Source organism: Balaenoptera musculus, chromosome 4 (assembly GCF_009873245.2).
Source record: "Balaenoptera musculus isolate JJ_BM4_2016_0621 chromosome 4, mBalMus1.pri.v3, whole genome shotgun sequence".
NCBI lineage: Eukaryota > Metazoa > Chordata > Mammalia > Artiodactyla > Balaenopteridae > Balaenoptera > Balaenoptera musculus.
Window position 1 is genome coordinate 105,802,467 of NC_045788.1, and position 288,358 is coordinate 106,090,824.

Below are 288,358 nucleotides of genomic sequence, written 5' to 3' on the forward strand. Positions count from 1 at the left end.
TATACTATTATTTTCAGTGCTCTTTGGTTTGCCTGGGAGTTTTAGTAATTTTAAAAGCCAAAGTCCACACATCACCTCAAAGGAAGGCATTTTTCTAATATCTACAGAGAAGATACAGTTGAATGTGATGCTGTCTTAACTCTCAAGAAATGTACTAGTGAGATAATATAGATAAATAAAACATAATAGAAAATATTATAAATTCAGTGGGAGAGAGATACCAAACTTATGGGAATCAGAGGAGTAACAGAATATATACTGAAGTGAGGAATGGCTGTAAAAAGTACATTTGATATGGGCTTCAAAGATTTGGTAAATATGCAACCATATGAAATGAGAAAATATTATAATAAGAAATATACATACACATAGCTTCAAAGATTTGGTAAATATGCAACCATATGAAATGAGAAAATATTATAATAAGAAATATACATACACATAACTTCTATTGGATTGTCCTTAAGCAAGGTATTGAATGAAAAATTCTTAATAATTGGATTTTCTGGTGATGAACATTGGACTGACAAATTGTTTTAAATTTCATAAATATTTTGGAATATAGGAAACAAAAATTTACTAAATCTACTAATGACACAGAGTTTGTAATTTAGTGACATGACACAGAGATGGCAGTAAACATCACTACAAAGCTGTGATGGGACAGAAAATACTGGCAATAAAGTTCAATATAGACAATACAGCTGATGATGGAGCCTCTATTCTAATCTGAAGGAAGCCAAGATATGTTGCCAAATATTTAATGAAACACGTGGTTAGCAATATTTTAAATAAAGAAGTGTAAATGTACAGAGTATGTTTATATTTATGTTGATTCATTCATTTATTCAATAGTTAATTGCTAATGCCTACCATCTGGGAAAGAGCCTCATATGGATTAGAAAGAAGGAGCAGCTAAATATTGTATTTCAAATCCCAGGAATGAAATTAAAAGTGATTTGTTTGATTTTAAAGAATGTGAAAACAGGGAAGGGAATTGCTTTTATTCCTTATCTCACCTAATGGTAATACTGTTCATCAAGCCTTTCAACTATAGTCTTATCAAATGTACCCTAGGTGTGTCTCTAAAAATCTGTTCTCTCCTCTTTCCTTTCGTTGTTGCTGCCTCAGTTCAGGCCCTCATATCTGCCACTTAAAATATTTTAAAACAAACTTCTAGCTGGTTTCTATACAACCAGTTTACCTAGTTCCGTTTGACTTGTCATGTTGCCACTCCAGTTATGCTTAAAATGCAAATAAATCATCCATTGACCAGTCTTAAAATTGGGTTGGCACCCTGGGCATATAGAATAAAATGTAGGCATAAATTTTGCAGCATAAACCTGATCTACATATTTCAACTTCATTTGCTTCAAATCTCTCCAATCTTCCTACCTCATCTCTTACATTGTGGTCTATGAAACTTTTTACCATACCCTAGACACATTAGGCTCTTTTATAATCTACAGCTTGGCACAATTTGCCCCCCACTGCCTACAGTTATCTCCCATTTTTTCGTATTGAAGTTCTGTTGTAATTGAAGACCCAGCTCTGATATCAGTTCCTCATTATGACATTCTTTGCAATACTCAAGAAAAACTAATTGTTCTGTTCTCTGTGCACCCTTTGAACTGTATATGCATCCAAATAAAACCATTTGTTTTTACCTTGTATTATAATTTCTTGGCTTCTTGGTCTTCTATCTTACTCTAATAAGTGAAATAAGTTCAATGGCCATTTCCATCTATGTTTTTTTTTTTTTTTCTTAAAATCTAACATAGTGCCTAGCATAAAAGAAGTAGTGGCAAATCTTAAGTAAATGAATAAATCTGCTGAAAACAATGGTGTAGTGAAACTCAGTTTTTATTTGTGAATTGTAGAATTTATATTTGCTACTTTTTACTAATCAAGTTTATTTCCTTATTCTAGTGTTAAGTACAGTATCAAGGAGAAAAAGACCAAATTTCGTGAGTAAAATTCATTGACAGTCATATATTTTCTTAACTATGGTTGGAGTTTTGCCTGTTGAAGTAAAATACTCCCTCCTTTCCCACCAATTGTGATTTGTGCCTTCTTAGTAGACCAATGTAAGGGCAAGGTTTAAAATATATGTTCTATATTTTTACCCTTGGATAGAGTAATTGAAAAAACCTGCAGTGTTATTGAAAAGTCTCCACAAAAGATCAAAATAAACTCAGAAATTGGTGAAGTATGGGGATATTAAATGTACTTTTTTCTAGAGTAGCTTTCAGACTTTAGAAACTTTCATAATTAGAAACTTTTTATAGCTTTTGCCATTCATTTTATATGATACATTTGAAGGCTTAGACTTCTTTGTCTTTTGGACAGCGAAAGAGAGACTTATTCCAGATGGGTGAAAAACTGCACAATTTATTATAATATTTCTGGAATTCATTCTTATTAGTATCAGCATTTCTCAGCAAAGTTCTAGAAATATAATTGGTGCCCCTCACCCCCCCATACCCAACAAAAATTTCCTATAGTTTCTTTACTCTTCAGCTCTAAGAATTCACATAAAAAGGCTGAGAGGTCATACTGTAAACATGTAAAGTGGTGGTTGATGGAGTGGAGAAGGACAAGTGTAAGTCTTCCCTACCTGCTGAACTCTTACTTCTAAACCAAATCTACTTAATTATGGAGCTAGGAAAGAAAAGTTAGGAAAGACAGAACGGTGGTAAGATGAGATAAATGGTATGAGAATTTATGTAGCCTATTCTAGAGTAGTCGTGTAACCTCAGTATTAGAATAAAAAAAAAATCTTTCTAAAACTATCCAGAGCCCTCTTGAAAGCCATTCCATTATGACTCAAACATCTTATTAGTTGTCTTTTGTTATTGGTTCCAGAAGTGTTTGAGATAGTCATTATAGTTTATTCAATGAATACTCAATTACATATATTATTAACCATTATAAATATCAGTTTGCAATTTTTTATCCCCTATATTTCTAAATGACACTGCATTTTTCTTTCAAATGCTGGCATAGTGTACAGAACACAAAAGTGTATCTATAAGACTAAACAGATTTTACATTATACCAATTAGTCTTTCTAAAATTAAATGTTAACAAATAAAACTCTTTAATAACCTTTAAACATTAATCAATTTTTAGAAAATATTACTGAAAAATAAAGTAGCATTAGCTAAAACTTTTAAGAAAATGCTATAATTCAAAATTTTTAATGAAATAATGACTTTCAGGTATACCTACTTCTTTTCAGTTCTTACCCATATATGCATGTATATTGTCATAAGTATAAAAATACTGTAAATTTTGTTTGTTTAACTTAGCATCATATAGCATGCATTTTCCATTTTGCCATGCATGATGAGTCATTTATTTGATATATTGTAATTTAAGTATTCTTCTCAATGAAATTTTATTTTAATTTTCAAATATTATAGATAATTCTTCATAAATGTAGAATTTTTGCTTGGAAAAATTCACTAATCCCTAAAGTTAAGTTGGAAGAAAAAATAATAAAATACCTATGAAGAGAGTATATTTCAAATATATGTGTTTGGTTTCAAGAGAATTTTTTAAATATGTGAACTAAAGATAAGTTATGAATAATATGCATAGCTCTTGATATATTAAATCAAAGTATATTAATTTATTATTTTATGTTATATTATTATAATTTGTTTATTATGTTAAGCAACCTATTATATTAGTTTTATAACTAATATCAAAAAGTATATATTTGTTATTTTGAAAAAATAATTATATAAAGCCACAAAGAACTTTTTCTGATATTTAGTTGAGTTATTTAGGCTCTCTGAAACTTGTGGTTTCCTTTAAACATATGAATGGTGATGTCTACTTTGCAGAGTTTTTGTTTGTTTGTTTGTTTTAAGGATTAAGTATTTTTTAAAATGTATAGAAAGACCCTACTCTACTGCCTAGTATGTAATATAAGATTAAGACACATTAAAAATATGGGCACAATTGAGATACTTGTATATATAGAAATCAATTATACCCTACCTTTTTCCAAATTTCATTTAACTGGTAAACAATTATTACTTTTAATCTCCCTCTGTATTTCTAAAACTTATCCGTTTTTATTTGTAGAACAACCCAGTAGTTTAGCTTTTATAAATAAGATATATCGATGTTTCAGTTCAGATATGGGTTAGTTTCCACTCTTGTTGAAGTATGAACTTTAAAAATTTAAGGCAGAAGCAGGACGACTTTCTCATCTCTAAAATAATGACAGTAATTATTAACCCATAACTTTTAATCTTTTAATTTTGAAATAATTACAGATTCATAATAATTGTACAGAAATGCAAAGGTAGTACAGAGATGTCTCACGTAGCCTTCACCCAATTTCCCTTCATTAGTTACATTTTGCATATTATAATACAAAATAAAAATGGGAAATTGACCTAATAGTAAGATGTCATTTTCTCACGTGTAAATTGGTGTAACCACCATCAGTCAAGGTGTAGAACTCTTATATCATCTCAAAGATTTCCTTGTCCTACCTTGTTATGGTCACAGCCATCCTCTCCCTGCCCACTATCCATAACTCTTGGCAACCACTAATCTGCTCTACATATCCATACTTTGTCATTTCAAAAATGGTTTATTAATCAAATCATACAGATTGAAGCCTTTTAGGATTCTGGATTATTACTCAGCATAATGCCTTTGAAATCTGTCCAAGTTGTGGCATGCATCAATAATTCATTCTTTTTTATTCTTGAGTGTATTTCATTGTGTGTATATACCACAGTTTATTCACCGATTAAAGGCCATCTGGGTTGTTTCCAGCTTTTGGCTGTTACATAGTTGCTATGCACAATTGTGTGCATTTTTGTGTGGTCATAAGTTTTTACATCTCTGGGATAAATACTCATAAATACAACTACTGGTCATATGGTAAATGTATGCAGGTTTCCCAGAATGGATGTACCATTTTACGTTCTCATCAGCAACTTATGAAAGATACAGTTTCTCCACATCCTTGAAAGAATTTATCACTGTCAGTATTTTTTAGCTATTCTAAATAGGTATGTAGTTGTCCAGAAGAATTAATATAGCAGACCTAAGATGGCTATTATTATAAAGGCCTGCTTGTAAGGTTGGCTCTTGGCTGGCATTTTGGAGCTTGGATTTAGAAAGGGTTCCCATTATTCTCTGATAAGGATGGCTTATAGTACCTTTGTACCAACACTTTGTACAATTTGGTTTACGTTGAACACCTGCTCTCCTTCTGGGAGTCTGGAATGTTGATATACATTAGGCAAAGAGTGCCAACATGACCAGCTCCCAATTAAAACCCTGGGCACTGAGTCTCTAATGAACCTCCCTTATAACATTTCACCTGTGTTGTCACACCTCATTGTCAGAGGAAGTGTGTCCTGTGTGGCTACACTGGGGAAGGAGCATTGTAGACTTACACCTGATTTCCACTGGGATTCTCCCTGAGCACACTTTCCCTTTGCTGATTGTGCTTTGTACAATTTCACTGTAGTAAATCACAGCTCTAAGTATGACTATATGCTGAGTCCTGTGAGTACTCCTAGCAAATCAGCAACCTGGGGTTGTCTTGTGAACCCCAACACAGTAGTATAGCTCCTTAGTCTCAATTTGTGTTTCCCTACTGACTAATGATATTGAACATCTTTCATGTGCTTATTTACCATTTGTATATCATCTTTAGTAAAATGTTTCTTGTTTATTCTTTAACTGGACTGTATTTTTTGTTGCATTTGAGTTATGCAAGTTCTTTACATATTCTACATATGAGTCTCTTACCAGATATATGGTTTGCAAATATTCCCTCTCAATATGGAATTTTTCATTTCATCCTCTTAACGTGGCAAAATTTTTAATTTTGATGAAACCCAATTTATTACTTTTCTGTTTATGGATCATGCCTTTGAGGTATATCTAAGAACACCTCACCAAAGCCTATGACCAAAAATGTTCTCATATGTTTTCTTCTAAAAATTTTATAGTTTAACATTTTACATTTAAATCTATGATCTTTTTCAGGTAATTTTTGCATAAAATGTAAGACTTAGATAAGTCTTAATATAGGGTAGAGTGATTTCTCCCACTTTATTCTCCTTTTTCAAAATTATTTTAGCTATTCTAATTCCTTTGCCTTGGAACATAACATTTAGAATTATCCTGCCAAATCGACAAAAAGTCTTGCTGAAGATTTTGATAAGAATTGTGTTAAACCTGTATAATTGGCATCTTTGCTATATATAGTTTTCCAGTATATGGACAAATATGTCTCTCCACTTATTTATACCTTCTTTGATTTATTTTATTAGGATTTTATAGTTTTCAATGTGTGAGTTCAAGGCATGTTCTTTTAGGTCTATACCTCAGTATTTCTCTCTTTTTTTGAACGATTGTAAATTGTATTATATTTTTAAATTTTGATATCTATATATTCACTGCTAGTATATAGAAATATAATTGATTTTTTGTATATTTATCTTATATCCTGAAAACTTGCTGTACCCTCTAATTAGTTCTAGGAATTATTTTTATAGATTGCTTGGGATTTTCTAAAAGCCATTATGTCATCTGCAAAGAGGGACAGTTTTATTTCTTTTTTCTGATCTGGGTTTCTTTTTTTCCTTTACCTTCTGCTTTCAATTTTTTTTTCTGTGTTTAATTTTCAGGCTTCTGACTATGATGTATGTTGGCATGGATTTCTTTAGTTTTATACTGTTTGGGGTTTGCTCAACTTCTTGAATCTGTTGGTTCATATCTTTTAAAAAATTGTTTTAAATTAAGTTAACTTGACATACAATATTATATAAGTTTCCGGTGTATAATATAGTGATTCAATATTTTTATATTTTTTGAAATACTCACCACATTAGGTCCAATTACCATTATCACAATACAAAGTTGTTATAAAATTATTGACTATATTTCCTATGTGTACATTACATCCCCATAACTTTTCTCTTTTCTTTTTTTTTCTTAATGAGATCTCTTTGTTATTTTTTAAAATTTTTATTAGGGTATAGTTGATTTACAATGCTGTGTTAGTTTTAGGTGTATGGCAAAGTGAGTCTGGTATACATATACATATATCCACTCTTCTTTAGATTCTTTTCCCATATAGGCCATTACAGATTATTGAGTAGAGTTCCCTGTGTTATACAGTAGGTCCTTATTAGTTATCTATTTTATATATAGTAGTGTGTATGTGTCAATCCCAATCTTCCGTTTGTGCCTTTTAATCCCCTTCACCAATTTCATCTGTTGTTGGTTTATGTCTGTTGCCAAATTTGGAATATTTTCAACTACTATTTCTCTGAAAACTTTTTCAGCCTCACCCTCTCTTTCTTATGAACTATTATCACATGACTGTCATATCTTTTTTTTTGTTCCACAAGTTCCTGAGGCTCTGTTTATTATAATTCCAGCCCGTTTTTTGTCTAAGGTTAAGATGGAGTGGTTTCTATTGTTCTAATCTTCAAGTTCACTGATTCTTTTCTCTGCCCCCTCTATTCTGTTGTTAAATCCATCATTGTTGGTTCTTTGTTTTTGCTGTTACTACATTGTCTAGTTATAGAATTTATATTTGGTTCTTCTTTATATCTTTTATTTTCTTGCTGGTATTTTCTGTTTCTTTGAGGAGATATTTTTGATAGTTTTAAACATATTCATAATTGCTAGTTGAAATATTTTTATGATGGCTTTCCAATTCTTGTCAGATGATTCCACCCTATCTGTCATGCATGCTGGTGTTGATTTCTGTTGACTGACTGTTTTTTTCATTCAAGTTGAAATTTTCTTTGTTCTTTGTATGACAAGTGATTATCAGTTGAAAACTGGACATTTTGAGTATTATATTATGAGACTCTGTATCTTATTTAACTTTGTAATTTGTTTGTTTGCATTAACTAGTTTTTTGACATCACTCCAGAAGGGGAAGGAGGGTGGATATTACTTCCTTACTTCCAGGTAGTTGTGGAATTCCAAGTTCCCTTATTGGCCTCCACTGACTGGGGAGAGGGTTCCTCATTATTGGGTGAAATTTTCAGCTGCTGATGTGCCTCTGGGAGAACCAAGATGGCCTGAAGGGGCGAGAATGCCTTGTTACTCCTCCCCACATGACTTCCACTGTCCTGTTGGAAGAGGGAGGGCTCATTAATGTTGACTGGTGATGAAAACTTGTCTCTTCATGAGGCCTTTTCTTATGCCATCCCAGTAAGGAAGGATGCCTCATTTTCACAGGGCAAGGGTGGAATACAGGCTCCCCATCTGGTCTCCATTCACACTGGGAGACAGGATGAAATTCTGGCTTCTTACTCAGGCTTCTCTGTTGTAACCCTAGTCTTGGCTCCCCACTCAGCCTTTTCTGCTGGGGTGGAGATAGGGCCACAGATTTTTCTGTGGTGTTTGCTTGAAACAGACAGTTTTTTGACTCAAATATTTCTGTCTTATTGAACTGCCCTTTTTTCCTGGTCTTTGGTTGTGGAGAGCCACATTTTGTTTGTTTTTTTGGTTTGTTTGTTTGTTTGTTTTGTCTGTGGCTGTTGACATTTCTGGGTTGCTAGCTTCTCCAGCACCAAGTCTGGGGAAAATGGGACAAAATGAAAAAATTTTGTTCTCACCAATGTGTCATTCCTTGAGTCCCAAGGCTCCTAGCTGGTCTGTCTTCTCTCCACATTTCAGAGTTTGTTTTCTATAAAGTATCTAGAGCTTTTAGTTCTTTCTAGTGGGAGGAATAGGATAAAAGTACTTATACTCCATCTTTCCAGAAGTGGAAATACCAAATCTATAGGATTTTAGTAAAGAGTAAATGAGATAAATTTTATCAAGGGTCTAGAACAGTAACTATTATTTAGGAACATTTAATAATTGTTAGTATCCAACTCCTACATCTGCATAAATATTCTGAAAATTAATCAAAAGAGTAATTACATAAAATGAGAAATTAACTTTCCTCATTGAGGATATGATATATATTAAATTTACACATTAGTTAATCATCTTCTATCAAAACTTGCATAGTTTGTCAGAAAGTGAAGATTTTTAGAATACGATCTACTAAATGAAAGTCACATTTCTTCTGTACAGCACTTGCATAGATTTAATTATTTTGAAATCTTTGGTACAAGCTCCCAATTTATATTTCTTAAGCATAATTACTAAAAAGGAATTGCATCAACTGGTCTTACTGCCCTATTCCTTTCCCATCTGTTCTTGACATTTAAATGGATTTTCTGAGGATGAAAGAACATAATAAAAAAGAAAAAGAGAGAAAGTGATCAGAGCGTTAATAGAAAGAGGTCAGACTGCTGAATTCTCTCTTCCATTTAGCAGCTTGAGACCTTAGAGAGTCTACAGTTGTAGATAGTACACTTGCTAGTTAAGCTGTTCCACATCAAGTTTTATTCATAATTATTTATTCATAAATAAATATTATTTTATTTGTTACAAAATTTAAAAAAAAGATAGTGGATAAATCATGATCAATTTAACAGAGTCTTTATCCCTTTCTTTCTTTATTTGTAGACTCACGGATTATTACATCTACTATCTTTCAGGGATTTGGCAGAAACACCCTTTACTGAGAATTTGCAAATTTTCTGTTACCTAGTTTTCTTACTGTTTCATCCCAACCCTCCTGCTTACACAGCACCTTCTCATTTTTTATGTGTGTCTTTTCACTTTTATTACATTAAACATTACTCTTTCCAAAGCCTTTGCATGGAGCTCTGTAATCTTAGGAGGAAAAGCACAGTATAAATCTAATAAGCAAAGCCAAGTTTGAAATCCAATAAAGAAGAACCTCTAGAAATTATTAAAGACTTCACTGACAGAGAAATTACACCATGATATCCCATTTCCTCATCTTTTCACTGCAGTAGAATCAGTGAAATCAATATATCTGAAATGAACTGCATACAGCTCATTCAGAAGACTGGCTCTGGTACAAAAGTGAGCAGCTTCTAAAAATTGTCAAGATTGCTTATTCCTTGAAACAGTATGCACAGAGTTTTACTAAGGTTGCTTTTTTTTTTTATTTATTTATCTAAATTGAAAAAAGTGAATGCCAGTGCTTTTGATGGTTCCACAGATAGATGCTAATGGACCCCAATATTAAAAATGGAAAATCCCATAACACAGTCACAATATTATAAAAAGGTCATGCCTGTTTCACATTTGGAACTCAGGAGTATGAGGATTAGCAAGTGTTTATAAATAGGGCAGGTAAACAAATAGTTTATTTGGAATTTAGTTTGGAAGCACCAGTATCTAATCTCTCAGAGAAAGAGTATAAACAACATCTAGATCAGCTGGGCACAGGAAATATAACCATCCAAGAGATAACAGACAATAGTACACACAGATGGTTTGGAGACCCTTATATTTCTTCTATTGTGTCCACACTATTTGTTTAAGTTTAAGGAATAAATATATGTTAATATATACTTATTCCTAAATGTAAGTGACAAACTAAAAGATAAAATCATTAAAGAATAATATACCAAACACATGCCAGGTACCACATCAGGCATTTTTGCATGCATTTCATTTACTACCCCAAATTCCCCTGCAAGTTAGGATGTAATATCTTATTCTAAACTTGTAAATCACAGTTCCTGATATACTCCCAGGTTCTTAAGAGATGCTCCATCTACAGGCCTCATTAAAAATATGGCCTTAGTGCAGAACAACTAAGCCTGTGTGCCACAACTACTGAAGCCCATGCACTAGAGCCCGTGCTCTGCAACAAGAGAAGCCACCACAATGAGAAGCCCGCACACCACAACAAAGAGTAGCTCCCACTTGCTGCAACTAGAGAAAGCCCGCCCACAGCAATGAAGACCCAATGCAGCCAAAAATAAATAAATAAAATAAATAAAATTTTTAAAAATTATTTTTAAAATATGACCTTAGGTGATCATGAGTTGTACTGGGTGATTTTCACTGTATTACACTCATTTATGTGAGTTTTGTTCAGGTGTAGGCCCCTCATCCAAGATCAGTCAAAATTTGGGCTGCCAGCAGAAAAATATATTCTAGGCCAAAAAAATTTCTTCTTACGGGAATTTCAGTGTACAAATGGAAACAATCTATCAGTGGGTAGCTGTATCATTCAAGGTCCAGTCAGAAGAGATAACCACACCAGATATTTGAATAGAGAAAATTTAAATAGAGATTTTGTACATAGGTAACTTAAAAGGAAGGAAGAAACATTAAGTTTATCATCCCTAAAATGAAACACCTACTGCCCCTAAGACTGGAGAATAAAAGGAAGAGGTTTGAATTGTTAAGACAGAAGCTTAGACAAGAGACCCTACAGAGCTGAAACTCTGGCTTCTGAGGAGGAGGTGTTGGCCAACGTTGCTGAAGTTCCAGAAACATAATTGTCTGATACCCAGGGCAGAGTTTTAAGAAGGGGGCGCTGGCCTCTGGTATTGGTGTCTCAAAGTGGGGCATGGTCAAGCTGAGCCTGCACATGTGGAGAAAACTGCAAACTTGATTCATCTCCCATAGAAAGGAACTGTGCATTTTGAGTTAAGAGTAGCTAGGGTAATGCTCACAGAAACAAGTAGACAGAAAGCAACCAAGAAGGAGCAAGTCTTTTCTTCCTCCTCTAGCCTTCCACTCTTCCAACACTCCCTATTGACAGAGGACAACAGAGAGCCAGCAAAACAGATACATGGTTTGCAGAATCCCAGCACCAGCATCACAAAAAAGATCATAAGAGGATGGGTTTGAATCTGAGAAAGAAAACCTTAATAACTATTATATTCTGTTCCTTTGGCCACTCAGCTTTCACACATGCTTTTTTATACATATTTTAACTTCCATAAGACAACAAAGCAATTTATATTTTCACTGAATAAGATGCAACTATCTTTTATTTAAGTGAAGATATTCTTACACTCTGCTGAAATAAAAAGGTATAAAATTCCAACAGTTATAGTAACTGAGTCCGGGAGACTGTCACATTACCTATCTTTGATCTATGTTAATTTATCTGCAAACTCAATTACAGTCACATATGCATATTTTGTTCCCTGAATTATAAATCCCCTTACCTGAGTGGTCAATTCTGATATTGAGTTATAAATTTAACCTTCTACAAGGTTTGGATAAAATAGTGATGGGAAGAAAGAGAGAGAAGAAATTATACACATACACATGCACACACACATACGTTCAACAAACAAGGAATAAAATATATAAATATAAATACCAATATAAATATATAAAGCAAGGAATTCCTCACTTCTGTAACTGATCTTGAGGGCATAATTGACATCTATAACTTCAGTCTTACATTATTTATTCCATTTTTCTTTTGTCTTTAAGCATAGGCTTTAGGCCACAATTGATATTTATAACTTCCTTTTTCCAGAAGTCCTTCCACACTTTCTTTGCCTTAAGCTAATCTGGTCATGTTTCTTTTCTAATTGTGGTTCCTCTAACTTTCATTCTTGAAAGCTCTAAAACCTTAGTGGTTTTTATTTTTTTCATTGTTGTATTTTTCCATTAACTTATATTATCAGACATTAAAGTATTATGAGACAGCCCAAGGAATTCTCTAAGTTCCAAATATAATCTTTCCTGCCCCCATTTTATAGCAGCAACCAACTTCTCCCTTGGTAATCTGTGTCAGTCACCCCAATGAGTAGAGTAACCGCCTAGTTTTCTTGTTGGTTCAGTGGCATGGAAAGCAGAAAAGGGCCAGGTGACCTCTCAAGTTGCAACTGAATAGAACCAAGGCTGTGCCTTTGGTGGAAATCTTCCTTCCTTGGAGGTACCTCCAAAAGAGCAGAGATCAAAGTTGAGAGGGTGAAAAATAAAAACTCTGTGATTTAAGCTATTTTAGTAGCAAGAGTCATTCCCTCTTCCTCTCTTTGATTCCCAGGGCTATGTACTCTGGATATAGGAGAGAGCAAATATGTTGGTCAGTGATTAAAACATATGTTGTGCCCTAAAATATAAAACCCCACTCTTTCAAATGTTTGTGATTTTCCCCCTAAATTGACACTCTGAGTCTTTAGCAGGCCTTTCCATCAATGGATTAGGACAGCTGCTGCTAAGACCAATGAATTCCATGAGCAAAAGCCCTTTACTGCTCTTATTTTGCTATGAAATAAGTTTCTTGACCAGTATCAATGTTGTACAAAATGTCATAATGATGAATAGGCTATAATATAAATCTTTGGATGGTGATGTTGGCAGAAGCACTAAGGGCAGAGAAGGCAAATCCATATCCAGAATACATGTCTATTCTAGTGAGGACAAATCTCTGTCCCCTCCTTGATGTAAGTGGTCCAATGTGATAAATCTGCCATCAAGTGGTTGTTTGGTCACCCCAGAGAATGGTTCCATACCAGAGTTCATTGTTGGTCTCTGCTGTTGGCAGGTAAGGAACTCAGCAGTAGCTGGGTAGTTTAACATTGGAGAAGGACATACATGTGGATAAGCCCTATAAATAGTCTCCATCCCTGCCATTATGGCTACCATGGATGCATTGAGCAAGAATTTCATGGGTGAAAAAGAGGCTGACTAAAGTCCATAGAATGTATCATTTTGTCAACCTAAGAAGCTCTTCTGCAGTGGATGAATTTTGGAGAACATTCAAATAGGACATAATTATTTTCAGACTCTGTACCCACTCTGACAGATCGATCCATACACCTCGTACCCAGGCTTCACAGTCACCAGTTTTTCCATCCTGTTCTTTTTGCGTTCCTAACTATCCAGGAAAATCATTAGCATCTACCTGTGAATTAATGTAGACTTGGTCTTTTGGCCATCACTTGGCCTAGACAAAGTAAACAGCCAAATATTACACTTGAAGTTCTGAACACTAGAATATTTTCCTTCCAGCTTTTCTTTATGGCCACCTCTGAGTAAAGCTATAATGGCTGGTTGGTTGATTAGGCCTGGATGTTTTACTCTTTAGACAATTGTTCATAGGGGATTTCCAAAAGAGCCATAGGTACAAATTGAGAAAAAGAGGCAATATAAAAGAAATTATCATCAAAGAAGTTTAAGCCATATACTCATTCAATTTATGTGTGCTTCCCAGAACTTCTCAAGCTCTAGTTTTTATATGTCCTCTTGTTGATTGATTGCTGCTGCAAATGCCCAAACTTATTGGTCACTCAGATAACATCATTTTGTAATAAGAAGTATAGGTAAATAGTCATTTCTCCCATAGTTAAGTGTTCAGTGTTTTTTAGGGCTCAGTAGCAAGCAAGGAAGTGTGTCTCAAAGGGGTAAATAGCTGTTTGCAAAGGAGAGCAAGGATTTCTCAAAAACACCACAGAACTTCACTGTGATTCTTCTATTAGTCTTGCTACGTGTCTCATACAGCATCCCCATTTGCCACAGACACCTTGAAAAATATTGGATCTTTTATTCATAAGGCAAAGTGGAAGAGTAACTGGGACTTCAACCTAGAATTTCTGCTAAGACATTTCTTGCTCTGGTTCTCACTAAAAGCTGGCAGGCTTATAGGTTACCTTAGGTATATGATACTCCCAAACCCAAAAGGCCCATCAAGTATTGAGTTTTTTTCTGATGGTTCTTTTCCTGAAACTTGCCTTTCAATGTGAAGGAAATATCATGACATGTTCCAGATCTTTGAATTCTTAGAAACTTCCTTGAGTTAGCAGGCCCCTGAGTATTCTTGGGGTTTCTATACCATCGTCTGTGTCACATAGATCTTTCTAAGGAATCTAAAGTTCTTGTTACTTCCTGTTCACAAAGTCCAATAAGTCATAATATTAGTGGAACGATGTGATGTTACATGGAGTATCCAAACTATTAAGATCTTTTGTGGACTATGTTATTGCAGTGAACAGAAGAGTTGATATAGTCCTGAGGCAAAATATCCAAAAATATACTGTCGGTCCCACTGGCTAAGTGCAACAGCTTTTGATTGCCTTTTCCAGTTGATATGTAGGAAACTGCATTGTTCAAGTCAATAGCTGCATATAAAGTGCCCAGAAATGTGTCAGTTTGCTCCATAAAATAAACTATGCTTGGAACAGTGGAAGCAACTGGAGTCTCTACCTGACTCAGATACAATAATTCATATTCTCCAAGATTCACCCACCCTCTGCACAGCTAAAAGAGGCAAGTAAAATAGTGCCACCATAGGAATGATCACACATCTTTCAAGATTTTGATGTTTACCCTAATAGCTACAGTACTCCAAGAATGAGATGCTGTTTCTAGTCTACTATGTTGGAAGAAAAGGAAGTTCTAGGGTCTTCTACTTCATCTTTCCACTATAATAGCTCTATATCATTGGTTAGATGTCAAATGTGGGGTTTCCACCAGTTGCCAATTATAACTATTTCTATTATATATTGAGGAACTGAAGAAATAGGAAGAGACCTCAAACACATTGGGCTCAATGTGATATAAACTTAGGTTAAAATCTTATTTATCATCTGAATTAAATAAAATATTATTTTGGCTGGTTGACCATGAACAATTAGAGGATTTTGTATTCTCATGATTTGCTACAATTCAGAGAAAGCATTCAGTAATTTCCCAAAGGTCTAGATATTTATGTTTTCACAGTGTGCAATCGCTCTATTAAATGCAATCCTCTTTGGGGTATGCTTGAAAGAAGGATATACTTGGCGTATATACTTGTGGCAGTGTTGCTGGGTCCTTCCTCAAGGGAATCTAGGTTTGCCTTCAATACACATAATTTAGGCCTATGAACGGGCTTAGTCCTAGAAACTGGATGAACAAAAATGATTTATTATTGTGGTGAATCAATTTAGGTTTCTGGCCACCAGATTTGGAGTCTTGTTTTTGTTGTTATATAGATCAAGTAAATTTTTAGTAACCAGAGTATATATTCATTGGTAGAGGCACCATGATCAGTAAACCACCACCAACATCCCTGTGGATCAAAACTTTCTAAATGCCACTTTATCCTTTATCCCTGCTGTCGTTTTCAGTGAAAACAGGTTAAGCACTGCCACCTGGCATCTATATTTCTGGTATTCAGTTATCTCTATTAAAATAGAAGGCTCATTTCTATTGCGTCATCTCTATCATCATACCTGTTCTACAAAGAATAACTAACACAGCGTATTTCAAGGATACTGATGTTTCACCTACTAATATATTTCTTGATATCTTAATGGAGAATTCTCTGGGTCCTATGAGGGTATGTACTGAGAGAGTAGAAATGTATATCACATATGAAAACTCCACAACAATATTCCTTACTCTTTAATTATTTGGATTTCTTTCCCTTAATTATTTCAGGGAAGTTTCAGTGAGTTAGCATCTCAACTTCATTTAAATGCAGATCATGGTTAAGTTCAAACTTTAGTCAATCAACTAAGTAAACTATCACAGCCATTTCCAGGTGTACAAGTTAATGCATTAATCCAGAATCTCTGGTAAGTTCATTCATATCAATAAATTCAACTTGATTCAGTGTTTTATCCTATCCTAATTCATCTAACATTCTTAGAATATATTTCCACACATATTTCACTTGTTTCTTTGGATATGAATTAACAAAATCTTGAAATTATTTTGCCACATAAACTATTTCCTCCTGGTGTATTTTTGTACTTGCCTGTCTGGAGCATGCTGTGATAGGTCCCTGTTTATGGGCCTAGTGACAACAAGATGTCATGGGGGTTACTCTTAAATAAAACTAGAATCTCTTTGAAATAAAACTGCTACAAATAGTATTATTACAGGATATTCAAGCAAGGAAAGTAACGGGAAGCTGCTTCCAGAAATTCAGAGTGACTGAGAAGTTCAAGGTCCTCAGTCTCTTCTAGGTCCATTTAAGTTTAAATGTTCAGTCATTGCTGTAACATGCATGTGAAAGAGTTGCAAGGCAGTGAATTTACCTTACACTGCAATTCTGCAACCCAAGCAATAAAACTTTGTGTTTAGTTTTAGACATATTGGCCCTGAATGCTTTATGGTAGTCACAGAAACTGTATGTGTTTGCTGATGGTGTCTTGGCCTGAGAAATTACAGATGTGAGCATGTCATTTTGTTTCTGTGAACACTTCAATGAACTTAGAGGATCTGAAATACAGACCTTGTAGTCATCAGTACTACTATAATTAAAAAGTGCAGTAGCTATCTGGTCTGCTGAGGCACTTGCTTCAGGAAGCATTTCAAGGCAGACATGTAATAATGAGTTTAACTGATGATAATGCATGTCAGAGGTTGCTAGCATTCTGTTTTCCATTGCCAAAATACATGCCACTGCATTAAAGACCAATAACATGAACATTACAATTCCCAAATAATATCTGATGGTTTTTTTGCTGTAAAAAATTTCTTATTAGTCAGGGTCCAGTAAGGAGACAGAAACCACACCAGTTATCTGAATAGAAGTTAATCTAAGAAAATTTTAACTAAGTATAAATTTTGATTAGTTAACTAAAAAAAAAAAAAAATACTAAGTTTTCACAGAGGTTACAATTGTAGGAAGTAACTGCTATCTAGGACTGCAAGAATATAAGGAAGAGGCTGTAATTATTAAAGTTAGAAGCATAGAGGAGAGGCCTCATGGATCTGAGACCCATATCCCTAAGGAGGTAATGCCAACTTCTTGGGTACTGTTGTCTTTGGTGGGGGAGAAATTAAACTGGTTATGCAAGTGTTGGAAAATCTGCGTACTGGATTCATTGCTGCTGAAGGAAAGAACTGTAGGCCTGGTGAATAAGAATAGATAGGTTGACACTAATAGGAGCAGGAAGTAGACAGGGAGAAAACAGGAAATAAAAAGGGAGGAGCAAGTCTCTTCCTCCTTGTCCAGCCTTGTTATCTCATTCTAATGTCTTCTACTGACAGAGCTTCTTAGGAACTAAGTGGCAAAGAATAAATGTGGTTTACAGAATTTAAGCCTGAGTATCACAAAATAGATAAGTAACTGGATATTTGGAGTTGAGTTACAATAAATTTAAAAGTTGCACAATAACTAAAGAGAAATAATCCATTGGGAGAACAGCCAAATTAATGGTATAACATTACAGGGTAGACGTTGTACTCTTTCTACAATTGATCATTTCCCTGGGTCAAATTGTACATATTTTGTTAATGTTATAAGTGTGTGCATCCTTATAACAATTCCTGTTCCCATATGTAAGATATTTGAGTGAGTCCATTCCTTCTAACCAAATAAAATATACCTAAACAACCCTTCAATTTAAAGTTGACAAGACAAAAGAGACTAAGCTCACAGCTAATTCAGCAAAATTAACAGTTTAATCCAGTCTAGATATGTAATTCTAGAAAATGGACATCCACTTATAATTATTATTTTTAAAATTTTGTCAATTACTACAAATAGATTTTCTTTGGTAGTTCTGAAAGTTTGTATGCAATGAATGCAAATGTGGTCACAATCCACTCTATGATTAAATTATTCATACATATAGCAATTTCACTGCTTTTTTGTTTTTCAGTTTTATTTCTAATGTATGGAATGGAGATTTTGAGACCAAAGCCTCCTAACTAATCCAAAATAATTGTATTGGATAATTCCTTTTGGGAATTTGGAGAATTACGTTTTACCTGAGGCAGGTATAACTGTCATTAGAAATTAATTGACTTTAGCTACAAAACTTTTTACTGTGAATTTGGTTTCTTTAAGTATGTCTGCTAAGAACTGATTATCTTAGGGTTTGTTGGCAACTAAGCTTTCTGAATCATAGGATAAGAAACCAAATCTTTGAAAAGAAGTGATCAACCTGAGGCAGAATGTCATTCTGAAAAACCCATCACTATTCCTGACAAGCAACTATAGCTTCATTCTATTTACAGCAAAGTATTAGTGTGGTAATAAGGCAGAATTTCAGATGCTTTAGTTTTTAATGTTTAACTATATTTTTTGTTTACTACAGTGAAATTATTATAGATTCTATATATACCATTATACCTTTAAATTTTTAAAAACAAGAATTGCATTTAATTGCATGCTGGCATTGCACAATATATTCAATGTTAATATAGCTAAATAAATGAGTTTACAAAAACTTATAAAATAATTGTATAGTTTCTCTAGTAATCATCTATAACACTTTATGCTAGTGTCATTATTTTATCCCAAAAAGCAACTCTTCCATCACCATTATAAGAAAAATTATATCTAAGCAATGAATTTGCTTTACTTACCTGTCACACATTCTTGCTTTATCTAAACTATACCAAGAAATTTTTCTATAAATTAATGTACCATAAACTCTATTACTGCCTAGAGGGATCAAACCTTCTTAAAAGATATGGGAATATTATAATGCAGTTATTTCTCCACAATTTCTTAATTTTTAGGCTGACCTACCTAAAAGTAGCATTCTATGCAACTGTGAATATTATATATGTATACATATATATATATGTGAAGTTACATGCAATATATCTGTAGCAAAGAGCTAAAAATTATAAAATAATAGTCATTTATATCAGCCTCTATATAGAATTTATTAAAAAATAAATAGTATAAAGAAAAGATTTGTAATATAGGTCTAAGGCCACTCTATGTTTTATATAAATAGGGCTAATTTTGACTGCTACTGGTTATCTAATTCACTATGTTTATTCTTACAATGAAATAAAATCCTGTAATCTTAAGTTTGTCACTCTAATATGTGTACATTTATAGTGCCAATCCTATATCTGAATATATCAGATGGGAAATATTTTCATTCTTCCAGGAAATTATTCCTTACCTTACCACATTCTGAGAAAATTACTCTAAAGTTTCCATAAGAGTGACAAGCTAAACCATAGAGCAGCTAGAATTTTAACAGAGAAGTAGGGAAAGAAGATGAGTTCTACTGAGGTTGAAACAAGTCTCAAAGTCTGGCCTCAAATACTATTCCTGCAAAGAGAGTAAGATTTAATTGGATCAAACTGTGGAACAATTCATGTCCCAGAGCCCTATGGAAAATAATAGATAAATTAGCTGGCAATTAGTAGAGGCTAACAAGCTGTGATGCAAGTGGACGCAAGTGATTTAAGAGAGATCAGGGAAAAAAACAAAGAGATCCCTGCTAAAACCATTGTCTCCCAGGGTGATTGTGAACATGGTCAAGGCTGTGCCCTATGAAGGGTGACATCAGAGGCTGCACACTATGGGTGAAATAAACTTTACTGAAATAGTTTAGCTAATTCACTAAACAAATAGTCAAGCTAACAGTAACAACAATAACTCCTGGAGAGGGAGGCTGTATCAGTATCCAGAATTACCACAATATATTATCTAAAATATCCAGCTTTCAATAACAATAACAAAAAAATATGAGACATGCAAAGAAATAGAAAAGTGTAGCCCATACACTGGAGGAAAAATCAGGCAACAAAAACTGCTTTCTGAGAGGGACTGAATGTCAGACTTAGCAGACTAAAACTTCAAAGCAACTATTATAAATATGCTCAGAAAACTAAAGGAAAGCCATACTTAAGAAATAAAGAGTTAAATGACAAGGTCTCATCAAATTGAGAATATCTGTAAAGAGATAGAAAGTATTAATATGAGTCAAATGGAAATTCTGGAGGTGAAAAGTACAATAACCAAAGTGAAAAATTCACTAAAGGATCTCAATAGTAGTTTTAAGCTGGGAGAATCAAAAATAAACTAGCTTGAAGATAGATTGATATATATATTATGGAATATGAAGAACAATATGAGAGAAAAACATATGAAGAAAAGTGAACAGGGTGTTATAGATCTGTGGGATACCATCAAGAATAGCAAAATATACATAATGAGATCACCAGAAGAAGAGGAATGAGAGAAAGCAGAAAAAAAAAAAAAAAAAAGAAGAAAGTAATGACTGAAAAAAATCTTCTCTTTGTCAAATGGTGCCTGGACAACTGATATCCACATGCAAAAGAAAGAAATTGAACCCCTTCTTTATACAAAAAATTAACTCCAAGCGCATCATAGAACATATAACAGTAAATCTTTGTGACTGTGAGTTAGGAAAAGCTGCTTAGATATAGCACTGAAAGCACAAGTGACAAAAGGCAGAAAAAATTGTACCTCATCAAAATTAAAAACCCATGTGCTTCAAAGGATACCATCAAGAAAGTGAAGAGGTATTTGACAGAACTGGAGAAAATATTTGCACAGCATGTATCTGACAAGGGACTTGGATCCAGAATATATAAAGAATTCTTAACCACTCAGTAATAAAAGGCCAGGTAGGGCAATTAAAAAATGGGCAAAGAATCTGAATAAACATTTTCCCCAAAGATATACAAATAATCTATAAGCACATGATTAGGTGCTATTTTCTAATGACATCATTAGTCATTAGAAAAATACAACCAATATCACAATAAGATATCACTTCACACCCACTAGGACAACTATAATACAAAAGACAGATAATGCCAAGTGTTGACAAGGATACAGAGAAATTGAAATCCTTATACATTGTTGGTTGGACTAAAAAAATGCTGTAGCTACTTTGGGGATTTTAGCAGTTCCTCAAAATTTGAAACATATGAGTTACCATATGACTCAATAATTTCACTACTAGGTAGGTGTATATCCCACAGAAATTAAAACATACATCCACACAAAAACATGTACACAAAGGTTCATAGCAACATAATTCATAATAGTCAAAGAATAGAAACAATCGAAATGTCCATCAACTGATGAATAGATAAACAAAATGTGGTATATCATACAACGGAGTATTATTTGGCAATGAAAATAAATACAGGAACATACTACAACATGAATGAATCTTGAAATTATACTATGTGAAAGAGACCAGAGGTAAAAGTCCGCATATTATGATTTCATATATATAAAATTTTCAGAATAGACAAATAAAGACTGAAAGTAGACTAGTGTTTGCCTAGGGCTGGAGAAATTGGTGGAAATGGGGAGAGACTGGTAATGTGTTCAGAGTTTCTTTTCTTGGTGATGGTTGCCCAACTCTGTATTTATAAAAACCATTAAATCATATAAATTAAGTAGGTGAAATGTATGGCATATGGATTATATCTTAATTAAGCTGTTAAAAAGTACATCTACCCTAATTACAGAATGATAAAAATATCACTTCAATTCTCCAAATAACATAAGTGTACAAATTTTTTAGACTATGAGATTAATAAATAAAAAGTAACTGGTATTGTATGGTTTCAGTTTTAAGTATTACATTTCTAGGATAGCTGAACTATCTTTCTGCCTAAAACCAGAAATAAAGAGATTCTCTTGTGACACCTTCAGGCATTAGATTAATTTGCTCTACTCTTAAATATAGTTATATTAAGAAGATATTGATATGTTGATTCAGTAGCCTTGAATCTCTAATATTTTGAAGTATATTATAATTAAAGTTTAAAGTTTTACAGAGGGTGTTTCAAAACTTAAATTAGCATCATGTCTAAATATTACTAATATTAGAAACAGTTTATTATTAATGTTTTAGATCTGTAAAACTTTAAACTATGACTCGCATTGAATCCACTTCAGAAGTCAACATAGTTATATATTAAAATGTTTAAAATTGTATAATGATATTTTGCTTTGAAAGGCATACTTGCAATTTTAAATATCTTCTAATAGTAGCATTGATATTGCAAATCTTTTGTAACATCTGGAAGGCAAAATAGATGTTAATGATTAGATGTTTGGAAACTATTAAATTAAGAAAATTAATTTTGTCTTAAAAAGAAGAGTGCTTATGATTCTTCCATTAAGCTTAAAAATATAATATTCAGATCTTTTACAAATAGCCAAAATTCATTTACATGGAAAATGCCAAATGATAAGATGATGTTTCTGAAATATAACTTTGTTTCTTATTAAAAAGAAAAGTTCATAATATACTGGTTTACAGGTGACTATGAGTCAATAAGAATAATTATCTTCTTCCTTTGAATGCTACATTTAAAATTAAAGTTCATATACAATTCAAAGTCATTAAAGGAGATACAGAGTAAATATAATTTTATTCTGCAAAAAGGCGATGTTCAGAAATAGAACTCTATAAATCAATTGCCTAACTAGAATTAATTATTTTGAATTATTTCAATTATCCTAAAATGGAATTGGATTTAAATAAAACCAATATATTTTCTACAACCACCAAAAATTTATCTAGTAACAGTGACAGTTTTAGGATTCAATGTAAATTTGGATTAAGTTTTTAAAAGAGGGGGTCTTCCAAATTTGTTTATTAATTCATTGTTAAAAGTACTGTGTCCTGAAAATTTTAAGGGATATACAGTTTATAAAATTTATATAAATTGTCCAAACAGAAAACCACCTTTAAAATGTCTCACTAAAGTCAAAATTGTTCAAAGGCTAAATTTGTGAGTAACTAGAAAGCAATATTCATCACTGAATAATTAATAGAAATGATAATAAATTTAAGTATATGCAAAATATGATATTTATGTAAATATGAAATGTAAAATGTACATGTTAAAATGTATTGAAATAATGTTGGACAGGATTGTTTAAATCTTGACTTTGACTTTCAAATGTTTTACATTAGAATAACATCTGTTTTATATATTATATAATCCACATTCTAAACAACCTTTTTAAAAGTAAATGTGTGTATATGTGTATATATATATATATATATATATATACACATATATATATATATACACACACATATATGTGTATGTATATATACATATATGTATATATATATGGGACAGATACCCTCAAGCCTGTGAAACAAAAAGAAATACTATGGGAAATAGAGGTGATTTCCTTAAAACCACAACGTAAGGTTTCTTCCCTTTTAGCCATGTCATAGCAATGGATACTACACTCACCTTCTCACTGTGAGGAACTATAACCTGAATAAAATATAGAAAGCATTTCCTTTTATATGCTGGGTGACACAGATCCAGGACTATGATCCTTGAGGCAAGGATATCACAGAAAGAGTTCTAAGATCATGCTAGCTTTATTCTATGGGTCATTTTTTTTTTAATTAGTAAAATGATTTTTATTTTTCACTGAAGATTATTTCATGACATCTAAACATGCCTTTGATAATATTCAACAGATGGTTTTACAATGTAAAAATTTTTGTCCAGTGTTATTGAGGAATAAATGGCAAATATAATTGTATTTAAGATATATAATTTGATGATTTGATATACATTGTGAATGATTATCAAGATCAAGATAATTAACACAGCCATGAACTCACATAGTTAGCTCATTTTTGTGTGTGGTGAGAATGTTTTAGATGTACTCTTAGAATATTTCATGTATATAATATGGTATTATTAATGTAGTCATCATGCTATACATTAGATTCTCAGAAATTATTCATATTATAACTGAATGTACCCTTTGACCTACATCTCCCCATTTACCCCTCTCCACTCCAGGTCCTGGCAACCACCATTCTAGTCTGTTTCTATGAGATCAGCTTTATTTTTTTTTTTTTTCAGATTTCACATATAAGAGATACCATATAGTATTAGTCTTTCCATCGCGATTATTTTGCTCAGCATAATGCCCTTAAGTTTCATACATGTTGTAACAAATGACCTGCAGAACAAGGGGGTGGAGCTGGGAGAGCTGTTAGCCGAACCATAATTTTGGTTGTCACACGTTACTGGATGATGTTCCAAACAATAGATTGGAGAGGTTGCACTGAGCACACGGGACGTTCAATTAAGATGCCAGAAAGGCTATATTTTAGGAATAGCACCCTGACATCAGGGCTACCATAGACCTACTCTGAAAAAACATTGAAAGAATAAAAAGCAAAGCCACCAAAGGACCCAGATGACCTACCTGCTTACTAAAACAAAAACCAAATTCTTTAGAGGAAGACATCAATATAGAGACTCTCAACAATTAAACATCCACAATAGCCAGCATAAAGTTATTACACATGTGAAGAAGCAAGAGAATATTACCTAGGGGACAGGTAGTTAGCAACAGTTCTAGAGATGACAAAAATATTGAAATGAACAAACAAGGAGCTTTTGTATTTGGGGACAGAAAAGTAATTGTAGTTGATTTTTTTTCAAAATAAAAATCTATCCCTCAGTTGCAAAAACTCCAAAAACTTTCAGAAAGATAAACAAACACAAAGAATCTATACATAAGAACACCACAGTTAAATTCCTTAAAAGAACAAATAATGTGTAAGAGGGAAGAGAAACAGAGAGAGAGACTTCAAAGGATCCATAAAAAAGAAATATATTACATAAAGGGAAATAAACACTATTGAATTCTGATTTAAAAAATGCAATTGGAAAATCAATGCAAAACTATTTTTTAAATGCTGAAAAAAATAAAAACCTGTCAAACTTGAATTCTATGTTCAGCAAAAGTATACTTTAAAATTAAGGCAAAATAAAAATGATTTATATAAGCAAAGGCTAAGATATCTACCACCAGTAGATGTGCAGTGAGAAATAGTGGAAGTTCTCTAGGCTGAAGGAACATAACTGTAGATAAAACTTGTGATGGTTAATTTTATTAGCAAATCGACTAGGCTATGATGCCCAGCTGGTTATTCACATACTAATCTGGATGTTACTATGAGTGTATTTTTATATTTTATTAACAATTATATCAGTTGACTTTAAGGAGAGTTCATTATCCTCCATAACGTGGGTAAGCCTCATCGAATCACTTGAAAGTCTTAAGAGAAAAAAATGAGGTTTCCCAAAGAATAAAGTTATCTGTGTCAAGACTGTGACATAGGAATCCTGCCTGAGTTTCCAGCCTGCTGGCCTATCCTACAGATTTTAAACTTTGCCAGCCCCATAATCACAGGAGCCAATTCTTTAAAATCTCTGTGTCTCTGTCTTTCTCTCTCTTTATATATATATATGTCTATGTACCTCAATAGATATCTATATCATTGATTCTGTTTCTCTGGAGAACCTCAACTGATACAAAGCTCTTACATATATGAAAAAAATGAATGCCACAAATGGTAAATACTTGGATAAGTGTAAAATGTTTCTCCTCTCTTTTTATATTTAAAATATGTGCACTGTTGGCTAGTTCTATTTCAGTTTTAGCTGAGTAAGCTCCTCGAAGACTGATGCTCATCAGATAATAGGTATAGCTCTAAGCAAAATACCAAACAAACATAAAAAACAAAAAGCAAACTTCTTAAAACCTTCAAAAAAGATAAAGAAAGCAGACAGATTATAGCGAGATGACAAAATCTGGAAATAGAAGTTATCCTATAGGGTGAGTTCCCTGTTTTTAACACTTTTAGCTGAAGGGTCAAACCTGGGTTTTAAAATCTGTAGTGTTTGTGGTCTGAAAAACCTACAGAGTTCTAGGCAAATACAGCAATTATAGAATGTGGGATAATCATAATAAGATATCACCTCACACATGTAGGTATGGCTATTCTCAAAAAAACAATGTCATATTAATTATGTTAATGACTTTGTAATCAATGGATTCTACTGTTTTAAAAGATACTAATAGGTCATATTATAGTTTCTAAAATGACTCAATTGAAAGTGGAGGAATTTCTTTGATAATTAGGTCTGACACTGATGATATAGTTTCTCTGCTGCTGGAAGATTGTTGTAGAATCATGTGCAAACTGTTTATGATATATAAACAGACACCAAACACTTCATTAATTTATTAAACAGATATTTATTAAATAGCCATTAAAAGCTTGACAAAAACCTATGGAATACAAAGATCCACAAAGTATTGCCCTCTAAGAATTGCTGCCATCAGTATTAAATAAAATAGGGCATGCAAACACTCCTTATTATTGCACTGAACATCCTATATGTACTTGATTTAATTACATGTAAAACAACAGGTTTTTACTTCTTTTGCTCATTTTAAGAATTTGATACACGCTATAGAAACATATTCAGGAAAAATAGGCATACAATATTTTCCATACAATTTTAGGGAATTCACAGTCTTCTAAAGTTGTTTGACAAGGCCAAGACCTGGTCTTAGATGATTCTGATTATGTGGGAGACATGTGAACAAGCAATGTATGTATATGAACTTTCTAAACAATGGTGTATTGGGCCATTTTAAAGAAGCAGCTAATTAAGGGAAATATTTTCAGAAAGAGAAAGGTCCCTGCTACATGGATTAGATGGTCAAAATCAGCTTCAACTTACTTATTGCCATATCTGGATTGATTGGTATAAGAAGTATTTTGTTTGAATAAAAATATGGAAGTTTTTGTTGTTGCAGTTTTTTTGAGAAGTAGCATAACATATTGGATTCTGAAGTCAGACTCTTTTGGTTTTAAATCCTGGTTTTTAATAATTACTAGCTCTAAGTCCTGAGTTTTATGTTGTTTTGTTTGTGTAAAATGGGGCTAATAATAACACCTACCTCTTGGTGATTTTTGAGGTTTAAGTTAGCTAGTATTTGTAAAGAGCTAAGAATGACATATGGAAATACTAAAGGGTATATAAGTGAATGTTAAATAGCATTTCACTGACTTTTGAACTATATAAGGAAGTCCTGAGATGTAAAGGTATCATTAAAAGAGAGTGAAAGGAATTGGGTAAAATTATTGAGAAAGGCAAGAGAGTACATGACAAATTAATTTCCAGATACTATTTTTACAGCCACAAAAAATTGTTTTAACAAACTATCAAAAGTAAAAGGAGAATTTTAGAAAATCTCTTTGTATTTAAATCCCTATACTTTTACTTCCACAACTAATATGTGAACTACTAAAAAACACACATATTTTTAGAGTAGCTTTCTAGATGCCTTTTATAATGTCTAAGTTATGAAAGATACACAAGTGTAGGGAGAAATTATATTTTCATTTTTAGACTATGGTAAGGCTATAAGGGGACAACAGAATGGAGGCTGAAAAAAAGAAAAAGAAAAAAAAGAAAAGAAAAGAAAAAAGCAAGTAAACAAAAAACAATAAAAGAAAAAGAGCCTGGAAGGCGATATCAATATGGTGGAGTAGGAGGACCCTGAGCTCACCTCCCTTCAGGAACACATCAAAACTACAACTACGTATAGAGCAACTTTTGCTGAAATCGACCTGAAGACTAGCAGAATGACTCTTCTATAACCAACACTGTAAAGAAAGATCCACATAGAGTTTGGTGGGAAGAGAGGAGAAACAAGTTAGTCAGGACCTGCACCCCCTAGCAGGTGACCCAGAAGATGAGAGAGATATCACAAGTTTGGGGATCCTCCATGAGATCGGAAACTTGGAATATGAGACTCTGAAGCTGACTTAAAACCCAGTGAGGCTTACTGAAGGGCTGTAAGAAACCGAAACTTCACCCTGAAGAGCACAAGCACAGATTTCCTTTCTCCCAGTCACAGCACAGAGGCAGCAGATTGAAAACTGCCTGGTGCTCTGGCTGGCTTTCCAGGATCGCCTTTTGTGCAGCCTTCACTGGGCTCTTGCTCTCACCCCTCTTGCTCTTGCACTGGTCCCATTAAGGTGGAGACTTCCATTGCCAATGACAACATGCACACTAAGAAGGAACAGAGCCAGCTCTGACCCCAGCCTTACTTCTGACTAGGCAGAGGCAGCCATTGGCAGCATGTTCCTCTATGCACACGCTTGGGAGGGAGTAAAAACAGCTCCAGGATGGAAACCACCATTTCAGGCATGCACGTCCACATGCAGACTTCGGAAGGAGCAGAACCAGCTCAGTAGCACAGCTCCAACACCTTCTGCACAGACCCAGCCTCTAACTAAGTCACACACACCAGTCAATAGGTGTAACCAACACAGAAGTGCAACACCAAGCCCTTAGTCCCTAACCATGTCCCAAATAAAGGCTGAAATAGCCAACACACCTGGGAGAAATGCAACTCCCAAAGGGCTTCTGCTCCAGTTACTTGAGCTGCAGCCCCACCCCTCCCCCCATAGGACAGTGACTGCCATTGAGCATAGGAGAAGCCCAGCTCACACCTACCTGGATCTGGCTTTAGCCCCTTCAGTTCCAGCCATACCTCCCAACAAAACACTGGCTGCCAGTGCACCCTAGGGGAAGATGCAGCCCATGATCTCTTCAGATCCAGCTCTCCCACCAAAGCCAATGGGCATATGCAGACTGCATAGGGACACTCCTACATAAGGACACACTTTCAAGACTGGATAGATAATGGTTTCATCTAATTTCATAGAGGCAGAGAAAGTTAAACAAAATGAGGAGACAGAGGAATATGTTTCAAATAAAAGAACAAGAAAGAAAACCTGAAAAAAATTCTACTGAAATAGAGTTAATTTATTTGATAAAAAGTTCAAAGCAATAGTAATTAGAATGCTAACTGAACGTAGGAAAAGAATAGACACAGTGAGAATTTTCACAAAGAGTTAGAAAATATAAAAAAGAACCAGTCAGAGCTGAAGAATAAAATAGCTGAAATGAAAAATTATCTAGAAGGAATTAACAGCAGATTAGGTGATAGAGAATACATAAGAACAACATCTATAGGACAACACCAAGCACACTAACATTTGCATTAAAGGAGTCCCAGAAGAGAAAGAGAGAATTGTTGAAAATGTGTTCAATGAAACTATGGCTGAAACTTCCCGAACCTGAAGAAGGAAGCAGATGTCCAGGTACAGGAAGCACAGAGAGTCTCTAGATGAACCCGAAGAGACCCACACCAAGACATGTCATAATTAAAATGGCAAAAGTTAAAGACAAAGAGAGAATTTTAAAGGCAGCAAGAGAAAAACAGAGAGTCACATACAAGGGAACCCCCATAACACTATAAGCTGATTTTTCAGCAGAAACTTTGAAGACAGAAGGGAGAGACTTGGTATATTTAAAGTGCTGAAAGAAAACAAACAAACACAAAAAGCCTACAACCAAGATATTCTACCTGGCAAAGTTAGAAGGAGAGATAAAGAGTTTCCCAGACTAACAGAAACTAAAAGAGTTCATCACCACTAAACTGGCCTTACAAGAAATGTTAAACGGTCTTCTGTAATCAAAAAGAAAAAGTCCATAATAAGAAATAAAAAAATATATGAAGAAAAAAAGCCTACTAGTAAAGGAAAATATATGGTAAAGTCAGTGTATCGGCAACCTAAAAAGCTAGTAAGAAGTTTAAAAGACAAATGTTGAAAACTACTCTAACTATAATAAAGAGTTAAGGGATACATGTGAAGATGTAAAATATTACAAAAACACAAAATGTGTGTGGGGGGATAAAAAAATGTAGATCTTTTAGAACGTTTTGAATATAAATGACTGTCAGTTTAAAACAGGTAGTTATACTTATTGGTGAATATATATAAACTCCTTGGTCACCACAAATCAAAAATGTACAATAGATACACAAAAATTAGAGAGAAAGGAAGACAAGCATAGCATGAAAGAAAATCATCAAACCACAAGGGAAGAGATTAAAAGAAGAACAAAACAGAGAACTGGAAAAACAACCAGAAAACAAGTAACAAAATGGTGGTAAGTACATACCTATCAATAATCACTTTGAATGTCAATGGATTAAATGTTCTAATCAAAAGACTGGGTGGTTGGTTGGATAAAAAACAAGACCCATCTATATGCTGCCTACAAGAGAATCACTTCAGAGCTAAAGATACACACAGACTGAAGGGAGGGAATGAAAAAAGATATTATATGTAAAAGGAAACAAAAAGAAAGCTGGGGTAGCAATACTCATGTCAGACAAAATAGACTTTAAAATAAAGTCTGTAATAAAAGACAAAGAAGGGCATTATATAATGATAAAGGGATCAACACATGAAGAGGATATAGCATTTGTAAACATATATACACCTAATATAGGAGCACCTAAATATATAAGGAAAATATTAACAGACATAAAAGGAAAAAAATGACAGTAATATAATAGTAGGAGATTTAACACCCCACTTACACAAATGGACAGATAATCCAGACAGAAAATCAATAAGGAAACAATAACCTTAAATGACACATTAGACCAGTTACACTTAATAGATATCTATAGGACATTCCATGCAAAACCAGCAGAATACACATTCGTTTTAAGTGCACATGGAATGTTCTCCAGGATAGATTGCATGCTAGGCCACAAAACAAGTCTCAACAAATTTAAGAAGGTAGAAATTATATCAAGCTTGTTTTTCAACCACAGCAGTATGAAACTAGAAATCAGTTACAGGAAGAAAAATGAAAAAAACCCCACAAATATGTGGAGACTAAACAACATGCTACTAAAATCCAATGGATCAATGAACAATGAAATTAAAGAGGAATTAGAAATACCTTTAGACAAATGAAAATAAAAATTAAACTTTCCAAAATATATGGGATGAAGCAAAAGCAGTTCTAAGAGGGAAGTTCATAGCGATACAGGCCTACCTCAAAAAAAAAAAAGAAAAATCTCATTAAAACAACCTAAACTACCATCTCAGGAAATTAGAAAAGGAAAAATAAACAAATTCCAAAGTCAGCAGAAGGAAAGAAATGATAAAGATCAAAACAGAAATAAAAAAAATAGAGAACCCCCCAAAATAGAAAAGACCAATGAAGCTATTATTTTAAAGATAAACACAACTGATAAGCCTTTAGCCAGGCACATTAAGAATTAAAGAGAGAGGATCTAAATAAACAAAATTAGAAATGAAAGAGGAGAAATGACATCTGATATCACAGAAATACAATCACAAAAGAATACCACAGTTATATGCCAACAAACTGAACAACCAAGAATAAATGAATAAACTCCTAGAAACATACAATCTTCCAACACTGAATCAAGGAGAAATAGAAAATATAAACAGACCAACTACTAATAATGAAATTGAATAGGTAATTAAAAAATTCCCAACAAACAAAAGTCCAGGATTGGATGGCTTCACAGAAAAATTCTAGCAAACAAAGAAGAGTTAATATCTATGCTTCTCAAACTATTCCAAAAAATTGAAGAGGAAGGAACACTCCCAAACTCATTCTGTGAGGCCACCATTACCCTAATACCAAAACCAGACAAAGACACTACAAAAAATGAAAATTACAGCCAATACCTCTAATGAATTTAGATGTAAAAATTTTCAAAAATATATTAGCAAACCAAATTCAACAATGAATAAAAAGGATCATACACCATGGTCAAGTGGGATTTATTCCAGGAATGCAAGGATGGTTCAATATTCACAATTCAATCAATGTGATACACCACATTAACAAAAAGAAGGATAAAAATCATATGATCATTTCAATAGATGCAGAAAAAACATTTGACAAAATTCAACACTCATTCATGATGAGAACAGAACTCTCAACAAAGTTGATATAGAGGAAACATACCTCAACATAATAAGGTCCATTTGTGACAAATCCACAGCTAATATCATACTTAATGGTTAAAAGCTGAAAGCTTTTCCTTTAAAAACAGAAACAAGACAAGGATGCATACTTTGCCATTTCTATTTACCAAAGTATTAAAACTCCTACCTACAACAGTCAGACAAGAAAAAATAAATAAAAGTCATCCAAATTGGAAAAGAAGTAAAACTGTCACTATTTGCAGATGACATGATACCATATGTTAAAATCCCTAAAGTCTCCACCAAAAATCTATTAGAACTATTAAGTGAATTCAGTAAAGTTGCAGGATACAAGATTAATATATAGAAATCTGTTGCTTTTCTATACACTAATAATGAAATATCAGAAAGAGAAATCAAGTAAACAATCCCATTTACAATCACATGAAAAAGAGTAAAATACCTAGGAAGAAATTTAACCAAGGAGGTGAAATAATTCTTAAAAGTATAAGACTTTGACAAATGAAGTTGAAGACAATACAAATAAATGGAAAGATATCCCGTGTTCATGGATTGGAAGAATTATTGTTAAAATTTCCATACTATCCAAAGCAATCTACAGATTTAATGCAATTCCTATTGAAAAATCATGGCATTTTTCATGGAACTAGAACAGATAATCCTAAAATTTGTATGGAACCACAGACGACCCTGAATAGCCAAAGCAACCTTGAGAAAAAAGAACAAAGCCAAAGGTATCTCGCTCTTTAACTTCAGACTATACTACACAGTTAGAGTAATCAAAACACTATGGTACTGGAACAAAGACAGACACATAGATCAATGGAACAGAATAAAGAGCCCAGAAATAAACCCACCACATATGGTCAATTAATCTATGACAAAGGAAAACAGTTTCTTCAATAAGTGGTGCTGGGAAAACTGGACAGCTACATGCAAAAGAATGAAATTAGAACATTGTATCATACCATATCCAAAAATAAACTCAAAATGAGTCAAAGACCTAAATGAAAGTCTAGAAATCTAAAACTTATAGAAGAAAACAGGCACTATGCTCCTTGACATAAATTTTAGCAACTTCTTTTTGTATGTGTCTCCTCAGGCAAGGGAAACAAAAGCAAATATAAACAAATGGGATCTGATCAAACTCAGAAACTTTTGCACAGCAAAGAAAACAATCAAGAAAGCAAAAAGGCAACATATTGAATGGGATAAGATATTTGCAAATAATAAGTCTGATAAGGGGTTAATATCCAAAATGTATAAAGAGCTCATAAACTCAAGGTCAAAAAACAAACAACCTGATTAAAAATTGGCAGAAGACCTGAATAAGCAATTTTCCAAAGAAGACATGTAGATCTCCAACAGGCACATGAAAAGTTTCTCAACGTTGCTAATCATTAGGGAAACACAAATCAAAACCACAATGAGATATCACCTCACACTTGTCAGAATGACTATCATCAAAAAGATAAGAAATAATAAACACTGGAATTGATATGGAGAAAAGAGAACCCTTGTAGTGTTGGTGGGAATGTAAATTGGTACAGCCACTGTGGAAAACCGTATGGAGGTTCCTCAAAAAATTAACAATAAAACCATCAATACCATATGATCCAGTAATTCCACTGCTGGGTATATATCTGAAGAAAACAAAAACACTAATTTGAAAAGATATATGCACCCCAATGTTCATAGCAGCATAATTTATAATAGCCAATATATGAAAACTACCTAAGTATCCACCAACAGATGAATGGATAAAGATGTGGTATAAAACTCAGTTTGTAATACAAAAGAATGAAATCTTGCCATTTGCAACAACTTAGATGGACCTGGGAGGTATTTATCATGATTAGTGAGATAAGTCCCACAGAGAAAGATAAATACTGTATGTTTTCACTTATATGTGGAATCTAAAAAATAAAATAAGTGAGTATAACAAAATAGAAACTGACTCACTGATACGGAGAACAAACTAGTGGTTACCAGTGGGGAGAGGGCAAGTTAGGTGAAAGGAATTAAGAGGTACAAACTACTAGGTATAAAATAAATGATACAGGAATATAATGTTCAGCACAGGGAATATAGCCAATATTTTAAGGTAATTTTAAATAGAGTATAATTTATAAAAATATTGAATCACAATGTTTTAAAACAGAAACTAATTTAATATTGTAAATCAACTATAATTTTATTAAAAAAAAAACTCAAAAAAACAAAAAAGAAAAAGAAAAGGAGCCTGTAGACTTTCTCTGCTGCTCATATACAAAACTGAGTGAAGGAAGAAGTAGGCCTGGTTATGGACAGATCAGAGTGCAAAAGATTTGCTACTCGCAAAAATTTGAGTTTCTCAACCATTAGCACTGTGATTAAATGTCTCTATACATAGTCATTTTCTACATCGTAGTAATTTCCTTTCTCTCTCTCTTTAGTTCAGCAAATATTTATTCAATACTTTATATCTACTAGGTGCTGAGAAAGCAGTAAGTATATAAAGATGCTTTGCACTCTGTCCCTGACCAGGGGATGCCTGTAAATTAAAGGCAGAGAGGCTTATAAAAGTATATAAGTTGCAAAGCATAAGTGCTACAGCAGATATGAACAAATTGCCCAGGAAGAGAGAAGGAACAAGTAAGTGATACTCAAAAGCAGAATCAGAAATAGGTTGCTGCCATTTATCATTCTTTGTTGAATTTTTTTTCTAGCTAGGCAGAGTCTGAACTTTTCGTTTTTTATTTCTATGATTTTTCCCTTTATAAAGATATTTCTTGTATTTTTATCATCTTCAGGATGCTATTCTAGAAACTTTTTTCATTATCCTCTTTAAAATTACTTATTTGCTAAATGTATCTTTCATTTTTAAATTATAACATGTGAATATTAATAGCTAAGGATTTTTCCTGAGTTTTACATTAAATTTTTTTTCAGCACTGGAAAAAAAAAATGATTTGAAATAATAAAAGAAGCCACTGATCTACCTCCAAATAAAACACTGAATAGGAACACTACAAATCTTAAAGTCAACTGAAGTAAAACTAAATTTTATAAGGTGAGGCTCTAAATAGACCAGATGTCTCAAATGGGCTTTTTTAGATTAACACATTTGAATGCATTCCTCTATGCATGAAAAAATTTACAGTTTCATTCTTCACTATTGAAACAGCGTTGGATACAAAAAAGATAAGTTCAGGTACTTACTAGTCCATAACAAAGGAAAAGGTAATAATCTTTTTACATCTGAATTCTCCTGCTCTATGAAGCTGTAAATTATTCTATGCACACACACACACGCACACACACACACACAGACAAAAAAATTTGAAAACTTAAATAGAATAAAGCACAATCAACTTGTCTCTGTTCAGGCACGTTGTCTCTGTGAAGTCATTTTTTAATAGAAAAGACTACTTTCTACAACATGGACTAACTTATCCATGTTAGCTATTTCTTACTTTGCCCATTTCAAAGTATGGATAAGAATTCTTAACTATTTCTTACATATCATGAGGATTAATGATTCTAAGAAGCTTTCAAGATGGAATTTCTTTCAAGTATAAAGCATCATCAATAATAAAGAAAAAGGAAATTAAACCATAATATCCTTGATCATGATGACAAATTGATGTCCTGATGGACATAATTGGCATTTCATATACCTGGCTGTAAGGCAGATTTTGTAGTGCACCATTATTATTCTACCCAGGTACACAGATGATACTCATAATGAAACTTACACACCCCCACCTAAACGTATGTGTATAGAACACACACACACACACAAAATCAAAACTTACATGTTCTCTACAAGTTTACCCAAGAGAGAATTTAATCTCATGAGTGGATTAGAATTAATGTAAAAATGCTTCCACATCTAAAAAATTCAAAAACAACGTTAAGTTGAGCCCAAATAATATACTTGCATTTTGAAGGCTATATCTCATATTTTATTTTATTTTATTAATTTATTTATTTTTGATGTGGACCATTTTAAAAGTCTTTGTTGAATTTGTTACAATATTGCTTCTGTTTTATGTTTTGGTTTTTTGGCTGTGAGGCATGTGGAATCCTAGCTCCCTGACCAGGGATTGAACCTGTACCCCCTGCACTGGAATGTGAAGTCCCAACCACTGGACTGCCAGGGATGTCCCTATATCTCATATTTTAATGTTTTAGAGTTTTGAGAGTTAACCTATAGTAAATGACTGTTATATAAAACCATGAAATGTCATATTTTAAAATTATGGGATATTAATTAAAATGTGAATTAAAAATCAACATCCTCAGAAAAATATGCATAACACTTTTGCTGATAAGAGAAAAAGCTATATCTTTCAAGTCAGGCCCAATTCCATGATCAGTTAAGTAGGCAATTTAAGTGTCTTGCCAGAGTATAAGTGACCATCTAATATGAAAAGACACACAGGCATTTGTAGGAGAAGCACAATTAATTTTGATATGTTTAAATAAGATGGTACTTCAATCAAACTATATATTCCAAACAATTGTGATGCTTTTGATTCAGAAGTTTAGAGATGATAACACTGATGAGAATGTGGATAGTAAAATATCAAAACTGGCAGCACACAACTCCAATTTAGAGAAGAAATTAGATTTCCCTGCAAAATAGATTAGGAGAGGAAGTGGAGACAAAGTGTCCTAGAAGACAAAAACAATTCAAGCAACCCTTTAGAAACTGGCAGAAGTAATTGCACCTCTGCTTAATGAAGTGAATGATTTAGGGACAAACTCTTCAGGTTTTAAGTAGGGCTGGAGGGGAGGAATGTAAACTAGTTACCGAGCAAACTGCTTGGGGACTTTAACGTCTTCATGCTCAGCATCTCATACTTCCCTTGCATTTCTGTAGTTCTAATACTTCTAATATTTGATTACCTCAAAATGGAAAATATTTTAATTAAAAATGTTTAAAGACATAGTTAACAGATAGCTATTCAGGTGCAAAAAAGGTGCAAACAACATGACATTGGTAACTTAAATTGACCAGTAGAGGCAAAGTTGAACTCACTCTCACATTTGTAATCATCTAAAATATTCATCGAATTTCTATTAGCTGCCAAACCACTTTCTAAGCTGTGGGGATAACCTTCACAGGTCTGGCATTCTAGTGGAAGTAGATAGAAAACAGAGAAAAAAGAAACAGCAAGAAAGTTTCAGGGAATATTAGAGGGTGCTACATATTATGGAAAGAATAAAAGAGGGGAGGGAGCTAGGAAGTGCCTGGGTTGGAGATGAGGGTTGAAATACAAAGAGATGGTCAGAGGAGGGTTTACTGAAAAAGTGACCTTAATGAAGGGGAATTGAAGGAGACAAGCATTCAAACCTCTTAGGTATCCGGGGAAATAGTTTCCAATTGGAGCTTGCTGGTACAAATGTCCAAAATCAAAGCGTCTCAACTACTCCAGGAATGTCAAGGAGCAGTTGGAGGGCAGTGAGCGAGAAAGAGAAAGAAAGGGAGAGTAGGAAATGAAGACAAAGGAAAAGACGCAGATTGGGTAGAGCTTTGTAGGCCATTAGAAACCTTTACTTTTACTCTGAGTAAAAGGCATAGGTTGCTTCTGAGCAGAAGGTGATATGGTTGTACTGGAACAATTTCTAATTTTAAAAGTGTGACATCACTTCCATTAATATTTATATATATAAAAGGTCATATTATATACAATAGGTATCTTATCTTCTTAATTTGATCTCTTGTTTAAAACTATTTCAGTGGAACACACTATAACACTGTGGAGTTAGAGTACAGGGCTATGGCAGATATCTGGTTTTCTCCCTAAATTCACTCCACCTTTTGCCCACAGTAGTAAAATGGCTAGCTGGGCACATTGTCCTCCAGTTGTGATTGTATTTCTTTCCCTCCCTCACAGATAGGTGAGGCCATGTGAGTGGTTTCTGGCCAATGAATGTGAGTGGTAGTGTCCTCTAGCAGCTTCTGAGATTTATCCTAAAGAAAGAGGGCTGCACACAATGTGTCCCTTATTTTTCCCTGAATCTCCATTCTGTTAAATGACAGCAGCATTTCACAGTGCTTGAGTTGCTTTCTAAGCTCATTTGTGCGCTTTAGCTTTATCATTCTGGACATTTATAAAGTGTGATGATGATATTGTGGTTAAGAGTGTGGGCTCTACTGCAAGAATGCTCTGCTTCAAATTCCAGTTTTGCCCCCGGCTTAGCTGTGTGATCTTCAGCAAGCTACTTACCTTCACTATGCTTAAGTTTTTATTACCTGTAAAATGGGGCTGTTGTGAGAATTAAATGACTTAATTCATAAATAATGTATAAAAGTGCCTCACAATAGTAAACCTCAGTGCCATTTTAGCTGCTTTTATCATGTGTTTTAGTAGCAAATAAACACTTTCATCTCAATATTATAAATTAGGCCCAAAACGTAAATCTTTGAAAATCACAGTCACCAAGTTTCACAATTTCCTTTCTTAAGAAGTGGGGAAAGAGGTTTACCTAAAATAGCCTTTCTATTTGTTTTCAAGGCCACAATACCAAGACATAACTGCTTATCTGTCAGATTTAACCCAATTTGTACTTTATATCCAAGTTCCCAAACAGTTGTTGTTTGCCCTTGTTACCAGCACCACAATAATGCCAAGCACATAATAGCTGCTCAGTAAGTTTTCATTGAGTAAATACATGAAATGGTAGAGAAATCAAAATCTTTAAGACCTCAAGCATTTAAATAGTCTTTAGCGCCGGTCTTTGTTTTCAGACCATTAAATAAAGCTTCTCCAAAGTCAAATCTAGTACAATTTAGAGGTAGCTACTTCTGGAAAGTATTAGTATAAAGAGCCTTTTCCTGATGTAAACTTCACAAATGAGTAAGTACAAAGAGAAAAAAAAAATGTTATTATATCTTTATCCGGGGATTACTTCTAGTATACTATGCTAAGGCTACTATTGAAACACAGAAAAATACTTGGAAAAATAAATAAGCAAAAAGCTTTTTTTAATGCTGCCAGAATCTAAGTTTTAATTAATGTGCCAAGGCAATGTTACTGCCAGAATATGGCCAATCTGGTGGAAAAGAACCTAGAGGACTCAGTTTGAATACGTACTTTCCTTTGAGCAAAGTTAGAGGAAGAATGTTTTGGTGCCTTGGAGAATATGGTGTCAGTTTATAAACAGTCCATTTAGACCAAGTCTGCATTCTTTGGAGGGAAAATTAAAGGAATCCTTTTTACAAACAACAGAGAAACACAAGATACAAGCAATGTTACATCTGGGTGTAAAGGTGTTATGCTGTCCTTTTCATTTGTTGTTATCTCTGTACAGTGGAATTATGGGTAGTTTTCCTCTTTTTTTGAACTTCTCTGTACCTTCCAACTTTTCCATAAGGAGCATACTTTTTTAATAATCAAAAACAAACAAATACCAAGTGAGAAAGCAAGCTTGCAGAAACCTAAAACTTTCAACTAGATAGGTTATGTTATCTGAAATTGACATAAATGAGATGATAACTTTCTAAATATTTTAAAAATAAGTAAGGATTGGCTGGAGAAAGAAACAGATTGAGTCACTTAGTAAAATACTGTGCTGATATTGTGAATACTGCAGAAGGAGTAAAATCCTAGAAGATACATGGGATAGAGCCAAGAATTAATAATGAAGGCTCATCTTCACGGCAAAAAAGTAAAGAAGAAACACTTGAACCTGTGAAATAGGTTATGGGGTTTCAAATGATGGATTTTTAAATTGTGGAATTTCAAATTGCAGATTAAAGGGATCCCGACAGACCAAAAGTAACAAGGCATGAACAAGTAGTTTGACTTTGGGCCAGCTACCTAATATCAGTTATCTCATCTTTAAAGGGAGATACCATCTACCTCTAAGAATGTTTATGATGATTTAATTAGGTAATATGTGGCAAACAGTCCTCATCAAATTTTTTCCTGAATCTGGTGGTAGAAACAAAACAAGTAAAAACAAAGTAAAACAAAACAAGTAAAAAAAACAAAGTAAAACAAAACAAGTAAAAACAAGTAAAAACAAACAAGTTTTTACTTATCTTAAAGAAAGGAATTCAGAATTATTTGGTTAGCACGAATAATTAATAGAAGAAATTAAAGTTAGATATTAAAAGCTGCTTGAGGTTTTTTTCAAAAACAAGTATATTATGAATATCTTCTAACTAATAACTAATTTCTAATAAACTATATACTATATAAATAAAATGTAAAAGAATAACAATAAAAATAATCTTACAGTGATGTACACCATATTACAATTCAGCTACTATAGCACTAAATATAAACCTGCTAATTTCCTTTAGCATAGATGGCAACAAGAATAAAACTGAAGAATATATAAAATGTCATTGAAGTGTTAAACTCTAAAATCAACACTATGGATTCTGAGATAGCCAACATCACCTTGACAAGATAGAATGAACATGAACAAAAAGAAATGCAAATTTCCAGGAGCCAGCCCTAACCAGGCCACTCAGTGTGCAAATGGGAAGTTGGTGTTCTTTGAGAGAAAACATGTATCCAATTTCATGACAATCTGTCAACATATGTGGACATGGGAGTCTGGGACCAGGAAATCTTTGAATTATTAGGAGGAGAAGAATTGCTATGATCTCAGGCTCAGTCAGCAAGCTACCTTCAGTCAACTTGCTTCCCATGAAGGTTGCCTACAGGGAGAGAATGTGCTGGTATGCAAGCTGCAACTATTTCATTCACTTCGCTCTTATATTTATCATTTAAATTCATAAATTAGCATTCTGCTCTTTACCTGTCATCCTTGCCTCATTGGCATTTGTTATTCTAATAAAATGCCACAAAGACAAGGTTAGGTTTAATATCCAGAAGATTGAGAGTTGAGTCCTTTATCACACCAGCCTAACTTCCCCAAGATTCTCCCTCAACCACTCACATTTATTTTTTTTTTTTAAAGATTGATTGATTGATTGATTGATTGCTATGTTGGGTCTTCGTTTCTGTGCTAGGGCTTTCTCTAGTTGCGGCAAACGGGGGCCACTCTTCATCGCGGTGCGCAGGCCTCTCACTGTTGTGGCCTCTCTTGTTGCGGAGCACAGGTTCCAGACACGCAGGCTCAGTAGTTGTGGCTCACGGGCCCAGTTGCTCCATGGCATGTGGGATCTTCCCAGACCAGGGCTCGAACCCATGTCCCCTGCATTAGCAGGCAGATTCTCAACCACTGTGCCACCAGGGAAGCCCCTCACATTTATTTTTAAAACAAACATAAATATATATAATATATAATATGTATATAATAAACATAATAAACATCAATTATTGTACTTTTCAATGTTAATCATCTATTGTTGATATATCTTTATAATCAAAAGACCAACTACTTGGTTCAAGTCAACTTTGACAGCAAATACAAGAAATAAAAAAGATTATTATTTTGGTGAAGTGATTAAAATAGGTAAACCATGTTATGCTATAATAGTAACAGATATGGTAAATCAGAAAACATAAACATGATATAGTTCATACTTAGAAAATTAGCTGATGTAATATATTGGAGAAGAGGAAGATCATTGAAAGGAGACCAATCAGGAGATGGTTAAGAGTAATAAGGACCTAATCGTTAGTAGAGATGGATGGAGAGAAGAATTATAATTAGGAAACTCTTAGTATGTGTTTTAGATTGCAAGTACAAAAGCATCCTGGTAGATCAAGCAGAAAAGGAGTGTACAGAAAGGATATTGGGTAGCTCAAAAAACTGAGAAAGCTAGATAACTTTTATCAGGTTCCCAGCTGAGCTTTCAGTAACAAGGATAAAATGCTAGCTACCAAATTGACCTGATGAGAAAACATTCCTTTTCCACTGAAACCACTGACGGTGATGATATGCAGCTAGCATCATTGCCACGAACTAGAGTTTAATGCCACTACTACTTCTTTTCCAGGATCTTGATCTTACACGATCGTTGTCAGGCACCTCTGGCATCACCCCTAGCCAACACAGTGGATTCTGTATAGAAACTCCTTCCTTAGTTTGCTTATTTTTGAATTAGACCCTCAAACAAGTCTATTTGTTACAGATCAGGTCCTAGACACCAGCATATGGTAATAGGTTTATCAATATTGGGGTTTTTTCAAGGCAACCACAAATATAGTTTTCTTCCTATAAACCTGTAAGGAAAACACAAAATATTGATAATAAAAATTATAAGCTAAGAAAACATAATTTCTTACATAAGAATTAAGTATAGTGTATATAAACTGAATCTAAATGCTTCTGATTGAATAATATTTTTCATACCCAGGAATGCCTAATCCTGAACAAAACAAGGAAAACACTAATATAATATTCAGCAACATCCAGTTATCAAAGTAATATATTCCATAATTATTATTTCATAATGCTTATTTTTAATTCATCTGTATTAGTTATAAAACAAAACAAAACCCAACAAAATCACCTTCTTAACTTTCTAAATTTATGAAATCTTTCTTTTTCAATCTCAGAAGTTGTACTTTAAAAATAATAATTCTTACTCTTTAGTGGAAGTCAGTTCAAGGGTTCAGAAAGTGTCCTGTGGAATTCTTCAGTCTTGTAGCTGCATTTCCCACTGCAGTGCTTTTTGGATGTGTTAAGGTGATGTAATAATCTCTCTCCTTCACAACCCCGGCCCTCTACTTCAGCTGGACCCTATCACCTTGGTGATAATGTGCTCATCTCCCCAGACACCTAGCTGACCTCACAGCAGTTTAAAGTTCTTCATAATGCAAGGTCTCTGGTATCTGCCAGAACTTTCCCATAATCATCAAAAATACTTGTGTAAATTAACCCAGATCTGGACCTTATATTACAAATAAATGAATTAAAAAACACTCTGCCAAGTAAATTATTTTATGTTATAATTCAAGTATAAGAACTAGTCCTTGAAAAACTTGAAATTTCAATGCTTGGGAATCACCTCTGTCAGTTTTACAGGTTAAAAACGGGCAACCAATATTTCAGTACTGGGACAAAGATGCCTTTGTTAGGGCAAAGATGCCCTAACATTACCATATGCTAGTGATGTTAGAGATTGAAAAAAGTATCTGCAAAAGATAATGGGAGGAGAAACTCACATGACTGATAGCTGACATTTTTAAAAAGATATCTTGAAAGATTCTTGCATCTTAAAATTAAATGATAAATTTCTCATGGTGTTAAAGGGAAAAAGAAGTATATCAAGTATATTAAATTTAACTTAAAATGATTAAATAATCAAATGCTAATCGAATATTTTGTAACCTGAGATGTTTACAGCAGCTGTTAGAAAGCAATGAGGTCATTTTTTAAAGTTCAGTCTAAAAGAAACAAACAAGGAAAAAAAATTAAAACACACAAAATAGAACAGATGTAGACGTATTGATAGATATGCTAAGAAGTAGAATGCTCAAAAAACCAAATGCTATCTTTTCCACTAGAAGTGAAGTGTAATTTCTTAGATTATTTTTTAGTATTTCTTCTTATTTAACTTTCAAAATTTCATACACTTAGTATTTAAAAATCAGTCAGTACTATAAGGATAACCCCAGTGTTATCTGCAGAGAGTAGGTTGAATTTAACTGCTGAGTTCACTACACTATCCACAAAATAGAGTGCTTTTTCTTCCCATAGATAGCTCACCTAGCTAGGTTCCTTATTCACGTCAAAATGGTTGGCTTCAAAAGGATTGCCTTGAGTTAACCTGCAAATGTGAGTGATAGTTTCAAGGTGCAATTCAAGATTTAATACAATTAATTAATCATTGAAATAATGGAGGTGTACATAGAACATCAATTAATCACTTTTAAGAAATGTTCCATCTCTCACTCAAAATACCAATTTTAATGGGTGTATTTAAGTTACATTTAACACACAATTTAAAGTGATCATTAAATCAAAGAATAAGGTATATGAGTTCTCTCACAGAGTGAGGGGAAAATAAGTTGATTTATCAAATAAAGTGCTAGAATTTCTCCCTGAGTTTTGCTCCAGGAAGCAAATGAATTCTCTTAATTTAGCTATTGTTATCAACTTATTAGGAAGCTGACAATCAGATTGAATCACTCTAAGCAGTGAATGGGTGAGATCTCCACCCACTGCCCCAAGGATTTTTGCATTTTCAGCGGATAATTTTTTAAATGGTGAAATGAAAACAGAAATCAAATCATGACAAGGAGGCATTTTTGAACTAGGATAGATTTTTTAGACTGTTAAATCTTACTTAACAATTTCAAATTCTAATTAGTCTGTTTGGGCTGCTATGACAGAATACTGTAGGCTGGGTGGCTTATGAAATAGAAATTTATTTTCCACAGTTCCGGAGGCTGGGAAATCCAAGATCAAAGGACCAGTAAATTCCGTGCCTGGGGAAAGCCCATTTCCTGTTTCGTCTAAGGCAGTCTTCTTGCTATAACCTCACATGGCAGAAGGTTCAAGGGATCTTGCTAGGGTCTCCTTTAGAAGGACACCAACCTCATTTATGAGAGCTCAGTCTTCATGACTGAATCACCTTTCAAAGCCCTCACATCCTAATACTATCACATTGGGGAAAGGTTTCAAGATATGAAGTTGAGGGGTACACAAGTATCCAATCCATAGCAATTCTATTTTCAGATTACTCCTGCCCTTGGTAGGACTTCTTTGTTCACATGTTCTTTTTATACGTATATATGGGAAAACTTGGCTTTAGGATAATTTTCTGAAGCCATAGAGAATTTGAGAGAATGAGGAAAGTCCTTCTATCTAAACAAGTCATAGATTATTATCTGGGTCAATTTCTGCTTTTTAAATAAAAAGAAAAACACAATTTTGTTAAAGGTTTGCATTTTAACCTGTACATTTGGAAATAAATAGTTCATATCTTATTTAATTTGACACTTACTCTGATGAGTAAGTAAATGGAAATATTTCTTCTCTTTGTCCTACACTCTCATTTCATTACATGATACTGATGACAAGCTTTTCACCTAGATTGCAGCTAGCAGGCTTGAGCATCGCCTGCCAGAAGTGATTAATACCAATCAAACAGAGTTTGTTCAGTTGCAAAGACTGGCAGAAAACATTTATCATCTTCTTAAGGCATTAAAGTTCCAGATTGGCTCTGTGCTTGAGATAAACAGGATATTAATGCATTTGCTCCAATGTTCCCCTTGTTATCACATTTATTGAGCCTATTTTCCCAAGCAATGAAAGTAACTGTGCCCACCCTTTCCAATGGCCTTCAAGCTTAAATGGCATACCTTTAAAATCTTTCAGTAATAATTATAATGTCCAAATCTTAAATTAGGGAGAAACTAGGTAACACCCAATAAGACAAAATGTCTCCCTCAAACTCTTTCTGAGATCTCTTCTTAGATAATGAAATATAAATCAGATGTTACCAACCTCACATGTTTAGGCATTTGTTTATGTTTCCCTGGTGTTGCTTTTTAGCATAAAACAAGTGCACTGTACTATTTTGTATCTCTCTGGTGGGGGAGGGGAGGGGAGATGCAAGAAGGGTACAGGCCAATACTACCAATCCTTTCTGTTTCAAGGGGTGAAAACAAGTAGCTGAGATAGACCCAGAGGGGACAGAATGAGAGCAATGAGCAAAGCAAGAATGTAACATTTGCTAATCTCTTACTGCTGCCCCGTCTCACCTACACACCCGCCCTGCGCCACTAGCACTGACCTGTCCCAGCTCTAAATTCCTCAAAGTTCACACCCCTTCTTCCCTGATGTGCACCTTCCAAACCCAACCCTGTTTACTTCTATGTGATCTTCCCTGGGTCTGGACATAATGTAGTTTATCTCTTCCTCTAATCTCTTTCCAGTCTATTGTTTTGTGTAAACTCTGTCAGGCTTTCTTCAAAACATTTCTCTTTTATTTTTAAGGGTCTCTGTTGCAGTTAAAAATAAACATTAAAATAAGACTTTCTGCTATATTAATTTAAAATATCCTCAAGGCAATGTGTTCCAGGCTTCTCATTGACTAGGGAAAGAGCACAGACAAGAAAAGAAAAGCACATGTGGAGAACACACAACCATCACCTTATTGTTTGTCCTTTCCTTCACTTAGTAAACATTTATCCAGCATTTGCCTCAAATGGCCAAGCCCTCAAGGGGCTCACTGACTAATGGCCTAGACAGAACAAAGAAATCAATCCTCACAATACCTTATATCAAAATAAGTGTATGTACACAGTGTTTATCTAAGAGGCCCACAGAGTATGTTTAGAAGGACACCCGACTGTTAGAGAAGAACAAGAGTCAAGGGAGTTCCATCTAGCCCAGTGGAACTGAACAGTAGGTGCCAAGACAGAGGCATGAAGGAGCAGGATATACATAGGGAATGAAAATTGGTTCAGTTTTCCCACTGATGATAGATGGTGAGTTGGGAACAGGGAGAAGAGTTTTGATCAGGAAGGGTCTTATTTGTCATGATAAGACATTTGAACATTATCCAGAGTCAGTGAAACTATTATCAAATCTCAGAAAGATTTTAAGCAGGGAGTAATATAATTAGATTTACAAACCACAAGGTTAATCACTCTAAGTTTAAAGGATGATTGTAGAGAAAAAAGAAAACAAAACAGGAGACAGGTTACTGCAATTATCTAAGAGAGAAATTATGAGAGCTTTAAGGCAATGGAAGCAGACATTTTCAATTCAGGTTTTCAATACAGAAACCCAATCAACCCATATTTATACATAATGCTGTTGCTTTTCTAATTAGCTACTGCCCAGATTTATGCAAGGTAGTCATCATCAAATGCTATTGCTCTTTTGAAATTCCTACTCTGAAACACACACTGGTTGCGGTGGTTGCAATTTGGGGAGAATACCCTCTTTCCCATGGCAGAGGTCACGTATTGACTAGTGCCACAGGAGCAAACCTGGCAATTAGTTAATAAATTCAATCTAGATCTTGTTTTATCCTTTGATGACCTTAAAATATGAAAATGCTTAAAAATTAGTTTTACCTAAAAATTCTGCTTTTGACTTGATAAATATAGCTTTAAGAAAACCATACTAAAAGGTAGCCAGAAACTGCTATGTAACACAGTCCTTCAACTTAGACACATAAAATAATCTTAAAATCCAGTTATCCTCTTCCAATGAGCTTGGGATTCCTACTTGCTACAAAAGCCATAAACAGTTTCTTGCTAATCAGCTTTTAGAAGAAGTCACAAGTAGAAAACTGTGAAGGTGGAAGGTCAGAGTTAGTACTTCAAGTACTTACTAAAAAGCATGTGTTGCCTGAAACTGTTTACTCAAGTCAGAACCTTTATTAACTGCATCCTTTTCTTCTGGAAGATAGGATTCAACTATAAATTATTTGGATAGACTACCATCTCCACATTAATTTACCAAGGCTTTCATCCTCCCACACAGAAGTGTATTTCTTAATACAACTCAAAAGACATCGAGTATCTCATCCAACCTATTCGTCAACTCTAAATGGGATTTGACGTTAAGAGGTCAATATTGCTTTTCCTCATAGATGACTAACAAATTTACAGAGACATAAGTTCACCGTTCTCACATGGATCACTGTGCAACAGACCAGTGTTTTTTGATTGTAACATTTAGGTTTCAGTTATTAAATGAAAGTGGAAACTCAGGCTGTGACAAATTGCTTGGCGCCTCAACAATGATCCAGAGAGATACCCAGAAGGAAAGCCAGCATATTTCCAGGTTTCAAGAGGAAAACTTGGCCAATAATAATGAAGTTACATAATTTTGGGAAATTTTATGAAATTCAAATATTAGAATAAATTAAACTATGATTTAGTCTTAACATTTCATTGGTTTACATGAAATTCTTCTTTGAAATTATAACGCATTTCAATTTTTCTTAAAATGTTCACAAAGCTAACATTCGTAGCATAAAAGTAAATGTTTATACAATCATAGTTTATTTTGTCATTCTCTAACCTCTTAATTAAATTCAACAACTTAAGAACATGGGAAATTCATTGCCTTATTACTGGAGAAACTAAGCAAATGAAGAGAAAAATCCATGTGCATTTCCAGTGAAAAGTTGATTCATAGTTTTATGGCTATATCTGCATTGTCACGCTTTCAAATGAAGAACTTACTCATGTATTCCAATGTGCCCAAATTCAGGCAAGATTTGACTTAAGACGAGTGATTTAGAAATGGCTTGTTCATAGGAAAAATCAATAGTGGCATATTTTGTCACAAGTCAAAATTTCAACTTTTGCTTCCTAATTCCGAGCAACTAGCAAGTGACTGGTCTGGACAGGTGCCTTGTCTTATTTATGCATCCACCATGGTAATTGCACACCCTTTCTTCACTTAGACAAGTTTTCCATGCTTAAATATAGTAACTTCACCTCTCTTTCACCCCTCATTTCCACTTTATTGCTCTGCCTTCATCTCCACAGTTGGAAAATGCGTTTTCATTATCTTTGGTCATACATCTAAAAGCATTTTCACCATTGAAAGCATAGATACTCATAAAATCAATGTTATAATGCTTGTTGAGTAGAGGTGAAAAAGCACTAAAGAATTCCCTTCCCCAATGCCTAATTCATATAGCAATTTAATAAAAATGTATTAAGAACATAGTATATGCCAGGTACTAGGGATAAGAATAGCAAGAAACAAAACAAAACTTCTAGAAATGTCCGTTCTATTAGGGGAAAAAGGCAACTAAATAATTACAATACAGATGGTGGATACCATAGGTTACTTAGCCGACATCCATTCTTCCCTTCCTCTTCTAAATAGAACTGTAATTTTCTTAAATTATCCATAAATCCTCCATGAAGTCAGGGACGCAGACTACGTCTTCATTAGTCTAAGCCAGTGGTCCTCAACTGGGAGTGGATTTGCCCTCTAAGAGACACTCAGCAATGTCGAAGACACTGTTTGTTATTACAACCTGGGGGATGGCATCTAGTGTGCAGAGTCTAAGGATGTTACTAATACCTTACAATGCACAGAGCATAGAATTATCTAGTCCAAAATAACAGTACTGCCAGCATTGAGAAACACTTGTCTAAACTGAGGTTAGTAACACTCTCCCTTCCTCATTTAGGAATATGGGCATGAGATAATAGTTCTCTTTAGCAACTGCCATATGTCCAGTTGGTCTAATCAGAATAATAGGGAAAGGCTTTCTCTTTCATCCTTTAGACTTAAATATGGAGACATTTTGCTCTGTTATTTCTTACAATTACCTTGGATTCCTTGGACAGTCAGAGATAATAAAGCCAACACAAGGAAGCATGCAAAAACCCATTCTTTTGCTGAGAGAACTGGAACTTCAATAATAGCATACTTTGTGGGGTTTAATGTGAAATAATACATGTTCTCATTATTTGTTAGTGTGTGTCAGGTTTTCTGTTACCTAAATGAAAACTTTCCTAAGCAAAGGTAATATTAATAAACATATGAATTTGTACCTAGAGGAGTACCAAGGAGAGACAGCTAGTAGAGCCTAGAAAAGCCTGAAATGGGTTCTCCAAAGAGGAGGTGTCTGAGTTAGTCCCAATCAGCCAGATAAGGGTGTAGTACAGGAAAGATATTACAGAGAAAGTGAGCAGCCTGTACAAAAGCCTGAAAATAAGAGAGGACATGGCACCCTAAGGGAACTAGAAGCATGGATGGATGGAATGGGGAATTCATGGGTTATGGGTGAGGGAGTGACAAGAGGATGCCCCTCAAGAGTTGGCTGGAGACTGATTCTGTAGAACGCTGTGTGCCAAGCCAAAGAGCTCAAACATATTATTGAGGCCATAGGGAACCATGAAAGATTCTAAGCCTTAGAGTGATAGGGTCACATATGCCTTGTTGAGAAATTGTTATAACCATGCAGAGAAGACTAGAATGGAGAGAGAAAAATAAGGCAACCAGCCTTATTAGGAAATGTTACAGTAACCTAATAACAGGTGTTAGAAGCTGAACCTAAAATGATGACGGGGTAGACATAGGGGGAAAAGAATATTAAACTATTAAACAATTGATTAGACAAGATTCACTGATTCAATTGATTAGACAAGATTCAATTCTAGGAGGTAGAAATGAGGGAAAGGGAAAGATTAACAATGATAATGAGAATCATCCACGACACTTAATAGAAGTGGTACACTCACTCACTGTGGAGTGCAAGAGTGCCAAGAGGTGAGGAAGGTGATGGCTTAAGTTGTTCATCTATAGAGGTTGAGGCGGAGTTAAACAGCTCTGTGTCAGGACCCTAGAGATTCATAGTGACATTCCTGCAGGAGCTGGAGGACGAGTGATAACCACTGTCATGTCTTATGGTCAGAAAAATGTTGTGGTAGAGAGAATAATGCTCCCCCATAAAGATGTCCATATCCTAACCCCTGGGATCTGTGAATGTTAGGGTTCTCCAGAGAAACAGAACCAATAGAATGTGTGTGTGTATGTGTGTGTGTGTGTGTGTGTGAGTGTGTGTGTAGATAGTGAGAGAGAGATTGATTGCAAGGAATAGGCTCATGCAATTATGGAGATGGACAAGTCCCAAGATCTGCAGAGTAAGTGGGCAAGCTGGAAACCAGCAGAGCCAATGGTTTAGTTCCAGTCTGAGCTGAAGGCCTGAGAGTCAGAAGAAGCGATGGTGTAGTTCCAGGTTCCACTTCAGAGGGCGGCTGACTCAAGAACCAGGAAGAGCTGATGTGTCAGTTTGACCAAACATTGGGGCACCCAGTGGCCCAGTCAAGTTGATGCATACAATTAACCATCCCAGTAACCTTACATAGCAAAAGGGGCTTTCAGATATAATTAAGTTAGAACCTTGAGATAGCAAGATTATCCTGGATCATGTAGTGAACCCAATATAACTGCAAGAGTTCTTGTAAGAGGGAGGCAAAAGGGTCAAAGTTAGAGAAGAGATGTGACAACAGAAGCAGAGTTTGGAATGATGTGCTTTGAAGGTAGAGGAGAAGGTCAGGAGCCAAGCAAAGCAGACAGGTTGCAGCAGTTGAAAAAAGCAAGGAAACTGATTATCCCCTAGAAGGTACAGAAGAAAATGGAAGAAAGAACCCTACTGATCCTTAATTTTAGGATTTCTGACCTTTAAAACTGTAAGAAAATGAATTTGTGTTGTTTTATGTCACTAAGTTTGTTGTAGTTTGTTACATCAGCAATATGAAACTAATGTATGTATTGAGCATTTGGATGGACTAGTCAACAGGAAAAATATGCAACATACATATTTCTACAACTAAAGCTAACTTAATCACATTTGCAAGTACGTTTGCTGAATTTGAAGGAAAGAGAATTTATAAACACCTTGCCTGTATTCTCTCACTTAATACAACAATCTCTTGAGTTAGGACTGTAATTTTCTCTATTCCATAGATGTTAAATTGAAACAGAGAAGTTAAAGAGTTGACACAAAGTCACATGGTTGCCAGAAATGGAATCTTCAAGAAGAGAATGGAAAACTATTTTTCTTATGGTTTTTAGAATACTGAGGTGAGGATAAGTTCACATATTCCTTTTAGTATATGATCTTGGCCTTCTGCTAACATACTGTATTACAACTCTGTGATGAAGGAGAAAGCAGTACCCAAGGGATTTCCAATGCACAGTCTAGGGTTGGCAAGGCTTAAGGGCAAGTCATATAGTATTAGACAATTTGCATTCTTCCGAAGTTGCTGCCTTTCTGCTGTTGTAAGATTTGATTCAAATGTTCTGTCTTTTTTTTTGAATTTTCTCCTACTCCTACACATTTTATTGTGAATATAGTGTTAATATGTGACTTTAATTTGCAAATTATAGATAATTAAATTTTAATAATTTTGTGTTTCTTGATTTTTAAGTGAAATGTCAGTTACTCCTGCATTTATTTACTGTATTTAATTACTGATTTCTAAAATAAACAACTTTGCATGAGATCTGAGTGTAATCAGATTACGACTGCATTCAGATTACTTATATTTGTTTGTGTTGTAATACATACAACCATCAGTCACTAATGCATATCCATAAGATTTCTGATTATGAAAGAGCTCTAACCATAAAATAGCATACGTGTTTTTGTTTTATGTAATCTACAGAATGCTTACTTTTTTCCATCTTGTTCGATAAATTCTACAAAAGAGATGCCTCCCCCTGCCTTTAAAATGCAAAGAATTTTTATACTGTATGCTGCATGTTTTTTGAAACCAAATTTGTTTAAATAGTGTAATTTGTGTGATTATGTTCAAATGCGACAATCAATAATCTAACAGGGCTGAAAGACTTTTTTTTTAAGGCCAAATAGCAAATGTTTTTGGTTTTGTGGTCCTTCTGATCTCGATCACAACTATTCAATTCTGCATGAAAGCAGCCATTGACAGACAATACATAAACCAAATGGGCACGGTTGTGTTCTAATAAAACTTTATTTCCAAAAATGCATTACAGGACATATTTGTTCTGCTGGCCATAGCCAGCCTATCTCTGTGTTGCAGAACCTCAGATAAAGTTGAGAGGGCAGATATTGTGGTTGGTTGTGTGTTGGGGGGAGCGGAGCTGGGTAGGGAGTTGGGGGCAAGGGTGGGAGAGGGGGTTAGGTAAGGTTGAGTGGTGGGACTTTTTTACCCTGTTTGTTGTCTAGTTGTCTCCTGAAAGACATTTTTGTTTCTGAGCACTCCATGTGGTCTCTCTCCCTGATCCAGTAAGGGCAATGAAAATCAATCAATCAAAATCATAAAAAATGAATATAATTAAGAATCCTCAATAATTAGGAGACTGCTAAGATTTTAGAAACTCAAAATTTGGAATAAAGAGCCCTCTTTTTCCCCGCCATTTTCATGCAATCTTGCCTAAATAGTTCTGCCCTACATTCCACATTGCAAATTATATTTTTTATTGCAGTAACTAGGACTTCCGAATGAATTTATGTTTACCTTTCCTTGTAGGGAAAATGACTGACTACAACCGCATAGGCATTGTACACTGACTTTTAAGGAAGAAAGAATGAGAGAACCACATTCCATTTCATGCTAAGGACTAAAGCCCTAACTGTCCTGTTACACAGTCACTCTACAATTGAGTTCTCAGCTGGACAGAATTGAGAGAATGCTGTTGGGGCTCTCTAGTTAACAATAGAAAGGGCAGAATGTAAAGCAGCAACAAGACCATCTTTGCAGTATATCATTCCTTCAGTCCTCCCAGGCTATCATCTTAATTATGAGGCCCATAGAAACAATCACTACAAGAAGATGCAACAATATTTAGCCTCAGCACCATCACTTGCAAATGATTTCAGAAAACAGTTTTGTGCTCCATTTGTACATTTCTTTGACTAGAAAGTTGCTGTCTTAGCAATCTTTCTAGCTCTGATAGAAAAATATCATATCAAGTATAAGTATAAATATAATTGAGGCTTATATAATTACAAAATAAAACTGTAAAACTTCTAAAAGAAAATCCAGTATAGAATGGACCTACTGTTTAAAAAGAAAGAAGGGGGAAAAAAGGAAAGATTAATGGATATGGGCTCCCATGGAATGAGGGCTCTCAAGCATTTAGCGTGAAATTGGTATTCTGCCATTAAAAAAGGGAGACATTTTAGAGACCTTTTCAGTTATAAGAGGAGGTACTGAAAAAAATTTTTTTGAGGGAAGTGGAGGAGAGGATAGCTATAACAAAGAGTTATTGGATATCTTGTTATTCTCACCTGACTTAAAAAACACATTAATATCTGTCAATGAGTGTGTTATAGAAATTTTAATAGAGGCCCATCTCATATACTTATTATTATTACCTCAGAGGACTATCTCCCTACTACTTGCACAACTTGTTACAAATTTTCCATTAAATAAAATATTGGGAGAAAACATCATTAAATCATATTAAAATTAAAAGCTGCAAAAATATATACCTTTATCTGGTAGAAAATGTTTAATGTGTTGCCTAGTACATGGTAGATACTCCAAAAAACTGAGCTTCTGGTAGAAAGACAGTCTATTTATGTGAACATTTGTTTGGGCTGGAAGTCAGGGCACATTCAGTCTCTGGGACTTCTAAAATCTCTGTGTCTAAGATCTTTATTTTCTCTTCAAAGAATATGGTTTTCATTAGATGATCTTGTTACTAGATATTGTTGCATTGCTTTCTATTTCTCCTGTCATACTGGAACTTCTCTACATTTTGTGGATGCTATGGACTGAATTGTGTTAACCCAAAATTCATATGTTGAATCCCTAACCCCAATGTGATGGTATTTGGAGATGGAAGTTTCAGGAGGTAATTAGGTTTAGATGAGGTCCTGAGAGTGGGGTGCTCATGATGAGATTAGTGCCCTTATAAGTAGAGACCAGGGAGCTTGCTCTCTCTCTCTCTCCCTCTCTCTCTTTCCCTGCCTTCTGAAGAAGAAGACAGCCTTCTGCAAGCCAAGAAGAGGACCCTCACTCGGAACCTAACCAGCTGTAACCATGATCTTGGACTTCTCAGACTCCAGAACTGTGAGAAATAAATGTCTCTTGCTTAAGCCACCCATTTGTGATACTTTGTTAAAGCAGCGTGAGCTAAGATTGGGGAACCCACTCCTGCCCCACGTTCAGGACAGGTTATAAATGTGAGTTTCAGCTTCATCCCTTGTGATGGGCGCAAGACTCAGTCCTAAGCCTGTCAGTAAATATATGCCTCCAGTGTAATCAGAGCTTCTCTCGGGTATTCTCATGCAAATTCAATGACATTTCTTATGCTTTTTAACCTGAAAGAATGTAGCTTCAAGAGCTGAAAAAGCCTTCTTGAAACCATGATGAGAAAGCTGGTTTAAAAATAGAGTCAACACTACAGAAGACTTTCAGGAATGGGGGTAGGGGGAGAGAGAGAGAGAGAGAGGGAGAAAGTGTCTTGATGATATTGTTACTTTAGGGTAATTCACCCATTGCAAAAAAATCAATAGGTAGTATATGAAATAGCAGAAAATAGGGAGATAAGTTAGAAAATTACTCAGAATCTGTTAAGATTTTAACCTTATAGCTTTGGCTTTGTGACTTCAGTGTCTGGCATACAGTTAGTATTCAATTCATGTTTTTGGTTTGCAAAAAATAATTATTGAATTATTAATTACTGGGATCCTCAGCTCAGGAAACCAAGAATGATGCTGTATATCCCTAATGAAAGATCTCATTTATCTCATTTATTATCTCATTTATTATTGCTTATAAACCAATAATTTAAACCCCAAGATTTAAAACAACCACCATTTTACTGGTTTATTATTCTGTATGTCAGCAGTTTGTACTATATTCAGGTAGATATTTTTTTCTGCAATTATTTGGAGTTTGACTTGGAGGCTCTTTGCTCTAAGGGCCCCCTGCTGGAATGGTTCATCTACTCCAGGTAATCATATCTTCCAGTAGCCTAGCTGCATTAGTTTGCTAGGGCTGCCATAACAAAGGACCACAGACTGGGGAGCTTAAACATCAGAACTTCATTTTCTCACAGTTCTGGAGACTAGAAACCCAAGATCAAGGTGTTGGCAGGTTTGGTTTCTCCTGAGGTCTCTCTTATTGGCTTACAGATAGCCATCTTCTCCCTGTGACCTTACCTGGCCTTTCCTCTGTGCAAGTGCATCCCTGGTATCTATTTTTATGTGTCCAAATTTCTTCTTCTCATAAGGATACCAGTCAGATTGGATGAGGGCCCACCCATAGGATGTCATTTCGCCCTAATTACCTTTCTAAAAACCTTATCTCCAAATGCAGTCACAATCTGAGGTACTGGGAGTTAGTTAGGACTTTAACATATGAATGGGAGATGTGAGGAGGGACAAAATTCAGCACACTGCACCAGCCAAAGCTCCTTCAGTGATGATACCACTTCCTAAGAGAGCAAGATGTACTGCTTCTTTAGGCTTTGGTTTAGAATCCATATACCTCTGCTGCACTCTGTTGTTCAGAGCAAAACACAAGACACTTCTAGAATCAAGGGTGGAGAAATGCAAGTAATGGCAAAAGGATGTACATTGGAAAGGCTTGTTCTAGCCATCTTTGCAAATGATCGTTAATGAAAATACTAATAAAAATACCAATTTTTAAGGAATTCTGAAGGAACTTCGGTGTAACACAGCCATGAAGAAAAACAAATTTTACTAGATATAACAGTTAAAACTGAGCAATAACAAGGAAAATATTTTCTCGGGAGATCCAAACTTCATATTCCACCTTAGTTAAGTCCTTAACTTGTACCCCTATAGATAATGCTCAAAACCATGCTTGGAGAAATGTACTATTATTAATTTTATTTTGGAAATAGAGAAATTCAGCTTTGTTGTGATTAAATTACTTGTTAGTCATATTTTTAGGATTGTTAATTTATAAACTGAACTATTTAGGTAATTGAGTAAGATCACTGTATTTGTGAGCTACTTAGCCTTAATTTCAAGGGTTCCAATAATAGGGAACTTTATTTTTTTGATATCTGTAAAGTTCATCTAAGATAGATCAATACAGATTATACTATGATTAATAACACCTTACTTATTCTACCTTGCATTTATCATCTATCTCATTTTAAGGAGAGGATTTATCTTCACATATCTAGGGGTTTTTTTGAGACAGTCAAATGTTAGGCTCAATTTCCATAGAGTTTGCAATATCATAGATTGTAGCACAAGTGACCTTGAAATGTGACATTCTGAGCCACTCAGTGATTATTTCTGTAAAAGTAAACTTTTTTTAAGCATACTTTAAAATTTTTGAACATAGAACTCTTGCTAAAGGAATTGCTTTGAAGAAATAATATTGTTATAAAAATTTTATTAGATTAAATTAATATAATTCAAAGTTGAAAATTAAGTTATTTAAGGAAATGTGCATAAAGGCCATGAAACTGCAGGATGATATAACTTAGAACAATCTTAAAAGAAAATCACAATTAATTTAACAATGATTTAGCATTTTTCATGTATCAAACCAGAAAAATATTTTAAAAGAATATCACTAAATGCTGATAAGTATGATATTATATTATAAATGCAAATCAACAAGCTGTTTTAGAAAGAAGTTTGACAGTATATACCAGAAAGTACGTGACCCAATAATGACACAACTATCAAAGGTCCCTAAGGAGATAAAAGTAACCAAAACAAACGACAAACACAGAAACTCAAACACACACACATGTTCACATGCACACACACACCTTTTTCACAAGGATGTCTATCAATTTATAATTCTTAATAGTAAAACAAAAAACTTAAAATTTTCAATAATAAGGTATTAAGTGAATTATGTTATATATATGTATACATATATACACACAATGATCAAGGTTAAGGAAAGAAAAAGAAAATATTATCCATGGAAAACAAAGCTGGAAGAAAATCTAGAAAAGTTATGCTAGTGAATGGACTTCAGGTAATGAGTGTATCATCTATCTACCTTGCTGTATTTTCTATAATAAAATATATTTCTTTCATAATGGGAAACTATATAATAAGCTGTGTACATTATTGGATTTTAAAAAAGAGCATTTAACCTCCATTTTTTTTGTTATTACTTCTCCATTGTGAGTTATCAATTCTCTATTAAATGCACTATGCTTATTAAGAAAAAAATGTATATTTCTTCCAAAGCATAAAAGTTGAGGAAAACATCAGTGATTATAAATATTTGTATTATTATTAATACATTAAAACCTGGAATGTCATTAATTTTTCTCTGACTGTATTTTTCCAGGACAAATGTCAAATTGATTAATGTAGTGAACATCTACTGTAATTTATTGCACAGCTCTGAAGAGCAGACCCAAGTAAGCTGACAAATTAGGAATAAAGTTTCACAAGAAGACCAATGGTATAAATTATGCTGTTACCACTCACTGGGCATCAATGTTTTAAGAAAAAAAGTTATACTTTTTGGGATAAAGTCTAAAAAACTGTTTTATATAGTGATGGGTTGAAGACTATTCCTCCTTTGGAACAGAAGTAATGTAAAATAGCTAACTGGTGTCATCAAAGAACTTACTCTTATAATCTAAACTAAATTGAATATTTTACTCATATAGATCCAGCCAAGATTTGCACCTGATTTCTAAATCCTTGGCCAGGAACTTGCACTTACTGGTATAGTTCTTCAGAATTATGCTAACTTTATGAGTTTGCCTAAAATATGAAATCTTATATATGAATACAAAAAGGAAGAAAATTATAAATTTTACCCTGAGAAACTATTCAGATTCTTTTGAGGATTTATAGATTTATAGGATTTTCATTTGGGAAGGGAGATTGGATGTAATGCAATTCAGTGGATTATCAGGGTTTTTTTCCTGCAATTTCTTTGTTCAAATGAAACTACAACAGGAAGCCTAAATTTAAGAAACTAAATAAAATTATTATGATAGAAGTGGAGTGGGAAAACTTGTCCTCCCTCCTTCTCTGTCTCTCTATGTCTCTCTCTGTCTCTTTCTGTCTTTCTCTCAGCATGGTTTTTAAAATACAGAAGTTCTAGTTTAACAGAAGAGAGACTTGGTAATGGGGAAACCAACTCCTTATACTTGTTCAATGACTTAAATTTTTCAAATAATTGTATCATATTCAAAACAACTCAGAGTTTCTTCTCTCTCCTTTTTTAAAAAAAATTATATACCCATATCTCAACAATGATAACTTTGGATTCCAAATAAGGTATCCTCATTATGCCAAGTTAAGTCTGGCCTTGGCATTGTGTTAGATTTTATCAGATTTTTATGACCTTATTGTTAGAGATTCTATGTCCTATGTCAGTGTGGAGAATATTGCTGTTTGTGTGCCCATATACATTCTCTCTTCCTTTCTGCTCACAGAAGTCCATTATTATTATTATTTCTATCCTCTGCAAGGCCATGAGCTCAAGAATGGTGACCCTATTTCCAGCTTCAGGAATGAACCATGATTGGTTTAATCCAATCAGCTTGGTCTTGTTCCTTTTGGCAGTGGATATTTTATATATTGTCATGTGACCAAGTCCTGGTCAATGCAACCTAAGGAAAACTCCACTGGTAAACTTCTGTGGGAGATTTTTCTCACTATAAGAGTGATGCACAGAAATGTATTCTCTCTTCTTCCCTGAATAATATAGTGTCTGCATATGATACTGGAACCACTGCAGCCATTTTGTCACCATGAAGAGAGACATACTGTAAAAGAGAGAAACCTTGTCTTTATTTCATATCATTGTAAACAACAGAAACAGAGGCTTAACCATATTTAAACTTTTACTTTTCCCACTCAACAAAAAATCTGAAAGGTACTGTTCATTGGCCTTGGGACAATAGCTCTAAGGATATCAAGAGCAAGATTTCTTAAATTCCCGTGGCTTTTCTCTATTAGTATAAGATGGCTGTTACAGTCCCAGCCAACAAATCTATGTCTCCTTCCAATCAGAAGAGGAAGGAGGAATGAAGAGGAGGTGGAGTGACTGCATAAGACAAAACACTTTCCTGTAGGGGAACTCTTCATGGGAAAAGATCTGGGAAAGTGAATTTTTTTCTTCTCAGACTTTGTAGTCGAAGAAAGGAAGGAACTGGTGCTTGAGATGGCTGCTGAGTGAACTTATCTGTATCTTCCCTATGGAAGACAAAGGGAAAGATAGAAAAACCTAGATTCTTGATGACATTGTTGATCCATTGAATAAAATAACACAGGACAGCAGTTTCCAGACTTTGTGTTATATGAGAAAATGAAGGTCTCTACTATTTAAGATACTTGTAGTTTGGGGTTTTGTTGCTTTCACTTGAAAATATCTTAATTAATAGAGCCACATAAACATCGTACAAAATAAATTCTAAAGTCACATGTCAATAAAGGTCAAACTGATAATGTTTTTTTAAAGTCAGAAGAAATAAATATACCTAAAAGTTTTATGTTTCAATTTATATACATTCTTTCTTATTCTTAACTTTTAGAGAAACAGATTAGTCGTCACTGCATGGACATCCCTTACTGACTTTTTATTTACTGTTTGTCTTCTACCATTAGAATATAGTCTGAGAGCAGATACTGTTTCTGCTTTGTTCATTACTATGTGCACAATGTCTTTCATACAGTACATAATAAACAGCCAAAAAAAAAGAATACTTTTATCCATTTAGTAGGATGTTTGGAAAATGTGATTAAGAAACAATTCAAGACTCCTTGAAATTAGTACGGCCTTTAACAATGTGATTTCTACTACTTCTGAGGTCAACAATGTGGAAAAAAGGAAAAAAAAAACCTTATTTGCAGATGTTGAGTAGTTGACATGTTTGGGGAAATTAATTTTGTTTAAATAAATATGCTCCAAATAATAATTTAATCTTTGTATGAAGGAAAATGAGTCATTCTCTTTCTTTTATATTTACCATTGATTATGAGTTAATGAGAGCTTCAGATCAATATTCTCTGTACTCATAAAAGGAGGTCATAGAATCTTAGTATACAGGTCATCTAATCCAATTTCTTTCCCTTAATCAAGTTCTTATTAACATGGGGAGACTGAATATACAAACAAACAATGGCCAGATCATATATAAAAATATAACTTTGACCCACAACCTGCAGCAACCTGCCCAGGAAACCAACTCCTTATATATAATCTAAAACACAGGAAGCCAGGCTGCTCGGATTGCTGTCTCTAGTGACAATCCAAGAAGCTAAACAATAACTTCTGTAACAATTGGCCCAGAAGAGGCAAGACTTGATTAATAACTGACAGCTTCCCCAATTTTTATCCCTGCTTCCAATTTAGGACCAACCAGAGAAAGCCAAATATGCAGCCCAAACCAGTCACATAGGATGTCTACTTCTAGTTAGTCCCCCTACAGCTTTCCCAGAGAAACAGCCTGCAGTCAGGGCATACCTGAGGTCTTCCTTTTTCTCACTGTAAAACTTTCCCACTCCTGTCTGCCTTTGAGTACCTGCCAAATGCAAGTAATGGTGGCTGACTGCTTTGCTATAGCAAGCTCAGAATAAATAACCTTTGCTTTTCTCATTTGGTTGGTTTTTGTTTATGTCCACAGAATATATTGTCAAATATACTTCAACAGTTATACTATAAAACCAAATTTGCATTAAAATACTTCGAGTCTGTGTTGGATTTCCTTAAAAGAAATTCATAAAATAATTCAATAAAGATGATCATTAGAAAGTGATGCCTTGACCGGATGGACTACAGGAGTATCAGTTTAATTAAAAAATAAAAGTAATCTTTATAAGATCTCCTGACCTATTTTAAGCATATTTATCAGTTAGAAAATAGCGTACTTTAATGTTTTCCTGAAATAATTTATTAAATATAGATGCAACCAAAATAGATTCAAGGTTAATACCAATTAATCAATCTGAAGCATTCTGAATCACATTTCAAAAATTATTTACCTCACATTTAAACATACGAAGAAATTTATGAAACATTTTTTGATGAATTTGCTTTCCAAGCACAATGGAAGAAATATAGCTGTTACTCTAGATTTTTTAACTGGCCTTATTAGATTTGTTAGAATTAAAGTTTTCTAACAAGAAAATATGGACATTCATGTGTCAACTTTGTAAAAATCTCAGATATAATTTCCTTCTAATTGTTTTTCACATGTTTGAATATAAATACATAGAAAATCACAAAATTAAAGTATCATGAAAGATTAAACATACTTTCTAAGAGAAGATTCCTAGATGAACTAAAATTGTTTATTCGTACTGATCTTTCAGTTGTTTTCTTTTAACATGTAAATTCGTATAAAGATGTGATATTTATTAAGGCAGCACTGATTTCATTTTTAATCTCAACAGGAACCATAATTATAAAATGATAATAATAATACATTAATTTATCTTGATAATTTTGAAGAGAATATATAAGTTTCAAAAACTGAATACAATAATGGGGACTTCGTTTCTCCAAAGATATTCTGATTGATTTTTCCTTCTCCTTCAGGTTTGTCTTAGATTACAAACATTTCTTGTTGCCATCAGAAGAGCTTGGAGACAAATATGTTGCTAATCCTTGATCCATGAAATAAGAATCCAAGACATAAAAATCAAAGGAGGCTTTTTAAGGGAGGATAATAAATCCAGCAACCCCCAAGGGGGGAATACACAGATGAACACCTTGCCCCAACTGGGATTGCATAAAATTGCACTACTTGAAATACTCTCTTTTGACCATGAGGACATTTTAGTCAGATTCCTGAATATCCCAAAGTTAGTTAAGCAATCCTACATTAAAGTGATAGTATTTTTTTCTTAAAGTGATAGTATTTTTATAGCCCTAAATAATGAGGAGTTTCTGTTCAACATGTATAAAATTTCAGGTATGCAAGATGAATAAGTTTTAGGAATCTGCTGTACAGTATTATGTTTATAGTTAGCAATATTGTACTGTACATTGAAAAATTTGTTAAGGTTGTAGATCTCTTGTTATCTCTTCTTACCACAATAAAAACAATTGAAATGTTAATAAGAAGATGCAGTCTAGAGCAGTCTTTCTGGTGCTCTGACTTTCACCATCCCAGCACACATGATATATAAAACCACATAGTATTGAGCAGCACAATAACAAACAAATTTGCAAGGCACTGATTTTCAAACAGGAGATTTGTTTGTCTCAGTTTTCACACATGGTTCCCAAAGTATACTTTCAACAACTTTGAAAATACCTGGAATAAAATGTTAGGCATTGAGCAGAGGGAGAATGAGTAAAACTAGAAAAAAAAAAAAAATGAGAGACATTTGACACTTACACAATTTGGCTTGAGTTAGCTTTCACTTTTCCTGTGACACCTTTACATCCATAAGATATGTAACATATAATAGGACATTGTCAGTTTCATGCCTTAGAAATATAACATTGTTCTATAGGAAAGGTCACATTGCAGTGAATAATAAATATCCAGTTTCTCTTTAAAAATTATACAAAAATTCAGTGGAAAAGTTCAGATCAATGAAATAAACATGCACTTAAATAATACAACAGACAGTAGTTAGAATATCATTTTTTACCCAGATCCTAGATGTTCTGATCCAGTGATACCTTCAAAACAAAGAAAATTCAAATATAAAATTGGAAATAAATTGCTGCTATTTTTAAAGTGTAAATTAATGGGGCTGTCTATAGATGAAATTTAGATTAGAAATATATATCTGGAAGTACTAAAAATAAGACCGTGTTAAATATATTGTCAGACACTGGCATTTTATCATAAAACTAAACTCATGCTATTTGTCTTTTTGGAAACGCTCATATTCAAATCTTTTTATTTAAATGCCTAGTTCAGGGCTTCCCTGGCGGCACAGTGGTTAAGAATCTGCCTGCCAATGCAGGGGACACAGATTTGAGCCCTGGCCCGGGGGGATCCCACATGCCGTGGAGAAGCTAGGCCTGTGTACCACAACTGCTGAGCCTGCACTCTAGAGCCCGTGAGCCACAACTGCTGAGCCCGCATGCTGCAACTACTGAAGCCCACATGCCTGGAGCCTGTGCTCCGCAACAAGAAAAGCCACCACAATGAGAAGCCCGTGCATCACAATGAAGACTAGCCCCCACTCGCCACAACTAGAGAAGGCCCGCGCACAGCAACGAAGACCCAACGCAGCAAAAATAAATAGATAAATAAATTAATTAATTTAAAAATAATAATAATAAATAAATAAATGCCTAGTTCATTCCTCTGTAGAAGCTCAGAGGCTTATCACTTAAATTGTTTTAATTACAAATAATAACAAACCCACATACATGATTATAATCATTCAATTTTATTTCAATAAGTAAATGTAATCGATTCCTCTGCAAAAGAAAGCTAAGTAATTTCCTTCTTGCTATATATACTGTTCCTTTTCCATCTAAAATATTAATATATTATCATACACGGTATAAATATAGGCATTTAGGTAGAAAAATTCCAAAAAGCATAAGTTTTCATTCAATAATCTAGTGTAGGTTAGTAAAATTAAGAGTGCCAGAGAGACAGAGAGTGAGAGAGTGAGAGGGAGAGAGAGAGACAAAGAGGGAGGAGGAAAGGAAGGGAGGGAGGGAGGAAAGAAAGAAGGAAGAAAAAGAGGGATGGAAGAAGGGAGGGAGGAAAGAAAGAAAGAGAGAGAGAGAGCTAGCAAGCGAGCTGAAGTATTTCTCCAGAGGTGCTGGAGGAGATGCCTAAGGAATTGGAAATGGTGTTGGTAATATAATGGTCTGTGCAACCTCATTAGCTGTCAAATCCTAGACTGCACAAGACTAATAGCTCTTTTATTTAGCACTGCTCCCCAAACTCAAAGGCACAGAACACTAGCTATTTAAGGGCAAAGTGATAAAGACTCACTTACTTAGGTTGATAAGCTTTCTCAGGAGTAGCATTTTGATTCTGAAACAAGTCACAGAACTCATTAGCAGAACCAATGCAATGATAATAGACTATGACTATCTTTAATTGTCCTTCTGTTGTGTTATGCATTTAAAGGCCGCATTTGAAATGAAAGCTTTGTTGGTGATTTAATGTCAGGATTTGGGTTTTAAAGTAAGATAATCTCGCACCTATAACAAGATCAGTTCTGCATTAGATATCTGTCCTGGATCACCTTCAGAAATCTTTGTTGATGACATAAAATGCAAGTGTTTTAAGCTACTGATTTTGCAAAATAGTAGTTAAATTCTACCTATCGTTTAATATTCAAAGATATTAACTTTATGTTTCATGAAATGTGAAATAAAATGCTAGCTACAAACCTGGCACATACTTCAAATGGCATTCTAGAGTTTAAAGCGTCAAGAGGTTTTAAACAGGCAGTACCATTGTACACAGAAGAGATTTATTAGGCTGTCAGTATGATAGAGAGGAATACTGCAGCATCCTTGGAAGGGTGTATAAAGTTTAAATAAGCATATTCAATATGACAATATAATTTTATATTTAGAAATGTTTTTTAAAGTTACTATTGTTTTTTAATATGAATTCAAGAAAGTAAGTTCATAAAGAAAGCTCTACTACTTTGAGCATTATTGATTCTCAAGGCAGAAAGCGTTATCTTGGACACGGGATATGCTTGAGATGTTTGTTTTTAATGGAACAGAGTTTACATGTTATAAGTGTGAGAACTTCCAGTAGAATGAAAACATGCAATAGAGACTAAACTGGGGCCCAGAGACCTGGATTCTAGCTAGGGTCCTGTATACGGCCCCAGGGGGCTTTAGACTGCCCAAATTAAATTTGCATAGCTTAGCAGCCCTGTGGGTCTATCCCTTACTTGCAGAATATTATAGATCATATTATAGATCCCGTTTCGGTTTTAGTGTCCTCTATTGTCAACTAAGGGGTTTAGATTAATTACCAAATTATTTCAGATATGCACTTATCTAAGATATTTTTTGAGAATGTAGTGAATTAAATGTTCCTAAATTTTATCTATGTAGCTATTCTTAACACTGTAACTTATGCATAATAGAATACTAAAATAACTAGAAAAATCAATGAAAAGGTATTTATGGTTCATCAAATCAATGTAAAGCAATGTGATTCAGGACACTTACAATCCAGCCTTCTGTTATTCTTTCCCCTATGTTCTTATATATCAAAAGGAGAAATCAAACCAGAATAAAACTTGGTTATAGGAAATTAGATAAAGGGTCAGGCCATTAGGATGTTTGTTGCTTTTATTTTCTATCATTGCTTTTTTCCAACCAACTACTTGACATACAAAAAGCTGCACATGTTTAATATATACAACTTGATGAATCTGGAGATAAGTACATTTGTGAAACCATCACCATAATCTATGTCATAAACATATTCATCACCTTCAAATATTACATGGTATAAAGAGGAATCTAAAATTGTCCTTTTTAAATTTTTAACAGCACTTCCATACTTTTCCCTTGGAGAATTTTAATGAAGTAGTTTTTCTTTGCATTTTTCATTTGGAATGATCTCTCTAGTGTCAGATAGGAGACTAACTTGGACTGCTGCAATATGCTTAGAGAGGAATAATGAAGGCTTGGACCAAGATAAAGACAGTGACCAGTTATTGTAAAAAGGACTTGAGTAGATTCAAGAGATATTAATCAGTTTAATAAGAGGAGGATTGATTAGAAGTAGGATGCAAAAAAAGAAAAAGTTAGTTACGCCCAGATTTCTTCTTAGAGCAGCTAGAAAAATGGTGAATCTATGAAGATGATACATTGCGTTCAGCTCACCATGTTCTTTTTTGGGCACATAAATACATTTCCCAACTTCCCTTTCAGTTAAGTAGTATGATTTCTAGCTGATCATATAGGTGGTAGTAATAACAGCTGTTTTCATTCCTAGCCCTACAAAACTTCCTACACAATCCACAAGCCATTCTATCTCTCCCATGGCAAGGCTGGAATCCATCTATTCGAAATGGTTCAGCCACAAGATTGGTAACAATCTGGTTCCCTTAGTCCCTATGATAAAACATCTGAGGAAACATGCCTGATCCTCATTATATGGTGAGAAGAGTGAACAATGAAACTTTTTGTATTAATTCACTGGAATATCAATGATTATTTCTTATAATAGCATATCTAATCCTACCTGATTAAGCAAGAAATCATTGAATCAATAAAAAGCATTTAGAAAAAGCAGACTTGAAAAAGAGGAATAGATGGGGAAAACAGAGTTCAGTTTCAACATACTGAATTTGTTGTCCTCTTTAACATCCAAGTGAAGATGACAGGAAGCATTTGGGGATACAAATCTGGACCCAAGGAAAGAGAACCAGGCAGGAAATGTAGATTTAAAAGTCTTTAAGTTATAAATTGTAACTGATGTCACAAAAATGGGTAATATGAATCTATTCCATCATCTCATCCTCTGCATACAATGTTCATATGAGGAATAATTTTTTAAATGTCTCTGTATCATCTCTAAATATTTAAAAGACCATTTCAGGTTAAACAAATTCTTATAATTTTGCAACGTGTATTATACCTTAATTAACTGGGATAAAATAGAGTAGTTGGTAATCTCTGTTTTAGTAAATTAGGTGATGAAATTAAAATTCATATTTTAAGGTACGGCAAGAAAAATTTAAACATAAAATATTTTCTCTGCCCTTTGGCCTCCTCTCTTGCCTCTAGTGTGCATTGTGCATCTGCATTATGTATTAGCCAGACCTCACCAATGTCAGAAATACCTGCCAACCATAAAGGTCAATTTTTCTTCTTCTGGTGCCAACTATGTATGTAACTACTTAGAAGATAACATTCTTTTTTCAATCCTGGAAGGGGTCAGGTTGACTCACCACTCTCCTTGTATGTGCAGACATCTCAGGTGAACTTTATGTACAATGCAAATATATCATTTCCCTTAAAGATAGTGATTGATGCAAAACAGATTTGTCAGATGACCTGACAAATTACTGGACCACACCTAACAGAATTTCTTAGTTACTGGACCACACCTAACAGAATTTCTTAGCTTAAATACTTACTTATAACCTTATTAATGTTACTAGTTATATTACTTGTATTCTTCCCATTTTACAAGATTACTGTTTATTGCATCACCAAATGCGTACTGAGCCTCTGATAAAAATAATGATGACTAGGCGACTTGAAATGATTAACCAAATATAAGATCAATTATTCTATAAGATCAATGATTGTAAAACTGTAACTCTAAATATGGGAAGAAATAACAAGAGGGAACCACTTCCTGGACCTTAATAGACTAGTAAGACAGGTGGTCCAGAGACCTTTTGCTACCATTAACAGGTTCTAGTTCAGTAATAGCACATTGTGTGACCTATCAATGAAAACCTCACCTGACCTGGGAGTGAGCATTCCTACCACCGTGGAACAAACTGGTCACGAAATGCCTCCCAAATTTAGTCAATGTTAATTAAGACTGAAAGGGAAGGGCTTGTAAGATAAAGAATGTTGCCCACCATCCAGTTCTACAAGAATCAAGTCATTAGCCACTGCAGTTACTGACCTACAGTATACCTTGAAAGGAATTCAGGGCAAGGATCAAGATGAAGCACTTTGTGCTCTGGGAAAACTGACAGAACTAGACTTCAGATACATATTTCAAGGAGAAAATTTAGTAACCCATGTCCTTGCATCTTTCCATACTTAGAAAACACTAACACCATTAACTAAGATATCTGTTCCTTGCAAATATCAGTAACGTTCTACCAATGATGCGTGTACCCCTTGAATGCATGTGCCCCTTCACCAAAATCACATATATACTGGCTTCAGAACAGCCCTCAGGGCTTTCTGAAAGACTGTCTTCCAGGTTATAATCCTCAGATTTGCTCAAATAAAATTTTACATTTCTTTTTTAGATTGACTATTGATTAATTTTTTTCATCCACATAGGAAAATATATTAAGCTCAAACATTTTTTCTAAAGTTAACTTCTGTTGTAGACACTGGTTTTTTTGATCATCAGGATTAATTTATCCAACGTCTGGTACCAATTACTGTCATATTTGTCTTTGGTTGCAAATAATCTCTGTAGATGGTAAATGAATGTTTCCTGCTCTTTCTTAACCAGGGAGTGGACTCATGATCTATGATAAGCCAATTCTGCTTTTCTAGATCAAGACAGATGAGTGGAATGATGCAGTGGTAGAAGAATGTTTAAAGCTCATTCATTTCAGTAGTGCTTTCTGATGCAGAACTCCAGTGGCTAATGATGTCCAGACACCTGGAGATTCCTTAGTTTCTGTTTCTTTTTATCACAGTTTTTTCATCTTCCAGATGACTCTCTGAGCTAATCATTAGCATTTCAGTAAATCCCCATTAGGTACCAAAGAGCTTCCTGCAACCAAAGAACACTTAGCTGCTGAACATACCAATCGAATAAACAAATGGAATTAAAAGTAAAAATAATCCTCATAATTTGGTAGAGGGTCATTTGTCAAAACAAAAATCCTGGCTGTAAAGTGAAATATGAATATTCTAGGTATTCAGTTAAGTTTTTATAGTAAATGTAATTAATCGCTTCAACTTTTTCTAAGTTTAGAAAAAACAGAAAAAATTAAATAAACTCTTCTAAAAGAAAACATGATAGCAAGATATCATACAGAATTTACCTGGAAAAATCCTTTGGCATTTTGTTACCTGTTTCAGACCTTTACCACATAATTTAAAGGCAAAATTGTCTTTTAGTGAATCATCAAATATGGAGAAACTAGACAAAATGAATGACCTAGAACACAACAGTAAAGTAGTCCTTAAATGAAGCTTAAACGCAAAATAAAAATTGCTGGTTCCAAATATTAATATTAAATATATTAATATATTAATATATTATATATTAAATATATTAATATTTAATATAAATATTAAAGTTGTCTTTGAGAGAGCAAAGAAGCAAAATTTGAACAAAGTAACCACGTGAAATGGAAAATTTTACATGAAAGAGATGGGCACAAAGACATCTTCTCTGAAGGCACCACCACCACCAGAACAACAAAATTCAGAGTTAGATGAAAACTATAGTTTAAGTGTAAATAAGATACATCTAAAAAGAAAGATGTGACTTTAAATGAAAATAAAAGTTATCAATTAAGAAGAAATATACTATCCTTCTAGACTTGAAGGTCCATGAGAGCCAGGGCTGTACTCTCATTAAGTCAGTTAATAGATCCTGAGTAGGCAGCAGGTAGCACTGTGCTACACACTTTGAAGCTTTGGGGAAGTCAGAGTAACAGGTACAAAATAAAGAAGAACTAGTCATAGAACAACTTATCACAGTAAATGTGATCAGATGAAAGAGAACAGCCCTCTGCATGGATAGTAAAGGGAGACTTTATGGAGTAGATACCTTTTAAGGTATGACTTCAGAATTTATAGAATACGTGTGTTTTTCTGTGTGTTTGGTAGGAGAGTAAGATGAGTGGCAAAAACTGAGCATCAGTAAAATGGAGTAAGTGGAGTAGATGGAGATAGAAGTGGAAAATTTGGGGAACAGTTTGTAGATCTTTCATAATGTGCTAAGTAATCTGAATTATTATTGACAACATGAAGTTACTAAAGATCTTTGAGCAAGAGAGTGACATGATTGACTGTGTTTAAATGATAATGCAGAAGACAATTGGTGGGAAGAGAAGCCAAGGGATTTACCAGGAGGCTAGTGTAACAGGCTTGAAAAGAAATAATACATGAGTAATACAGTGTTTATAGAGAGGAAGAGATATAACTTTTAAAATGCAGTAATCAACTATATTTGAAGATTAAGGGATTTGAAAATGACTCCAAGTTTTCTAGCAACAGTAACTCTTTATATGGGTAAACAATTGAGAACTGAAGGAAAAAGAAAACTTGAAGAAAAGACAAAGAAGTCATATTTGTGTATGTTGGCATTAAATTTCATGGTGGATATACTAGTGGAGATATCTGGCCAATAGATAAAATGTAAAAAGATAAATCCATAAATATTTGATACTATTTATATAAATCTTATAGTCACTAGTGTATAGGAGATAATCAAAATTATTGAAGTAGATCTGTGCTCCAGGAGGTTGCATTCAGAATGAGATAAGAGGTGTACTAAGGACAGAATATGTGACCTAAAGGCCAGGGAAGAGAAGAACAGGCAGATTACGTGGATGAAAAAACAGAGTGGAATCTCAAAGTCTAAGGGAGAAGAAAGCACTAGTGGCAAGAAGATGGCTGGTAGTAGACAAATATTATGTTTTATTTTCTCTTCATATTCCATTTTATACATTTAACTAATACTTAGTTGTCTTATATTTCATATGGCCAAATTATTGTTGTTTTTTTCTCCCTCTGGGTACAGTTGCCTTAATGAGAATATAAAAATTATCTTATTTGATTTAACATTTTAAAAATAAGAATCTTTTGATATTATATGTTTATCTTCCTTTTTCTTAAGTCTGAGTTTCATAAGTAAGGCCGATAGCACTTTAACTGACTTAGGAATGATCTAATTTGTTGAGAATAAAATTCCATTTTTTATACATTTTTGAGTGTACCAAATGAAATAATTTAATGAATAGATTATCCTCAAATTTTATTTTAAAGTTAAGAGCTGACCAAGATGGCCTTAGCAGTTCTCTCTCTTGACCAAACTTTAGACAGGCTTTTTAGTGCCCCTCAGGACCTGGGAGCCATCCCTTTGAAATGTGATCAAGGAAGATAGTGCCCTATCACCCAGTCTCTGTGAGAGGGTAGTAGCCAAACTTTGTGGGCACTTTGCTCCAAGTTGTAAAACTACCTTCCATCAAGAAGATTGAGAAAGTTAGCTTTTTCTTTGGCTAAGGCTAATTAGCAAACACAGATGATCTACAATCCCCCTACCTTCAACCCAGCTCTTAAAAACTCTCTAGCTCTGTTTCAATAGAGGAGTTGAGCTCAGACTGAGTTCTGGCTTCTGTCCCCTATTGAAACAGACTTGAATAAATTCTTCCTCCTCTGTTTAACCTTGTCTGGTGCAATGTTTGCTTTGACAATACTTAATATATAAAATCTCCAATAGTGAATAGTCCAATACATGGCATTACAGTTTCAATGAATTTTTCTTTACACTTCCTCTTGCTCAATGCTGAAGTGTGTGTTTTGAAGAACCAAGTTAGAATTATGTCCTTGGCATTTCCAGTATGTGAAAAAAAAAATCAGGGTTTTAAGTACTGCTAGTTGTTCTTCAGCTCTTGTACAAATGCGTGTTATATGCAAACTATCTGTTTGATCTGCTCTTCCATTGGCAAGGTGAAAATTAAACAAAAATTTCAGTAATTTCTTGTCTATTATTCATTAAAAGCATTCACTGATGATATCAGTGAAGTGTACTGAAGCGCAATGAAATACACTCCCCACAGGTTTAATTTGAACACAATATAAATCAAACAAAATAAAGTTGTAGTTGAGGAAGATTTTAGTATGAGCTCCAGATAATTTCTGTCATTTCAGTGAGCTAGCTTGATTTAGAAAGGCAAATTTAATATCACATGTTAAAATCCATGAATCTACAAATTTGCTTTCAAACATTTAAGGGAGAAAAATTTCCCCAAACCTGGAGGGTATACATATAGTTATATGTAGTATAACAAGAGACTTGTTTTTAGAGTGGTGAGAACAGTAATGCTGAAAACTAGCAAGAGTCTAGAAGTTTAACATTTGTGTGAAATTGTTACTAGTTTTCTCTGATGATCTCTTACATTCAATATCATTCCCAAAACTGCATTTACTAAATGATGACCACTACTTGAGGAAAAATTAGGAAGGTCACACAATCATTGGGCTATAAGCATTCTTGTTATGTGATTTAATAAAACACTTTATTTATAGAAATGGCTGTTAGGGCTAAGCCATCTCAGATAGATAAATGCTTATGACATGTCTGAATGTCTTCAAAAAATGGTCCTAAATAAGCTGCATATTAAGATGAAGACAAAGTTTTAATATCTTTCAAATCAAAACATTCCAAATACTTATAACTCAAGTGTGGCAAAGTTCCTTTCACAGCCTCTGGTTTCACCCCAAGTACAATTTGAAGTCAAGGTCAGGACATTTAACCATCCCCCAATAGACTGAACCCACAATTTATTGATAGCATTTTCATTATGTGGTTAGATGTATTAGCTTCCTGTTCAACATCAACCCCTGTCTGCTTTCTAAGCCTAAGAGTAAAACAGTTTTGATGGGAGGCACAATCACGTAACCTCTTGGCACTCTACACTACATATTTAGGTTGCTTCCTGTAAGCACCTCAGACTGTCTGTGAGCCTTTACCTGTCCTGGGGAGCACATTAGGTTCCACAATGCAGAGAAATTCTTCCCATATTTAGTTCTCAATCAGTGGTGAATACATTTCCCAGTTTCCTTGTCATCTTTAGAATGACCTTGATATGTGTTCTACACTGTCTTGGCAGGATTGAGCTTTAGTAGCCCACAGTGATAACGTGCTTGATAACTCCCCTTCTCTGATTTCTTTCTCTTATCTCACCTCCTTGGTCCCCTACCAATGTTTACAGCAATCAGCTCAGAAATATACTACCTACACTCAGATCCCTTTCTGAGGATCGCTTGCTGGTTTGCCCAGCCTCCTTTGTATCTAGGAATGTCCAGAAGGTTCTAATCTTAGCCAATGAGGCCTGAGGGGGGAAATAAATAGCCTGATCATTAACAAGGGAGGAAAGCAGTGAGAAAGGGTGTGTTCTCCTAAAAAAGGGGAGATGCAGGGGGCATCTCCACTTACTCCCCTCCCTTCTCCACCTCTATCAAGCACTTCTTGCTTTACATGTAGCTATGCTTAAAGCTGCAGCCATCATCTTATAATCAAACATGAGGATAATATGAAACATACTTAGAATGGTGAAGGGGACAGAGGGAATAATCTGGGATTTTGAGTAGCTGACTAAAGTCAGTTGAACTTTTTGTTTGGCGTGAAAAAATACATATACCATACTTATTTAAGATCAAATATATTATTTAGCAACTGTATGTACTAAGACATACATATTTTTATAGAAATTTTTATAGCAAAAAGGAGAAGGCTCACATTATACAATATGCAGAAAAACATCATAGAAATCTTCATTGCATCATTTTTTGGTCTCTAATATTATTCTCCTTAGTTGTTTCACAACCTTCTCTTCCTTCACATAATATTTTTAAATATTTTCTATTACTGTGAGGATTTCAGTTTCTACACTAGGCTTGCATACTTGACACAAAAACAAAAAACAGGTAATTAGCCCTAACCAAATCTTTTATTTTTTAAGCGTACCCCAAATGGGGCCTCTTGTTTCATTTTCCATGTAAGCACACAGTCCTAGAAAAATAAAAGGTTTACCTAGCTTAATTCAGAAGTTCAAACCAAAAAAAAAATAGGCAAATTGTTTTTCCAGCTTAAAAATTAAAAGTCTCACCTTAACACATTTAGTAATTCACATATATAAAGAAAGTAACAAAAAAAGATTACTGTACCTGAAAGTACGGGGGAAAATTGAATAAGTAATAGAAAAAAAAATTGGTCATAGAATATCTAGCAACGTCAGAGATAGAAGAGTCTGGATGTGAGCAACACAGAAAGCCAATCCAAATAATCACATGTGTAAATGCATTGTGAGCATTATTTACTTTGATCTTCATTGCAATACTGTGTACAAGGTACAATTAATATATCTATTTTATACATGAAGCAAAGGCAAAGTCGAGGAAAAAGAAAAAAACTCTCTCCAGATTCTTGCAAGTACCTAGTTTCCAATTTGAACCAGTACTGTCTGGTTCCAGAGCTAGTATTCTTTTTTTTTTTTTCAGAGCTAGTATTCTTGACCACCATGTGAGTCTGCCTCTTGTCTACCTGATACTCCCTTTCACTAAAAACAGAGATATCTATTGAGAGAATGAAATAGTTCATGGCCTTCCCTAGGACTTAAGTATCTCCTCAAAGTCATCCAATTACCTTTGAATTAATCAAAACTCAACTAATTACATTCTAAATATTTAATTTCCCAGGTATTTTGTCAAAGGGAAGAGGGCTTGCCATAAAAAGCAAAATCTTATATCCTCCAGTATAAAGTAAGTAAGCATGTGGCGTTCGTTCAGCTTATTGATCTCCAATAGAATAATCAACTTCAGGACACTAGAAAAAAACAATTTCTGAATATATAAAGCTAAAGATTGGAAACACTGGAAAATGTTAACCCTAAAGGTCACACGTAAACTACTAGGTGACATGCTCAGACAACCACCTCTGTCTTGGGCTCTCAATGATGCCATGTGGAAAGATTATTTTGTTTTCAACGAACGGCACTACAAAAAAAAAAAAAAAAATTACCCATATTTGAGTGAGATGAACATGCACTTTGCAGTCTGCAGAATCCAGCTCTACAACCCCACTACTCACCTGGGTAATGACAATTAACTTGAGATTAAAGTTTACATCCGTAAAATAATATTTAAATATTTAAAAATAGTATTTAAACACGTGTGATTTTGAGGATTCAAAACAATGCATGTTGTCTCTTTTAGAAATATATGGTGCTGAACCAAGGAGTCAATTCTCAGTCTTCAGTTTACCCACATTATCATAGCTAATCACTCTACTCTGGATTCACTTTTTTATTTGGCTTACAGGATGCTACATTAAAAATAAAATCTAACTGGTGGCTACACTACTTTAGTGGCTCCTCATTTCTGGCCTATCCCTTAGCCTTGATATTTCCCAGGTTTAAGTTCCTGGTCCTCTTCTAAATTTGCATTCACTCTCTTGGTGATATTATTCAGTCTCTTGACATTAAATACTATTTATATATTGATGACTCGTAGATTCGAATCTACATCACAGACAACTTTCACAAACTACTGTATACCTAGCTACCTACTGTTAAGTTCAATGTTTATTAGAAATCCAAAACTGACATATTCAACATGTAATATGTGATCTGCCCCCCAAATTGTGATCCATCTGCCTACAGCCTTTTCCATATAAATTGATAGAAATTTTGTCCTTCCCGTCACTCAGACCTCAACCCCTCTAATTTTCTCACACCACATATACAATCTTTCAAGAAATTCTGTAGCCCTAGAATCTGACCACAGCTGCAATCACCCTGGTCCTACTAAACATGCACTTAAATAGCACTCTGATTTAGTCTCTTAATAAGTCTCATTGTTTTCACCGTTGCCTGCCCCAGGGTGTTTTCTGCAAGAAAGGGTGTTATCGCTAGAAATCAATTGTGTTACCATCTGCTTAAAACCCTGCAATAACACCCAGTTTCCCTCAGAGTCAAAGAAAAGACCTCACAATGGCTACAAGACCTCACATCATGTGGCTCCCTCACATTTTTGATGTATTCTTCTACTTCCCCCATTTTTCATTCCATTTCAGCTGCACTGGCCTTCTTGCTCTTCCTTTAACCTGAGATGCATATTCCTGCCATAGGGCCTTTTCATAAGCCATTTTTTCTGCCTGAGATTCTCTTCCTCAAGATAAGTTCATGACTAATTCCAGTACCTTCAAATTTTTTGCTTAAATGTTATTTTTCATTGATTCCTACCATCACCACCTATTTAAAATTACAATCTGCCTTACTCATTTCTACTCACTCTTATCTTTAATTTTTTTTCAATTACAATCACCTTTTAATGGATTATATAATTTACTTTTTTTGTATTACATCACATGTTTATTAACTAATGGTTGCACAGTAATTGAACCCCAGGCAGGCAAGGATCTATTAGGTTCATTGATACAATACAAACGTCTAGAACGATGCCTGACATGTAGTAGATATTCAATAGATTACTCTGTTTGGCCATGAGCAGTAGTTATTATTATCACTTATCCAATCCACAGTGTATCATCAATTATTGGATATTGCCCAAAGGCCAGCATATTCCTATTCATCATATTTAATTCAATAGGTAATGAAATTTCACACAATCCTTGAATAAAATGTAGCATAAAATTTTAATACTATATCAAACAGAAACTCAGAAGTGTTACTGGAAAAGGAACCTTAGGACTAGATATTGGTGAATAATGAAGCTACAGGTATGCATGAGTAGGAGAGAAAAATTAATGATAGTGGAGGCTGTGGTGAGGCAACCAGATCGTCTCTTTAGACCTGGGCATTTATTCTCCTGACTGCAACAAATGTTGGCCACTGATAACTCACAGCTGTGTTCTCCAGGCCTTTTCCCTCAGCTGGAGAACAATAGTCTGCTCAAGGAGATGCCGTCTTCCTAGGGCAGCTGAAATCCATTGACTGGTCAATGCAAGGTATAAAAACCCGGCCCCCTTGTTTGGTTTGGAATTGTTGTTGAGAGACATCTTAGCTCCGGAGAGCACAGACAAAAATGGGATTTTGTATTGCATTACCTCCTGCACAGCCAAAAATGAAGACCATGTCACTGGAGGTAAGTAGAATACTGATGCCTGGCATGCTGTCTCAGTGAAATTTTAAAATTTTCACTAGTGTTAAACTGGTGTGGAATAATGTTGAAAGGGAATGCACTGGTGGCTGTATTGTTTCAGGCATCCTGAGAGCCCAAAGAAAGTAGTATTATAAGGACCTTGAAATTAGTTTTTGTTGCATACTACTGATGCATTGGGGGAAAAAATAATGAAGGCTGGACATGATTAATCATCAATTTAGGTGAAATATGAAAGCCAGATGACCTCCTAACTAGCATAAAGGTATTTTCATTTCTCAAGGGCAAAAACAACTATGCGTGAGGCTATAATTTAATTATAAAAATAGAGGAGTTACAGAAAAATTCAACTTCTTTACTCTGCAAGTGTGTTTGTCTTAAGATTAAGAGCCTAGTTGGAAAAGCATGGAACCCTATGAAGGTAACAACTGGATTGATGTCCTTAAAAATCTTGAATTTCCAGATCCCTTAAACACAGTGGGCCTTCAGAAGTGGCCCACTGCTCTCTTAAAAGGCTAAGGTTCCATCCTTATGTGAAGTTGATGCAGACATTCTTTGCATCTGTCCCCACTTCCACCCTGGGTCACCATACCAGTAACCTGGGTCAAGTCACACTGTAACCCAACTGGAGCGGTGTTGCTGAGCCTATAAAGGGACAAAAAAGAATATGCACCCAAAAAAGCTGTAGGGGAGTAGCCAAAAGTTGCTTGTAGGAGTCGGGAGGGTATATATGGATCCTGAGGGGGCTGGGTTAAGAAGGGTCGAAGGGAGAGGTTCTGTTTGTTTTAATATATGTTAGCAGTTGTGTTAGGCAGAAAAGCGCCTCCACCCCACCTCAGTAGATGTCTGCTTCCTAATCTCTGGAAGCATCTTGAACCAGCAGGGTGAAAAATATGTATATGTGTGTGTGTATGTGTATATAATGTGTATATATATATATATATATATATATATATATATATAATATACATAATATGTATAATATATATCATAGGAAATTATTGCCTTACATGGCAAAGAAGAATTAAAAGTAAACAGTAAAGTTGCTAATAAGCTCACCTTAAACGAGAGAGGGTATTCTGGATTATCCAGGTTGTTCCAATATAATTACAAGGGTTCTTATCATCGGAAGAGGGAAGTAGAAAAAGAGTCCGAAAAAGGAGATGTGACTATGAAATCAGTCAGGGTGGAGCCAGGTGAGAAGGACTGAACTTGCAATATGCTCATTTCAAAGATGGGAGAAAGAGGCTAAAAGCCAAGGAATCTGGGCAGACTCTAGAAGGCGGGAAAGGCAAGAAAATAGGTTTTACTCTAGAGATTCCAGAAGTAACTTAGCTCTGGTGAGACCTTGATTTTTAGCCCAATGAGACCAATTTCAGGCTTCTGCTGTTCATAACTATAAGATAGCAAATTCATACTCTTTAAACCACTTAGGTTTTGGAAATTTGTTATTGCAGCAAAAAAGAATGAATGCAGTGCTCCTTCATGATATAAGATTTAACACCTTGGCAAGGACCCCATGAGATGTTAACATGGTACTAGAGGCATGAATAAAACAATTTATGTTAAATTTATAATTTAACATAAATATTTATGCCTGCATTACTGTTGCTTATGCCTGCATTACTGTTGCTTTCAGCACCTGGAAAAATGAGTGCCTCAGCCTTGAAAGAGGGAAGTGGACAATCACCCCAGTATCTGCTACAGTCTAACCATGACTTTCAGGTAAGCTTATTTCATGTAGCATGTTTGCTCCATCTGGAAACATTTCCAGCAGGATGCTGAGAATGTTAGCTGCTGATGGCACATTGTTAATTTCTGTTCCAGAATTGCCCTTAGTAGAAGAGTGCTGTTTCCCCTAAGTTACCATCTTACTCAGGGGAAGTCCAAAAGCAAGGTTGGTTGATGAGGGGGTGCAGAGATCTAGACTCTTCCCCTCAGCTTGAGACAATTAGGAAGAATCATCCCAGCTCCGGAGCTCCCTGTGGAGATCAGCTGAGATGTCTGAAACTATATCACATTTCAACCTCTCTCTCTGCCTGATACTGTTTCTCTTACTCTTTTCCAGGTTTTATTCTCTAAAGCACTCCCCAATAAACTTTCTGCCTGCAACTCTCCATCTTGGAGTCTGTTTCCCACAGAATTCATCTAAAACAATAACTTTTTAAGGAAAGACATTAACTTTTCTCCCCCTATTGATATAAGCAGTGACTTTTTAAGTGATGGGCTAAGGGAAAATTATGCATTTACTACAGTAGGGCCTCAGATTTCTAGAAGGTCAAAAGTGAAGTTTTCAAGGTATAGAGCTTTTTATAGTGACATACATAAAGCAGCTTTACTGTGATGGATTGGGGAAAAATTTGTGATCCACCTTTACCATTTGATGTGATCCAGATGTGATGACTTATTCGAGAAATGAAGTAATGTACTCATTTCAAAACGTGGCCAGCATGAGTTTGGAGATGGACGGATAGGGATGCAGTCAATTCTGGAAAGGCTGAGAGGGCCTGGGAACCATGCAGAGGAGGCAACCACTTCATTAATTCATTCATATATTGATTCATTCATTAAGCAAGTGTTTGTCAAGAACTTTCTAAATGTTTGCCACTGTGCTAGCATAACTGAGAAGAAAAGATGCCGTCCTTGTCTTCTCAGATGGGGTCCAGACTTGTAAACAGGAACTTTTAATATTAGGTGACAAATGTCATATAGAAATAGAACCTAGGTAAGGATAGAGGTGAAATAATACAGGTGAAACAAATATCCAAGGCAAAGGCCCAAACTTCAGAAAGAGGATAACATGATATTGCTCAGTGACTTAAAACCACCACTGTAGGATAGAATGAAGAAGGAGAAGATAAGAGAAGGGGTGAGAAGGAGCCAAATTGTGAAATGTCTTATGAGTAGGTCATGTTTAAGAGTTTAGATGTGATCCTGAAGGCTATAGGGAGAATTGGAAGGTTTTAAGTAGAGAGTGATATCATCAGATTTGCCTTTCAGAAATATCAGTGTGAAACTCCTACAGAGCACGGCTCAGAGCGCACAGTCTGTGGCAGTTTCTGTTGCTTTGTAAACTTGATAACATCAAGGCTCCGTAAACGTTGATCTCTCAGTGCCATGTAGAGATTTAGGATACAGTCTGGCTCTGACATCTCTTACTTATAGGATGTAAATAGATTAAAAAAAAAAATCAAGAAACTCCAACCAAGAAAACACATAGAACACCATGAAAATTATTAAGGAAGTCACCAAAGTTTATAAATATACCAATGATAGAATTTGTGGCATGATTAAATATGACCTCTCAAATCATGGAACTATACTTTGACTATTTTCAAAAGGCAGTTCTGCTCAGGGTATGGGTTATAAACTAGTGACCAATGAATCTTACCCTCATTTCCATCAGTATGTTCAAATAATTTTGTCCTAAGACTCCAAAGATGAATAAACTTGAGTAATATTAACACAACATAGTAAACGTGTTTTTAAAAAATGTTTTAGAAGATGCCATTTCCCTTAGATATCAGAGGAAAAACGTATATATTTGTCTGGAGTTTCATTTCCATAAGTTTCAGTAAAAATCTTAGAATCTTATATGGTTTCAAGGAAAAAGTGTTATTAACCCTGATGAAGGTACATTTAACCCTAGGCAATAGAAAATCTTAAGTTCTGATACCTGAAATAATCAGAAATGTTGTCTTACCTGAAGCTGAATGTTACAGGACTCAGTTCAGACTTATCTTGTTAAGATCAGGTAGTAATAGTCTATTCCAAACATTTAGTTTTTAGATCTCTGCTCTCCTTGAGTCTTATCCTGATTGGTTGCTTTAATAAAAAGTCTTTTCAGGCTCTATCTGCCCTGATAATGCCAACTGAGCTGGTGAAGACTGGACAAGAGAAAGATATGAGAAAATATTTGCTCTATAAATCTAAAATATAAATCAAATGATGAAGGCTTCCCAAGAAGCACAATCCTACAGAACAGCAGTTGCTAAAAAAATTATTATTGAACTAGATATATAAAACTCAGTGAAAACCCTGAAAAAATAGGTTTTCTTGATATGAGTAATACAATGCCTGATTATCTATATATTAATACATATAATAATTTATATAATACATATATATTAGATACTCATGGAAGATTAAAAATGGACTGATAAAATAACAAAAATCTGTACTGGGAAAATACAGTAGGCTGGTCAGATTTTGAGCCATTTAATTTAATGTTGAACAATCACCTAAGTTTTGTTGAATTTCCTATTTTTGAAACAAACTACTAATATAGAGTATAAATTGCCATTACAGCCCATGAGTTTATTATTTCTGATTAAATGTTTACTAACTAATTGAGATTTACTAAAAATTGGAATCTCTTTATAATACCACCCTGGTACAACATTGGTTTTATAAAATCATTATTTCCATGTTCCATTAGAGATGCATTTGAATTTTATTACAGGCCTTATTTATTAATTGTATACACCCCTCTGGGGTAATACCACAGTTTGGGCTGCTTCTGTTATCTTTGACATTTATTCTGTATGTCATGTATCTTAAATCTGTACCTCTGACCTAATTTATTATCATGTACTTTAGACTTGCCCATTCAACTGCTGCCCAGATATTTGCACTCTAATATTGCTTGCACATCTCAAAATGAATATTCAAAACTTAAATAATAATTTCCCCTAAATCTACATCTACTTCTGTATCATTCTTTTACTCAGGGAAGCATATCCCCTGAAATATCTGATAGTAAAAGGAATATTTTGACAAAGAAATATCTATACTTTTTATTACCAAGTAATGCGTGTAACAAATATTATCTGACTTCATCCCATCCTTAAAACCACACCTGAATTTTTAGACTTTCATATTTTACTTTCTATATTGTGAGAATTTTACTAGAATGTTTTACTACATATTATTTGAAAGGTCTGTTGGAAAAATTTACCATGTTATAACAGTAATGTCTGTATGCGTAGGACTGATATCATTAACATTGCTGTTCATTAATGCAACTCATTATTTCCTGGGAAGTCTGAGATGGAGATGAAATAATCACATGGGGACTAAAATATGGTCCCCTATATCTCTCCCTTCCCCTGGTTTAAGACATACGTGAAGTGTCAGAGAATGAGCAGGTATTGAACAGGCTTATTGGCCTCTTCTGAAAGGAGGAAGGTTGGTAAACAGAGCAAAGCTAACAAAGTCAGCCTCAGTATAATAATTACCATTTACTTCAAGTGTGCTATGTGCCAAGTGCTGATCTAAGGCCTTTACATATACTTAACACTCAAACAGCTAAAGTGGTAGTTAAACTGATTATCCTTATTCTATAGATATGAAAAAGGAAACATATATGGGAGAGAAAAACTTACCAGAGATAAAAAATGAAGTAGGTAGAGGAACCATGCTTGGAGCTTTGTTTAGCTATAGGGCCAAGACTTAACTAAAATTTTTCCTACCCATAGTACGCTCTCTAATCTTTCTCTTACAACACTGTTAATCACACCTCAGCTTTCCACCTTAGAAACAAGGCTTAGCTTTGAGAAAGAGAGGGATATAAATAGAGAATAAATATTTCATCTCAAGATGGAAAGGGGATATATGATTTTGGTTACTTCGCAATTTTTAAAGAGTTGATCATTAAAGAATTATTTTAAGCTCACACCAGAATGCCTAATGCTTCTACAGCATGAATGTTGGTCTTGTCTTCTGCTTTCCTCTCTCTTAACCACCAAGTATTTTTTTATTGTACCTCCAGGATTGTTCTAAAATCCATCCTGTTATCTCCATCCTGACAAATTCTCCCCCTTCTGCATGTGACATTTCTTCCTAACTGGTTTAGTATCATCATGTTTAGCACTTTCTAAATTATTCTCTAAATTTCAATAAGTGTATACTTCTCAAAATGCAAATCTGATCACATTAATTCCCCCCCCCAAAAAAACTGAATACTTCTCATTTCTAAGTGGATAGCATATTTTTGTATAATCTAGTCTCTTAGCCCTCCAGCTTCTTACTTTCCAGGTCACACTTCATAATCCAACTATATCTTACATCCTAAGCCTTTCAACGCACCTCGTGCTCTCCTGCCTATGGGCTTTTGATTATAAATGTTAAAATAATTTTAGATTTACAGAATAGTTGCAACAATAGTCCAGCATTCCTTAGTATTGTTCACTCAGCTTCCCCTAATACTAACAACTTGCACATTCATTAAAACTATGAAATTAACATTAGCACAGTACTGTTAAGGAAACTGCAGTCTTTTTGCTGTTTTCACCAGTTTTTACACTGTGCTTTTTCTAATTCAATACCTGATGCAGGTTTTCATGTTGCATTTAGTTGCTGTGTTTCCTTAGTCTTCTTCTATCTGTGACAGTTCCTTAGTCTTTTAATATCTTTCAACATACTAATGCTTTTAAGAGTACTGGTCAATCATTTTGTGGAATGTACTTTCAATTTGAATTTCTCTGGTGTGTCCTTATGGTAAGGTTAAGGTTATATAGTTTAGGATTTTTTTGCAAAAATACCACAGAAGTGGTGTGGCTTTCTCAGTGTATCACGTGAGGGAGTACATGATGTGATATGTCTTGTTACTGGTGCTATTAGTCTTGACCACTTGGTTAAGGATTTGTCCATGGTAAAGTTACTATTTTTGATTTGTAACTGATAAATGTCTTGAAAGATGTGTTGAAACTATGCAAATATGCTGTTGCTTCTTAAACTTTTGCCACTAATTTTGGCATCCATTTGGTAGAACTTGCCTGAAGAAAAAATATTGTGTTGTTCTGATGGTGATTTTCTGTCTTCCTCAATCCTACATAAATTTATTTTTAGTGAGGAGGTTCTGTCTCTCTTCTTCCATTCATTCATTCATTCATTCATTTATATCACTGTGAATTCATGGGTGTTTATTTTATTCTGGGGGTTATAATCAGTACTGTTTTTTATGTTACTCAAATTGTTGAACAATTATTGAGCTTTAGCCGTTAGGAATTCTTGCAGATTGGCTTCTGTGCATTTTCCACATCCTCATCACATTTTGAACTAACCCTTTCTTTTCTAACATTCATAGAATGATATAGATTCATCTAGTATTTTCTCTGCCCTACAATCAACCACTTTTCCAAGTTGGCCTTGTTTAGTTCTTTGAGAATGGCACTTAGAAACCAAGATCTAGGTGCTAGGCATGCTCAATTTTACAGTGATAGTATTGTTTCTAGTTCCTCTGATTAGACAGAGATAAGAAATGCATATGTTGAAACCTACTACACACATGAAATAATTCCAGAATTGCTAACCCATACTTTGTGAGCAAAAAAGAACTAGACCACAACTAGTTACTAACTAGAGCACAACGTTTGTGAAGTTCTTTTTGTCATTAATCTTAGAGTATCAGGTCAAATTACTGTTTTCCAAAGATAGTCTAGTTATTTTCTTCCCTACTTGTTTTGTCCTTATTCAGATAATAGGTTCGTCTGTTTAATTGATATCTCCACATCTTGTTTTTGTTTTTATTTACATACAGTAAAACATACTCTTTGTGGTACATAGTTCTGTGCATTTTGACAAATGCTTTGAGTTGTATATCTACAACACAACTGTGAACGAGAATAATTTCATCACTCCCAAAATTGTCCTGAATTGCCCCTGTTTAGTTAATTTATTCCCCATCCTCAAAGCTAGAAAGCACCAGTCTATTTTCAATCCTACACTTTTGTCCTTCCCAGAATATCATATACATGGAATCATACAACATATGACTCTTTGGGTCTGGCCAAAGCTTTCGAATGCATTTAAGGTTCATTCATATCACTCCATGAAAAAATAGTGTGTTCTATATTATCACTGTGTAGTATTCATTTGTTGGCTGTACAACAGTTTATCCATTTATCTGTTGAATGACATCTGAGTTGTTTCCGGTTTTGGTGATTATGAATAAAGCTGTTATAAATATTCATGTACAGATTTTTATGTGAACATAAGTTTTCATTTCTTTTGAATAAATAGCTAGGAGTGGGACTGTGTGGCAATATAGTAAGTGTCTATTTAACTTTATGAGAAATCGCCAACCTGTTGTCTATAGTGGCTGGACATTTAGCATTTTCACCAGCACTGTATGAGAGTTCCTGTTACTCCACATCCTTGCCATACCTTTGTAGTGCTAATATATGTTTATGTTAACTACTGATTATGTGAATAGTCATATATCAATGTGGCTTTGATTTGCATTATGTAGTGACTAATGCTGTTGAGCATCTTTTCCTATGCTTATTTACCATCCATATATCTTCTTTGGTGAAGTATCTATTTAGATCTTTTGCCTATTTTTTCAATTGGTTTTAGTGCTTGTTGTCATTGTTAAGTTTTCAGCATTCTTTATATATTCTAGAAACAGGCACTTTTGTCAAAAATGTGACTTGCAAATGTTTCTTCCAAGTCTTTGACTTGTCTTTTCATTACCTTGTCTTTTTTAAAGCTAGATATTTTAATTTTAATAAAATTCAGTGTTTATTTTTATTGCATGGATTGTGTTTTGATATACGTATGTTAAGGAAGAAAAAATTATTTGCCTAAGTGATTATCACAAACATATTTTCCTGTTTTCTTCTAGACTATTTATAGTTTTATATCTTATATTTAAGTCTGTTTTATTTTGAGCTAATTTTTGATACAAGATGTGAGATACAAGTTAAGGATTATTATTTTTTGCATATTTATAAATGTTCCAGTACCACTGGTTAAAAATGTATAAATGTTCTATTGTCACTTGGTGAAAAGACTACTCTTTTGCAATGAGCTGCCTTTGCATTCTTGTCAAAAATAAGTAGACAGCATTTGTGTGGGTCTATTACTTGATTTTCTATTCTGTTCTCTTTTTTCCATATGTTTATCCACTTGCCTTGATTAATGTAGAATTATAGTAAGTCTTGGAATCTTAATATGAGTCCTTAAACTTTTCTTTCAAATTATTTTGGCTCTTCCAGTCCCTTTGCCTTTATGTGAAAATTCTTCACGAGCTTGTCAATATCTACAAATAGAATGCTGGAAACTTGATTGGGATTCTGTTGAATCTACAGATCAGTTTGGGTAAAACTGCCATTTTAAACTAGTCTTCTGAGTCACAGATGTAGCATATCTCTACATCTACTTAGGTCTCTGATTTCTTTCATCAATGTTTTGTACTTTGCATCATACAGATCCTGAACCTTCTTTGTTAGATTTGTACCTAAATACTTAATTTTGTGATGCTACTGTAAATGATGCTTTAAAAAACATTTCCAATTGTTAGTTAAGAGATACAATTGATTTCTTTTTTTTTTTTTTTGTATGTTGACCTTATATCCCAAGACCCTTCTAAACTTACTTATTAATTTTAGGAGTTTTTGTGTAGGTCCTTCGAGATTTTCTACATAGGCAATTCTGTCTGTGAATAGATGCAGTTTTATTTCTTTCCTTCCAATCTAAATACCCTTTCTTTTTTTCTTCTTGCCTTATTACACTAAAATTACTAGTACAATGTTTAATAGGACTTGTAAGAACAGACTTGTTCCCAATTAAGGGGAAAACTTTCACCGTTGAATATTAAATATCTCATAACTTGGAGATTTTTATAGATGTCTTTTATCAGGTTAAGAAAACAAATTACCCCTAGTTTGCTAAAACTTTGCTAATGGACATTGAATTTTAAGTGCTTTTTCTTTATCTATTGAGGTGGTCATATGATTTTTTTAAAAATTCCATTTAAATGATGAAATAACAGAGTGGAAAAGGGGTGTTCTCTGACGTTCTGATTAAGCTTCAGCCTTAGGTAGACACAATGTTGCTGAGTATGGAGCATGTGACCTTCTCATTGTTCTTGACTCCCCCTCAACTTTTAGTTCTGGCTTCAGCATGTATTCCTGTCCCTCTTCTGACAGTAGAGGAGTTGTTTGTTTTTTTGCTTGTTCATTTCTACTAGCTATGCTGGATTTTCACCAGTGCCCAAGGATGTCTATTTCTGACCCCTTCCAACCAGAGAATAATGCATTTTTCCATAGAGGAGATAAAGAAGATCCAGGCAGATTTTTTATGTTCTCACACAGCAACTGCTCTTCCCTTTCATCTAGGTGCACACTAATTCAGAAACTTTCTTAGTATTCTCAAATTTTGGGGGGTTGATGGAGGGAAAATATCTATAGAAATGTGCCAGTCCCCTTATATCTGTGGCCTCCAGCAGCTCCACACTATCTCCCCACACTTATCTTTTGCCAATTTGTTCACTGTTCTCATTGAATTATTCTAATAGTCTCCACCTGCATCTGCTCTAGATAAGCAAGTGCTTGAGTCCTGTCTCTCCCTGCAGGTGTCGTTCCTTAGATTTTATGCTAGATGATTACCTTGTAACCTCAGATCCCTGATGGATACAAGAAATGTGATGGATTTTCATTTTGTCCAAATTTTTGTTGTAAGAGTGTATGTGATGCTCTTTCTAGCTCTCTATATTAACGAGTGAAATCTGGAAGTCCTACCCTCTTTTGAAAACCTTTTCCCTCCTGTGGAATATTTTCATGTCTTCCACCTTATACCCTTCCATCAGTCTCTTCAGAGACTTGCCAAATTATACTCTCTCTTATCCTTGTGATTAAGTGTTCTTTCAATAACTTCCTCCAAAAAGCCATCTCTCATTTCAAAAAGTAAAGAGTCCCTCCTATGTGATTCCTCATGTACTTCTCTATTATTACACTTATTTAATTCCTTGTAATTTCATATTCACTAGTCCACGTATTTATTCATTTAAGATTCCTGAAGGCAGGAGCCTGTTGCATTGCCAGTGCCTGTAACGCTTGGTAGGCATCTGATGATCATTTCTATATGGAAGGCTTTCTATTATGGATACCAGAAACAGTGTAGACAAGAAGTATGGTATTATATAAAAGTCCTCAACATAAACCTAGAATCCAAAATATCACAAATGTTAAATATGTCTTTTAACTGTGCAAGAGATCCATGCTCCAAGAAAATGGAAAAACTCTTGGATATTAGACAATAGAATATAAAATCAATGAAGGCAGGAATGTATCCTTTTATTAATACCCTTCTCCCAGGAGCACTTATTGTAGAGTAAATTGAAAATTTTTAGAGGCAGAAAACAGAGGGGGAAAAAAGTGAAGAATAATCCAGATATGTACTCTTGTTTCGGGAAAGCAATTAACACTATTAGGAAATTTTAAATTTTTTAATTATCATCAATATCCATAGGGAGCCCTTTGCTAAATCCTAATGTAAATCCTAAATAAACTTTATATTTTCTGTGTTCCCTGGCTTTTTCAAAATATTATACAATTTTAAAGTAACAGAAAATATGTTTAGGGAAAATATAGATGAACTTCACAGAGAAAAGGAAGAGCAGATCCTCATCTGTAGGTAATAATGGTAGGGACAGTGAATAATCCCAGGGCTAACAACCAGGAAACAGCTTACCTGACCCAAGATACACAGACAATAGGCAGCTTCCCAACATGCTAAAGTATATTTCCTTAGGGAATAAATTTAATTACTGTACTAGTAAAATCAATGGATATTCAAGTTATTTCCCCAAAGAATTCAACATTCATTCAACATTTACACAAGAAGAACTGAGAAATCCTTCACTGCCTTATGCTCTGAGCCATAGTTAATTGCAGTTTAAACTTTTTAATTTTTTAATATATATTATTAATTATAATCATGAAAATAGACCTAAACATTTTAACATAACAATGCTAGACTCATAAAGCTGCAGCCTCTTTCCAGCCTTTAAGTGGTGCTAAATTCTCATTTGGCTAGAGCGGAATTTCATTAAATCTACAAATATCCCATAAATGCAAAACTTAAACTTAACCTTTTCCTCTTTTTGCAGTATATCACATTCTAAAGAAATTATCAACAGGATTGCTACCCTGTAAAATAGAGGGGGGAAAAAAGAGAGAAAAGATTGGTAGTTTACATCTAAGAACTTGGCAGTTTCCAGTAACATCCAAATGTCTAAAATTATTTTCACAGTATACACTTACAATCTTTGGTTATCTGGCAAACTGAAACTAGATTTTTAGAATCAAAGTTATCCAAGAGTAAAAACCTTTTAACACTGGGCAATAGCTCTTAAGTGTATTTGTAAACATAAACAGCTTGAATAACTGTTAGCACTCATCCCTCTCTCTCTCTCTGTACAGTCTTTCTCCTTGCATCTATATACACAGCTGCAGGTGTGAGGTAGTGCATTGTAGTGGTTCAGAGCAAGGACTTTGGAGTCAGACCACCTGTGATTAGAGACCGTTTTGTACTTCTCAATAGGTGCATGGCTTTCAGTAGCTTCCAACACCTCGTGAAGACTCAGTTTGTTCATTCATAGATGAGAGGGTAATACTGGCATGTACTGTGAAGGGTTCTCAAAATTAAATGAGATAATTTCTGTAAAGCAATAGCCATGGTGGCTGATACATCATGAATATGCAATAAATGTTAGCTGCAACAATAGTGATCAATGTATCATTGAGAGTAAGAATTGCATTATTTGGAACATCTCAGTAAATGGTAAACAAGTCATCCTTTTCTTCCTAAATGGGAAGACTTATGTTTCTACCAATTATATTAGGATGTAAAGATGTTCCTTCTTTCGTAATGAGCTCACTGTCACTAGAAAATCCAAATAGAGCTTCTTTTTAGTGTTTATTATTTTTGTTTCTCACTCCAAAATGCCCCATGCTTATGAGTAACCATAGAGCAGGATCAATGGCCCCTGGTGTCCGGTGGTAACTCATAGAGAAAAACTTTCTGTTACTTAATTCTTGGTCTTATCAGTGGACACTTGATTTATGAAGGAAGAGCAAAAATTTTGGAACATGACAGATCTTTATTTGTACTCTGGATCTGTCACTTATTACTTGTTTAAAGCTGAAAAAAAACAATCATTCTCTGCCTGTTTTTCCTTTTGTAAAGGTAGGTTAATAACATCTAACTCACAGAGTTATTATAAGAATAATTGATTAATAAGAACTAGGCCTGGTTCATAATCAGACCTTAATAAATGGCACCTATTATCATTTTCATTTAGTGCAGGTCACTCTGCTTTACTAAGAAATAAACAAACACAGAAAAAGTAGCAAAGATTAATTTTACTATCTTGTTTATAATGCAAATTACTGTCCTTATTAAAAAAAGAAGCATTAGAATATCCTTTAAAATATAATTACACAGGTTAAGTAATTTTTGAAGTGGTTTATGAAGGGAGAAATAAAAATAAGTAGACTGTCTTCAGTTATAACTGTTGAAGATGCTCTGTTCAGTTGTTTTTAAGAACCACAATTCCAAGCCTAAATCTTCTAATTGACAGAGTAAAGGGTCAATTAAAAATGTTTTCTTAAATTATGAAACACTTCAGGCATACAAATAGATAATAAAATTCATGCATCTATACCAGCAGCCCAGCTTAGAAAATAAAGTCTTACGTATACAACCGAGGGCTCAGGATGCTTCTCGCAGGTGCCACTGTCTTCTTTTTCTCCTACCACTAATACATGCCCTTAAAATCACTACCATTCTGAATTTGATAAATCATTCCTAGAGTTTAACCCCAAACTATAGTGACTTTAATGACTCATAATAAATGCTCACTATTATTTCTGCAATTAAGTTTTAGAACAAAGATAAAATAATTATAAACTTAAGGGAATTTTCTGCACGCTTTCTGTGTTTTTAATTTCTCAATTTAAAGTAAATAATAGCATAAATTCCTAGCATTGCTGAAAGTACATTTGTACCAGAAGCCATCAAGTGTACCTCTGAATCATTAAGATAAATTAATAGACCTACCCTTTTACTTAAAATAAATGGGAATAGCATGATAAAAATCTATTCAAATAAAATGAAACATTATATGCAAGTTACCATGCTAAGAATACAGACATAAATAAGATTTGATCCTTGTGTTATGTTTTGGGATAGATTGCAAAATAACTGTTCCTCTCCTTTCCTTTTGTTAAATATCTTACATAAGGTCTTGGTTTGTATTCGTCTATAGCTGTTTTAAATGTTTGCCACTCTGAGCAAATTAGTAGTGACCTTGCATAGATCTATACCGACTCTTGAGAGTAACGTCTTTTCTAACCTTCAAAGAATATTCTCAGGGTGTTTAAAAAGCATATTAAATATCTTTTTTGAGTGGAAAGGCTTTTAAATATCCTCTACTGAATATAGTGTTAAAATGGACTTTCTTAAAAAATGTTTGTTTTTTTTTTTATTTAGAAAACAGAATTCTCTGCCATAGTCAAACAGGCAAAATTAATATAGCTAAGCTTCTATAGTGTTTGTTTTAATGCTTTGGTCTCCTTCATATTGTGTCATGTTAAGATAATGCAGGTAAAAAGGAAAATGGTGAAACATATACACAGAATGCAGCTGGTCCTCTCTGAGTGGCCAGAAACCTCTGTAACCAACTCCATGACAATTGAGAAAGAACACGAACATTTCTAAGACAAAACTGAGCAATGCAGTTTAGAAATTCCTCATGGATCCAAACAGACTATTTCCATTTTATTTCTGTACAGACACATATACACACACACACACACACACACACACAGAGTTAAAGAAAACAATGTCAAGGAAACCAGTATTGGAGAAGTCTGCATTTCAGTGCCAAAAGAGCCTTTTTTAATTTCTTAACTTATAACATACTTTTCTATGGGAACTAGTACAATACTGTATCCCCTCTTCCTCATTCCATCTTGCTACTGATCCAAGCACAAACACAAGACTAAGATTCATATATACTAAATAATCAACCTAGAATCAGATTTTTCACCAGTGTTCCCTGACAGATACAGTCCACTTTACATGTGACACCCCAAGTGCTTGAGATAAGAAGCAGAATCAATTCTAGACCTATTCTATTTTACTAATTTACAAACATATTTGATTAATGACTTTTAATAAGAGGTAAAGGTACTTATCATAATCACATGGGGAAGTTCTTTCTTTCTTCAGTATCCCAATTCTGAGAATATACACTAGAGATTCTGGCTTAATGTTGAGAATAGGGCATGAATATACATATTCTGGTAAAGAATTATGTCCAGGTATAACTGATACTTATTTGGAACATCTTCCAGGATCCTGATTAACTACTTAACAATCCATCCCCTGACTTCAGTTATAACCCAGAGTCCTCAAATACTGTTGACCCTGACCCTATGGCCAAGAGTTACTGGACTGGACCCAAGAGGCTCAGTCAGAGTTTTCTCCTCAGGGAATTGTTTGGGGATCATAGAAAGGAAGGTAAATCAAGCATTCGAAATGGCGTAGTGGCTTTCATTTGCTCCCTACATGGACTAGACAAGCACAGAAAGCCAGTGTGTAGATACAGAGTGAAACGAGCACATGGGGGAACTAAAGATGAAAGACAACAGCAATTTTCAACTTTCTGGTTTGACTACTGTTCTAAGGTCCAGCTGATTCTCTGTCATTGACTTTGATGACTTGTCTCTGTTTCATTACAATTCCCCTTCATGCCTAAGATATCTTAAGTTGGTTTATTTTATTTCCAAACAAAAGCCCTAATTTAAATATGTAAATTATCCTCACCTTTGGAATAACAGGTATGTAACAAAATAATAACCAACTTATGGTTAAGACTATTCTTTGGTGATAGAAAATTGCCATCCCTCACAGCATCTGAGAAGTAACTGCTTGCCTAGTCCTTCTCATTCACATTTGAATTAATAACCTTAAGCTAGTAATCCATTTTGAGACTTAGATGAGCATCACTTTCCTTTATGGAATCGACAACCACAGAATATGCATCAGGTTTTATTCCCTGGCCAATACAGGAATTTCCTTTATGATATTTTGACAGGTGTCCAGCTTCATAATGCTTTTAGCAGTTAGGATCTCTTTAATCTATGAAGCAATCAGTTGTATTATTATTAGAGAGTTGTGATGTTAGAATTTTTTCTCATATTAAAATCTTTCAAAAGTGATTGAAAGTTCAGGGAAAGTTTGCCAATGACTTTTCAAAATGAAAAGTTTATACTATTGATATTATCAAGGTACTGTTTTCAGAAATGCAGATTAAAAATCCCAAGGGTTAGAGAATAATTACTATGAGCCATGTGACACGAATAGTTTGATGGAGGTTGAGATAGAAAACTAAGCTATGAAATGCTATAAATAAAAGGAAAGTACAAACAGTGGGGAGACCATGACATTGAGAACTGTGTTTCAAGTGTTCTGCTCATTGTCTTGGCCTTGACTTGGCATTAATATTGTGTAAGAAATTTAAATTTCTGCATATGAGTTTCTTCATGTTTAAACAAATTTCTGAAAGAAGTCTCTAAGGGCCCCTTCAGACTCTGACATCCTATGGATAAATAAAAGAATGTATCACAAATACCTAATGCAGGCACTATACTAATCAATGAAGCTAGCAGTGCTCAGGGAACACGGAGTAGAGCTGAACACTTCAGCACAGTACTTCATCAAATGCTGAGTCTTGACCTCTCTGTTCTTACTCTGACCCAGGATGCATGGCTAACAGAGAGTTTCAGCGTGCCATCTGTCACATCGGCATCTGTAGTTTGAGGACTGGATTATAGCCAAAATTCCATCAATTGATGTATCAGTCTTTCCTTTCTTAAAGTCATACAGCTTTAAAAGTGGTGTCTTTGCCTTTATCTACATTTTACTTTTGATAAATCATAACTCAGTGGTTGGCAATGAACTAGAAAAGTAAGTGAATAGTAAATCACTGATACTGACTGTGCCTTTTATCATTCAAGTGAAGATGGCCACTCAGTTGGGTCTGAGAGATTGTGAAGTAGAAAAGGCACATTGAGTGTTTCATTAGCACCACTCCATCCTTCTCTGTGTGATTCCCTTCCTATTCTTCTATATCCTCTCTGTCCCTTATTCCTGTCTATTGTACTGAGCTCTGAATACCAGAACCCTTCACTGCTCTACTTTTCTTCCATTCTAGCCTACTCTTCCACATTCAAGACCTTTACTCCTTTATTCAAAATATTCCGCACTGCATCTCATATCCTTTCATCCCTGCTAAGTAACTGGCTAGTTACTAAAATAGCTATATGGGGCTAGACTATTAATGGCTAGGAAAGAATGTAGTGTGCTATCACTTACTTTAAAATTACAAAGTATTTATTCAGTGCCTAACATGTGCCAGTCTTCATGGAGGATTCAGAAATGTATACCTATATTATCCTTGATCTCTTGGAGATCACAGCCTAAAGAGAGAACCTAAGTAAATATCTAAGATAATGCGTGGTGAGTACTATAAGAAATATTAAACAACATACATTAAAAGCATAGAGAAAAAAACTTGACTCAATGTGGAAGTAAGGGATAGGAGGAAATAACTGGGAAGTCTATAAAGGAGACTGTTCTACTCTCTCTGAGACAGTAGTAGTCACTCAAGAGGACAAGGTGGGGTGTTCTTCAGGAAGAAGAAAGAATACATGCAAAGTACTGTGGTGAGGAAGATAATGGATTACCTAGGCATAGGAATAAAAAGAGAAAAGGCCAAGAGAGAAAATCTTTACAAATGATCTTATACAACATATTAAGGCATTTGGACACTATCATAATATGAGTAATGGGAAAACACTAGAATGGTTTACATGTTTGAAAGATCAGTCTGAGGATAGTGCAGATAATGAGTTGGAAGCATGGAGAAGGGAGAAAACTGGAAGCAAATAAAATATTTAAAAATCCACTGGAACACTAGCCAGAACTCAACAATTGAAATAGGAAGAGAAAAAGATGAATCCCCCAGATATTTGTTACTACAAGAATTGGCAGGGTGCAATGATCCACTGAATGTTTGTATGGGAGAGAAGAAAGGGCACAGGTGGTTTTGAGAGAGAGGGAAATTGAGGATAGCACCAAAGTATTTGACTTGTAGGCTTGGATATCTGGTGGAAACATGTGGAGATCAGGAAGAGTACAGGTAGACACCATTGGAGGTAATTAGAAAAAAAATACAAAGTATGACATTGGTTTTAATAAACAAAGCTATTTGTAGAGCAATCAGATAGCAATATCTGAAAATACATGCCTGATAATTTAAGAAAATGGGACTGTCCTGGATTTATACAACTGAAATTATTAGCTAAATACATAACAGTGAAATCACTTATGAAGAGTATGTAGCAGGAAGGAGATACTTCTAGGAGGGATATTAATATTTAAAAGGTAAGAACAAAAGGGCAGAGAAGTGAAAAAAAAGTTCTGTAGTAATTGAAGAAAAAGACCAATTCAAGGAAAGGATAAGCAAAAAACTTTAAACACATGTAGGATGGTGTTTCAAAGGAAAAGGCAAATAGTAAGGAGAACATTGATGGCTTAAATGAAAAGCTGGTTCCAATAAATTTTAGGACCTCAAATGTATCAAGAAACATTTAAATAGAATAATTAAGTTTCTTGCATTGAAAACTGAATAAGTGGTGAGGAAATGGAGATACAATTATAGGCAAGTATTTTGAGGGAAATAGCCATTCATAGTTGTATCTTTAGTCTTAATGCAGTTTAGTACAAAAAAAGAACTTAAATATTATTCAGTTAATAAAGAAATTTACAAATGTAAACAATTAAGATCATTTGGTAATAACTTGGTTACAAAAAAAAAAACCATTTGCCTGCTGTATGGAGGATAGACCATGAGAAGGAAAATGTCCGTGAGAGGAGACTAAGAGTATTAATTATCTATTGTTATTTAATAATATTACTACAAATTTAGTAGATTAAAACAATTCATTTCAGTTTATGTAGGTCAAGAGCCAGGGCATAGCGAAGGTGGGTCCTCTGCTTCAGGGTCTCATAAAGCTGTTATCAAGGTTTTACCCTAGGTTGTGGTCTCACCTGAGGCTTGACTGGGAAGGACGTGCTTTCAGGCCCATGTAATTGCCTGCACTTAATTCCTTGTGAGATTTTGGATTGCGGGCCTCAGTTTCTCACTGCCTCTTAGCTGGAGTCTATCTTCAATACCTTTCCATATGGGTTTTCCCAACATGGCTACTTCCTTCCTCAGAGCCAAAAAAATGGAGAGTTTCCTTGAGAGATGAACGTTACAATCTTATGTATTATAATTATGAAAATGACATCCCATTACCTTTGCACATTCTGTTAGTTGAAAGTAAGTCGGATTTCCTGCCCACACTCAAGAGCAGGATATTAACCAAGGCAGAAACACCAGGAAGGAGGAATCATGACATTACCTTTACAGTCTATCATCCACAACAGTTAAAATAGTGCTTCAATCCAGGTGAAAGAGCTCAGTGGCTTGGATGTGGGTCATAGCTGTGGATTTGGATAAGATATGGTAAAATTTGGAACACAACTTGAAATACGAAGTTAAGGGTAATATTAATAGATTGGACCTAGTGCAAAGTAAGAAAGAAAGAATCAAATATGAGTGCTGAATATTCAGAATGAGCATCCAGGTGAATATTAGTACCATTTACTCTGATAGGTTAGATTGGAGGAAGTATAGGATTTGGCTATATTGTGTTTTTTTTAGATATGGTAAGTTAGAGATTACTATTGTGTCCAAGAAAAGATAGATGCCTATTAGGCAGTCCAGTATGCATCTAGTATACAAAAAGAAAATAGGTGAAGATAGAAATTCAAGTTATCAGAATACATGTAAAGCCATGTAATTAGAAGAGACCGTGCAGTGAGTGAGAGTAAACAGAGAACAGAAGAAGGCCAGTATCTATCTGTGGGAAAGGAAAGAAGAGGCAGCAAAGAAAACTGAATAGTGACCACCAATAAAGTAGGAGAAAAATCAGAGTAGTGAGGTATCCTGAAAGACTAGAAAAGATGGTGTTCCAAGAAGAGTAATCAACTGCATTCAATGTTATTCATTATCTTACTTAACCTTCTAATAAGAATTGACTATAGGGGGAAACGCTCAGCAGCCTCCATCTTGCAAGCTCAGCTTGCTTTCTCCATTTGAGAAAATCTTGTAGCTCGATTGTTTTCAACTCTGTCTCCAAAAGTATCTGGCTGTCCACAACTGTGTGGCTGACAGGGTATTGGTGCTCTGGCCGGGTGTCAGGCCTGTGCCTCTGAGGTGGGAGAGCCAAGTTCAGGACATTGGTCTACCAGAGACCTCCCAGCTCCACACAATATCAAACAGTGAAAGCTCTCACAGGGATCTCCATCTCAACGCTAAGACCCAGCTTCACTCAACAACCAGCAAGCTACAGTGCTGGACACCCTATGCCAAACAACTAGCAAGAGTTAACAACCCGACCTATTAACAGAGAGGCTGCCTAAAAACATAATAAGGTCACTGACGCCCCAAAAACACACCACCAGACACAGTCCTGTCCACCAGAAAGACAAGATCCAGCCTTATCCAGCAGAACAAAGACACTAGTCCCCTGTACAAGGAAGCCTACACAACGCACTGAAACAACCTTAGCCACTGGGGCCAGGCACCAAAACAATGGGAACTATGAACCTGCAGGCTGCAAAAAGGGAACCCCAAACACAGTAAGTTAAGCAAAATGAGAAGACAGAGAAACACACAGCAGATGAAGGAGCAAGGTAAAAACCCACCAGACCAAACAAATGAAGAGGAAATAGGCAGTCTACCTGAAAAAGAATTCAAATAATGATAGTAAAGATGATCCAAAATCTTGGAAATAGAATGGAGAAAATACAGGAAATGTTTACCAAGGTCATAGAAGAACTAAAGAGAAAACAAACAATGATGAACAACACAATAAATGAAATTTAAAATTCTCTAGAAGGAATCAATAGCAGAATAACTGAGGCAGAAGAATGGATAAGTGACATGGAAGATAAAATAATGGAAATAACTAATGCAGAGCAGATTAAGAAAAAAGAATGAAAAGAATTGAGGACAGTCTCAGAGACCCCTGGGACAACATTAAACACACCAACATTTGAATTATAGGGGTCCCAGAAGAAGAAGAGAAACAGAAAAGGACTGAGAAAATATTTGAAGAGATTATAGTTGAAAACTTCCCTAATATGGGAAAGGAAATAGTCAATCAAGTCCAGGAAGTGCAGAGAGTCCCATACAGGATAAATCCAGGGAGAAACATGCCAAGACACATATGAATCAAACTATCAAAAATTAAATACAAAGAAAAACTATTAAAAGCAGCAAGGGAAAAGCAACAAATAACATACAAGGGAATCCCCATAAGGTTAACAGCTGATCTTTCAGTAGAAACTCTGCAAGCCAGAAGAGAGTGGCAAGCAATATTTAAAGTGATGAAAGGGAAAAACCTACAACCAAGATTACTCTACCCAGCAAGGATCTCATTAAGATTTGATGGAGAAATCAAAACATTTACAGACAAGCAAAAGCTAAGAGAATTCAGCACCACCAAACCAGCTTTAAAACAAATGCTAAAGGAACTTCTCTAGGCAGGAAGCACAAGAGAAGAAAAAGACCTACAATAACAAACCCAAAACAATTAAGAAAATGGTAATAGGAACATACATATTGATAATTACCTTAAATGTAAATGGTTTCAATGCTCCCACCAAAAGACACAGACTGGCTGAATGGATACAAAAACAAGACCCATATATATGCTGTCTATAAGACACCAACTTCAGACCTAGACACACATACTGACTGAAAGTGAAGGGATGGAAAAAGATATTCCATGCAAATGGAAATGAAAAGAAAGCTGGAGTAGCAAATTTCATATCAGACAAAAGAGACTTTAAAATAAAGACTATCACAAGAGACAAAGAAGGACACTACATAATGGTCAAGGGATCAATCCAAGAAGAAGATATAACAATTGTAAATATTTATGCACCCAACATAGGAGCACCTCAATACATAAAGCAAATGCTAACAGCCATAAAAGAGAGAATCGACAGAAACAAAATCATAGTAAGGGACTTTAACACCCCACTTTCACCAATGGACAGATCATCCAAAATGAAGATAAATAAGGAAACAGAAGCTTTAAATGATACATTAAACAAGATGGATTTAATTGATATTTATAGGACATTCCATCCAAAAACAACAGAATACACTTTCTTCTCAAGTGCTCATGGAACATCCTCCAGATTGATCATATCCTGGGTCACAAATCAAGCCTTGGTAAATTTAAGAAAACTGAAGTTGTATCAAGTATCTTTTCCGATCACAATACTATGAGGCTAGATATCAGTTACAGGAAAAAATCTGTAAAAAATACAAACACATGGAGGTTAACCAATACACTACTTAATAACCAAGAGATCACTGAAGAAATCAAAAGGGAAATCAAAAAATACCTAGAAACAAATGACAATGAAAACACGATGACAGAAAACCTATGGAAGGCAGCAAAAGCAGTTCTAAGAGGGAAGTTTATAGAAATACAATCATACCTCAAGAAACAAGAAACATCTCAAATAAACAACTGAACCTTACACTTAAAGCAATTAGAGAAAGAAGAAGAAAAAAAACCCAAAGTAAGCAGAAGGAAAGAAAGAAATAAAGATCAGATCAGAAATAAAGGAAAAATAAATGAAGGAAACGATAGCAAAGATCAGTAAAACTAAAAGCTGGTTCTTTGTGAAGATAAACAAAATTGATAAACCATTAGCCAGACTCATCAAGAGAAAAAGGGAGAAGACTCAGATCAATAGAATTAGAAATGAAAAAGGGGAAGTAACAACTGACACATCAAAACTACAAAGGATCATGACAGATTACTACAAGCATCTATATGCCAATAAAATGGACAACCTGGAAGAAATGGACAAATTCTTAGAAAAGCACAACCTCATGAGACTGAACCAGGAAGAAATAGAAAATATAAACAGACCAATCACAAGTAATGAAATTGAAACTGTGATTAAAAATCTTCCAACACACAAAAGCGCAGGACTGATGGTTTCACAAGCGAATTCTATCAAACCTTTAGGGAAGAGCTAACACCTATCCTTCTCAAACTCTTCCAAAATATAGCAGAGAGAGGAAAACTCCCAAACTCATTCTACAAGGCCACCACCACCCTGATACCAAAACCAGACAAAGATGTCACAAAGAAAGAAAACTACAAGCCAATATCACTCATGAACATAGATGCAAAAATCCTCAAGAAAATACTAGCAAACAGAATCCAACAGCACATTAAAAGGATCATACACCATGATCAAGTGGGGTTTATCCCAGGAATGCAAGGATTCTTCAATATACGCAAATCAATCAATGTGCTAAACCATATTAACAAATTGAAGAATAAAAACCATGTGATCATCTCAATAGATTCAGAAAAAGCTTTCGACAAAATTCAACACCCATTTATGATAAAAACCCTCCAGAGAGTAGGCATAGAGGGTACTTACCTCAACATAATAAAGGCCATATATGACAAACCCACAGCCAACATTGTCCTCAATGGTGAAAAACTGAAACCATTTCCTCTAAGATCAGGAACATGACAAGGTTGCTCACTCTCACCACTATTATTCAACATAGTTTTGGAAGTTTTAGCCACAGCAATCAGAGAAGAAAAAGAAATAAAAAGAATCCAAATTGGAAAAGAAGTCAAGCTGTCACTGTTTGCAGATGACATGATACTATACATAGAGAATCCTAAAGATGCCACCAGAAAACTACTAGAGCTAATCAATGAATTTGGTAAAATTGCAGGATACAAAATTAATGCACAGAAATCTCTTGCATTCCCATACACTAATGATGAAAATTCTGAAAGAGAAATTAAGGAAACACCCCCATTTACCATTGCAACAAAAAGAATAAAATACCTAGGAATAAACCTACCTGAGGAGACAAAAGACCTGTATGCAGAAAACTATAAGACCGTGATGAAAGAAATGAAAGATGATACAAATAGATGGAGAGATATATCATGTTCTTGGATTGGAAGAATCAACATTGTGAAAATGACTATACTACCAAAAGGAATCTACTGATTCAATGCAATCCCTATCAAATTACCAATGGCATTTTTCACAGAACCAGAACAAAAAATTATACAATTTGTATGGAAACAAAAAAGACCCTGAATAGCCAAAGCAATCTTGATAAAGAAAAACGGAGATGGAGGAATCAGGATACCTGACTTCTGACTATACTACAAAGCTACAGTAATCAAGACAGTATGGTCCTGGCAGAAAAACAGAAATATAGATCAATGGAACAGGATAGAAAGCCCAGAGATAAAACCATGCACATATGGTCTCCTTACTTTTGATAAAGGTGGCAAGAATATACAATGGAGAAAAGACAGCCTCTTCAATAAGTGGTGCAGGGAAAACTGGACAGCTACATGTCAAAGAATGAAATTAGAGCACTCCCTAACACCATACACAAAAATAAACTCAAAATGGATTAAAGACCTAAATGTAAGGCCAGACACTAGAAAACTCTTAGAGGAAACATAGGCAGAACACTCTATGACATAAATCACAGCAAGATCCTTTTTGACCCACCTCCTAGAGAAATGTAAATAAAAACAAAAATAAACAAATAGGACCTAATGAAACTTAAAAGCTTTTGCACAGCAAAGGAAACCATAAACAAGATGAAAAGCCAACCCTCAGAATGGGAGAAAATATTTGTAAATGAAGCAACTGACAAAGGATTAATCTCCAAAATTTATAAGCATCTCATGCAACTCAATATCTAAAAAACAAAGAACCCAATCAAAAACTGGGCAAAAAACCTAAATAGACATTTCTCCAAAGAAGATATACAGATTGCCAACAAACACATGCAAGGATGCTCAACATCATTAATCATTAGAGAAATGCAAATCAAAACTACAATGTGGTATCACCTCACACCAGTCAGAATGGCCATCATCAAAAAATCTACAAACAATAAATGCTGGAAAGGGTGTGGAGGAAAGGGAACCCTCTTGCACTGTTGGTGGGAATGTAAATTGATACAGCCACTATGGAGAACAGTATGGAGGTTCCTTAAAATCTAAAAATAGAACTACCATATGACCCAGCAATCCCATTACTGGACATATACCCTGAGAAAACCATAATTCAAAATGAGTCATGGACCACATTGTTCATTGCAGCTCTATTTACAATAGCCAGGACATGGAATCAACCTAAGTGTCCATTGACAGATGAATGGATAAAGAAGATATGGCACATATATACAATGGAATATTACTCAGTCATAAAAAGAAATGAAACTGAGTTATTTGTAGTGAGGTGGATGGACCTAGAGACTGTCATACAGAGTGAAGTAAGTCAGAAAGAGCAAAACAAATACCGTATGCTAATACGTATATGTGGAGTCTAAAAAATAAAAAAATATAAAGTTTCTGAAGAACGTAGGGGCAGGACAGGAATAAAGACACAGATGTAGAGAATGGACTTGAGGACATGGGAAGGGGGGAGGGTAAGCTGGGATGAAGTTAGAGAGTGACATGGACTTATATATACTACCAAATATAAAATAGATAGCTAGTGGGAAGCTGCCACATAGCACAGGGAGATCAGCTCGATGCTTTGTGACCACCTACAGGGGTGTGATAAGGAGGGTGGGAGGGAGACACAAGAGGGAGGAGATATGGGGATATATGTATATGTATAGCTGATTCACTTTGTTATAAAGCAGAAACTAACACACCATTGTAAAGCAATTATACTCCAATAAAGTTAAAAAAAAAGAATTGACTATAGGATTTGATAAAATTGATTTTACTGGCAGCTTTATAGGAGCAATTTTATTTTATTATTATTTTTTTTTATGGCTGTGTTGGGTCTTCGTTTCAGTGCGAGGGCTTTCTCCAGTTGTGGCAAGCGGGGGCCACTCTTCATCGCAGTGCGCGGGCCTCTCACTATCGCGGCCTCTGTTATTGCGGAGCACAGGCTCCAGACGCGCAGACTCAGTAATTGTGGCTCACGGGCGCAGTTGCTCCGCAGCATGTGGGATCCTCCCAGACCAGGGCTCGAACCCGTGTCCCCTGCATTGGCAGGCAGACTCTCAACCACTGTGCCACCAGGGAAGCCCCTAGGAGCAATTTTGAGTTGTGGGACAAACATTTAATTGTTTGAGTTACGGAGAGAATAGGAGGAAGAGAAATGGAATAAATCTTCAGTGTGATCAGGACAAGTGCATATATTTATCCTGGGGGATAGGGGATGGGAAGTTGTGGGAGTTCTCATGTGCTCTGAATTTTCTCTCTTATGTGATACTGACCACAAGGTATAGAGACTTCATGAAATACAGTGAATGTTTAGAATAATTCCTGTGCAGAAAGGAAGACATAACTTTTTAAAGACACACACAATTGCTTTTAACTAGAAAACTCCTCCTTTGGAAGTTTGAATATCTCTTATTGACATACCATCATCATCTTCAATATGTTAACTCATGATGGTGTACCATGACAGCAGGCCCTGTGGAGAAGAAAATATGGAGCAGGAATTTTGCCCGAAGTATCTTAACTCACACCAAATACGTGATTGCCAAATTTATTTACACTTAAGGTCAATCTGGGTCACAAAATCCTGGTAAAATCACTAAAATAGAATAGCGAATAGCAAATATGTAGAAATAGAAGCATTGCCTGAAAGTAAATCATACATTCTGCTTATTAACAGAGCAATCATAGCTGAATATTTTAACTGATACTACAAAACAGGAAGAAACTAGGGAAAATTTTCTCAAATTCATACTCTGAATGTGAGCTTATCATTATGTGTCACAAATATTTATTTTGAAATAAATGTATCAAAATATATAACAAAATAATTTATGAGCATAAATACAAGGCTTGTAATATAATTCATATTATATTACATGAATAGTTAATTCAGTTCTTATTCTGCATAATATATACAGCTCCTCCAAGAGTATGTTTACTGTAATGTATCTATGAGAAAAGTGTCTGTGATAGCTCCAAAGTTAAAATATCCCTCTAAGGGATAAAGTATGGTATTCATCAAGAACTCCAATTTCAAACTGTCAGCGTTCATAATTCCTTCTATTTGCTATGTACTCTTGACATTGATTCAATTGCTTGCATTTCTTCAGCTCCCCATATCTATATAAGCATATTTTTTTCAGCTTTGAAGTATAATTGACAAATAAAAGTGTAAGATATTTAAAGTGTACAATGTGATAATTTGACATCTGTATACACTGTGAGGATTTCCCCCATCGAGTTAATTAACACATCCATCGCTTGATATATTTACATTTTTTTCTCTTTGCTGAGAAAATTTAACTTCTACTCTCTTAGCAAATTTCAATTACACAGTACAGTATTATCAACAATAGTCACCAAGTTTATGCGTTGGATCCTCCAACCTTACTCATCTTAGAACTAATTGACAATTTTAGTATTCTTTAACCAACCTCTCCCTGTTTTCCTCACCCCCCAGCACCTGATAACCACTTTTCTACTTGGTTTCTATGAATTGAACTTCTTTTTAGATTACACCTATAAGTGATGTTATGCAGTATTTGTCTTTCTCTACTTGGCTTTTAAAAGAAGTGGTGAATGGATTAGCAGCAGTTAGATGAGGCTTATCTTTAGCATCATTAGAGGAAGAAATAGAGGTGAAGCAAGAGAAAGTGAGCTGCTGTGGAAAGTATTTTGTGTTGAATGAAATACTCGAGGACTTTGTAGCACATATTCCTTGTGTATAGAGGGAGCTGCCTGCATGTTTAGGTGAGAAATGAAAGGGAAATATTCTCTTAAACACACCTTCTGCCTCTAAAAGCATGGAAAATATGCAAGTAACTTGGCGAGGAGAAGAATGTTTTTCTCCTTGTGGACACAGGATCATTAAACACCTTTAATGACTAAAATAGATCAAGAGTCACTGAAGACATTCACCCCTACTGAGCAAAATTTCAGTACACAACATTTCTCTAGAAACTTTTTAGCCTGAAGTAAATGGGAAGAATTAAAATTAACATTATATCTGAAAATATTTCAGCAATGCATGTATTTTCTGGGACTTGGTTTTCTAATATTAAGAAAAAAGATTTTCAACTGCCCTAGCATTTGGCCAGAGTACTTGAAAATCTGTTTTTATCACCTCAGAACTACTACTGAATTGAGTAAATTTTGTTTTAACAGGAAAATGAGGTGTCAAAGCAACAGAGCCCACATTATCATTCAGACTATTATAGGAAAAAATATGTGTAGTCAAAGAAGTTGCCATCATGTTCTTCAGTTTATTTGACCACCCTCCAAAACCATAGGACTTTGTGACAATAAAAGCAGAAAAATAACAAAACTTTTGAACACTGACCACAAACTATTACACCATACTTGTCAGCCTCTCTCATATAGACACACACCCACACTCGCACATATATGTGTATATATGTACACATGTTCTCTTATGAAAATAGCTATATTCATTATTCAAACCAAAATAATCTGAAAATGTATATTTGCATACCCAGCCTACATACATACCCATATATGGGTGAGGCTTTGGTATCAATAGCTTATCTGTGTCTTCATATTTATCTACAAATATATAAATGCATGGGTTATAAACATCAAACATAAACAATCAGGAAAAAGGGACATACTGCAAAATATCATGGCTAGTTTTATTTTTGTTATCCCTATTAGGACAAAAGAAGGAGCTGCTGATTCTGTTGTTGTCATATCAGAAGAGAAATTATAAGAATCTGATTAGTCACATATATAGCTAGTTTGCAGTTCTTCAAAATTAAATAGTTTAAAAAATTGTTGGACTCAGAAATCAAAGCACGCCTATAGTTTCCTGAATAGTGTGGACTGAATCACCCTCCTGCAAGAATTTCACTGTATTCTAATCTTCAGCTACATACAAACTATTAAAGTTTAGTTGCATCTGGAGAGCCCACACAACTAATTTCAGGCACTAAATAACCTTGTGATGAGTAAAAATAACTAAACATAATACAGGTATTTATTAAAAAGGGAATGGACTTGTTAAACCATCAAATTGACAGTCACTCTGTAAATGATTCACAAATTGATAAACCTAATGTGGTATATCAAAGAGAAGAAATAAATACTATTTCTTATGTCAACTCACTCTCTTAACCTACTTCCCCTGAGACTTTGATAAAAGACAAATTTAACTATTACATTTTTGTTCTACATTCCACATGAAAAAAAACTGGTTTGAGAGGAAATAACCACAGACTTTAAAATAAAAGTTTAAACATTACCAAATGTCACTATTACTACTCTTAGGTATAATCCCTTAAAATGCTATTATATCAAAATAAAATATTAAGCTTGGTAAAGGATTAAAAAATCTCTGGTAACACCAAAAACAAAACATTCATATACACTAAATAACTATCACTCATGAGGAAAAAAAGTATGTCCTTTATTAACAATGTTTTTCTGGCCACTCCTAACCTATCAATTGTTAGTTTCAATATACATCAATGAATGGCCTTTGAAGGTAAAAACTCTTTCTAATGTAAGCGGCATTTGATCCGCATTAATGTTTGATCTTGGCAGAAATGGTAAATTGAATGAAATCAAATAAAACAAAGGTATAAAAGTAGGGTAACTACACAGATTGAAAATTGAGTACAGCTAGGAAACAGAAAAATATAAATTACTCATTTCAAACTATTATTATAGCTCATTTCTTAGATGGCACAACAACCTAATTTTAGTAAACACATCCTTTATGTACAAGTATTATTGTTTATAAAAGAGAAGAGCTCTGAAAAATGTTAAAACTCTAAACATCTCAAGGATAGGTGCAATGCATTTCTTTTCATCAAGCATTTCAAAAGAGGCATTTGCCACATTGTCATCAATGTGTGTGTCAGATATTGTCACCTTTTCATGACGTTACAGACTCTCAACGTTCAGGTGGCCAGAGAAAAACAGCAAAGAAGCTCTGCTAAATGTGTCCCTAGAAGGAAATGTGGAAGTAGAAGAGATATTTTCGCAGTTGCCCGAGACGCCCCCTCCCCTACATTCACTTGGTCATGTGATCCTTACTCACGGAGGAAGGAGAGGAGCTCTACCCCAAGGCGCAAGGCTTCTTACTGCTCTTTTCTCCCTATACGAAAAGGAAATGAGCACAATTAAGAACATAGCAATACAATCGATCTGTCTTTACATGTTGGTTAGTCTAGAATTAATGTCTTATCTTCCAGCCAGAGCACAAAAGTTAGCAATAGAAAGATGACAAATATTGAAGTTAATGTATTAGTTTTCTAAATTATTACCAAACTCCATTCTAACCATGATTCTTAGGTGCATTTAATGTTTGATCATCACCTCTCAGTATCGCTAGTGCCTTTTTTCAGTTCTTAGAATAGCAGCAGTCACTAAGACAAAGATGGTTTGGGTTGTGATAACACTACTCCCTGTCTAAAGAAAGTCAAGTTTTCTGAAGACAAGTCAGGGTAAAGAACTCATTATTATAAAGTAACTTACCTCTTACATTAAATTATCTTCTTGCTCAATTCTTAAAAATAGTAGTGGAGCTCTGTGCCCAGAAATTCAATTGCATTTTTCATAAGCCAGACCTAAATATCAGTTGCTCAAATATTTTTCAATATTTTATTTCTATAAATTACATTACTTTGCTGTAGCCACACTTTAAATATGTGTCATCAAATTAAAGAAAATCAACTTTAGAAAGAAAAATATCAAGTACTTAAGAATTTGACATCAATTTTTTTCAATGTACAATTTCTACTCCTGAAATAAAGCTCTATTTTAATATTAGGTATTTAACACAGGAAAAAATATATGGAAAATAGTGCCACCATAAAAATATTGATTTTTGTCTATTCAATGTGTTTTTATTCTAAAAAAGCAAAACAAAACAAGATACATGATACTTGAATGTTTTCCACCCAGTCTAGAAGTGTATATTGAGGTCAACACTAGTAGTTGTTTATGGTCAAATCTGAAACAATTTGGAAATAGCCACTAAGTTTTTGTTCATTCCTACAATTACTACATTTTGTCCAGTGTCTTAAAACACTCAGGTCCTATCTTCTCCTACATATCCCAAAACTTATTTTTAAATATTTTAATACATCCATATTACAAAGGACTTAAAGAATTAACAGAATTAATTTTCCATATTTCCATCAAAGTGACTAGTTTAAGAAAACTATTACTTGTGAGATTAAAGATCTTAAAGGTATTCTGAGGGTTTAGAACACCAAGTGGGGGAATACCTGAAATTGTATCATCACCACCTACTTAAGCCTTGAACTCTGCCTTCCAGGGGTTAGTTAAAGTGGCATCAAAGCAAAAAAAAAAAAAAAAAAAAAAAAAAAACCTAGATTTGAAATAACTGAGATAAAAACAATTAAAACTAAAATATATGCTAATATTAATTATGCTTATTTTAAAATGAAATGTGCTCACTCTAAGGAATTCAGAGAAGGAAGTTTCAGAGAAAGAAAAATTTACCTTATAGCTAAAGACTGGGTAGGGCGTGGGAAAGCAAAGTAAAGCAGGGGTGAGTTCGGGATTGGGGATAATTTAAAATAAAGTGATTATGTACATTTTTAAAAAAAAACACATGTTGTCACTTAGAGTAAGATGGTTTCATTACTTCCTTTTAATAAATTAGAAAACTTCAGAACCAAGAGGATTGAAAATCTCCCTATTGTTTTCTCCTTCAGCAAGGATATATGTGTTTATTATCAGAGAAAGTTACAAGAATTTTCAAGAAATCAAACTTTCAGAGATTTTAACATTAATTGATTCATTTTCTCATTGGAATTATCTTTTTGCTCCATTTGCACTTTTTACTCTTAGGAATCCAGCAGCTGGAATAGTGCAAATATAAGAACTATCATCCACAAATAGAAGCTTACCAGGTTAGGGGAAAAATGATAGGCCTTCTACTTTTTGGACATAACACATTTTTTTTTCATCAAATGACTCCTGAGAGAATGGTTTTTCTTGTTGACCTAGAAAATATGAAATAGGATATAATGGAATAACTTTGTAGACCTCGAAACAAATCTTTATAGGAAACAACAACAAAAGCAAAAACCAAAAATAAAACGAAATAGGTTCTCTTCTCCTTGCTCTATCCTTTTGCACTCAGCAGTTCATTCTTTACAACACAAATGGATTTCTCTGTACCTTCTTCCCTAATTAACCTTAGCATTAAAATTATTTAACTAAAATGTCCTTTAACAAGGCTAGAGATAAGAATATTCATGCTACTTCTCTCAAAATTTAACTCCTAAAACAGTTCACAAGACATGAAGAGCAAAATCCGTAAAGGCCATTTAATCTTTTAGCAGTAGCATTTTCTCACTGAGGCTTCTGAATTCTCAGACCTTTCTTCCATTTTAGTTTTCTGCCTCTTTAAACATGTCACAACTACAGGCCTGACAGGAAAAGAAATGTGGTGCCTCTAATTTGCTGTGCGTCTACTTGTATTTCACCTTCTTCACATTTGGCCTTTTGTCAAACTCCATCTAAAATCAAATCACTATTGGCCAAGGCCATGTCCACACAAAAATGGCAGAGTTAGATGTGTCCAAATAAGATCATAATTCTGCTTAGCTATAGCAGTTTACACGGCGATGTGAAATATCAGCACCACTGCTAGAAGAAAAGTCTGCCATGAGCTTACGGAAATCAAACCCACCAAATCTATTTTCCTTCATTCTGCCAGTGATATCTGAAGCCAGATCAATTTTTATCCATAAAGAAACAAAAAAGAAATGGTAAACATTTACAATATTTTTAGAATTTTCTAATTCACTATGAAACACTTGTAGAGGAAGACACGTATAAGACTAACAGCATGTATTATTAATCATTTAGATTAATTTAGTTGCTCATATAAACAAGTCTAACCATCATATAATGCTGGAGAAGATTCTATATATTGTATATTATTGATGATAATTTCCACAAAAGAATTAGTTAGCATATGAGTTTCCCAAAATGTAGCCAAAGAACTCCTCAGAGGTATATGTAATAATTTCATAGTTCTCTTCAGTCTACCAAGACACACTGTGTATATGTATAAGTAAACCATTCCACAAGCAGAACACCATAAATCTTCCCTGCCTTTAATCACATTTACAAATTTTTACTGAAGCTGTCTCTGTAACCAGAGACAAAGATGTGTATTTTAACAAAATCCTACAAATGTGAACCCAATATGAACAGAAGATTGATTCTACAGATGTGACCTAAACATGAAATTATAGGAAATAAAAATATAACTTTTATAAAAAACATTTAGAATGATGTATATCTACTAAATTTTTCCTTTAACTCCTTCTCCACCTTCTACCCTCTATTGTCAAGGAGAGCATGTTCTTTTTTTGTATTTTCTCTAGGGCATATGCATTGATTTGCAGTGAGGCTGTGTGCTAAAATTTCAGTTCTGCTGTGTATGAAAGCCTCTTGATGGCCAAAAGAATACATCTATACTACTTTCAGTATAAAGATAAGACATGAAAAATCCATCTACTGGATAGGTCTTCTGCCTACTTCTGGGTGCCCTCTGGGAGCAAGTTGGTCCATAGCTGTATAGCAGGTTTTTCATACTACTCCTCTGCACCACAGTTATATCCCTCCCAATGGGCTAGACTTAAACATTATCCTATCTTCCTGTGCTGGTTATTTCTGCAGTTGATCCTCATCAAGTGTCGACCCCAACCATTAGCTACCCTACTCCTGTTTTTATGTTCTCCAGGAAGTTAAATGATAATAAACCTCTCTCCCTTCTAAGCAAACAGGAAAACTGCCACAGTGAAGTTACCAGGAACAAGTCAGCCAAAGGCAGAGATAGAGTCAAATGACATCTTGAGTCTTTTAAAAACTTGTTCTGACAGCAGCTTCCACCAGAGTCCCTGGACTAATGAATTTGGTTTAGGTTTGTAACATATACCGTTATCAGAGATACCATTTACCTAACCAGAAACAGGCTCAGGCCCTAGGAGTAATTATGTGGCAGAGTGTTTATCATTTACACAGTAAAGGAACCTCAGGCTAGAACCAGAACTGCAGCTCATCTGAAAACTAAAACTTGATTTCTGCCACTCAAACTGCCCTTTGATGCACTCTTGCATCCTGTTTGTGAAAAGATAAGTTTGAGCTGGAGGCTCATCTGGTTTGCAGAAAGGACATAATTCAGCTAAGGGTAGAACGTAGTTTCCTGGTAACCACGATCTATAGAAAAAGAGTCAGTGACTCTTCTAGTCTCTATACCTTTCATAAAGCGGGCCAGAATTAAGTCAACTCTTCTGAAGATAAAATGAGGCAAGTTCTTCCATATTGCTACTTCAGGAGAAGATATAAAATAGAATAAACATAGATCAAAGACTTTCTGGCTTTGAAGATTTTTTGAGATATAATTGACGTAAAACATTATGCCAATTTCAGGTGTACAACTTAATGATTCGATATTTCTCTATACTGTGAAATGATCACCACAGTAAGCCTAGTTAATATCCATCCCCACACATAGGTTCAAGTTTGTTTTAGTGATGAGAACTTTTAAGATCTATTCTTAACAATTTTCAAATATACAATTCGATATTATTAACTATAGTCACCTTGCTATATATTACATCCTCAGGAGTTATTTATTTTATAACTGGAAGTTTGTAACTTTGACTAGCTTCACTACCCCTTACCCCCCGCTTCTGGCAAATACTAATCTGTCTCTATACCTATGAGTTCGGTTTTGTATTTTGTCGTTTTAGATTCCACATATAAGTGAGATCATACAGTATTTGTCTTCCTCTGTCTGACTTATACCATTGAAGATGGATGGAGCATGAAGGCATTGTGCTGTTGCAAATGGCAATATTTCCTTTGTTTTTCTGAGTGCATAAAATTCCGTGGTATTTATATACCACATTTTCTTTATTCATTCAACCATTGGTAGACAGTTAAGTTGCTCTCTATGTTTCGGCTATGCATTTGGCAATGATGCAATGTACATGAAGGTGCATATATATTTTTGAATTAATGTTTTTATTTCCTTCAAATAAATATCCATAGTGTAATTGCTAGATTATATGGTAGTTCTATTTTTAATTTCTGGAGGAACCTCCATACTGTTTTCCATAGTAGCTGTATGAATTTACATTCCTACCAGCAGATCACAAGTGTTCCCTTTTCTCCACATCCTTGCCAGCACTTATTATTTCTTGTCTTTTTCATCATAGTTATACCAAAAACTGTGAGGTAATATTTCATTGTAGTTTTGATTTGCATTACCCTGATGGTTAGTGATGTTGAGCACTTTTCAAGTACTTCTTGGCTATCTGTATGTAAAAAATGTCTATTCAGATCCTCTGCCCATTTTTAAATGGTATTGTTTGGTTTTTGGTATTGAGTTGCATGAGTTCTTTATATATTTTATTTTATTTTTATTTTTTAAATTTTATTTATGTTTGGCTGCGTTGGGTCTTCATTGCTGCATGTGGGCTTTCTCTAGTTGCGAGTGGAGGCTACTCTTGTAGTGCATGGGCTTCTCATTGCGGTGGCTTCTCTTGTTGTGGAGTATGGACTCTAGGCACGTGGGCTTCAGTAGTTGCAGCACGTGGGCTCAGTAGTTGTGGTACACGGGCCCTAGAGCTCATGGGCTTCAGTAGTTGTGACACATGGGCTTAATAGTTGTGGTGTGTGGGCTCTAGGGCATGCAGGCTCAGTAGTTGTGGCTCGCGGGATCTAGAACTCAGGCTCAGTATTTGTGGTGCATGGGCTTAGTTGCTCCATAGCATGTGGGATCTTCCCAGACTAGGGATTGAACCCGTGTCTTGAATTGGCAGGCAGATTCTTAACCACTGCTCCACCAGGGAAGTCCAATATGTTTTAGATATTAACCTCTTATCAGATATGATTTGCAAATATTTTTCCCATTAATTAGGTTGCCTTTTCATTTTATTGATCATTTCATTTCCTGGACAAAAGCTTTTAAGTTTGATGTAGTCCCACTTATTTATTTTTGCTTTTGTTGTCTTTCTTTTGTTGTTAAAGCCAAAAAATCATCACCAAGACCACTGTCAAAGAGCTTACTGCCTATGTTTTGTTCTAGTTTACTAGTTTCAAGTTTTACCTTCAAGTCTTTAATCCATTTTGAGTTAATTTTTCTTTGTATTATAAGATAATGGTCTAGTTTCATTCTTTTGCATGTGGCTGGACAGTTTTTCAAACACCATTTATTGAAGAGATTATCTATTCCCCATTGCATTTTCTTGGCTTCTTTCTCATCAATTAATTGACCACATACATATGGGTTTACTCTATTCCGTTGATATATGTGTCTGTTTTATGCCAATACCACGCTGTTTTGATTATTATGTTTATAATACAGTTTGAAATCAGAAAGCATGATGCCTCCAGTTTTGCTCCTCTTTCTAAGGATTGCTTTGGCTATTCGGGGATTTTGGGGGTTCCATACACATTTTAAGATTGTTTTATTTCTCTAAGTTTTTTTTTATTGAAGTATAGTTACTATACAATATTATATAAGTTACAGATATACAGTATAGTGATTCATAATTTTAAGGTTATACTCAATTTATAGTTATTATAAAATGCTGGCCATATTCCTCATGTTGTACAATATATCCTTGTAGCTTATTTTATACCTAATAGTTTGTACCTCTTAATCCCCTACCCCTATATTGTCCCTCCCCTGTTCCCTCTCCCCACTGGTAACCACTAGTTTGTTTTGTATATCCACGAGTCTGCTTCATTTTTGTTCTATTCACTAGTTTGTTGTATTTTTTAGATTTTACATATAAACGATAACATACAGTATTTGTCTTTCTCTGTCTGATTTATTTCACTTAGCACAATGCCCTCCAAGTCCATCCATGTTGCTACAAATGGCAAAATTTCATTCCTTTTTATGGCTGAGTAGTATTCCTTTGTATATATATGCCACATCTTCTTTATTGATTCATCTGTTGATGGACACTTAGGTTGCTTCCATGTCTTGGCAATTGTAAATAATGCTGCTATGAACATTGGTGTGCATGTGTCAAATGCATAAGTTTGTTGTGTCTAAGCTCTGTATTACCCTGCCTCATGTTCTGGTGTCAGAGTAACCTCTTGGTTTTAATCAGTAAGAAAACCCATATGACTTCTTTGTAGGAACATATTACACATCTCAGCACATAGGTTCATTATATTTCATCAGTATGGGTCCAGGTAACCACTTCATGTTTCTCCTACTCCTTCAACCTTGCCTTATAATCTTTGCTGTACCGCATCAGGGATAAATTATTAGTTGACACTGGTTTAAGTATTATTCAATTTTAGTAAGACATATTAAACCTAAAGGAGGTTTCAAGATTCAGGTAAAAAATCCCTAAGATGTTGAAAAACATAGTGACCACTATTTATTGCCTTTTTAGACTTTCTTAGTAGTTATTTCTTACTAGCCTTGGCTAGGAGTTTCCTCCAGTTATACCTCAGCTAATTTTCTTGGTCAGAGGGCCTTTGAAGGAGAGGATGCGAAGATATTCAAGGAAATTCTAAGATTATTTTAAATTTTATATATTGTAGTATATGCAGAAGGAAATAAGTTTTTTTCTCATATATATGCACATTTTATAAAATGTTATATCTTCAGTATTTTCATTACCCTACTGCACTTATGTGACACAAATGCACTTACTATATACTTACTATGATTATAAATATTCTACACTAATGATGTAAAAATTATAATGTACAATTAACATCACAGTTTCTAATCAATTTCATAGGTCATATTGCTGAATTATTGCTGAATTTTATCTTAAAATTTTTTTGCAAAGCATTTATTTTGTTCAATAGTAAAAGGAATGTACAAATTTCAGTATAGAGTTCTAGTTCTTTAATCAATGAGGAGCTAAAAATAAAAGTCTTTCTAGGATCCTTGAGACTCTCCAATCTACAATAGTATAAGAATATTATTTATAAATATAGCTAAGGTAAATAAACTCTCAGTGTTAATGAGGAAATTATTTGTCATAATTCCATAAATTAGGTTAAACTATTATCTTCTTATAGATTAAAAGTAGATGAGAAGAAACTAAACTTTAGCATTGTTTAGGGCTCTTAAATGAAAGTAATTAAAATGCATCTGTGACAAGCTTTAGGCAAAGAAAAACTGAACATTTATTGGCCTTAACAAGCCAAGGAAATAAGATCTCAGTAAGGCATTTGATAGATTTCTTGCTAGATACCCTTATCTGTCTATCTCTCTGGCTCTCTGGCTCTGTCTCTCTCTCTTTAACTCAATTGCTTCTTTCTACATAAATCCATTTGCTCTCACTGCCCCTTCTTTTTTCCACTTGACAGAAAACATGGTCACCAACATTTCCTGAATGTCATACATGCCTCTATTACAGAAGGACTCTATTTCTAATTTTAGTTTGAAAAAAATTGTGGGGAATTACTGTGATTGTTTCAGCTTGATTTAGGTGTCCACTCCCGACAAATCAATAGTAGCCAGAAAAAAAACTAAAGCTTCAAATGGATCCCAAAATGATAGTCATGGAGGAATAGAGGTTCTTAAACCCATAATGGGGTGCTATAGTCTAATGAAGGGGAGGAGTGACTGACTGGCACGTAAACCTGTTCAACAACCTACACAAACCATAACTTAAACCCTCCTGACTTCAGTTGTATATTTTACTCCTTTAACCAAACTCCCAACAAATTTTGAGTTATGTGGCAGGAAAAAAAGAAAAACTTTAAACCTACAGACAAAAAAATTTTCTGTATCTGGATTTGAAAATGTTCACTATTTTCCTGTAGGTTTCATATACTATACGTTTCATGCGAAGTCCTGTCCTTTAATTATTTGCCTGACAAGTTCAATATATTTTATTTATTCATATATTTTGCAAGATATATTAAGATAGTGTAAATTAAAATCAAGTAAAAATGAGGCAACACATCTTCTAAAAATCAGGAAATTTAAAACAAATTTAGAAATTATAAATAAATAAAAATACATAGAGAATTAAGACAACGTATACAACTTTGACCTAAATTTAACATTTGAACACCATATAAAATATTTATGGAGAGTCTTTATTACAGTCAAATATTTCAGTTTTCAGTGTTTGGGGAAAGAGGAATAAATATGCAAATTTAGAGATTTTAATAAGCATCTGCTAATTGCTTTTAAAAAGGAATTTGTGGCTAAGATTATGTTTTTTCACAGTTGTATGAATAACTCAAAATACAGGGTGGGAGAAAAATAATGATTCCAAAGGAAAATGTTTTACTTTCCAGAATGTGAATCGGGGAATTTATTGTTTAAAACTTTCCATTACTTAGGCTATTTACTACAGGGAGTATTAGATAACATGAGATGAAACTGACAAAACAGATTTTTTGATAAGCCCACTATTTTTGAGAAGTAGCTTCTGATAAAACGATGTAAATCTAAAACATCTTGATAAAGAACTACACTATTTCAAGTAGCTAAGGGCAAAAATGAGACACCTGCCAGAGAGTCAAAAAAAGAGTGACAAGATCAACAGAAGTTGAGTGCCTGCAAGTTGCAAAACATTTTATGACATGATCTAGATGTTACTTTTTTTTTCTTTTTTTAAATGAAAGATTGAAAGTGATTCTAGCATACCATATTTCAGGCATGAAGGAAATTTCTTGATAGTCTCAACTATGAAAGCCACCAAAGTGAGAGATTGCATATCTATAGTGGTATCTTCAAAAAGGGAATGAGACATGTTTTTAAATCAAAGTCAGCATTATTTGAGAATGTAGAATAACAGATATAGAACAGAGAAGGTAGTCTTGCAGATAATACCTGATGTGGAGGTACAGAGGATAAAAGTCAGAGTTTTAGAACTTCCTATCCTATTCAAGATCCCTTGACCTATTCTGTTTAATACAAACTGTATGTTTCAAAAGTTCTTGGATATCTCACTGAAGTCAGCTATTAGATCCCAAGGAAGTAACCGCAGTCAAATTACTCTGAACAAATGTGAGGTAGATATTATAAGCTCCCTAGATTCCCCAGGCCCTAAAAGTATTCTAGAATACTAGAATAAAAAGAAAATGAAACTACAGAACTGTCTTCCAGATCTATTCCTCTGCAAAAGGACACCACCACTTTTGATAGCACAACTGCTACTTCTAATTAAAAATATAGATCACTGAAACTGAACTCTGGTTACCATTGACTGACTACATATTTCTGCCAAAACTCTTTGTCTCCAAACTTCACTTTATTAAACACTTGGCAACTTATCTTGCCACCATAAACCCATGGAAGCTGGGTCCGTCTAGCTCTTCTGCTCTATGTTTAGACATGGAGGGGATTTAAACCCTCTAATGATAATATTCCAGTTTTCTTGATTAGTCTGTCTCAATAGTCTGGACTGGCAGATTCCAAGCCCTTTCCATTGACATTAGCTGAGATAGAATACTTCAACTATGTGCTTGCCTTCTTCCTAAAAGGCCAACTATTATTCTTCACCCTTATTGTGGTTATATAACCCAGTAAATAGCAAGCTGGATCATGGTAGCCTTAGATCCTTAGCATGTTTTGTAGCAGAAGGGTGTCCATTTATACTATTGATGATGTCTCTGGTGCCCAAGACTTTCTCAAGCAGCTTATGCTTATTCTCCCCACCACTGATGCATTGTTTAAGTCAAGAGCAAAAAGTCGTGACTTCTCCCTACTTGGTCTTTTATACTAAGGGGTAGGTGTATTTAATATTCCTCACAGTAACCTACAATAATTTAATTTAGGTTGCTTGACTATAAATTACTATATACCTTAAGAGTGGAAGAGAATGATGAATATTTTGTACTCATAAGATACATGGCAAGATACCAACATAAATTAAAATTAATTTTGAATATGAGCACTAAAAGGTGCCCAAAGTAAGGAGAATTACAAAATACATCCCTCAGATATCTCACAATTTTACCCGTATCTTATAGATTGGACCGTGATGTTTTCAGTGAAAAATGAATAAATATTGAATATATCCTTGTCATGTAACAACTCACTAAGCTAACTTAAGCAGTAGTTGGACAGATAAAAAGATGCTGAACAGAAGATATCTAAGTTTGGGTTCCCCACAATCACATTCTGAGACTGAGTTTTCGGTACAGTAGCTTGTTTGGAAGATGATCCCAGAAAGCTTGGTAAGAATGTGGGAGCATCAGACTGGATGAGAAAAGCCAATATGGTGTAATACTGAACTAGTAACCACTGTGGGTAACAGGGGCTAAGGTTTAGAACACACCTTACAATTTGTGAGGAAATGTTGTGAGGAAACTTGGGTATTTATTTACCATTTCCATTCGGTTAAGGTTAGCTTCTAGATCAGTGGTCAGTAAAGGGTCAGATAGTAAATACTTTGGGCTTTGCAAACCACGTGTTCTCTGTCACACTACACAACACTGACATTGTAACACAAAAGCATCTAACAGAAAGCTTGTTAACAAATAGCTATGGTTGTGTTCCTTTTATTTATTAAAACAAGTGGTGAGCTGCATTTGGCCTGAGAGCCACAGTTTGCCAACTCCTGTTGTAGACCCTCAATAACCCTGCCCAGCACATCAGAAGGTGATCTTGTAACTAGAGAATGCCCTCAGGTAGAAAGATGCAGGAAGCCATGGGCTTCTATGGAAATTTCTACAAGTGACCTCTTGGGAAGGCCAAGAGGTATAAGTGGTAAAGGATAAGAAAATAATAAAATTTAAAGTCAGAAAAAGAAATTAGTTAAAAGAAAAATAGCTATATAACTATGTTGCATTTTAAAAAATCAAAAGAAAGAGGACATCTAGATATTATGTCAGAAGTATCTCAAATTATTTTTTAAAAACGATAAATCTCATTATGTTCTGCACTTGAAACCTGTTATTTGTCAATTATATATGCCAATTATATCTCAATAAAAATAAGTCCTGAATTATAAGGAAAAAGACAGACTTTAGATCTTTTTTATCCCTGATGATTCAGTTATTCAGATCCCAAATTAAATTGTTTTTTTTTTTTAACATCTTTATTGGAGTATAATTGCTTTACAATGTTGTGTTGGTTTCTACTGTGTAACAAAGTGAATCAGCTATATGTATACATATATATCTCATATCCCCTCCCTCTTGCATCTCCCTCCCACCTTCCCACCTTCCTTCTCACTCCTCTAGTTGGTCACAAAGCACCGAGCTGATCTCCCTGTGCTATGCAGCTGCTTCCCACTAGCTATCTGTTTTACATTTGGTAGTGTATATATGTCAATGCTACTCTCTCACTTCGTCCCAGCTTAACCTTCCCCCTCCCAGTGTCCTCAAGTCCATTCTCTACATCTGTGTCTTTATTCCTGTCCTGCCCCTAGGTTCGTCAGAACCATTTTTTTTAATATATACAATGGAATATTACTCAGCCATAAAAAGGAATGAAATTGAGTTATTTGTAGTGAGGTGGATGGACCTAGAGTCTGTCATACAGAGTAAGTCAGAAAGAGAAAAACAAACACCATATGCTAACACATATATATGGAATCTAAAAAAAATCAGTTATTTTTGATAGGTATAATCATAAGAACACTATGTAGGAAAAAGATGTTTCCAAAAACAAAACAAAGCAAAACTGCTACTGTCCACTTCACGGTTGTGAATCTATACCACGTGTAATTTGAAACATTATGTTCCATAGTTAGTTCCTCTTAATGTCTGCAATGACAATGCATTCTTGCTTGCAAGTAACAAATCTTCAATAAATGTGTGGACTTTAAAAAACAGATTTCTAAATCAGGTAAAATTGAAATTAGTTACAGATAGAGAAAAGAAGCTTGAAATCCAACATTGACTTATCTAGCTCAAATATAAGCACGCGTGACCGTAGTGAAGTTTGATGGTGCAAAACAGTGATTCAAGAAACTAAGTTATCACTTTAAAAAAATGGCTAAATTACGAATGATTTCCATTTTTAAACTTAGCATTCATATTTCAGATATTTCACAAAATAACACTTAAAAACGAGGAGGCACACATATATTCCAGGTCAACCAAATAAAGGAAAGTTGCACAGATATAATTTGGGACATTTTAAAGACACATAAATAAGGTATTTTCATTTTGTGACTTTTCTAATTTGATTTTAAGTTAGGCTGTACCTGAAGAACTTTGACTTCTAAATATATCTTTACTGGACATAATTTTAAAATAAATGAAAGATCAAAACAAAAATGTATGTAAGGTAATAGCATTTCTACTATAGTTTTATAGGACTGTATTTGAGTTCACTCATAAGTAGCAAGATTATTGCCTCATAAAATAGCCCGGTAGAGCTAGAGTATTATCCTAACTGTGGTGCTACAAGTTTGATAAAAAAAATATGTGCAATAACTATGAACATAAATGTAAAAGTGTATTGGATTTTTCTTTTCTGCCACATCAAGGTGTAAAAGTAGCAATCCAAGAGAAAAGTTAAAAACATGAAAATAATAAAGGAATCGGATGAACCATAAAAATGTGACCTAATAACAAATAGTACAGTGTTGTTGAGAATAGATATCTTAATAGAGAAAAGTATCTGTGTTCATAATATACTCACAAATTAATGGTTCAGAAAACTCAAGTGTGAGTTGGATGGAGAACAGAGATGTTAGCATAACCAGTATGTTGTATAAGTCTGGTGTGAAAGTAAGAGAATTATACCAAGTTTTGAAGACCTTATATCTTTACATCTCTAACTTTCATTTACTAGTAGATAGAAAAGGCAGGAGAGAGATTGTGAAGGAGATGCTGTGTGCATAACAGATCTTATAAGATGAACTCAACTAAGAAAAATAAAAATGGAGGGGCAGGTATCTATTTAGAATGTGTATGCTGTATTTGGGGACTGAGATATCAAAATACTTCACTTGCTTTTCTTTGGTTGTCTATAGATTTTGTGTGTGGTTTTTTTTGTTTGTTTGTTTGCTTGCTTGCTTGTTTGTTTTCCCAGGGAAAACTCATTCCATGTCAGACAAAGATGGGTCTATGCATCTGTATTCGTCACGTTATTTTATATATATTATAAAAGAAAGGGTAACATGGAAGGTTAACATGATTGACTTTGCAGCTATTCTTTCTTTCTAAGATATCTAACTCTGGTAGGCACAACTCTAAAGTGATCCCAATAACCTCTTCCTCTGAGTGTGAGTACAACCATTGAACTCAGGATTAGGTTACTAATCAGCTGATTTTTGTTAAAAGAAAGGTTATCCTAAGTATGCCTAACCCAGTCAGGTAAGTCCTTGAAGGAAGATGAAGCATCAGAGAAATTATCTTTCTGGCCCGAACGGAGAATTAAGCTGGCATATTGTGAGTGGGCCTAGAGGGAGGGGCAGCAAGAAGCTGAGACTGACCCCAGATGACAGCCAGCCAGAAAAACAGGGACCTCAGTAACTATAACCTCAAGGAACTGAATTCTGCCAGCTACCTGAGAGATCTTTGAGGAGAATCACAAACTCCAGATGACAATGCCACTTGGCCAACTTGTGAAACCCCTAGCAGAGAACCCAGCTAACCCATTCATTCCCAGACTCCTGACCCAAGAAACTGTGAATAATGAGTCTGTGTGCTGTTTAAGAGACTAAGTTCATAATAATTTGTTATGGAACATCAGAAAAGGAATACATTAACCAAGAACAACCATTAGAATCACTTCTCTAAAACACCTTATTTGAAGTAATTTTAGCTATAATTATATATCAATATTCATGTACATACATATGTATTTTTGATTACCACAGTGATCCAGTCACTGAAAAAAGTCAAATGATACAGATAATGCATAATTAAAAACAAAGCTGCTTTGAAATAGATCCATTCCTTCTCGTCTCTTCTCCTGCACACCAGTGTTTCCCAGAAAATTGTTGTTAGCCATTGTTTACTATTTTGATTAGTCTAACATTCTTTTTTAAAAACAAGTGGCACTATTGTATATATCCTCATTAGATCATTGCGTTTTTCTCTAAATAATTATATGCATTACTTCATGTCTTTTCATCTAGAGTATATCATTCTTTTTAAGAGGATTTTATTGTCTGAAAATGCTGCTTCTCTCACTATTTTCACAATATACATGAGGTCTCAACTGAGCAATCCTCAAAATATATGATTTGGATAATTTGAAGCATGCAGCACTTTTTTTAAACGTAAAAATTCCAGCATTGGCTCCATAAACTTTCATACTTAGAAGTTACTACAGATTTCTATTTCTTTAATCCACATTCTATGCTTTTATAAAGGCACATGATTTTCAGTTAGACTTCAGGTAATACAATAACCCCTTACTACATGTGAAAACATATGGTTTCACAATTACGAAGTTGGTTCCAAAGTTGCTTGATGGTCTATAAATGGTCAGAAGTTGCAGAAGAAAAAATCCTATACAATGAATTAGTTTGCAGACCCAATAGAGTCATCTTTATTTTGGAAGATGCTGTGAGACTGGTGTGTGTTTGTGTTTAAATTACGAAGGACTTGGAGAAATAAGAAGCAGCAACAGAAGTCTTTATAAAGAGGAGAGACTAAATAAATAAAAGCAAGCTGATATGAACCCATTCTTTTGATTTGCCAAAAATGTTATGACAATGCAGAAATGGTGGCTTTGAAATAAATACCGTGATAAACATAGCATGCCATGTACAAGGGTGATTCATAATAATAATCAGATGAGAAAATATTAGAAGGTAGGATCAAGATGGTGAAGTAGCAGGTCCTGAGCTCACCTCCTCCCACAAACACACCAAAACTACATATGGAACAATTCTCTTTGAGAACAGCCTGAAGACTAGCAGAACAGCTCTTCTACGGTTAAGGATATTAAAGAAAACACACACATATTGAGATGGGTAGGAGGGGCAGAGAAACAATCTAGTCAGGACCCACATCCTCTACACAATGACCCACAAGCAAGAGGGGATATCATAAGCACAGAGGTTCTCCCTAAGGAGTAAGGGTTTCAAGTCCCACAATAGGCACCCCAGCCCTGGGGACCGACACCAGGAAGACAAGCCCTTATAATATCTGGCTTTGAAAACCAGCAGGGATTATGTCCATGAAAGCTGGAGGACTGTAGAAAACCAAGCAACCACTTTTAATGGGCTCATGCACAAACTCATTGCTCTGAGTCCCAGCTCAGAGACAATGGTTTGAAAGGCACATGTTGCTCAAACTTGCTTGCCAAGACCACTCCAGCACACAGCCACCCAATGCTCACTCCAGCTCCAGCCATCCTGCCCAGACAGATTCAGCCAGTGTACCCCAGGAAACTCCCAGCCCACAACTGCTCCAGCTATCCCACCAAGGTGGCCACAGCCTGGTGCACCTTGGTACCTCCAGGCCCATGAACACTCCAGCTCCAGATGGCATTTCTGTACACTAACAATGAACTTCAGAAAGAGAAATTAAGAAAACAACCACATTTAAAATTGCATCAGTGAGAATAAAGTACCTAGGAATAAATCTTATTAAGGAGGTAAAAAACCTGTACTCAGAAAACTATAAGATACTGATGAAAGAAATTGAAGAGGTTACAAACAAATGGAAAGATATACCATGCTCATGATTGGAAGAATTATTATTGTTAAAATGACCATACTACTCAAGGCAATCTACAGATTAAATGTAATCCCTATCAAAATACCAATGTCATTTTTCACAGAACTAGAACTAAATAGTTCTAAGTAATAATTCTACAATTTTAATATCTGGAAGCACAAAAGACTCAAAATAGCCAAAGCAATCTTGAGAAAGAAGAACAGAGCTGGAGGTATTGCACTATTCAAACTATTCTACAAAGCTACAGTAATCAAAACAGTTTTGTACTGGCACAAAAACAGACACGTACATTAATGGGATAGAATAGAGAGCCAGAAATGAACTCATACTTATATGGTCAATTAACCTATCACAAAGTAGGCAAGAATATACAATGGGGAAAAGACAGTCTCTTCAATAAATGGTGTCAGGAAAACTGGGCAGCTACATGCAAAAGAATCAAACTGGACTTTCTCAATCAATCAAGCTTTCTCATACCATATACAAAATAAACTCGAAATGGATTAATGACTTAAATGTAAGATCTGAAACCATTAAATTCCTGCAAAACAGAGACAGTATGCTCCTTGACATCAGTCTTAGCAATATTTTTTAGGCTCTGTCTCCTCAGGAGAAATAAAACCAAAAATAAACAAATGGGACTACATTAACCCAAAAAGCTTTTGCACAGAGAAGGAAACTATCAACAAAATGGAAAGGTCACCTAATGAACAGGAGAAGATATTTGCAAACAATATATCTGATAAAAGGTAAATATCCAAAATATACAAAGAATTCATACAACTCAACATTGAAAAAACAAACAATTAAAAAGCGAGCAGAGAACCTGAATAGACATGTTTCCAAAGAAGACACACAGATGACCAACAGGCACAGGAAAAGGTATTCAACATCACTAATCATCAGGGAAATGCAAGTCAAAACCACAATAAAATATCGCCTTACACCTGTCAGAATGGCTATTATCAAAAAGACAACAAATAACAAGTATTGGTGAGGATGTGGATAAAGGGAACCCTCACGCATTCTTGGTGGGAAAGTAAATTGGTGCAACTTCTATGGAAAACAGTATGGAGGTTTCTCAAAAGATTAAAAATAGAACTACTATATGATCTAGTGATTCCACTTTGGGGTATTTATCTGAAGAAAATGAAAGCACTAATTTGAAAATATATATACTCCCCAATGTCCATTGTAGCATTTAGTTACAATAGCAAGATATGGAAGCAACCTAAATGTCTATCAATAGATAAATGGATAAAGATGTATAGAATATGTATATAGAATATATAGAATGGCATATTATTTAGTCATAAAAAATGAAATTTTGCCATTTGCAAAAACATGGATGCACCTAGAGGGTATTATGCTAAGTGAAATAAGTCAGAGAAAGATGAAAACCATATGATTTCACTTGTATAAGATATCTAGAAAATAAATGAATGAATATAACAAAATGGAAACAGACTCAAACACAGTGATTGCCAGAGGAGAAGGAGGGTGAGGGGAATGGGCAAAGTAGGTGAAGGGGATTAAGAAGTACAAACTTCTATTTATAAAATAAGTATGGGATGTAATGTACAGCATAGGGAATACAGTCAATAGTATTTTAACAATTTTGTATGGTGACAGATGGTAACTAGACTTATAGTGGTGATCATTTTGTAATGTACAAAATATTGAATCACTGTTATACACCTGAAACTAATATAATTTTGTAAGTCAATTATACTTCAATAAAATAATGAGAAAATATTTTTTAAATATCCACCTTGATATTAAATCAGTTTAGGTCAACTACTCAGTGTTTAAATATGAAAAGATATGAAAAGAATCATACCGTCCTAAACCTATAAAGCTGTCAAATAGTGGACTGTAGAAATTAACTATCAGCACCTATGCTACTTCTCCCAAAGCATCTTTTACATGAAGCACAGTGAGGTCCTACCAAACACTCTATTGCACTGAAGATAATATGGCAGATTAGAGTCAGTTTCCCTTGGTTTTAATCTCAGCATGGACAATCACAAATGGTGTAATGTAATTTTGTACAAGTTACTTACACCAGCTCTCAGCACCAGTTTATATCTGTAAAGTGGGGATAATAATAGTACTTACTGAGTCAAGATTTTGTGAGAACTAATTGAGATGCTATAGGTCAAGTACTTAGTGAGAAGTGTTAATTAATATTGTTTTTCTAGTGTTAGTATGGGTTTGGGTATAAAGTGAAAATTCTATCTTCCAAAATATACCTGCTTAAACAATGGTAACTCAATCTTTCAAATCATTTTTCTCCCTCCTTTCTGCCACATATATAAATGCTTTCCAAATCTGAAAAAGTGAATAAGAAATTTGACTACATTAATGCCACCTAAATTAATTTCCCAGGTATTTTTGCTTTCAATAGGTCATTAAAATTTTATTTGCTCTTTCCATTTAAGATTTGAAACCAACTTTGTTTCTTTGGAGGCACTTCTGAATACTCAAAGTTGGATCTGCAAATAAAAACTCAAATGAAGTTGAATAAATTGTATTAAAATCTTTAGAACTATAGAATGCAATAGTTTATCTGTTACAAATATAATAAAATTAGGATAGAGGGCCGGGGTAATAGTGGTAAAACCCATAGTCCAAAGATAAAAATTCTATTGTCTGAATCCTTAATCCAAATATATTTTCATTTTGGAAAGGTCTGGATCTAGCTACTACATCACATTTTATAAAAGAAAAAATTAATAATTTTGTTATCTTACCTCTAAGAATGGAAGAATAGGCTCCATTCAGGAGTTGCAAGTAGGGGTTGTAAAAATATTTATTCTTGCTAATATACAAGCTGTTAGTAATCATGTAGCACTATAGAGTTGCTCTTCACCCTGGTGACACATTACAGAAAAGTGACCTACCGTATAAATATTTTTTCAAAAGTGACAAGTGCCTAAATATGTAATAATGTACAGTCAACTTTCTAACAGCCTAAAATTAAAATAAATTTAAAGTTATCATTAATTTAATAAATTCAGTGAGAAGAAGGGTTGTATATTTCTGGGAAAAATAAACTAAGTTTTGTTAGAAGTTGGTAAGGCAGTCCTTACTTTGCATGGTTCCAGTATACACAAATCTCATTTATTGGAGTTTAAATAACACCAATCCCTCAACAACATGGTTCAAATTTCAGTTACCAAGGTGTATTAACTATGAATATTTGAATAAAGTACCTAGCTCTTCAGTTCACAAATAACTAAATAATAGATGTACACCATGATCAATGACTAACCATGTCACTTCTTTCAAAGTTTACTGGTGACTATTCATTGAATACCTGTTAGTCATTTCACACACAGACAGCAAAGTATATAGTTGTATCGCTTTTCTGTTTTTCAGTTTTCCCAGTGATAAATTGTGACATTTTCCAAAAGAGAAAATCAATAGAGGAAATTAGCCAGCAATGGTAAAAGTGCAGCAAAGTAACAAAGTGATAATGCTGAAAGTGAAATTTAAGTCAAATGCAAATTGTGTTAAAGAAGAAAAAGTTGACACTGGGAATGTCAAAGCCCCCCTATTCAAGATATTCTAGATTTGCAACCAGAACTTAAGTGAAGGCAAATTTATTGACACAAAAGAGGAAAATGGTTGTGACCGAAAAAAAAAAAAAAGGTGAGATCCCAGAGAAAGTGACACTGACAAAAAACTTCACATTATTGGTTATTTCACAACATTGGGTCCACAAAGGATACAATGTTCAAAGCTGATTCAAACATAGAAGGGACTATGACAATCTACCAAAGTGTAGAGAAGTTACACCCTCTATATCATAAGCTACACAATAAGAAGGCAAGCACTTTCAAACTATTCTTGGTAATTTTTGTTTTTTACAAAGAAATACTTTCTCAACATTTCTAGTGTTTTAAATTACAGAGTAATAAATAAATGTTAATAGCATTATTTTTTCTTTTTCCTTACACATTTATAACTGACAGTGGGAGAGTTCTTAATATTTGACTAATTTTTGAAGACTATATACAGAACAATCAAAAATTTTCCATTGACTATTAAATCACTGTACTCTTTCAGTGGTTGCCAGCTATTTCATTATGATGTGGCTGTCAGTGTGTGTGTATCCATGTGCCAGAGAAAGAGATTATTTTTTCTGAATTTTATTGAGTCCCTTGAAACTGGAAGTTTAAAATTTTCATCAAATTTGGAAAAATTCTATCATTTCTTCAAATATTTTTATCTGCCTGAATATCTTTGTCTTCTCATTCTGGTACTCCAATTATTCATATCTTTTATGGCTTGTTTCTGTCCTGTAAATCACTGAGGCTCTGCTCACCGTATTTTTGCACTTCAATTTGAGCAAATTTTATTTACTGTTTTTATTTTTTAATTTTTTAAAATTAATTAATTTATATTTTATTTTTGGCTGTGCTGGGTCTTCAGTGCAGCACGCAGGCTTCTCATTGCGGTGGCTTCTCTTGTTGCGGAGCACAGGCTCCAGGCACACGGGCTTCAGTAGTTGTGGCTCGTGGGCTCTAGAGTGCAGGCTCAGTAGTTGTGGCGCACGGACTTAGTTGCTCCGCAGCATGTGGGATCTTCCTGGAACAGGGCTGGAACCCGTGTCCCCTGCATTGGCAGGCAGATTCTCAACCACTGCGCCACCAGGGAAGCCCATGTACCATTTTTAAAACTTGTTGAGGTGGTGAAAATTTGGAGATTCTAATACACTGTTATACTGTTCAGTGAGATTTTTGTTTCTTATATTGCTTTTCACATTTCTGGAATTTCCATTTGGTTCTTTCTTGGTGGTTCTAATAGTAACTCTAAAATTTCCTATTTGCTCCTTTGTTTTCTTTTAAATCCTTCAAGATATGTCTAATAGATTTTTAAATGAATGTTTTGCTAAGTCCATCATTTTTGTTGTTTGTAGTCTATTTGTATTGGCTTATTTTCATCCCTGGTAATGGGTCACATTTTCCACATTTCTCTACCTACATGCTTATTAAAATGTTCTCACCTAGTGTATGCTGGACATTTTGAATGCTACATTGTTGAGAGTCTGGATTGTGTTTTCTTCAGTTAATACAGTATTTCATTTTGTTCTGACTGGCAGTTGCTTTACTGGAGGAAAAACTTCTCTTTTTGAGCTCTTTACTTGACCTTTGTTAAGGTGGATCTAGAGTAGCCTGTACTTTGGGGTTAGATGAGACTTAACCAAATGTATGACCTCTCTAGGTTGTCTCATGAATGCCTGGGGTTGTCAGTGATGTTTCTTCAGTCTGACAGGACAGAACTCGTATTTTTTCTACTATATAAGTTTCAGTATCTGTTCAGCTCACAGAAATCTGGTAGTTATATTTTTCCCAGTTGTTGTACTTTACCAGGCCTTATAGAATCTCAACCTCTGAATGTACAGCTTAGTTTTTGGCAACAAACACCATGAAGAATCTGAAGTTCCTTCTCTGAATTGTTTCTGACACAGGACCCCTGTCCTCTTTCCCACCACCTCAGTGACTCTGAATCCAGTTTCTATCTCCTCAGCTTGATGAGACCTCCATGTATTTTTTGGCCTCCACTTCCTTTACTGTAGTCAAGAAAATACATCCAGCCAGGTAACTGGTACAGGTCTGGAACTTAACTCTTATAATCCTATCTCTCAAGGGTCACAGTCTTTTTTTTTTTTTTTTTAATTTTTATTGGAGTATAGTTGATTTAAAATGTTGTGTTACTTTCTACTGTACAGCAGAGTGAATCAGTTATACATATACATAGATCCACTCTTTTTAAGATTCTTTTCCCATATAGGTCATTGCAGAGTCTTGAGTAAAGTTCCCTTTGCTATACGGTAGGTCTTTATTAGTTATCTATTTTGTATATAGTAGTGTGAATGTGTCAATCCCAATCTCCCAATTTATAAGGGTCACAGTCTTTATGTACTACATCTAAAGAGTTATTTCATACAACTCATACATTCACTTTTAAACTGTTTTCAGTAGGAGAGCTAGTCCAGGACAAGTTATTTCATCATAACCAAAGATGACAGTTCTTATTTTGAAATCTATAATATCCATATGAAAACTTTTGTCATATTCTACCCTCTTCCTTTGAAATATTAACCAGCTCTGCCACCATCCTCCCTATCTATGGACCAAATTTTTAACTCACCATCTTGCTTAGACCAACACTGATTAATGGAAGTGAAGTTTTTGTTGTTTTTCCAAGAAATGCTTTTAAAACTGGTTTGGTTGCAACTGGGTGTTATATTTACTTTTTCAGAAGTTGAGTTATTGCTATGTATCTTTTAGAAATATTTTCTTTATGAAAACTTTGACTTCAAAACACTCTGAAAATATACACACATACACACACAAGGCATGTAAATCTTTTGTAGGCACTTCATAGTCTACAGAGAATAACCTTTATACATTTAAATCTTCAGATACTAATGATCTGGGAGATATTTAAAATTTTTTCAACCCAAGATTTTATATAAATATATAAATATGTAATATATACATACATGTACATACTATTATATAAATATATAATATAAATATATATGATATATACATACATATCCATATATACTATTTGTTATTTTATTTATATATTCAATTTGTTTTAAAATATTGAATGAAAATTGGAAAACATTATATTGAATTATATTTTGATAGGACAAAACAATTGAAAGAATAATAGAAATATATTTTCCTTTTTGCTCAGGCTAAATAAAAATAATGACACTGCTACAGTTATCTAAAGTTTGTAGAGCATAGGAGAGCAAATGATAGGTGTGGAAATAAGGTAATAGTTTGAGACAAATTGAAGCAGAGAGAAATAGATTAGAAATCCTGAGTTTGAAAAACAGATACCTTTAGCAGTACTTTTCCTAAAAATTAACCCCCTACCAAATGTTGCAATATAATATCAGGATCTGATTTTCTATATGTTAAAACCTTTTTAAGATAAATTATTGGACAATCTAGCATAGTTAATAGGTCCCCACTGCCTTTGACAGCAGAAAATTTATAGAACTGGTGTCAATTATTCGTTTATGGTATCTTAGAGGTGGGTCAGCTATCAGGTACTCTGAGTGATACAATCTCCTTAATAGGGGCTCAGTAGTGGGGTCAGGGAGGCAGATGTGTCACAAGGACAGAGGGCAATACTGGTGAAGCCTTTTACATCAAACTTAGGAATATTACCTAATGATTTAAATAAAAAATAATTATCCTTCTACATCTGTGACTCTATTTCTGTTTTGTAAATAAGTTCATTTGTATCATTTTTTTTAGATTCTGTATATAAGCAGTATCATATGATATTTGTCTGTCTGATTGATATATACACACTACTACATATAAAACAAATTAATAAGGACCTACTATATAGCACAGGGAGCTCTTCTCAATACTCTGTAATGACCTATATGGGAGAAGAATCTAAAAAAGAGTGGATATATGTATAACTGATTCACTTTGCTGTACATCAGAAACTAACACAACACTGTAAATCAACTATCCTCCAATAAAAATTTTTGTAAAAAGCTACCAATTAAAAAAAAATCCTTAATCAAAGTCTAAAATTCTACTGGAAACTATTGGAAATAAGACTTGTAATATAAACTTGTTAAAATATCACTAGTCTGACAGTTTTTGTTTCACTATGGTTAAGTTTCTATAGGGAGTTGGTAGTCAACATGTGATCAAGAAACTGCTTTTGTAAAAATATCTTCGCGGAAAACTGTGGAGGAGTGGGTGGCAGTGGGATCTCACTGAGTTGTTATTGTAGTCAAATAGCAGAGAATTTGAAATAGTAACAGAATCATCTCAGTTATATTTTGTCTATTTGTTTTATTTGGTAATATATTTGGATCTATAATAATTCATTTTTTATTAACAAATACCCATCTAAAATAGCACAAAATATAATTTCTAGAAATATCTTGATCAACCTAATAACAGATGCACATTATAGAAGTTTAAAACGTTATTAAAAATCAAGTTGAACTACAGAGAACATGCCATGCTTTGAAATTATTACAAAAATTTGCAATAAATTTTGGGATTATCAATAAAAATAAGATTTGTGAATAAAATCCATCATAAATATTCATCATAATGTTATGAAGGAAAGAAGGCAATGATTTTTCAAAATTAAGCAACATTTCCAAACTTTTAAATTTTTCAACAATAGACATTATAAAGATAAAAGAAAAAATGAAAAGTATATGGCTCTTCATGACGTGCCTACATATATATATGTATATGCACATACATATACACATTTACACACATACTCATATCTGAACTTTTGCAGAGGTGCAGAGTTAGTATTCATAATTATATTGGCTATGTTAACACTGTGGAAGCTGAATATTTCATACTTATGAAAATGCCTAATGCAAACTGCACTGTTCTGTGTAATTAATGAATGTGTAAAAGAAGAGATTGGAAAATGTAAAACATCTTCATAAAGAATGCAGGGGCAGGTGGTTTATTTGTCCATGAAATAAATCTTTAATTAGTGCTCTGGAATATGATTTTGCAAAATAGTATTTGTTCCATCTTTTCTATTACTAAAAGAAAACGGTCAAGATATCTGCCTTTATTCCTCTAAAATAAATCATTTCCTTATATAATGATAAATGTATACATTAAGAAAATATCAGTTATATTACAACCAAAAAATTCTGACACACATACAAAGCTCACCATGATTATCTTCTTGTTATTGAACATATATTTTAGGCTGCTTTTCCTAACATTTGAGAAACAGGAGGCCAAGAAAAGGGTAGGAAATGTAATCCTGTAGTATATGCCATATCACAGTTGATAATAGGTCAGGGAGAGGATAAGGAGGAGAAGAGTTAGATGTGGAGGAGATACAAGTTGTAGGTTAAGAAATTCCAACAAGGGAGATACAGCTTCTAATGTATGAAGTGATTTGACATTTTTGAAATGGACAGGTGAAATGAGTGTATTTCAGAAGGTTAGAAAGACCTACTTATGTGTAATCTAGGAACAGAGCAGGCAAAATGCAGAAAGGCAGGTAAAGCAGCAGCCAGCATCAATAGTTGTGGAGTATTTGCAGTGACACGGATGGACCTAGAGATTGTCATACTGAGTGAAGCAAGTCAGACAGAGAAAGGCAAATGTCATATATCGTTTATATGTGGAATCTAAAAAATGGTACGAATGAACTTATTTACAAAACAGAAATAGAGACACAGATGTAGAAAACAAACTTACGGTTACCAAGGGGGGGGAAAGGGGGAGGGATAAATTGGGAGATTTGGGTTCACATGTACACACTACTATATAGTAAAATAGATAACTAATAAGAACCTACTGTAGAGCACAGGGAACTCTACTCAATACTCTGTGATGACCTATATGGGAGAAGAATCTAAAAAAGAGTGGATATATGTATGTGTATAACAGATTCACTTTGCTGTACACCTGAAACTAATACAATGTTGTAAATCAACTATACTCTAATAAAAATTAATTTTAAAAAAGAGCTGTGGAAATAAGTAGCAGGGACCCATTTGTGACTCAGATATAGAAACAAGATTTTCAAGACAGGTCTCCAGTATTGAGCTTGGTCTGCAGATCGTCGAGTAGTCCCGGTTTTGGGGTGGTAGAGATGTAGAGATTAAGTCAGGCAACCCAAGAAGTTAACTGATTCCCAGTGGGATTGAACTCAAACTCTCAGATTTGTAGTGTTCAACCATTGGTTTTGACTGCATGACCTCCAGCAGCTATGAGGTGAGTCACAGTAATTTGTTACTGATAGAAAAATAAAAAATACAGAAAGTATTAACAAAAATACTTCTGCACTTATTGATATAAGAATGTCAATTTTTCTTACTCTCATTCTAATATGATTTTTGTGATGGGAGTACTAAGATTGAAGTTGGTTAGAGGTACCAGAAATGCCCATGCAAGTGACAAAGGAGTGTACCATTTCTGAGACATAAGATGAAGTAGAAAAAAGATCATAACACTATGCTTCAGAGAACAAAAGTAAAAAGCCAAAGAAGTTATATTAACATCTGGTAAACAACCAGATGGTTACAAACACTCAACAATCAACAGATCTTTTTTTATTTTTTAATTAAACCCTTACAATGAACCAGGTGCTATATTTGTGTAACTAAGTGAACAACATCTTCTCTGTTCCAAGGAGTTTATGATATATTAAAAGGTTAGGAGTCCAAGGAGATGTGACCAAACTTGCCTTGTTTCTTGATCTCAGTGTTTTCCCATGTTCTTATAGCATCCTAGGGATATTGCAGATTTAGAAACCTTCATGTTTATTGATGATGACATAAGGATGAAAGCAAATGTCTTGGATTCTGAAGATAAAAAGAAAAAGAAATACAGTCAGAATGTCCAGCTAATTCACTACTCTGAGGTGTAACTAGAATGGCAGGCAGAATCATGGCCATATGACCTCAAAATCTTTGATTTCCTCATCTGTAAAATGGAAGTAATTATTTTTTTTTTAACCTTGTGTTAATCTTAGGACAAGAGATAAGCTGGCAAATCCCTAGTTTTGCCTAGTACCAAGTACTTTATTATGCAAATATATACTTTTATATAAATGTATGCATATAAGATTAAAAGCACACATTTCAAGAAGTGACACCTATGTCCTACATTATAAAGGTATTGATTTTACACTGGTGAGAACCCCAAACAAGATGTTCCAATAACAGATCAGCTGTTGGCTTGTTCAGGAATCTTCTTAATTTATTAGATTTCTTCCTGTTTACTCTATTAACTAATGCACGTCTATTTCCTATTTCCCTATTATCCTTGTTTCCCAATTGGCTGCCTGTCTTCCCCTAAGATAAAGACTTGAAAATGAAACTAGAAACATAAATGTAAGTTTGATCTACACACAATAAAATTTTCCTTCCTACGCACATCCACAGATCCTATTTAACTTTTTATCCTAACCTTGAGGATAACCTGAGTGTTGTCCTTCCAGTAAGGAATTAGATATGTGTTGATGTAATATTCAGTTGAGTAGATAGCAATAATAGCATTGTTTAAGTTAAAGATGGCAGGAATTTCAAAAATAGAATGTTTATATAAAAAATACAGGTCTATTTAAAATATTTGGAAGGCTATGTTCTAGGCATTCACTGCTAAATTTATATTTTTTTTATTATATGATTTCTAGTAGGAAAGCCATAGCTTAGGAATAATAAATTATTTTTATATAATTTGAAATAAAATGTTTTGTTGTATTTTGATAATTTGAAATAGCATAGATCCTTTGATTCTAGCTACTAATGAAGTGTATGAACTAAGAGGATATTAATCAGGTAAGTCCTCTAAGACTATGATTTTATAAATACTATATAATGGATAGTTCAACAGCAGAAAGCAACTAAAGTAGAGTGGGATAACAGATTTTGAATTTAAATTGCTGTCTGCATTTCTCACTATTTTTAAGTCTTAATTTTAGTTTGTTTAACAGAAATGCAGGGACAGATAAAAAAAACAATAAAGAATGTCTTCCAATAGAAAACATTTCCCCTAACTCATAGCTTTAGAACGTGAAAGAAAAACTTACTTATTGTACTGTGGAATAAATTGTAGCTCAGAGAGGTAAAGTGACATGCTCCAGATTATACATGTTTTAATGGCTTTAGGAAAATTGAACCAGAGTTTTTCTTATTTTCATTTCTATAGTCTTTCAAATATTTAAACTGCAGAAATTATTTATATAGGATGATAATACAGACTCCTCACTATCTACAAAATTTTAGAAACCCGTGATTATGTAGGATTTGTTTATATAAATTTAAATTTTGTTAGCAATGAGGTTATCTGAACAATCTACTGGGTTTCTTAGGATTTGATGGAATTACAGTTTTAATTTTATTATTTGTGATGAAGGATTATATTAATTTTTTACAATACTTTCATATCTAAATCTCAAAGGAATTTAGACTCTGTCAAACTAACCACATGAATAAATGGTAAAATATATAAATGAGTTATTTCCTTCTATCTGTAATACCGTATCTCTCTCTCTATATCCATCCATCCAGCCTAGCAATTTATAGCTCTTTAGTTTGAGACAAATTGATTTGTATTCATCATTAATTCCTCACATACACAATTCACATGGGGTAGTGTGCATTTGCTGGAGGTGACTGTTCAGTATCCTACAGAAGAGTATTATAAGGGCTATAAGTTTCTTATAAGCTTTTCAAACGTCCCTTTCTTCTCACAAGTTCAGAGTGCTTTATCTATATTAGCTCATTAATCTTCACAGCATCCTTGCAAAGAAGACAACAGGTCAACCGCCTTGTCTCAGATTTATGGTGAGGCAGTCATGAATCCAGGCATATCATGAATGCAAAGAGTATATGCACATACCCTGAGCTAAATCCACTGGCTCTGAACTTCCTCAACTTCTTTAATAAGAATCATTGGGAACTCTTATTAAAATAAATATTCATCTTCAACAAACACATTGCAATGAAAAAAAAAAGGGAGCTTGGGAAAAAAACTTATAGATTAAGAGACTTCAAAGATATATAAATCAAGTGAGTTATATGATCTCTGTTTGGATTATGATTCAAACTATAAAAATGTGCACTTATGAAGCAATGGAAAATTTTAACAGTGACCAGATATTTAGTAATATTTAGTGATTATTGGTGGATTTTTAGGTGTGGTAATGTTGTTGTGGCCATTTTACAAGAAGAGTCTTGTTTATGATATATATTCTGAAATATGTTTGACCCTTGAACAACATAGGTTTGAACTGCTCAGGTCCACTCATACACAGATTTTTGTCAATAGTAAATTCAATCATACTACACAATCTGAGGTTGGTTGAATACTGGATACCAACCAGGGCAGACAAAGGAAAAGCAGATACGGAGGGATGATTATAAGTGGATTTTTCACTGTACAAGGGTGGGCGTCCCTAACTCCTGCATTGTTCAAAGGTCAACTGTATATGGATGAACTGATATGATGTCTGAGATTTACTCCAAAATCATACAGAAAGAGGTAGAACATGGTGTGTTAAGCATTTTGTTGTTTCATCATCAGTTGATAATTGAAGCATTTGAGTTTATTATACTAACCTTTATATGTTTTTATATGTTTGAAATTTCCTATTATAAAAAGTTCCTTTTAAAGGGGAAACAACTCTCCCTGATAAAATTCTGGTTTAGTATGTTTGTTGTGGGACTTAAGAGTCTTTATTTTTCACAAGTTCCAAGGTGATTCTTATAATGAGGAAATTCTTGGAAAACCCTGGTGACCCATTCTCAAATATGAAAAAATCTGACATGAGAGCCAAATATTTTAGCATCTGTAATTTATTTTACATGTAATTTTTCTGTGCAGAACTTTGGGTAACACCCTATTATTGGTTCAAAATAATTTTGTTTCCTTTTTGAAGCAAAAGACTCATTATTTATTTAAAAAAACATAATAAAATAAGTTATTTTACTAAAAATCTTCTCTAGTTGAGTGGGCTATATAGATCTTATCAGTAGATTTTACTAAAAATTAAGAGAGCAAAGTTCATTTTTCACTGAAAAATTTTTTTACATCAGATCAAGATAGTTCTGCTCTGACATAGAATAGTGTTAAAGCATATTCTGTTAGACAGGAATGAAGGCTATTACCTGGCCTTGAATAAAATTTTAATGATTTCTTAGGGAATAGAAAAATGATTTGAAGGTATAGATCTATCTTTGCCTTTTCAAAGAATCATATAACTATTTATGCAAATCTGACCTTAATAATGAGAAATAAAATGTTTCTTTGGAAAAGAACCACTCATGTTTGTAAAATAGCAACACTATCATATTGCTGATTGAATGCAATTTAACTTTGTTGTTCATAACTCTTACACATTAAGCTGACATTAACAGATTGAATTATCATTTAACTGATACTCATTTGATGGCAAAATGAGGCCATAGGAGGAACAACTGGAGGAAGATTTTCTAAAGATAATACAGTATTTTTTTTCTATTCCAGGATTATTAGAGAAAACTTTCAAACAAAGAAACATTATTATCACCAAAGTTCCTCATAAATTTTGTGATAACATTTTTACTTTAACTTTATAGGTTTATAAATTTGTAGAAATACCATATTTGATTAGCAAATTTAACTATTAAAATGTATTAAAATTCTTTCATTAATAAGAGACTAGTATAGACCAGTGATCACCATCTACTTCCCCTAGTCAGTTCAATTTAACCAGAGCAATTAAGCTTATAAAACATCCTGCGTAGGCTTTCTGGGCATTTACAGACATTAACTACAATATCTGTGTTATGTGTAAATGGAGTCTTACATCATTGTAGATGTCCTTCACATAAAAATGTATTTCTCTATTTGAATGCATATTAATAGATATTTTAATTATTTAATTGTGCATGTACAGCACAACCTGTTTCTACTCATATGCAGAGATGATCTTGTCTAAGATTTCTTACCCATTGACCCAATTCTTAATCTCCACTTTATGTTCTTGAATTAATGAGAACTCAGTGTAGTGGGTAAACTAGGCCGTAAAGGGGGGAGGACTGAGAAAGTACTTCCTATATTTCTGAAGCCATCAGCATGAAAAATCATTGTAGTGTAGCACAAATATGCTTTCAAAAATTAAATTTGCCCTATTAAGTTAAATTTGCCCTATTAAAAGTGTTTTTTTAAAGAACTGATGATTATTTAAAGCTCTGCATGTCTATTGTTTATAATCTTTGACAACAAAAACTTCTGAATGTGTATGGGTTCTCTTACTCGAATTTACAAAGCTGCAGTTCTTGCAATGTACCTGAGGTCACTCAGAAGTGAGTACATGAGGGGAGGGTTAACAGCTGGAATATTCATAGATCTTGTGTGGAAATAATATTCACAAGAAAAGTTTTGGTTAGTTAGAGTGCACTATTTTTTTTTTTTTTCTATTTCTTCTTCAGAGATAGTAAAACAAATTGCAGTATTTGCTTCTGTCTTAGCCTGCCCAGGCTGCCATACCAAATTACCATTGACCTAGGAACCTAAACAATAGAAATTCATTTTCTCACTGTTCAGGAGGCCAGAAGTCCAAGATTAGCATAGTTGGATTCTGGTGACTGACCTCTTCCTAGCTTACATACTGCTGCCTTCTCACTATGTCCTCTCATGACAGAAAGAGAGAAGGATCTCTCTCACTTCCTCCTCTCATAAGGCCACCAATCCTATCAGACTAGGAGTTCATCCTTATGACCTCATTTAACCTTAATTACCTCCTAAAAGCCCTATCTCCAAATACAGTCACACTGTAAATTATTTCAACATATGAATTTGAGGGGGGACACAATTCAGTTCATAGCAGCTTTCCACCTTTTCTATCAGTGTTAATTTTCAGCCCAATATCTCTCTTCCTTTGTGGTGTAATTTTGTGTACAGTTGATGGAATAAGAGTTCCAAATAAGATTTCAGAAAGACCTGGTTGAATATCCCAGCTCCATTGCTTGATAGGTGTGGGACTTTCTGCAATTTAAATTTTCTAGGCTCAGTTTCCTCTTCTCTAAATTTGGAATAATAATATATAGATGTAGATTTAATTAGTTATTGCAGGTAATGTGTTTAGTGCCTAGTGCTTTCTAAGTACCTAACAGCTTTTTAAAAAAATGTTAGCAGTGTAATTGACATATAACATTATATCAATTTCAGGTGTACAACATAATGATTGGATATTTGTATATATTGCAAAATGATTGCCACAATAAGTCTAGTTAACATCTGTCACCATAGTTTCAACATTTTTTTCTTGTGACTAGAACTTTTAAGACATACTCTCTTATCAACTTTCAAATATGTAATACCATGTTATTAACTATAGGCATCATGTTGTCTACACCACCCATGACCTATTTATTTTATAACTGGAAGTTTGTACCTTTTGACCCCCATCACCCATTTTGTCCATCCATAACCCCCCTCCCCCACATCAGGCAACTACTAACTTGTTCTCTGTATCTCTGAGCTCATTTTTTTGTTTTCTGATTTTTTTAATTTTGTTTTGTTTTAGATTCTACATTTAAGTGAGATCATATGTATTAGCCTTTCTTTATTTCATTTAGCATAATGTCATCAAGGTCTGTTTCTGTTGTCACAAAGAGCAAGATTTTCTTCTTTTCTATAGCTGAATAATATTCCTCTGTGTGTGTGTGTGTGTGTGTTTATTTACCACATTTTCTTTATCAATTCATCCATCAGTGGACACTTAGGTTACTTCTATGTCTTGGCTATTGTAAATAATGCTGCAACAAACATGGGGGTTCATATACCTTTCTAAGTTAGTGTTTTTGTTTTCTTTGGATAAATACTCAGATGTGGAACTGCTGGATCATATGGTAGTTCTAATTTTAATATTTTGATGAACATTCAAACTGTTTTCCATAGTGGTCGCACGAATTTATATTCCCCCCAATAGTGCACAAGGGTTTCCTTTTCTCCACATCCTGGCCAACACTTGTTATTATTTGTTTTTTTTGATCACAGACATTCTAACAGGTGTAAGGAGATAGCTCTTTGTGGTTTTGATTTTCATTTCCTTGATGATTAATGGTGTTGGGTGGACTTCCTTGGTGGCATAGTGGTTAAGAATCCACCTGCCAATGCAGGGGACACGGGTTCGAGCCCTTGCCCACGAAGATCCCACATGCTGCAGAGCAACTAAGCCCGTGCACCACAACTACTGCCTGCGCTCTAGAGCCCACAAGCCACAACTACTGGAGTCTGCACACCAAGAGCCCGTGCTCTGCAACAAGAGAAGCCACCACAGTGAGAAGCCCACATACCGCAATGAAGAGTAGCGCCCACTTGCCACAACTAGAGAAAGCACACGTGCAGCAACGAAGACCCAATGCAGCCAATAAGTAAATAAATAAATAAATTTATTAAACAAAATTTTAAAAAGTGGTGTTGGACAACTTTCCATGTATCTGTTGGCTATCTGTATATTCTCTTTGGAAAATGAGTGTTAAATTCTCCCCCCATTTTTTAACTGGATTTTTTTTTTTTTTGTATTTAGTTGTATGAGTTGTACAAGTTGTATATATTTTAGATACTAAACTTTTATCAGATATATGATCTGCAAATTTTCATTAAGTAGGTTGCCTTTTCATTTTGTTGATGTTTCATTTCTGTTCAGAAACTTTTTAATTTGATGGAGTCCCGCTTGTTGATTTTTGCTTCAAATCCAAAAAATCATCATCAAGACCAATGTCAAGGATCTTGCCACCTACATTTTTTTCTAGGAGTTTTATGGTTTCAGGTCTTATGTTACAATCTTCAGTTCATTTTGAGTTAGTTTTGGGGTATGGTGTAAGATTCTGCTCCACTTTCATTTCTTTTGCATATGGCTGTACAGTTTTCCCAACACCATTTATGGAAGAGGCTGTTTTCCCTCCCCATTGTATATTCTTGACTCCTTTCTCGTAAATTAATTGATTGTATATGTGTGGGTTTATTTCTGTTTTTATCTGTTCTGTTCCATTGATCTATGTGTCTGTTTTTAATGCCAATACCATATTGTTTTGATTACTATAGCTTTGTAGTAAAATTTGAAATCTGGGAGAATGATGCCACCAGCTTTGGTTTTCTTTCTCAAGATTGCCTTGGCTACTTGAGGTCTTTTGTGGTTCCATATAAATTTTAGGATTGTTCTATTTCTGTGAAAAACACTATTGGAATTTTTAATAGGAATTACACTGAATCCATAGATTACTTTGGGTAGTATGGACATTTTGACAATAGTAATTCTTCTAATACATAAGCACAGTATATCTTTCCATTTATTTGTGTCTTCTTCATTCATTAATGTCTTAAAATTTTCAGTGTAAAGACCTTTTACTTCCTTGGGTAAAGTTATTTCTAGGTTTTTTTGTTCTTTTTTAATGCATTTGCAAATGAGTCTTTTTCTTAAATTCTCTGATAGTTTGTTATTAGTATATAGAAACATGACATTTTTATATTGATTTTGTATCCTGAATCTTTAATGAATTTGTTTATAAGAGTTTTTGGTGATATTTTTAGGGTTTTCTATATATAATATCATGCCAACTAAAAATAATGACCATTTTACTTCTTCCTTTCCAATTTGGATGATTTTAATTTTTTTGCCTTGCCTAATTGCTCTACCTAGACTTCCAATACTGTGTTGAATAAAATTGGTGAGAGTGGGTGCTCTTGTTTAGTTCCTGATCATACAGGGAAGGCATTCAGCTTTTCACAATTAAGTATGATGTTAGCTGTTGTATGTATATAGCCTTTATTATGTTGAGATACATTCCCTCTACACACACTTTGTTGAGACTTTTTGTCATAAATGGATGTTGAATTTTGTCCAGTGCTTTACTGCACCTATTAGAGATGATCATATAACTTTTATTCTTCATTTTGTTAATGTGGTGTACACATCGATTTGCAGATGTTGAACCATCCTTGTATCTCTGAGTAAACCCCACTTTATCATGGTGTGTGATTCTTTTAATGCATTGTTAAATTTTGAGTGCTAATATTTTGTTGAATTTTTTCACATCTATGTTCATCAGATATACTGGCCTCTAATATTGTGTCTTTATGGTGACCTTGTCTTGTTTTGGTATCAGGGTAATGCCAGCCTTGTAAAATGAGTTTGAAAGTGTTCCCTTCTATTTTTTTGGAAGAGTTTCAGAAGAATTGGCTTTAATTCTTTGAATGGTTGGTAAAACTCACCAGAAAAGCCATCTGGTCCTGGGCTTTTTTTCTTTGGGAGGTTTTTGATTCCTGACTCAATCATGTTGCTAGTAATTAGTCTGTTCAGATTTTCTATTTCTTCATGATTCAGTTTTGGTAGGTTGTATGTTTCTAGATATTTATCCATTTCTTCTAGGTTATTCAGTTTGCTATTGTGTAATTGCTATAATAGTTTCTTATGATTCTTTATATTTCTGTGGTATCAGTTTTAATATCTCCTCTTTCATATCTAATCTTACTTGCTTGATTCTTCTCTTTTTTCTTGTTGAATCTAGCTAAAAGCTTGTCAATTTGTTTATCTTTTCAAAAACCCAGCTCTTAATGTCATTGATTATTTCTATAGTCATTTTAATCTCTATCAGTTTTTTCCACTCTGATTTTTGCTATTTCCTTCCTTTTATTAACTTTGGGATTTTCTTATTCTTTTTCTATTTGCTTGAGGTTTAAAAAAGGGTTGTTTGATATTTTTCTTGTTTCTCAACTTAGGCATTTATTGCTATGAAGTTGCCTCTTAGAACTGCTTTTGCTGTATCACTGCTTTGGGGATGTTGTAGTTCCATTTTGGTTTGTTTCAAGATAATTTTTTAATTTCTCTTTTGATTTTATCTTTGACCCACTGGTTGTTCAGTAGCATGTTGCTTAATTTCCACATACTTGTAAATTTTCCAATATTCTTTTTGTAAGTGATTTCTAGTTTACCAATGTGATCTGAAAAGATGCATGATATAATTTCAGTCTTCTTAAATTTTTAACTTGTTTTGTGGCTTGACATATGGACTGTCCTGTGGAGTATTCCAAGTGTACTTAGAGTGTGCATTCTGTTGTTTTTGGATGAAATATTCTGTATGTTTCTATTAAGTCCGTCTTGTCCAACATATTGCTTAAGGCCAATATTTCCTATTGACTTTCAGTCTGGATGATCTATCCATTGATGTAAGTGGGGTATTATAGTTCCCTACTATTGTTGTATTATGGTCTATTTCTCCCTTTAGATCTGTTAATATTTGCTTTATATATTTAGGTCTTCTATTTTGGGTAAATAAATATTTACAAATGTTATATCCTCTTGTGTGTTGACCCCTGTATCATTATGTAATGCCCTTCTTTGTCTTTTGTTACAGTCTGTTTTAAAGTCTGTTTTGTCTGATATAAGTATAGCTACCCCAGCTTCCTTTTGGTTTCCATTTGCATGAAACATCTTTTTTTCCTTCTCTTCACTTTTGGTCTGTGTGTCCTTAATTCTGAAGTGAGTCTTGTAGGCAGCATATATAGGGGTCTTGTTTTTTATCCATTCAGCCACTCTGTCTTCTGATTGGCATATTTAGTCCATTTATATTTACAGTAATTATTGATAGATATGTACCTATCACCATTTTGTTCATTGTTTCCTGGCTTTTTTATGGTTCCTCTGTTCTTTCTTCTCTTGCTCTCTTCCTTTGCAGTTTGATGGCTTTCTTTAGTGGTATTCTTAAATTTCTTTCTCTTTCTCTTATGTGTATCTCCTTTAGGTTTTTACTTTGTGGTTACCATGAGACTTACATAAAACAACTTATATTCATAACAGTCTACTTTAAGTTGATTAAAAAGTTTGAATGCATTCTAAAACTCTACATTTTTACCCATCCCACAATATTGCATGTTTTTGATGTCATAACTTACTACTTTTTATTTTCTCTATTCATTGACAAATTATTGTAATTATAGTTATTTTTACTAATTTTCTCTTTTACCTTTCATACCAGTTTTGGAAGTGATTAATACATCACCTTTACAAGATTAGATTATTCTGAATTTTACTATATGTTTACCTTTACTGGGAGATTTATATGTTCATATTTTTTCCTGTTACTACTTGGTGCCCTTTAGTTTCAGCTTAAAGAAGTCCTTTACATTTCTTGTAAGCCAGTTTAGGGGTGATTAATGCTTTTACCTTTTGTTTGTCTAGAAAACACTTTATTTCTCCAATTCTGAATGACAGTTTTACTGGGTAGAGTATTCTTGGTTAGCAGTTGTTTTTTTCTTTCTGCAATTTGAATATATTGTGCCACTCTCTTCTGGCCTTCAAAGGTTCTGCTGGATAAACTGCTAATAGTCTTATGGGTTTAATAAGTTTTTTTTCTCTAGCTGCTTTCAAGGTTCTCTCCTTGTTTTTAACTTTTGACAGTCTAATTATAATGTGTTTGGTGTGGGTGTCTTTGGGTTCATCTTATTTGGAATTCTCTTGCCTTCCTGGATCTGGATGTCTGTTTTCTTCTCCAGGTTAAGAAAAGTTTTCAGCCATTATTTCTTCACATACATTTTCTGCCCTTTTCTCTCTCTTCTTCTTCGGGGACCCCTGTATTACAAATGTTGCTCCACCTGATGTTGTGTCATAGTCCCTTAAGCTACCTTCACTTTTTTTCATTCTTTTTTCTTTTTGCTGGTCTGATAGGGTGAGGTCCACTGCCCTGTGTTCATGTACACTGATCTTTTCTTTTGCTTCATCTAGTCTGATAGTGTATATTTCAGTTCAGTTATTGTATTCTTCGTCTCCGTGGTTTTTATTTGGTACATTCTCTTTGTTGAAGTTCTCATTTTGTTCATCCTTACTTTTCCTGAGCTCCTTGAACATCTTTATGACTATTATTTGGAACTCTTTATCAGGTAAATCACATTACCAAATCTCCATTTCATTAAGAACTTTTTCTGGGGTTTTATCTTGTTTTTTCCTTTGGAACATATTCCTCTGTTCTTCATTTTGCTTGGCTCTCTGAGTTGGTTTCTCTGGATTAGATAAAATAACCACCTCTCCCAGTCTTGATGGAGTGGCCTCATATAGAAGATGAATTTTGTTCAACCCTATCCTAGCATTTGGTTATTTCTCAAACTTCTATAATTGTCCAAGCAGCCTTGTTTATTCTTAATGGCTCCTGGTAGTTCAATGTATGCCAAAACATGTCAGTGTCCCAAAGGAGAGGTTCTTACTTAGCACCTAGATTCAGGCTGATTGAAAGCCAGACCCTCAGGCAGCAGATTTTAAAGAATGCAAATATATACAGTCCTGTGGGATCTCAAATGTAAGTACCACTGGCTACCAGAGTCAGGCTATCTAGAGTTAAGCCCTGGGTGTCAGCTGCAAAAAATTGGAGTGCCACACATGGGTATAAGTTCCTTTCTGAGAGATACCAGTGAGTTTAGAGAGAGGCAAATGTGACATCCACTGGCTTTCATTCCCTGAGAACACCTCAATAAGCCTCTAGGTGTGTGCTGAACCAGAAGCCTGCCCCTCAGACCAAAGATCCAAAAAGAGCAAATGGGCTTCTTTCATAGAAGGATTGGAAGTATTTTTTAGTCTGCAGTCTGCACTTTGCCTGTTGGTGGTAGCTGACAAATAACTCTTTCTCCATGTTACAATCCTGTGGGACCCAGGAATGCAAGCTTCACTGCCACAGAGCCAGGTGATTAAGAGGCATCTCCTCAGCAGCAGCCACAAAAACTGGGATACCAGATGTAAAAACTGGGGTACCAGAGATATGTACACTCTCCCCTCCAGGAGATACTGGGTCTCTGGAGTGTAGCAGAGAGAGAGTGTGTGAAGATAGCACCCACCCTCCAAAGTATGGAGGGGATCATAGTTGGCCATTAGATGTGTGTTTAATTCTAGCCTGCCCCTCAGGCCACAGCTTTGAAGATAAACTAATAAGCCTCTTTATAGAGAGACTGGGCACCTCAGTCTATTGCTTCTCTGCTTTATCCTGGGGGCAGTAGGGGGTTAAGAACTCTTTCTCTGTTTGTTACTGTCCTGTGGGATTCACAAGCATTAGTTCCATTGACCAACAGAGTCAAGTGATCTAGAGTTGTCCTATGGGTGGCAACCACAAAAATTAGGACACCAGATGTTTGTACAAGCTCCTTTCTAGGATATACTGGCAATCTGGAACAAGGCAGAGGGAGATCACAAAGATGGTGCCAGTCATCATCCATCCCCAGAGAGTAGTTCAGTAGGCCTCTACACACGTGTTAAATTAGATGCCTGCCCCTCTGGTCAGTGCTTTAAGATAAGCACATAAGCCTCTTTCACAGAAAGTCTGGGTGCTTTTCAGTCAGCTCCCTCTGCAATGGGTTCTCCTTGTGTGCAAACTCTAAAAATTGTTTCTCAGCTCACTGTAGCCTTGTGATTTCAAGCCCTGTTTCCTTTCAAAGATAGATGTTTTGGGGCTCATCTCTCAGGTGCAGATCTTAAAAGTTGGGGTACCTGATATGAGGTTCAAACCCTTCACTCTTCAGAGAGAAGCTTGGGTTTATGAGTTCCCTTCTGATTGTGAATCACTGAGCTGAAGGGGGGTTTATAGCAAGATTGTGTCTCAGCTTCCCTACCTGCTTTGATGTGGATTTTCTTCTTGTTCACCCAATGTGTAGGAGTCAGTTAGTTTTGGGTCTCTTTCAAAGGAAATTGTATATTCAGAGTGTGTCTGGGAGGAGATGAGTTCAGGAGTTCCTACATCACCATCTTGAACCTGAAACTTGAATGCTTATATTAATTTGCTGTGAATGCTTATATTAACACTGCTCCATTGTCTAAGCTTAAATGAATTATACATGGGCATTCCTTCACTCTGTACATCTTTATCGAATGCTCACTTGGTGTCATTCTTTGTTCTCATTGAGGATGCATCAGTGAACAAAAAAACAATATTTCCATTGTCATGGATTGTACTGTGAGGAAGAAAACACACAGTAAACATAAGACCATCACCTGATAGAGATTATCTGGCAGAAAATTATATAAAATGATGAAAGAGTGTGACAGGTTTAGACTGGATGGCTGGAGAGTATCTTTCTAACATGAGTACTAAGAATGAACCAATATTGCAAATATTGGATACATTTTTCAAGGTAGATGGAGAAAGAACTTAATTCAAATAATGAAAGAAAAAAATCAGCGTGGCTGGAACAGGTTGGGAGCAGCAGCATGGCTAAGTTAGCAGAGGGAGACTAGACTTGGGCCACTAGGGCTTCATGAGATAGACAAAATGTGAAAATTTTCTTCTATGTAAGATGTCAAGGGTTTTACGCAAGGGAATGATGTTGTGGCACATATGTTTAAAAAAAACACCATTCTGGCTTCTAGGAGAAAAATGGATTATAGGCTAAGGATGTAAGAAGAAAGTGCACCTAAGAGGCTATTGCAGTGTCCAAAAACATTAATGCATTGCCATGAGCAGCCTCTTCCCGTCTACTCTAGCCAGGTCTCATCAATGCTGTAAGGATTCTGGGGCATAATAAATTTGTCTTTAGAAGATTTTCATTTATATACCACCATGCATAAATAGATTATCAGATCACTTTCTGCTGTTATGGTTGTCAATAGCTGGGGCCTGGTACAGAGTGTGCATTGCATATAGTTGGTGATCAAATGTGCCTATTGCCAGACTACATGACAATGATCTCGTTGTTGTTGACAGTTGGAAATACTATCATTTCTTCTTCATCCTCCTCCTTCTCTTTCTTCTTCATATGACCATAGAAGAAAAAAAAAATGAGTAAAATAGATATGCCTCAAAGTCAGGACTTCTAAGTTTCAGGTTCAGTCCAGTTACAGAATAATGTGAATTTAAATTGTAAAGAGCTATGATTGAGCTATATACAGCACAGCCAGATGGTCAGATTAAGGCCATGTAGCAAAATAATTTAAATTCATTTGAATTTAATTTATTTAAATAAAATTTTTAAATTATTTATAGTATTTATTTAAAATAATAATAATATTTATTTAAAATTAAAAATACAGAGGTTGTGACAGGCATCTAATATAACATGGAAAAGATAATGATCCAAAACTTTAAAAACTTTTACTTACATTTTGTTATAGACAAGCATTTGCTTTCTATGTAGTGGTGCTGACACTGGGGGAAATTTCTGGTGGAGGCATTTTAATTATCTTTATGGGTTTTTTTGTAAGTTAGTAAAGAGAGTAGAAGCAAAGATATTCCTAGGAGACTTAAGTATCATAAATATGCCTATAATTGTTAATACTAGTTGATCCTCTGTTATAGTAAAAGCAAAAAAGCAAAGACATCACAAACTAAAAGGTAATTAGGGTCATTTAGTCCATCCCTCTGATTGATAAGAAACAGCTCTTCATATAAATAATTTTCATCATGTATATTTTCTCCTTTTCTTAATATTCACAGAAAATTCATTAAAGAATGACTGAATACCCACTCTAAAGCAAGGGCCAAAAAAATAAATAAATGACTTCTACCTTTGAAAAGCTGACAGTGAAGGAGTTAGAAGCTTCAACACATTATTTCAATGTAATATGCTTAGAAACCTATTTCTATACTAAACCAACAAACAAAAAACAAAAAACCTTTGCCTTCTGTATTTTCTATAAGCCATAGAAAACAGACCTCTGGTTCCCCTCTAATACCTTTACTCTTCTAAGGTCACTTAGTACATTTCCTTTTGCAAAAGTTATTCATGACCTTCTACATGCCAGAAAAAAAAAAAAAGTTTTAAGTCTGTATTTTCCTTACTCCTTCAGTGCATATTATTGAGTTTTTTAACGTTTGTACATAATCCTTCCACGTTTTCTTCTTGGTTAGTTTTTGGTCTCCTTTTTCTCTCCCTACATATCCTTGAGCTTTGAAATTGACCCTCTGCTTATTTTATTCTATTTTCTGTTCCTAGGTGATCTGGTTCATGAAGACCTGCCTGTGGATGTCTCCAACATCCTCATCTTCAGCCTCTCTTCAAATAAAATAACCAATATAATATGAGTGAGTAAAATATGAATTTTGTTTAAACGTTTAATGTTTTCAAAGTATTTATCTTTAACTCAATAGCATAATACAAAATATAAGAATTACTAGCATCAAGTATATTATTTTAACTTGCACTTTATTTTTCTAAGAAGCAGAAATTGAATTTGGTATATACTTAGTAGACTGCTCATAACATGATAAAAATTAATATTGAGTCTAATCCTATGAGAGGAGAGTGTTAGGAAAATATGCTCTATTAGAAGTAAACCTCTCATCTTAGTAAATTACCATCGTCTGGGACATTAAAAATGTTAAACTGTGGTCTGCCTTCTTGTATTCTGGAAGGAGTAATTTACTTTGAATGAACAAAAATTTACTTTCAAGATAGAACTTTGTTTTTATGATAACTGTGCCTTATATCAGTAGCAAAAGGGTAGTATCAATGGCATTCTCTTTGGGAAAATCCTGTGTATTTGCTTGAAATGTAATGATAGTATATATATTTTTAAGTTAAGGAATTTAGGAAAAAGCCCTCAAAAGAAGATGGGGAAATAGAAAATTTGGTGATTATTATGTTTGTCTGTGTCTTCACCTGTACATCACTCCATATTCAGACCTAGATAAACCATTTAGAATGTGTAAGCGGGCTTCATTTCACTTTGACTATTTCGCAGTTTATTCACTAAGTTTTCAGACATTTTTGGATACCTGTTGTTAGCCATAATCAGAGTTCAACATCAAATACCGTGACAAAGTGACAGAGGCCCAGCACTGGGAACGCTGACCGTTAGCACAGAGGCTGAATACTGGCGATCAGTGAGCAACATCTGACATGCAGATGTGTTTGTTTGGTCTGTTTAGGTCATTCCCACCGTTCTTTATTGTTTCTTATTCCTGTCTGGGCCACATACCATTGTGTTTACAATCTCTAATCATGTTTGTTCAGCTTTGTGGCTGGGCCGAAACATAACCAGCAGGAAAAAATGGGGAGAGAGAAATAAACTGTCATGAAATAGTTATCAGCCCAAATACTAATGTGGAAGAACATGATAAACTTGGATTTGATTTAATAGGGCATTCTTTATCCAATGACTTATCCAATGGGTAAACCTGAGAGAGAAGGTATGGGCTTTTCAGTTGTTGCATTTAAAGTGATGAAAATGAATGAAATCCTCTAGGTGGTGGTAGACTTGTTTTTTTGTTTTGTTTTGTTTCTAATCCACAAATCCTTTGTTTTAAATACATTTAGAGACTGTATATAATGCTGATAAAAGTGGAGTTACCATGATTGAGGTGTATATGGGAGAATGTGCACTCTATATGTAGAGTCTGGAAACCACAGGAAGAGCAAACAGTCAAGAATGAAGCTCTAAGGGACACCTACATTTGAGTGTCAAAAATAAGAAGAACCAGTGGGAGAAAGTCTGAAAGTGAACGGTCAGTGTAATAGAAGGAAAACCAGAAATTAGCACAGAGGGGAGTTTTGAAAAGAAGGCATTTGATTTGGCAAAGACATTTAGAATAGAAATTTAGACCTTTGCAATTAGTTATTTATATGCTAAATAAAAAGAGAAAACTAAGTGAGGTGGAAAGAAATCAGAGAGCAGTCTTTCTAGGAGTAAAGGGAGTTGAGAAAGTAGAATTTTGTTGTAGAGAAGAATGTAACTGTAACAGCTTGAACTAAAAGTAGAGTCAAAGAAGTTTTTATTTGTTGTTTGATTTTAGCACATTTACAGTTTGAAGTAAAGGAAAAACATCTGGAGAATTAAAGCAACAGAAGAAAGGGTGACAATGGGCATAACAAAATCCTGGATTACATGAGAAGTTGAGGGATAAATAAACAAAAGGAGGGATTCACACTTTTAGAAAGGACAGATATTCATGCATTTATGAAAGGAGGAAATGATGGATAATTTGAAGATCAGAGAAGTTCACAATGGATAGCCTTTATTTTCCTTGTGATACAGAGCACAAGGAGTTTGTTAGAATGAAGTAGGTACAGATGAGTAGAAAAACTGAAAAGAATAGTTAAATTATGAAAGAGCAGATGAGAAAAGCCCAAAAGCATATTAGCCAGGATCAAGTAAAAACAAAATTGCTGTACTGTGTTGAGGGTCTAGTTATTGTTATAAACCATGTCATTTTTACTGGTGTCTACTTGAACCGTTAGCATCATTCTCTTGATTATATATTTTCTCATTGGTAAAGTAGTAATAACAATTCTGATTTTTAAAGATATTTCAAGTGCCTTGGGGTGATATATCAATGCAGAAGTTATAATTCTATTCAGATCAAAATCATAGTCTGTAATTAAATGTTTTAAGATCAATTTTAGATCATTTTCACCAACAGTTCATATTTGGAATCCACAGATAAAATAGGATGAATCCAAAATGTAGTCATATTCTGGCTCAGCTGTGAAAACTTTGGATCAATTTCATTTGACATTTGGGATAGATCCACCTTGAAAAAATAGCTGTACAAAGATTTGGATTTATATGAAAAAACAACACTTTATCATGTCTTGATTTTATGGTCAATAGCTTCTTAATCTCTACCTGTTACACAATCCAAGATTGTCACTATTTTTAGACATTGAGTTTCAAAAAAGTTAGTGTAATATATCTTTCCATTCATGATACTGACCATTCTGGGATTATTATTTTTAAAGCCTATAAATACTCATTTTTAGGTCTCTTAGCAAATTATGATTATATACTGCAAGGTTAAAAATTATACATTTTACAATTATTCATCATAGTTATAAAAATGAGCTCAACTTCATATACAATGATGCTACTGCAGATCTACTAGAAGATTATTGGTGGTGTATGTACTATAAATTACTTTTCCAGGTCTATATATACATGGTCTGAGCTGATTCAGTCTCTTGCTGCTTCTAATGAGTCTGTAGCACATATTTGCAAAGGATCTAGATTATGAGTAGCATCCATTATCATGAGGAGGATTTTCTTTTTAATTCAAAACTAACTGGCCCTTATATGATCTATATGACCTTGGCATCACTAGAACCGTCTTTAACCATCTGAGCATATTGCTTTAGGCTACAATTTTTAATGTCTTTCTTACAGGAAATTCCTCAATCTTTATTTTAAATTTTCTAAATTTCATAAGGTTATTTTATAGGCTTTTCTGATTTACTCCTTTTTATGGTCCTCCAAACAGAATAGCTGAGATTATTTAACCTCTACATATATCCTAATTTCTACAGCAGCCAGCTTCTGGGACATATCAAAGGAGCAATTCAAAACATTCTGAGTCACCCACTAAATCAGCCCTTTCCCCAAATCATACTTGAGTTTTCTGCCAGCCACCAATCTTATGGAGATGCCTAATCACCCCAAACTCCAGTCTTCTCAGAGACTGAATTACTGGTCTGACTATATTCCCAATTTCACCATTACTAGTATAACAAAAGAAAGTAAAATAGGACATTAACTAACTAAAAACAAGGTTTTGCCAAGGTTTTAAGCCAGAGTTCTGAAGCTATGGACTGGTGGGTATTGATAGAAATAAAGGTGAGCATAAGCAAAATAAGAATGATAGAAGGAACAGAAGATCATAGAGTATGAAAGAGAATAGCAGTCCAATAAGAAGCTTGCTCTATTATAATAATGGAGTATGTCAAGGAATAAATAATGAGAGTACACTGAAAGAATGAATAATGGTCCAGCACCCAAAATTACCACATTATATTGGTTTGCTCTTGATCATCCTTGTATTGTCTAAAGATGCACATATATAAATTTAGTTTTTCCAGTTTTATTGAGATACGAAAAACAATACTATATAAATGTATGGTGTATAGCATAACGATTTAACTTACGTATATTGTGAAATGATTACCATAATAAGCTTAGTTAACATCCATCATTATCATATAAATACAAAAAAAAAAAGAAAAATGATTGTTTTCTTCCTTGTGATGAGAATTTTGAGGATTTTACTCTCTGAACTTTCAAATTTACCATATAGCAATGTTAACTATAGTCATCCTGTTGTACATTACATCCCTAGTATTTATTTATAACTCAAGTTTGTACTTTTTGATCACCTTCCTCCAATTCCCCTCCCCCAACTCCCCACCTTTGGTAAACACAAATCTGATATCTTTTTCTACGTATTTATTTGTCCTGGCAGGTGTTTTTGTTTGTTTCTTTAGATTCCACTTATAAGTGAGATCATACAGTATTTGTCTCTCTCTGACTTATTTTCATTAGCATAATGCCCTCAAGGTCCATCCAGGTTGTTGTAAACAGCAGGATTTCCTTTTTTATGGCTGAATAATAAATTTATTATTAATAAATAATAAATTTATTATTATTAATAATTTATATACACACACATACACAATTTTGTGTATGTGTGTGTATATATAAATTTTACCTATATACCCCATCTTCTACTACTTTATCCATTCATCCATCAATGGACACTTAGCTTCTTTCCATGTCTTGGCTATTGTAAATAATGCTGCTATGAACATAGGGGTGCAGGTATCTTTTCAAGTTAGTGTTTTCATTTCCTTTCAATAAATACCCAGAAGTGGAATTGCTGGGTCATATGGAAATTCTATTTTTAATTATTTGAGGAACTTCCATACTGTTTTCCTCAGTGGCTATACAAATATACATTCCCACCCACAGTGCACAAGGGTTCCCTTGTTTCCACATCCTCCCCAGTATTTGTTATCTCTTGTCTTTTTGATGCTACCCATTCTGACAGGTGTGAGGTGATATTGTGGTTTCGAAGATTAGTGATGTTGATCACATTTTAGTGTACCTGCTGACGATTTATCTTCTTTGGAAAAAAAGTGTATTCATGTCTTTTGCCCATTTTTCAATTGGATTATTTATTTTCTTGCTATTGAGTTGTATGAGTTTTTATATATTTTGGATAGTAACCTCTTCTCTGATATATGGTTTGCAAATATATTTTTACATTCTGAAGATTGTCTTTTTATTTTGTTGATCATTTCTCTTGCTATGTAGAAGCTTTTAAGTTTCATGTAGTCCCACTTGTTTTTTGTTTTTGTTTCTGTTTTTTTTTTTATTTAATTGCTTGTGCAATTAAATTAGGTGTCACATCCAAAGAACCATTGCCAACACTCATGTTAAAAAGCTCTTTTCCTCTTTTTTTCTAGGAATTTTATGGTGTCTGGTCTTACATTTAAGTCTTTAATTCATTTTGAGTTTATTTTTGTAAGTGGTGTAAAATAAGTGTCTAATTTCATTCTACTACATGTGCATATCCAATTGCCTCAGCACAATTTATTGAAAAGACTCTTTTTGTCTGTTGAGTAGTCTTGGCTTCCTTGTCAAATATTAGTTAACCATATATGCAGGGTTTATTTCTGGGCTCTCAATTCTGTTCCCTTAGTCTATGTGTCTGTGTTTATGCCAGTATGATACTGTTTTGATTATTATAGCTTTATAATATAGTTCAAAATCAGGAAGTATGATGCCTCTAACTTTGTTCTTCTTTCTCAGGATTGATTTGGCTATTTGGGGTCTTTTCTGGTTCCACACACATTTTAGGAATTTTTTTCTACTTCTGTAAAAAATGCCATTGGAATCTTGATCAAGATTGCATTGACTCTATAAACAGCTTTGCGTAGTATGGGCATTTTAACAATATTCATTCTACAAATTCATAAACACAGGATACCTCTCCATTTACTTGTATCTTTAATTTGTTTCATCAGTGTCTTGTAGTTTTCAGAGTAGAAAACTTTCACTTCTTTGGTTAAATTTATTCCTAAGGATTTTATTGTTTTTGATGTTATTGTAAATAGAGTTGCTTTCATTCTTTTTCAGATAAATTGTTGTTAGTTTATAGAAACTGTTGTGGTTTTGTATGTTAATTTCATATCCTGCAACTTTTCTAAATTTGTTGATTACATCTAATAGTTTTTTGGTGGAGTCTTTAGGATATTCTATACAAAATCAGTCATCTTCAAATACAGCCAGTTCTACTTCCTTTCCAGTTCTGATGCCTTTCATTTCTTTTCCTTACCTGATTTTTCTGGTTGAACTACCAGCACTGTGTTGAATAGGAGTGGTGAGAGTGGGCATCCTTGTCTTGTACCTGAACTTAATAAGGTTTTAAACTTTTACCACTGAATATAATGTTAGCTGTGAGCCTGTCACATATGGCCTTTATTATGTTGTGGTACATTCCTTCTATACCTAATTTGTTAAGAGTTTTTACAATGAACAAATGTTGAATTTTGTCAAATGCTTTTCCTGTGTCAATTGAGATGATCATATGATTTTTAAATTTCATTTTATTAATGTGATGTATGACATTGTATGATTTGCATATGTTGCACCATCCTTGCATCATAGGAATCAATCCTACTTTATCATGGTGAATGATCCTTTTAATATGTTGCTTAATTCTGTTTGCTAGTATTTTATTGAGAATTTCTGCATCTATATTCATCAAGGATATTGTTTTGCAGTTTTTTTTTTGTTTGTTTTTTTTTCTTTTAGTATCCCTCTCTGACTTTGGTATCAGGGTAATAGTGGCCTTGTAAAGTGAGCTTGGGAGTGTTCCCTCCTCTTTGATTTTTTAGAAGGATTTGGTCCTGGACTTTCCTTTCTTGGATGATTTTTGATTACTGATTCAATATCCTTAAGAGTAATTAGTCTATTCACATTTTCTATATCTTTCTAATCAGTCTTGGTGGATTGTAAGTTTCTAAGAATTTTTCCACTTCATCTAGGTTGTTGAATTTGTTCACATATAGTTGTTCATAGTAGCCTCTTATAATCTTTTGTATTTCTGTGGTGTCAGTTGTAATGTCTCATTTTTCATACATAATTTTGTTGATTTGGGTCTTCCTTTCGCACCTGGTTAATCTAGCTAAGGGTTGGTAAATCTTATTTACCTTATCCAAGAACCAATTGTTAGTTTGGTTAACCTTTTCTGTTGTCTTCCTGCTATTTCATTTATTTATGCCCTAATCTTTATAACTTTCTTCTGTCTGCTAACTTTGGGCTTAATGTTTTTTCTTCTAATTTCTTGAGGCTAGAAACTAGGGTTAGGTTATTTATTTGAGATCTTTCTTGTTTCTTAATGTAGGCTTTTATCATTATGAACTTCTCTCTTAGAACAGAATTTGCTACATCCCATTAGTTTTGGTATGTTGTGTTTCCATGTTTGTTTTTCCAAGATAAGTTTTTAGTTACCCTTTAATTTCTTCTTTGACCTATTGGTTGTTAACAAGGGTGTTTTTAATTTCCATGTATTCATGATTTTTCCAGTTTTCCTTCTGTTATTGGTATCTAGTTTTATACCATTGTGGTCAGAGAATATCCTTGGTATGATTTCAATCTTCTTGAATTTGACAAGACTTGTTTTGTGGCCTAACATACGGTCCATCCTAGAAAATGTTTCAAGTGTGCTTCAGAAGAAGGTGTATTCTGCTGTTGTCAGATATAATGTTTTATGTTTTTTTTGTTAGGTCCATTTTGGTGTATAGTGTGGTTAAAGTCTGCTGTTTCCTTATTGATTCCCTGTCTGGATAATCTATCCATTGTTGAGAGTGGGGTATTAAAGTCCCCAACTATTACTGTATTGCTATTTATTTCTTATTTTAGCTCTGTTAGGTTTTGCTTTTTTAGGTGCTCTAATATTGGGTGCATAACTATTTATAATTGTTATATCTTCTTGATGGTTCAGATTCTCTATCATTATATAATGACCTTCTTTTTCTCATTTTACCATTTTTAGTTTAAAGTCTATTTTGTCTGATATAAGTACAGCTAGCCCTCCCCCCTTTTTTTGGTTACCATTTACTTGAAATATCTTTTCATTCCTTTATTCTCAGTCTATATGTGTCTTCAAGGCTAAAGTGAATCTTTTGTACATAGCATATTGTTGGATTTTTAAAAATCCATTTAGCTATTCTATGTTTTCTGATTGGATATTTTAATATATTTACATTTATAGTAGTTATTGATGCGTAAGTGCTTAATATTGTCATTTTGTTCATTGTTTCTGGCTATTTTGGAGATTCATTGTTCTGCATGTCTTACTCTTTTTGTGTGTTTTAATGATTTTTGGTATCAACATGCTTTGACTTCTTTACCACGTTTGTGTATTTACTACAGGCTTTTCCTTTGTGGTTACCATGAGGCATACATAAAATATCTTAAAATTATAATACCCTATTTCAACTGACAGCAACTTAAGTTGAATAGCATTTCTAAACTCTACACTTTTACTCCTCCCCCCATCACATTTTTGGTTATTGTTGTTAACAGTTTACATATTTTATATTGTGTATCCAATACAGATTACTGTAGTTATCATTATTTTTTATTACTTTTGTTTTTTAAATTAAAACTAAAGTTGTAAATTAATTACACACAACCATTACCATATTAAAAAATCTAATTTTGACTATATATTTGCCATTACCAGTGAGTTTTATGCTACATTCTTATGTTTTTATGATATTAATTAACATCCTTATGCTTCCATTTTGAAAATTCCCTTTAGCATTTTTTGTAGGGTTAGTCTAGTAGTGATAAACACACTCATCTTTTTTTGTTTGAAAAAGTCTTTATCTCTCCTTCATTTTTGAAGGACTGCTTTGCCAGTTATAGAATTTTTAATTGACAGATTTTTTTCCTTCAATATATCATTCCACTTTCTCCTGGTCTGAAAGTTTCTGATGAGAAATCCACCTATAGTCTGATTGGGTTCCCTCTTCTCTTGCTGCTTTCAAAGTTCTTTCTTTGTCTTTGACTTTTAACAATTGCTTATAATGTGTTTTGGTCTAGCCCTAATCAGATTCAACCTATTTGGAATCCTTTGGGCTCCATGAATCTGGATGTCCACTCCTCTTTGGGAAGTTTTTAGCTATTATTGCTTTAAATATACTAGCTGTCCTTTTCTCATGCTCTTCTCCATCTGGAACGTCCATAATGCAGATATTGTTTCTTTTGATTGTGTCCCTTAAGTCTCATTGGCTTTCTTTACTCTTTTCTTTTTCTCTACTTGCTGGATAATTTCAAACTGTGTTGTCTTCTAAGTCACTAATCCTTCTGTATGGTGAAGTCTGCTTTTGAAGTTTTCTATTGAATTTCTCAGTTCAGCCATTATTTATTTTAGCTCTAGTATTTCTTTCCTTGGTGGGGGATGATTTATATTTTATTGTTGAACTTATTTTGTTCATGAATTCTTTCCCTAATTTCACTGAGTTATCTGTCTGTGTTCTTGTAGTTCACTACATTTCTTTAACAGAATTATTCAGAATTCTTTGTCTGATGGTTAATAGAGCTCTATTTTTTTAGGGTTAGTTATTGAAGCTTTATTAGTTTACTTTTGTGGTGCCATGTTTATCTGACTTCCCTTGATCCTTAATTTCGTACATTGGTGTCTGTGCACTTGAGTAAGTGGTTAAGTGGTCTCCTCTTCCAGACTTTACAGTTTTGCTTTAACAGAGACAGTTCCTCAACAGTAAACTCAGTTTGGGTTTCTAGATGTGTCCACTGGTAATGTTCTTAGGCAGGTAAGCTTGATATTAGGGCCTATTTTGGGGTGAGGCCACCACCCAAGCTCTGAGGTCAGAGGTGAAGTGTGTGCCACTGGCTGAGAACAGTTGGGTGGGACTGCTGGAGTGGTTCCCCTCCTTAGCAAGGCTATAGGGTAGGATTCACAGTTGCTTGAGTTCTCTGGTCAGGCTTACTAGATGGTCAGACTAAATACTGTACTCATTAGTAGGTGGGGCTACATATTAGCTTTCCTGCCTTGTCAGGGCAGAACAGTCCCTAGGGCCTACATGGACCACTGTTTAGGGACACAAATCATGCAAGACTATGCACAAAATTCCCTGGCCAGATGGGGCTTTTGGTTTTGCTCTGCACACAGGGAAAGCCATGGGTTGTGCTGTTTACAGTGCCACTGTAAGCAGGACTGCTGGATGAGCTATACAGCTTCCCATGTGCTCTGGTTAGGTTCCTTGGTTGAGTGAACTGAGTGCAGTATTCAGCAATGGACAGGGCTATAAATTAGTGTCCCTGCCCAGGTGGAGATGGAAAATCATCTCCAAGTTTGACAAGGCTCTTTGTCAGTGGTCTTGACTCAAGCTAATCAATGCTTCAAGTTCACTGGCTGAACAGTGCCACTAGCTTTGCTCTGTGGACAATCAGCTCTGCCTGTGGTACTCTCTGCTCAAATGTTACTGGGCTATACATCTTCCAGGTGTTGTTGCCAGCCTTCCTGGTTGGGTGGGGCCAGGAACTACAGTCAGCCATGGGCCTATCTATGATTCAGCTCCCTTGTGTTGGCAGGAGCAGACCAGGCTCCATGGTTAACAAGACTCTTCACTTAAGGACACAAATCAAGTACACCTGCACCCTGCTGAGTTCCCTGGTCAGACCATGTCATTGTCTTGACTCTACAGATGAGCAAATCAGCTGGCTGGGAATACTACTTGGGTGCTGCAAAGAGGAACTTTGTTTGCCTAGATCAAAAAGCTACTGGTTGCAAGACCCTCCCCACTTTTTTCTCACAATCCAATTCCCAGTGGTCAAGCACTGCAGATTCCCCTGCAATCTTCATGAAGTGAGACTGGAGTGGGGGCTCCCAAGAAGTGACCCACAATGCTAGGGGAGCTGGATGTCCACCTTGGGCTCCCTTTTCCCACTGGAGAAACCATTGTCTCAGAGGAGACCTCTCGGTGTGGTGCTGCACCATACTGGGTAAAGGGCAATGCCATCAGTGTATAGCTGCTCCTTTTACCCTTCTCATGCAGTCTGTTTTGGTCTCTATTGTGAAGCTGGGTGGGGGGCGGGGGTTCAGCTTCCTTCCATGTTCTAGGATTTTTTCAATAGTGTCTTGTCCATGAATTGTAGTTAGTTGTGATTCTTGTGAGAGAGCATGTCAGGAATGCCCTATGTTACCATCTTGGTGACACCACTCTCACACATTTAGAATAGGAGTTTTTGGACAGAATTTTGGTTTTGATACATAATCCACAAATATAGTATGTGTTATATTTTCTCCATTTTAATTAAATTAATCAGTCCTCTCCCAATAAATACATTAGAAGAACTTGTAAATCAGCACTTAGGAACTTGCTTGTTCTGTTCTGCTGTGTGTTCCATGGGTTAAGGGAAATTAATGTTCACTCTTCAACAACTTTTATTTAGTGTCTAGTATGAGCCCTTGTACTAGGTATAAGTGTGTAGTATTGAATAACACAAAATGACTGTCATGGGAATTATAGTCTGAACATTTATTAAGCATTCCATCTCATGTTAAGGATTAGAAGGGAAACAAAACAAAAGAAAAAATAATGTTTATAAATTTTAATGAGTTCCATGAAGACAGTAAAAATTCTTGGGAAAGAGAGTAAATTGAGTGGCAGGAATCAAAAATCTTTTGAAGAAAATTTGTAGAAATCTTCAAGGTGAAATCTTGGGGTTGGAGTGGGGAATGTATCCCTGTCAAAGGAAACAAAACATTGAGGCAGTTACCTGAGGTGGGAAAGGGCTTGTTACATTAAAGGAAGTTTAAAAAATTCAGGATGGTTTTAGGACACAGTTTCATGTCCAGATAGTTACATTAAAAAGCAGACAGTGACCTGAATTTTATGGGTCATGCCAGTGGGTTTGGGAAGCAATCAAAGAATAGAAAAAAATTTTTTAAATGGCATAATGTAAACTACTTTCTATAAGATTACTAAAAGTGTTGTGTAAATCATGGAGTAGAATCTGTAAATCTCAGAAATAACCAGAGTCAACAAATAGCATGATACTCTAACTGTAAAACTAAAAAAAAAGGCATGATTAAACAAATTATTTTTAGGGATATACAATACATGAATAAAACCATTTTGAAAATCAAAGCAAATTAAGGATACATCTAATATTTAGAATAATGGTAACCTCTGAAAGGAGGCAGGATGTAGGATAAATACAACAGTTTTGGTAACATTCTAGTGCTTAATTTTAGTGCCAGTTCAAATTGTTTATTATATTATTTTGATTTCTAAGTTTCTAAATTACTATTAGCTTTTAAATATGTCAAAGTTTATTTTTAAAATAGAGGTTAAGAAACTACTTAGGAGATCTGTTAATTTGGTCTTGACTTGATGGAGTAGGTGAGAGAGGGGAATGAGTCAAGGATGGCTTCTAGGTATGTGGCTCTATTAACAGGAAGAAGGGTGTTGCCTTTTCCTGAGATTGAGAAGATTAGAGGAGGTCTGGGAAAGACAAAATGTTTGGTTTTGAACATTTTGAACTTGAGAGACACATCTTAGAAGAGATGTGAAGCAGGCGGTTGGGCTTAGAAATTTTTCACTCAGAAAGAGATCTGAAGATATACATTTGGAAGCCATCAGTTTATAGAATGGATCTGAGGTCATAGGAATAGATGTAAGAGAGAGAGAGCAAGAGGAGGAAGAGGGAGAAAAGATGGAGAAAAGAACTCCAGCTTTAGAAATCCTTTGAGGAGCTGAATTTGAAAAAGGAGAGTAAAGGGGTGACCCTAAATGTTGGGGGGATTATCAAGAAGGTATCATTTCAAGTATTCCAAGGGAAAATATTGTCTTAAGAAGGAAGAACTGTTTAACTTTGTTGAATGTTCATGATAAATCTAATAATGTGATAAAAGAAATATTTCTACTTCATTTTGCAATACTGAAATAAAGACTCTACAATGAGCAGCTTTTTTTTGGTACAAAAAGAACAGATTTCAGATTGGAATGAGTTGAAGAATAAATGGAACGTAAGAATATAGAAGCTGAACTATAAAAGGGTCTGGAGAGATAGGATAGTAACTGGAATTATTTTGCTTTTATTGTAGTTTTTATTGTCTTAAGACCAGAGCTTCTAAATATGTAATGAAACAGGTTGATAATGCCAATGAAAGATGGATAGTCAGTAGTTGTAGTTCCTGGGAAGCTAACAGAGGATATACATCTTATTGACCTTTGAAAGAAAGAGAAAAAGTTTATCCAGAGTACAAAGAAAAATGAAGGAGAATTGAGATTTATGTGAATGTGACTAAATTTGTAGTCTTTGAAGCAAATTTTATCATTGTGGGGATATTTTCTTTTCAGTGAACTAAAGGTAAAATTTGCTGAGGGTAAGGGAAGAAAAGGAATACAGAAGCTTTGAATCAGTAGGTAAGGCACTGTGGATTAGAGAGGAAGAATAAGCTAAATATAGAACTTGCAGCATTGCTGCATGACCTTAAGTAACTTCAGAGCTTTGTGGTTATTCTCAATCCATCTGGCTTTGATTCTTCTCCAGTAATCTCAAATAATAAGCCATCACACATCACACCAAAATAAGCTCATCTTCCTCATCTATCAATTTCTATTAGCATTATCATCATTATCCAAGTCACCCAAATTCCAAACCCTAGAGACACTGCTATCTTCATTTACTGACAACAAACCAGTCCTCAAGTATAATTGTACCTCAGCAATATGCATGTCTTTTATCTATCTTTTTCCTTACACAGGTACCACACTAGCTTAGAATCTTATTACTTCTTACCTAGACTAATCTCCCAAATTCCATTTAATCCATCCAAATATTGTACTTATATTATACTGTCTAAAATGCAGACTGAGTAAATTTCATTTGTTTACTAGAAGTCTTCAAAGATTCTCATGGTATTCTACATCACCTATAACCCCTCAATCTTATATACCTGGATCTTTGTGATATGATTCAACTCTGTTTTCCAGTCTCCTCTTATATTTTTTCAGTGTTTATACCCCATGATTCTGCCAAGTAAATGTATCTCTTATTACCTATCATTTCCTACATTGTTATTAAGTCATTTTTCATTAAGCTCCAGGTTTTATATCTGTAATACTCCTACCTTCTAAGCTAATTTTATTCATCTGTATTTTAAGCCAGTCTCAAATCCCATCTTCATTATTGTGTATTTTCTCTTCTACCCTTCTTCTCTTCCTTTCCCCCCATTTCCTATGGTCTTCATTTATGCTTTTGCATATGTGTGGTAATTGTCAGAATCTGCTCAACAGAAGTAGATGACATGGATTCAAATGTATACTTTTTTATTTCTAAAAATTTGATCATGGGTGATAGCTTAAGACTGTGAACTTTAGTTTCTTTAAAAGAAAAGCATAGGTATTATATTACTCTGAAGATACAATGAAACAACATATGAAAACAATAGAATATTAGATCTCCTCAATCCTCATTTCCCTTCCATTTATTTTTAATATTCTTTCCATTTATTTTTAATATTCTATCACCTAAAACAGTAGCTTTCATAAAATATCTATTCTATTAATATTTGCCAACCTAACCTGAATATGTTAAAAGTTGTGTTTAATAATCAACTTTAATACTCTTTAAAAACGTTAATGCAGAGTTATATAGTAAGTCATGCACATATCACTGGGAATTGTTTTCAGGGAATTTTTTTCACAATAACCAACTGAAATCTAGATAATAAAGTAATGAATTGGTGTTTGTTTGTTTTCATTTTTTGCTTGTTATTTTTTGAGATAGGAAGTTGAGGCACTATCCACAAAAAAAATAACAAGTTGGAATGCCGCCATGAGAATAAAGAAAAGGAATGTAATAAATGAAAGGAAGGTTGGAGGAGAGGGCAAAGTAAGACAGATTTTGTCTCAAAACTTTAGCCTTGGGCCAATCCTGAAGAAAATAAATTTGTAGAAGAAATACCATGGTTCAAGAACTGAAGTTACAGGATAAAACAACCTTTTATTAGGTCCCATTATTTCCCCTTAGGAGAAGTAATTGACTGAGATCAGCTAAGTACTAAAATATGTACATATTGAAAACAGAAACCACACATATGTGATACTCAACTCCTATTTCATAATTTTCACAAACATTTGAAATGTATTAAAGTATTTCCTAACTACCAATTACAAAATGAAAAGCTTTTTTTTTTTTTTTTTTGGAAATCACATAGGCATATTTATGTCAGCAGGAACCTCTTGATGGCAACAAAGCTTTGTAATTCATAGACGCCTATTTTTATTCTACATTTTAGCTTGGTTACCAGAAATATTTCTAATTCCATATTAAGTACAAAACTATTATATAATCAATTTGTTACCTCAAGGTTGGATTATGGATTTGAATTTTTGTGAAGTTTTAAACTGATGCTTCAAATGAAATATACATGCTTAGTGGAAATAATATTTGCTGCATTTGTTGTTTACCATTCCAAAATCGTGCAAAAACACAGTGTTCCATCTGCCATGGAAAGTAAAAGCACCTTGCAAGAGATCCAAGATGCTGTAAATGTAGGAACAGGAAGAATAATAGCCTCTAAAAACCCAGGAAAAATCCTTGATACGCAATTTTATCATAGTGTCAGTAGTTGGTTTCTAAACTCAAGTTAATGCAGGCAGTATTCCATTTCGGTTCAGCAAGTCTCAAATGTTTGAAAAATCACACATTAGAATATGGAGTAGATTTTTTCCTTATGAAACCATATTAGAAGTGGTAGTAAGTTTCTTTTGGCCCCCCTACTCCTGAGCTTAATGAAACCAAACACCCCTCCCTCCCTCCCTCCCTCCCTCCCTCTCTCTCTCCCTCCCTCTCTCTCTCTCTCTCTTTCTCCCTCTTTCTCTCTCCCTCTCTCTCTCCCTCCCTCTCTCTCTCTCTCTCTTTCTCCCTCTTTCTCGCTCTCTCTCCCTCTTTCTCCCTCTTTCTCCCTCTTTCTCCCTCTTTCTCCCTCTTTCTCCCTCTTTCTCCCTCTTTCTCCCTCTTTCTCCCTCTCCACAGAGGAAAGGTTGGAGGAAGATAGGAAGACAGACGGCAGGCAGGCAGGCAGACAGGCGACCCTTGAACAGCACAAGGTTTGAAATGCATGGGTCAACTTACACGCAGTTTTTTTTCAATAAATACGCAGTTGGCACTCCATATGGGCACTTCCACATCCATAGATTCAACTAACCCAGGATCTCAAACTTTATACATCCAATCCACGGTTGGTAGAATACTTAGATGCAGGATCTGCAGATATAAACGGCCAATTATGGGACATGAACATCCATAGATTTTGATATCCATGGCAGGTCTTGGAACCAATTCCCCTCTGATACCAAAGGATGACCTGTATATAGATAGATAGATAGATAGATAGATAGATAGATAGATAGATAGATAGATAGATAGATATAGATTATATACATATTATCATTTCACATATGTATATACACACATATATAAACCATTATATATAATATAAATATTATAAAATATTTTTATAAAATATAATGGTATAATAATATAGTAATTTATAGCTCCCTTTATTTTTTATTTCACATATCTGTGTCTAGGATTAGCAGCATTTGTTGTTCAAAATTCCTGCCATGTTCCCCCTGTTTTTTGGTTAGGGGAGCTTGACACTGAGCCAGGGACTAGAAGTCCACTAAACTTGGCATTTAACGTACTAGGAATTAATTCTTTGCATGCCCAGATATTTATATTCAGTTACATCGCTAACATATATTGATATTCTTGAAACGGAACATCAGCTTAAGGAAGGACAAACAGAAGAAACATGTTAATTTCTCTGTTAGATCTTCATTAAGACGATGAAGGAGCTAATAATGATATCTGTCCGTGAACCTGATCGTTAGGTCTCTTTAGTGTTCAGTATGGTCTATGGGCCTTTCCTCAGGATGGAGTGGGAAGGATGCTTCTGTGAATTTGTGCATTTCCAAAATTTTGCCCTTTTCTTGGTTGCCTTAATCTTTTTTTTTTTTTATTAATTAATTTATTTATTTTTGGCTGTGTTGGGTCTTCGTATCTGTGCGAGGGCTTTCTCTAGTTGCAGCAAGCGGGGGCCACTCTTCATCGCAGTGCACGGGCCTCTCACTATCATGGCCTCTCTTGTTGCGGAGCACAGGCTCCAGACGCGCAGGCTCAGTAGTTGTGGCTCACGGGCCTAGTTGCTCCGCGGCATGTGAGATCTTCCCAGACAAGGGCTCGAACCCGTGTCCCCTGCATTAGCAGGCAGATTCTCAACCACTGCGCCACCAGGGAAGCCCGGTTGCCTTAATCTTTACTTCCTCATTCAGCATCTTACTTACTAAATCTTCCATTATCCCCAGATGCATCATGAGGGTTCAGAGATTGATGTTATAATTTTCTTTCTTCATATGCATTATCTTAGTGGAATCTTACTCATTTTAAGTAGCTCCCACATTATGCAGCAAATAGATAGATACATAGGCTTCTAGATTTTCACATCTGATGCCAAGGTTTTATGAAAGCTTGCACTTTTCATGTTGTAATTTTACACACTGGTGTTACCTCCCAGTTTTATAACCTCTGCTCCAGTGAAGGGTGTAAAACTATTTGAACATAGTTACTTAGTTTTCCCTATATTCCTGTTGCCATAATTTCTACAAGGGTAGGGGCTCTGTGCTACTGGCCTTTGGATCTGTAACGTCTAATACCGTATCTGGCACCAAGTGATTGTTTAAAGTATAAACATGCATAAGGAAACATTTTTAAAAACAAAATATTTGTACTATAAATTAGTAAGCAAATGCAAGGTCTTTGGTAAAATCTGTGCTCTGTGTTTCTGATGAATTTGGATTTTGACTGAAATCAATAAGAAAAACCAATGAGATATTATAAGATTTAAAAATATTTTAAATTGCTACCCTGGAGTTGCATGTGGTAAAAGAAACTGACAAGAGTATCCTTTATGGTCCTTAAAAAGTGAAAACCAGAAATGAATTCACAAATGATAAAAATTAAATTAAAAAATTGCTACATAACCTATGTAGATATAATAGGCATAATTCACCTCCTTGCTTAAGTATTCTTACATGACCAGATTTTGCTCCGATACTTTACTTTTCTTAATAAGCCCACTGTTAACCTGTTTAGGGATCAGAGAAGAGGCGATGGGGATAAATAGTGAGTCTTCATTTTTGTAATACTGCCCAAAAGACCTTAATCAACAACTATTGATTTTAAGTCTAGAGGGAGGTCAGCCATAGTCGTGTACATTAATATTTATTAAAAGTGGTAGGTGAGGTATAATAAAAATTAGATTTTCTATTTATCTACATTTAGATGGCAAGGAAATTAAAGCTGTAACAGCCCCAATAATTGATTTCAGTTATTTTCTTTACTTTACCTTGGCAGGCTTCAGGTGCTGACTTGTGAGTGAATTCAGAGGTGATGTTTACAAGAATCAGACCTGAGAACAGAGGGCTCCAATACTTTTTCACAAAATCAGAGTTAAGGGACAAGCAGTTATCTACATAGCAGTAGCAATGCAATCTTAGATTCTCTCTAATCTGGTGGTTTGTTTTTTTTTTTGCCCTTCTCCCATAGGGGATATGAAACTTACAGAAGACTAGTAAGGGTGATGAAAGGGAACTCAGTATGACCCCACACGTTTAGGAGTCTTATATAACTTAAAGATGGAGAAATCAACTGAGAGCAATACATTCAAATCAACAAAGGCTGATTTTATATATTGAATTGGATGTTTGCAAAATTATATAAAGAGAGGGAAAGTAGGAAGGAAGAAAAGACAGATGAAGGCATTTTATGTATTTCACTTTTTATATTTAAATTATTCTCTCCTACATTTTTAACATCTCAGTATTGATGGGCTTGGTTATTGCTAGGATTAGGGAGGTAGAAGGTATAGTGAAAACGGTGGTATGGAGAAAGCTATAGGGTGTCATTTACTGGGCAATCCCATGGTGAGGTTCCATGGGTACTGTGGCAATACTGGGGCAACCTGCAAAGCCATGCATTTAAAAGTTTTGCTCATTCTTATATTCTAGAGATTAGGCAGAAATTCAACTTTGTCCCTGTCATTTGTAATTTTTACCCACAGAGATCACTGTAGGGGATTATTTTCCCAGAAAGCACAAGGCATTAGAAACCTAGAGTGCATGGCAGCACAAGAAGTTATAGCAGAAAGGAGATTAGCACTTACAGACAGGTCAAAGTAGACTCACGGTCCCATATAATTTGCCTTACTATTAATTTGCATTTATATAGTTACTTATGTTCTCTTAAAGCATTTTCAAATGTCATTAGAAATACACAACAATTATCTTCAAGCTATAGGTTGCTGAATGATGTCATATCTCTTATGATAGCCTCCCTAACACAGTGACAGTCATATTTCAAGCAACCGCTGCCAGTGGCTATTCAGTGATCTTCAGGGAAACTGTAAATAAAAGAGAAAGAATTTCAAGATCAGGAGAGAATAAGGATAGGGGACCTGGCTTACCCTTGAGAAATCCTGATAGAGCAGACAGCAAATCCAGCTATAGGACATGACAAATTTGAAATGATCAAGATTATCACCAGTCAGAAGAGGCGCAGCATGAATATTCAAACCCAGATATCCAGATGCCTCATCATCAGTCATGTGTCTTTAAACAAGAGTGTTTATGGTAGAAGCTGGCCAGCAGTTTAACCACACCCATTTTTCTTATTCCTAGGTACATAGCTAGACCACAATCTTTGATTCATTAGTAAATAGGTGACTGTAAAGCACAAATACCATTTTTTTGTAGTAGTATGTGAACAAGAAATGTCAGTCATGTTTGAGCCACTCTATACTTTCCATGGGTTTCCAAGAGCAGCTAGAATCATCTTGATTTATACCATAGCCCAACGGCATGAAGTCATCCAAAGGTCAACCAGTGGGCCTCAGTCACTCTATTCTCTTTTCTGAAAAATGATCTTATCATCTCCCCTTCCTGTTATTGGCTTCATTTCAACGGTTTCCACCTCTTGGTCCCTTGAAGTTAACAGAAGAGTTTAGATTCCACAGTTTAACCCCTGGTGTACCCTAGGACAAGGCTTGCATAAAACTCTCCATTTCTGTGGCTGTCGGCTACTGGACACTGTATAGTGTCCTTGCTTAGCTCAGTTCTGGGGCCTGGACCCTACCAAGTACTGGCCCTTTCACTATTGAGTGCCCTGGACGATTTTTTCTTCATGAAGATATTATAGATTCTGCCACTGAGAAGTTAGAACAGAAGATTTTACGGTTTCTCATTGATGAGTCACTATGCATGACACTGAGAGCTGAAAATCAAAAGCCAGAGTTATGCAAGTCAAAGTCCAACCCCTGCTAGGAAGAAAAAGAGGAGAGGTACTAGTACATTTGTCAGCACCCAGGTCAAAAAACTTGGTGTTTAGAAGTTCAGAAAGTACTGATAATGCTCTGTATTTTCATATGCTTATATGAAAATATTATTTAAAATATTTTAAAGTTATTGTATGTGTGTATATGTTTTTGGGGTTATTTTGTTTCATTGAAGTATAGTTGATTTACAATATTGTGTTAATTTCAGGTATACAGCAAAGTGATTCAGTTATTTTTTCAGGTTATATTTCTTTATAGATAATAATAAGATATTGAATATAATTCCCTGTGCTATATAGTAAATCCTTGTTGCTTATCTATTTTATGTCTACTAGTTTATATCTGTTAATCCCATACTCCTAATTTGTCCCATTCTCCCTCACTCCCCACTTTGGTAACCATAAGTTTATTTTCTATGTCTGTGAGTCTGTTTCTGTTTTGTATGTAGATTCATTTGTATTTTTTAGATTTCACCTAAAAGTACTATCGTGTAGTACTTGTCTTTCTCTGTCTGACTTATTTCACTAAATGTAATATTCTCTAGGTCCATTCATATTGAGCATCTTTTCATGTGCCTCTTGGCCTTCTGTATGTCTTCTTTGGAAAAATGTCTGTTTGGGTCTTCTGCCCATTTTATGATTGGGGTGTTTGTTTTTTCAGGATTGAGTTGTATGAGCTATTTATATACATTAATTAACCTCTTATCTGTAGCATTGTTTGCAAATATTTTCTCCCATTCCATAGGCTGTTTTTTTTATTTTGTTGATGGTTTCCTTTGCTGTGCAAAAGCTTTTAAGTTTGATTAGGTTCCATTTGTTTATTTTTCCTTTTATTTCTTTTGCCTTGGAAGACTCACCTATGAAAATATTGCTATGATTTGTCACAGAATGTTTTGCCTGTGTTCTCTTCTAGGAGTTTTATGGTGCCATTTAGGTCTTTAAACCATTTTGAGTTTTTTTATATGGTGTGAGTGAGTGTTCTAATTTCACTGATTTACATGTAGCATCCAGCTTTCCCAACACCACTTGAGGAGACTGTCCTTTCTCCATTGTATATTCTTGCCTCCTGTGTCATAGATTAATTGACCATAGGTGTTGGGGTTTTCTTCTGGGCTCTCTATTCTGTTCCACTGATCGTTTGTTTATTTTGAGAAGTTACTGGCCCAGTTCAGACCAAAAGCTCCTGCTCACAGCTGCAAGACTAATTCCAGACTTTGTAACAAGTGGATATAAGTCTGTGAAAGCCTTGGTTAGTAATTATTCAGGAATTAAGAGGATGTGATCCCACAGATTGAGAGAGAAGCATCTACAGGTGAAAATGGGTGGAACAAGTAGGCTGACAATGATTTTGGATAAATAGCCAATTTAATAAATGCTGTTGTCTGGATGAATGACCCAATCTGTGGTTTGTAGTGCGTCAAGTTACATTTTCTGTAGGTGACGTGAAAGAGGAGGAAAAATCCTGTTTAACAAATAGATAAATTTATCAATCTTCATTTCAACATTCACTGTGTATATCCAAGCATTTTGGGTCTCTTCAGTACATTATACAGGTTCATGAAACTGAAGTACTCTTAGTTGATTTTTTTTTTTTTAAATTAACTGCAGGGGTCATGCTAAGTTCTCTCTTAACACTCTTTTCTCATTCAATAACGCTCCAGGGAAGAAGATTGCAAGACTTCAGACTTCATTTCTAACAGCACATAGACAACACTCATCTTCTCACTGTGTTTCATTAAAATACCAATTCCACAAGCTTTTAATTTTCTTGGTTCTGTTTAGTACATTTAAATGTAGAAACAGCATAGTAGAATTATCATAGCCCAATTTGTGTTACTCATTAACAAATAATATTTATTAAGCCTCTTTAAAATAGTTTATATCTATGGTAACCTTGGTCTTTCATGTTTTCTATTCTAAATTATTACTTTCAATTATTCCTCTTTATTGTTATAGCTTTAGAATTTTAAAAACGCCTTTTTAATGTTAAAAGTATTAACAACACTGCTCTAAATATATACGGTATATAACTAAGTAAAAGCATACAAAATGTGAAATGTATTTTGTTAACATCTCAAATGTGTTATGCTTTCATCTATTTTCAAGGGCACTTTTTAAATTGCCACTGGTAAAAATATAATAAGTAGGAAATGCTCAATTAAAACTATCAGAGCAAACTAGTTGAAACGTTGTATTAACACTTTAGAAAAAAATTGAACTTCTGCATGCAAACCATGTTATTTTACACTTCAGGTTACTAATGAGTGCACTGATATGCTCAAAGGAAACATTATTAAATAATTGATATTCAACAGCAACAACAAAAATTTGAGCAAAACTGGTAATTAAATTAGGTCATGATCATTAAAGCTAATACACAGCACTGTATAATCCCTGTTTATCAGTATTATGATCTATTTCTTTTAATTTCTCCCCCAAAAAAGGAAGACCTCTGCACATATAATTCTATTTTTTAAGTGTATTGCTTTCTTAAAAATTGCAAAATAAATACATTCTGATGGAATATATTTTTTAAAAATATTGAAGAGAGTAAATTTCTCTATCAGTCCCAAATTAACTCTTCAAAAAAAGAAAAACTAGTGTATATAGATTCCTATGTATTCTCCTAGATCTTTTCCTATACACGTATAGATAATAAATTCTTATACTTTTGTGTGTGCACATGTAATTTTTTGATCACACTATAAATCCTGTTTTGTAATGTGATTTTTTCCACTAACTATATTACTAGTAAAGTTATCTATATGAGTAGTATTATTTTGTTATTCTGTATTTCAATATATAATTATTTATTCATTTTCCATTTAATTGCTATTTGAGTTTTCTCTAATGTTTCCCCATGCCCATCATACATGCTGCAATGAATATTCTTGACAAATTGTGTATTTTGAGACAAAATTCTTAAATATATCAATAATATACGCATTTTTATTAAATATACATAACATTGTGTAAATTTAAGGTGTTCAACATATTAATTTGATGACATTTATATATTGTATATGATTGCCACTGTGGTGATTATTAGCATGTTTGTCACATCACATAACCATATTTCTTTTTAATGGTCAGAAAAATTAAGTTCTAGTCTCTTAGAAAGTTTGGCAATTATAAAACTATTGTTGTCTATATTCGCTATACTGTGCACTAGAGCTCTAGGGCTTATTTACTATTTGTTGCAGATTTGTACCCTTAAAAAACATTTGTTCTATCCTCCCATCCCCTGGTTACTACCATTTTACTCTCCATTTTTACCAGTTTGGCTTGTTTATATTTCACATATAAGTGATACCATACATTTCTCTTCTCTGTCCCACTTATCTCACTTAAAATAATGTGATCAAGGTCCATCCATGTTGTCACAAATGAGGAATGTCCTTCTTTCCCATGGCTGATAATACTCGTTGTAGTTATATCACATCTTCTTTATGCATTCATCCTTTGATTAATAGGTATTTCCATATCTTGGCTATTGTGAATAATGCTGCAATAAAAACATGGGAATGCATATATCTCTTCGATATCCTGTTTTCACTTACTTTAGGTGTATACCAAACAAGCACAATTTGCTGGATCACATGGTGGATCAATTTTTTATTTTTCTAAGAACCTCCACATTTTTTTCCATAGTGGCTGAACTAATTTACATTCTCACCAACAGTGTACAGGTGTTCCCTTTTCTCCACATCCTCACCAACGCTTGTTACTTCTCGTCTTTTTTATAATATTCATTCTGACAGGTGTGAGGTGATATCTTATTGTGGTTTTGATTTGTATTTCCCTGATGATTAGTAATATTGAACATCTTTTCACTTACCTGTTGGTTATTTGGATGTCACCTTTGGAGAAATATCTCTTTAATTCTTCTGCCTATTTTTTAATCTGTTTAATTTTTGTTGTTGTTGTTACTGAGTTGTATGAGTTCCTTATATATTTTGGATATTAACCCTTTATCTGATATACGGTTTGCAAATATTTTCTCCCATTCTGTAAGTTGCCTTTTCATTTTGTTAAGTGTTTCTTTTGCTGTGCAGAAGCTTTAAGTTTGATATAGTCCCATTTGTTGATTTTTGCTTTTATTGTTTGTGCTTTTGTGTCATATACAAAAAATCACTGCCTTGACCAATGTCAAGGAACATAATGCCTATGTTTTCTTCTAGGAGTTTAATGGTATCTGGCCTCATGTGTAAGTCTTTGATCTATTTGGATTAAATTTTGTGAGTGGTGTAAGATAGGAGTTCAGTTTTATTGTTCTGCTTGTGTTTATCCAGTTTTCCCAATACCATTTGTTGAAGAGACTATTTTTCCTCTAATGGGTGTTCTTGTCTCCCTTGTCCAATATTAGTTGACCTTGTATACAGGGATCTAATTCTGGACCCTCTCTTCTGTTCCACTTGTCTATGTCTATTTTTGCCAGTACCATACTGTTACTATTACTATAGATTTTTAGTATATTTTGAAATCAAGAAATATGATACCTCTGGTTTTGTTCTTCTTTCTCATGATTGCTTTAGCAATTTGAGTTCTTCTGTGGTTTTATAAAATTTTAAAATTGCTTTTTTCTATTTCTGTGAATAATGATGTTGAAATTTTGATGGGGTTTCTGTTGAATCTATACCTGACTTTGGGTTGTATGGATATGTTGACAGTATTCTTCCAATCCATGAACATGGGATGTCTTTCCATTTGTTTATGTCTTCTACAGTATCTTTCAGCAAGTATTGTAGTTTTCATTGTACAGATCTTTCACTTCCTTGGTTAAATTTATCCCTAAACATTTTTATTGTTTTTGGTGCAAGTGTAAACAGGATAGTTTATTTCTGTTTCAGATGTTTCATTATTAGTGTACAGAAATGCAATTGATTTCTGTATATTGATCTTATATCCTGCAACTTCACTGAAATTGTTGATTAGTTCCAATAGTGTTTTGGTTTACTCTTTGGGATTTGTGTATACAAAATCATATCATCTGCAAATAGTGAGTTTTACTTCTTCCTTTCCAATTTGGATGATTTTATTTCTTATTCTTGCCTTACTGCTCTAGCTAGGATTTCCAAAACTATACTGAATAATAGTGGTGAGAGTGGGTATTCTTGTCTTGTTCCTAATCTTAGAGGAAAAGCTTTCAATTTTTCTCCACTGAGTGTAATGTTTGTTGTGGGTTTGTCATATATGTCCTTTATTATGCTGAGGTATCTTCCTTCTATGCCCAATCTGATGAGGGTTTTTATCATGAAAGGATGTTATATTTTGTCAAATGCTTTTTTGCATCTATTGTGATAATTGTGATTATTTGATTTTTATATCTCATTCTATAAATGTGATGTATTACATTAATTTATTTGAATATGTTGAAACATTCTTGCATCCCAGGGGTAAATTCCACTTGACCACATGTGTATAATCCTTTGAAAGTGTTTTTGAATTCAGTTTCTAACATTTTGTTGAGAATTTTTGCATCTGTATTCATCGGGGATATTGGTCTATAGTTTTCTTCTCTTATAATGTCCTTATCTGACATTGTTTTCAGGATAATGCTGGCCTTCTAGAATGAGTATGGAAGTGTTCCCTCCTCTTCAGTTTTTGGAAGAGTTTGAGAAAAATTCGTGTTAATTCTTAAATGTCTAGTAGAATTTACCAGTGAAGCCATGTGGTCCTGGGGCTTTCTGTGTTGGGAGTTTTTTGATTACCAATTCACTCTCTTAACTTATTATGACCTGTTCAGATTTTTATTTCTTCCTGATTCAGTCTTTGTAGGTTGTGTGTTTCTAGGAGTTTATCTTTTTTCTAGATTATCTAATTTGTGGACATATAATTGTTCATAGTCATCTTTTATGATCCTATGCATTTCTGTAGTATCAGTTGTAATGTCTCCTCTTTAATTTCTAATTTTAAGTAGTCTCTTTTTTTATTCTTAGTCTAAAGCTTGTAGACACTGCTTATCTTTAAAAAAGAAAACAGCTTTAGTTTCCCTGCTTCTTTCTAGTGTTTTTCTATTTTATTTATTTCCACTTTGATCTTTGTTATTTCCTTCTGCTAACTTTGGGCTGAATTTGTTCTTTTTTCTAGTTCCCTGCAGTGTAAAGTTGGGCTGTTTATTTGGGATCTTTCTAATATCTTAACATATACATTTATCACTATAAAGGTAGGGTTGTGATTTTTTTTTAGATCTTTATTACATAATATAGGCATTTATATTTTCCTCTATGAACTGCTTCTGCAGCATCCCATAGGATTTGATAATTTCCATTTTTATTTGTTTTGAGATAATTTTTCAGTTTCCTTTTGATTTCTTTGACTCAATTGTTGTTCAGAAGTATGTTGCTTAGATTCTACATATTTATATTATAGAGTTTCCAGCTTTCCTCTTGTTGATTTCTAGTTTCATACCGTACGGTCAGAAAAGATAGTTGGTATGATTTCAATCTTCTTAATTTGCTAAGATTTGTTTTTGGTGTCCATCATACGATCTATCCTGGAGAATGTTCCATGTGCACTTGAGAAGAATGTTTATTCTGGTGCTGATGGATGGAATATTCTATGTGTGTCTGTTAAGTCCATTTGGTCTAAAGTATGGTTCAATTCCAATGTTTCCTCGTTGATTTTTTGTGGGGATGATTTATCTGTTGCTGACAGTGGGGATTGAAGACCCCTACTATTATTGTGTTGTTTATTTCTCCTTTCAGATCTGTTAGTTTTGCTTAATATATTTAGATGCTCTGATATTGGGTGCATATATATTTATGATTGTTAAATCTTCTTGATTTCTTGGTCCCTTTATCATTGTATAATGCCATTTTTTGCCCTTGTTACCATTTTTGGCTTGATATCTATTTCATCCAATGTAAGTATGACTATCCCACTTTTTAAAAAATTTCTACTTGAATGAAATTTCTTCTTCCATCCCCTCATGTTGAGCCTATGTGTGTCTTTAAAACTGAAATGAGTGTCCTTAGGCAGCATATTATTGGGTCTTCCCTTTTTAATCCAGCCAGCTACTCTGTGCCTTGTGGTTGGTAAATTTAATCTATTTACATTTGGAGTGATTATTGATATGTAAGGACTTACAAATTAATCCAAGGCAAAAGATAAGATGGAATTAGTATCTCCATTGTTTCTTTTTCCCTCTGTTTCTGACAACGTTTATAAATTTGTGTTTTCCATGGTGCATGTCCAGTCTTCCCTTTTTTGATGTTTTGTGAATCTCTTCTAGATTTTTGCTTTGAGGTTACCACGAGGCTCTCTTAAAACATCTCACAGATAAAGCAGTCCATTTTATGCAGATAGCAACTTATCATTGTTTGCCTATAAAGGCTTCACACTTATACTCCTCCCCTTTTATATTTTTGATGTTACTATTTACCTCTTTTTATGCTGTGTATATGTTAACAAATTATAGTGGCTATAGTTACTTTGAATACTCCTTTCTTTTAAATGTTATACTACAGTTAAGTGGTTAAATCACTATTCTAATATGGAGTTACAGTTTTCGAATTCTGATTGTTTCTTTTTACCTGTACCAGAGTGTTGTGTAGTTTAAAATAATTGTGTGTTACTGATTAGCGTATTTTCATTTCACCTTGAAGAACTCCTCTCAGCATTTCTTGCAAGGTAAGGTCTAGTGGTAAGCTCCCTCAAATTTTTATTTGTCTGACAAAGCCTTTACTTCCCCATCATATCTGAAGGATAACTCTGCCAGATAAAAATTGCCAGCCAAGAATACTTTATCTTTCCATACTTTGAATATGTCATTCTGCACTCTCCCAGTCTGCAGAGTTTCTACTGAGAAGTCTACTGTTAATGTAATGGTGGTTCCTTGGTGGCTCCTTTGTAAGTTACTTATTTTCCCCACCTGGCTGCCATTAAGTCTTTATTGATTTCTGACAGTTTTGTTATAGTGTGACTTGGAAAAGGTCTTTTTGCAATGAGATAATAGGGTGTTCTATTAGCTTCTTGGACTTGTATGTCAGATTCCTTTCCCAGGTTTGGGAAGTTCTCAACTATTATTTCCTTAAATAAACGTTATGCTGCCTTCTTCCTCTCTTCTCCTTCTAGTACACCAATTATTTTATATTTGCTTCTCTGATTGAATCTGATTGCTCTTCTAGGGTTTCTTTATTTTTTTTTTTTAAAAGTAGTTCTCTCCCCTCTTGTAAATTAACTATTTCTATATTCCTATTCTCCAAGTCACTTTTTCTTTCTTTAATCTGCTCTGCCCAGTTACCAAAGCTTTCTATTGTATTCTTCATCTTATTCATTGAATTGTTCAGCTCCAAAATTTGTTGGTTCTTTTTTATAATTTTGATGTCTTTGGTAAAGAAATCCTTATTTTCATTGACTTTATTCTTGAGTTCATTGAATTGCCTGAGTTTTCTTATAGCTTGTTGAATTTTTTCACAATAGCTATTTTTAATTCTTTATCAGTTAGATTACAATATTCCATTCCTTCCAGTTCCATTTCTGGAGAATATAATTTTCTTTTTGTGATACCATATTTCCTTGATTTTTTCCCCAAAGTATTTGAATATATCCATTTCTGCTTTCACATTTGAAGTAGAAGACTCCCTTTTAAGTTATCATTTTATTTATTTTTTAATTGAAATATGGTTGATGTACAATATTACATAAGTTACAGGTGTACAATATAGTGATTCACAATTTTTAAGGTTATACTCCATTTATAGTTATAAAAGATTGGCTACATTCCCTGTGCTGTACAAAATATCCTTGTAGTTTATTTAATACATAATAGTTTGTACCTCTTAATCTCCAACCCCTATATTGACCCTCCCTTTTTCTCTCTCCCTACACTTGTAACCACTAGTTTGTTCCGTATATCTGTGAGTCTGCTTTTTTGTTATACTCACTAGTTTGTTGTATTTTTTAGTCCACATAAAAATGATACAGTATTTGTCTTTCTCTGTCTGACTTATTTCTCTTAGCATAATACCCTCCAAATCCATCCATGCTACTGCAAATGGCAAAATTTCATTCTTTTTTATGACTGAGTAGTACTCTATTGTACATATATACCACATCTTCTTTATCCATTCATCTGTTGATGGACACTTAGGTTGCTTCCATATCTTGGTAACTGTAAATAATGCTACTGTGAACATTGGAGTGCATGTATCTTTTCAAATTAGTGTTTTAAGGTTTTCCAGATATATACTCAGGAGTGGAATTGCTGAGTCATATGGTAGTTCTATTTTTAGTTTTTTGAGAAGCCTCCATATTGTGTCCCACAGTGGCTGCACCAATTTACATTCCCAACAACAGTGTATGAGTGTCCCCTTTTCTCCACATCCTCTCCAACATTTGTTATTTGTGTTCTTTTTGATGATAGACATTCTGAGAGTTGAGGTGATATCTATAGTTTTAATTTGCATTTCCCTGATGATTAGTGATGTTGAGAATTTTTTTATGTGCCTGTTGGCCATCTGCATTTCCTTTTTGGAAAAATGTCTATTCAGTTCTTCTGCCCATTTTTTGATTGGGTTGTTTGTTTTTTTTTATGTTGAGTTATATGAGCTATTTATGTATGTTGGATATTAACCCCTTACTGCTAATATCATTTGCAAATATTTTTCCATTCAGTAGATTGTCTTTTCATTTTGTCGATGGTTTCCTTTGTTGTGAAAAAACTTTTAGGTACCATTTGTTTATTTTTGCTTTTATTTCCTTTGCTTTACTAGACAGATCCAAAACAAGTATCGCTACAATTTATGTCAAAGAATGTTCTGCCTATGTTTTCCTCTAGGAGTTTTATGTTATTCGGTCTTACATTTAGGTCTTTAATCCATTTTGAATTTATTTTTGTATACGGTATTAAAGAATGTTCTAATTTCATTCTTTTACATGTAGTTGTCCAGTTTTCCCAGCCCCACTTATTGAAGAGACTGTGTTTCCTCCTTTGTATATTCTTGCCTCCTTTGTTGTAGATTAATTGATCATTGGTGCGTGGGTTCATTTCTGGGCTTTCTATCCTGTTCCACTGATCTATATTTCTGTTTTTGTGCCAGTACCACACTCTTTTGATTGTTGTAGCTTTATAGTATAGTCTTAAGTCAGGGAGCATGATTCCTCCAGCTCTGTTCTTTTTTCTCAAGGTTATTTTTGTCAGGGTCTTTTGTGTTTCTGTACAAATTTTAAAATTATTTGTTCTCGTTCTGTGAAAAATGACCTGGGTATTTTGATACGGGTTGCATTGAATATGTAGAATGCCTTGGGTAGTATGGTTATTTTAACATTATTAATTCTTCCAATCCAAGAACATTGTATATCTACCTTTCCATTTATTTATGTCATCTTCAATTTCTTTCTTCAATGCCTTATAGCTTTCCAAATTCTAGTTTATTTTTAATGTGTACCTTACAATTCAATAGACTTCTAGAAAAAAATTTTTATTTGTCTGACAAAGTATTTGAATATATCCATTTCTGCTTTCACATTTGAAGTAGAAGACTCCCTTTTAAGTTATGGTTTTATTTATTTTTTAATTGAAATATGGTTGATGTACAATATTACATAAGTTACAGGTGTACAATATAGTGACATGGGCTATAGCAATTAAGTTATACCAGGACATGGGCTTAGCAATTAAGGATTTGGTGGTACCCACAACCTGGTAGGGAAATCCTCAATTAGGGTACACCTGAAGGTCTGTGAGTGGACATCCTGCTGAAGTCTTTTATTTCTTTCATTTCTTTTTTTAAAATTTGTATTTTATATTGGAGTATAGTTGATTAACAATGTTGTGGTAGTTTCAGGTATACAGCAAAGTGATTCAGTTATACATATACATGTATCTCTTCTTTTTCAAATTCTTTTCCCCTTTAGGTTATTAGAGAATATTGAGCAGAGTTTCCTGTGCTATACATTAGGTCCTTGTTGGTTACTTCTTTTAAATATAGTACTGTGACTATGTCAATCCAAACTCCCAATTTATCCCTCCCCACAACTTTTTCCCTTTGGTACCCACATATTTGTTTTCTATGTCTGAGTCCATTTATGTTTTGTAAATAAGTTCATTTGTATCATTTTTTTGGATTCCACATATAAGTGATATCATATGATATTTGTCTTTCTCTGTCTGACTTCCTTCACTTAGTATGATAATCTCCAGGTCCATCCATGTTGCTACAATGGCATTCTTTATTCTTTTCAATGGCTGAGTAATATTTCATTGTATATATGTACCACATCTTCTTTATCCATTCCTCTATCATTGGACATTTAGGTTGCTTCCATGTCTTGGCTATGGTAAACAGCACTACCATGAACATTGGGGTGCATGTATCCTTTTGAACCATGGTTTTCTCTGGATATATGCCCAGGAGTGGGAATGCTGGATCATATGGTAACTCTATTTTTAGTTTCTTAAGGAATTCCATACTGTTTTCCATAGTGGCTATACCAATTTACATTCCCACCAACAGTGTAGGAGGGTTCCCTTTTCTCCACACCCTCTCCAGCATTTATTGTTTGTAGACTTTTTGATGATGGCCATTCTGACTGGTGTGAGATGATATCTCATTGTAGTTTTGATTTGCATTTCTCTAATTAGTGGTGTTGAGTATCTTTTCATGTGCCTCTTGGCCATCTGTATGTCTTCTTTGGAGAAATGTCTATTTAGGTCTTCTGCCCATTTTCTGATTGGATTGTTTGTTTTTTTGATATTGACCCACATGAGCTGTTTGTAGATTTTGGAGATTAATCCCTTGTCAGTGGCATTGTTTTCAAATATTTTCTCCCATTCTGTGGGTTGTCATTTTGTTTAAAGTTTCCTTTGCAGTGCAAAAGCTTTTGAGTTTAATTAGGACCCATTTTTTATTTTTGTTTTGATTTCCATTACTTTAGGAGATGGATTCAAAAAGATATTGCTGTAATTTATGTCAAAGAGTGTTCTGCCTATGTTTTCTTCTAAGAGTTTTATAGTATCCACGCTTACATTTAGGTCTTTAATCCATTTTGAATTTATTTTTGTGTATGGTATTAAAGAGTGTTCTAATTTCATTATTTTACATATAGCTGTCCAGTTTTCCTAGTAGCATTTATTCAAGAGACTGTCTTTTCTCCATTGTATAGTCTTGCCTCCTTTGTCATAGATTAATTGACCATAAGTGTGTGGGTTTATTTCTGGGCTTTCTATCCTGTTCCATTGATCTATATTTCTGTTTTTGTGCCAGTCCCATACTGTCTTGATTACTGTAACTTTGTAGTATAGTCTGAAGTCAAGGAGCCTGAGTCCTCCAGCTCTGTTTTTCTTTCGCAAGATTGCTTTGGCTATTCAGGGTCTTTCATGTCTGCATACAAATTGTAAAATTTTTTGTCCTAATTCTGTGAAAAATGCCATTGGTAATTTGATAGGTAATATGATAGGGATTGCATTGAATCTGTAGATTGCCTTGGGCAGTATAGTCATTTTGACAATATTCGTCTGCCAATCCAAGAGCATGGTATATCTCTCTGTTTCATCTTGAATTGCTTTCATCAGTGTGTTATAATTTTCTGAGTACAGGTATTTTGCCTCCTTAGGTAGGTTTATTCCTAAGTATTTTATTCTTGTTTGATGTGATGGTAAATGGGATTGTTTCTTTAACTTCTCTTTCTGATCTTTCATTGTTAGTGTAGAGAAATGCAACAGATTTCTCAGAACCTCCTGCTGAAGTCTTAAAACTGACAGCAAGAATCTTATTCTTGACAGCCTGCTTCCCTTTTCGCTCCCTCCTCCTAGTCAGAGAGGTCCTGCCTCAGACATCTGAGAACTGTGTCCCTCCATCTGCAACCTGCACAAATGGAACAGCCAAGCAGTCACTCGCCACCTTTGTTTTCCTCCTCCTCTGTGGGAGAGGTTTCTGCTTTCCACAACCTTTGCCAACGAGGTCACCACAGATGCCACCAAAAGCCTAGCACCTTGCAGTGTCACTCTATGCAGGGACTGCCTTGGTGAATTTTTCCCTCTCCTCTACCTCTAAACTTGATGTGTATGAAAGTAAGGGACAATCCTGCCCAAGCTATGCTTTTTCAAGGTTCTTTTGAAGTCACAGAATTGTCTGTGGGGAACTGCATCTCAGGATTTGAAGAAGGCAAGATAATGAGTTGCCTATGGAAGATTAGAAAATAAACAGCAAGTCAAAACAAGACTGGTAACATGTCTGATTCAGGAATGATCACCTAGTCTCTCAAATATATGAGAAGGAGATGGCTTTAAGAATGAGTGTTCTAAACTACATTCAGTGTCAAAATATATTTATAGTTAAGTGTAATAGAAAGTAAATATTTATATTTCAATTTTTTGAAATATAATTATAATCAATTAAGTATATACCTACTACCCTATTTGCCTGGCACTGTTCTAGGGACTGCTGATATGGAATTTCCATTTCTTGGATCTTATACTTTAAAGGAGGAGAAATACATAAAAGTTACTAAACCAACTAACGCTCAAAATAATTTCAGAAAGTGAAAAATAAGTGAGGAAAACAGATTGTACAAGGTGAGAAAAAGAGACAGCCAATGGAACAGGACTACTTTCTTTAGATTAGAGGATGATGAAAGATCTGAGAGAATAATATTTGATATGAGACATGAAAGGAGAAGGGAAACCAAAGGAGGATTGTTCCCTCTGCCTGAGACAAATACTCCAAGAGATTTAAGCTGGAATGAATTTGTTATGTTCAACCAAAAGAAAAGGAAATAAGGGAGGCTCTAATGTAGTGAAAAACAGAGAAGTATAAAATGAGGGCAAAAAATAGGTTGGTAGTTAATTGATATTGTAAAGGACTGGTTATCAAACTTAAGCAAATATGGAGAATTTAAAACATAAACACACAACCAGATTGCTGTGGTACCATTCTAGATCTTCTAATTCAGTAGGTCTGGTGTGGGGCCCCAAATTTTCATTTTTTAAAATTTTTATTGAAATATAGTTGATTTACAATGTTGTATTAGTTTCAGGTGTACAGCAAAGTGATTCAGTTATATATTATATACATATATACACATGTAAATATATATCTTCTTTTTCAGATTCCTTTTCCTTATAGGTTATTACAAGATAGTGAGTGTAGTTCCCTGTGCTATACAGTAAGTCCTTGCTGGTTATCTATTTTATATATAGTAGTGTGTATATTTTAATCCCAAACTCCTAATTTATCCCCACCTTCCCCTTTGGTAACCACACATTTGTTTTCTATGTCTGAGTCCATTTATGTTTTGTAAATAAGTTCATTTGTATCATTTTTTTGGATTCCACATATAAGTGATATCATATGATATTTGTTTTTGTCTGTTTGACTTCCTTCACTTAGTATGATAATCTCCAGGTCCATCCATGTTGCTGCAATGGCATTCTTTCATTCTTTTTTATGGCTGAGTAATATTTCATTGTATATATTACCACATCTTCTTTATCTATTCATCTGTTGATGGACACAGGTTGCTGCTATGAACATTGGGGTGTATGTATCTTTTCAAATTAGAGTTTTCTTCAGTCTAGTAGGGGGATCACTGGATCATATGGTAACTCTATTTTTAGTTTCTTAAGGAATTCCATACTCTTCTCCATAGTGGCTGCACCAATTTACATTCCCACCAACAGTGTAGGAGGGCTCCTTTTTCTCCATACTCTCTCCAGTATTTACTATTTGTAGACTTTTTGATGATGGCCATTCTGGTGAGTGGAAGTGATTCTCCATTGTAGTTTTGATTTGCATCTTTCTAATAGGGATGTTGAGCATCTTTTCATATGTCTGTTGCCCATCTGTATGTTTTTTTGGAGAAATGTATATTTAGATCTTCTGCACATTTTTTGATTGGGTTGATTTTTTTTTTTTTGATGTTGAACTGTATGAACTGTTTGTATATTTTAGAAATTAATCCCTTGTTGGTTGCATTGTTTGCAGATATTGTCTCCCATTCCATACGTTTTTTTGGGGGGGGGGGTGGGTTTGTTTGTTTATGGTTTCCTTTGCTGTGCAAAAGCTTTTAAGTTTAATTATATCCAATTTGTTTGTTTTTATTTCCATTACTCTAGGAGATGGTGCTAAAAAATATTGCTACTATTTATGTCAAAGAATGTTCTGAATATGTTTTCCTCTAGGAGTTTGAGTATCCATTCTTACATGTAGGTCTTTAATCCATTTTGAGTTTATTTTTGTATATGGTGTTAGAGAGTGTTCTAATTTCATTCTTTTACATGAATCTGTCCAGTTTTCCCAAAACCACTTGTTGAAGAGACTGCCTTTCCTCCATTGTATATTCTTGCTTTCTTTCTTGTAGATTAATTGACAAGTGTGTGAGTTTATTCTGGGAAAATTCTGCAAATTTTCATTCCTAATGAGTTCCCAGGTAGTGCTGATGCTTCTGATCTGAAGACCCACCTGGTAGACTAATGGTTTAGATATTTAAACACAGGACAGGAAATTTGCATTTACCGTATTGTTCCTAAGTAAGTGTAATGGAAAGTCAGTAGGTAACTTGGAGCAATAGCCCCTGAATAAATTGGAGGAAGGGATTAAAGAATGAATGTATATTATATGCTCAACCTATTTTTATCTTTGGCTCTAAAACATGTCTCCTGTAGACAGCATAGAGTTAGATCCTGTGTTTTCTTCTTCTTTTTTTTTTTTTTTAATAGCAGTCTGACAATGTCTGTCTTTCGATTGGATTGTTTTATCCATTTACATTTAATGTTTTTATTGATATGGTTGGATTTAGGTCTGCCATTGTGCTTCTTTGTTCTATATGTCTCATTATTAATTTGTTCCCCTATTCTTCCTTTACTAATTTCTATTAAGTGGATATTTTCTAGTATAACATTTTAATTTCCTTAATAATTTTTAACTGTGTTCTTTGAGTTATTTTCTTAGGAGTTGCTTTAGGGTCTAGAAAGCATAGAATACTAAATTAGATTAGATGACAGAAACTGCTAATAGAAAATAATGCTCCAAAATATAAGTAGTTTAACACAATGGAAGTTATTTTTTGCTCCCATATCTCAATATGATTTTTATCTGGCAACTCAATGCAGTGATTCAGGGACATAGATTTCTTCCACCTCTTGGCTCTTCTATTTCTAGGTCTTCCTAATCCTTGATTTTAGCCAATGGATAGGAAAAGATAGGTTAAGCAAAGTCCACTTGCCTCTAAGCCACCTGATTGGGCAGCCAAAGCAACAACTCTGCATGGCAGAAGTGGTGCCTAAATCTTTCTGGTGGACTGCAAGTGGTTCCTGCTATGTGAGGAGACATGCTAGGAAACTACCTTTGATTATCTAGGCTGGAGATTTTAGACTAAGATTGTACTGGGAGAGGTAGAGAAAGGATAGATTCAGAATATGTTATGGAGATAGAATCAATAAATTTGCTAGTGTAAATAATAGTAATGTTATTTACAAATATGCAAAAAAGGTTTGAGAAAGAAAGAATGAATTAGTTTTGATACATTAATTCTGAGGTGCTAATTAGATATCCAAATGAAAGCATAAAGCAGGTATTAGGTTATATGTATTCTGAGTTCAATGAAGAGGTAGAATCTAGATATATACTCTTGGAAGTCACTGGCATAGAGATTATATATTTAAAGCCATAAACAAGATTTTCTAGGGGAAATGTACATATTAAAAGAGAAGTCAGGTCCAGATCTGAGTCCCAGTGGCTCACCAATATTTTTAGAGGATAGAGAAGGTTGAGCAGCAAGAGAGGCTAAGAGGCAGCTGACAGTGTAGTAAAGGGAACACCTTAAATACGTATTGTCATTGAAACCCAAGAGAAGACAGCATTACTAGAAGAAGAGTGATGAACTGTGCCAAATATTTCTGACTTTTCAAATAAGAGAAACAAACGTTACCAAGGTCATTTGTGACTTTGAAAGCAATAGTTTCAAGTACTATCATTTCACTTGGTTCAGATGTTGTAATTGCTTTAACAAATAGAATGTGTGTGGGGGTGGGGGAATGATGCTATATGTCTTCCAAAGATAAGTCACAAAAGAATACATGGTTTCTTCATGGCTATCTTTCTGTCAGGACACTCGTAATGTGAAGAATCCTAAACCATCCCACTTGCAAAGATTACTTAGAGAAGACCATGTGGAGAGAAACAAGACCCCCAGACGACAGTCATTATATTATAGTTGCCAGATATGTAAGTGAACTAGCCTTCAGATGATTCCAGCCCCCAGCCTTCATGCCTTCTACCTGAGAACCCATTCATTAGGGAGGAGTAACAGGCCATCCCTGCAGTACTTTTTCCAAAGTCATGACCCTACCTTGAGACCACTAATGGTTGCTCAGCCATTGGTCGTTGCTGCAGTGGACCCCACTCCCAAGCAACAACTCAATGAGCAACTGTCAGTGGGCCCATCCAACCAACAGTAGACAAAGTGGTCATCAGGTGGAGAGTGAGGTAAGAGGCAGATCCCAGCATGCTCCCAGGGGCCCTCCCTGCCTAGGGCCAGCACAGCAGGTGACCTGGGGGGGCCCAGGGAACAGGCTGGGGGCTGTGTCCTGCAGGGCTCCAGAGCCCTCGCCAAGGCCAGGCCCAGGCCTTGAGGCAGCGGTGAACCTCTCCCCCATCCCCGTCTCTGTGACCTAATGGCAGTGGCAGTCTGCATAGGACGCAGGTTGTGAGACCTGGCCCCCTCCATTTGGGTGGCCTGAGGGTCAGTTGGGTCCTGGGTGACTGGCTCCCTCAGTGATGACAGCTGGGCAGGTCTGGGGACCTGGCCCTGAGGGAGCCACCAACTGAGATCTGCCTCTTCAGCCAGGCCTGGGCACAGGCAGGAGGACCCAGACTGGGTGTTGGACAAATGTTCCAGGGCAGGGTAACTGGTCCCCCTTCTCCTAGCCAGGCCTGGACCTTGGAGGGTGAGAGTTGTGCCTTGGGACCTTCCCCTTTCTTGTCAGAACAGAGAGTAACATTTGTCTGGTGGAGATTTATAGGAACATTGTTACCTGACCTCAAGAACAAAGGCTCTGACACCAAGAAGTTTGCAACAACTAACCATACCCCTCCCTCACCTTTCCTATAAGAAGGCACTGCTGAAAGCTTTCAGGGAGTTTGGGGTTTTTAAGGCACAAGCCATCCATCTCCTTGCATAGCCCTGCAATAAACTTTGCTCTGTTCCAAACTCCAATGTTTTGCCATTGTTTGGCCTCACGGACTTGTGCTTCAGTAACAGTTTTATCAATCTTCTTACCAACTTATTTTTTCAAAGATGAAAAAATGTAAAGTTGCCATAACTACAAATATTGACTACAATGATATTTTCTAGATTATGTGTGTTTCAGTTCTCTTATGAAACTTGTAAAATGAAAGATGGGACATCTACTATAATTAAAAGGTGAGCAAGTAAAACACATACTTTCCATAAGGTATAAAATATCCTTAATGAAGAGGGAAGATCTCAATACAACGTACTCTATGTATGATGCCTCAAAGTACTTAGACTTGCAAGACATTACATCAAATGTTTAACAAAAGTTCAATTCCAAGAGACATTTTTCCCTTTTGATAACAAACTTATTATACTCTAAAAATCAAACTGCAAGATAAATAAGCACATTTTGAAGCACATGATTGATAGTATATTTGATTTGTGTTTAAACACCATCTATATTTTTAAATGGCCTAATTATTTTATTTTGATGCCTACTGTACTTAGTACAGCTAATAATAATATTGCTTCAAACAATTTTACTTCACAATAAAAATATGATTATTTTCATAATGCACTTCCATTACATATTTATATCAAAGGATAGAGTCATTAATAAATTTTTTTTTTCCACAGCTACAGAGTTAATCAACATAGTTCAGAAGTGAAGTCAAAACTCATGATTTCCATCTCTAAGTGATATCATGGAAGCCCTACAAATTGTATCATTGGTCTCATCTTTACCATTGGTCTCATCTTTACCACCTATGAGCTTTGATTGTTACAGTTGTCATTTTAAACTAATATTACGGGAAATGTCAGATAATATATATAAATCAGGTCCTCCCATCATATGAAAAGCACCAGAGTAGGAAGTAAATTCAATTTTTTATTTCTCCTATGGGCATAGAGAATTTCATTGTCTAATATATATATATATATATATATATATATATTAATGTTTTCAGGTTGACCCTAGAAACTTCCAGTTGAAACCTGAATTTTGATATTTTTTTGCTATATTTTGCTAATAATGCTAACATTATTCAAATTCACCTTTGGGTAAGCTGGTCTGAGGTAATTATATTTTTTCTATATGTAAGGACTACAGACTGTAATGAAATAATCCCTTGCAGCCAAAACCATTTCTTAATATGAGCAAAGTTAATTTCAGAAATGACCTCGAAGATCTAGACAAATTACAAAATATTGATTTATCAGAAAAAATTGGTATCAGACTAGCTGAGACAGATTTGCATCATTTAAAGATGTCACTCAGGATTTCCCTAAAAGTCAAATAATTGAGGAATAATATAATGTAGTATGAATAATATAGAGGACTTCCTCTACCATCAGACACGTGGGTCTTTGGTTTTCTGCCTCCCACAGTTTATAAAGGAACTAAATTTGTTTAAAGTTAGTTATTAAAAACAACTTGTTATACAGTGGTTATTGACCTAGTTTTATGAAAACAACTGTTTTGTCTTCTTTCTCTCCAAAGGTGTTTTACTGAATTTTATTTCTTATTTATATATTTGGATTGTCTTCCAATCAGTGATTTTCTTTTCCTTTGTTGTAAACATCAATGCTGCAGGGAGAGAAACCCGGAAGTCAAATGGAATTAATGGAATTTGATGTTCATCTTTTCATTTATCAGTTGAATCTAGTTATCCATACTTTTAGAGCATATAGCTAATATTTTATATGTATAATGCATATACATCTATGTGTAAAATGTGTATTTTGTGTATAATTACACTTAAATACTCTAGATAACAATACAGATATTACACAACTGCAAATGGAATTACATCTGATGATGTGAGCAGCAGAAGGGAGAAACTAAGTGCTACAATGAGAAGGATGAAAGAAAATTTGCACCAGAAATGAGAAAGATAGATAGATAGTCATTGAAGAGAAACAGAACAATAAGGGGCAAAACATTTACTTAGTTACTGTGCTTAGTGAAGAATTGATTTTCTATTCTACCACTACATTTCCAGCATGAGCATTTTCCCTTGCATTAAGTGTAGTTCAATAAATTTTCTTTAAATGATTGATTTTCCTTTTCTAATTCCATTCCTGAAAAGTCATAGACCACAATAATAGCTTCAGGAAGGTTCTGAGCTTAATTTGATCAGATCTAAGTGGAACTTCAATGCATTATCTCAAACTCTGAATCTACTTTACTTTATTGTAGTTTATACCTCCTTATTACTGTAGCTCTCCAAATTCAAATTTTCAGGATTTGGGGAGATGATTGCTGAGCATAGCATCTTTTACCCTAGATAAACGGATATTGGAAAATAATAAGCATCAAGAAATATCAAGACAGAGGGGAGCCAAAGGAGGATGGAGAGGAGGAAAAGATTGCTGTAGCTCTCAGTTGAAAGCAGTCATCAAAAAGTAGATAATTGCCAAGGAAAAAAGGAGAACCTAGTTATAGGTTTACTATGGGAAAATGATGAATATGGTAAGAGAAAGAGGAATAATAATAAAGCAGCATATTCTCCACCATAATGATTGGTTTAGGGGAAGGGTTTGCAAAGGCCAGAGGAGGATTTAGTTGAGAAAGAATGGAAGATAAGAGGAAAAGTGAAAAGAACAGAGAGGTGAGATAGAATTAAGGAAGCTATTTTTCATAATAACACCTTTAAGAATGTTCTAAGGTAATGTACAGAATGAATGAATATGTCTATCCATAATAATAGGAATGTTTAGATCTCTTACGGATTATAAACTCCTTGGTGGCAAAGACCTTAACAAACCTTTTAATCAGCATGAAGTACAATTATATGCACCTTGTGCATATAAGAGATCGGGTGGCATGAGATATCTGCAGTAACATAGATTATGTGCAAGCAGAAGAGGATTGATGGCTGTCAATATGTAAAGTGATTGATAAAGATGAATCCGTGACTTCTTTAGGAAGACAACAGGGTGCTGTAACCACAAACACCTCCTTTTGGTTTCCTAAAAATTGCACTCCATCACTGTTTCCTTTGCACTGTGCTTTTTGCATATGTAAACTCATATTCATATAGTCCATGTGAAAAAGTAGTGTGAAAGCCAAATCTCGTCACCATTCATTGAATTCAAATGTTTGTTAAAGGAAAAATTGTGGTGATTTAACATGAATTTAAATTTGGTCATGATTACAAGCAGAAAAAAAGCACTCTGCTTTAAAATCTAGAGATAACTGAAAGACATGGCAGCCAGGTCAACAGTAGTCATTTGATTGATAGACATCACAGGCTGGTAGATGTTAAGATCACCTCAGTCAGGAAGAAAAATAAGGGAACAGTGATGTTTAGGAAGGAAATGGTATCACTAATAAGTAGGTTTAAGCCAGGCAAAGCAGCATGGTGGCATGACAATGTGGAAGATATTTTGATACATGTACATGATGAGAGAGAATGTGTTATTGTCAATTTGATATAGAATCCTAGAATCTATGCAAAGAAGAGCCTCTTTCTCTAAGTCCTATTCCCTTCCGATAAAGAAAAATCGTCTGCAAAAATATCTATTATTGGACAGTTCCATTATTGGGGAGATTTTGTAACTTTAAGCTAAAAACACTGCATTTTTAAGATTTTACTTTAGTTATTCCTTTTAATGGTTCATGTAATAAAATTACTTTCTTCAAATAGCAGAAACGTATAATTTTGATAGAGTACTATTTCATTAATCCATCTCTTTTCCCAACACTGTATCCCTAGCTGTAAATCAATCACATTACATTGCTTTTCATCCTTCACCATAGGATTTGACATGCTTTAGTTTGAAATATTTTTTCTCAAGTTATATAGGATGAAATTCTTTCAAGGAAACACCCTTGCTTTACGCACTATGCAAACAAACAAACAAAAAACCCTTTAAATTTTACTTCCTGAGAAGGTTTAGGCATCTATCATTAATTAATGCTAAATAAAGAGCATAGTATTTAGTTTTTCACTGTGGGCTTTTGGTAGTTTCAATTTGAGTTTACAAGTATCAGACTCACCCAAACTTCAGTGTAAGTGCAAAATGTAAATAATCTTAGTATTTTCTGCTATATATGTTTTGTTGATATATATTTCACATAAATATATATATTTATATATTTTTATTTCCACATCAAGAATTAACTGTGCATCCATGTACAATGCTTGGTGTCAGTCTATTTATCTCTTGTAAAAATAAAATACAGTGTGTGTGTGTGAAAAAAAAAAAGAATTAACTGTGCATATATTCAATATCTTCACCTACTTCATTGTACCATAAAATAAAGGAAAATTAAATTTTTGAGTAAAATTAATTCATAAGTTTAGAAGGTATGCTTATATGGTATCCATATAGAATAAAGTGTTTATACTCCTATGACAAAGAAAATAACTTTAACATGTAAACCAGAGAAACTCTGACAAACCAGGATAAGGTTATAAGGTATAACCTTATAAGGTATAAGGTTTTCAAAGGAGAGTCAGCACAGATTAATTGTTTTGTAGCACTCCATTAAAAAATTACCTCGAATGACTTCACTTAATCATCATGTCACTTACTGTTTGTTGATTGACCTTGGGCAAGTCACATAGCCTCTTTGGATCTCAATCTCCTTGTCTCTAAAATTAAGAGGCTAAGTTTGACAGACTCCAGTGTCTTTCACTGTCCCCGAAGTGTCTACATTTTAGGGTCTGAAAATGTACTGATAAGTTTTATATGAAAAACTCAGCAAATGATAATAAATTTAATATATACTTAGTATTCCACAGACATGTGAATGCCTTTTTAACAATAATAAAATATTTCAATGATAGATACTATTTTATAAAGCATTATTTCAAGAGACAGTAACAGTATAAGAGAAAGAATAAGATCCAGGATGAAATAAATAAAAAGAAAAGTTATATTAAGAAAATATTAGTAGACTTTGGCTAAAATATGTTCAGATATCTTCACCTTAACCTTGAACAGGTATTTTATTATTACTAAACTTTAATAAAAGCAAACTTCTTTGATTTCTTCAAGAATAGACATGCATTGACTTTAATCTGGATTACTTCTTACAGTGACAATGCACAAAAGAAGCTCAATAATTTCTTTTTGAATGTATAATATACATTTTACTAGAACTCATATTGTGCACCCTTGCTACCCATTAGAAAGTAATATATAATATAGCATGGTGTTTAAGAGTATGAATTTTAGAGCCACAGTAACTGACTCTGAACCCCGGCTCTGATACTTGCAAGTTGTATGGCTTAGGGAAGTGACATGAGCTCTTTGTGACTCAGTTTCTTCACACCGCTTTTATGAGGGTAAATGTGGGGTGTATATGCAAAGAGCATAGAACAGTGCCTGGCACAGAGTAAGTACTATAAAAGTGCTAGCTGTTTTGACATTATGTCATTTTTTTTTTTACTTTTTAAAAATTTTTATTATATAAATATAGAGGGATATATTCAGTTAGAATTTTTCATGCCTAATAACCTTACATATTTAGGCTGTGGACTTCACTAGTCATGCTAAGGCCTTTTTGTTTTAACAAGAATAGCTGGGATAAACATTCAACCAAGCATATATCATAAAATGTGCCTATTACTTCATTTCAAATAAGAGAAGGAAGAGCAGAATATATTCCTCAAAACTCTGTTTACAATAAACGAAAACTTTATAACAAGATGTAAAGCCTCCATGTTTCAGATGTGGGATAAAGCATTTAATCCACCTATGGAACAAATATTCATTAAATGCCTATGTACATGACACTGAACATCCTGTTCTATAAATATGAAACTGTCCCTGCCCTTAAGGAGTTTACAGTCTATAGAAAAGATATGATTTATTAAATGCACTTATACTCCAAGGCAACAAGAAACTCAATAATATTCAAAGAGAGGTCATGGGGAGACATCTCAAGAAAAGCACCATACAGCACATAAGAGAGGTGGCATTTGGAGTAGGGCAATGCAAGATGGATGAGAGAGAAGATGAACATTCCAGGCAAAAGGAATAGTCTAAGGCAAGGCAGAGAAAAAACGGGTGATGTGAAGGCAAAAACAATTAGATGGTATTGAATTCTCATGAGTGAGAGTGAAGTAAATTCACAAATATGTTTAAATAATTCTCTTACCAAGGAAAATTTAACAATAATTAATGAATTTCTACTTTTTTCTCTTATTGAAAATACTAACTCATATTACACTTTACTAGAATCAGTAAAGTAATAAGTGTTACTTAATACAGAGAGAAAAAAAAGACATGAAATAAAACCCTTTGGCTTAGACTCTTTCCAGTTTAAAAAGTATTGATGTCTTTCTTTGGAGTTAATTGTCTCATAAAAAAATAAATACATTCTCAGCAAGAGTAAAGAAAGCTCTATATTCAGGTTAAAGTAAAGGAAAGATCAAATACAGAGAAGAAAAGTTTAAATAAGTTTAGAAACCATTTTCTAACTATGTGATGCAGTACAGTTCTTTGCAGTAGTATGAAATTACTTTTAGAAAAGTAACTTAATCCGTTTTGTTTCATGTTTAAAACCTTCCATTACTAATAGTAGAATAAGAATCAATGTAAGAGCGTATGCCTTGAATTCAAAGGATATTTTCTTTCTTTTTAGGATATTCTCTTACTGCTAAGCAATCTAATAAAACATAGCATCTGAAAAAATATATCAAAGCATTTTTAATCTTTTGTAAGGAAGGAAGGAAAGAAGGGCTGAGAGGAGGCAGGGAGGAAGTGAGAGGAAGAAGAGAAAGGGAAAAGAGAGTTAGGAAGTAAGAGGTGAAGGTGAGAGAAGAGAGAGTTTTCCTAATAATTTAGCATTTTTATATGTGGAACAAAAATATTCTCTTTGCAAGATTACTTGCTCCAGTGGTTTTAATGGGCATTTTAGAAGTGGCCTTGATCTCTTACTAAAATTCAAGGCCACTGAGAAAAACATATCTTTTCCCATGAAAATAAGCAATTTCATGAACCTTCTAGAGAGCATATGGTCACCACTAATCTAGTGACTTAATCCTCTCCTTTGGGCCTCTTATTCTGTTTCAGGTTATCTATCCTTGCCTCCAGGTAGGACTGCAACTAAGCCATGTAAGACAGATGGGTTTCTAGCTAGTCAAGATATGCAGAGAAGTCATTTTCACAGCCTCTCAACATTCATCAAAATAACCAGCCCCAGAATTTAGGAGAAATAGCATAATGTTCCAAGCAGGCAAAACTTACTAGTAAAGAAACACAAATTAAATACTTTGCATACTATGTAAGGTTCTTTACAGGTCCAGACCTAGGCTTTCTTTTGTTTTGAATGTCTTTTTTGTTATCATCTTTTTAAAGCCTTAAAGTCATAGTGGTGATTTCTTCTTCCCAATCATTTCGATCCTCAAAAGATTTGAAAATTGTGTTTTCTAAATAACAATGTGAAATTTTCCAAAGGGAAAAGGCAGCTGTCACAAAATAAAATTTAAATAAAATATGGAAAAATCCAAGCTGCTTAACTGACTTTTAAGACTTCCCATCGTTTTGCCTTTTCGTGGCATCAGGGTTTACAGCTAATTCAATATTTTTATCCTTCACAATTTCCCGTCAACATTCACAACTTCTCCCTGTGCACCAAACATAAAGACCCTCTCCCAGGCTTTGTAGGCATACACGCTGCACATCACACAGTATACCCACCCATTCCTTATCAACATGCCTAAATCTAACGGCATCCATAAATGTCTCACTAAAAATGACTCCTACAAAATGATGCCTCCTTCTATAGACTGAAACAATGATAGCAGTATTTATTAAACTCTATCATTATTTATTATTTACTAGTTAACATAGTTCAAGAAGTGTGAGAATTATGATGCACAAACTCACCTGTTCCAAGAGACATTCAATGAGCTAAGTATTATTATCCCTAATTTAAAAATTGAAAAAATAAACCTAACATGAATAGTGATAATAACATTTACCAGCAATTTATTTGGCTCTTACTGTGTCTTAGGCACTGTTCTAAAATAATTCATTTTCCTCTTTCTATTATAGTAAGCTGTTATCTAATGAAATAGATTAGTGATGAACAAACATTTTCAAAGTAGTGTTTGATTTTTCATTGTTTGGTTTGACATTGTTAAAAATTCTCTATAATTTCAGGGCACTTACCAGATCATGAGGACAATGAAATTTTCTCCTCAAAGTGGAACAGTTCTCTATGAAAGAGGAACAGTATGGAGTACTGATTCATATTTAGAACTATCTGCTGAATTATTAATAATTATTAATAGAATATTAATATAATATTGAAACTTCTAAACAATGAAAGAAGAATGCTGATCTTGGTGGTAAACAGTGTCATGATTCAAGATAGTTACTGAGGAAAAAAAATAAATAAAAAGGGTGGGACGTAATGGATATGTTTATGGCATAGATTGTGATGATGGTTTCATGGATATATACTTCTCTTCTAACTCATCAGATTGTATACATTAAAAATATACAGCTTTTTGTACATCAATCATACTTCAAATTTGCTTAAAAAAAGATAGCTGTCAAAGAGTCTCATAATCTCTGTACCTGACTAAATTACTATATTATTTCTGAACAATATATGTATATTTATTATACACACACAGTTCCCAATTTTCCACGTGGAGTTACTATTTAAAATGGTTAATCTAGGTAAATGACAAATCAATCCAGTTTTTAAAGTTATACATTCATTATGGTAAATATGATTAAACTAATGGACCTGTAAGACACTGCCTGTCTCCTGTTCAATTTCGGAATAATATTAATTAGTTCATTACAGTTTAGTAAATTCTTATCAATTACATTAATGTTTTCAGTTTTTTTAATTTAATTTTTAATACAGCAGGTTCTTATTAGTTATCTATTTTATACATATTAGTGTATATATGTCAATCCCAATCTCCCAATTCATCCCCCCCACCACTTTCCCCCCCTTGGTGTCCATATGTTTGTTCTCTATATCTGTGTCTCTACTTCTGCCTTGCAAACCAGTTCATCTGTACCATTTTTCTAGATTCCAGATATATGTGTTAATATTCGATATTTGTTTTTACTTTTTCTGACCTACTTCACTCTGTATGACGGTCTCTAGGTCCATCCACATCTCTACAAATGACCCAATTTTGTTCCTTTTTATGGCTGAGTAATATTCCATTGTAGGTTTTCACAGTTCTATAGTAAAAACTGATGATTGATAATACAATAAAGAGAATAAGTAATTACCTCTATGGAGAGAAAAAGTCTATTGTTCTTTCTTGTCTTTGTTCAAAAGTTGATGTGTAATATTTTCAATCTTACTCCCTATTTCAATTAACACCTAAAATTAAATCTATTGGTCTATAATTTAAAAAAATCAATAAAATCAGGGTAAATAACAACAAAAAGCCGACAGACACTTAGTGACATCAGAATTTTTAACCATAGGTAAAAGGTTTATATTCCTGCCACTGCTATGAAATTTTCTACAGATTTCAGAATAAGTGGAATTTTAGATACAAAAAAAAGTGTTCAAGTGTCAGTTTAACTTGATGTATATTTTGAAAAAAAGTACAAGAATTCTTTGTGTCCTAGTTTGTTCAGATAGATTTTGAACAGATTCTTTTACAAAACACTGGTACTATCTTCATAAAGGAAACAATACAGATTGTATAAAAATGTTTCTAACATTAAGGTTTTTACTTATGTAAGTAAAATGTTTTGCAATTTGAAAATGATTTTTTCTTCATACTTGCTATTATAATACTTAAATGGTGCATGATAACCAATTTTGCCTCATTACTAATTGCCTTCTTAATAAATTTGATTGAGATGATAAATAGAAATCTACCTCATTTGATTAGGAAATATTTTAAGAGTGATTTTATATAGGTATTTTTTCTCCCCCCAAAATATCTTACCAAATCAAAGAAGGACTCTTTCTTTTATCTAAGCATTGAGTAAACAATGTAAGCTAACCTTATATTGAAGAAAAAGTTTTTCTCTCTTTAGTCCCTGCTAAGAATTCTATATTAAATAGAAATGCCTCACTCTAGGGATGGATGGATTTCTGCTGAATATGATGCATTTTCTTCCGTGGAAATTGTTTTGGGATTCTTTAAGATAAAAGATCTATATAAAAGTTATTATTATCGGTTACCTGTCTTGGTTCCTTGATTCCTATATTGGCTATTTCCCAAAGGTAATTTTCATTAAACCTTACACCGTAACACTTTTGGACCTTCACCTCTTTGTGTTTGCTTCAGTCGGTGCTCTCAGACTCAGAAATGTACAGGGAAAGAGAGATCTGTCTTTGATTGATTCAGGGAAGCAGGTGCAAAATTTTGTGACCTGACTTTTTTTCCTGCAAGTCTTCTCTTTCAAGTCCCTTAATCTGATATGAAGGACATGGTAGTCTCTAATCACACTCTAATCTCTATTGGTCTAAATCCAAATAATTTCCTTCCACACCCTACCTGGTTGAGACTTAAATCCCTTATTATTCAATGATCCTATTTTTAAACTCTGCCTGGGAAAGCAGTGGTGGCTTTTGATGCTAATCCTATTCAGTCCACTGACTCTATCCCCTTCAGGGAAATGGCCAAGGATTTTAAGGGGGAAAAATATATAGCCAGCCCCATAATAAGAGAAAGAAGAAAGCTAAGTTAGAATTTTCAAAATTACACAGGATAATAAAAATAGAGCCTTTATATTAAAACCCAAGTATATTTATTCTGATGAGCTATCTATTCATTCGATTGGAAATAACTAGTTAAATCCTTTAGCCACAGTTTTTCATGGCCTGGGAGTTCATAGCTACACAACTGTAGGATTAGCATTTGATTTTATATTTAAGGCAACAGCACTGGCAAGTCCTCAGTCAGACCCTTCAAATGAAAATTGAACCTGACCATATTCCATATTCAAATTCTAAATAAATATGTTAATTGATATGATAAATAACCCTTAAGTTGTTCTTTCTTGACTTTCTGTTTAGATTTTTTAAATGGCCCAAAAATAATAAATTAAAAAGAAAAACATACAGCAGAGAAAGCTCTGGATTGGGTGTCAGGACACCTTTGCTCTGAGTGTGGTCTGAATTGCAGAACTGCACAACAGGCAGAGAACTGAATCTCTTAGAGAACCCCTATATCTATCTGTTCAGAAGACCAGGAAAAGGGGATTTTGAGATCCCAGGGCTGAGAGAAAAATCCTTTCTTTTCCTTTCTATTTTTCTTCTCTCACCTCTGCTCTCAGATCAGCCCTAGTCATGGAGAGGCACTGCTATGGTGCTGATGATGGCATAGGCTCCTACCCTAAAAAGAGAAAACATTTATCTTTAGCCAAAGGAACCCCTGTGTTCTGAATCACCACTATTTTATTCTCTTATTATTTGACATCTCACCTCAAGGATGGACCCAGTCGTGTGGAACTGTGTGATAGCACAAGGGCTAAAATTCTGAGAGAAACTATTTTTCCACCCAGAGGAGCTGGGAAACAAGGAACCGGAAATTGTGGAGGGAGCGCTGAAGAAGTGAGAGCTGGAGAAGCAGTTTCCCTAATCCTGTGTATGATGGTCCAATACATGAGCCTGAGCCTACTTCCAAGGTCGACACCCAGTTAGACAGGGTAAAGGATTTGAGAATAGAGGTGTGATATAAACCACCAAATATTTTAGTCCCAGATGAACTCCTGAGTGGCTCATGCACTGGCAGGCATAAACACATAGCAGAATTTATATGTACACTGACATTGGAGCTACTGCTCACAGAGGATGAAATAGAACTTGCCTTCTGAACCTAATCATTTTAACTGTCTTTTAAATAACAACAAGGATTTGACTAGGGCTCATGATCCCCCAACATAATATTCCAAATGTCCATAGTACAATCCAAAATAATAACATGCCAAAGTTGGGGGATGAGGGGACAAAGGAAAAATTGACTAATCATCAAGGAAAAAGACAAAATGTCAACCCAAGATTGCCATGACAATGAGATTATCACACAAAGACCTTATAAGAACTCTTAAGACATAAGCTATGAAGTAAACACTCCTGAATGGAAAGTAGAAGTTCATAGCGGAAAAACAGAAATAATAGAAAAGATCTAAATAAAAATTTTAGAAATTAAGTATAAGATATCTGAATTTTAAAAAATGCTAGATGGCCTCAATAGCAGAATAAAGATGACAGAAAAATGAATCAGTGAAACTGAACATAGAGTAGTAGAAATTTTCTAATAGGAACAGTAGAGAGAAAAAGATTTAAAAATCAATGAATTAGCCCCTCCCCTCCTACTCAATATTGTGCTGGAAGTTCTAGACAGTACAGCAAGGAAATAAAGAAAAATTAACAAAACAGAGGTTGGAAAAAGTAAAATAAAACTGTCTCTATTAACAAACAATTTATAATTGTCTATGAACTCTCATGGAATCTACACAAAAGACTCCTATAACTGATAGGTGAGTTTAGCAAGATGTCAGGATACAAGATTAATAGTACAAAAATCCGTTGTTTTTTCTAAATAGTAGCACTGAACACTTGGAAATCAAAATTTACAAGAGCACATACACAAAATCTAACACAATATGGCCTGAATCTGTCTGATAAAAACTCTAAAACATGGATGAAAGAAATCAAAGAAGACTAATAAATAGAGAGATATACTAAGTTCATAATTGGAAGACTTGAGTATTATATCAATATTCCTCCTATAGATCAATGTAATCCAAATCAAAATTCCAGGAGAATTTTTTGTAGATATTAAAAAGATTTTTCTAAAATTTATATAGAAAAGAATAAAAGAGTTGAACTCACACTATACAATTTCAAGACTTATTATAAAACTACAGTAATCAAGAAAGTGTGGTATTGCTGAAGAATGCACATATCAATAGAACAGAATGGTGAGTTCAGAAATAGACCCACCATATATGAATAATTGATTTTCAACAAAGGTAAAATGGTAATTTAAGGTGAAAGGATAGTCTTTTCAACAAATGGTACTAGAAAAATTGGATATCCATGGATAAATAATTGAATCTTTACCTGTACCTCATACTTTTTGCAGAAATTACCTCGAAATAAACAATAGATGTAAATGTAAAACCTAAACTTTTAGGAGTAAACATAGGAGAAAATCATTGTGGCCACATTTTAGGCAAAATGTTCTTAGATATAAACCAAAGTGAACTTCATCAAATTGTACTTCATCAAAATAAGCAGATAAACAAATTTTAAAAATAAGCAACATAGCCAAAGCTGACAGTAAAAATATAGGTGAAGATGCAGAGCAACTAAAACTATCATACATTGCTGGGGAGAAGGCAAAATAGTACAGCCTCTTTAGAAAGGAGCTTAGTAATTTCATATAAAGCTAAACATATACAAGCTATATGGCCAGTAATCTTGACCATAGGTATCTACCCAAGAAAACTGATAACCTACTTGTGAATGTTTATAGCAGTTTTATTTGTAATTGCAAAAAAGTGGATACAACCCAGTTTTTCTTCAACTGGTAAAAAAACAAACAAAAGAAACTGTGGCACAACTATATGATGAAACACTACTCAACAACAAAAAAGGAGTAAACTACTGATACGTGCAACAACATGGACAAACCACAAATGCACAATAAGTAAAATACGCTAGACTAAAAAGACTACAAACTGTATGATTCCATTTTTATGCTGTTCTGGAAAAGTCATGACTATGAGAATGGAGAACATTTCTATGGTCATTAGGAATGAAGAATAGGGGGAGTGACCAACTTTAAAAAAGCAATACTAGGAAATATTTTGTGTTGATGGTATCTTTATTATAGTGGTGGTTAAATGATTCTATGCCTTTATCAAGACATACAACTGTACACAAAAATGAGTGAATTTTACAGTAGGTAAATATTAAAAAGTATATTTTCTTAACTGTAGTGTCTGTTCTTCCTAGTTTTCTAGCTGTGTCCTCTTTTCCATTTGTTTATTGAAAAAGTAAGTAATTTGCCAAATACTAGAAAATAGATAAACATTTAAAAAACAAAATATATGTTTACCTTCATGAAGCTTACTTTCTAGTGGGAGGAAACTCACAATGGGCATGGTTATTAAGCAAAATATAGAATGTGTTATTTGATAAGAGTTAGGAGAAATATAAAGCAGGGGAAGGAATTAACAAGTGTTAAAATGGTTGTATAATTTCTTAGAATGATAGGGAAGATATCACTGGCAAGAGAAAACCTCACTGAAAAAGTAATATTTTAATTAATATTGAATCATCATGAATTCTACATCAGTTGCATTTTGCAGACAACTGAGGAATGATGAGAAAAACAAATTATGTTTATATATATCATCCATGATAACAATGTAGAAAAATTAGAGAAAGGGTAGTGAAAACTACCTAACTTTTATCCATAAGACTTACTATGTCTTCAAGAATCAGCCTAAAAAAAACCTTTAATATTCATAGCCACACTTTGTGCTAAATTGCTCTGAAAATCCTCAGATGGTCACACCTCTTGTTATTAGGAAGCAGTGGTGTAGAAAGAAACAAGGTGTTTCAATAAAATATATGGACAGTTTAATTGCTGATACGACATTTACAAGTATGGGAAATAATGTGATATTTTTATATTATTGCATGATAATTCTGGAAGTTAGCACTAGTGATATTTGACAGTCATACTAAATATATATGGGCAAGAAAAAGCATAAATTCAAAATGGCAGAATCAGGTCTTATTTTGAAGCAGCAGAAGTCTTATTTAAAGTGTTCCTGAAAAACTGGAAGGTATTATCAAGGTATAAAGGCATTGGAAACATGATTCCCAATCGAAATACCAATGTAAAAACACATAGAAAATAATCATTAATTTCTTTTAAATGAATATAATTTGATGGTGGTGATTTCAAGCAGTTATTTATTTAAGCTATAGATACTTAGTAATACTATTTTTAATACTCTATCATAATAATTTTCATTGTAAATAAGGTATGTTATTAAATGTTCATGCATTTTATTGAAAGGCTTAAAATGGTCTTGATATTTGATTTTCAAATTATAAAACCCTTTTGGCTTGTGTATTATAGCATAACAGGAAACCTAGGCAGGATAGAGCTCTTTATAAACTATTTGTATCTCTTCTTATTTTCAATTTTATAAAATATACTTCCATTAAGTGTATATCTTATAAATTATGCTAAGATTAAAGTGTGAAAATATAGTTCACCCCGCCCTTAAAAATATAGAGGCGTCTCTTTATAGAGAATCAATACTGCACTTAGTCTTGTATCATAATAGCAGTTAAGTGTAGGAACTTTACAGTTTAACTGCCTTAAGGATGTTTCTGGCTTTTCCATTTCTATTCTCTAAATTTTGCCTCATTTTAATTTTTTGTCTTTCTCTGTGGAGATAAATTTAATCTTTTATTATTTGTGCTTGTATGTGCTTGAATGGAGGCCCATAAACCCTTTGCTCTTTTGTACTGTTGTTTCCTTTGAAAACTATTACTTACAATTCTAGGAATTTTTTGCCTTTTCCCCCATTCCTTTACTATTATAATCTAAAAAAGAAAAATGGTCTGAGAAGAAGCTTTGAATATTGGAACTTCTGTACTTGAATACAGGGTTTTTGTCCACCATGCCCCAGAATAATAGCCAGGCTTCATCTAGTGTAGAATAGAAGATCCCAGAGCCCAGTAGCTCTGATTCTCACAGGGCTAACTGTTTCTCAGTATCTACAGATGCGGACATAAGGCAAAGGATACATTAAGGTTAATGATGCCCTGTTTACATCTTACAGATTTGTAAATTATATTACAAATTCTAAATTGATTCTCATAAAAACCCAAGAAGTAAGTATTGCGGACAGTCATTTTCCTTATATTACCACTCAGGATGCTAAAGCTCAGAGAACTTAGGTAGCGTGCCAGAAATCACCCAGCAAGGAAGTTAGTGTCCTAGAACTGAAACCTGGACCTTTAATCTCCCTCACTTCAGCGCAGTGCTTTTTTGCAAAGCACTACATTTAAAATAAAATATACTGAATGAGATTCTATCAGACTCCACCATAACATAATTCTTGTTCTGATGTTCATGGCAAGGGCACTAAACTTGACTTTATTACTTTATTTATTATATGTGAACTTACCAAATCATATGTATAATCTGATAATTAAAACAGGTAAAATAACTGGGCTACCAGTAGTTGTTTTGGGTCAAAATAACAAGCACATCAGATTAATCAATGTAAATTTAATATTCTATCATAAGGGTGTTGACCATAATACTTGTAAGTTTGACTGTATATATATATATATATATATATATATATATATATATATATATATATCCCTTACTTAGTTAATTTAAAATACTATATTCACTTCCCTGACTCACACATCAACTTCGATATAAAGTTGTTTAAAAGGGCACAAAAATCACCCAGATATCAATTTAGCTTCATCATTTTTTGACTGCACTATCTCTTTTCTCAACATCTATAGTTTCATTTTCTTTCCTACACATTGAGCCATAATATATACTTGTATTACTGATCTCTAGGTATCAATATATTATGTTCCTAAACAAGTATTAAATTATTTAAGAAGAGAAACAATGTTTTACAATTTCTTTTACATACCTCAAATACATGCTAATTGATTGATTTAAAATAGACACAGCAGCATACACACACAGCTATATGCACAAATTTCATTTGCCTTAATTCACTATTCAGTTATTGAACACAACTTCTCTTATTTATGTTTATATATCTAAATGTTTTCTGCATTTATTTTTTAGACGTATTGTCATAACTTTAAATAACCAATCAATAGAAAAAGAAGGCAAAATTAAGGCAACAAATTTCTCTATATTTAAATCAGGGTGCACTCATATTTGAGGATGTGTGGTAATATAATTAGTTGACTTTTTACATCCCCATTACAGTGAACTCCAATTTTAAAAGCTACTTCTCCACATAAAGTTCATGTTATAGACAAATACCAATTAAATTTTTCCTACATATGTTTCACATCTTTTTACTGTCATTTGCTTTATTACAGTCTGCACTCACTTTTTATGATTGCCATTATTCTGTTGTTACTCAATAAAGGTGCTGGTCTTATTAATTTTATGATATTCTTCATTGAGAGAATTAATTTACAAACACACAGAAATGCACACTGAAACATTCTGTTACCAGTATTGTGGCACTTAACATAAGAAAATTGAATGCCTTTAACAAAAAAATTATTTGTATCTCAAGAGTGGATAATAAAATAATTTTTACTATGCTAATAGAAATCACAGAAGAGTTAAGTAGTTAGAGGACTAAATTTTATATGGAGGTTTTAATTTAAGTCCCATTTTAATTATTAATCACCTGTAATATTAAGTAAGTCATACTCTGGCTGAGCTCCTTTATTAGTAAAATGAGTATGAGTTGGAAAAAGACAGATTAATTAAAATTAGTTTAGGGTAACTGCCTAATTATTTGTGAGAAAATAAACCTGAACACCAAACTTATTCCTTAAGCTAAAATAAATTCTATGTCCTTAAGGCTTTAAATGTACAATAAAAACCATTACAAAATACCAAAATTAAAAGTTATTTTATTTTAGTTGTTTATTTCAGAATTGGGGAAATTCTTTATAATCATAACAGAGAACTCAAAAGCCACATAGAAAAAAATGTAGTTGATAAATTTTAGACTATATAAATTTTAACAAAATATAAATAATTATAAAGGACAAGAATAAATTGGATAAAATATACAGAAAATAACATGAGAGCTAAATGTCTAATGTCCTTAATATGCCAAAACCTGTTAAAATCAATAAAATTTTTAAAACAATAAAAATGAATGCAAGATTAATAGAAGTCTAGAGAGAGAAAGAAAAGTATGTTTAAAAGATGCTTTTCTGATTTCTGGCTATGAATCATATGACAAAAATCTTGCCCACTAAAAGCATCTGGAAATTGAAGATAAAATTATTACAGAATTACACTTTAGTTCATAAGAAGAGGAGGAAGGAGAGGGAAGAGATGGGGGAGGTGGAAAGAGGAAATAGAAAAAGAAAACAGAAAAGTAGAATGGTAAGAATGTAAGCAGATATTGTCATTACCCAGGGAAATATAGGTCGACCTAGGTAAACTAGAGAATTAGCTTTTAACTTCACAGGGATAGAGGAATAAGCTATAAGTCTGCAAAAGATGAAGAATTAGAAATGTGGCCAACCCTTGAAGAGCTTCCAAGTCAGTGAATGGTTGGATTAAAAAGAAAATATACCCAGAGGGGAAGGGAGATACCGAGGAACCCTGTTTCTTTTTGTTGGAAACTTAAAGACCTGTGATTTTGTCAATGCCACTCACAGAGAGGGGATAAAACCTTATAATAATTTGCATTGCCTGGAAATTCTCAAGCTAAGAAATCAGTGTAAAATTCTGTTCTAGTCAGGTGGTGATGACTAATTAATGTGTCACCTTGACTAGGCATCCAAATATCTTGGCACCCAGATATCTGAACAACTTTCGCAGATGACTCTGTAAAGGTATTTTTTGAGTGAGGTTAACATTTAAATCTTTGAGTAAGGCAGATTGCCTGCCATGATGTGAGCGAGCCTTATCCATTCAGTTGAAGGCCTCTAGAAAAAGACTGACATCCCTTAAAGAAGAAGGAAATCTGCCAGTAGACTGCCTTAGGTCTTGAACTGCAACTCTTCCCGGAGTCTCCAGCCTGCTGGCCTACCCTGCATATTTTGGACTTGCCAGTTTCCACAATCGCATGAGCCAATTCCTTAAAATAAAACTCTCTATATATGCACATCTTACTGGTTCTCTTTCTCTGGAGAACCCTGACTAACAGAGCAGGTGATATATTCGGAAGTAGTACTACAAGAAACAATTACAACAGCACTCTGAAGGGAAGAACCATAATCTAGGCCAGAGATACTCACAGGAAAACAAAACAACCAAAAACAAAACAAAAAAATGTCCTCTAAAAACTCAGCACAAACACATAAAAGAGAAAACACTAGTTTAAAAAAATCCACTATGAGACACAAAAAAATGTCACTTTCAGAGTAATATACTCTATGTAATATCATAGTAATCTGAAACAGAAATAAGATAGGTATACTTAATATTATTACAGTCATGAAAGAATAACCGAATGATTAGGAAGGTAAAAACTATCAGGCAGATTTGAGACAGACCAAAATACAATTAAAAATGAAAATATATAGACAGTGAAACTTTTTTAAAAAACTCATAATTTCTATAAATTAGAAATAGTTGAAGACAGGATTGGAGAACTGGGTCATTGTACTCATTAGCTAGAATGCAACACAGAGAGAGAAAAAGTATGACAGAGTAGTAAAAAGACATTGAGGCTAAAATGAGATAATTTGAGTTCTCAAAGGAAAGTATGAAAGAGAAGTAAATTTGAAGATTCCACGTGGATACACACATCCCTTATATGCACCGTGTGTTCTTTGTCACCTCATAGCGAAACTACATAATAATAAAACAGAAAATAGTATTGAAGCCACTAGAGAGGAAGATGGCTTATTTGCAAAGGAACCTCACTTAGACTCAAACTTGAATTCTCAATCACGGCATTCAAAGAAGATGACAAAGGATAACATCTTCAACGTGTTGAATGAAAGCATATATAAATCCAGATGGCTATACTCTGGCAAATTACTACTCAAACCTGAAGTTGAAAGTTCTAATGGAAACTGAATAAAGTTTACTGTTTCTGGATCCTGACCTATTATTCAGCTGGTATTCATCAGAACAGCCACAAGAATTGTTAAAACATTGAAATAATTCCATCAGCTGGAAAACAGATGATGCTGTAAGTCTTGTGATTGCCTCCCTGAATGATAGAATGGAACATGAGAAACAATCATTAAGCATTTAGTTAAAAATAAGGCAAGAAGTACATAAAATAGGGATAATTATACCAACTAATATTTAGATTACAAAAAGAAGATGGAATTAAAATCCTGGACAAAAGTAACCTGTGAGATGGAAGGAAATATATTTTAAGTAATAGAATTGGTCCATAATAAAATAATTGAAAATCTCAATAGTCACACACCATTAAGAAAATCAAATCATTAGCTAAAATTCTTCCACCTTCCTAACCCACATTTGAAAAATACATTTCAAAAATATCTAGGTCCATAAACAAGATGAAAAGACAACCCTCAGAACGGGAGAAACTATTTGCAAATGAAGCAACTGACAAAGGATTAATCTCCAAAATATACAAGCAACACATGCAGCTCAATATCAAAAAAACAAACAACCCAATCCAAAAGTGGGCAGAAGACCTAAATAGACATTTCTCCAAAGAAGATATACAGAATTCCAACAGACACATGAAAGAATGCTCAACATCACTAATCATTAGAGAAATGCAAATCAAAACTACAATGAGGTATCACCTCACACCAGTCAGAATGGCCATCATCAAAAAATCTACAAACAATAAATGCTGGAGAGGGTGTGGAGAAAAGGGAACACTCTTGCACTGTTGGTGGGAATGTAAATGGATATAGCCACTATGGAGAACAGTATGGAGGTTCCTTAAAACACTAAAAATAGAACTACCATACGACCCAGCAATCCCACTACTGGGCCTATACCCTGAGAAAACCATAATTCAAAAAGAGTCATGTACCACAATGTTCATTGCAGCTCTATTTACAACAGCCAGGACATGGAATCAACCTAAGTGTCCATCGACAGATGAATGTATAAAGAAGATGTGGCACATATATACAACGGAATATTACTCAGCCATAAAAAGAAACAAAATTGGGTTATTTGTAGTGAAGTGGATGGACCTAGAGACTGTCATACAGACTGAATTAAGTCAGAAAGAGGAAAACAAATACCGTATGCTAACATATATATGGAATCTAAAGGAAGAAAAAAGTAGCTCTGAAGAAACTAGGGGCAGGACAGGAATAAAGATGCAGACGTAGAGAATGGACTTGAGGACACGGGTGGGGGCAAGGGTAAACTGGGACGAAGTGAGACAGTGGCATGAACTTATATATACTACCAAATGTAAAATAGACAGCTACTGGGAGGCGGCCGCATAGAACAGGGAGATCAGCTTGGTGCTTTGTGACTGCCTGGAGGGGTGGGATGGAGATGGTGGGGGGAGACATAGGAAGAGGGAGGTATGGGGATGTGTGTGTATGTATAGTTGATTCACTTTGTTGTAAGGCAGAAACTAGCACACCATTGTAAAGCAATTATGCTCCAATAAAGATGTTAAATAAATAAATACAAGATTGTAAAAAAAAATATATAGGTCCAGCTATTTTATAAGAAAGTATCTTAAAGTCTTTTAGAAATAGATATTTGTCTTATTCAAACTATTTGCATTAGGGGAAAAAGGAAAAATATGCCAAATAATTGTAACTTTGATATTAAACTAGATAAGGACATAGGAGAAAAATTACAGGTGACTTTCTCTTAAAATATAAGTGTAAAAGTTATAAAAAATAATTTTAAATAAATAAAATATTAGCAAATCATCACTAAGTCAAAAGTATTTAAGGAATATAAGATTTTACATTTAAAATCTTTAAGAGAAAAAGAACATCTCAATAGATAAGATGTTCATCATCTTCATAATAATAAATATACTTAAATGAATTATCATTGTTTATATCTAGTGTTGATAAGAACTTGGAAGAGGAATAAATTGCTACGTTCTTTGTGGCTATTATTTAGTGAAAACTATAAAATAGTGCATATTCTTCGACTAAGCAATCCTTCCTCTAATAGTCTATATTGAAGGAATAATTCAAGCACTAATCAGCTTCTGTGGATAAGGATGTTCATTTTGCATTATCCATAATAGCAAAAGCTGGAAACAACCTAAATCAAAAAAGTGGTTATTTAAATAAATTATGATTTAGTAATACAATAGCATATTATGTACTTGTGGAATGAGACAGATCTCTAAGGACCAGCATGGAGTATGCCCATGATATATTATTGAGTGAAAAAGTAAGTACCAGAACCATATGAATCGTGTAAAGCAGTATGTGGTTTTAAAAAATCTATCTGTTTATGTATTCATAGAAAAACATCTAGAAGGATAGACACAAATCTATTTATAGTGGCAACCTCTGGGACATGGAATTGGAGTGGTTTTAATGTGAATTTGTTTATTCTGCCTTACAGACCTTTGCATTGTGGCACTTTAACCACCAATATTACTTTTAAAATAATATTAGAATAAATGATCACTAAATGATTAACTTTTATACCTGGGAAATTGATCACCAACCTTGAACTCTGTTTCCCTCGTATTCGTTTATCAAAACCTCACCTCTACAAAACATAGGCAGAATGCTCTATGACATACATCACAGCAAGATCCTTTTCGACCCACCTCTTAGGGAAATGGAAATAAAAACAAAAATAAACAAATGGGACCTAATGAAACTTAAAAGCTTTTTCACAGCAAAGGAAACCATTAAAAAGACAAAGACAACCCTCAGAATGGGAAAAAATATTTGCAAACGAAGTAACAAAGGATTAATCTCCAAAATATACAAGCAGCTCATGCAGCTCAGTATCAAAAAAACAAACAACCCAATCCAAAAATGGGCAGAAGACCTAGATAGGCATTTCTCCAAAGAAGATATACAGATTGCCAACAAACACATGAAAAGATGCTCGACATCACTGATCACTGGAGAGATGCGAATCAAAGCTACAATGAGGTATCACCTCGCACGGGTCAGAATGGCCATCATCAAAAAATCTACAAACAATAAATGCTGGAGAGGGTGTGGAAAAAAGGGAGCCTTCTTGCACTGTTGGTGGGAATGCAAATGGATACAGCCACTATGGAGAACAGTATGGAGGCTCCTTAAAACACTAAAAATAGAACTACCATACGACCCAGCAATCCCACTACTGGGCATATACCCTGAGAAAACCATAATTCAAAGAGTCACGTACCACAATGTTCATTGCAGCTCTATTTGCAATAGCCAGGACATTGAAGCAACTGAAGTGTCCATTGACAGATGAATGGATAAAGAAGATGTGGCACATATATACAATGGAATATTACTCAGCCGCAAAAAGAAACGAAATTGAGTTATTTGTAGTGAGGTGGATGGACCTAGAGTCTGTCATACAGAATGAAGCAAGTCAGAAAGAGAAAAACAAATACCATATACTAACACATATATATGGAATCTAAAAAAAGAAAAAAAAATGGTTCTGAAGAACCTAGGGGCAGGACAGAAATAAAGACGCAGACGTAGAGAATGGACTTGAGGACACGGGTGGGGGAAGGGTAAGCTGGGACGAAGTGAGAGAGTAACACTGACATATACACACTACCAAATGTAAAATGGATAGCTAGTGGGAAGCAGCTGCATAGCACAGGGAGATCAGCTGGTGCTTTGTGACCACCTAGAGGGGTGCAATAGGGAGGGTGGGAGGGAGACGCAAGAGGGAGGGGATATGGGGATATACGTATGCATATAGCTGATTCACTTTGTTATACAGCAGAAACACAACATTGTAAAGCAATTATACTCCAATAAAAATGTTAAAAAAAAAAAAAAAAACCTCACCTCTAGGTAATACAACTCCCTGCTTATTCCACACTTGTACCATATAGCTGAACATGGCTAGATAGAAACAGCCAATCATGGTGGCCAGTCTCTCTTTAAGTTCATAATCACAAACATCAAGCATGCTCTTTAGTGATGCCAAGTAATCAAAATGCATTTCCCTAAATTCAGTCAATACCCCATGCTCCCAGAAAGCTGTTTTCTTTCCTCTTTTTCTTCAGACCTTTAACTCTATCTCCCCAGTCCTTCCTCCTGGCTGATGACCTTGCTTTCTATTTGAACAAGAAAAAAGGAGCAATCAGGAAGGAATTTCCACCAACTGTAACCAAACTCCCTAACCCGTGTTCTTTCCCTTCTACTACTATGGATGACTTATGTGCTAAAATCAATCTTCCTCATATGCATTGTGTTTTGTTCTTTCTCATCTACACAGGAACACAGCTTCAGCATTTCTCTTACTAAATTATTTCTAGTACCATATCAGTAGTAACTCCTCCCATCTTCAAAAAAAAAATCAAAATACAAATTTCTTGGATCCATATCCTCTCTTGACAATAGCTCATTTCCCTGCCCTATTTTTACAGCAAACCTTTTAATGTTTTGGTCCCTGAATGCTTCTCTATTTCCCTCCCTCCATTTTCCCTTGAGCTCACTCCCTCCATTCAGCCTGTTGCCACTACCACATTACTCAAGATTACTCTTATCAAAGTCAGCTATCAATGATGAATCCTCATTTCTCATCTGACTTGGCATATCTTGACATACTCTTGACTTTGCTTCCATATTATCCTCCTAGTATCATCCTACCGTACTGGCTAGTTCTTCCCACTAGCTTTCTTGATATCCTTTTCCATTCTCCTGTTTTGCTAATTCGAAGAGCCTTAGGGATTAGTCCTTGCTCCTCTTTTCTTCTCTGTCTTCGCTCATTTCCTTGGTTATCTCATTCAGTCCCACTAACTTAAGACCCATTTCCATGCTGACAATCCCAGATATACATTCCTAGGTTCAGACCTCTCTTCTGAACTCCGTATTAAATGCTCCAGTTATCAATATCTTTTTTAGAAGTCCCATAGTCTTCTCACACTTGCCCTTCCACATTCTCCTCCTCCACTCTTTAATTAAGTGATTAAGCTAGAACCCTGTGGTCACACCCCACAGCCAGTCTGTCAGAAAATACTATTCTCTTTACTTTTAAGCATGCTCAGAAACTGACCATTTCACAATGTCTCCACCATGACTACCCTAGCTCACACCATCATTATTATTTATCTGGATTTTTGCAATAGCTTCCAACTTATATTTCTGTTCCTCTTTTCTCCCCTACTGCTTATCTCAACACAGTTCAGAGTGTTCTTTAAAAATAAGTCAGATCATATTATTTCTTTGTCCCAAACCCTCCAATTGTTTCCCAATTCACTTATAGTAAAAGTGAAGGTTCTTACAATGACCTAGGGGGCCCTACATGATATGTTTTTCTTTTTATTACTTTTCTGACCTCATCACCTTCTATCCTCCCCCTCATTCAGTTCATGCCCTGATACTTATTGAACACACTAGACAAATTCCCTCCTGAGTGCCTTTGTGCTTGCTTTTTCTTCTGCCTGGAATATTTTTCCACTACATAGACACATAAATGCTTGCTTTCTTATCCATCCCAGCACTTTGTAAAAATTCTACAAAATTCTACCTTCTGATTGACAACTTCCTTGACAACCTTATTTAACATTGTAAATCTGTTCCTCACCCTAGTATTTCCTAGTTCCCTCCTCTGCTTTATCTTTCTCCAAAGCACTTATCACCATGAGAAATATATTAGATTTATTTATTTGCATACTTATTTACTATAATATGCCTTTCATAATATTATGAAATTTTTAAATTTGTTATTATATGGTCCCCCATCTAGAACATGATTGGAAACAGGTTTTCAATAAATATTTCTTGAATGAATGGATGAATGGTCCAGTTCTATCCGACTCAAATTTTTTGAAATGCATTAAAGGACAGAAAACTAGGAGATTGAGAAAATCAACCTAAAGAAAAATATAAACCCATTTCCTAAAATATGCAATAAAATAATCTCAGTTATCATAAAAAGTTATGTTTACCTATTAAAATCAGTCATTTAAAGTCCAAAGCGTAAATATTCTCAGTCAATGGCAAATAGGCTAATTTTATCATTAAGACTAGATACTTTTGCTGAGGGCTTCTTAATTATATTTAGTTCACTATTTAATGATAGTTGCAACATGAATTTGTACAATGTCTTATAAAACAAAATATAAGTATTTCAGTATAATCAATTTTAATCTAATTTATGTGTTTGTCATTGGCAGGAACACAAAAATGTGTAAAAACTGAAGAAAACCTCCTATCTGTGCAGTAAATATTCCTATCAGCATCTAACTGCAATGCTATAACTTAAAAAAATATTAGACATTTTCTTATTTTTAGTTAGTTATCTAGATATATGGTCCTGTAGAGAAAGTTGTAGCTTGGTCAGAAACCTTTTCATACCTCTGCAGGTATAGCTTTCTATCAGAAAGTCACAAAGCAAATTATTACGTGGTAGACAGGGAGAGAGTCAGTATTAAAGTAACCTATATAACTGGGTTTAACCCATGATTTTGTAAACTTATTTGAGTATCTAACCCTTTTTTCGTAAAACACAAATTAATATACTAAGGAATTAAAAGGCCATAAAGCACACATGGATATATTGTTGATTTGTTTGGTACACTGAGCCTTTGTAATCATTTTTTTTTTCCTCAACTGGGTACGGCTTTTGAGAAACAAATCTTTGAGAAAATTGTTTTGGTTGAATGTATAATCAGTATCATATTCAGAAAATGATCTTTGTAATATTTAGCATTTTATCATGGATATTGTGAATTTTTCAGTAACACGTTATTTAATAACATATGTAAGTTTCTAAATAACATCTAAAACCAAATAAGTTTAATATATCATTTCTGAATGGATGTATATCTAATTAAATTCATGCTCACACACACATGCAGAAAAAGAATATGTCAACTTACTCTTATTTAGCAAGTCAATATAAGAACTACTAATACAGTTTTCCAGACATCTTTTTTATAAACAAATAATATAAATATAATCAAATATAATTAGCTGACTAATATCACAGAGGGTGGAGCTGATAACAGACTTTTTAAATACTAGGTGAGATTCAGATATTTGAAAAAAGAGCTACTACTAAGTTATTACATACAAAAGCAGAAATGAAGAAAACTCAAACTATGGCTACCGAACTGTGTTAGCATAGAAAAAAACAAGTGCTCCTGGTCATGTATATTCAAGTGAACACTGTGAATATTTTTTTCTCAGGGTAGTACCCCAGGCAGGCCAAGGACCTATTCAAACTTCACTGCTCTGCTGAACATGCTCAGTGGTGGGGCAGTTTCATTTTTGAGGATAATTTAGTAATAAAATTTTGAGGATTATAACATAATGGAATTGATTTGCTTATACAACTCTAAGTCATTTTTAAGGCAATTCCAAAGAAGATATCAAAAAATGGTTTGAATAACAATATTTTAACTGTGTTTTCTTTCCCACAGTAAAGAAGGATATTTAAATTGTTATGTTTCTCAACCCAAAACCTCCTGAGTTTAGAATCATACTTCTTACACACACGTACAACATCTATCTACACTCACAGGAGCTTCTCTTTTTAAAACCTGAAGTTTACTTTGTAAATCCCTAGAGACTTTAAATAATTCCCTATTAACCTTTTAGCTATCACAGTAACATTCTAATGTGGCAACAGCAACAATTCTCAAACAGGACCATCTGTAAACTAAATTCAGAGAATTCACAGGTTCTGTATCATGTTTAAAAAATATTCTGTGTTCATTTTGACAGCACCTAAAACACTCAATATATCTGAACTATCTGAATAACCTGCCCTATAACCAAGAACTGACAAAGGAATTCATTGGTTGAGTTTGTTTTTAAAATCACATTGACACCACTTTAAACTATTTTAATTTTCAGGTCAACAAATTAAAGAATAATGGTGACTCAATATGCTAAAGATCCACTTACCTAAAGAAAATGAAAACACTAATTCAAAAAGATACACATCCCCATGTTCATTGCAGCAATATTTACAATAGCCAAGCTATGAAAACAACTTAAGTGTTCATTGATGGATGAATGGATAAAGAAAATGTAGTGTGTGTGTATATATATATATATATATATATATATATATATACACACACACACACACACACACACAATGGAATATTATATTCAGCCATAAAAAAGAATGAAATCTTGCCATTTGTGACAACATGGATAGATCTGGAGGACACAATTATGCTAAGTGAAATAAGTCAGAGAAAGACAAATACCGTATGATCTCATTTATATGTGGAATCTAAAAAGAAAAAGATCCATTCTTGCCTTGAAATAACAAATATCATTATGCAGTACACTAGCAAAGGTTTTGTAGTAGTTTAAATTAGTGTATAACATGTTGAACTTAAAAGAACATGCTCAGAGAAGCCAAGTTTTTATTTATGTTTGACACATTAATTAAGTAAATTATATTACTCATCGTATGAAATTTATGTTGATTATTAGCATTTAAGTTGCTTATATGAATTTACATCTGTGTGGATCTTATAAATGTATAAGAGCTATAAGCTTGAGAAATTTATCACTAGATTCATACTTGCATATATTTAAGTAGTAACATTACAATAAATATAAAATTAAACAGAAAAGAAGTGATTTGTCCACAATGTAAGACTCCTGAGAATGACCTTTCTTTTAAAATGAATCTCTACATTACCTAAGAACAACGTCATGCAACAATCAATCTAACTTTAGAGGTACACCGTCCAATAAAGTGATCACTCCACCATGCGTCTGATGGGCACAGAAATGTGACTTGTCTGCATTGAGATGCGCTGTAAATATAGATAACATTCCAAACTTTAATGACATTTTTTAATGCAAAATATTTCATTGATAATTTTACACTAATTCCATGTTGAAATGATAATATCTTTGAAATATCAGGTGAATAAAACATATTAGTAAAACTGATTTTACCATTTTACTTTTTGAATATGGCTTCTAGAAAACTTAACATTATATATGTGGCCTGCATTACATTTCTATTGGGTGATTTACAAGGTTACCTGCTGTCTTGTACCATGTGCACACTTACTCTGGACACTGGTTACCTTGAACGTACCACTGCTTTTTATACCTCTGTATTTTTGCACATATTACTTCTTTTTGGATTGTCCTTCATACTTTTCTGTTCCTAAAGAATTCCTAATAATTGTTCACTACTTAATTCAATGGCTAATACCTCTGAAACCTTCTCTGATTTTTCCAAGTTAGATTTTTTTCCTCTTCCGAGCTCCTATAGCCCTTGCGTGTCTATGTTTTAGGAACCATCACACATTACAACTGTTTTTCGTCATACTTGTTTCCCTGTGAGACCTTGATGGCCAGGGTATTGTTTTAACTAGCTTTTTGTTCACAATCTTTAGGCCAGCATCCAGTGAATGTTCAGTACACAGTGAAAGTTCAGTAGGTATTTGTTGAATGAATTATTAAATGAATGAAAGATGAATAATTATATTGGCAGCTGAAAGTGTGTACTTTACATTCCTGTATAACTAATTCAGATGTCAATTGGCTTATCTTTGCCCTACTGATCTATGAAAGGTAGACTAAACCTGAAGGAGTTTAAAATACTCTTCATTAGAGCTGTGAATCTATCACTGAAGTTCCTGAGATCTTGCTTTGTATAATTTATTTCGCTTATAGGTTGCCTCTCCTTCCTATGTATGCTATTTGTACTCCTCACTTTATCCAACCACACATGGAATTAGGTCATTTTCTGAATTTCCAAACACACTCAAAGGTCACACAAAGAACTGTGTTTGTAATAGATCTTGTTTAGGACTTCCATTGGTAAAAAGAGTTTAGATTACAAAAATAAGGCAATTTCAAAAGAAATATCAGACATAACTACTTAAAAAGCCTTTCCTAGGTGCTCCAACACTAGAATATTTTTTGTCTTTTCACCACAAATAATCCCAATCACACATCATTTTTTCGGCTTCTCCTATTTCTTCCCTCTAAAACTCTTTTCCTCTCCTTCTCCCTCTTGAATGTCCAAGAAGTCTTGTCCTTATACATTATTACAAACTCACTTATTTCTCCAGACCTTACTTTCAGACTCAGCTGCAGATGTATTCTACAGCTATGAAGAGAATCAGAAGAATAAAAAGATCTTTTATTTACTCATAATCATCATTTATTATGTGTTTGTGTTGGAAAATATTTTATCCTCAACAACACATAAAACATATCATGGCAAATATCATTACCTTTCTGCTATTGGATTTAGAACCATTGAAATAAATCCAATATTTGTGAAGATAAACATCTAGAAAAATATTGTAATTTTTATATTATTTTTCTGGATTCTAAAACTAAATTGCTATATTCGGTTTAGTATGTTTTGTGGGATAAATGTGAATTACCCCAGATTTGGATTTTTGCATTAGTCTGAAATATATTTAAAGGTTTTTTTTACTATCAAATATATTACTAAATGGTAAGCAAGTTCTAGTATGTTAATCAGCAACAGGGTAAAATAAGACCTATCTTCATAAAGTAATTGGCATCAAAAATTCTAGAACCACAAAACATAAGTAAGTCTGCTGGTTTACCATAAAATAATCAAGAGCTTAAAAAAAAAACCAAACAAACCCACAAATATTTTGATTAAATCCATCTAGTGCTAAGTACATATTTAGAACAGATAAATATAAAAAATGTATTCAGAGCAATTTCAGTATTTATTATTCTATTAAAAAGTAATTGTTTGAAAAAAGGCTCAGTTTTATTTTACTTTTGTATTTATTTATTTTTTGGCCACGCCCCCTGGCATGTGGGATCTTAGTTCCCCGACCAAGGCTAGAACCCACACCCCCTGCATTGGAGGCATGGAGTCTTAGCCATTGGACTGCCAGGGAAGTCCCCAAAAGTACAGTTTTAAAGAGCAATTTGCCCTCCCACTCCAGGCATTCTGTTCAGCATCAGCATCACCTCAATTTTATTTTAAGGTGTGTGTTTCACTAATGCCATTCAATAGTGATGTGGGTCTAAACTAAGTCAAGAGCAGTAACCAAGGTGTTAAGAAGGAAAAAAAAAAGTTTCAAGATATATTTAGAAGGTAGAGTCAATAAGGTATAAAATGAATTGGATGTGTTAGCCAAAGGAGTAATATAGGATGAGTCTCAACTTTTGAGATTCATGCAAATAAAAGACATTGATAGACAAGAGGCAGGAAACTAGAGATTCTTCTTGGTGATCGCTATTTTATGTGAAAATTAGAAAGTAATTGAGAGCTAAAAATAATAGAACTTGAAGAAAAGAATGTGAAATCAGAGTTGATCTGCTAGATTGCAGAGAGAATGAAGGGATAAAGGTCCAGGATGTTTCCATATAGCTAAAGAAGAAGTGTGCATTAAGTTTTTATATCTAAATTTATTTATCCTGACAGAAAACACAAGTTTCCTGGATCAGAACACAGACTGATTATTTACTCACACGGCAATCTTAGCACTAATTTTCTATGCCCTAATTCCCCAAGGGGGAATGCAGTGAGAGTCAGATATATTCTTCTTGTCAATACCACAGGAGAGCATCTCTGAAATTACGAGTCCTGGAGATTATCGAGGACAGCGGGCACATTTATCTCTTCTGCTCTCTGAAGAGAGAATGACCTTTGGTTTGGAATGCAAAGGCACCCTGTCTGGGGAAAGGAAGTAAAGGTTCCTAGAGGTATTCTCACTTGATATGTAAATAAGTGGTCCAGGGGAGTTGTCTCTAAATCTCTCCGAAAGTCTTGTAGGGGAAGCAAAATTTTGTATCTACCCACTTAAGGTGTCTGGCTGAGCTTGAGAATTAAGTTGACATAAGACAGATTAATAGGAAAAAAGCATATGTATTTTATTTTTACATATACATGGAAGCCTTCACAGGAAAATGAATGCCCAAACAGTGCTTAGGTCTAAGTACTTAGATACTAGGTTGAACAAAGAGAAGTAATGGTGAAACAGCAAAATATTTGGGGAGGCTAAAGGAAGATAAGGGTTATCTTAACAAAGTGTGTTTTTACAGATTCTTCTCAGCCTCAACCCCCCTTTCCTGGTGATAAGAATGTTCTTTTCCTCCAGGTTCAGGAAGGGCATCTTTCACATGGGAATTTCATCTCTCGTTTCAAGAAGAAAAGTGGCGGTCAGATGCTTTTTTTTGGGCACCTGCTGTTTTCTAAGTACCTTTAGCTCAAAAAAGTCAATATGCCAAATTGGCATATTTCGGGGTGGCATGTTCTGAACCCTTTCATTCTGTTCTTAATTTTCAAGATTTGTTTTCCTTTCAAATATTCCTCTAACCGTGGGTCCAGCAATCTTTGTTCCAAAAGCTCCGTTGATGCAGAAACATGAAAATATTCAAAATACTGTTTCAGTGCAGTGGTAATGTGACCCCTATGTCAAGATGAATGATTCAGTTTCTGTACCAGGTTGTTCAAGCAGAGCACAATGACTGAGGATGCGGACTGAGGGAGCTAGATGGGTTAACCCCACAGACTCCCTAATATCTCTCAAGAACAGAAATCAAAGTTTTTCAGTCCTTAAAGATGTGTTGGAAAAAAAAAAAACAAAAAAAGATGTGTTGGAATACGCTAGTATAAAGGAGATTAGCATATGCAGAGGGCATGAGTTACAAAGAAGGAGGGCACTTTATAAGCAGGCAAGAAATAATAGTTGAAAGCCCAAAGACTTTTGACTCCCCCCTCCACTTTTGAATCAATTTCACTGGACGATAAGTAGCCTTCCTTTAAAAGGACCAAAATAAAGAATGCTATAGGGAGAGCTGGGTTTGAGTTGAAGCAAAATGAGGCTGCATATGTTCTGTGATGGGGCTGAGTAAATACTGTTCACCACAAAACCAGCATTTCAGAGACTTCAGGAGAAAGGAAAGAGAAGAACCATCTTTAGGACAAGAAGTCAAGGTAGATAAAGGGAAAAACTCATGTTTTCTGTACTCTACTACACTTCACTTCTGACACCAGATGCATGGTTTTCTCCACACCAAGCAATTCTCCAATTCTGGATGAACACTAACTGGGTGTCCCCAGTTCTGCCACTGTTTGGAGTTGGTGAAGACTCCACAGGTTAAGGGCTCAGTACCATAAGACTGCCCCACCCCACCTTCAGACACTGATCACAATTTTCAGGTTGCTCTCTGTATTTCTGATCAAGCAGTTATAAATCGGAGGTTCCCACAACCCCCGGCTCAGGTTCTGTAGTTTGCTAGAATGGCTCACTGAACTCAGGAAAGCACTTTACTATTACTGATTTATAACCAAGAATATATTACAGGATAAAAATGAACAGGCAGATACAGAGATACACAAGATAAGGTATGTAGGAAGGGGTGGCATGCACTTATACCCTCCCTGGGCAAGCCACCCTTCCCACACCTCCATGTGCTTCCCAACCCAGAAGCTCTCTAAACCCCTGTGGTTAGGGTTTTTTACGGAGGCTTCATTACCTAGCCACGACTGATTAAATCATTGCCCATTAGTGATCAACTCAACCTCCAGCCACTCTCCTCGCTCTGGAGCTTGGGGGTTGGGCTGAAAGTTCCAACTCTGATAACACGAATTGGTTTCCCTGGCAATCCACCCCTCAGACTTAGGGGCTTTCCAAGAGTCACCGCATTAACATAAACTGAGGTGCCCTTCATCTGAGTTGGCATTTGTTATGAATAACAAAAGATGCTCATTTCATTTCTATTGCTCTGGAGCTGTTTCAGGAACTGGGGACGAAAACCAAATATTATGACAAAATATACTCCTATTGCTTTTAGGAAATTAGGAAACTACACTTAGGAATCACTTAGGAAATTACAAGGCTTTTAGCAACTCTGGACAGCAGCCTGGACAAAGAAGGAAACTATATATATATCTATCTATCTATATCTATCTATCTATCTATCTATCTATATATATATATCTGTGATTATATAACAATTTTACAGTAGAGAAAGTTTCAAGCAATTCGATAATGAAGTTGAAGAAGAGTCAATGAATTAAAGATGTTTTTTAAAGAGATTGAAGACCATAGGAATATTTGATCTTAATTCCTTAGGATAAGGCTCTTTTAAAAAATTAATTTATCTTCTGAAATCAACATAGTACTTGAGTTAATTTTCATTAAGTAGTAATTGGCAATGCCTGTTATTTCTTCAACATCCTAATTCATTTGTAACTAAGTTTGAATCTTATTGTTCACAAAAGATGAAATAATGGTAGAAGTTTGGTTTGAAGACATTGTTGAAAGCATCTCCATGTAGTGATCTGTATGTGGCAGGGCACACATAAAGGAAGTTCTGAGGGAAGCCTTGCCCTGCATGCCTGGGACCTAGATTATGAGGAACAGGGAGGTCTCCTCAGATCAGCCTTAAACAGATATTAACAAAAAATAAAGGAAGCTAGAGAGAAACCACTACCACTTATTCCCTCTTCCTATTTCTCCCTCACTTATCTTCACTTGCTCTTTCTTCCCCCCTTTATTTTTTGCTTCTTACCCATTACTCTTCACCCTGCTTTTTTCCTCCTTATATCATCACACTTCCACCCTTTTTCCTCTCTTCTTCTGTCCTTCCTTCCTTTTTTTTTTTTTTTTTTTTTTTTGCTTTTTCCTTCTTAGTCTCTTTGCTTCCTCTGACCCAACTTTCTCCCTTCTCATTTTTCATTCATTAAACATTTTCTCTTTTCATTCTCCTTTCTAGGATACTGCTGGCCACTTTCCACAAAGGAAGACAGTGTTCTGTTTTTTCAGCTTGCTGTGTTCCAGTGAGTAATATGCCCCTTAGAGGTTGTCTATGTTCAACTTTTAAAATTAGGAGTTTGGGATTAACATATACACACTACTATAAATAAAATAGGTAATCAACAAGGACCTACTGTATAGCACAGGGAACTCTACTCAATATTCTGTAATAACCTTTATGGGAAAAGAATCTGATATTGTATAACTGAATCATTTGTTGTACAGCTGAAACTAAAACAACATTGTAAATCAACTGTATTCCAATAAAAATAAATAAATAAATAAATAAATAAATAAATAAATAAATAAATAAATAAAATCTGTGTCTTCAACAACTGCTGATTGGCTTTAAATCATGCGACGCTAGTTTGAGATATTAGTCAGTAGGTAGAAGAACACTAAACTGTTATGACCTGGCTTATGATTTATTACTGAGACCCAGCTTAAGGGAAATGCAATGCAAGTGTCAGTGTTAGAACATTAATAGTGATATCTGCATTTTTCTGAGAAGGCAAGGACATTTGGGAGTTATGATTCCTCTAGAGTGCTTATCTGTGATTCATATTAGTTCTACTTTTCAGGACCCAATTTCTGACAATAATGTGTATCCTTGAAACACATCCTTTTTCATTAATAGCCTTACCTATACTTTAACACGTACTGCAGAATGGACAGCTATATAAATTTATAAATGGACAGCTATAAATTTAAGTTTATTCAGAATATGACCCAACAAAACAGTGCAATAATGATCACTGAAACATGAAACACCACAAAGTATATATCAACATGCAATAAAATATTCAATACCCTTCCTCAAAAATCTTGTGGAAAATTAAACATTTATTGGTTTGTATTCTTTTAATGTTTACTTGAGAAAAGAACCCAAGAGGGAATTTGCTTAAAAAATAAAATTTATTTTTACTCAATTTTGGGTTTTAAATTTGGGTTATTAAAATTTGGCACGTCTTGTTCTATACTTGTATATTTGGTTATTTTTATTTTAGAATTCCTTTCTTAAGTTAATCAAGAAATAGGATGCCCCCAATCTTTCATTATAAAAACAGGACATGTGAAATTAGAGGGGAAAAAAAGAAGTTTGGCAAAGTATTTTAACTTCTTTCAGGGTCATTTCAGTTCAAGCTTTGGGCAAAGATTCAGGCCAGTTCTTATTTTACCCAAACTAGTGCATTCCTAATCATAATGCCATCAACCAGCTGTGTTGATTCACTTGTATCTAGTACATGCTTTTATTGTGCTGCAGAGGAAAAGAAGATCATTTCATTTGTACTCAGGCAAGGGTATTTTTCATCAAAAACAACATAATACAGTGTCTTATTTTTGCCATGTTCCATACAGTATTTGTGAATGATCTCACAAAAAATTTATGTTTTTTTAAGCTAGTCTATGACTTATTTTAAAAACATTTTGCCTTTCATGGATATGAAAATAGAGGTACTTAATCTAGTATTTATTATATAATCATTTATAATACAGAGTTAACAGCCTCTATATAAAGTCAATAGTTAATGGAATATGCTAAAAGATGCCTCAAACCACATTAGATGTTAATATAATGTTGTCTGTCCTGTTATTTTTATTAATGTACATTCAAGAAAAGTTAACATAAATGTGGGGATTGACAATGCCTCTATATATCATATTTGTTCACATATATAAATACATGCACACAGGGACATTATTCGGCATTAGTTTAGTATCAATTTGTTACCACATTATTTTAAAGGGAAGTCACTTTTAAATTCACTTCAAAAATAAATTCAGCTGACTTTATGTCTTTATTTTTTAATGAATCAAAGTATAGTGAGCCTGATAACTGCTAATATCCTAGAATATTTTTCATCAGTATGTTATTTTAAGATACACCTTCTAAAATATGTATGGTCATGGACAAATTACCTGCTCTATTAAGTGTTCCATATAACTATCATGTAATCTTAGTTATTATTAAATTCTGATTAAATGTAATAAAGTTGTATTTTTCAGGTACTCCAAGATTGAAAATTAGGTAAAACATATCTAAAAATAAATGCAAATATGTTTATACACAGAGGATTCTCTTGCTCTGATCTAAATGATCTGAAAAACCTATTAAGTTAGAACATATAATTTAAAGTAAATTCAAAAGTCTTCTCTATTATATTTGTAACAAGTTATTTTAATTACTTTGATGTTAAACTACACTCGACAAACTATTTCCTCTAGAATTGTTTTGCTTGAATACATTTCTGAAACATTGAGAACATACATCTTATTTTTGTAACAAAAGCATGCATGCCTGACTGGTAAGCAAATGATACGTATTGGAATAATGTATAGTGCAGCATTTTAATATCAAAATAACACTATTTCTACATGATGTGATTGGGACTCAGTAGCTGAGAAGAACATAAAATAATAAAGAGTAAAACAATGTATCCTGTTACTGAACAGTTTCAATTGATGGTCTAATAAAATTACCGGTCTCATTTTTGTAAGTATCATCCTATTAAATAAATCAATATGAAGAAAATGGTTTTGTTGGTGCTTGTATATAATTCCAATTCCCTTTCTCTTGTGTTTCTTCAAGTCTCTGTCCTAGAAATTTGTGGTCAGTGAAGGGCAATTCCAGTAGGTGGAGTAATAGTAAAGCAAATACTGTGTGTGAGGCTGTAAACTTCTGTTTCTATTGTCATCTGGGGCAGAAATTAGCATAAATCAGATGAGGTTAATATAGAAGTAAAAAGCATAATTATAGATAAATGCATTATTTTACAGAGTAAATGTATTGCTGTAGAACAAAAATATATTCCCTCTAGTCTTCAATTTTCTCTATATTTTTCCTTTTCACTTTCAAAAGTTTCCTGGAGAACTTGCATTTAATACAAAAGACTGCTTATTATCAGTAGTACCAAATTTGACAGAGAGCTCCTGAGTAATGTATTGGGGGAAATCAGAGAAGACAGACTCAGGCAACTCCAACTTTGGTATTTGGGTATTTGAGATATTAGAGAGAGAATTTTCTAATAAGGCCATAACCTTGCCAACCCACACTTGTTTAGCCTGGTCAGAGCTTTCACTGTCCTGAGCAGAAGCATGACAAAGAGATCTTTGCCTAGTACGGGGTGGGGGAGGGAGGGAGGGAGGGAGAGACAGAGAGAGAGAGAGAGAGAGGGCAGGGAGGCAGGGAGGCAGGGAGGGATACTCTCCACGCATCTTTCTCTATTTCTCCTAGGGATCATACTGAGCTTTCACCAGCAAAAGTCTATCTACCAAACATGAATATATTTATCTACCAAATATGAATATGTGAGGGAAAATAAACTCAATTTATTATACCTCCATATCTATATTTATATCTGTATCTCTATCTATACAAAAAACTGGAGGAAAAAAATGAATGTTTGTACTTTATTACCATCTTTTATAATTTGCTATAGAAGTCTCTCTTCCCCCCACCAGACTCTAGTCATAATATCTTGGGAAAAGCTCCACTTTAACAGGTAAAAATGTGCCTGGTGTCCAAAAGAAGGCCCTGGGATTACTCTCTGAATGGACGGCAATTTATAGATGTCCCTTCAGAGTGTTTTTCATCTCATGTGGATTAATTTAGAGATTACTTCAGGATGCCAGGATAGTCTAGTTTAGAATCATGGCAAGCTGAAGTCTAGCTTGTCTTTATGCTTTCCCTTCGGCTTGTCAAGTTGAATATGTTAGCCGATGCCTTGAAATCTAGGTAACATATACTACAGCCATGATATACAGAAACAAATAGCATCTTCGATGTTTTTCTTATGTGCAAAGTAGTACAAATAAAGACTCAATTAGAAACAACTGAAATAAGACACATTTCCTTAGTCTAAAACTTGTTTTTGTCATATCTAACCTTGTCTTATCAACTGAATAAATAGATACAATTTTATCAAAATGCTGAATGAGAAAATATTAATACAAGCCATGAATTCCATATTCTGCTATATTACTTCCTATGAAATATTTCTCCTTAGGATAGTTTAACAACATTATAATTACATATCATCACAAAAATTTTAAAAATGAATACGACTACTAAAGTTACTCAAATAAAACACAAGTATTTAAATTCATTCTCTCATTTATATCCTCTTTATTTATATGTATGTAGCTTTGCTAATTTAGGGAAAATATATAGCATGTGATTTGCACACTTCTACATTCTATCCGAATTTACCTTAGTGAGAATCATTAGATAATTGATCATAAAATTCCAAAATTCTGAAAGTACCCCCATAATAGCAATTTTCATTAACAAAACTGAATAGTATGGAAGTTAATAAAAAAAAAAATTTAAGATCTAAACAAAAGTGAATCTTTAATTAAGACTAATCTTGATTATTTGTAAAATGTTAAACATTAGAGACAAAAATCAGTACTCTCATGTAAATATTTTCCACCTAATAATCAACCGAATTTTTTGGTTATTTCTCTTGTCCATATAATTCCATGTCCCTTACAAGTAGATAACCATCTTTTTTTTTTTTTCTTTTTCAGCAGAGCTACAGAATCCCAGAGGACACATTGACATTTTTGCTTCATTTTGAGGGGATTAAAAAAATTAATGAGTCACTATTAGAGGGATCAAAGTATCTTATCAACGAATAGTCAATCAACAAACTGAAATATTTTATTAGAATATGTTATGTTAGTGGGAACACTCCCTTTCTCTGATATCACATTTTCATATGAAGATACTTGTGTTAGAATATCTCTCCTTGCTTTACTCCTCACCTTTTATTTCTCTTTTGACTGATTATCAGGCTGGATAAGAAGATACTGTCATTTACTATCTGGTTCATATTTCCTGACTTTGTACAAATAAAGCATTGAAAGGTTTAATTTCTAAGCATTTGCTTTATTTTTTCCCCACTTCAACCCGTGAGAGACAGCTGTCTTGAAAACTCAAGTTGCTTTGTAAACAAAGCCTTTTCCTGGGATGGGTGGTTCCAAGGCATTTATAAGTATAGGACAAGGGGGGTGCTGTAGGAGAAGGAAAGAATAATAGTCAACCCTTTTTAGATACAAATCTAGACTAATTTTCTATAATTTTTTACAATAATGATTTTTATATCCACCTGCTGTCTCTTGTATTTTATTTTTCAATTTGTTTCTAATTCAGGAGGGAAAGGAGTGCTGTATATTGAAACCCTTAATCCCTAAGATAGGTTTGACATTCTGAGAACCTCTCAGTTGAATATAATTAAATGCTAAATATGGTACCAACTTTGAAATACCTTACAACTTATATGAAAAGAAGACATCATATCAGAGCAATTTTATATGCTATCATATTATTTTATATAATTATTAATGTCTTCTAAAATTACCTATAACAAGAAGACAGTCAAAATATAACAGTACACTCTGCTGAGGATATGACAGCTTGTTCCTTGATGAAGGAGATTCTTAAATGTTTGGGCCTTCAATTAGGCCTCTGTAACATTAACATAACATATTGGATCTTACCTAATAAGTTTTAGTTTCTGGATCATGAAATGCACCAGTTATATATAAGTGGAGACTATGTAAATAGAAGAGTTCATTTTGTCAATATATATTGCCTTGAAGCTTTCTATATATATGAAGCTTCAGTTTATTAAAATGTGTCAGTGAAAGCATAGATAACACAATATTATTTAAGATCATATCAACTGGTCATAAGTCAGGATGATACTTTCAACACAATTAAAAGCACTTTTTTTTAATAACTCAGTCAAACTTCTATAAAGTTTTTCACTTCAAACTGATATGAAATATAGATTATTGTATAATCACCTTGAGAGAAAAATATGTAGTTTCCATTAATCTTATAATCTTCATTTAAAGACAACATCAGTTATCTTGAATTTGAGGTAAAAATTAAAACAGGAAAAATAATTTGGCCATATGGCCCTATTAACATATTTAGGCACAAAACCCAGGAGAATCAGCTTAACAATAAAGCAAAAAAAAATTTTTTAAATGTCTATATGTAGGCTATTGTTCAAGGACAGAAAGCAGACTTTTTCCATAAAAATGTAAAAGATTAATGGATTTGTGGCTAGGAATGAATTTTTAGAAACTCATCTCCTAATCTCTCTGACATATGGACACAGACTTGTATGACTTTAAAGGCATAACATGATTTAGGGTAGAATATTATATATGGCACATTGTGACTTGAAAATGATGTTTCCAGTATGAATGTAATACTAGCACAAAGAAAGTACATCCCAGAGAAGGAAAAAATTATGCGGTAAGTTCCATCTTATCTAGATGGCAAAAGAGGTCATGTCAGTCATGAAGGACAATTCCAAACTATTGCAGCTGAGCAAAATTCCATTATAAATCATCTAAATATAACATCTCAATATACATAGATTCAATTTTACAAAGTCATCAAATCATGACCTCATTTTGATAGGGATATATAACGTAACTGTAGATATGGTTTCATTACTAACTAGTTGTGCAACTGAAAATCGACACTTCCCTTTTTTGAGGATTATTCTCTCCATCTATAAAATATGAGGATTAGAATAGATGATCTCTAAAGGCCCCTGGAGAGTGAATATTCTATGTTTGTTTCCCTAAAAACACAGAGAATGTAGCAAGAATACTATTCTTGCTTCTAAGTGTCAGGACTCTTTAATGAGATTATGTTACATTTTAAATGATGAATAAAAGAATTTCAGGTTCAGCTAAGCTAGATGCATCAAGTCCCCAGAAATGTGTGAATACCTCACTTGCTCAAGGAAGAGAAGGGTCACCCATCATTGCTTTACTTATTATAAAGGCAATGTTTCTTGATATTTGGGAGCCTTCCAATTCAGTTCTATATGAATGACTAGTTCTCATCACACACACACATTACATACTAAAAATATAGATATATAATAAAGAGCCCTTAACATTCCTGATAGTAATAATTCAACAACAGATAGTCTCAAACTATTAAATGTTTTAAATTAGAAAAGTAAGTTTTATGTTCATGAAATAGTCTACTGCAGGGTTTTCTAGCCTCAGCACTATTTATATTTTGGACTGGATAATTCTTTGGCATGGGGGCTGTTCCATGAAATGTAGGATATTTAGCAACATACTGGGTTCTAGATGCTAGTATCAACTTATCTCAACAAACTGCAAGAAACAACTATGTCTCCTGGGAGAAAAGTAGTCCCTGATTGAGAACCACTGTTCTCAATATGGAGAGGTATACTATCAATATACTAATATATGGAGGTATACTATCTGGAAAGATCTAATAGTTTTTGAAAAAGTTCTGATCTCAATGTTCCAGGATGAATTGTTTCATTTAGGTTTGAACATGTATTACTACATTTAGTGTGGGCTTCTAGAAGAGTAAAAGTTAAGAAACAAAGACTATTTAGCCTAGTTTTTCCTAAAATAAAATTATAGTGAAGCTACATAGAAATACAAATAAGGTTCACAACAGCCAAGATACTGACAATCTAAACATACTCTGAGAGATGAGTGGATAGAGAAAATGTGGTATACCTACACAATGGAATATTATTCAGCCACAAAAAAGGAAAATCCTGAGACAGCAGAAGAACTACAATCCTGCAGCTTGTGGAACAAAAACCACATTCACAGAAAGATAGACAAAATGAAAATGTAGAGGACTATGTACCAGATGAAGGAACAAGATTAAACCCCAGAAAAACAACTAAATGAAGTGGAGATAGGCAACCTTCCAGAAAAAGAATTCAGAATAATGCTAGTGAAGATGATCCAGGACCTTGGGGAGGCAAACATCGAGAAGATGCAAGAAATGATTAACAAAGACCTAAAAAAATTAAAGAACAAACAGAGATGAACAATACAATAACTGAAATGAAAAATACACTAGAAGGAATCAATAGCAGAATAACTGAGGCAGAAGAATGAATAAGTGACCTGGAAGACAGAACGGTGGAATTCACTGCGGCAGAACAGAATAAAGAAAAAAGAATGAAAAGAAATGAAAAGCCTAAGAGACCTCTGGGACAACATTAACCACACCAACATTCACATAATAGGGGTCCTAGAAGGAGAAGAGAGAGAGAAAGGACTTGAGAAAATATTTCAAGAGATTATAGTCGAAAACTTCCCTAACATGAGAAAGGAGATAGCCACCCAAGTCCAGGAAGCACAGAAAGTCCCAGGCAGGATAAACTCAAGAAGAAACACACCAAGACACAGAGTAATCAAATAGACAAAAATTAAAGACAAAGAAAAATTATTAAAAGCAACAAGGGAAAAATGACAAGTAACATACAAGGGAACTCCCATAAGGTTAACAGCTGATTTCTCAACAGAAACTCTACAAGCCAGAAGGGAGTGTCACGATATATTTAGTGATGAAAGAGAAAAACCTACAACCAAGATGACTCTACCCAGCAAGGATCTCATTCAGATTCGACAGAGAAATCAAAAGCTTTACAGACAAGCAAAAGCTAAGAGAATTCACCACCACCAAACCAGCTCTACAACAAATGCTAAAGGAACTTCTCTAGGCAGGAAACACAAGAGAAGAAAAGGACTACAGCAACAAACCCAAAACAATTAAGAAAATAATAATAGGAACATACATATCAATAATTACCTTAAATGTGAATGGGTTAAATGCTCCAACCACAAGACACAAGCTCACTGAATGGATACAAAAACAAGAGCCATATATAGGCTGTCTACAAGAGACCCACTTGAGACCTAGGGACACATACAGACTGAAAGTGAGGGGATGGAAAAAGATATTCCATGCAAGTAGAAATCAAAAGAAAGCTGGAGTAGCCATACTCATATCAGATAAAACAGATTTTAAAATAAAGAATGTTACAAGAGACAAGGAAAGACACTACATAATGATCAAGGGATCAATCTAAGAAGAAGATATAACAATTATAAATATATATGCACCCAACATAGGAGCACCTCAGTACATAAGGCAAATGCTAACATCTATAAAAGAGGAAATCGACAGAGACACAATAATAGTGGGGAACTTTAATACCTCACTTACACCAGTGGACAGATCATCCAGACAGAAAATTAATAAGGAAAAACAAGCTTTAAAAGACACAATAGACCAGATAGATTTAATTGATATTCATAGGGCATTCGATCTGAAAACAGCAGATTACACTTTCTTCTCAAATGCACATGGATCTTTCTCCAGGATAGGTCACATCTTGGGTCACAAATCAAGCCTCAGTAAATTTAAGAAAACTGAAATAATATCGAGCATCTCTTCCGACCACAATGCTATGAGATTAGAAATAAATTACAGGGGAAAAAAAATGTAAAACACACAAAACATGGAGGCTAAATAATACATTACTAAATAACCAAGAGATCACTGAAGAAATCAAAGAGGAAATTAAAAAAATACCAAGAGACAAATGACAATGAAAACACAATGATCCAAAACCTATGGCATGCAGCAAAAGCAGTTCTAAGAGGGAAATTTATAGCAATACAATCTTACCTCAAGAAACAAGAAAAATCACAAATAAACAATCTAACATTACACCTAAAGGAACTAGAGAAAGAAGAATAAACAAAACACAAAGTTAGTAGAAGGAAAGAAATCCTAAAGATCAGAGCAGAAATAAATGAAAGAGAAACAAAGAAAACAATAGCAAAGATCAATAAAACTAAAAGCTGGTTCTTTGAGAAGATAAACAAAATTGATAAACCTTTAGCCAAACTCATCAAGAAAAAGAGAGAGAGGACTCAAATCAATAAAATTCGAAATGAAAAAGGAGAAGTTACAATGGACACTGCAGCTATACAAAGCATCCTAAGAGACTACTACAAGCAACTCCATGCCAATAAAATGGACAACCTGGCAGAAATGAACAAATTCTTAAAAAGGTATAAAATTCCAGGACTGAACCATAAAGAAATAGAAAATATGAACAGACCAGTCATAAGTAATGAAATTGAAACTGTGATTAAAAATCTTCCAACAAACAAAAGTCCAGGACCAGATGGCTTCACAGGTGAATTCTATCAAACATTTAGAGAAGAGCTGACACCCATCTTTCTCAAACTCTTCCAAAAAATTGCGGAGGAAGGAACACTCCCAAACTCATTCTACAAGGCCACCATCACCCTGATACCAAAACCAGACAAAGATACTGCAAAAAAGAAAATTACAGACCAATATCACTAATGCATATAGATGCAAAAATCCTCAACAAAATACTAGCAAACAGAATCCAACAACACATTAAAAGGATCATACAACATGATCAAGTGGGATTTATCCTAGGGAGGCAAGGATTCTTCAATATATGCAAATTAATCAACGTGATACACCAAATTAACAAATTGAAGAATAAAAACCAAAGGATCATCTCAATAGATGCAGAAAAAGCTTTTGACAAAATTCAACACCCATTTATGATAAAAACTCTCCAGAAAGTGGGCATAGAGGGAACCTACCTCAACATAATAAAGGCCATATACGACAAACCCACAGCAAATATCATTCTCAATGGTGAAAAACTGAAAGCATTTCCTCTAAGATCAGGAACAAGACAAGGATGTCCATTCTTGCCACTATTATTCAACATAGTTTTGGAAATCCTAGCCATGGCAATCAGAGAAGAAAAAGAAATAAAAGGAATACACATTGGAAAAGAAGTAAAACTGTCACTGTTTGCAGATGACATGATACTATACATAGAGAATCCTAAAGATGCCACCAGAAAACTACTAGAGCTAATCAATGAATTTGGTAAAGTAGCAGGATACAAAATTAATGCACAGAAATCTCTTGCATTCCTATACACTAACAACAAAAGTTCAGAAAGAGAAATTAAGGAAACAATCCCATTTACCACTGCAACAAAAAGAATAAAATACCAAGGCATAAACCTACCTAAGGAGGTAAAAGACCTGTACTCAGAAAACTAAGATACTGATGAGAGAAATCAAAGATGACACAAACAGATGGAGAGATATACCATGTTCTAGGATTGGAAGCATCAATATTGTGAAAATGACTATACTACACAAAGCAATCTACAGATTCAGTGCAATCCCTATCAAATTACGAATGGCATTTTTTTACAGAACTAGAACAAAAAATCTTAAAATTTGTATGGAGACACAGAAGACCCCAAATAGCCAAAACAATCTTGAGGGGAAAAAACAGAGCTGTAGGAATCAGAGTCCCTGACTTCAGACTATACTACAAAGTTACAGTAATCAAGACAATATGGTCCTGGCACAAAAACAGAAATATAGATCAATGGATCATGAAAGAAAGCCCAGAGAGAAACCCACACACCTATGGTCAACTAATCTGTGACAAAGGAGACAAGAATATACAATGGAGAAAAGACAGCCTACTCAATAAGTGGTGCTGGGAAAACGGGATGGCTACATGTAAAAGAATGAAATTAGGACATTTCCTAACACCATACACAAAAATAAACTCAAAATGGGTTAAAGACCTAAATGTAAGGTCAGACACTATAAAACTCTTAGAGGAAAACATAGGAAGAACACTCTTTGACATAAATCACAGCAAGATCTTTTTTGACCCCCTTCCTAGAGTGATGGAAATAAAAACAAAAATAAACAAATGGGACCTAATGAAATTTAAAAGCTTTTGCATAGCAAAGGAAACTATAAACAAGACAAAAAGACAACCCTCAGAATGCGAGAAAACATTTGCAAACGAATCATCAGACAAAAGATTAATCTCCAAAATATATAAACAGCTCATGCAGGTCAATATTAAAAAAAACAAACAATCCAATCAAAAACTGGGCAGAAGACCTAAATAGACATTTTTCCAAAGAAGACATACAGATGGCAAAGAGGCACATGAAAAAATGCTCAACATCAATAATTACTAGAGAAATACATATCAAAACTACAATGAGGCATCACCTCACACCAGTCAGAATGGCCATCATCAGGAAATCTACAAACAACAAATGCTGGAGAGGGTGTGGAGAAAAGAGAACCCTCTTGCCCTGTTGGTGCAAATGTAAATTGATACAGCCGCTATGGAGAACAGTATGGAGGTTTCTTAAAAAACTAAAAATAGAATTACCATATGACCCAGCAATCCCACTACTGGGCATATACCCAGAGAAAACCATACTTCAAAAAGACACATGCATGCAATGTTCATTGCAGCACTATTTACAATAGCCAGGTCATGGAAGCAACCTAAAAGCCCATCGACAGACGAATGGCATGGATAAAGAAGATGTGGTACATATATACAATGGAATGTTACTCAGCCATAAAAAGGAACGAAATTGGGTCATTTGTAGGGACGTGGATGGACCTAGAGACTGTCATACAGAGTGAAGTAAGTCAGAAAGAGAAAAACAAATATTGTATATTAACACATATATGTATAATCTAGAAAAATGGTACAGATGTACCAGTTTGCAAGGCAGAAATAAAGACACAGATGTAGAGAACAAACATATGGACACCAAGGGGGGAAAACGGTGGGGTCGGGTGGTGGTGGGATGAACTGGGAGATTGGGATTGACATATATACACTAATATGTATAAAATAGATAACTAATAAGAACCTGCTGTATAAAAATAAATAAATAAATAAATAAAATTCAAATAGAAAAAGAAAATATCACCTCGCCCCATGACTCATCAGGCCTGAGATTGTAGTGAAGATCAGAAGAATAGAAATCATATGATATCATTTACATTTGGAATCTAATAAAAAATGATACAAACGAACTTATTTACAAAACAGAAACAGACTCACAGACTTTAAAATCAAACTTATGGTTACCAAAGGGGAAACATTGGGTGAGGGAGGGGTAAATTAGGAGACTGGGATTAACACATACACACTACCATATATAAAATAGATAGCTAATAAGGACCTAGTGTACAGCACAGGAAATTCCACTCAATATTCTGTAATAACATATATGGGAAAAGAATCTGAAAAAGAATAGATATATGTACATGTATAACTGATTCACTTTTCTGTACACCTGAAACTAACACATTGTAAGTCAACTATATTCCAATAAAAATTTTAAAAACAAAAGCAAAAACAAAAAACCAAAGGCTAGAACTAAGCCCAGCACAGATACTGGGGAGCACAGTGGGTCCATCGAGATAAAGGTACCAATAAAAAGAAAAGGAAAATCCTGTCATTTGTGACAATATGGATGAAACTGGAGGGCATTATGCTAAGTAAAATAAGCCAAGCAGGGAAAGACAAATACTGTATGGCATCACATACGTGAACAACAACAACAAAAAGCCATGTAACAGAAACTGATAATAGAATGATTGCCAGGGGGTAGGGAGAGGGAGAAATGGGGAGATGAAGGTTAACTGGCACAATCCTTCAGTTATAAGAAGAATAAGTTGTGAGGATCTAGTATACAGCATGGTGACTATAGTTAATAATATGGTATTGTATACTTGAGAGCTACTGAGAATAAACCTTAAGTATTCTCACCACAAAAAGAGAGAGAGAGAGATTTAACTGAGCTGATGGACATGTTAATTATCTTGGACTTGGTAATCACTCCACAATGTATATGTATGTCAAATCATCCCATTGTACACTTTAAACATACAAAATTACATTTGTCAATTATTCCTCAATAAAGTTGGGGGAAAAAACACAAATGAAGCTTCTGCCGAGAAAACTGAGTTCTACAAATGTGCTTCCTTTAGCGAAAAATCTCATTACTGGACAAACGCCCTTAAGTTTCTGTGTGCTCTATGACTAAGGAGTGCTGATTGAATGCTGTGTCCTGTTCCATGACCTCTATCCTCAAAACATTGTGTAATGCTAGCAAAATAAAAAATTATCCTTATTATTAGTGGTCTTGAGCCAACAAGTTTGTTGGTTCCTAATGAAAATTCTTTATATACCAAGAGTTTTGCTTTCTTTTTCCCTCTTTGTTGATCTGTGACGATCCCATTATTATTCATTTGCATATATTGATAATTATTTCATATATTTAATATTTTAAGAGTAAGCATGATTCAAGCCACCAGGTATCTATGCTCTGGGGTGTTCTATTGAGGCAAAATCACAACTGGCATTAAAGCTAGAGAGAATTATGCATGGTCACAGAGAGAATGTTATTCACTTAGAGCATGGCCACGTAGTGACTTCAATCAGGTTTACTTTTCAAGTGTTAAATGGACTGAGTGACTCTAAAGGTTTTTGGACACTTTCCAAAATTGGAGTAGTGCAGTTTTTGTTGTAAATTCAAGTTCTGTGGTTAAATTTGAAGAATCTTTAATATGAAGTAAATAAGTAGGATTCCAAAAAGAAAATGCATTCAGGAAAATGAGGTTGTAATTTATTGATATGCTAATTAGTAAAACATAATGCAAATCAGAAGGCGGCCATGGAGTTTTTTTCTTCTAAGCATAAAAAGAAAATCTAATGTTAACTAAGCTGCAGTCAGTTACAGTAGTGTGAGACTCAATCACATAGGCCTATTTTCGTTAACAGCAATGATCCTTTTTTCATCACTATTTTCTTATTACTAGTCTACAAAAAGTCTCCAAATAATATATTTTGTTATCAAATGCATAAAACTTCTAGTGCATAAATTTACTTGCCATATTTAGTCTTATAAGAAAAATCATCAAAATGTAAAGAATATATGTGTGTGTGTCTGTGTATGTGTATGTATATATATATATATATATATATATATATATATATATACATACACATACACAGACACACACACATATATATGGGGTTTTTTTTGAGGAAAGATGTTCCATGTGGAGAAGCAGCCATATTAGTTCACCTAATACTGACAGTGAACACTTATGTTTGCAGAGATATAAATTTTATGAGTTGAAAGTGACCTTAAAAATAATCTACTTAGTTTTTAAATAGGAATGAAGAAACCCAAGATCACATGGTCAGTTACCAAAAGAGTGAGGACTGGAATACAGGCCTCCCTTCTCCTAGACTAACTTTTTTCTTTTTTTTTTTTTTTTTTTACAGAACTATCTCTGAGCATCCAAAGCTATGTTCCTTTGAGCCACTGGGGTTTTCATTCAAACAGCCTGCTTCTCAGCAACACAGACACATTTCCTTAGTGTTACAGATAGATATATGGGCCATTTAAAATCTGTGCTAGTAATAACAGTGAGGTGTAAACACTCTATGTGTTTGGCTGGTTTAATTCTCTAATCTAGCATCCGTTAGCAAGTAAAAAACTTGCTAATAAAAGTGGTCAAGAGTGAGGGGTTTGTTTTTTGTTTTTGTTTGTAGAGCTCTATCAGTAGCCAATCATTCGCAAATGCAGGGATTATATTTTGTGTATCCACCATGTTGATAAATTAAATAAGTTCACACTGTGTAAAAAATGATCCTATCAGAGCAAATGAACTCAAGCTTTCATGGTCTTACCTTTGTTTTTTTTCTTGGCACCCCAGAACCAGATTCTTTATGACTTGCATCAGAGCTATTTGGGGTAAAATCGTTTTTTCCCGTGGATATCACCTTGTTGTTGTTTTTAGGTTTTATAGATTATTTTTACAGAATTAAAATACCACTCTCTATACTTAATGTAAAGTATACAACAGAGGGGTTTTTATTGTTGTTGTTGTTGTTATTGTTGTTTAAACCAAGAGTTGACTAATTCTGGTAATTTGACTAAGGTTCTGGTTCAAGACAGTGACGTAGGAAGATCCTGAACTCACATCCTCTCATGAATACACTGAGTCTACAGTTACATATAAAACAATTTCCTCTTAAAATAACCTAAAGCCTGGCTGAGTGAGGACTATTGAGCAAACGAGAAGAAAACCATATCAAAGTGGGTAGGAGAGGCTGGGACACAATCTCACCATAAATCCTATCCACAGCACAGTGAACCACAACTGGGAGAAAACTCAAAACCCAGAGCTTATCGCCAAGGAGCAAAGTGTTCAAACCCTACATGGGGCTTACACGTGAGAGACAAGACACCAGAACTTTGAAAACCAACAGGGCTCACATCATGAGACCCCCAAGATTGTGGCCATCTGGGAAACAGCTCTTAAAGGGCCCTTGTGATGCTCAGACTTACCCACCCCAGAACCTAACTGAGAGGCAGCCGATGGTACCCAGACTGAAAGTAAAATGAGCATTACCTGCTTATATTAAAGCATCGGCTCAAGGGCAGGCATTTAATTTAAAATACACATCTAGGATCCTGTTGGAACACTATCTAGGCACGGAGACTAGCAGTTTCCATATTTATGCTTTTCTTTTCCCGTGTTGCAGAGCACCAGTATCTCCTGAGAGGGAGCTGTCCCACGTGTCTGGTGCTCTGATCCCTGTGGCACCCACCCAGGGAATGCCTCTTGACTGCCTGACTCTGGAAGCCAGGAGAACTTTGGTTTCTGGTCCCAGGGGGACTGTAATAATTAGTGTCACTCAGAAAGGATCTTCTATGCCTGTCCGGCACCCCAATTTTAGTGACTTCTGTCAGGGGACACCTCTATATTGCCTGGCTCTGGAAGCTAGTGGGGCTTACTCTCATGAGTCCTACAGAACTATAACTAACAGAGAAAACGTTCTTAAATAGCTACCACCCCCAGGGCACAACAAGAGGCAACAGACCCAGGAGCTCAGTCTTTCTGTGAAGGAAGCCTGTTAGCTAATCATTATGGCTGTGGCCTGAGAGGCAGGATTCTGGGGGCTGACTGAAGTCCTTTCCAGATACCTATCTTTATGCTCTCCCTCTGCTGTGATCCAGAGCTTAAGTATTTCCTGGGAGGGAGATTTACACATGGCTGGTAACCTGGCTTTTATGTCTGGTACCCTGGTTTGGGCAGCTGCCACTCAGGGGATGACTCTTGATCATGTGGCTCAGGTGGCCAGGGCACTTGCATTCCTAGGTTCTACCAGACTGCAGCTGCACCACCCTCCACAAGGTACTGCACAGACTAAGGCACACCCCTAGTCTTTCTGTGAAGGAGGCCTCTTTGCTCGTCCTGGAGCTTTGGCCTGAGGGAAAGACTTTCAGGTTTGACACACATCTAGTAGGCTATGGAGCTGCTCTCAAGGAGTGTATGCTGTGGGCACCATCTTGGCACTCTCCCTCTGTCTCACTCCAGTTTTCTCTTTTATCCCAGAAAAAAGCTTATATACTCATCTGGAGCCCTGATTTTTGTGACTGCTGCCCAGAGGACATGGCAAGATCCTCTGGACAGTGAGGTTATGGTTGTAGTTCCACCTGACTATAAATACTGACATACTTTTAAAAGCTACTGCCTGAGAATCCTGTTTCCAAACCTAATTCTAGGTGCTGACATCTCTTTTAGGGATACTGACAGGCTTGGCACTTCCTCAACTATTGAAAACTATTAAAAATATAATAGGCTGAGTGGACAAGCACAAAGGTTTGAGAGACAATAAGAAGCTGAAGCAGGGTTGAATGACAAGTTTCATCTTCTACACAAGGCCAGTCCTTTAAGACTGGGAGAGGTGATTGTATTATCTGCTGTATAGAAACTAACACAGAGAATCAAGCAAAATGAAGAAACAGAGGAATATGTTCCAATTCGAAGAACAAGATAAAGCCTCAGGAAAAAACCTTCATGAAATGGAGATAAGTAATTCATGTGATAAAGAGTTCAAAAAGTCATGGTCATAAAAATGCTCACCAAACTGGGGAGAAGAATGGATGAACACAGTGAGAACTTCAACAAAGAGATGGAAAACATAAGAGTGCCAAATAGAAGAAAAAGAAATGACAAAAAGTGAAGATAGCATAAGGAGACTTAGGGGACATCAAACAAATTAACATTTGCATTATAGGGGTCCCAGGAGAAGAGGGAAGAGGCAAATATCTTATTTGAATACATAATGGCTAAAGCCTTCCCTAATCTGGGACAGGAAACAGACATCCAGACCAGGAAGCCCAGAGAGCCCCAAAAAAGTGTAACTCAAAGAGACACATCAAGACATGTTAATAATTAAAATGTCAAAACTTAAAGACAAGAAGAGAATATTAAAATCAGCAAGAGAAAAACAAGTTGTAATGTACAAGGGAATCCCCATAAAACTATCAGCAGATTTTTCAACAAAAAATTTGCAGGTCAAAAGGGAGTGGCATGATATATTCAACGGCAGGGGGGAACTCCAGCCAAGAACATTCTACTGGCAAAGTTATCATTCTGAATTAAAGGAGACATAAAGTTTTCTCCAGATAAGCAAAAGCTAAAGGAGTTCATCACAGCTAAACCAGCCTTACAAAAAAATGTTGAAGGAACTTCTTTAAACTGAAAAGAAAGGATTCTAATTAGTAACGAGAAAATATATGAAAGAGTAAATCTCATTGGAAAGTTAAATATATAGTAAAAGGAATGGAATATTTCTTATAATGTTAATATGAAGGTTAAAGGCAAAAGTAGTAAAATTAACTATGATTACAATAATTAGTAAAGGGATACACACAATAATAAGATGTGAAATGTGACATCAAAAACATAAAATATGGAGGGTAGAGTAAAAATGTTGAACCTTAGACTGGGATCAAACTTAAGTAGTTATCAGTTTAAAATAGACTGATAGAGATGTAAGTTGCTATTTATAAGCCTCATAGTAACCACAAAACAAAAACCTATGTTAAATACACACAAGATCAGAGAAAGGAATCTAAGCATATCACTAAAGAAAGTCATCAAACCACAAAAAGGAAAAGAAAAAAAGAGGAGAGGAGCAACATCAACAATAACAAAACAATTGACAAAATGACAAGTACATACTTATTAATAATTACTTTAAATGTAACTAAATTCCTCAAAAGACACAGAGTGGCTGAATGGATTTAAAAAAAAAAAAAAAACACATCTATATGCTGCCTAAAATAGACTCACTTCAGACTTTAGATATAAGGAAATACATACTAAAAGTGAAAAGATGGAAGAAAAGATACTCTATGAAAATGGAAACCAGGAGAAAGCAGGAGTAGCTATTCTTAGAAAAAATAGACTTTAAAACAAAGACTATAATAAGAGACAAAGATGGTTGTTACATAATGATAAAGAAGTCAATCCAACAAGAAGATATAACAATTGACAATGTATTTCCACCCAACATAGGAGCATCTAAATATATAAAGCCAGTATTAACAAACTGAATTTAACAATACATTTGATGAATTTATTCCAGGGATGCAAGAATGGTTCAATATCTGTAAATCAGTCAATGTGATACACATTAAGAAAATAAAGGATAAAAATCATATGATTATCTCAATAGGAGCATAAAAAGCACTAGACAAAATTCAACATCCACTTATGACAAAAACTCTCAACAACATTTTTATAGAAGGAACATACCTCAACATAAAAAAAGGCCATATATAACAAGCCCACAGCTAATAGCCACTCAATAGTGAAAAGCTGAAAGCCTTTCCTCTAAGAAAAGAAACAGGGATGATCACTTGTGCCAATTTTATTAAACATCATTTTGGAAGTCCTGGCCAGAACAATTAGGCAAGAAAAAGAAATAAAAGGTATCCAAATTGGAAAAGAAGTACAACTGCCACTATTTGTAGATGATGTGATATTTATATAAAAACCCTAAAGACTTCATTTAAAAAACTGCTAGAATAAGCAAATTCAGTAAAGTTACAGGATATAAAATCAATACACAAATTTTTTGCATTTCTATAACCAATAACTTATCAGAAAGAAAAATAAGACAATCTCACTTATAATTGCATGAAAAAGAATAAGACACCTAGGAATAAATTTAACCAAGTAGGCAAAAAACCTATACATTGAAAACTATAAGACATTGATGAAAGAAATTGAAGACAACATAAATAAAGGGAGACATATGATGTGCTCATGGATTGGAAGAATCAATATTGTAAAAATGTTCATACTACCAAAAGCAATCTACAGATTTAATGTAATCCTTGTCAAAATTCCAGTGGCATTTTTTCAAACAAATAAAACAAATAATCCTAAAATTTGTATGAAACCACAGAAAAAAAAAACTGAATAGCCAAACCAATACTGAGAAAGAAAAAGTTGGAGGCATCATGTTTCCTGATTTCACAGTAAACTGTAAAGCTATAGTAATTAAAACAGTATGGTGTTGGCATAAAAACAGACATATAGATCAATGAGACAGAATAGAGAGCCCAGAAATAAAACCACTCATATATTGTCAATTAATTTATGACAAAGGTGTGAAAAGTATACAATGGGAAAAGAACAGTCTCTTTAATAAATGGTGTCAGGGAAACTGGACAACCACATGCAAAAGAATGAAACTTGACCACTCCTCATATCATACACCAAAATTAACTCAAAATGTAAAGAATATTAAAGAATATAATTGCCATACATCTAAATTAAGCTTATAAAAAGTAAACTGTATTGTCACTCTGCAGATTTAACTTTTATTCTTCTCAATGTCCAATCACATAGTGAGCTGAAATCAGAATTGGCAATTTATCTCAGCCACCATTTACATAAAATACCAAGAGTATTTTATAACATATTTTCCATTAGCCATTCAGATACACATTTAAAAATTATTCTAAAAATAAGGCAAAATAAATGTTTTAATATTTTTGGTTTTAATACTGAAAAAAATTAGTTTGAAGATCACTTCTATGTCCACATAATTTAAGGTATGTAAAACAGATGTTTACTCAATTATTTAGAATCATATAGAAAAACATAGAAAATATATGTTTAAATGTTGAAGTTATCTAGTATATGGAGAATAATTCACTTTTTCTCAATCAATACTTTTAGTAGAGGGTAACAGTATTATAAAGGGATACTGGCTCTAAAGTCTACTGTTTACTTTTATCTTCTCACATCTATTTTATGGTTCTTGATAATGGGCAATTTAAGTTCTCTGTGCTTCAGTTTCTCTATCTTTCTCTATATCTCTATACATAGGAGTATAATTTAAATTAAATTACACACTACATATAAAGCATTTTGATTAGGCAATCTAAGCATTCAATAAGCATTAGCCTTTATTATTATGTACTTCCCACTTGATGCAAATTATAAAACTATTAATACATCTTCAAACATGGATAGTGAAATGATAAAATGTGTTACATAAGGAAGGATCATGCATAGTGTTGCAAATTTCATGTGTAAAATATGTATATTTTGTATATTTCAATAAAACTCTGATAGTAGCAGTTTTCCTCTACAAAAAGTAAAAATTCTAAAAATAAAAATCAATGATTCTAGTTTGGCTTTTAAATTGTTTATAAAATATGAAAATAAATTTTTAAGATCACTTCCATAAATAGGTATGATATCTCCACCCACTTCTAATTAATATACACTAGTAATTGTTGGCATCTCTTGCACTGTTTGCTTACTTGGCATTTTATACATGTTTTCTAACTTAATCCTCATAATGACCTTGTGATTTAGGTTTTACTACTATAATTTATCATGTGAAACAACAGAATCCACAGGTTCTAGGAGATCTATGATTCCAAATCAAGTCCTGTGATTCCTAACATATTACTGCCTGAGTAAAATAAAAGACCTGAACTTCTAGAAATTCTCTCACTTGAATGCAAATGTTTGCTTGAAGACTTGATTTTTGGAAAGAAGACAGAAAAAGATAAATCCTAATAAAAAAATGATAATTATCCCAAATCTTTCTGCCACATACAAACAAAGTAAAATTAGCCCGAGGTGAATTACTGACTTTTTTTTCACCTATTTTTAACACACTACTGCATTTCTCAGTCTCTAAATTATTCTAATCTCAAAGGAAAATGTGTGTGGGGGGGTTAGTACAATGAAATCTTCGGAAGTAGCTGAGGCATGTGACAGGGGCAGTGCTAGGGATGATATTATAACCACGTATTACAAAAAGAAAACCTTGGGGTGGGAGAAGGAGTGGAGGGAAGGGAGGTGGAGACTTAAAAAAATGAGGAAATTTGCCCAAAGGCATTTCAATTTGAGTCGTCTAACTCCAAAACACGTACTTGGAAGTAAGAATTTGTTCCTTTCATTAAACTAATTCAAGGATTTTCTTTTCTACAGAATATTTTTTGCCTAGTCCAATTTTGCTTAATTTAGTGTTAGTTACTTAGATGGTAAGCTTCAAGAAGGCATAGGATTTTTAAAAATTAACTTTCTGGCCCTGTATATACACATCCTTATTTTAAAACAAAAATGACCAATGAAACTAATCATGGTTATTCTTTGTAATTAACAGCCACATCCCTTCATTAAACATTAGTAGAGTAGATACATTAACTTCTGAGTTAAACTCTGGTATCCTCAATGAACACGAATATGTATTAAATATTTTTTACACTATCTGCCTAGTTAATGCATTTTATGTCATGAAATTTAACTTCAAAATATTAATACATAGGGATAGTAAATATATTCAACCATGATAGTTTATAAGTTTTAATGAAAAAAGTAGATTATAAATCATTGCTTTGCTTAGTGCAATCCTTCAAAAATATCAAAGATACCTCAAAAGATGAAGGGTTACTTTTAAAGAAGCTAAAATATTATCAATGAAACAGATTCTCAGTGAGAACAGCTTACAAAAAGAAACTGAGGATTAAAATTGCCCTCATTATAAAGGATTTGCAGTAGGAAGTTGGGTTATTTCTAAACTCAGTACAATACAGATACAGTGGGACATGAACCTATAGGCAATAGCCAAAATGACTACAGATAAGGGTTAACTTTGTTGCAGTAATTTACAACTACAAGATCAATATTTCAAGGATGGCATTGAATTCTATTTAACCTACTTCTTGTTTCTGAAAAGATCTAAATATATGAGAGTTTAAAAATAGAGTATACCATTATATATGGGTTTACAACTATTTCCCCCATTATACTTTTTAAAAATAATACTTTAAGAAAAAATTATCATTTCCTTTTCACCTCCTTAATTTAAAGTGAGTCTCCATTACATTTTTGGTTCATTTATTCAGCAGGTGTCAAGAAAAATTCAAAAGAGGGGTAGATTAATAACCTGCATTATTAGCTTAATACATACTTGCAGAATAAATGAATGAGTGAACAAACTGCTACTAGAGCTTTAAGATAATAATTTTAAATGGAGGTGTTGTTATTTTCAAGGTTAAACCTGAGCTGCAAATTTGTGAATATTTAATTTTAATATTGAAAATACTTATTCCTATAACATCAATATAACTTACTTTCCCACTTTCCCACATCTTTTTTTTTTTTTTTTTAAAGAGAAGAAAAAATCAAGTTAGAGTTAATAAGCCAGAAATAGTGAAGCACCTCTGTATGCTCATGGAAAGAGGAACCATCTCTCTTTTTATTTTGTAACTTTTTTTTCCTTTACCTGGCTGTCTACATAAGATGACTTAAAGCCTACTTAAACTTGGGAGAAAGTTCAGCAATTTTTAGTTTGGAAAAGTAAGCGGGAGAAAAAAAAATTCTTACATAAAATCATCTTTGTTCTCCCCAAAATGATTTTTATTGTTTTACATAAATGAATTTTTAAATGCCACACAGATTTTCTTTTACCTAGAATCAGTAGGCCTCATCCTTCTTGAGGAGAAATCCTCTCCATTTGGAAAATTTGTGGTAATATTAAGGTTTAAATAGTACTGACTAAAACTTACTGCCTTTAAAAATCCTTCAAATGGAATCCCAGAACTAATCAGAGATAAAGTCATAGAAATAGGATCCATAATATGTGTGAAACAATATAAATTATAATAAAATTGTAAGAGACTATTGATAAAAAGTAGCATATAAAAAGAACATAAAATAAGCACTAATAATGACATGATAGACCAACAGATTAACTGCAGACTTATCAACCACAATGGAAGCCAGAAGACTGAATGAAAAGAAAAAATTGCCATCAACCTAAATTTGCTTGTACAGCCAAACCATATATTAATAATGAGTAAAATAATTATATTTTCTAACAAACTAGAGTGAATTTTTTCCACAAATAATTCTTCCCCAGAGAAATATCTAAAAGGTATATTTCAGGAAAGAAAAAAAAAAAAATTCCAGAAGGATGGTCTAAGATGCAAGAAAGAATAGTGGGAAAAAAAAAAAAAAAAGTGGTTTGGGGAAGATGATGTAAAAATACAGAAAAATGCCAGGTGAAATGAAGACACCATCTGCAAGACAAGGAGAGAGGCCTAGAACAGATCTTTCCTTAATAGCTCTCAAAAGGATTCAACTCTAATGACATTTTGATTTTTGGGTTTCTTGTTTCCAAAACTGTGAGACAACAAATTTTTGTTGTTTAAGCCCCGAAAATGCTATAAACTTATTAAAATCTAATTAAAATTTAAATCCCACATGCCGCAACTGAAGACCCCACATGCCACAACTAAATATTCCACACGCCGCAACTAAAAAGATCCCGCATGCCGCAACAAAGATCCAGCGTGCTGCAATGAAGACCCAGCGCAGCCAAATAAATAAATAAATATTTTTTGACAAATTTATCTGTATAATATCAAATATGTTTGGCTACAAAGAAGAAAGTAAAATCATGAACAGAATGATCTATAAAACAGATTAGAGGTGAAAAAGTGAAAGAGTCCTTAGGTGTTTGAATCATTCAGAGGCCAAACATCAATATTAAAGGATGCATGGAAAATGACAGCCAAAAGCCAAAACTTCCCAATTTTACAAGGTAAAAGTCAATGAAAAATAGGGAAAGAAATAAACATTTACAATTGTTATGAAAAAGAAAGGAGGAAAAAGTGTCTTAAAAAGTGCAACAACTGTAAAACACTAAGTAAGATGAATAAGTCAAAATATATCTATCATCAAAAGGACTAAACTTTTCAGTTAAAAGCAGAGAAAGTCCAAACGGAAAATCAAATAACATCCCACAATATGCTATTTACAAGAAACATACACAAAACATAAACAGCCCAAAAGTTTCCTATATATATAAATAGGAAAGTGAGGGTCACTACACAATGATCAATGTTCAATTAACCAGGATTATATAGCAATTGTATATTTGTTTACAGCTAATAAAATTGTAGCCTGAGATTAGGTAGAGCTACATGTGTTACACAATTTAAAATAGCAATGGTTGAAGAAGGGTTTTTTTTCCCTTTTATGCATTTAAACTTCCAGTGTTGGTATTAGAAATTTGCCTTCAAATTCCTCAAGGACCAGGCTTCTTCTACCTCATCTCTCAGTCACACTTAGATATAGTCCTCATGTTCCTGGTCCAAGAAGGTGACATTTGTGTCCCATGCTATAGGCTAGAAAAGGGACAAACAGGGCAAAAGTTCTCTGCCAACTATAGGGAAAAATTGACAACCACTATTATAGTGAGAGATTTCAACATTCCGCTCTCAAAATCTGAGAAGTTAAGACCACAAAAGGTATTTTTATCTCTGTAAATAAATATATATTTAAAAATTTGAGCAAAAGGCTTACCAAGCTAGATTAAAAGACATATATATCACCCTGAAACCAACAATTGAGGAATGTTCATTCTTAAGAACATAGAGTGCACCTACAGAAAATTGGCCACATACTAGGATATAAATAAGATACCGAAAAAATTTTTAAAAGTCGGTATCAATTGTATCATAAATAAAATGCAAATAAGCTACATAGTGATACATTTCTTAAATAATATATGCACATACTTATAAATTAATCTCTTTTATCTAATGGAACAAATAAGAATCATTATAGAAATTGAAACGCTAAGAAATGATTGTGTGTGTATATGTGTATATGTAGATATAGTTATATCTCAGACTTTGATGAAAAAGTGAAAGCAGTTTATCTGCTATTTGGAAAAAAAAAGGACACTTTCTTAGAAAATCTATGCTACCAGATCTGAATTAGAAAGAAATTAAGCTCAAACATTCCTTAAACAAATAAATAAACTAATTGAATCAGTTTTTTTTAAATGTTCCAAAAAGCAAATTCCAGGACAAAAATGTTTTATGAGTAATTTTAATGTAATTCTAAGAAGAGACAATTTAAATCTTACATAAACTAAAAGAATTAAAATGAAGAAATACTCTCCAACTCATTCTATGAGGTGGTGTATTTTCATTATCAACTTTAGATAAGGACATAATGGAAAGGTTAACTATAGGCCACTTCTCCTTATAAATATAGATGTAAAAATCCTGAACAAATATTAGTTAACTTAATCTAGCAGTGCATGAAAAGGTGATAAAGCATGACAATACTTGGTTTATTCTAGAATTGCCAAGGTTGGTCTATCACTGAAAAATCTGTAAATGTGATTACCAAATGATTAATTCAATAAATGCAGGCATATCAAGTTATTAATTCAAATTTTATCCATGAAAAGAACTATTGGCAAACTAGAAGTATCCTTAATTTAATAGAGATAACCTTAAAAGTGTTCCAATTAAAATCACAACAAATACAAGGATGACAACAGTTGTCTCTTCACATTGTATTGGAAAACATACCCAATGGAATAAGACAAAAATTAACTTTATAAGGATTAGCAGGAAAGAAATAAATTGCCATTATTCAAGGATGATATAATTGTGTAGGAACTAAAATATTCATAAAAATATTAAAACAGGTATTAAAGAAAGTTGCTGAATGTAGTATAAATGTAAAAATATTAATTGCATTTTTGGAGAACTAAAATAAATATTGAGAGGACACATTCAAAAGGAATACATCAGACATCATTTGTGATGGTGATTAAAATATGTCATCTCTGAGTAATCTAAAATACAGTAAGATATTTTTGCAGAAAATTACAAACTTCATTATGAGATATAAATAGAGAACACATACAGTGTTCTTGGGTTGTAAGAATCTACCCAGTCATTTTTCTCAACATTGACCTATAGATTCAATGCAATTGCTATAACATTTTTAGCAGGATTTTTGTAAAATTTGTATGGAATTGCAAGTCCCAGGAGTAACTAAGATGTTCCTGAAGAAGAGCAAGTTTGGAAGATCTTTATGAAATATCAAGATTTATTAGAAAACTGAAATATTTAATTTAACGTGGTCTTGAAACAGGAATAGTCAAAACAGATTTAAAACATCCATTAATTGAAGAACATGAAATATATGACAGAAGAATCATGGCAGTTATTAATAAATAATTGAGGAAAGAAGAGATTGTTTAATTAGTGTTACTGGGAGAATTAGTTATTCATATAGAAAAAAGAAAATGAAATTAGTTCATGAGATCCATGATAGTCAACTTCAAATAGATTAAAGACTTAAGGAAAACAAAAACTACAAAACCTTTTAAAGAAAAAATGAAAGAATCTCTTATTGGCCTTGGCATAGAAATACTATTCAAACATAAGAGGAGTTTACTTAGAACATGAACCAAACAAGAAAAGCAAATGAAAGATGCTCTCTCCTCATTACTAATTAGGAATATGCAAAATTAGACTCTAATAAGAAACTTTTATATTCATAAGACTAGCAATGTCTGATAATACCAAAAATGGTGGGAATATAGAACATAGGGAACTATCTATACTGCTAGTGGAAAAAATTGATGTAATTATATTGGAAACAAATTTGGCATTATCTTATATAAAATGATATGTGCAAATACTAAAAACCAGCAACTCCACTTCTAGACTAGGCAAACTCCTGCAAATGTGCCCTAGAAAACAAGAATATTCAAAACAACATTGTATTAACAAGAAATGGAAACTGCCCCCAAAGTATAGGAAAATATACAAATAAATCATAATGTATTTATGTAGCAAATATTATAAAATAATGGCAACAAATGAAAAGAACTTCATAGGAATAACATGGATAAAATTTAGAAACATAATGTTGAATGATAAATAAAAATATCGAAAAATTCTTAAAGTATTAAAACTTTTAAAAGCTCAAAGTAAATAAAATTAATAATGCATTGTGTAAGAATGCATACATGTAATAATTACATACATATAGCATGTGAACAAAATTCCGAATTTTAAAAAATTCAAGATTAATTTTTCACTACAATGAGAGGCATGACAATGGAATGGGGAAGAGTAATAAGGTAGCAGTAATGGTTGTGGTTTCATTGATATCTGTTTTTATTATGCTTTATAACTTACAAATTTGTTACATACATTTTTATGCATCAAATGATACATGATTGTTCCAAGATTTCCAAAAGCAAAAAAAAAAAAAAAAAAAAAAAAAAAACTGGTATCAATTACAGCTGCCATTTTTTTTTTTTTTTAAATCACAGAGCTCTATTACTGAGGTATATTCAGAAAACAATGGCTAGGAAAATTATATTGTGCCATCAATAATAAGTGATAGTTCATTTATTTTGTAGGGATTAAAGATTTTATTAGTTAAGATTAATAAAATGCACACATACATGGAGAGAAAGAGAGACAGCCAAACAGGCTGAGAGTGCTTTGTGATTAAATTTCGGCTTCAAATTATAATCCTCACACTAATATCCTATGTCACTTGGTCAAAGTCACTGGTTCTGGCTACTGAGTTAGAAGAAAGAAAAATGCTCCTTTCCAAACAAAAATTTCCCAAGTGTCAGCAAAATGCCCAAATCATCTATTTCACATTGCTGTGCCTTTTAAAAAATTTTCCCTTCAAATCAAGGGCACTTCTTTGTTCCAGATTTAAGGAGCAGATGAAATATATTCTAATAGATTCATATCATAAATCTCTAGTGTCTAAGTAGACCTGAAGAAACATCTATCTGTCCTGACCAGTATCTCCAGAGGCTATTACATTCCCATTCAAAAAAAAAAAGTGTCATCTGTGTAGAGCCCATCTCAGTCTCTAGCTTGTCAGTTCAAGAACATTAGAATGCCTCTTTAGTTTTGCTCATTAAGATGTATATCTCTTATGCCCCATGATAACCATTAATATTCAAAAAGTACAGGGAAAAGCATAAGGCAAGTGCTTAAACTAAAGAACACAGCTATGCCAAACATTTGGAGCTTCCCAATTACTACTGGACCCTATTTCCGTGTGGCAACTGAGGGTTATATCACAACATAATGTCATTTTGAAGATCAAGTAAGCAGCGTCAATCTAACTGCTAGTTGCAGGATGACTTTGTAGTCCTAGAGGATTGCAAGATGCAGATGATTGCTGCTTAGAGAAATAACTGTTGACAGGACTGGTGAAACAACTCACAAACGATGAACTGAGAAAGTGCCCAGCTGTCCATGCAGACCTGTAAATGTTCCACACCACAACCTTAGGAAGGATTACAGCAATTTCCCCACGTCCTATTATTTGCCTCTGACCAAAAATGACAGAGATGCACAGCATCACTAGGCACAGTCTATATGTACATTTCACACATCCTGATCCTTTAACATCATCGAGTTAAGAAATGTCATCATACAGAGTTAAATCTTGAAGCTCTCTATTACACCTTGAACACATATCAATTTCCTTTGTTACAAAATTAATGACTAAAAACAACTCTAATAATGTTTAAAATGAAGGAAGAACTTGCCAAGAGTTCACCATTGTACTTCTGTTCAGCCTTCTATTCCCAAGGCTAACAGCATGCACAAGGACTTTGATTAGGACTCACAACATAACAATTAAAAAAAAAATCAGTCTGACCATCTATGTGAATTTATGTAATTATAAGCATATAATAGGCATGCCTTGAGTTGCTTTAATCATGGAAAAACATTTACATAGTAATCTAAAAATAATATACTGTTTAAAAAGAACATAATTTATTCTTCTGCAGGTAGTACTCTCCCTGGTAAAAATAGTGATAACATTTAAAAAAGGGAAAATATGATGCAATTGAGAAAAAGAATACATACACAAGAATGGGGTCATTTACTATTTAACAGAGCAATCCCTTTCTACTATGTCTTTGATACATCTACCACTATAAACTGTTCATCACATTTGCTCAAATACCACACCATATACTTTAGTAGTTTAAAATTTGGCAGTTAAATAACACAATCAGTATATGAGCAAACTTATAATTCCCTCCTTCTCTTATGTATTGTGCCATCTGTCTCATTTATTTTTCATTTGCTGGTGATTGCTTTGTTAGCCGTTAATGGGTTACTTTATTCATCCATGTGTATCATTCATTGCCTTCTACTTTTATTATTATTATCATTATCGTTGTTGTTGTTAAGAGCATTTAACATGATATCTATTCTCTTAACACATTAAGGGCACAGTACAGTATGTTAACTATGGACACAATGTTGTACAGCAGGTCTCTAGAACACATTCATCTTGTATATTAAAACTTTAATACCTGTCAAACAGCAACTCTCCATTTCTCTTCTACTTCCCACTTTGCCTTCACTGTTTCCCAAATCACTCTGGTGTCCCTGTGTTTTACCACTTTCTTTGTTCTTTTCCCCATTTTATCTACCTGACTTCTTAGAAAATACATTGATTTTTTTCTTACTTTTATTCTCAAATTCCAGATAAAGGAATTTAAATTCTACATGTGAATAATGTGTGAATAGCTAAGTCTCACACTTTAAGAAGAAAATCATTATCTAGTACATAGGTTTTATTTTATGCACATTAGATAAACACATCACAGTATCAATATTTTAGGAGGACCTCTCTGCTAAGGAGGAAAGATTATGCTATCTAATACATTTCTTGTCATCCAGCCTGTTAAATTAAGATTTTTATCTAAATTAAGTTTCTGGTTGTTGTCTTTGTTGATTTTTAATATCATCTTAGTCCCTCCCGTTACTTCAGTCTTTTAAACAAAATGAAACGATGTTTAATAACCAGTAAGACCCTAATAAAAGTTAGCATTTGGATGAAGAAGACCTAGTTTCCAGCAGGATGAGGTAACTGAACAAGAATTGCCACAGCTGCTTCTCATCAGGAGGAATTTAAATGCTCTGCTTTTATTTTGTCTTGATTCATTTTTTTCAAATATGATTAATTATTTTTTAATTTTTATTTTATTTTGCTGCACCACACAGCATGTGGGATCTTAGTTCCCTGACCAGGGATACGCATGCCCCCTGCAGTGGAAGCGTGGAGCCCTAACCACTGGACCGCTAGGGGAGACCTTTTTGTCTTGATTTTTAACCAGAGTTTAAAATGACAGTGAAGCCCAGTTCTGCCTTATTGGTTTGTTGATGACGGTTTTGGTAAATATAATTTATTAAAATTCATTTTAAATTTGTTTTAAAGCTCACTTTTTCAGCAGGTTTTATGTGAGAATACATATTCTGTTATATTTATGTAACTGCATTTGAAAAATTTTTAAAAAGCATATAGCTTAAAAGTATGGAACATTCGAGAATTTAATATAGAAATTATTTTCACTTATTTTCAAAAGGAACTATAATCCTTATTACTACATAATCCTTTGGGTAAAAAAATTAAAATGTACCACAAATACCCTTCTGTTCCAATTGCCATTTTGAGAAAAAGATTGAATCACACACATTTGAAAATAAAAGGCCTTACTAAAGATAGAAAACATTATTTCCTTAAAAATATTTCTTAAGAGGTAACCTAAAAGATTACATTTAAGAAATGTCCTCTTTTCAATATCTTATTTTGATATGATTTTCTAAGAAAACAGGGTATTAAGATGAAATAACTTATTTGGAACATGATTTATAATGAAAATATATTGGTCCCCATGTACTTATATATATGGATTATGTTCTAACATCATTTAGAAATCCATGTTCATCAACATTTATTAAATATTTCTCAATGGATTATAATTTTATGATATATTTATTTATTAATAGTGACAAGACAGACTTTGCCTAATCATTCTCAAGTATTCAATTGGTAAATTGAATATACTACACATTTACAAAAACAAGGCATTTACCAGAAATGCTTTCCTCTATAACTTTGTATGTTTGGGGTTACTGTATATGCTTCTAGCAAACATAAAGGGACAAATTATAGTAACTTATCTTGCAGTATTCTTATGTCTGTTATAATAACAATCATCTTTAAAATATACAACTAAATACATTTAAGTATGTATATGTTATAATTTAACATGCGATAAATTTTCTATAATTACTAGGTACATATAACGGAAATAAAACTATCATAAACAAACTGTGATCATCTTTTTTCTCGTGAAAATTTAGTTGGTCATGATAGCACTAATTTATTATGCAAAATTAAAATTAAGTAGACAAAACACTTTTATTGTTGAATGTAGGAAAATACATCCCTTTAAGGTTGTCAGAATTATACTCAGAAAGACTGAATTTTGTGGCCAGAGAGGCAGCCTTTTAAATCTTGTACCTGCTACTTACATGTAATGTAATTTTAAGTTAAAGTGAGAATTTCAACATCTTTGAAATCAAAGTATGTAGTGTAGATTATTATGAAAATTATATGAAAAAAAATCTACATAAAGGACCCAGAAAATATCCGGCCAACAATGATATTGCCACAAATATTAGCGAAATTTCTTCCCTTCTTTATCATAACTGCAAGTAATCAATGGTGTAGATATTTTCCCCTATACATAAAAAAATGTGGTAAATATGCATAACATAAAATTTACCAATTTAACCATTTTTAAGTGTACACTTCAGTAGCATTAAGTACATTCACATTTTTGTGCAACCATCATCACTATAAATCTGCATAAGTTTTCATCATCCCTAACTGAAACTGTATCCATTAAACGATAACTTCCTATTCTGCCTCCTGTCACTTGTTACCACCATTCTATGTCTCTGTGGATTATTCTATTTACCTTATATAAGTAGAATCATACAACATTTATTCTTTTATGTCTGGCCTATTTCAGTCAGCATAACGTTTTGAAGGTTCATCCATACTGTAGCATATAACAGAATTTCATTCTTTACAAAGACTGAATTATATTCCATTGTATGTATATGCCACATTTTGTTTATCCATTCAACCTTCAATGGACATTTGGGTTATTTTCACCTTTTGAGTATTGTGGAAAATGCTGCTATGAACATGGTGTACAAAGATCTGTTTGACAACTTGCATTCAACTCTTTCAAAAACTTTGGGGTATATACCTAGACGTGGAATTGCTGGGTCATATGGTCATTCTGTTTAATTTTTTTTGAAGAAATACCATACCATTTTCCTCAGGAACTTCATCATTTTAAATTCCCACCAGCAATGCACAAATGTTCCTATTTCTCCACATCCTTTCAAACAGTATTGTTTTCTGGGGTTTGTTTTAATAATAGCCATTATAATAAATATGAAGTGGTGTCTCATTTTGGTTGAGATTTAGCATTCTGATAATGCTGATAATGATTAGTGATGTTCATCTTTTCTTGTGCATATTGGTTATTTGTAAATCTTCTTTGGAGAAATGTCTGTTCAAGTCCTTTGCCCATTTTTTAAAATTAGATTATTTTTGTTTGTTGAGTTTTAGAAGTTTTTTAAGAAATATTTTCTGGATATTAATCCTTCATCAGATACATTATTTGCAAATATTTTCTCCCATTTTGTGGGTTGCCTTTTCACTCTGTTGATGCCCTTTGATGCAAAAGTTTTTCATTTTGATGAAGTTCATTGAATCCCTTTTTTTCTTTTGTTGCCAATACTTTTAATGTCACATCCAATAAATCACTACCATATTTAACGAATCTTTTACCCTGTGTTTTCTTTTTATGTTTAGTTCTTATGTTTAGGTCTTTGACCTGTTTTGATTTAATTTTTATATATGGCGTGAGGTGAGAGTCCAACACTATTCTTTTGCATAGGGATATCCAGTTTTCCCAGCATCATTTGTTGAAAGTTTTCTCTTTCCCCATTGAATGGTCTTGGCTACTCTGTTGGAGATCATTTGATCATAATTGTAAGTTTATTTCTCAGCTCTCCATTCTATCCCATCCTCTATATGTTTACCTTTATGACAGTACCACATTCTTCTGAGTATTGCAGATTCTAAGTAAGTTTTAAAATCAGATAAAGAAGATGTGGCACATATATACAATGGAATATTACTCAGCCATAAAAAGAAATGAAATGGAGGTATTTGTAGTGAGGTGGATGGAGTTAGAGTCTGTCATACAGAGTGAAGTAAGTCAGAAAGAGAAAAACAAATACAGTATGCTAACACATATATATGAAATCTAAGGGAAAATAAAGGTCATGAGGAACCTAGTGGCAAGACGGGAATAAAGACACAAACCTACTAGAGAATGGACTTGAGGATATGGGGAGGGGGTGGGGTAAGATGTGACAGGGTGAGAGAGTGGCATAGACATATATACACTACCAAACGTAAAACAGATAGCTAGTGGGAAGCAGCCGCATAGCACAGGGAGATCAGCTCGGTGCTGTGTGACCACCTAGTGGGGTGGAATAGGGAGGGTGGAGGGAGGGAGATAGCAAGAGGGAAGAGATATGGAAACATATGTATATGTATAACTGATTCACTTTGTTATAAAGCAGAAACTAACACACTATTGTAAAGCAATTATACTCCAATAAAGATGTTTAAAATAAATAAATAAATAAAATAAATCAGATCATATGAAACCTCCAACTTTGTTCTTCTTTTTCAAATTATCTTCATATATATCTATAAGTAATTCTATAAAGAAAGGATTATACATTCAACTATAAAAGCGTATGATTTTAAATATTAGCTGATTTTTACCCTTCAATATATTTTTTCATAGACATGAAAACACATGCATTTTTTTTTAAGGTTGCATGTTCCTTGAATAGCTAAATATGTAAATTAGACAAAACATATTTATAGCCAAACATGTAAATTAATACATATTAAACACATATTTAATAGCTAAATGTGTAATTAATACATATTAAATACATATTTAATAGCTAAATATGTAAATTAATACATATTTTCCTTTATAAGAGAAAACCAAAAAAATAAGCATTTAAAATATTTCCATAAAGTTCACTTAGAAATACTCAACTATATGAATTCAGTGAAATTTCTTTCATCATTACACTCATGTTTTAATTTGTTTCTAACTCAGGATAATCCAGAATGCTGAAGAATAAGTTAATTTTAGCTATTTGGTCTTTTAATCCACTTTGCAATTGCGTTTAAACTCAAATCTTAGAACAGAGGACAGTTTATGAGAGAGCACTTTCTTCTCCAGAGCAAAAGGGAGCAAAGTTGTATTTAAAGAACGTACAGAGCATATTCAGGTTATGAAACTGTCTGAGAGGCTAAATGTAAATAAACCACATCATTATAAGGAAAGGATAAGTTTACTAAGTATAAAGTATTGCTATTAACTTGAAAAAATGGCAGAAATTGAGGTTACATTAAAAGGCTCAAATAGATTTTTATTTTTTGTTTATTTTATTTTATTTATTTATTTATTTTGGCTGCACTGTGCAGCATGTGGGATCTCAGTTCCCCGACCAGGGATAGAACCCACGCCCCCTGCAGTGGAAGGACAGAGTCTTAACCACTGGACTGCCAGGGAAGTCCCAGAATAGTTTTTTTAGATAAATTAATATTTTAAATGCTGGTGACAAGAATGAAGGTGTTTACAAGGGACATTTGAAATGTTTATCAAGACAGTGAATAGGAATTTACTGTCACAACAAATGCTGAAATTATGTAGAGCAATACTTTAGCTGCTATTTTTATTTTCTTTCTGTGTTCTTGACATATTCCTATAAACTTGTTTCAAAATAGGGATATTCAGGTACTTCCTGGTCATCAATACAAAGGCGACCCAGCTATGAGATTGATTAATTATATTTTCAGATCATGCAAGCATCCATTCGTGTGAACAGCATCAAGCTCCTCATTTAAATATTGTCTTCAAAGTGAAAATTCATGTTATGGAAGGGAAGTGCTTTAGAATAAGGGAGAGAGTAAACTTAAAGTCTTGAGTAGCAAGATATATCAGCCTTGTTGTATATTTGTTAGTTGCTTATTATAACAATATATACATCTGATATAAATGGTTATGATATCTTCTATAAATATGTTTTATTTATATAATATATATCATAAAATAATTTATTTCAGGTCTGCAAGGCTAAGATTATTAAATAGCAAGGTTACAACACATTTCGTATAAATGTAACTTTGAAGTTAACCACCCTACATCCATGCCCTTACAAACATTTACAAATTCCAAGGATCATATATATTTCTTCTACTCACCTACGGTCTGATTCCCACCTTTGGCTAGACTTTCATTTTTCACTTTCTCTTTTGTAGCTGCTTTAGTCTTTTCCCTCTCTCTGCACGACACATTTTAGACGTCTGTGAAACATTTCATACTCTATTCATTAGACATGTATCTATTTAGGTTCAAAAAGATATTTGATTCATATATTACACAAGTAGTATTCTATTTAGATCTCTCTCTCTAGAGAGAGAGAGAGAGAGACTAAAACCAAGGCTAAAATAATGCCTTGCTCTCCCATTTTTCTTCCTCTTAAAAAGCTCCCAGAATATGGTAAACGTATAATAAGAAAAATAAGATATTTATCCTAAATAAATGTAGTAGTACGAGGCGCAAGATTCCTCTATTTTAGAATTTACAAATCTAGTTATATAAAATCTTGACATGGCTTCTAATTTATTAAATATTTTAATACTTTAGTAAATATTTATTGAATATAAAAGATAAATAGTAAAATATGTTTCTCTATGGGCTGTACAATCAGATTTCCTTAGCATTAATTTATTTTTTCCAGGAACTTACAAAATTCTAATGGTATTGGTTCATCTTGGTGGCTACTACGACTATTCTCAGAGGGAGTATATCCAAAACTTAACTCTCATAAATGTGTCATGATTTATATGCATAATTGTCTATGTACATGCTGTCATCCTCACTGGAATGCACTACCTCACTGTCGTTTCTTAGTTTCTATTTGTCCTTTGGATTTTACCTGAAATGTCTCTTCTTCTACAACGTTTCCCCTGATATTCCCCTAGCTGTAATTGTCTATTGTCATCATTAGATGGTGATCACTGGTTGCAGGGATTGTGTCTTTTATTTCTTTACCCCGATGCTTAGTTTAGTACCTGGTACACAGTAGACACTCAATAAAGTTGGAGAATGAAGTAATTTTTCAAATCTTATACATTTCCCTTTTTCTTGTCTTTGATTTATTTACACAGTAATTAATTTACTGAGCTCACTGCTGAAGCGGATTCAAAATTTTACCTAAATATAGTTCTTGCTACTCATAAACTGTAAATAGATATTAAAAGGGAAAGAAAAATCAGGTGGAAGATTTGGCTAGGAGGAAGATGACGGCTTTCCTTAGTTTTTGGCACTGTCAATGTTATGTGCTGATTTTAGGCATAGAGATAGAAAACTTGCTTCCTGAGTTTCCTAAAAAGTCAGATTTTTGAGGCAACACCATATTATTTCTTTCTCTTTTTTAAAAAACCTGAACCTCATTCATGGAATTTAGCTTTCAGTGTTTCAGCTGTAAGTATTTTAAATTGAACATTTGAGGGCTTTCAAGAAATAAATATATACATCTACAGTTTGTCCCCATACTTTCCATGTATTTGGTTTGGCTATGACCATAGCCACATCCTCAGAATAATCCTTCTTGACATTCTGAAAACCCTATGCAGCTAAGATAAACTATACATTTCACCATCCCTATCACATTTCACCATCTCTATCACATAATGTCTATGAAAACACATGCATTTAATAAATAATGTTACAATTAATAAGACTAGATTCTATGCCCCACAGCTCTATGTGAACAAATAAGGCATTAATTTCCCTAGGAGAAAGCTAAACTCCCAAGACATATTTCAAAGCCTCTTTCAATTATCACAGTTTGTGGGATTCCTTTAGTCATGAGTGAATAATAATGTCCCTTCCATCTTCAATGCCACCTTTGGATGTTTTCAATTCCACCACACCACCTTTCAAAAATATTTGGGGAATATCTAATCAATGAAATGTGTAAAATTTAAAAGCTCTAAACTTTACTACAAACTTTATGTTTCATCTATGAAAGATTAGTCTTCATACATATTTAAGGGTTTTTTTGTGTGAGACTCATATATTTTGAAATATTTCTTTACTGAGCAAATATCTACTGATCATTAATTACCACCTGTGATTTAACAATGCTTCCTGTTCTTAGTGATACTACTTGTAATATCTAGAGGTATCATAAATCCTAATGCATCTCTATTATGCCAGGCACATAGAACACACAATATTCAGCTCCTTTACTGAACGAATTATGATCTATTTACCTTAAACTAAGAGTCTCCTTGTCATAAGACCTGTTGAATTTCAGCTTGCATTGGGTGGTATCTGCATACCCATTTGGGGCTTGAATTATTATCCTGCTATGCCAGCCTGTGAAATATACCTCATTACTCAATTTTTCTTCTATAGAGATCTCTAAAAACCAAAAAATTCAAATCATACTTCAAACGATCATTCTCTTCTCATTTATTCCTCTATGTGTGAAGTTTTTAGAGCTCTTGGAATCACAGGTTCTCAAACTACAGTGTGCATTAAAATAGCTGTAGTTTCCATACCCAGAGATTCCAAATCAGTAGGCCAATAATGAGACCCCAGATATGACATTGTCAGCAAGTTCACTGGATGATTCTGGTGCTGTTAAACCTTGGATCACACTCTGAGATTCACTATTTTAGAGTATGAAACTCTAGGTTCAGAATTCATGGAAAACAGAGAAATTTCTGAGAGACAATACTTTCACCCCCCGCCCCCCACTGTGTTTCAGTGTTTCATAACATTTTGTATGAAGACAATTTATGATAAATTGATTGTGATCCTTAATTTGAATTAATAAAAATGGTGCTATTCCAAATAAGTGTTATGTAAAAGGATAACTGGCAAAACTAAGTGGGTTACACATTTTAATAATGAAAATACTTCTAAGTGATGAAGAAGGAAGAGGAAGAGGATTATTAGATGCAAATGTAGCTGTAGAAATCACCATTAGGGACAATTACATCAAATAGATCTTAAAATTAAGCAAAAGAAAAAAGGGGAAATAAAAAGTCAGTATAACTAAAAAGAACTTTTTGAGTCAATAGTGAATATGGGTGTAATATGCATATTAACTCAAATATTCCACAAATTGTGATTAAAAATTAATTTTATAATGAAAAACTAGAAAATTCTTTTAAACCCTGAATCCTACCAGGAGCTTATCTTGAGCAAGCCTATAAAAACTATTTGTTGTGATTAATTGTATTGTTTTCAAATCTAAACTGAGCAAATACGTTCATTGAAAAGGTAGATGCTGGTAAATTGTCTTTTGACAAGATGATGATATATTCTTAATGGCTACAGTTTAGATGATCCGACCAGAGCAATACACAGTGACAGCCCTATGACAGGGATGAAAGACATCATGGCATCCTGATCAATCACTTTGTGTTCTCACAGAGTCAAGTACAATGTGGACACGGACCACAATGATAATACATCTGTGTTCCTCTTGGTATTTTGATATGCTTTAATGCCATATTGTTTCTGCTGATGTTCTTGATTCCTGCTGTAGATTATAACATACCAATAGGAAAAGATCTTGGTTGTTTAAATATTGAAAATTTCCTGCTATATTCTACCATCTTGAGCTATTTCATATACTGCTTTAATCCATCCCTGAGGTGAGGTTGGTAGACTGCTACCCAGATAGGTGCCAGATAAGTTAATTTGAAATGTGGATTCCATCACCAGGTGAGCTGACTTCAAAACGGGGTATCACCAACAGATATACATGTTCTGCGCTTAGCAAGTTGTGATGTGATATTTGGATATTAGCACCTAGATCTTTTTTTTTCCATAGCAAAAGCTTCTCACTTGCTTCTTTTATTTTTTTAATTTTTAAAGCATTTTATTTTTTAGAGCAGTTTTAAGTTTACAATAAATGAGAAGACGGTACAGAGATTACCCACATACCCCCAGCCCCACATATACATAGCCTCTCATTATCAACATCACTCACCAGAATGGTACATTTTTAACCAGGGATGAACCTACATCGACACATCATAATCACCAAAAGTCCATAGTTTACCTTAGGGTTTACTCCTTGTGTTGTACCTTTTATGGTTTGGACAAATGTATAATGACACATATCCAACATTATTAAGTCATACAAAGTATTTTCACTGCCCTGAAAATCTTCTGTGCTTCTTTTGACTATTCTCAGCTCTCAATGTGATATGGGGACACATACTTGATGACTAATACTTGAAAATGGCCAATAAAAAGCCAATTTCATTTTATATCTAATTTATGTAATTTTCTAGTTCCTTTTTGTGCTTATCCTCCAAATCTTGCCACTTTCTGGTTACCAAATAATATACAATAGATCACATATAGGAAAACAGAGAGAGCTACAAGTTTTCAGTATTATCGTGTTTGTTTTTTTATCTTGTTCTTTGATTCAAACAATTCTAAAACTCATGTTTATATAGGTGGGCAATACTTGTCATATTTATTGTATAATTATTCTCAAACTTTCATTCAATAATTTCAACAAATATTTATTGAGTGCATACTGGATGCCAGGCACAGTTTCTGGATTCTGAATAGATAGCAACATACAAGACCAGCCATAACACTGATGTATGAAGCTTGTATTTTAATGAGGGAAGAGAGATAACAAATATACAAATGTGTAGTCTGTCAGGGGGAGATAAATGACAAAGCAGAAAAATAACACATCGTGGATGGTAGAGAATGAGATGAGGCGGCTCTGCATTGCTGTATAGAGCAGGCAGGAGAATCCCCTCTGAGAAGGTGGTTTCTGGGCAGATGCACATCTTACTCTACTAAGTGTGGGTCAGTGTTCTCATTGTACCCTGAGGGGTACTCTTTCCTAGGATAGTCCCTTCACATTGTGTACCAGTGCTCTTTTGGTTTAAAACAAAGAAACAATAAAAATAGAAATAAAGCTTTAAAAAAACACTAAAAACTCCTTCCACATGGATGAGTTATGAAGCCTTCCTATCTGACCAAAAGAATCTCAGCCCAGCTGAACAGGTATTGTGAAACTGGGACTCACTTTTTCAAATGGCCATAGCTCGGGTCCAATTTTTCTCATAGGCACAATTTAACCAGCAGTTGGAAGTTTCAGCGAATATGCATTGCTTTCCAAGCTGCTGGCTTTATTAAGTTAAACCAGATACAGCTCTGCCATACCAGGGCTTAAAATTACAACTCTGAATCCCTCAAGTACATTAACACCCCAGGCTCTCAGGTCTGTACCGGCCCTAGTACCTCAGTAAGTCATATACCTTCAACTTCCACTTTACTGCCACAGCTAGGAAGTCCCTTTAAGTACCTGAAGATTTCTCTTTTTTTCTCTCTTTTCATCTATGTTTTTTCACTGACAATAATATATCTTTACTGTTATGTCTTGGAAGCTTAAGGTATGAAGCTTGGTAGAGGTGGGAGTGTGTCCAGAATTTACTCAGTCCCCTATCAGAAGTCCTCTCAATTAGAAGTTGAAGAGTCTACAGTGTTTTCTGTGTGCTAAACCTCAATCTCAAAACCATTCATAAGAAGAACTACATGTATTTTATTTGATGTATTTTAACAACTCATTCTATCCATTTAATTTATGGTGACAAGCACTACTTTATTAGTTGGAAATTACCTGACTACCCATCAAGTAAGACAGTAGCCAAGTCTGTATTGTTGCAGAGAATGAGAAAAGTAAGCCTGAAGGATCAAAGTTTGGACAAGTTAGTGTTCATCCTTAGGCTTCCGCTTTCCCTGTTAACTCTAGGAGACTTGATTGGAGTGATATAAAACACTATTTTATTGTCCATCAAGGTCACATTGGACCACTGAAAAAATGCACTTCAAATGTCTGAGCAAAACAAAGTCACAGTGTTTGGCTTCAGACAAAGACCTCAAGAGATTTAAGTTATGCTTCAAGTTATGCAACCCTCAACTACAAACATTTATACATGATGGTTACAGAATCCTCTTCCACTAAAGATCTTATGAAGCCTGCAGAAATGCTTCCTCAAGAGATAGACACACATCGATTTATAAGACGTTCTTTCTTTCACTGATTAGGTAGCAAGAAAAGTTGTCTTCTATAGGAAATAAACAGATTTTTACTTTTAAGGATAAAGAAAGACTCTAAATGCTACATTTAAAATCCCATATCAAATTGGGCATGTATCCAGAAAAGACAAAAACTCTAATTTGAAAGGATACATGCACACCAATGTTAATAGCAGCATTCTTTACAATAGCCAATACATGGAAGCAACCTAAATGTCCATCAACAGATGAATGGATAAAGAAGTGTGATACATATATACAATAGAATATTATTGAGCCATAAAAAAAGATTGAAATATTGCCACTTGCAGCAACATGACAGACCTAGAGATTATCATACTAAATGAAGTAAATCAGGCAGAGAAAGACAAATATTATATGATATCACTTATATATGGAGTCTAAAAAAAGATACAAATGAACTTATTTACAAAATAGAAATAGACACACAGGCATAGAAAACAAACTTATGGTTACCAAAGGGGAGAGGGAAAAGGGGAGGGAGAGGGATAAATTAGGAGTATGGGATTACAGATACATGCTACCATATATAAAATAGATAAACAACAAGGATTTACTGTATAGCACAGGGAACTATATTCAATATAATAACTTATAATGGAAGAGAGTCTGAAGCTGTATACCTAAAACTAACACAATATTGTAAATCAACTATAGTTAAAATAAAACAAATTCCATATCAAATTGGCAATTAGTATGAACCAAGAATGTGGACTATGCTCAAACTGAGTTATTAAATCCATAAAAATCTCACACTACATATTTGTTTCACATTTTCCAAATGAAATAGAAATCTGTTCAAAGTTATATCATCAATTTTATTGATATTTCATTAAAATGCGTTACAATTCTATAAAGCCTTGAAATAGATCTTATTGTACTGTGTTAATTTTTTTTTTAAACATCTTTATTGAAGTATAATTGCCTTACAATGGTGTGTTAGCTTCTGCTTTATAACAAAGTGAATCAGTTATACATATACAATATGTTCCCATTTCTCTTCCCTCTTGCATCTCCCTCCCTCCCACCCTCCCCATCCTACCCCTCTAGGTGGTCACAAAGCACCGAGCTGATCTCCCTGTGCTATGCGGCTGCTTCCCACTATCTATTTTACATTTGGTAGTATATGTATGTCCATGACACTCTCTTACCCTGTCACATCTCACCCCACCCCCTCCCCATATCCTCAAGTCCATTCTCTAGTAGGTCTGTGTCTTTATTACCCGTTCTTCCCACTAGGTTCTTCATGGCTTTTTTTTTTTTTTTCCTTAGATTCCGTATATATGTGTTAGCATACTGTATTTGTTTTTCTCTTTCTGACTTACTTCATTCTGTATGACAGACTCTAACTCCATCCACCTCATTACAAATACCTCCATTTCATTTCTTTTTATGGCTGAGTAATATTCCATGTATATATGTGCCACATCTTCTTTATCCATTCATCTGTCGATGGACATTTGGTTGCTTCCATGTCCTGGCTATTGTAAATAGAGCTGCAGTGAATATTTTGGTTCATGACTCTTTTTGACCTATGGTTTTCTCAGGTATATGCCCAGTAGTGGATTGCTGGGGTCGTATGGTAGTTCTATTTGTAGATTTTTAAGGAACCTCCATACTGTTCTCCATAGTGGCTGTATCAATTTACATTCCCACCAACAGTGCATGAGTGTTCCCTTTCCTCCACACCCTCTCCAGCATTTATTGTTTCTAGATTTTTTGATGATGACCATTCTGACCGGTGTGAGATGATATCTCATTGTAGTTTTGATTTGCATTTCTCTAATGATTAATGATGTTGAGCATTCTTTCATGTGTCTGTAGGCCATCTGTATATCTTCTTTGGAGAAATGTCTATTTAGGTCTTCTGCCCATTTTTGGATTGGGTTGTTCATTTTTTTGTTATTGAGCTGCATGAGCTGCTTGTAAATCTTGGAGATTAATCCTTTGTCAGTTGCTTCATTTGCAAATATTTTCTCCCATTCTGAGGGTTGTCTTTTGGTCTTGTTTATAGTTTCCTTTGCTGTGCAAAAGCTTTTAAGTTTCAAAACTACAGGCCAATATCACTGATGAACATAGATGCAAAAATCCTCAACAAAATACTAGCAAACAGAATCCAACAGCACATTAAAAGGATCATACACCATGATCAAGTGGGGTTTATCCCAGGATGCAAGGATTCTTCAACATACGGCAAATCAATCAATGTGATACACCATATTAACAAATTGAGGGAGAAAACCATATGATCATCTCAATAGAGGCAGAGAAGCTTTCGACAAATTCAACACGCCTTTATGATAAAAGCCCTGCAGAAAGTAGGGCATAGAGGGAACTTTCCTCAACATAATAAAGGCCATATATGACAAACCCACAGCCAACATTGTCCTCAGTGGTGAAAAACTGAAACCATTTCCACTAAGATCAGGAACAAGACAAGTTGCCCACTCTCACCACTATTATTCAACATAGTTTTGGAAGTGTTAGCCACAGCAATCAGAGAAGACAAAGAAATAAAAGGAATCCAAATCGGAAAAGAAGAAGTAAAGCTGTCACTATTTGCAGATGACATGATACTATACATAGAGAATCCTAAAGATGCTACCAGAAAACTCCTAGAGCTAATCAATGAATTTGGTAAAGTAGCAGGATACAAAATTAATGCACAGAAATCTCTTGCATTTCTATACACTAATGATGAAAAAATCTGAAAGTGAAATTAAGAAAACACTCCCGTTTACCACTGCAACAAAAAGAATAAAATATCTAGGAATAAACCTACTTAAGGAGACAAAAGATCTGTATACAGAAAATTATAAGACACTGATGAAAGAAATTAAAGATGATACAAATAGATGGAGAGATATACCATGTTCCTGGATTGGAAGAATCAACATTGTGAAAATGACTCTACTACCCAAAGCAATCTACAGATTCAATGCAATCCCTATCAAACTACCACTGGTATTTTTCACAGAACTAGAACAAAAAATTTCACAATTTGTATGGAAACACAAAAGACCCTGAATAGCCAAAGCAATCTTGAGAACGAAAAATGGAGCTGGGGGAATCAGGCTCCCTGACTTCAGACTATATTACAAAGCTTCAGTAATCAAGACAGTTTGGTACTGGCACAAAAACAGAAATATAGATCAATGGAACAGGATAGAAAGCCCAGAGATAAACCCACACACATATGGTCACCTTATCTTTGATAAAGGAGGCAAGCATATACAGTGGAGAAAAGACAGCCTCTTCAATAAGTGGTGCTGGGAAAATTGGACAGGTACATGTAAAAGTATGAAATTAGAAACACTCCCTGACACCATGCACAAAAATAAACTCAAATGGATAAAGACCTAAGTGTAAGGGCAGACACTATCAAACTCTTAGAGGAAAACATAGGCAGAACACTCTATGACATACATCACAGCAAGATTCTTTTTGACCCAGCTCCCAGAGAAATGGAAATAAGAACACAAATAAACAAATGGGACCTGTGTTAATTTTTTAACCATATATCACAGTGAGTATACATTTGTTTTGTGTTTTTGTGAGTTTTGTGTGTAATTTTTTTTTTTAAACCTACGAGAAAAATTTCAGTAGAATAGTTTATCTTATTTTTCCTCCCTAAAATTACTGTCTGGTTTGCAAAGGAAATCTCTCATTAGGAAACTTAGTACAACTATGAATAATATAAAAGAAGTTATCAGGAAGGATGTTATCACTCCATGGAAGTGAATGAGGCATAAGTGGGTGAGATGGTGAAATCTCACCCTCACGCACTGAGTTAGAATTCCAGTTAATGATTCCTATGTGTTTAAGTTTCAGGTCAGAAAAAACCTCAAAAATATATGTGGCCCAATTCATACTCTGAGAGATCCAAGCTACCTACCAATTTCAGATGCTCAATCTCCTAAACATCTTGGATATGGATATTGAGTGTAAAACAGCAAACTCCAGAACTGTATACGAAAGATTTACAAAAAAAAAAAAAAAAAGTGTAAGCTAAAAGAATCACAATTTATACTGTATTATTTTGAGAAAATAAAAAAATTTAACCTACCAGAAATTATATTTATATAAAGTAAGTATAAACCAAGGTATTTGATTTATCTGAAATAGTCAGATAAGCAAAAACAGAGTATAAATAAGTTATTACTGTATTGGACCTCATTTTGCCCACCAGAGGATGGGGCGGATATGAAACGGATCCCTTCAGAATGAGCACAGACAATAAGGATGTTCGTGTTCCTTGTAAAAGCCCATCAGAAAATTCCCTCTATATTAGAGGCTCTTAGCAATCAAGTAGATACAATGATCTACTCTGTGAATGAAAAATCAGTACCCTTGCTATCCAGCCCAGTGCATGGATGATCTTCGGACATTTTATGAACTCATAAAAATGCCCAAGTTGGCAGAAATAGAGGCTGTCACTGGATTTCTACTCACAAAGACTGACTTGACTACTCTGATCTAGATTGTATGTTTCTGGCAATGAAAATAAACAAACTAACAACAAATAAATCAAACTTTTGGTTCCCATTTGACATGATGTCTTCAAGAAACCAACCTGGAAGCAAGTTATTATACAGAGCTCCTTTTATATTAAAAGTTACAGTTGGTTTCTCTTCCCTTGAATAGACTTTATTGTGGAGATGGATGTGCCTCCCCTCCATTCAAATAACTGCCAGCACTTCTACAAATAGATTTGCCACATGCATCAAATACTATCCATCATACACAATCTTACATAGTACTGACTCACTCATAGAGGTTATTTAACAGCAAAAGTAGGGCAACAGGCTGATGCCTTTGGGATTCTCTAACACTATCTACTTTACCACCCAGAAACGGTTTTACTGAATAATGCAATGACATACTGAATTGTAGGATGTGATTAGAATCACATGCCAATTAATGTTGCAGTTTCTCCTATAGGTAAAACGCATGAGTCCTAGAACCAATGGTTGGAGTTGTCAGTGACTTCATGTTTGTACCCAAGTGTATACCTTCACAATATTTTTAATTTTTTCACCAAGAGGTCAGGTGCTATGGACATCCGATTTTTTCACCCAAGGGATACTTTCTACTAGGGGACCCAACAATAGTTCCACTAATTTGGAATCTAAGAGTTGGTGACTGAGGGTTGTTCATGCCACTAAACATAAGAAAAAAGAATGTTTCAGTATCTGATAGACTATTTCATAGTAATAAAACAGTAATAAAGGACAATAATAAAATCACTATAAAATAGGAGCCCAGAAAAGTACAGTTAGAGTTCAGGTGATTGAGACAATTTCTTTTCTGAACTATGTCCAAAATTATGGTTACATTACTGCAAAACAAAACAGGAAAGATCGTCAAGGCTTTAAATCACTCAGGAAAGGACGTTTGGTTCACTCCACCAGTGAAAGATTAGCAACAATACTATAGATCTGATTCAGAGAGCTGCTTTCTCTGCCACAATTAGTAAGGCAGGGAAATCAAGAAACAGCATTTGGGATGGTTATCTTTGGGGACATAGGTGCCTTCACTTCAGTTTAGAATATCAGAAACCCCTACCATCTCTGCAACTGTTTGTCCTCTAGCCATGTCTGTTGCTTAATCTGCATGGGTAATTAATCAATGAACACACAAGCCTCATCCTTGAAGGCTGACACCTTAAAATACAGTATCTCCATGACTGGGGTAGGCACCATATACAGAAGAAGCAGAAGAAAGACATACTGCACCTCAACTAAAATTCCAAATCTTATACTTGGCAATTCACACAAATGTAGGGATTGGTGAAAATTAAAACATGTCCAAAAACCTGGTCATAAGATTATCTGGGAAATGAAATTTGTTGGTTGCTTGTTTGCTTCGTCCAGCCTCTGGAGGAGTCTTACACCAGAGGGTGGTTTAATGGATGTTTTGACCCATGATCTGTACTATATGAAGAAAATCAACTACAACTTGGGTTTTATTTGCATACCAGAAAAGAATTATACTCTCACTTCATATCCCAAATACATGTTTAATCATATATCTTGATAGTCTTAACTTTCCACTGATCTTTCTCCTACTAATACATATAAAGTGTGTTAGAGGTAGATAAACTTACCTTTATGTTCATAGTTTATAGACTATCACATCATATTATGACATTTCACAGGAGAGAGGGGCATCACTCAAGGCCATGTACTTGTCATTGGTATTCAGGCTATCACCCTGTAGAAATAGGGTAAAGCATGTGTGTGTGAGCAAGCACATGCATGCATGAACAATGTACAATTATGTAAAGTGGGGACATTTTAAAATTGTATCTATGAAAAAAAGTATTTCTGTGTGTGACTGTCTCTTTATATTTTAAACACACCAGAGATGAATATAGTAGATACTTTCCAACCATTGTCTCTCATCCCTTTTCTTTAAAAATCAGTATCCCTCTTTTCCTTTGTGGAACAATTCTCACATTCCCTGTGTTCTTCATGGAAATGTCTATCAAAGATCTATCACTCTGCATGTTCCTCCCCTCATCCCTTGCAGAGTGCACCTGACCCAGGTGGACCACTCACACTCTCCCTTCCAGAAATTAGAATCTTAAGAACAACAAATGAGGGGCTTCCCTCGTGGCTCAGTGGTTGGGAATCCGCCTGCCGATCCAGGGGACATGGGTTCGAGCCCTGGTCCGGGAGGATCCCACATGCCGCGGAGCAGCTGGGCCCGTGTGCCACAGCTACTGAGCCTGTGCTCTGGAGCCCGCAAGCCACAACTACCAAGCCCACGTGCCACAACTACTGAAGCCCGCGCGCCTGGAGCTTGTGCTCCGCAACAAGAGAAGCCACCGCAGTGAGAGGCCTGCGCACAGCAACGAAGGGTGGCCCCCGCTCACTGCAACTAGAGGAAGCCCGCGCAGCAACGAAGAGCCAATGCAGCCAAAAATAAATAAAATAAATTTTAAAAAATATATATATATCAAAAAAAAAGAAAAGAAACATGTGTGGCCAAAATATTTTAAAAAAAAAAAAGAACAACAAATGAACAAAAGGCAGATGAAACACTGAAAAGAGGCTGTTTTAAAACTCCTGGAAAACATCAGGGACATTCATGGATCCCATGATTCCTATGCTTGTTTTCCAAGATTTTTCTTTATTTCTGTGAGATTCCCAATATTATTCGAATATATCTGTCTTAGTCCGTTGGGATTGCTACAACAGAATTCCATGGGCAGGGTGGCTTAAATGACAGAAACTTATTTCTCACAGATCTTGGTGTGTCCTCGGATGGTGGAGAAAGATCATCTCTTTGTGTCTCTTCTAATAAGGCACTAATTCCATTCATAAGTGCTCCACTCTCATGAACTAATTACCCCCTAAAAAGTCCCACTTCCAAATGCAATCATATTTGGGATCAGGGTTTCATCATAGGAATTTGGGGGGACACAGATATTCAGTCCATAGCACTATTCATTTTCTTCAGTTATCTTATTGATTCATACAATAATGAAATCTTATTGATAAATTAATATTGGTTATAAACAGACATATGTCTTGGGCACTATGTTAATAGTTTCACATGCTTTCTCATATTTAATGCTTACTATAATGAATGAAGTAAACGTTATTATAATTTTAAAGATTAGGAAATGAAGATTTTAGAGAATCAAAGTAACCTGAGTAAAGTATCCGACTAGAAACTAGCAGACACAGGACCCAAAGCTACAGTTCTCTGACTTTAAAATTGTGCTCTTAAATAAAAACATTACTGTATAGAGAGAGGAGAAGGGAGGAGAGGAAAGAGGAATTTATTATTGTTAGTTAAAATACTATTAACCATTCTGTAGAACAAATGCTGCATCTTTATGCCTGATATTTTTCTACCCAGAATCTGGGAGAATATAAAATACTGGACCAGAACTAGTATTGAGTCTTTAGTTATATAGAGAAAAAAAGACAATGTAAAAAGAAAATTTATACCTTCTAGTTTGAATATCTGCAGTTTTTGGCTGATAGGAAAAGATGAGCCTGACATGTTAAATGATTTTCTTAGTAGACACATTGGTATTCAGAAAAAGTAAACACACACACACACACACACACACATATACACACACGTAAAATATATCTTATGACACACTGAGGTTTTCTATTGAGGTTTCGACTCCTTAGCAGCAACTTGTGCTCTGAGTAAAAGCTGCAGGAACAGGAACGTATTGATTCCCAAGTGATGATATGAGAATTCCATGCCATGTATAACATGTCCTAAGGATGTTACCGACCCTCATCTGGATACAACTCTTCTAAACAAATATCTATTCCATTGGGCAACATTAACACTCTGTGACCTACAGTGACCAGATAAGGCAAGTTTTGAGCATTAAACAGTCATTCCCCAAGCCATCTACACATCACAATCAGAGATGAGCTTGTCATTCCTCAGACCTACTGAAATAGAATGCAGGATACGGGTGGCCTGACATTTGTATTTTGAAAAATGACATGAGCTTCTGATGGGCAATTGGTCTTGATATGTAATACATGATACGGCCAAGTGAAGAGTCAGATTTGCTATTGATCCTGGCCGTGCTCCGAGAAAACTTGTGGCCCAAATAAAATTATTAAAATTATGTAAGCTTTTACTTCTGCATCAGTGAAGTTAGATATTCACATTTTAAAGGGTATATTTTAAAAGGTACATTTTACATTATCATAATAAATTATTGAATTATAATAAGCCTGCTATGGCACTGTATATAAAAAGTGATTTGTTTAAGTTGCCATAGAGATGACATCATCTAGGTTTACTCTGAAAGCAAGGTTTCTTGATTTTTGTTTTTTAATGCACCTAAATATTTCCTTCATAATTCAGAGGAGTAAATTTCTCTGTCTTCATAAATGTGATAAAAATAATTGATTCTAAAATGTACCATCTACATGGCATCATCGAGTTTAAGGGAGAAACTATGAGTTAGGTGCCAAAATATTAATGTAGACATGTTTCGGCCTTATGTTGGTCATTTAGAACTTACAGATATCATAGAATTGGACCTTATCTGAACCTTAGTTTTATTTCTTTTCTTTGCTATAGCAAAGCACAAATGCCAAAATCATCATTTGGGAAACACAGCAGTTGTCAGGAAAAGTAGATGGCTGCATTGTCTTCCTTTTCTCATAGTGACAAACTTATTTTTTGAAATGCTGATGGAAAATTCAAATTGCAGTTTGCCAAAAAAAAATTTAAACTGTATTTTCACAAAAGTCTCTGTTCCTCACAGGAGAAAATAATTTTTGTTATGAAAGTCATAATTAGGGATAAATTCTTTAATTGAACATATGGTTAACTTTGTAGTTAAATCTTTATGTGAAACTAAAATGGCATTTTTTATAGTATTCTAGATATAGGAGTTAGAGGTTTATACACAATAAAATAAAATATAAATATATATATTATTTAATTAAAAAGAGAATATGTTCTCATGTGGTTTTATTTGAATTAATTCATTTTGATACACCTATGATGTTACCTAGACAGAATGTTCAACTTATGTGCAGGAAAATTAAAATTCTATGTGGAAAATATAACATCTGTTAATTATTTTTCTGTTGAAGACAAATAATAAGTGAGTAGATTTCTAATAATTAAATTAAAAAGCTTGCTGGAAGGTTGGATAATTGTTTATCTATGCCCATATTTCACAACTAAAAATGCAAATTACTCACAGTGGCTGTAAGTAAAATGCCGTCTTCAAATATTCACATGGAATTGGGGAAATTTAAGGATGTTAAGAGAGTTTGTAAAACCTGCTTATTTTACAGGTAAGTAACTTCTTCAAAGGGACACATTTAGATCATATTAAAACTGAGTTCAGAAGAAAAACTACAATCCTGCAGCCTGTGGACCAAAACCCACAGTTACAGAAAGATAGACAAGGTGAAAAGGCAGAGGGCTATATATCAGATGAAGGAACAAGAAAAAAACCCAGAAAAACAACTAAATGAAGTGGAGATAGGCAACCTTCCAGAAAAAGAATTCAGAATAATGATAGTGAAGATGATCCAGGACCTCGGGAAAAGGATGGAGGCAAAGATTGAGAAGACGCAAGAAATGATTAACAAAGACCTAGAAGAATTAAAGAACAAACAAACAGAGATGACCAATACAATAACTGAAATGAAAACTACACTAGAAGGAATCAATAGCAGAATAACTGAGGCAGAAGAACGGATAAGTGACCTGGAAGACAGAATGGTGGAATTCACTGCTGCGGAACAGACTAAAGAAAAAAGAATGAAAAGAAATGAAGACAGCCTAAAAGACCTCTGGGACATTAAACGCAACAACATTCGCATTATAGGGGTCTCAGAAGGAGAAGAGAGAGAGAAAGGGCCAGAGAAAATATTTGAAGAGATTATAGTCGAAAACTTCCCTAACATGGGAAAGGAAATAGCACACCCAAGGTCCAGGACAGTGGCAGAGAGTCCCATACAGGATAAACCCAAGGAGAAACACGCCGAGACACATAGTAATCAAAATGGCAAAAGTAAAGACAAGCGAAAAATTATTGAAAGCAGCAAGGGAAAACGACAAATAACATACAAGGGAAACTCCCATAAGGTTAACAGCTGATTTCTCAGCAGAAACTCTACAAGGCCAAAGGAGTGGCATGATATTCTTAAGTGATGACAAGGGAAGAACCTACAAACCAAGATACTCTACCCGGCAAGGATCTCATTTAGATTTGATGGAGAAATCAAAAGCTTTACAGACAAGCAAAAGCTAAGAAGAATTCCGCACCACCAACCAGCTCTACAACAATGCTAAAGGGAACTTCTCTAAGGGGAAAACACAAGAGAAGAAAAGGACCTACAAAAACAAACCCAAAACAATTAGAAAATGGTCATAGGAAACTACCTATCGATAATTACCTTAAACGTGAATGGATTAATGCCCCAACCAAAAGACATAGACTGGCTGAATGGATACCAAAAACAAAGACCCATATATATGCTGTCTACAAGAGACCCATTTTAAGACCTAGGGACACAATACAGACTGAAAGTGAGGGGATGGAAAAAGATATTCCTGCAAATGGAATCAAAAGAAAGCTGGAGTAGCGATACTCATATCAAAATAAAATAGACTTTAAAGTAAGAATGTTCAAGAGACAAAGAAGGACACTAGATAATGATCAAGGGATCAATCCAAGAAGAAGATATAACAATTATAAATATATATGCACCCAACATAGGAGCACCTCAATACATAAGGCAACTGCTACAGCCATAAAAGAGGAAATTGACAGTAACACAATAAAATGGGGACTTTAAACACCTCACTTACACCAATGGACAGATCATCCCAAAATGAAAATAAATAAGGAAACAGAAGCTTTAAATGACACAATAGACCAGATAGACTTAATTGATATTTATAGGACATTCCATCCAAAACAGCAGATTACAAGTTCTTCTCAAGTGCGCACGGAACATCTTCCAGGATAGATCACATCTTGGGTCCAAGTCAAGCCTCAGTAAATTTAAGAAAATGAAATCATATCAAGCATCTTTTCTGACCACAATGCTATGAGATTATAGAATGAATTACAGGGAAAAAACGTAAAAAAGACAAACACATGGAGTGGCTAAACAATACGTTTACTTAAATAACCAAGAGATCACTGAAGAAATCAAAGAAAATCAAAAAATACTAAGACAAATGACAATGAAAACACTGACAACCCAAAACCTATGGGATGCAGCAAAAGCAGTTCTAAGAGGGAAGTTTATAGCTAACAAGCCTACCTAAAGAAACAAGAAAATCTCAAGTAACAAGTCTAACCTTACACCTAAAGAAACTAGAGAAAGAAGAACAAACAAAACCCAAAGTTAGCAGAAGGAAAGAAATCATAAAGATCAGAGCAGAAATAAATGAGATAGAAACAAAGAAAACAATAGCAAAGATCAATAAAACTAAAAGCTGGTTCTTTGAGAAGATAAACAAAATCGATAAGCCATTAGCCAGACTCATCAAGAAAAAGAGGGAGAGGACTCAAATCAATAAAATCAGAAATGAAAAAGGAGAAGTTACAACAGACACTGCAGAAATACAAAGCATCCTAAGAGACTACTACAAGCAACTTTATGCCAATAAAATGGACAACCTGGAAGAAATGGACACATTCTTAGAAAGGTATAACCTTCCAAGACTGAACCAGGAAGAAACAGAAAATATGAACAGACCAATCACAAGCAATGAAATTGAAACTGTGATTAAAAATCTTCCAACAAACAAAAGTCCAGGACCAGATGGCTTCACAGGTGAATTCTATCAAACATTTAGAGAAGAGCTAACACCTATCCTTCTCAAACTCTTCCAAAAAGTTGCAGAGGAAGGAACACTCCCAAACTCATTCTATGAGGCCACCATCACCCCGATACCAAAACCGGACAAAGACACTACAAAGAAAGAAAATTACAGACCGATATCACTGATGAATATAGATGCAAAAATCCTCAACAAAATACTAGCAAACAGAATCCAACAACATATTAAAAGAATCATACACCACGATCAAGTGGGATTTATCCCAGGGATGCAAGGATTCTTCAATATACGCAAATCAATCAATGTGATACACCATATTAACAAACTGAAGAAGAAAAACCATATGATCATCTCAATAGATGTAGAAAAAGCTTTTGACAAAATTCAACACCCATTTATGATAAAAACTGTCCAGAAAGTGGGCATAGAGGGAACCTACCTCAACATAATAAAGGCCATGTATGACAAACCCACAGCAAACATCATTCTCAATGGTGAAAAACTGAAAGCATTTCCTCTAAGATCAGGAACGAGACAAGGATGTCCACTCTCACCACTATTATTCAACATAGTTCTGGAAGTCTTAGCCACGGCAATCAGAGAAGAAAAAGAAATAAAAGGAATACAAACTGGAAAAGAAGTAGTAAAAATGTCACTGTTTGCGGATGACATGATATTATACATAGAGAATCCTAAAACTGCCACCAGAAAACTGCTAGAGCTAATTAATGAATATGGTAAAGTTGCAGGATACAAAATTAATGCACAGAAATCTCTTGCATTCCTATACACTAATGATGAAAAATCTGAAAGAGAAATTATGGAAACACTCCCATTTACCATTGCAACAAAAAGAATAAAATACCTAGGAATAAACCTACCTAGGGAGACAAAAGACCTGTATGCAGAAAACTATAAGACACTGATGAAAGAAATTAAAGATGATACCAACAGATGGAGAGATATACCATGTTCTTGGATTGGAAGAATCAACATTGTGAAAATGACTCTACTACCCAAAGCAATCTACAGATTCAATGCAATCCCTATCAAATTACCAATGGCATTTTTTATGGAGCTAGAACAAATCTTCTTAAAATTTGTATGGAGACACAAAAGACCCCGAATAGCCAAAGCAGTCTTGAGGCAAAAAAAACGGAGCTGGAGGAATCAGACTCCCTGACTTCAGACTATACTACAAAGCTACAGTAATCAAGACAATATGGTACTGGCACAAAAACAGAAACATAGATCAATGGAACAAGATAGAAAGCCCAGAGATAAACCCACGCACCTAAGGTAAAATAATCTATGACAAAGGAGGCAAAGATAGACAATGGAGAAAAGACAGTCTCTTCAATAAGTGGTGCTGGGAAAACTGGACAGCTACATGTAAAAGAATGAAATTAGAATACTCCCTAACACCATACACAAAAATAAACTCAAAATGGATTCGAGACCTAAATGTAAGACTGGACACTATAAAACTCTTTAGAGGAAAACATAGGAAGAACACTCTTTGACATAAATTCACAGCAAGATCTTTTTTGATCCACCTCCTAGAGTAATGGAAATAAAAACAAAATAAACAATGGGACCTAATGAAACTTCAAAGCTTTTGCACAGCAAGGAAACCATAAACAAGACGAAAAAGGCAACCCTCAGAATGGGAGGAAAATATTTACAAACGAATCATACGGACAAAGGATTAATCTCCAAAATATGTAAACAGCTCATTCAGCTCAATATTAAAGAAACAAACACCCCAATCCAAAAATGGGCAGAAGACCTAAATAGACATTTCTCCAAAGAAGACATACAGACGGCCACAAAGCACATGAAAAGATGCTCTACATCACTAATTATTAGAGCAATGCAAATCAAAACTACAATGAGGTATCACCTCACACCAGTTAGAATGGGCCTCATCAGAAAATCTACAAACAACAAATGCTGGAGAGGGTGTGGAGAAAAGGGAACCCGTTTGCACTGTTGGTGGGAATGTAAATTGATACAGCCACTATGGAGAACAATATGGAGGTTCCTTAAAACTAAAAATAGAATTACCATATGACCCAGCAATCCCACTACTGGGCATATACCCAGAGAAAACCGTAATTCAAAAAGACACATGCACCCGAATGTTCATTGCAGCACTATTTACAATAGCCAGGTCAGGGAAGCAACCTAAATGCCCATCAACAGACGAATGGATAAAGAAGGTGTGGTACATATATACAATGGAATATTACTCAGCCATAAAAAGGAACGAAATTGAGTCATTTGTTGAGACGTGGATGGATCTAGAGACTGTCATACAGAGTGAAGTAAGTCAGAAAGAGAAAAACAAATATCGTATATTAACGCATGTATGTGGAACCTAGAAAAATGGTACAGATGAGCCAGTTTGCAGGGCAGAGGTTGAGACACAGATGTAGAGAACGGACATATGGACACCAAGGGGGGAAAACTGCAGTGGGGTGGGTATGGTGTTGTGCTGAATTGGGCGATTGGGATTGACATGTATACACTGATGTGTATAAAATTGATGCCTAATAAGAACCTACAGTATAAAAAAAGAACAAACAAAACAACTAATACTAAACTTTCATTGGGTTATTTGTATGGAAATATGTTAATATAAATGTTTCAGACATTACATGAAATTTCTAAAAATCTTATATGTTCTGGTATAATGTTATAAGTCATAATCCTAGTTATTACTTTAAAATGTATATCTCAGAAATAACTAAATTTCCTTGTCAATTGCATTATTATGAACTTTCATCAAATCTTTAACCGTGGTCATTTTCAGACAGTTCTGGGTGTACTCTGATGCTTTTGCAAATATGTTCCTATAAAAGGGTTTCATCTTTAAGAAATTCATGGAAAAGACTCTGACAAGTACAGGTTTCTGGTAACTGACTGTACTGCTGAACTGAATGAATAAGCATTTTCAGAACTCTAATGAAAAACTGATGAACTCATAAAAGTGCTAACAAAAGATCAAGATGAAAAAAAAAATTTAATTACATGGGACTGAGTGAACTGATGAGGATGAGTATAATTTTTGTGACTTTCTGTCTGAATTAAAAAAAAAAAAATCCAACAAGAAAAAAAAAAAAAAACCAAAAACTGAGTTCGGAGTCTTATTTCCAGGTTTATTTCAATTCAGTGTCAGTTCCTGGATGATTTCCATTACTCGGTCTATTATTAAAAAATAAAAAAGAGGAAACAGATGTTGGGAAACAAAGACCAATAAATTCAACCAAAGAAAAGAATTCAGATGAAAATATACATCCAAGGCTGAATTTGCTTCCACCATATGGAGCTTAAATAAAATGGCCAGACTTTCTCCTGAAGGAGGGATGCAGAACATTTATAGGAATCATGCCAATAACCTTGTCACCACCAACACATTGATCTCTGCTTTGCTCAATTTTTCTTTACATGTAAAATTTTAGTCCTAACTTTTCCATTCTCCCTTCAATTCACTTCAGTCTGGCTTTAGCCCCCATTTCACAGGAATTTCTTTCATTAACAATGATTATGACTTTAAAGTGAATGGTCAATTTCTTCTCACTTTATCTGGCTTCCTAACTTTGGATATATCTTGCCGCTACTTGCTTCTTGAAATATTATTTCCCCTAGCTTCTATTTATGACTTTCCTCTAATGTTTCCGGCCTCTCTTCAGTCTCCTTTGTTGACGACTATCCCTCCTCCAGACCTTTAAATAATAGAGTGCATCAGATTTTGGTCCTAATCTATTTTTGCATTCCCAACACTCCTTAGGACATCTCACCCATTCCACGGCTTAAGTTCCATTCCCAACACAAAACACACAAACATTTATCATTATCTCAAACCATTTTTCTGTGTATGAGAAACAATACCTGACCATTATTTGTTGTATATGTGAAAATGTCTTGAAGGCCCTTTGACTCTCACATGCCCTAAAGTAAACTCATGATCTTCCTCAGAAATGAATTGCAAAATGATGTTCAAGTTGGTATTTCTTTAGTATTACTTAAAAGAAATGGTACCCAACACAAAGAGAATTCCTATAAGCCCCATAGAGGATGTACTTCAGACAATAGCTCTCTCTATAAAGTTCCCTTTAACATATCTCTATGACAGGCCACCACCGATCTTATAGTGGCCTCTCAAACGGCCTCATCCTCTGCAAGAAAGAAATCATGCTCTGAGTTGTAAGTATAATATCACCAAGGCCAATATTCTTACAGTTCATTCATTCATTCACTCATTAATTATGCATTTAACAAATCCTGAACTTATAGCAATGAAATAGAGAAGACAAGGTCCCTATAAGTTCATGGAACTGACAGCCTAATAGGAGGAAAACAAGTAATAAATATGTATATAAATAAGATGATTTCAGATAGCAATTAAATATTAGAAAATTAAATGAAAATGTGTACAGGTTGTCTTGGAGTTGGGTACTACTTTAGCTTGAATAAAAATAAATAATAAAAAGACAGCTCTTTAAGGAGGCAATGTTTTTGGTGAGACTAGAAGGATGGAAAGATCCAGGAGAAGAAAGAGAAAAGAGAAGAACAATCGAGGCAAGGATGTAGAAGTTCTGATGGCCAGGGGGGTGGAAGAGGTCTGAGTGAGTGTGCATGTTTGAGGACAGAAGGACAAGGGGGGACAGAAGAAAATAATCAGGGGAGAGTTTGTGGGGTGGGGGAAAACAATAAAAAAAAGATGAAGTGGGGGGTAAGAGAAGCAATATGCCTTTTATGTAAGGTCCCTGTCCATGGAAAAAAAAATTTTTTTTTTTTAATTTTAAATGTAATGGGAAGCCCCTGGGAGTGAGGGGTTTAAGAGGGTCAATGATATGATTTGGTTTACATACCCAAATTCTTTTTCTCACTAGTCAGAGAGAGAGAGAGTCAGTTCTTCTCTGATGGCAAAAGCTCTGAGACATAAAACTTAAAAGTAATTAAAGGTCATGTCCCCACCTTGCAGAGAAAGTCATCATAATACACATCAAGCTAACAATCAGAGAGAAGCAAAAATAGAATACAGCAAAGGTTCTGCATTATTTATCTATTGATACATGACAATAGATAAGTTACCTGAAGTATTAGAAACTTAGAACAGCACACACATTTTGTTATCTCTTAGTGGTTGTGGGTCTCGAATCTTATACAACTTATCCTGGACCTCTACTTCAGGGTCTCTCACAGGCTATAACAAGATGCCCACTGAGCTTTCGTCATGTCAAATCTCAACTGGGTAAAGTTTTGCTTCCAAGATCATGTGACTGATGGCAGGATTCCATTCCTGGAAGGTTGTGAAGAAACTGACAGGCTCAGTTACTCACTGACTATTGGCCATAGGCTGCCCTCAGTTCCTTGCCACATGGGCTTCCCCAGCCAGGCGGCTTGCTTCATAAAAACACACATGCTGAGAAGGCAACAGAGAGTCTACTAGAAGGACAGAAGTCATCGTCTTTGAAAACCTATTTGTGGAAGTGGCATTCCATAATTTTTGCCTTATTCTATCTTTTATAAACAAACCATTAGATCCAGCCCATACTCAAAGAGAGACTACACAGGGCAGGAATACTAAGATGCAGGAATCATCGGAAGTGATATTAAATGATTCCCTACCATAGTCTATCCTCTGGCCTGTAACGATTTATGTCCCTCTAAAATACTCTCTCAAGGTCCTCGGAAGTCTCATCCCGTTATATCATCAGCTCAAAGTCCAGAATCTTCATCACTAAAATCAGTTCTAGTGATGATTGTTCAGGACTTCTCTGTTACCTGTAACTCTTCAGGTTAACCCTTGTTCAGGACCTCTCTGTTACCTGTAACTCTCCAGGTTAACCCTGTGACACCTATTGATGCCACGTGGAGCAAAAGAATCAGCTAGCCAAGACTTTCCAGATTCCTTAACCACTTATTTGCAGGATTTAATAAAATGGTTATTATTTTAAACAACTGGATTTTTGCTATATAGCAATTGAGAACCAGAAAAATTTACTGGGAATCCCAGTCCTTAGAACAACATAAGTGCAGGACCACAAAATATACCCTGCAATAGGAGCATGTCAAAAGTCTTGAAGCAAAGCATCCTTATGTTTCATGATCAGATGTTCAGAACACATTCCTTTGGGAGAATAGACGCTGAAGGCCAAACAGCTACAGTACAGCACACTAGGTAGGTGTTAGCACCAACCTTGATGCTTACAGAAGGCTTTCTATATTCCTCTATGGGGCACACAGGTAAAGCCATTCAGAGGCTGCAGATAAGGGGGTAACTCTGATAACCACTAAAGAGTAGCAGGACATGCCACCCCAAAATATGCTGCTTTGGTATATTGATTTCTTTGAGCTGTAGGCACCTGATAAACAACAAATGCAGGGAGAAGCTTTCTCTAAATTCCCCTTATCTGCCAAAAGATGTATCCTCCAAAAGGAACTCAGTTGTCATAAATCCCCTCTCTGGGAGTTTCATTGACCAGGGAAGATATACTCTTATCACAGGAGAGAAAACTATACTACATCCAGACAAACTTTGTCACAAACGGTCGTATCTTCCATCTTTTCTTCTAAAGCCCCATTCATCTTTCCTAAAAGTCATTGATTCTACCTTTAAAAAGTATTTTCCTATTAATATGGCATTTAGTCCTAAATTCTAAACCACCTCGAAGAGTTACTCAGTTTTCCCTGGTATCTTTCATGTATACATGTGGTATACATGTTAAACTTCTGCTTATTTCTCTTTTACTAATCATTTTTTTATAGGGGTCTCAGCCAGGAACTCAGAAGGGTAGAAGGAACATTACTTTCCTTCCCCTACACCACTCATATGATATGCATTATTTCTGCACACATCAAGATGTGATGGAAGACACAGTGTTTCTCAGGTCCCCATTCCTCCCCAACCTTATCAGGAAGAGCTGGGAACAAGAAAATAACATCAAGCAGTTCCTATCCCATTTCATTGTGTAGAAGAGACATCAACTGTCTGGAGGTGGGTGAATTTGTTCAACATGGGTCTCAGTAGGCACATGGCTGGACTCCCAAGTCTTTAAACCAATGAACAGTTGACTTCTGCTTATGAGGCTTTACCTGAGCAAAAGCTGGCTGATTTTTAAAGAAAGCTTTGAACAGCCTGTCGAATAGAATTTTATTCAGTTAAGAAAAAGAAGACCCATCTTTGATGGTTAGGGGATAGGAGGAATAGGACCATCAGCCTGGCACTAGGGAAATGTAGAAATCAGTCTTCCTGGTTGTGGCAGAGACTTTCATGGCAGGGTTTTGACACACAGGGTAAAGTATTTACCACAAACTTTCTCTATGCCAGGAGGCTTATCCTGGAACCGCCCTCATTATCTATACTCACTTCTGTTGTTATACAGGCTCATGACTTTAAATATCTTCCTACTGATGGCACTCAAATGTCACTCTGGTCTCTACCTATCACCCGGATACCACGTTCATATTTCTACCTGCTCACATCTCCTCCTGGATATCTAATTAGCATCTCAAACTTGACGTATCGGAAATCAAATATTTGTTTTCTTTCCCTCAATCTACATCTCCTCCGATCGTCTAAAATCCCACATACGATTCTTCCATTCACCCATTGCTCAGATTAAAAAAAAAATTTGGAGTCACCTTTGCCCCCTCTCTTTCCCTCACTGTGATCCATCAGCTAAGTATACCTTTAAATTAACCCTAAATCTATGCATTTGACTCCATCTCCATGGCAACCCTTCTGACTCATGACACCACATTCTTTCAAGTGGATAGTGCAGTAACCTCCTGACTGGTCTTCCTGATTCTATTCTTACACTCCTACAGTCTAAAGCTATTGTGATCCTGTAAATATAAGTAGGATTACGTTAAATTTATGAATTCCGAAAAGGGTCTTTCTATTCCTAATAAACCAGGTCAAGGACTTGTCACCTGGAGATGTCATCTCTGCCCTCCCTTCCTACTTGAGCCCCATTGCTGGTATCCACTAGCAGCCAAACCACTTCAGTAAGTCTTATCGTCACCATAATGACAGTAAGCGTCGTTTGAAAGCAGGTGTGTTACCAAAGAAGCTTTCTAGCCATTCCTAACATTATCAATAGTTGAAGGGCCGGAGTATCTCTGAAAATGGCCTCCTTCCCAACCCTGTGATAATATGTCTGTTACCTCCAGAAGTAGATTTGTTTCTGCCTATACTGATTACTCCTCTTATCTCCAAAGAGAAAAGTGAAGACTTCCTTAAATACCAGCAGAAATAAACAATCACAGGAATGGTACAATATGTTGGACTGAGTAATGGGACCCCAATATGTCCTATTAGATTTATTATTTGCTCATGGAGGCAGTATTAACTTATGAATGAGATAAACCATGTGCTTGGTCATAGCTTTCATTTAGTTCCTACATATTTCCCTTTATTGCAATTCCCACCCCCCAAACCCGTGGGCATGCTGCACCTGGGCTTGAGGTTTCTTAAAAAAGGCTTTTGGTAATAACAGAAGGTGAGTGTAGTTCAGTAAATTGTCATGGGAATTGGTGCTATATTTTATTAACAATATACTCGGACTGGGAATGTTGGCCCACTTTGAAGAGAAATATGAAAGGTAATGTGATGAAGTGACTTCCTATCGTAGAGTTTACAAAGCTCCTTTTGTTTGTAACTTATTGTTACTTTCAGTCTTTATGTTTCAAAGGTTTTAGATTGCTCCTTAGAGTTTGGAATTTATCTGTCCAGAACATTACAATGTCATAAAAAAGGGGAAAATATCCCCAAGTTCAAACTTCTGTTTTCTACAATAAAGGTATAAAAATCCCACAGAACTCATTCTTCGTGGTAGAATTGTGTGACCCATAAGCTGAGACTCAGGACAAAGAACTGCGTACATCTCCTCTCCTTCAGTTCCCAGCAGTTTTCATTTTCAAGCAACCACTACAAAGTTCTTTTTCTAGTTACTAAGATGAATACAAAAAGATTTAATGCTACAGGGCATTTCTGTGTAAAAAAAAAAAAAAAAAAAAAAAAAATCCTATCACCTGAATAACTAATGCAAGCCCTAATGTGATATTCAACTTTATGATTCCAGTTTAGACAGAAAGAAAACAGATGAATTACACTTGAATATATACCAAAATATATTTGACGCTTCAACTTATATTGTAATCTTTCAAATGAAAACAAAAAAGGTAGATGCCTTTCATATGCCAGAGGTACCCAGTTTTTGACAATATCTGCATTTATCAGTACGAAAATGACACTAACAGAAAATAGACCACAAAATGCAAAGATATCAACTCCTCTCACATGAGAAAGCTACAGCTCCTGAGTTTTGACCTGCATTTTTTATATAATTGTTAGTTGTAATCACAAAAAAAATTATAAACTTCTGTAATTTGGGAATCTAATGTATTTGAAAGCATCTGTATCCACATGTTCCATGTGGGAATTTGACTAATGCAAAGGTACTTTACAGAGTCATGATTATCAGAAAACTCCCTTTGGGGAAGAATACCCATCTTTTGAAAGAATTAGCATATGCAGTCCTTTGAAAACAAAATAGTAGAAACTCTCTTTAACTAATTACATTTAAAAAACAAGCAGTAATTACTTTCATTATTCTTATATATTTCCAAGATGTTAAAATCCAATAATCCTTAAAGATGAGGAAAAAATCTGAATCCATGTATGTAAAAAAGCCAATATATATAGTCATTTTATTTTAAGCTTTTCATCACAAAATTAGATCATGCTTTTTCAATTGCAAAAGGTAAAATTATCCATAGATACATGTTTTCACTTCCCTGTCTTTGTCAATGACAACAGCAGTGTAATGGAAAGACTAATAATTGGAAAAACTGGATTCAAATTCCGCTTTGCAGCTCTCTGCTCCAATTATGGTAGGCCATCCAGTTAGCTTGTTTGGGTCCTGGTTGCAGTGCAAAAAAGTTTCTTTCTATCCCCATGGAAGGGTAATTAAACTTGTTTCTTTGGATCTCAGTAGTTATAATAGGACTAACAAGTACAAGCATCAAATTCAAGTTAAAATTTCTGCAAGTTAGAGGTACACAAAGATGGCATGGGACGCAGGAGGGATACATATTCAAACTTAAACTTATACTGGATAATCACACGGCAAGAATCTGGGAGAGGAGACCCAAGCCTTAAAAGGGACACAGGACTAGAATTTCTACTAACCCTGAGATTTTATAATTTTCTGGCTTCCATATTTCTAATCTTCCTCAAATACTGCTTTCATCAGGGCACTTCCTTTTGAAAAGCCTCATTAGTTTAAACCATATTGTATCCAGTTCCTCTGAATAATTGTCATGTTCTATGATCTCTATTTAAATATATTTATCCCTCAAAAGTATCTTCTACTCCAGCCGGAATAGTCTTCACCTTGTGCCACAAATACACCATGGCCATGCCCATCTCCATTTTTTTTTTTTAAGTCAGAATGCCATCTTAATTTTCCTTTTCTGTTTAGGTTAATGTCTTCATTATTCATAGGCTAATTCCTCAATATCTGGTTTAGTGTTTTAAACACCTCCTATCACCCCCATTAATGAAGGACTTTTCTTGTCCTAAGGTTGTGGGAACACACAACAACCAACTCTGGACAAATGAGATCAAGGGCAGTTTATTAGTCACAAACACTCACAGCCCGGAGGGGAGGAGGACCCTACATGCCATTCAGGGCCCCACAGGGGTTGCACTTAGGAACAGAGTAAACAACAAGAGTTTTGTAGTATCAAGAGGGTGAGTACCACCAGTACCAAAGGAAGGATACAATTGGCTTGTTTGAGTAATTCCATGGGCTGGCAGGGAACTGAAACCTGCTACTCAGGTAGAAGCAAGAAATTTATCTGGTCCCTTTAATGAGAAGGGTTGTTTGGTTAGAGAACCATATTTGTGCAGGAGCTTCCTGGAGAGGGGAACTTGCAGAAAGGCCATTTGAGGCCCTCCAGATTTCAAGGCAGCACATGATACTAGACTTTTAATTTTAGGCCTTACACCACAATTATATCTTATCTTCCCCATAAAACCTTCTGACCAAATTAGATAAAGTACACAGATATGATTTTCAAATGACTATACTCATCTGTTATTTTCTCCTATCTACTATAGCTTTTATTTACGTCCAACTGAATACCTAGAATGTAAAACATTAACTGATATATGCATTCTTATAACTAATTTGCTATTTTTGTCTCATTGTCGAGATTTCACATCCCTTAAGGGTACTGAATTTATAAAAGCCAAACTTTTACTTCACTTGCTCTACTGAACAACACTGAATACATAGTAATAATTTGACCGATTTAATCATTCTGTAATGGGGCAGGAGGAAGTGAACACATAATTTGTAAAATACCCATTGCATTCTAATAACTTTGTTCGTTCATCTTCACTTAACAGAATAGATGCATTTCAGGAAAACTAATTATGATATGTATTCCCTTTTCTATATGATTTCCATTATAAAATTGGAGATTTCTTTCTGTGTAAAACTAGGCCTTAATAGACCGTTAAACGTCTCTAATGTGGAAGTGATTAAACTAATAGTCACATGAAATGCCAGGAAAGGGAAGAATTATTCAACAAGAAGTTTATGGACATTTTAAAAATAAAATTAAAATAATTGGAAATCAGGAAGGATTAAGAAAGAATTACACAAAAATTGACTTAGGTTTTAGCAGTCTTACTGATATTATTGATTTGGAAACTACCACATAGTATATTTTAGTTTTGTTGATATATTTGACATGACTTTCTTAATATTCTTGAGGATTAGAAACAAATTTTAACTGGTGGAGGAGTACATAGAGCATATCGATTAACGTCAACATGACTAGAATTTTCTTCTAGTTTGATGAAAGATTCTGCCTTTGGTTTTGTCCTGTACAAAAAATTTAATGACTAGGATAGGACACAGGAAGTATGCTTATCAAATTTTGAATGGCATACAGTTGAGATGATAAATGAAAGAATCAGATGCAAAATTGTCTCAACAAGCTAGAATGTTCAGTCCAAAAAACAAGATTAAGTTTAATAGGAATATTGACAATCAAGTCTTACATTTAGTTTAAAAATTGGTTGTGAAAGTTACAGGACAGGTGTATCTGGAAATACAGTTGGCCACA